Here is a 288358-nt window from a genome sequence, read left to right on the forward strand (position 1 = left end):
ACTGTAAATATATTTATTGGAAAACCCACTTAAAGAGGTTTTCCCATATCACCAACTTGTCCCCTATCCATAGGATAGGGATAAGTTGAAGAAGAGTGTTGGTCTGACCACTGAGGCTCTGACCGATTCCGAGAATGTGGGTGTTTTGCTCTCCATTATGAGCGCCCCTCCCTACTCCATTCATTAGAGTGGGATAGCGGATAACTTGGTAAGATAAGAAAACCCCTTTCCACAGGAGTCAGATCCAAATGTATGGTTTAGGAGAATCCTTTCTGTGCAGCGTACAGGGTCAGAACTGCCAGATCTATCTGATAATCCTGAGATACTCTGGCTCGGACTGAAAATGCTGCTGATATTTAGTGTCAGGGCTGCAAGATGAAGGCTCTGACACTGTACACTGCCAGGAATACTTATCTGCTCTGTTTTCAGTTGGAGACAACCCTGACCCTCTCTGCTGTCAGCAGTTATGGGAACAGGCCCGGGGCAAAAAGGGATTCTCCCAACCTGGAATTTCTGACCCGTCTCTGGATCCTTTGCATAACGTGCAGGAACCAAAAGCATTTTCCTTTTCTGAATTCTTTTTTGCTACTTTGTTTAAAAAAAAAAAAATAGCTATGGGTTCTCTTTAACCTAAAGTCTGTAGCTCACAGAAATGCACCTCCTAAACAAAGCTGTCTGAGAACACGGAACAATAGTCCTAGTCACTCAGGGAGCTTCAGTTCAATCGACAGTAAATTATTTATTTATTTTCTTTATTTGTTGTATCAGCAGAAAATATTGGACAAGTAACATTTACTGACATTGGTAAAGATTTGAAATATGAAATTTTGATATATTGAAAATGTGAAATATTTTGGGAATGCTCAATCCTTTTTGATCATAGAGTAATAGTTTTATCTAGCGGACTCAATCTGTCCATATACTCCCTGAATAGCCATTCATTTCAATGGCTGCATCTAATATGAATGTGGCCATACACATTAGATGAACATTGGCTCATCCCACCAATGTCAGCATGATCGGTTGATATTTAATGTGTATGGTGGTGTCACAACTCTCCACTAATGTTTAGGAAGAGATGAATTGGATATGTTGGATTTTAACATACATGATCCTTTGTTCATAAAAAAAAAAAAAAAAAAAATAAGCCACTGCCAGGTGAGTCTAGCAGGGAATTTGTTGCCTCGGCCTAAATAAAAAAAAAAATACATGTATACATGGCCGATTGTACTTGTATGAGACAGGTATTGATAGGAATGACCAAACAAGGTGTAGGGAAACCTTAAAGGGGTATTCCCACGTCGCATACTCGCTAGTCTTCGCTGCTGTAAATTCTTCTGTCTTCCAGCTTTGTTGCGTCATTGGTGGGCGGGGTTACATATGCAAAGCCAGCGGCGAGAAGTCGTCGCTTCTATGCCGCTGGCCCTGCGTGTGCGCTGCCGATGCAGTTAGGCATCGGACGTACAGCCTTCACAATGTAATACAGACCCGGCATCTGCTGTAATAGAGAGGCGGATGCCGGGGAGTGTAGACGCCGGCACAGATGCCAGCAACATCGCTACGCTCCTGCCCTGCATGAAGCCAGCAGCGGCAGGAGCGATGCTGCTATTCCGCTCCTCCGCCCCCCCCCCCCTCCCCTCCGGAATATCAGCATCGCTCCTGCCGCTGCTGGCTTCATGCAGGGCAGGAGCGTAGCGATGTTGCAGGTACCTGTGCCGGTGTCTACACTCCCCGGCATCCGCCTCTCTATTACAGCGGATGCCGGGTCTGTATTGGTGGCCCCTCCCCCCCCCCCAAAGTGTAAACTACACCCCCTCCAGGCTCGCTCCTGTGCACTTAGCCCCTCCCCCCTCAGAGCAGCAGATACATCACTTGACTTATGACCAGATAAGTCAAGGGATGTGCCAACTGACAAATGAATAAAGTGATATAGTGGACAAACAAAGCAGTTTTGCTGAAGCAGTGTATTTAGGAAAAGTCTTACATTCACATTAACAAGCAGTATAGATAGGATCCTTGTGATGGGACAACCCCCTTTAAGGCTACAGTTACACTGCGACTTATGCTGCGACACCTATCATGCATCCAAAGATTGCCATATTGCCTTGCAACAGTGAAGCTAATGTAAGTGAATGGATCACATTGCAACACTGGAGTTGTGACCACTGCAAATCTCAGTCACAAATAAACTGAGCAATGATCGAACTTTTACAACCGAGTATCGCGGCAACTTTGAAGTCACACTTCTATTAGTTGTAGGGCATCGTGGCCATCTTTAAATATCTATTGTGGCCAAAGTCACTATGTAGCCCTGGCCTAAACGTCATTGCATATTGTGGTTGTGTAGTCTTATAGAAGCCTTAATATAAATTTGTCTGCTGGTAGATTTCTTCTTCTGAAATAACTTCTTCCTAGTTCAGGAAATGCATATTTCAGGCATAAATGGGAGCAGAGTGTTTCTTCTCTTTCCTGTTTTCTGTTCTCTCTCCAGCATTTGGCTGTAGCCGTGCCAGGATGACATTAGACCTTGCCTTTACTGCCACTATTTATTTTGCTTTTTGAGTGTAGAAAATAAGAATAAATAAGTTGTATCTTCGTGCCTTTGGCCACATATCATATCTTTTTAAGGAAGACTGAAAGTGTACCTCCTGTTTACCAACGGCAGAATTTATATCCTCTGTGTAATGAATTGCCATGTTCTATCCTGTTCCTGTTATAGTCACTGCCATATCACCAACAGATGGGTGAAAATTTGATACATGCTTTTTCTGTAACCTACAAAATATAGCAAAACCACCTAGGAACATGTATACGACAACTAGAGGCTACTGTTGATCCGTCAGTAAAAGAATAGACTGATTAATAAATGATATGAAATACGTTTGTATATTGGAATATATTAGAATTTTAGTTTATTTTAATAAATACTTGTATTCACCAGATTATAACACTGCATTGTTCTCCAGGAAATTTATGAATAACTTGACAACTGGATGTTACCACCTGGAAGACACGCCCCTACATGGTCTGATTTGCTAGTGTCAGATGTGTAAGGACACACCCACTTGACAAAGTAATGTTACCTGTATATACTCGAGTATAAGCCGACCCGAATATAAGCCGAGGCCCCTAATTTTACCACAAAAAACTGGGAAAACTTATTGACTCGAGTATAAGCCTAGGGGGGAAATGCAGCAGCTACTGGAAAATTTCAAAAATTAAAATGGTCAGAGTTTTTGGGTGCAGTAGTTGCTGGGAAAGGGGAGGGGGTGTTTTGGGGTGTCTGCCCCTTTGCTGAGCTTGAGAACTGTTCTCCCCCCCCTTCCCCCACTTGGAATTCAGTCTGGCTGAATATAGGGTATCTGCAGTGCTCCTATTAACCCCTTCCCGATGGAACAGGAGCACTGCAGATACCCTATATTCAGTAGACCGGGCACTGTCAGACACAGGGATACCTAATGTGTTTGTGTTTCACAGTCATTTTGTACTTTTATATGTATTCTAGGGAAAGGAGTGATTTAGAACTTTTATTTAATTTTTTTTTTTTTATTATATTTCTTTAAAGCTTCTTTTTTTTCACTATTTTATGGGAGATTCTATACAATACTTTTGCGGCTCCCGCACAAAAACTGTGCTGAAAAATTCAGCTTATACTCGAGTATATACGGTAAAATCCAGTTGACTGTTCATGATAGTAACTGAAGTATAAATGTTCCAGATTTGTTATTTCATGGAGAATCCAAGTATTTACTATTTGGACATGTCAAGAATGGTGACTGGTCTTCTTTAATGTAGAAAGTACATTTTTATTCACAAAAAAATTAAATTTTTTAATGTTTGCTGGTACTGGCCTTACAGATGGTGAATTATTCCACATTTTAATATATATTTTTCTAAGTATTTTTCTTACACTGGTGGTTTATATATGGTTCTGTATTAATAAATATGTTGTTATTCGTACACAGAAATCTGTGTTTGTCTATTTTATGCATTTGTCAACTTTGGTATCAGTTGGGGTTCCAAGCAGTTCGACCAATGTCGGTACAGGTCTACTGAAATTTCCTTTAAAGGGAAGCTGTGAAGGAGATTTAGGACACTAAAACCATCCACAATTTCTTATGGATTGGGATTTCAGTGTTCCAAATCGCCCTTTCTTAAAACCGTACGTGCCCGCACTAAAGATATAGCAATAACTTCTTCACTCACAAAATTAGCAGGCAAAATTTTCAAATTGACCTGACCAGTTCCTTTTAAGGATAAGTCCATGTAGGAGGAAAAATGTAAAAGTTGTAAATTATCATGTTACATACAAATTTTGTTGTGGATTTCACTTGCATCGTAGAAAAAAAAAAAATCACATGCTGTATATGTAATATTTCTGCTGCATGTCTATTTACACACAGGACTTTTCACTAGTGGGTGCACAAGATTTGTAGAGGGAATCTGCCACCAGGAAACTCGATATCAAACCAGCCATTGTGTACATTTTTCCCCATTTTCTTGGAAAAGTTGTTTTTATAAATGTGCATATGAGGCTCATGTGCAGCAGTGTTTGTAAGAGCCTCAGGTTCTCAAATCGGAGTACAGAGCCCTTGGAGACATGCCCCTATTGCACTTGAGTCTCATTAACCTATTTCCAAAAATGTTTTTTTTTAAAGGAAATGGTGCATCTATTTGACTATTGTGGGGAAGGTAATTCGATAGAAGTGATAGGGCGGACCCAACCAGTCAGAGACAGGAACACAAAATCTGCAGTAAATAGGCTTATTTAGAAAAAAAAAAAGGAGCAAAATAAATACAACTTTAGTTCAGGCACAATATGAGCAAAATAAAATACAGCGTTAAAGGGGTTTTCCCAATTCGCCTGCTCATCAACTTGCAGGCTGTATGCTCTGTTCATTTCCTGGTTTTCTTGGTAAATTGGTGGGCAGGGTTTCACTATTATACTACATGGGGTGGGAGAGAAAAGCAAACTTAGCCTTCACACGATGTAACGCTGCGCTTATTCTGATCGTAAAAACACGTTCAGAATGAGCGCGCAAAAAGCAGCTCCCATTGACTTGAATGGGAGCCGGCATAAGTGCGCTCCCCATTGAAATCAATGGGAGGCTTTTTTCCCTATGCTTTCAATGTCAAACAAAAACCCTGCTCGTCTGAGCACTAACTAAACAATAAAGTACTAACTGTATGTGTGGCTTACTACCAACCACACAAGTAAACAAAAATAGTGCAATACAGTCTCACCAGACTCCGTGTGTCAGGACAGACCCTTTCGCTCCCAGGATCTGCCCTGAAGTGCAGGCTCTGCAGCCTTTATGGCCCACTAATGAGCCTCAAGACCCACACCTTGCCTGAGGCCTACTCAAGAACCGCCCTGGACCACACACATGTCAGAAACCTGGGACTGATATATCTGGACTCCAGCATTCTGTCTCTCACCTTCTCACACTATCTAAAAGCATGACTGTATTTGGTATTGTGTTCCTATACAATGCACTGTGGTTTGTTTGATATCAAGTTGATAGACTTTGGTGACAGACTTTCTTTAACATGCTGCAGTATGGGCACCCAGCCACAATACAGAGACCAGAGCAAACTGCTTATAGCTATGTGCTGTGTATGGTACGAGCTTCAGAAGTGGCCCTGAATTGCTGATCCGTGTGAGGCTCACCTACCTGCCCCGCCACAATCAGATAATCATGGCCTATCCAACAGGTCCTAAATAAACAAATTCCTGGCCAACCACCAAACATATTTTGTAAAATATTTTTGTGTTTCTACACTGACTACTAAGCTTAATGATATTCTGGCACTCCCAGTTTTCTATTGTTACATTCACTTTTCAGCAGTCATTTCATTATCATCACAGACACATAATGAAATGGCAGTAGGTGATGGTCAAAGCTTACCCACTCTCCCTTACTTGCACATTAACCACTACACAACTCACAGTTGTGAGTTGCGAGTTTGAACAAAGAAAGGTCAGCTAGACTAGCTGGGGCCAGTATTTCAAAAACTGCCAAATTTGTGGATTTTATTGTGCAAAGGTGTCAAAGTGTATACTAATTGTGGTGTGACAAAACGGGAGGATGTCAAGAGTCACTCTCATGAACAGGCGGAGCACAGCAAATTACAACCAAATACAATACTGCTGCCCCAACTAATGTTTCCCAAAGTAGTACTCCTCATTCCTTAGTATGGATAGGTTATAACAGCAGACGGCTAGTTCATGTGCTATTGTGCCTAAGGGAATTAGAAAAGCAAAAACACACCTGAATTGGAACACTGGACAATAGAAAAACATTGCCTGTTAGGTTCATACAGAATTCTGTTGTGCCATGATGATGGGAGGGTCAGAATTTGGAGCAAGCACTCTGAATCGGCTGTACGATAACTTCTTATTTCACAACAGATTGCTGCTGTTCTGAAGGCCAAATGAGGTCCAATGTATTACTAGATTGGTGTCTAACAAAGTGGTAATTCAGTGTGAATGTACTAGGTAAAATTTGTAGTGACAAACTTGTATTCGTAAGTTGGAATTACAAACCTGTTAGGAGGTCAGGTTGTCTCTGGTGTATTTTAAGTTTTATCCTTATTCCTTTCTGATTGTTGTTGAGACCTAGGACAGCATCTATAAAGCATGCTGACAATTGTAAGCCTACTTATCATGACAGTTTGACCTTAAAGGGTGTTGTCCATTTTTTTTAAAAACATTTTTTAACGGTCTGTTTATTGCTATTAATAGGTTAATAAGCGCACCCAGATACCTTTAGCAGTGTTTTGAATGATTTCTGGGGTTCTCTGTGAGCTCCTGGCATCTTCTGCATTTGTTTACTTGGCCATCTTCCTGTTCTGTTTTCCTACAAATACCATAATGCATTGTGGTTTACTCAGAGCTGACTCATATCACCTCCCTTTCTCACTCTCTTCCTCTCCCTCTCTCACACACTCCCCCTCCCTGTTTCCCTAGCTAGTCCGTCCACCCTCAGCAACCATCTTTACACTCCTAGTTCAATAAGTTTCGACTCCTCACTCAATAACCTTCTCCTTTGACTGTAATATTGTACTCACCTCTGTTTATCATCATTACAGTTACACAGAGAAAGCTTTAGGACAACAATCAATTCTTCATGCTTTTTTGGCATTTGGTATATAAATATATATGCACATATACGTACATACATACATATTTACATCCATAAACATTATAATATGCTCCATAGTTGCCCCCGCAAAGTATAATATGCTCCACCATGGCCCCTTCATGGTACAATATGCTCCACAGTGGCCATCGCAAGGTATAATGCTCCATAGTGGCCTCTGTACGGTATAATATGCTCCATGGTGGCCCCCGCACTGTATAATGCTTCACAGTGACCCCCCGCACGGTATAATATTCTACATGGTGGTCCCCGTATGTTATAATGCTTCATGGTGGACCCTGTTATGAATGTAGATGCAGCACCGAACAAATAGTGAGAAACAGTACCAGAAACACTGATCAAAATGGCAAACGCAGCGCTAAGTGTCCAGCACACCCCAGGCCACACCTAACCCTACCCACCAGAGATGTTCACCAGGGCTCCTGATAGTGTGGATGGACTTGGAAGCTACTGCCAGGCAGGATGGTACAGGTCAGGGAAAGTTGGACGCACAGCACACCAAAAGTGACTGCAAGACCAGAAACTGTAATCACTTACCAGCGGGATTTCCGAGAAGAGGTGCAGGTCAGGGTGGGTTCACACCTGCGCCCATTCTCCGATTTGCAGGTTTCCGTCTTCTGCACGAGAAACTGGACAGGAGACGGAAACCGGCAGTCAGTTTTCAAACCCATTCACTTAAATGGGTTTGCAAAGTGACCGCCAATGAGCGTCTTCTGCCTCTCCGTGGCAAAACGTTTTTTTTTTTAACCAGACACAAAGTCGGATATGCAGGACTTTGTGTCCGGTTATAAAACGGATTAGCTGCGGAGACCAGAAGACGCTCACGGGCGGTCACTGACTGTTGGGTTACCGTCTCCTGTCCTGTTTCTCAGGCAGAAGATGGAAACCCGCAATGCGGAAAGCGGGCGCAGGTGTGAACCCGCCCTCAGAAGAACCAGAAGACTGTGGTAAGCGGTGGTCAGTAGATGGCAGTAGAGCACCAATGAGTTGTCATCCAAGCTGGGTTGTCAATGTGAGTTTAGTGCAGTACAGAGGATAATCCAAAAGCGAGGTCAAGCAGGCCGAGTCAGTAACCGGAGCGCAGTGCGGTACGAATTCAGGTCAAGGAGCAGAGGTCTAAAGGCAAGCTGGGGTCATCAACAGGAGAAAGCACGATACACAAACAGGAGTCAGAAGGAAAATCAGGAGGTCAAAACAGGGGCAAACTGTTGACAAACTGCTGCAGAGGCTCCAGCCCTACTCCTAACACCCCCACAGGGTATAATATTCTGCACGGTGGCCCCCGCACGTTATAATATTCTCGAAGGTGGCCCCTGCACTGTATAATGCTCCATATTGACCCCGCACTGTATAATGCTTCACGGTGGCCCCCATACAGTATAATGCTCCATAGTGGCTCTGCAGGGTATAATATGATCCATCACAGATTCTGTCATTTTCAATGAGAAGCACTGCTGTATTTCATCAAAATAACACACACCGTGGTGGAAACCAATGGATCCTAAGTCCATATAGTCTTATTCAATAAAGTCTGTCAGGTGCTGATGGTGTCTGTTGTGCAAGGAACCTAGGATTGTGTTATGGTCTCCTATTATTACAGAAACCATGGCTTTCATTTGAAAAGTGGCTGCTTCTATAGGAAGAGATAAGCAGTGTCTATGTAGCGCCGCTCATCTATGAATAATCATCACATTCTGATAATTTGCTGTATATGTGAATTTTATTTACAGACATGTCAATGTAAATTTTTACGTGCTTTATAAAGTTAAAAGTATCACGTTTAACAGATTATCAAGATTCAGCTCTTGGATTCCATAGACCAGAAGATTTTAATTTCATGTACCATAGAAAGCCTTTGAACCAGAAGCACACAGTGTAAGTCTCCTGTCATATTTGCAGATAAGACTGTTCATCGCAACAGTACTAGAGGGAATAGAAATGGTGCAGTAGTTCAGACTCTATTTGGTGAAGATTATAGCAAACAACTGATTAAAAGCAAATGTATATACTACTGATAATAGAACGTATGTGTTATTCCAGTATAAAAACATCCTAACTACTAAATTCATGGCATATTTGTTATTGCTGCGGAAGGTATACCTGATCATCTATGCCACAATCTGGAAGCAGAAAATAGTTTCCTGAATGGGTGCAGATATTTTTTTTGTTTTCATAGTGGATTAGAAAATGTGATTAAGATTGGGTTCATGACAGAGAGCCAGATCACTACTCCGCAGACACCTGTGGACCCCATAGACTATAATGGGGTCCATCGGATTTCAGCCATTTTTTATGCTAGAAGCATCAAAGAGAGAAGACCTCTGTGCAGGAATTTTCTCTCCGAGGATTTTCGTTGCAGTCTGCGGCTGAGCCTCCCTAAACTATGATGTCATAATGGCCATTATCTCTGTATACTAAAAGTCTTGCTGTTGGGCTCCATGGTTACTTGTTATGCTGCTAATGAGATTTGTTAGAGTTGCCTCCATTTTTTTGCTTCTGTAAATTGTGGGTGGAAACTCAGCAGCTTGTACATAGTGTGAACATAAATCCCATACACCTCTCAAGTGTTACAGATTTAGGGTGCTGCCACGGTCAGCAGGCAGTATGTTCCAGCACCAAGTCTATCTGCATCTTAAAGTTAATCACCATCTGCTCCCTGCTCCCTTTTGTAGCTGTTAGTGTACTGGGCACAGACAGGAGATGCAGTGATGTCACTACATCGTGTTGCTGCTCCAAGCCACAGAAACTGGAGTGGACTCTGGGGAAAAGTTGCTTGGCGAGCATATTATTCTTCTTTTTAGCTTTTTTTTTTTGCATCTTACACTGTGGGACCACAAGAGGGCATGATCAGGACCATTTTAATACATTAGGGGGCCCTGTTCAAACTTTTTGTAAGTGGCCCTCCACATAATGAATATGTTGGCGCTATATAAATAAAATGTATTATTATTATTATTATTATTAATAATAATAATTTCCCAATAAATAGCCCCCTCACAAGGCACCCTGCCCCCTCAACCATCACACAAAAATTTAAAATACTGTCCTAACTGTTCACACGGACCTGAAGGCTCCGGCTGTAATGATGGCTGTGGCTTGGCGTTCATTGCACTTCCCTGTTGCAGCCAAAGGCAGAATAATTGAGCACAGAGCTGATAGCCCCTTCCTCCACTGTTTTGTTCAAACTCTATCTGTGTGCTAAGGACACAGAGTTAAAATGATTGCCCAGCACAGCACCCAAAATGAAGGACTGTCCCACTCGATCCAGATGGCTTAGACAGCCCCCTTACAGTCCAGAGCGGATGCACTGTTGGCCATATGGATAAAGTGGCCCTGGGCAGGATAGCATGTGGGGTCACATGGGGACTTGTGGAAGTTTTTGGAATCAAAGGGGCATGGTCAGAGTTAGCGGTATGGCTTATACATAAATTTGCCACAGTATCATGCACACTCTGCAGATTTTGTCTTTCTATTTGTCATGTGAATGTTGGGAGGTGCAACCCAGCTATATTGGAAGTCTTCATAACATGACCTTTATTTGTGAGCTACTGGAATACCTCCCAACCGTCCCAGATTCTGCAGGACTTTCCCGGATTGTGGATCCTGTCTCACTGCCCCAGTCGGTGGGAGGAATGTCCCGGATTCAACTCATCTGTGTTCGAAGACGATGCAGATGAGTTGAATACAATGGTGAAGTAGGAGCTGTCCACAATCAGCTTCTGCTTCACCAATGTTCCCCTCTGCATGCTCTGGCCTCAGGACCTGAAGGTGTGATGTGATGACGTCACTTACATCGTGCCTGCAGCTTCCTGAACAATCCTGGAGAAGAGACAGCAGGGGAGCAAAGAGAGGTGAGTATTTTATTATGTAACAGATGAAGGGGTACATTAAACTGGTTGCATTTGAAGGGGGGGGGGGACATTAAAATGGGGACAGATGGAGGGGACAATTAACCTGGGGCAGATGAAGGAGAGCATTAAGTGGGTAGATGGAGGGGGGGGCATTCAATTGGTGGCAAATGAAGGTGGACATTAAACCGGTGCCAGTTGAAGGGGGGCAGTTAAGCCAGTGGAAGATGAAGGGGGGGGATATTAAACTGGGACAGATGGAGGAGGACATTAAACCATGGGGGTAGCTGGAGGGGGACATGTCTGCCTCCAGTTTAATGTCTCCCTCCAGCTATTCACAAGGTTTATTGTCCCCCTCCAGCTTCCCCAGTTTAATGTCCACCTCCAGTTGACCCCAATTTAAACTGGTGCGCAAGTAGAGAGACTGCATACTGTGGGGCAATTGGAGGGGAACATTATAATGTGGGGGCATATAATGTTAGGATGACTGTATGAGCATTATATTGTTATGTGCTGCCTCTGCATCCCTTACAGCAGTGGATCTCAACCTGTGGGTCAAACGACCCTTTCACAGGGTCGCCTAAGAACATCAGAAAACACACATATTTCCGATGGTCTTAGGAACTGAGGCATTTCTCCTCTATCCGTCTCCAGGCAGGTCCGCCCACAAAGGCCAGCATGGGGGGGAGAGGGGCTGGAGAAAACTGGGCAATTCCCCTGAGCCCCCTTCCAGAAAGAGGTCCCCAGGATCTGGAGCATGGATGCTCCAGACCCCAGGACAGGGAGCTGAAAGGTCCCTGCTCTGCCGTAAAAGGACCGCCGGTAGCGCACTGGACGTTGTGGTGTAGGTGGTGTGACGACGTCACTGCATCGCGTCACCTGTGTCACTGCTACAGGGAGAGTCTTTAGCTGCTCCGCTCATCGTGGGAACACGGTAAGATGAGTACAAGATATATTGTTTTTCTGGTAAGGGAAAGGGATTACTTGCTAAGGGGGCAAACTATTATTTATAGAGGAGGCTAATATTTATAGTGGGGGAACTATTAAATATAAGGGGGCTAGAATTTATAATGGAGGAACTATTATACATAAGGGTCACTATTATAGGAGAGAAATTATTATATATAAGGGGGCTATTAAATATAAGTGGGCTATTATAAGGGGGACAATTATATACCAATTATATATAAGGGGCTGTTATAAGGGGGAGACATATATAAGTGGGCTATTATTTATAATGGAGGAACTTTTTTATATAAAGAGCCAGTGCTTAAATTAAGCCAGAACACTCCGGAACTCTTTGAGTTCCAATAAAAATGTGTCTGAAGCGGAACATAAAAAACGCTTACCTTACTTACCTCTCCTGGCTCCGGAGGGCCTACTTGGTGATGTCCCAGACATCACATGAGACAGGGCTTGCATCCTTCTGCGTCGCGACGCAAGCCCCTGCTAACATGACGTCCTGTATGTCATTGAAGAATTGAAGATAGCCGACATCTGCAGGGAGTGCACCAGAGCCCAAGAGAGGTATGTTTGTGTCCTCTCCTGAGTCTTCGATGATTATACTCTGGGGTCTGAAATTGTTCATGGGTGTCCACAATCCTATTATCTCTCTATTACAGCAGGTGCCGGGTGTGTATTCGCATTGTGAAGGCTAGACTGGTCTATGAGTGTGCACGCAGGGCCAGCGGCATCTCGCCGGTAGCTGTGCATATGTGAATACAGAGGCGTATACCGGGGAGTGTAGACGCCGGCACAGATGTACAGACGCCGGCACAGATGCCAGCAACATCGCTATGCTTCTGCCCTGCATGAAGCCAGCAGCGGCAGAAATGATGCTGTTATTCTGGTCCTGCCGCTGCTGGTTTCATGCAGGGCAGAAGCATAGCGATGTTGCAGGTATCTGTGCTGGCGTCTAACCGTCCCCGGCATCCACCTCTCTATTACAGCGGATGCCGGGTCTGTATTGGCGGCCCCTTCCCCCCAAAGGGTAAACTACCCCCCCCCCCTCCAGGCTCGCTCCCGTGCACTTAGCCCCTCCTCCCTCCCCCCTGAGAGCAGCTGATACATCACTTGGCTTATGACCAGATAAGTCAAGGGATGTGTCCCAAAAAAATGAATAAAGTAAGATAGTGGATAAACAAAGCAGTTTTGCTGAAGCAATGTATTTAGGAAAAGTCTTACATTCACATTAACAAGCAGTATATATAGGATCCTTGTGATGGGACAACCCCTTTAATCTCGATGCACTCCAATTGTGTAATGGCACGAGGCTACGTGTCACACAACTAGGAACAAATATCATTGAAGCCACTATGCTTACAGGAGCAGCTACAGGTGACAGTGTGTTAACCCCACGCATTCCAATTATACCAAATCATTTCCCATTTCAATTCACACGACTACAGTTTCCCCTTAAGTTGGCTTTTACAATGACCATTAATAAATCCCAAGGACAAACGCTGAAAGTAGCAGGAATACATTTGACCACACCAGGCTTCTCACATGGACAACTTTAGGGTGCATTCACACTGAGTAAACGCTAGCTTATTTTGTAGAGTAAAATTACACTTGTAAATTTTGCTATCCCATTGACTTCAATGATATTTTTTTACAAGTGTAAAAATACGCCTGTAAAAAATACGCCTGTAAAAAATACGCCTGTAAAAATACGCCTGTAAAATGTCATTGAAGTCAATGGGATAGCAAAATTTACAAGTGTAATTTTACTCTACAAAATAAGCTAGCGTTTACTCAGTGTGAATGCACCCTAATGTGGCTTGCTCAAGAGTATCCTGTGCCCAAAACTTACATGTACTGGCGGAAAATAACAAATCATACAATGTCGTATATTGAAGTATATTAGCTTGAAATTCCTCTGTCCCAAAGACACTATGTACAGTTTCTCAGAACACCGTATAGCAGCTGAAATACAAATTACATTCAACACAAAAGTCTCACGTATTCTCAGAATTATAGCAAATACAAGATACACAGTTACATTTCATATCCCATACCTTATACACAGTACAAAAACCTTAGCCGCGCCTGTATATACCCACTTCTACAATCACCGCAGACGAAGTCGCAGGTACCAGCTAGTAAGGCATAATACTGTGTGCAAGTGCCACTATGGAGCATAATACTTCGTGCAAGGGCTACTATGGACACCCATAGTGGCCCCTACACAGAGTATTATGCCCCATAGTGACCCCTGCGCACAGTATTATGACCCATAGTGGCCCCTGCACAAAGTATTATTCCCCATAGTCACTATGGGGCATAATATTGTGGGCAGTGGCCACTATGGGGCATAATACTTTGTTCAGGGGGCACTATGGGGCATAATATTGTGTGCAGGGGCCACTGTAGGTCATAATACTGTGTGCAAAGGCCACTGTGGCACATAATACTTTGTGCAGGGGCCATTATGGGACATAATTGTAAGCCCTCTCGGGCAGGGCCCTCTACCCCACCGTGCCAGTCTGTCACTGTTAGTATTATATCTACCTGTATATTCTGTGTATTGCATGTAACCCCCAAATGTACAGCACCATGGAATTAATGGTGCTATATAAATAAATAAATAATAATAATAATACTGTGTGCAGGGGCCACTATGGGACATAATACTGTGTGCAGGGGCCACTATGGGACATAATACTGTGTGCAGGGGCCACTATGGGGATAATACTGTGTGCAGGGGCCACTATGGGACATAATACTGTGTGCAGGGGCCACTATGGGACATAATACTGTGTGCAGGGGCCACTATGGGACATAATACTGTGTGCAGGGGCCACTATGGGGATAATACTGTGTGCAGGGGCCACTATGGGACATAATACTGTGTGCAGGGGCCACTATGGGGCATAATACTGTGTGCAGGGGCCACTATGGGACATAATACTGTGTGCAGGGGCCACTATGGGGCATAATACTGTGTGCAGGGGCCACTATGGGGCATAATACTGTGTGCAGGGGCCACTATGGGACATAATACTGTGTGCAGGGGCCACTATGGGCTATAATACTGTGTGCAGGGGCCACTATGGGACATAATACTGTGTGCAGGGGCCACTATGGGGCATAATACTGTGTGCAGGGGCCACTATGGGACATAATACTGTGTGCAGGGGCCACTATGGGACATAATACTGTGTGCAGGGGCCACTATGGGGATAATACTGTGTGCAGGGGCCACTATGGGACATAATACTGTGTGCAGGGGCCACTATGGGGCATAATACTGTGTGCAGGGGCCACTATGGGGCATAATACTGTGTGCAGGGGCCACTATGGGACATAATACTGTGTGCAGGGGCCACTATGGGCTATAATACTGTGTGCAGGGGCCACTATGGGACATAATACTGTGTGCAGGGGCCACTATGGGGCATAATACTGTGTGCAGGGGCCACTATGGGACATAATACTGTGTGCAGGGGCCACTATGGGACATAATACTGTGTGCAGGGGCCACTATGGGACATAATACTGTGTGCAGGGGCCACTATGGGGCATAATACTGTGTGCAGGGGCCACTATGGGCAGTTAATTATTCCAGAATTCCCCCTAATTTTTTTCCCCAATTTAAGCACTGTAAAGAGTGTTATTAATAAGAGAGGAATTATTATATATAAGGGGGGCTATAATAAGGGGAAAGAATTATATATAAGGAGGAGACATCTATAAGGGCTCGTTCACATCTGCGCCCGTACTCCGTTCTGCAGGTTTCCGTTTCCTGCATAAGATGGGCAGGAGATGGAAACCTGCCGTCATGTTTCAATCCCATTCATTTGAGTCGGACATGCAGTACTCTCTTTACATCTTGGGAGACAGATTTGCATATTCTTCCCATGTTTTAAAAAAAAAAAAAAACAGTTTCGCCGCGGAGAGCATAAAACGCTCACATGCAGGAGACAGAAACCTGAAAACGGAGATCAGGCGCTGGTGTGAACCTAGCGTAAGTGGGTTATTATTTATAATGGAGGATCTATTTATATAAGGAGCACTATCATAAGAAAGGAATTATTAGATATAAGGAGCCCTATTATAAGGTAGGGCCATTATATAGAAGGGGCTACTATAGGATATCAGATATTTACATCACGATTCATAACAGTATCAAAATTACAATTATGAAGAAGCAACGAATATTGAATTATATTATTATATGAATTCTGCTTGGGGTCACACAACATGAGGAACTGAATCAGAGGGTCGCAGCATTAGTGAGGTGGTTGAGAACCATTGCACTACAGCATTGTGGCGCAGACGCAGGTTGGACTTGTTGCACTAGTAACCACATTCTAGTTGTCATAGTTGTAGATGTGAAAATGAAAGCGTTGCTATGTTTTTCACACATGACCCGAAGTTGTAGTTCTGTCAGGGGCACCATAATGACTACATGTGAGGAGCCGGCTGATACAGTGTATGTGAGCAGGACGACCATGATAGAAGGACGCTTCTTCCTGCAGTACGGTCTGTGTACGCTGCAGCAGCTCTCTAAAACCCAGGGATATTAGGCTTTCGTCCCACTTCGCCTCCCGTCTGCGGGTAGGAGGGGCAGGAGGAGGCCGCGCTTCCTGCGCATGGCAAGCGGTGATTCCAGGCTAAGGAGACAAGAGGAGGAAGGAAAGGAGAAGAGCCGGGGTCTCTGATAGCCAGGTAATAACACACTCGTAGTGAGAGAGGCCTGGGCCGGTCCTCCGCTGCCCTCCGGTCTGTGCTGTTATTAGACCTGAGACCTGCCACTGGCCCTACATTGCTATGTCTAGTGCTGTGTAGTCCTCACTGTTGTCCACTGTGTACACTACTATTAAAGTTATTAAAGAAAAAAAAACACACACACAACACATACACACTGGTGAGCCCTGTAGCTATAGCTGCTGCTGCTGTGCCCAGAGTATAGGAATAGAAGGGGGTAAAAATACAGCATTACACAGTGGGCCCGGATTATACCTCATCTGTCCTGTTATAACTCATAGCAGGCTCCTGACCGCAGCTAGGTCCCATTGTATATCTATTTGTAGCACATTGTGGGACTACAACTCTCAGCATTCCTGGCAACCCTTATGGACCACATATATGTACATTAGTTATTCCTATGTGTGTTGTTGTGCCATATGTCAGTGTGTGGCCTAGATCTGTATACATAGCAGCCATCAGCGGCCACCATGTTTTCACTTTTGCTTACCATTTACTTGCTCACCATTACCAGGGCTAGCACAGACAAACTTCTCAAGTTTTAGGAAGGGACCACATGTGACGTTCTCGCCATAGATTAAACCCCCATTGGCTAATCTGCTGTGATGTACGGTAACAGCAAAGTGAAGGAGATTTACCCCACGCTGGGTAAAACTGTCCAATAATAGCCTGTGAATCAATACTGGAGAGGAGCCATCTTTGCCTCTGCAGAATTTAGGTGAAAACACTGCTGATTTCCCGTAACAGATAATCAGCAGTTGACATGTCCTGTGCCTAAGGGTATGTACACATGGGACATAAAAGAGACGAAAATCTGCACCAAAAATAGCGCAGATTGAGAACGTAGGCTTTGTTCGCTGTGCGTTTGTTGCAGATCTCATACAACATATTACAAAGGATGAAGTCTTCATTGAAAACTCGCTACATAAATTGACATTTTGCAGATTTAGGCTACTTCTCCATGACAACTTTGGCGATGACTCCCATTGTGGCCCTAAACTCTAGTGTAAGTCAGTGATGTCATTTTACATTTTTGAGGGTACAGCGACTTCTTTTAACAAAAAATTGAGCAATGCTGAACTTTTTGCAGCTAGAAGTTGCAGTTGCCGCACCCTTGGGGTCGCAGTGAGGCTCCATTACATTAGTTAGACGTACAATAGTGAAAGTGTTCCAGTGTGACATGGCTAGCTTTGGTCACACAACAGAAGTTGTAGAAAAGTCGCCATGTAGCCCTGGCCTAATCATCTGCACCACAGTCTGTTGATGTACCGATCTGCTGCAGATTTTTCCGGTCAATGAAATGCTGTAAGTTTTCTCAAATCCACAGTATAAATTCTGCAGTACATACGTATGTGTGTGAAGACCGCTCCTTGTAGTCACTCTGCATGAAATGTCTTTCAACATTGATTCCCTGCAGTTCCAAAGAAGTGGTTGGCGCCAACCTATAAACGCACGGTCTACAGTAAAGCACCATTGATTCTTTCATTAGCAGTTGGGCACCTCCTATGATCCCTTTCAGTTTAATCTGTTTTTATGGCTACTCCAATAAGATAGCCAAACCATACAATGTCAGTGACGGTGCACAAGGGGGTAGCAAGTGGGCAAACCGGTTTTCTGTAGCGTCCATTGCATGATTTATGTGTCCATTGAATTTGATGATGGTGTCAGAAAACACCTCTGTATAGACACCTCACTTTATCTTTGTTTTGCATTATAAGAGCTTGTGGTACAACTTGAGTGGACTCTGAACTCCTTACAGTGATTTCACATACAATCACACATTGTTTTTCTCCCGTATAGCACAGGACTAAAAATTATGGTATTCTCCATTACATGATATGTTACACAGGGGTATTCTAATTAAGGCTAGGTCCACACTACTGTTGTTAATGTCCTTAGCTGTCTTCCGTCATAAGGTGAAAGCAAAGGACATTAACTGTGGCAGAGAACAGACTGAGTCGATGTTCGTTCCCATTGACACTAATGTAAACAAAATGACAAACGCTATATTCCACCATGTTTGATTAATTCTGTAATGGAAGAGAAATCCTCCATGCACAACATCCGTCCTGTTGTTTACATTAGTGTCAACGGGAACAGATGCAGCTAAAGTGGCATGACTGGATTTTTTGTCCATGTGCTATTCATCTCTGAGCAGTGACATCATGTGGACCCACAGTCACAAATACTACAAGATGCACAGTCCATGTGGAAAGCATGACAGCATGCACTATAATAGTCCATGTTGTGAAGATTGTTTCAAGTCCTCACATATATGGCCTTCTAGGCTGTAGGGCCATATGAACGCAGACACGTTGTGTACCACTATACAGTGCATCGTTGCAACACTAAACTTTGGAGATATTGTACCCTAGGAGCAATCTTCCATGATGTGTGATACAATGAAGCATGACATAATTTTATTCTGTCTGATTCAATATAAATTAGACGGAGCCAGTCTTTGTATAAAATTGTTCAGTATGTCCTCATAGACGTCTGTGCGTGCCTTTATTAGGGCTGTGTAGATCTTTGAGTTGTGTTACGTGTCTTAGAAGTACTTGTCCTACAAGAGGCTGGTGCCTCATAGAGGAACCACCATACGTTGTGCCTAAGGGTAGATATATGCATTGATCTATGAATATGTACATATACTGCTTAAGGCCCCGTTCACACGGGGATCGGAATGGCGGATTTTGGCACCGAGAGTGACGCGGGGAGCCACGTCACTCTCAGGCCAAAATCCGCCTGCCTCGACTGTTGCGTATTCTGACAGTCATGGCTTCTCCCTCCAGAGTCGGCTCAAATGAATGGGCCGACTCCGGAGGTTGCTGCTGCGAGGCGGATGAATCCGCCAGAAGAAAAGGCAGAAAACACTAGCGGTCTCTATAGACCACCATTGTGAGGGGCGGATCATAACGTGGATTCCGCACCATAATCTGGTTGTATTCACATTATGTTTATACCCTGTGTACGCCTACAATTGAAGGCATAATTGTGGTGTAAAGAGAGGCAAATTTTTTCTTGGGAAATCGTGTGCGAAAAGTGTCCATACTGTTAAGCGTTTTTTGATTAACACATCCAAAAAAAACCCAAAAAACCCCCCACCAAACACCGCAGTCCTTTATTTACAAAAGTGTGGTGTGAACATAGCCTAAGCTCCCTATTACTCCAGTATTTTTCCCCTATTGCAGTCTGTATTTTCTCTTGTTTTGCAGATTGTGGATCTGACACACAGCATATATTGATGTGGTATATGTAACTCTATTAGAATGGGTCGGCGTTTAGCCTGATTCTTAAATAAGGTTTATGTGCCACGATTCAGTCTCTGGTTGCTTTAGTGGGGATTTCTATGTTGGACTAGATCATTTTTTCCTGGTCTATAAATATAGAGATTGGAGGAGTCTTTACATATCATGGTGATTTCTAGTTGTGTGATCCTAGTGTCATGTCAGGTCACACTGACTGACAAATGTGATAATGGGATATGGATTAAGGAGAGGGCCTCCGAGTAAAGGGCTCTGAAATATGTCACTCAGGTAACACTCCCAAATCCCCTGTGCAGAAGGAACATAGGATTGTATGTTATGTCTTGTGTGGTCCATATGTATGAGAAGATGTAGTGGAGAATTTATGGAGACAAAACTAAAAGGGTTCTCAAAGCTCAAGTAAGAAAACACCCCGATGTGTCATGCTCGAAAACCTGATTTAGTATAGGAGTAAGTTCACTCACAACAGATTTCTGACTGATTTCTGCTACTTGTGTAGTTACTTTTACCCTAAAATCCAGGGATTCTAATTTTACACGTCTCATCCAGGGACAAGATATACTAGCGATCCTTCAGACCAGCGTTTCCCAAACTGCGCTCCATTGAGCACCAAGTGCTCCGTGATATGGCAATAATAAACACATACATACAAGGAAAACAACCATATCCACTAATGAATATAAAAATATATTTTTATTACTATCCAAATTAAAAAAAGTGTTCACATGGACATACAGTAACATATTACACAAATAACACAAAGTAAACGGGATAAACCGTAAGGTTTATAAGTGCTAGCAAGCCAGAGTGATGTTGGTGAGACAAAAGCATAAATCTTAAAGTCAGTTTTTAGCCATGGGCAGGGCAACAGAGGGTTTAGTTGAATAGTATAAGTACACACACATATTACACATTTATATGATGTAAAGGTGAGCTAAGGCATATTTTTGTTCATATGTGGGCACTTAGGGATAAGGTTGAGTCATTTGACTGTTGACTATTATGCCATGTGTAACTTTACATATTAATGGACTAGTTGTCTTGTTATGGCATATGTGTGTGTACTTATACTATTCAACTAAACCCTCTGTTGCCCTGCCCATGGCTAAAAACTGACTTTAAGATTTATGCTTTTGTCTCACCAACATCACTCTGGCTTGCTGGCACTTATAAACCTCACGGTTTATCCCGTTTACTTTGTGTTATTTGTGTAATATGTTACTGTATGTCCATGTGAACACTTTTTTTAATTTGGATAGTAATAAAAATATATTTTTATATTCATTAGTGGATATGGTTGTTTTCCTTGTATGTATGAGTTGAGTCCCATAACCACAGCATGTATTATTGGCCTCTTTATGTGTTGGCAATAATAAACAGTTAACAATAAAAAAATTGATAAATGTGAAGGGTTTCAAAATTAAAGTACTGGTTCCCATGCAGTCCTAATATTCTACAGGCGCAGAACTACGGTCTGTTCGGTGAATATACGAGACTGGCAGATTAACGCTTCACAGTTGGAGGGCACTTCCAAACTGGTCTCAGACCGCCCTTTCCGGCTTAATACGCCAGTCTCGTATATTCGCTGAAGAAACTGTACCTATGGACAGGAGTGCTTTAGCCATCTTTCACGCTCGTATTGTAGGGTTCTTGCTGTGTCAGTTTAGTTTGCACAGTATTTGCAGCTATTCGCCATGTCTTATTCGAAAAACATTCCTAATTTGGTTGCTCAGCAATGGAAATACCATGATTCCTACTTGTAAATTGGGTTCGCTGAGACCAGTGACAACAAACCACAGTTAAATTAAGTTCCTTATTCTTTAACTGTGACTGAAAAAGAAAAAAAATTGAATAAAGTTAATAGAAAATGTAATATCAATCCATTAGGAAATCCTCCCCTCCCCCCATCGTTAATATTGCTTGTTATCTTTGGCACCTATGTAGGTTTTAGGTAAAATATGATACGTGCTCCCTACAGAATTTCTGTCTTGAGTAGTGCTCCTCCACTCCGCTGCTTCAGACTAACCATTCTTCTGGCCCTGTTTTGTCTATAGGACTGGCACATTGTATAATGTTGTGTCCAAGCTTCAGTATACAGGTGTAGACTGTTCCAATCCTGCTTGTTTTCAGCGCTGTAAGTGAAGAGGCTTTCTCAAGCAGTACCAGGGATTAATGTGGTATTATATACCCAGATAGGGTGTGTATATCATAATTCATGAAAGATGTGATCACATGACACTGTAAGGGTAATGTCACGTCAACAGTGAATTAACAAATGCTCTCCTGTATAACATTATCTTCTTGAGAGGGAGATTTATACCAGGAAACCTGGTCCACACTGAGCGTCCCATTTCATTAAGTGTCCGTTGCTCATTGCAAGAGTATGTTCACAAGTAGCTTTAATGGGTTAGGAAAATTTGCAATTTTAAATCCACAGAATGTCCATTTATGTTGGTGTTTTTCGCTGCAGTATAGAGGATGAAATCTGCGGCGAGCCCATTGCAATAACATTTTGAATGTTTCAGTCCCATGTGGACATACCGCTATACTGGTGGAGAGAGCACCGCACGATTAATAGACAGGTCCTGTAGTGACCATTGGCAATCATGTGGCTGTTTCCAGATCCACTTAGATGGGGCATTCTTACATTTGGGCAGGCTCGTCTGTGCCAAGATCTTAACCCTTTAGAGTTTACCCCTCTTTTCAGATCAGACTTTCCTAATATCAATCCACATCATGGGAAAATCCCATCTAATGGGAATCATTTTGTTAATACAGTGTCCTCTATTGTTTTCTACCTATTGTTGTTTTTATATATTCAATTTCTTATTGACAGAGTATTGTGTAATCTTGGCAATGGCAAATAGATTACAGCGTCCCTAAGGGCTTATACACTGAAGCTGTCTGAGCAATACCGCCTTCACCCTGTAGTAAACACATGACGTGGCACTTGCAATGACCATTGTTGCTATAACTTCTACAGACATAAGTTTAGATTTGTACATTGTGTATGTGTTTTTTTTTGTTTTTTACGAAAAGCACGCTGCAGCTGCTGGCGCCTTGCAGTTTGACTCCATTAGTCTACACCAGGCCTAAATATAGAGAATGGGTGACACAGAACCCTTATGGGAGGCGGGGGTCTCTGCATTCCTCATCTATCCCTTTAAATACTATATTAGTGGAATCAAAATAGCTAATAGTAGAAGGCAGCTGCTGGGAATATTATAAAGAGGAACTTTTCCCCTATCCTAGTTGGAGAATGGTAGGGGTCTGACTGCTGGGACCTCCTTCGATCATGAGAATGGGATTTTTTGCTCTCCAGTCTGAATAGAGCATTGATCAGAATGGTGCACCCTGTACCATTCATTTCTTTGGGACCGGTGGAGAGGGGGATACGTTACTTTGGGGCCTTTGAAGTCCATGTATTATATACTTTAGCTGTATATTGCAGTCCTTACCATGTGTATAGAGAACAGATGGGCTGATACAGTATACTAGCTGGTGAACCAGTGTGGACAATAAAAAGCAATCAGAAAAGACTCAAAAAGGTGTAAAAGAAAATAAATACAAAATACCACCTACCCCCTCTGCTTATGTTCCATAAGTGAAGTGTTTCCAGCAGGACAGCCCCTTGAAGCATTTTAAAGGGTTTTGGCAGGGATATTCCTGGCCTGTTTTTGCTTGTTGAGTGTATATATATTGAGTTTGGTTTATGTTATTCCCAACTATTTATTTGTTTTGCCGTTTTGTATTGGACAGATGCTGCTCTTTTCTTTCAACTATCCCTTGTAGTAAGCAGTTGCTTGGCCAAGCAAAATAGTATTCACGTTCTCAAATGAATTTCAGACAGATAAGATGGATTATGTTCTCTTTTTAATTCACTTTTGGTAGCGCCACTGTCCAGCTGTCTTCTATACATAGGAGTAAGTAATACACCTTCACTCCCACCACTCCCTTTTAACTTCTCATATATCTTCTATTTAGCTCATGGGGGACACTTATTTGATTTATTATGCGTCTGTTAGAGACTACAGTGTACTCATTGCCATACCCTTGACTTGTTGAGGTGGCCATACCCCTCAAACAGCTGTCGTTGAATGTTTGGGTCGGGAGGTAAAGCTGTCAGCCAAACAAACTTACATGTGTTCTCACTAGGGGAAATAAGTCAGAGAACAAAGGGGTTGGTCATGTTAAAATCCACCTGCCGGATCCTTCTTTTTTCCCCTATATTTAGCATTGGGTAAGAGTTATGCATACATAGTTGGTTGGGTTTGGCCGTCAATCATACAATGAGCAATATGTACAATGGCATCCAAATATATACCCCACAACTGTGCTGCCTTTGGATTTGGTAAAGAATACCTGACACCACTCCTGACACGTCATGTTACTTACTGTATGTACTGTTTGGCTGTATATTACCATTCCCCTTGTGAAAGTGTTGTGTCCCTGCATAAGGTGGCTGAACGGAGCGAGAATGTTCCCCTGACTGGTATCGACAAATTGTTAATTTATTAATAACTTTGTAAAAGGAAAAACAGAGGAACGACACAGAACATAGTACTAAGAAAAGATGATCCAGAATCTATCTTAAGAAGTGTGACGTCTTTTTTCATAGAAGAGGAAAATGAGACACATGAAATATCGCACATCCAGCATATATCCATTGACATCCAATTCACATCAGCAGACTCCTTTACTTATGACCTCCTACATTCACTCACTTGGCACAAAAAGTGACAAACTGCATTGTAGATTTTGTATTTCATGGCAAGAAGCTTTGTAATATATCTTATCAGAAAGCAATGGCCCCTTCTCCTCTTATGAGGCTTTTTTTCTGTTTCCACCATACCTGCTATCAGAATAAGATTGGGTACGACCTGTGTGAAGAGCTATATATCATCCATAACTGGCCACAGCAGCTCTTATAAGATGAAATTGCATGGACTGTACCATACATGTTTTTCATAGGGAGGAATAGACACTTCACAGTTACTGCTGATGATTAGATACACAGTTATGATAGTAAACTCCCAGCAGAAAGAGATGGTAGTGTCTCTGGATGTCACTGTGATTTTGTGCTGAGAAAGCAGGAAAAATGTAAGCATTAAAGGGATCCTATCAATAAAAGTCATTTTTTTTGTCCCTAACATGTAGGAATAGCCTTAAGAAAGGCTATTCGTCTCTTACCTTTAGATGTCTTCTCCGGGCCGCTGTTCGGCATATAATCTGGTTTTCGTCGATATGCAAATGAGTTCTCTCGCAGCACTGGGGGCCTCCCCAATGCTGCAAGGGAAATTTCCAGCGCCGCCTCCATCTTCTTCAGGAACGGGTCTTCTTTCGGGGGTTGGCTTCAAACTTGTAGGGAACTTGGAACTTTTTGACTGCGCATGCCTGCCGGCCACAAGACAATGGCCACTTGCATTTCTACCATTTTGAAACTGTTTCCGGACCTGACATTTAGGACTTTTTGCTATAATAATAAATATTATTATTATTATTTAGGCCTGTCAGATATCTTGCTATGCATTATTTTAAATGCATATTTATATTGGATAGTATTGAACAAATATGGGATGGTATCACCATCTGTGTATGCTAGGGCAAAGAGTGACCCTCAGGTTGTATTAAAATCGCAACATAACTGCAAAATTGATTGTTTTACTATTGGACATACAGTTGCAATCTGGTGTACTGTACTGACCCCACTGCATGCTCTATCCCAAACTAAAGAGATATTGCTTTGTTTCAAGTCCTATAAAATAACTGCAGGAATGTGTAGGTATACATCACAATACAATATAGACACGTCAATTGTCTGTCAAATGCAATCCAAGAAGAGGTCAATGAAAATTATTTTTGGTACACTGGCACAAATGGGAATCTGACAGGTGTCGACTAATTTTATCCCGAGTTGTGAGAAGCTGGCACTTAACTTCTGCTGTCCTAGACCGGGGTTGGGAAGACAGAAGAAATTTACCCGGATTGTGAATAATGCTTAACAAAGTTTATGGCAAAAATCCTTTTGTAAAAAAGTTTTTTGTTTTTTTGAACACTGTTTTGATGTTGATGTTCTCAATGAAATAGAGAATTCTAGGACATGTATAAAAACCTATTTTAGGATCCTTTTTGTGCTGTTATTACTTGTTATCCATTTATTCTACTTTGGCACTCACAGTATTTTGTTGGAAATCCATGATGGGAACTTTCTGATGATATTGTTATTGAAAAGTTTTCAAGTGTTTTAGTGACTCACTGAGATAAACAGTCTGATACCATGGGACTACGGCCTCGCTCCGTGCCCTGCTCTAGTCTAACGGGTTTATTTTTTGTATATATACAGCTAGAACGTTGAATATGTGTAGATTAAAGCAAAGAAATGTCTAACGATTTTACATAATGGAACATTCTGAATTGATGTGTTTTATAATGGGACTTTTAGGCTGATTACTTGTATTTAAGACTTAGTTCACATCTCAAATATTCAACTAGGTAGTGATTTGTGTCAGAACAAGAGTAATAGTACTTGAAAAAGAACACTAAAAGCGTGATTTACTAGTGTACGTTAGTCCTTCATTTTTATCTTTTTGATTTTAAATAAAAGTTGAAATTACTGTATTTCTCGGACAATAAGACACATCTGACGGTAAGAGGAACTTGGAACTTTTTGAATCTGTGTTTCTTAAATCCTGAAAACTGCTTGAAAATAATATTTGGAGGTTACTAGAGGAATCCAAGGTGCTTTCTCTAGTATTCTACAAGCTGGCACTCCTTAATGAACTTTACTCCTATGATAACTTCTCTTTATAGCTGAGTAATATGAGTGCATGGAGGGCGGAGGAGGCCTCCAGTGACTCTAAACTTATGTCTTCTTTATATGATCGGTGTGCAATGTGCATGTTGTGTTTGTCTTTGTATGAGCACAGATAACTGGTTAATGAGTGGTCGAAAAACCAATGTGTTATTTAATGCATAATGGATAGGGATAACTGTGTAGTCGGTGGGGTTCAGACCACTCGGAACCTCATCGTCATGATGTCAGGGTACTCTTTTACCCCCATATGCGTGTGTAACCAGACGCTTCACTCATGCCTTCTCCATTCACTTTTATGGGGACTGCTCAATGTAACCGAATACAGTGTTTGCCTATCTCTGACTCTGCCATTGAGTTTGCACCCTGGCACTACTTTCATTCTCTATCTGCCACTAATTTCAGATAGGGAACAGGACCCCTATTCCCCTCATTGCCGATATGACAGAAACACCCTTCTGACACTGAAGAGCTACGGTACCGTCGCCGATAGTTATTCACTTGGGGCACAGAACGGGAAAGCCGACTGTAGTTTCTTCTACAAGATTAAACACCACCCCTTTAGCCAAAGATTACTTGTCTTCCCTGCAGAATTTTTTTTCAATGCTATCAATTTTCAGCATTTTTTCAATAATTCTGACTCAAACGGTGGAGGCAGCTATATTTCTTGCTTACTTTTATCATTTACTTTGTCCTCGCACTTTATCCTATTTTGTCTCCTATTGCAGAATGGAGAGATATATAAAGGTATAATCTTTGTGGTTTAGAAGCTCAGCCATGTCCTATTTCTTCTTCCTTCTTGGCCAATGTCTTTCTATTACACAATTGGCTGGAGTAGGAGCCGCCCTGTTGTGTCCTGGCTGCAGTGGGACAAAAGATAACCAGTAGTCAGATAAACATGGAACAAATCTCTAGAAGATTAACCCCTGTGGTTTCCTCAGGATTTCTACAAGGCTGTCAACCTGTAACTTCCTTACCATAAAAAAAACCCCCATAGGGCGGGTGTATTCCTTGTTTACATTCAGAATTCGTTTCTAGGTTTAGTTATTTTTTTTTAAGGAGTCATTCATGAAATATTTTTTTACAACTTTTTTTGGAATGGCCTATATCTGACCTGGAGTTTACTTTCTCCATGCTATGTCTTCGGGCATCTCCATGTATTTTATGGCTATAAGCATGTGGATAAGCTATGTTGGAACTTCTTACTTCATGTTCTATATATAGTACAGGGTCACCACTGCCAGCTTTTGTTTTTTCGACTTGTCTTTCACTGTGGTAGCACTGATAGTAACTATTGTGTTGTCGTATTGGTGGGGAAACACATTTGCTACTATGTATTTGCTGTGTTCTTCTTTCCTACCAAAACCACTTTTTGCCTATTGTCACCCACATCCATCCACTGATTCATTCTCCTGACTACATCCTCTAAAGTTGGCTAAATGTGCTGTATTTTAATGGCATTCTGGTGTATGATATACCAACTTTTACAGTCACTAAGGCTAGGCTCACATCTGCATTGCGGAGTCTGTGCACTAGTGTGAACCTAGCGTAACTGCATAAATCAATAGTACATTATACTCTATTATGGCCGTATGAGTGGCACAATGTATAACCAAATAAGGTGAAATTAAAAAATAAAATAAAAGCAATTTTCACACCCATATCACAAATTCTAGCTTTGTACCTGGAGACCCGACACTGTGTCACCTACACAAAAAAATTACCGTACCTTAAAGGGGCTGATAGAGCCCCACATATGCATGAATAGCCTTTAAAAAGGCTATTCAGGCACCGTAAATGTTATATTAAACTACCCCCCCCCCCCCCCCCCCCCCCCCGTTTTAAAATAATACTCTAAAACAGAATGTGATCTACTTACACATCATCCACGCCTCCTCTTCCTCCGATGTCCTCTGGTCCCATCCTCCTCCGGTGCTCGCAAACTGACATTGATAAAAAAAAATAAAAAATGGCCTGGGAGCATGCGCAGTAGCCGTAGTAGAAGCCGCATGCTACTGCGCATGCGCCCAGGCTATTAATCCTAAATATTTTAGTAGCACTTTGTGCTATTATGCAAAGAAAAAGTAAAAATGTGAAAGACGTTTCCCTCCTCTTTTTGTATATTTTAGCAGATATAAGAAAACACATGTAAAAATAAAAACAACAAAAGTAAAGACCTATGTATTATTGAAAAAAGGCACAAAAATGATTTGAATAACCCAAATGAAAAAAAAGTGTCATAGCCCTCAAAAGCGAATGTACCAAAAAAACCAAAGATGTGTCTGAAGCAGGGAAGATGGCTCAGTCCTGAAGTGGTTAATTAACTCTAAAGCATCCAAGAGTGAACTACATTTCCCCACATACCGTCAGTCACAGTCTATCTTTTAGCCCATTTTCGTAGATTTTCAGTCCCGACATACAAGTCTTATGCTGCCCCTCAACCTCTTTTACATCATTCTGGACTCGGCTGAGAAGCAGATGATAGAACTGTAAGAGTAACAACATAATGATAAGCGCTCTGGATTCTATTTATTCAGGCCTGTTTGTGTTTTTCTTTATGTGCAACAACCACTTTACTTTGATCCAACATTAAAGCTTGGAACTTGATGCTGCCATAAACTGTTGTGGGATTGAAGTGAATGTCATTACAGGACTGACGGCAATTTACACTGCTACTAATTGTTATAGTTATCTTCAGCTCTCACAGCCTGCAATGGTGTGTTTTTCTTTTGTTTTCGCCCTTCAATTCATTTTATATTCAGGAACTTACTTCTTTCTCGAGATTCTTTTATTAAACATTACTGTATTAGGCTAAGGCCCCACGGGTCGACCCGCAGCTATAAAGCACTGCACGAAAAACCAGGGCGGGAACGCATCGCGGTTCTTCCCGCAGCGCTTTAAACAGAAAATTTACAGAGTTTTTCTCTGCAGAATTTCCGTTACAATTATATCTACGGTGCAGCCGCTGGCGTTTCCGTAGATATAATGGACTTGCTGCGATTTCCAAAAACGCTCTGGTTTTGGAAATCGCTGCGTGTCTGTGCTGCAGTTTTTACCGCAAAGTGGACATGGGATTCGCAAGAATGCCATCCACTTTGCAGTTGCTGTAAAACACTGCGATTTTTCTCATGGCATTTCCAGCCCGTGGGGTCCCAGCCTTAAACAGGTTTCATGGGACCGGCCTGTTCATAGCCTGTCAGGGCATTCTGGGAATTGTAGTTTGTTGATGACCCTTGGGATAGGCCATCAGTATCAGGTCCGTAGTGCTCCATCTACCCATCTACCCGTAGTGCTCAGTACTACCCATTGTATAGTAGCTGGAGATGGTACTTCACATAACTCTGGCCGAATACCATGGACCGCGCCTTTTATCTGTGCTTCTAAGCAAAATTTTCAAAAGTGGTCATGAAGTTCTTAGTATACATTTTGGTCAAGGTGCATAAGCCAGCTAGTCACCAGCTACTTTTTTGGGAATGGCACCACATGGCATTGACCACCATTACAACACCACATCACCAACAGTGGGAGTGACACAGTGCCTCACATAAGTATCTCCCTGTTGGCAGATTACTAGCCCTGAACCTTGAACCAGTGGCAGCCACCACGCACCAGCACGCCAAGACAGAGAGGTATGAAAGATACTGTGTCTGGTAAATGTTGAAGAGTCAGTAGTTGTGGCACTCTAGGTTCCGTTGCCCCCTTACACAGTTGATCGGTTGGGGTATCCGTCCTAGGGCTATGTTATCGTTAACGTCTAACCCCAAAATAAAATGTAAAATTGCAAAAAAATTCAAATTTTGCATTTTTCAATGCAGCTTAAAAAAAATAAATTAAATAAATTTACGTATCAAATTGGGGTAAATTGGTGTTTCTGGTGGTTTCATGTAAAAGGATTTCCCTAAGACCTCCTTAGTGTTCCCTAGTGCAAGGTAACTATTACGGCCTACTTCTATAACCTAATCCTCTGTACAGCATCTAGTAGGAAGAACTTTGCGCTAAGACCATTTTTTAGGGATACGTGGTTGTCTAGTCACATGGACCTTTCCGTATGCTGCAGTATATTGAGAAAACCTCTTGGTTGTTGCTACATTTTATCAGGATCCAGACCTATATTGATAGACTTTGACATTTTATTGTTGAACGTTTATTAAAAATTGCCAGTCAGGGCTAGAGATGAGCGAGTAGTATTCGATCTAATACCTCGCTGCCATAGGAATGCGTGTAAGCGGCCGAACACCAAGGGGTTAAGCGCAGTGAATATTTGATGCGCTTAACCCCTTGGTGTTCGGCCACTTCCACGCATTCCTATGGGAGCGAGGTATTCGATTGAATACTACTCGCTCATCTCTAGTCAGGACTACTTCTACCTGTATACATTATTATGGCTGATATACAGGTAGTGGAAGTAGTGCTCCAGGAAGTAAGATAATACAATGTCACTTGACTATTCCAGGGCTCCCGGCAATGTGGTTTTTTCCCCCCCTTTAGCTAAATTTGTGAGGTGTATAAAGCATTCAGCTTGGTGAGGCAGGCTCTAAGCCTTCTCATAAATCATGATAAGTGCACCGAAACGTCTGGAACATAAACATGAACTATTTAGTCAAAAGTAGTAATATTTTTATAATGTTCTTACTCAGATCTATGAAATGTATTAAAACAGACAGGGTGCGTGAATCGAAGAGGAACTTTCTCCCTGTTATAAATGAAAGCTTGAGCACTGGCGTTGGTTCTTGGGCATAATTCCCAGTGGTTACAATAAATATTCACAGCTAATACAGATGTCTGTTACACAACTCTCGTGCTATTAATAGCACAAACCACAAAAGTTTATAATTTTTTTTATTGCAAAAAGTATAAAAAGAGAGGGTTTTTTTTTTTTTAAAGAAATATTGATGTTTGTAAGTAATACTCCTCATTCACAAGTATAGAAGACAGCAGACTACACACAAAATTGTGAAATCTGAAAAATTGATCAGCTATTATTACAGCTCAAACCTGTCACCTCCTTTCTCCCCCCCCCCCCCCCCGTCCTGCCCCATAAGAAGCATTTTTACCCCTAAAACTGTGCAACCTTTAACCATCAAGGCTATAACAACTGTTTCTCCTGCATTATCCAGGGGCCATTAATAATCTATATGAAAGCAGTGGTGCGCACTTGTTGTAGTGCTCTTGAAACAGCAGCCAGCAGGGACCTTACCCTAAGGTTAGTGCCACAATGTGTACTGGCCACAGTCAGTGCTGTGACCGCTGGTGCTTTCACCGAAATACGTTAACTTACTTGAGTGAAAGCACCAGCGGTCACGGCACTGACTGGATGTGATTAGTTAAAAATGACTTTTCCCAATGATAGAGCCCATTTAAAGAGAACCTTTCATGTCCTTGGGCACATTAATTTTATATACCGCAAGAAAGCCAACCGTGCTAGGCTGCAGACGAGCTGTTGTTAAAGTCTTGGTATCAGATACCACAGAATACCTTCAGAGTTCTTGTGGCAACCATGCCTTGAAAAGTCAGAGCTGTTTTGGCAGTATGAAGGGGACCTACAATACTCAGTATTAGGTAGGTGGTTTCAATGTCGGTGTATATTGCATATAAGGCTTGGTTCACATCTGTGCACGGGTTTCCATTCTGGGATCCGCTAGGGGACCCCTCGAATGGAAACCTAATCTGCGGTTACTGTAGGAAACCTGTGGACCCCATAGACAATATTGGGGTCCATGTGGTTTTTGTTCAGTTTCCACTCAAAAAGGGTGAAATATGCAGAGAGAAAAGCGCTGCTTGCAGCACTTTTCTCTCCACGTTTTTCATGCAGAGATGGGAACAGAATCCCCATACAGAGTGCTACGTGCAGATCAAGACTGAGAGTAAGGTGGGTGCAAGAAAGTGTGGATCATAAGCACCTCCTTGTAATTACCATCTAAACCGCAGTATACCAAACCAAGCAACAAAATATACATTCTGATACTTTAATAACTATTTTCCCGTGGTTTCTGTATAGTAACATAACTGTTGCAATGTTTCTTTAGTTGCAAATTACTACAAAATCGTTACTAAGATCTGCAATGGTCATTGAACGGTGCAATAGTATATTACTGCCAGCTGTGTCATACTGACCCCCCGGATCTCTGTATACGGACATATAATCTTTCTGTTTTGGCAGTTCCCTTCATAGAAGGTGAGAAATGATATCATAACTTATCAGGGCTGTATAAACTATCATGAAATAGAATGAGGACACGTATTACACAATGTACTGTAACCTATCAAAAATCCAAATATTTCCTTGGCTCTGGTTTCTTCCTTTTGGTTGACTTGGGGAAAGCCTTTCTGTATAAAAGATAGGCATATTTAACTTTAAAGGAGAGACTCGATATACCATAATCTACAGCTGTAACTGAAAACCTTGAATGTTTTAGTTAAGTCTGAGTGTTTATAAAGGTGTCAGTCATCCTGTTCTAATTTATTTAACGTATGACTCTAATTAATTCAGTGTGATTCAGCGCCGCAAACTTTCTTTTCTGTTAGAGATTGAAAAATAACTTCGCTTCCTATAATAAGCTGTCTTCACCAGTACAATGAGCGAAGAGAACTATGCGGGCTGGGTAATTGTATGCTTTTTATCACCCCAATAGATCTGAAATATTACCCAAACCTTATAAATTGTCTTGTTTAAAGAGGATCTTTCAAGGTTTGGGGCACAGGTAGTTCTATATACTGCTGGAAAGCCGACCTGAATTCAGCGCAATGTCGGCTTTCCCGATCTGTGCCCCGGGTAAAGAGCTTTCATTCCCGGTACCATAGCTCTTTACAGTCAGCAGGGCGTTCCTGACAGTCAGTCAGGAACGTCCTTCTCCACAGCAGCGCCTATCGCGCTATACTGTGTGAGTGGGGAGGAACCTCTCCCCCCTCTGCTCACAGTGATCGTCCATAGAAGAGTATTATCAGGAGGAGGAGGAATGACTAAAACATAAAACTTTTAATCGGCCTCAAAGATAAATCTAAAATCACTAGCATCTGAGACATAATAATAGTATTGAAAAGCCCCATCTCTTCTTCAGTTGGTTTGCTACCTAAGTGAATCTGAACATCAGGATAGTCTTCGGTACCATCTAGAATAGTTATATCAAGTGTCTCACAAACTAAATTAAAATAACAAATTCAACCCTCCTTCCCCTGTCCCAACATTTTTCTCTACTATTGGGGTGTCTTCAGGGGTATGGAGCTTGATGGTGATCTGACGTGTATGTCAAGCTCTGATAAATTCCTATATACCTCCCCACAGAGGGCCACCTATCAACTAACTATTAATGCAATGGAGAAGGCCACCGATGTCCTATAATGCAAAGACTTGCATCCTTTTCTGTCTTCATGACACAAGTAAGAGAAATACCTACTGCGCATGCGTCACCTGCGCAGTTCTCAATATGAGGCTAGGGTCTAAATGTCAAAAATAATCAATGTTGTATGCTTGGGGTCTTTTCTAGACGGCCTTGAAACATAGGATGCACTCAATAGATGAACAGGTGTGATGGCCACTTGGTCCCCTCTGCTTTACACAGCGGTAATGCCAGCAATAAGAGACTGACTCTGGGTATAAACTCTTCAGATACTTCTGTCACATACAAGCAATGCATCTGAACAGTGGCAGAGCTTGTTCCCTAAACTAGGATTAGGGCTACGATCCATCACCATGAGAGTGGAGAGCACATGGAAGATTCCCAGACTAACCAGCCACCAAAGAACTTGTAACAATCTTGTTAAACATCTCCCTAGATCTCAGTTTCCTGGACTGATACTTGTGTTGAAGTCACACCTGAATTTTTAGGTTCTCAGCTGCGTAAGGCTATAATAAATTATCCATAGTCTTAAAAGATATTGAGCAATGTACTATACTTTACAGTTGCTGGCAGTCTTTATAGGATAGCACTGTAATGAAAGAACGGCTGAGCTACATCCAAAACATTCCCGTTTAATAGCCATAAGTTCATTGCTCTGCTTAGAATAGTTTATCCTTATTCCACCCTACAGACTTATGTTTAGTGGCATGCCTGTCTGTGTGTTGGATGGATTTTTGATAACTTGGGTTGTTAAAGTTTCTTTTCAAAATTTTTGGTTATTTTGTTATGTACAAGTGTCTTTTAGGATGTATGGAACTATAGGCTCTATTCTCAAAAACCAGAAAAGACATGAATGTCACAAGGGTAAGGTGCCACACCAATTGTTCGAGGGAGTCTCTCAGCATCAATTTGTTTAGTAACCTGGTAGAGGTGATTTTACAGTTTCTAGATATACCTCTGTTATTCAGCTTTGGGACTCCATTTTCATGTACATTGATGTTTTATTCATATGCAAATGGTGGAAAGTGCTTTGCCAGTGGATCTAAAGCAGAAACCAGGCTAAGACTTTAGCATAATTCATTGACCTATGAATAAAGGTGCAATTTACATGAAAATGGGGCCCCAAAGCCATACAGAGGCATATTTGGAAATTGTAGAATGAGCTCTACAAGGTACTGGGATTAGGTTTATAACCAATTTACCTTTGACAGTCTCCCTTTTAAAGGGAAGCCATCATTGTACATGCAGTCCTATCAGTGAGTCACATGGTATAGAACAGGTGAAGCTAAGCCGAGTGATATATAGTTATGAGGAAAGATTCATCGTGACTTGTATGCCAGTACTCTCTCATCACTAATGCCATTCATTGAGACTCCTGTTCCTTTTGGGCTTAGGAGTCCAATGTCCAATGGTCATGTGCAGTTATTGACAAGCTTCCTACACTAGGTGCATAGAGAGATGGCTGTCAACAAGCAAACTGGACTGTTTGCTGGGCTCCTAAGCATTGGATTGTGAACTACTTTTCTGTCTGCATGTTCCTTGTGGAGACCGTGTGGAAAGCACATGGACCCCATTATAGTCTATGGGGTCCATGTGCTTTCACTGCACACTGCCTGCCAGTGCGTTCGGTAGTCTGCTCGGGAAAGCCCCCATATGGTCTCCCCTGAGCGGATTACCGAAGCAGATGTGAAGCAGGCTCCCAACAGACTTCTAGCAAGGCCAAACCCGAGACAGCTGAGTTGCTGCACGAGTGTCCACAAGATGTGGACTGGAGAGGATGAGAATGACAAGTCCCACTACCTACCTACCTGCCATTCCCTAAGCCTGAGTTCACACAGAGTTTTTTGATGAGGAATTTGGTTAGGAAACTGAATCAAATTCCTCCTCCTAAAAAATGCCTCACCATAGGACTGTATGGTGAGGTGTTTTTTGGAGAGAAGGATTGAGTCAGTTTCCTGACCAAAAAACTCAGTGTGAACTCAGCCTTAGAATCCAGTCCAGTGCACAGCACTTAAACAATGCTCAGCAGACAAAGTTATCTGCTGAGAACAAACTTTTCTGGATTTTTCTAATCTCACCCACCTGAGCAGTCTGGGTGAGACGTACATCCCCTCCATTACCTGACCAGCCATCGGCTTACTATATATATATAATCTCATATTATCCTCCATGGACATTTAAAGTTTACTTGAGGACACCAAATAACAGATTTTGAACCTGCGTTTACACCATGTTTTGGATATTGATATAGTATGTACATATGATTTATGTGGTCCTGGCCTAAAGCAGCTTAATAAGTGAACATAAAAGATCTGCGTCTGGGGTCAGTGTACTGTACTGTGTTATTTGTCTTTGTGGATATTGAGTTTTGTTAACGAAAAAATATCCAGTTAATTTAATTACAATACAGCGCAGCCAAAGTCAGCAGGACCATGAAATGTGAGGTACAAGAAGTCCACACTGCCGAAAATTAATATGTGAATGTTGCACAACATACTTAGGAACTTGGTGTGCAGTGTAACAGCATAATGCATGTATAATTTGTTTCATAAGTTGGTCACTCATGCGGATCCCTCCGCTGCGTGAAAACTGGATTCTGACTATTTTGGCCCTGTCCATGCATGCATGTGCTGCCAAGTTGATCTGTCTGTCTGAGCTCTTACCAGTAAAGTAACGTAAACGCTGTGTTAGCAATGGGAGGAATAATCTAAACAGGACCTTTCATGTCCTCGGGCACATGCGTTTTTATATACTGCTAAAAAGCCGACATTAGCTTTCCATTGAAGAACCAGAACAATGGAGATGTGGACCACTAACGTAGCTGTACCACACAGAGACACTATTGACTATAATGGAGTCTGTTTGGTGTCCATTGGAGATGAGCGAACACTGTTCGGATCAGGCTCCCGTAGAAATGAATGGAAGCACCTGTGACGCTGACTTGGCCGGCGTCACAGGTGCTTCCATTCATTTCTATAGGAGCATGCTGTTCGGATCGGCTTGTCCGAACAGTGTTCTCTCATCTCTAGTGTCCATTATTTTAAAACTGACAGAGGAAAAATTCATCTGTGCAGGACTTTTTCTTCCGCCAATTTTTAGGTGCCTCACTGTGATAGAGTCTCCGGCGCAGATGTGAACATAGCCTTAAAATGGAGCAAAACCAACCGAACCCCATTTATTACTTTTGCAGAGCATCGCAGAAGAGGCCAGAAATCTTGTCCCTTTGAGACCCCTATTGCTGCTCAGACTGTAGACCACATGCTCTACTCTATTGACCTGCAGCTGGGGTAGACCTTACTCGCTGATATTACATACAGCCAACAAGGCAGTGGCTTCCAACACCCTGCTGCGCTTTGCAAAGGTAATAATCGGGACTTCAGGGGGCCTAGCTATGTGTTTGAAATAAATCTTATCCAGTGCAAGGAATGATGACGTACTGATAAGCTTTATTTAAGATAAGATAATCCTTTAATAGTCCCACAGTGGGGAAATTTGGGGTGGGATTTATTCTCCCGCATGGAGGTCACCACGGGCAGTATCCTTCTGTCACCCACCACCTGTACTGGGTCCAGGGGGCTCCCCAGGACAGAGCTGGCCCTTCTGATCAGCCTGTCAAGTCTATTTCTGTCTCTTGTTGATATACTGCTCCCCCAGCAGGCCACACCGAAAAAGATAGCTGAAGCAACCACAGAGTTGAAAAAGGCCCTAAGAAGTGGCTCCTGGACTCCGAAGGCCCTCAGCCTCCTGAGCAGATAGAGGCTGCTGTGGCCCTTTCTGTGCAGCGCCTCCAGGTGATCAGCCCAGTCTAGTTTATTATTGAGGAGCACACCCAGGTACTTATAGGTCCTGACTATCTCAATACATGTTCCTTGGATCTCCACCGGGGTTGGAGCACTTCTCCGTTTACTAAAGTCCACCACCATCTCCTTGGTCTTCCCAGCATTAATCCTGAGGTGGTTCATCTGGCACCATTCAAAAAAAATAAATAAATATATATATATATATATATATATATATATATATATATATACACACACACACACTCACCGGCCACTTTATTAGGTACACCATGCTAGTAACGGGTTGGACCCCCTTTTGCCTTCAGAACTGCCTCAATTCTTCGTGGCATAGATTCAACAAGGTGCTGGAAGCATTCCTCAGAGATTTTGGTCCATATTGACATGATGGCATCACACAGTTGCCGCAGATTTGTCGGCTGCACATCCATGATGCGAATCTCCCGTTCCACCACATCCCAAAGATGCTCTATTGGATTGAGATCTGGTGACTGTGGAGGCCATTGGAGTACAGTGAACTCATTGTCATGTTCAAGAAACCAGTCTGAGATGATTCCAGCTTTATGACATGGCGCATTATCCTGCTGAAAGTAGCCATCAGATGTTGGGTACATTGTGGTCATAAAGGGATGGACATGGTCAGCAACAATACTCAGGTAGGCTTTGGCGTTGCAACGATGCTCAATTGGTACCAAGGGGCCCAAAGAGTGCCAAGAAAATATTCCCCACACCATGACACCACCACCACCAGCCTGAACCGTTGATACAAGGCAGGATGGATCCATGCTTTCATGTTGTTGATGCCAAATTCTGACCCTACCATCCGAATGTCGCAGCAGAAATCGAGACTCATCAGACCAGGCAACGTTTTTCCAATCTTCAATTGTCCAATTTCGATGAGCTTGTGCAAATTGTAGCCTCAGTTTCCTGTTCTTAGCTGAAAGGAGTGGCACCCGGTGTGGTCTTCTGCTGCTATAGCCCATCTGCCTCAAAGTTAGACGTACTGTGCGTTCAGAGATGCTCTTCTGGCTACCTTGGTTGTAACGGGTGGCTATTTGAGTCACTGTTGCCTTTCTATCAGCTCGAACCAGTCTGGCCATTCTCCTCTGACCTCTGGCATCAACAACGCATTTCCGCCCACAGAACTGCCGCTCACTGGATGTTTTTTCTTTTTCGGACCATTCTCTGTAAACCCTAGAGATGGTTGTGCGTGAAAATCCCAGTAGATCAGCAGTTTCTGAAATACTCAGACCAGCCCTTCTGGCACCAACAACCATGCCACGTTCAAAGGCACTCAAATCACCTTTCTTCCCCATACTGATGCTCGGTTTGAACTGCAGGAGATTGTCTTGACCATGTCTACATGCCTAAATGCACTGAGTTGCCGCCATGTGATTGGCTGATTAGAAATTAAGTGTTAACGAGCAGTTGGACAGGTGTACCTAATAAAGTGGCCGGTGAGTGTATATGTATATATATCCATATATAACCCTTTTAAGGAGGCATAGTACTATTCTGAGTGTAATACCATGTTCTTATGATGAATATATAAAACATGTTGTTCTTATGAACTTGCTGTACTCGGTTATATGCTGGAAGTGTCGCATCCTTTGCAAACACAGAAATGTGTTTCTCTTTTTCTATTGGCCTGACCTTAGACATTTTAAGTGACTTGGTATATATCATTGTGTTAGGACTCTCAAGCCACACCATATTCATTCAGTCCCATGAGCTACATTGGCTTGGAATTGAAAAGTTGCCTGCGCCAGCAAACATTAAATTTGATGTACATGGATGTTTGTGGATCTTTTCTTATAGCTGAACTTCTCAATTCTTACATTTGGATGATCAATTTGTTCTTTTAGCAAGATAGTAAATTAGAATGTGTTGCATCGGAAATCGTGAAACGTGTTTTGTCTCAAGAATCACGAAATCCTTTCAGAACAGTCTGAACATCATTTTGCTGTTGACCTCCACATATAATGGATGTGCAGTTTCACACTGTAGTTTACACTGGTATAAAGTATAGTCTGCTCCATTTATGTTACACCTTCAAATTCCTTGTGACTGCCACTTAATAGGGCTCTACTATTATGACAACCCATTTGTAGATTGAAGCTGACAGTGGGATTTCTTTAGGATTGGCTTTAGAAACCCGTCAGTTGTAATTGCTGGGGCCAGCTGCACATGGCCTTGGAATAAATGGCTGACTTCGGCTGCATTCATACTAACGTTATTTATGTCTGTTTCTGTCATCCATCATAGGACGTTAAAGGAATCCTATCATTCAAATTCATTTTTTTCTCACTAACACGTCGGAATAGCCTTAAGAAAGATTATTCTTCTTCTACCTTTTGATGTCTTCTCCACGCCACTGTTCATTTGAGATCCTGGTTTTTGTCGGTATGCAAATGAGTTGTCTCGCAGCACTTGGGGTGAGCCCCAGCACTCAAACAGCACTGGGGGCATACCCAATGCTGCAAGAGAAGTCTCTCCAGCGCCGCCTCCATCTTCCTCAGCAACAGCCTCTTCACGCGTCTTCTTCTGGTGCGCAGGGGGTCAATATTCAACCAATGCGCAAGTCTGCTCTGCCAGCGGGCTGCAGGCAGAGCCGACTTCACATGCGGGTGGTCAGTTTTTGTGGCCGCTTACACGAGCATACGCAATACACTCCTGTAGTTCTATGGAGTACAGAGCGTACTACACCTGCTCACTTAAGCGGACACAAAAAAAATGGCCGCCCGCATGTGAAGTCGGCTCTGCCAGCGTTGAATTTTGACCCCCCGCGCGCTGGAAGAAGACGCATGATGAAGCTGTTCATTTTTAATTGTAATATGACAAAAAATGGGGTCAAAACAAAGAAACAGATGAAAGGATAAAGCACAAGTCTATTTTATTTTTCTGTGCATTTTTTGGTATTCTATTTTTTTTAAAGGTCTATTGATAATAGGTTGTTTTCATGAGACAATCCCATTGTATTTGTCACAACTAGGCACACCCATAGCTAACTAAGGCTGAGTTCGCATCCATGCTGGACTCTCCGCACAAACCACCAAAAAGACCTGCACGAAGGACTTGTGTATAACCGCTGATATAGCGGTCCAGCTCACTGTTGTTTGGGTCCCCAATGGATTCGAACGATGGAGAAGCTGGCACTAGAGATGAGCGAACACTGTTTGGATCGGCCGATCCTAACAGCACGCACCCATAGAAATGAATGGAAACACCTGTGACGCCGACCGGCCGCTGGCAAAGTCAGCGTCACAGGTTCTTCCATTCATTTCTATGGGAGCGTGCTGTTCGGATCGGCTGATCCGAACAGTGTTCGCTCATCTCTAGCTGGCACTAGTGGGAACCTAGTGTAAGGCTGTATTCAGATCACATAAAGGCTGAGACCCCATGTTGAGGAAGCACAGCTTTTTTTGTTGTTGTTGCAGATTTGCTGCGTTTTTTTGAGCCAAAGCCAGGAGTGGATTGAGCAGAAAGGAGACATATAAGAACTCCCTATATGTTTCCCATTTCTTTTGAAGCCCATGTCTATGTAAATGGATGGCCATCAGTTTGCATCCGTTAAACGGATGTTTAAAACATGGTGTGAATAGAGGCTATTCTAACAGATATCTCTCTCTACCGCATTGCCTTCAGTAGGGTGACATTTTTATGACATCAGGCTTACTCGGTGCTGCTTGGTGTCAATAGTATCTGTTAGATACCAGCCTCAATGTGTGCGTGATCTCCTTTATTGTGAGCACCAGCTGTGACATTTTGAAGGTTACACATTTTATTCTGCACTCTTGTACTGTTACTTTACTAGCTGGATAGTTCTGATGTTTTCTTATAGTACTTGGCAGCGCGGCTTGTAATGTGCTCAAGGATATCTGCGTATAACAAGGAACGCGCGGACTGTTTAGCTGGATAGTGTCACGATTTTACACAAGTCTCTACAAAGTAAATAACTTTGACAGGGCCAGATTATGACTACCTCACTCCAGCAACAGGTGGCGGGGTCACACTTACAACAAGAGGGGATTAACTCATTTATATGCAAGGAGGATCATCTCCTAAATCTGTTCTTGTAGTCATTGATGGCTGTAATTCATGAGTGATGGTGTAATATGTCACTGTAGTTACTCCATGTACCGACTTCACCATGGATTACACATTGCTACAGAATGTATATTCTTTTTTTGGGTTCTCTATTGTAAATAAAAATATATGATACATAGGGTGGTGTTCACACTTGGGAGTTTGCTGAATTTGTCAAGAAAATTTCTGATTCAGGAATTTGAAGCAGGTTTTTTTCTGTCTGATAAGAATTTTGGCACTGAATTGGAAGCGGAATTTGGAGAAGAACGCCACAGTATTTTGTCTTTATTGGGCAGGGCCAACTTCCGCAAGCGGATCTCGACAAATTCCAAGGTGCATTTTCTGACACCCTATAGAGGTGGAATCCTCCTGGAGGACAAGCAGAGGCTTATTTTTTCCACTAGTTGAAACAAATGGGGGGCAGATTTTAATGCGGATTCCGTCTCAACTTCAGTGTGAAATTCTTACACCTGAACACCCCCTTAAGGCTGAGGCCCCACGTTGCGGAAACGCAGCTTTTTTTGCTGCAGGTTTTGTTGTGTTTTTTGTCTTTTCCTGCTAGGCGGCATGATTTTGGTACAGGCATCTGGGTAACTCCAGTTTGCCCAGGGCAGGCAGTTGTGGGGCCAGCACATTCCTCATGAATACACCCAGACTCCTAAACTACATGCCCTCTGGATTTTTTCAGTGCTCCTAGTAGCCAAACTGGACAGTGTGTCTAAGGCCTATGCACATAGGGCAATACATTAGCCGAATTTCCTAGTCTGAATCTAGTCAAGGGACGAGACTCCTTGCATCCTTGTGGCTCTACTGTCCCATCCTGTATACATAGATCACTATGATGCAAGGCGTTCCATCTTCTGACTAGCATCAGACAGGGAACTCCATCCAATTGCCCTGTGTGAATGGGGCCTGAGTTCTCATTTGTGTTCCTTTTAGCAGTTGAATATTAGATTTTTCCTTGTAGACAGTGTTACATTTTCTGCAGTGTTGTCTTTATTTTGGCATCTATAAAGATATACAATAGTATCATGATGTCCTGTATAAATCCAATAAAGGGTTAAGAGCCTTGAATCTTGTAATCTGTAGGTTGTGCTTAATTGCTATTTTTGCGATTTCTGTGGTATATTTTGTCTACGTTTGGAGACTTTCACAAATCATCTCAATATCAAAGAGCTCAGGAAAACCACAAACATGCACACTTTCATGTCCAAATCAGATTGGGATGTCAGCCGAGGTAGGGGGTCAGTTTTTACGCTCAAGGCTTCAGCTAAACTTTTGCTCTTTTTTTTTTTTTTTTTTTTTTTTTTTTACCAAAACCATCATAAAAATGTTGAAAGCATGACCATGTATCATTTGCATTAGGTGGTCAAAGATTGAGATCATTTTGGTGCCACAACCACATTTAGCATCTACAAGGTTGAGACTTTTTTTTTTTTTTTAAAAATCATAACTAGTGCTCCTCAATAATAAACTAGACTGGGCTGATCACCTGGAGGCGCTGCACAGAAAGGGCCACAGCAGACTCTACCTGCTCAGGAGGCTGAGGGCCTTCGGAGTCCAGGGGACACTTCTTAGGGCCTTCTTCAACTCTGTGGTTGCCTCAGCCATCTTTTTCGGTGTGGCCTGCTGGGGAAGCAGTATATCAACCAGGGACAGAAATAGACTTGACAGGCTGATCAGGAGGGCCAGCTCTGTCCTGGGGAGCCCCTTGGACCCAGTACAGGTGGTGGGTGACAGAAGGATACTGTCTGTGGTGACCTCCATGCGGGGGAACAAATCCCACCCCATGTATGGGACCCTGATGGGACTTGGCAGCACTGTAAGCGACCGTCTGCTTCACCCCAAGTGTGAGAAGGAGCGCTATCGCAGGTCCTTCCTTCCAACCGCGACCAGGCTGTATAATCTACATCAGACCAAGCGAAGATCACTCCGCACAGAAAACTAATGATTATGAGGATGACCATGAGGTCTTCCTCTTTCTCTTCTGTTTTTCCTTAGCTGCCATGGACTCCTAGTATATCTTCTCTTCTCAGCTTATCTGTGTCTACGTCTGTAACATTACTCTGTATTATCCTGTATCTGTATTACTATGCTGCTGTAACACGCTGAAATTTCCCCAAGGTGGGACTATTAAAGGATTATCTTATCTTATCTTATTATCATGTTACGAAGGCGGTGAAGTCTGTGTCGGAGAGTTTGGAGTCTGAGTTACGGACTCTGGGCTCAAAATTAATGACTAAGGCGTAGCGGGCACAGAAAAGAAGCGCTGCGCGAATTCCTGCTTTAATTATATCTATAGGGAAACTGCTGGCGTTTCTGTGGGTACCATTGGCATCCTGTGATTTCCGAAAGCTTTGCTTCCAAAGCTGTTACTTGTTTCAGTGGAAGTCCTCGCCACACGAGACAGCTGAGGATAATCTATGGTCCCAGTAAAGGACATGGAACATCACCAGTGACATCCTGCGTCATTTCCTATTACTGCTGAGGCCACTGATTGATCTCAATGGTTACGTGTGGCGAGGACTTATTTAAGGGGTTGTCTGATCTTGCCGCAGATCCCGCAACATAAAACACTCTACTTGTTAGTACCATTCGTCTGGGGCTAAATAAGAGGTTCTAGCCATGTCGGAAAGTGGAGACGATTTTGAAGTCCCCCTTAAATTCCTATTCTACTTTTCGTCATGTGAACAGCCCCTTATTCTTTGGCTGCATTGTACCTCTAAAAATATATCTATATGGAACTTCGATAGATCCTTTCTCATATCTCCAATCATTTCTTCCCTGTCTTACGTCTTCAGAGGGCCACCATGTTGGCAACCAGTGGCATGACCTTGTTGCAGTGATTCCATGTCTTTTTAACACACCGGATGCCATAGGTTAGTATAATGTGTCATAGAGGCATTGTCACGCACATTCTGAAAAAGTTTTTGTATAGTGTTCTTTCTACCATTGTTTCTTCCATGGCGATTTCCCTGTGCCGGTGACAGAAGGCGTCTCACAATACCATGCACAGCATTTCTCAGTTGTGGAGATGTAGGCGCTTTTGTTCTTGCAGTGTAATGGCGCTTGTAAACATGAAACCACATACTTAGCTTTATCTGTGTTTACTGCTCCGCTCATGTAATTATTACACTGGCCCCAGATCAAAGAAAACAGTCTGGATTTATTTCTCAGGAAAGAAGAAAGCGCCTCGTCTGCTCCTTACTGTTCACTGTAAGTGCTCTATATCCTCCGCACTGCGATGTATCGTGAGACTGGGGGGGCGACACACACTTGACTGTGCTTCTGTGCAATGGAGATTCTTTTCTCATTTTAAACTTCTATCTATGAAAATTCACTTCCATCATGCTTGACATTTACATACTGTGTCAGAATATCGGAAAAAAAATTATTTTCAGAATTGGTGTTTAACCCCCCCCCCCCCCACACACACACACACGCACGCACGCACACCATCCTGGGTTATTTTCTAGAACATGCTTACGTTAGGATCATCCTAGTGTCAGCCTTTTACATTAATCTAGTCCATTGGTGGACCAGAACAATGGATAGGCGGATCGCTAAAACAACAGTCACATACGGAGACCGACAGACCCCATTATGTATAATGAGATGTCTGGTGTTCGTTCTTTTAAACTAAAAGCGCCGGATAAAAAAGTTGGACTTGCAGGACTTTTTTTTTTGCCCTTGTGATTTTGGATGCACGCACTGTGATGGAGACTCCAGCAAACCTTGTTCAGGTCCCGTCTGGTCTCTACTTCATGGTCCTATCTTGGCACACAGGTTAAGCTGCTTAGTCAGTCACTGGTTGAGGATGGTCAATGTTGCAGCTAGTGATTTGGCTAAGTGGGCAATGGTGAGGTGAGTTTTGCTTCTGCCCCTGCAATGACACACATTTGTAGAGACTAAACGTTTGTTAATTTTTATTTTTTTTTTCTTTGTGTGAACTCCCAATAATCCACAGTCAGGGTTACATAACTTTCTGGCTGCCTGTAAATGCCACTAGAGTTCACTGTATAATGATGATACATTGTAATGTAGTATATGGTAAGCGCTTCTTTGCATTTGCAAGGAGACAGAATTTTATCATGTAACGCTATGTCTAAATAGAAGCTGGCTGGTGAGGACATGTAAAATATACAATATTTGGTGAAATCCGTAATCACGTGTTGAGAGACCTTAGGAGAGAGGACTCAGCCATATATATACACACATATATATATATATAGTATCAGAGTACCAGAGTATCAGTCAATATCTCATTAGCTTACATCATCAGAGGAGGTCATAGTTAGGTTTCTTCATCTGGATATCGTGTAGTTCCAGCTTGGTTCATGCGTGATCATCTGGTTGATGGACTCTTTTGGGGTGGTCTTCTCCAGGAGGCAGAGGAGAGATAGCAGCAGACCCGCTATAGATTCCACTATAGGTGGATATAGGTGGATAATTGTGCCAACAACACACAGACGATGTCGCGAGCAGAGGCCAGTGTACAATAAGATAGAAGAGTGAAGTCAGCAGACTAGAAGTTAACACTATATGCCATGAATATTGTAACATCATAATTTTTAACACGACAATATAAGCAGTTCTTTTGGTATATTTCTTGTAAGAGGTTGTTCCTGACTTGAATATTTATGACTTTCCCTTGGAATAGGTCATTATAAGGGTCAGTTCACACGTGAACCGTCCGCGCGGGTTTTGACACAGAGAGAGACGCAGCGAGCCGCGTCTCTCTCTGGTCAAAACCCGCCTGCCGCGACCATCGTGGTCGCGGCTTTCCCCTCCTATGTCGGCTCAAATGAATGAGCCGACACAGGAGGGTGCTGCCGCTAGGTGGATGACGCAGCCCAGTGCGCCGCGGCTTCCGCCTGAAGATAGGACATGTCGCTTCTTTTCTCTGCTAGCAGCAGCCTGCCACTAGCGGAAAAAAGAAGCCCGGCGGTCTGCATAGACCACCATTGTAAAGGGGCGGATTTTGAAGCAAAATCCGCTGTCAAAATCCGCCCCTTTGTCCACGTGTGAACGAGCCCTAACACTGGTGTGGGTCCAAACCTGGCACACCCATTGCTCAATGACTTGAAGCAGTAGAGCCCTCTTCACAGGTTAGTTGCATCACATTCGACAGTCACATAGCCTGTTTGCACGTCAATTCAAGTCAATGGGGCTGAGCTGCAATACCTAGCACTATCTATGCATAGTATGTAGCTAACAGATCCTTGGAGGTGTTTGGTGAGGGACTCCCATCGATCTGATATTGATGACCCATTCTAAGAATAGGTCATCAATAACATAGACTCCTTTTATCACATCGAACATACTAGCAATGGCCATGGCAGCTATATATTTGTAGTCTGATTGGCTGTGACAGGAGGAGGAGTCTAAGCACGCTCCTTTAACAGCCGGAAGAGGATTGCTATGTGCTTGGAGTTCATGTAAAATATAGGGTTAAGTTCAACAAGTTCAGTAGTGACAGTGTTGCTGCAGAGAACAGAATTTTTTCAAAAAATTTTTTTGTTTCACTAAACATAGTTAACTTACTATGGCAGTTTTAGTAAATGCAGCTCTAGGCGTTCCTAACCAATACAGCCACCCATATTGTTTGTTTATTGTCTCCATTATTCCTTGGTGGTCTGCTTAGAAAGTTGCCGCCTGTGTTCTCAAGGAAAAGCAGTGATGTTGAGACGGCTCACTGAAAAAAAAAGTTGCTGTTAACAAATGTAATGCACTTTAAAACACATGGCTTATATTTTAAGGCATACCTCTAAAACAACATATACATGTTATACAGTGAAACATTTGAGACGACCACCCAAAATTGCATGAAAAACTGGTCTTCAAGACAGGTGATCTTCTCAAAGAAGATGGCTAGCATGGAAAGCTGAAAATGTGTCACAGAAGATGTTTGTGGTCTTCTCATAGAGGTGGTCTTTTGGAGAAGTTTCACTGTATAGCATTAGGAATATACCCCAAGGCCTGTGTGCCCACCTGGTCTATATGCCCACTCTCCTTGGTGAATGGCAGACCGGTCCATGGGCTTTATATTATTCTGTTCTAGTGAAACTTAAAGGGATATTCTAAGATCAGCTGAATTTTGAAAGACACATTTATTATGCCCGATATAGGATAATATCTATGTTTATTTCCTTTTACCTTAACAGTACCAGCACATAAAGTGTCAACTTACATAATACCAACACATAATTACATATTGCATCTACTGCTACTGATCTTCTGTTTTAGGGATGGCCATCGTAACATCATGTCACTTGAACATGGCAGCCATTAGTCGTAAAAGTCCTGTGCCATGGTACTCTTTCTTTATGTTGTGAGATTCAGACACCTTTCAACTCTGTAGGAGATTTCATTTTGCATGTTTGTTTTGTGAAAGACCCCTTGTCAAAAGCTAAGTAAAGGCAAGTCAACCTAGAGAAGTTGGGTGCAAATGAGTAGTCTGGAGCACTGCGGGCGGGTCTGTAGCTCCGAACTGCTATACCACACACAGCTCTATTATGCTCTCATTCCCCATTCCCTTCTTTGAGTGACAAAGCCAGGGAACTAAGCTGATATCTCACATGGCTCCGCATTCTCTTGTCTGCCACCGACGCATTAGAGTAATGTGAAGCATTGCCGTTTGGAGCAATGGAGCTGCCCTCGAAGCTTCAGATTCCTCATTTGCATATTGTGAAATAAATTAATATCTCAGTAACTGAGGCTTGGATTATGGGGGGAAAAAAGCATTACATTCAGGTGGACCTATCTGTGATGCTGGTTTAATATGCTTCACTGCGGTGACTTTCCAGGCCCACCCACTAAGGCTAAGTTCACCTTTGCACCCGGGCCTGTCCATTGTTCAGGTCCACCAGAGGACCTGAACGATGTAGGGTTAGTCAACTAAAACAGCGGTTACTCGGGGTCTGCCGGGTGTCCGTTGTGTTTCAGCCGTTTTTATACTGAAACCGGCAGAGAGAATAGTCTTTCATGCAGGACTTTTCTATCTGCCAATTTTTGGCAGAGCCTCCTGCGGATGCAGATGTGAACCTAGCCTATTGCTCCTTGCCCATCAGCATGTAGATGGTTATTCATCTGATGCACTGGGGGGTTTAGTAATATGCATTATGTCTTAGTATTGCCTGCACTAACTTCCCGGTGAGCACATGATAAACTAGTGTTTTAGTACAGGTGCCAATTTGTGTAAATCTGCAGAGAGGAGGGAAAGAGATGTGATGTGTCTCAGACTACCTGCGACTCCGCATCGACAATTCAGGGGAAGTGTAGTCACAGTGCACACCATTGCATAATGAAGATGAAATGAAAAACAGCAAGGACTGACACCCCCCCCCCCCAAAAAAAAAATAAAAAAATAAAAAACAGTAGTAAGTAATTATCCCCTGTAGGTGGTGAATTGCATGTCATTTTTTTCGGTCATATCTGTAAGTGCCATCTACCATAATGGTGGTTTCCATTACCTTTTCATCTGTGTACATTGGTAGCCCTGGCCATAAATGATAATTCCTATGTAAGAGCAGAAGATGAGTTTGCCTTGTTCATGAGCTGCTTCCAGCTTGAATCTATTCTTGTTTTTTTGCAGAGGTGTTTTGTTGGTTGTGGTACATAGAAGTGGGTACTAATTATGGTTGGCAAGACAACCACTTTGAGCGGAAGCGAGTATAAAACCAGGGCAGCTATGGAATACCAGGGTTACGTGAACTTTGATGTATTACGCTGACTGTGAGCACATCACAGGTTGTCGTGAAAGCACACAGAGATGAACAAGTACATGAAGCATGTTACTCACTCTTGTCAAGGAAGCGTTGGGTCCCCCGGCTGTGCTCCTCCGTAGACGAAGACAAAACAGAGTCTGACGTTAATAATGAGATGAGTGTCAGGGATGACGTCTGATGGCTAGGCAGCACTCACCGTTCTATCCTGAAGCTTTTAATGAAGTGACATTGGCGTCGGCCAGCCGCCCACCTACTATTCAGAACTGTTTGTGGACATGTTTCTTATTGTGCTGTGTGCTAGCTACTGAGAGGAGACCTACATCGGTAGAAATGGAAAGCTGATGTAAACCACATAGCACAAATACTCTGACTTCACTGCATTGGAAAGCTAAATGTGTTTTATTAAGATGAATTGAAATGGTTAACAAAGTAAAACCCGTCCCTTCTTCATTTAATCCTCGTCCTTAAGATTATTTATCTCATATTACAACTGAGAAATTCATAAATAAATGTTCTTTTTGTGTCCTAGGCGCTCAGCCATGCCCCTTCCTCATAATGACTGTCCTGTATCTGGCTGTAAGAAAAATGGCTGGAGCAGGAGTCTTCTTCAGTAGGACAAAAGATCATGAAGTCCTGAATAACCCTTTGATGGGATAACTTTTTTTTTTTTTTTTTAGAAAAGTGGCCTTGTCCACCTGAACGTCCTGTGTCTGGTTGTAAAACAGGAGTATACTCTCCTTCTCCTTTGGTGATTAGTAGGACAAAAAGATCATTAAGGCTAGGTTCACACCAGTGTTCAAACTCCATTTGGGGTTACCATCCCCAAATCCTCTTTAAAAAATTCTGCATTTTTTGGGCAGAAACCTGGCACACCTCATTATAATCTATGGGTTTCCGCGGATAACCGCTTTTTTCAGGATTATGTTTCCACCTGTTTTATACTGAAACCAACGTAGAGAAACATTCTTCTTTAAATAGAATCTGCGACAGAGTCTTGTACAGAGACTTCAACACACATGTGAACCTTGTCTTAGCCAGTCACGGGGCTGCAGCAATGATTCTCGTCAGGCCTGGTTCACATCTGCGTTCGATACTCTGTTCGGGGAGTCCACATGCGGGACCCCCTGAATAGAATACCGAATGCATTGGCAAGTGGTGAGCAATGAAAGCACAAGGACTCCATAGACTATAATAGGGTCCGTGTGTCTCCTACATGATCTCCGTATGAGTCATGCAGAGAGGAAAGTAGTTCATGAAGTACTTTTCTCTCCACATTACTCGTACGGACACCCCGTGGAAATCACACTGACCCCATTATAGTCTATGGGGTCCGTGTGCTTTCATAAGCTCACCCGTTGTCTATGCATTCAGTATTCCATTCGAGGGTTCTGAAAGTGGATTGTCCGAACGGAATACCGAACGCAGATGTGAACCAGGTCTTAGTCTGTGGTTGGTTGAGCAGAATTTTCTCAGTCGAGAGTGACCAGGAAGTAAAGAGCAGTGGTGGATCCAGGAAGAATGAATGGCAATGATAAGGGATCTGTGAGGTTAATTGCATTTATTTATTTAGTTATTTTATCCCATTCGGCCCTTCTTTGAAAGAAAAAAAAAAGAAAAATCCCATTGTACAATCCCTTTAAGATATCAACTTTTTATGACTTTCTTTTACACTGAATATTTTTAATTCCATGAAGACCTGAAATTCACCCCATGGTTGATGGGACAATTCCTGTAACCATTTCCATAGATCAATATTATGCTTTTAACCTTGCATAAATTCACAGAGCCCATCTTAATGTCCTAGTCCTAGAAATCTCTGCGCTGTGTAAACACGGCAGACTCGATGGAAACATGCGTTGCCAAGATCTATATTTCTTTTTTCTATCCTGGCTCCAGAGCTGTCTTTTGATAGTAACAGCTGAGTGATGGAGTGTTTAAGTGGTCTTTATGGAAAGCTGAGGAGCCTTCATTTGAAGAATGACAGAATCAAAGAACTTTTTTCACTTAACATTTTATTTTATTTTCCATACACCTTTACACCTGTAGCCCATTGACAACCACATTCCCCTCAAGTAAAACCCATCAAACTTGCAGCAATTCATTCCCCAATTCCACATCGACAGCACGAAAAACAGAGAGAGTAAAAGAAGAAATTCCTACCTCTGGAATCATTCTATGATGCCTCTTCCTCAAGGGTTAATGGTAGAATGGAGTGGGTTAAACAAAGTGTAGCCTGACATGTCATGGATCCACCACCAACTGCGTCAATGTCAAACCAAGCGGGATAAGTGTAAAGGAGAGGCATATTAAGGGTAAGTTCACACAGGGTTTTTTGGTCAGGATTTTGAGGCCGTATCTGTCTCAAAATCCTGACCAAAAAGACGGTCAGTTCTTTTTTCCAGGGGCCGTTTGTTCCGGCTCCCAGAAAAAGAAGCGAGATGCTCATTCTTTCAGGCGGATTCGCTTCGCCACATCCGCCTGAAGACACTCCCTCCCGACTAGGCCCATTCATTTGGGCCTAATCCAGAGTGGAGTGCGCGACTGGATGCCGGTGCACTGCACCGGCATCCAGTCGCAGCTACCCGTATTTTGGTCTGGAACCTGAGGCAGCCGCCACCTCAGGTTCCAGACCAAAAAAACCTGTGTGAATTTTAGTCTCTACGTAGACGATTCAGCACCTAAAAATGGCAAGGCTCAGGGTGTATAATCTGTGACTTACACACTGCACATCTACCTTTCCTGTAGTTAAGGAAGTGCCACCGTCTGGATCCACTCCATAACTCAACCCTGCCTCCAGATTAGACCATTTAGTCTGCTGACTCCAGCTGTCCATCTCCCTGGTGAAGAACCTGTACTCTTGGTGGTGATGTCATCACAGGTTCTTGTTCCAGTTGTCTATTGCACTGAGCAGTACCAAACACTGCAACTAAACCAGCTTGCAGGCACTCTCGGATGTTTAACCCCGTGGAAGCAAAGTATCATAAATGAGTGCACACCAAGTCCATCTGTCTGAAGCATACAGTTCTGTTCATTCTACCGTCATGTTTTCTATTCATTGCTTTCCAAAGGTTCCCAACAAATTGTTAGTTTTCCCATTAATATTAAAAATGTAATGGGTGTTGGACAGCCCCTAACTTGGATCCATCAGGTTTCCATCATTGCTTGAGCACATTTGACCATTAACAGCAAAACCTGGACAGAAAGCAAAGCATGCCAATGTGAAAAGAGCCTTTGTAGTAACCAAACCAATTCCTGCTTGACAAGTTCTCCGCAGTTGTTCTGAGAGACTGTCATAGACTGCTGTGGAGGTTAGTAATTTTCCTTGGAGAAACAGCCTACAGACATTGTCACCTCTTGTAGGGCTGCAGGGAACCCATGGGGAAATTTATTTCTTGCTGCTTCCTTGCTCTCGCTGAAGCCGCAAAATGTTTTCATCACATCAATCTCCAATCAACCTATCTCCAGCGAGGATCACAGTCACATTTCCCTGTCACAGGAAACCAAAGAACATACTTGATCTAAAGTGCATCTGTCAAGTGGGCAGCAAAGCACATAGTACGGATGTATGTCCCCTCCCCGCTATCCTGGGTGCCCCTGGAGCCTCACATTAAAAGCAACTTTTAACCTTCTTGGCTATTCTTCTGGAATAAATATTAGGCTCTAGTATCTTGGATAATGTGTTTATCGCCGTATCACATCTCTGAATTTCCCTTCCAAGTTTTATTCTTCTGTAATGTGTAATAGAAAATTGACCATTACGGGAAGGGAAGTACCTGGTGCCAATGTTAAGCACAGGAAAGGAGTTTTCCATCATATCAGCACTATCTACAGGGCTCGACTTCACCCTGTAATTTTATTTGTCATACTGCTTACATTACTCATTATTTCATGCCATTGTTAAGTGTATTTTACTTTTTATATTGTGACGTCTTGTGAATTTTGCCGTCCAAAAGCGCAAACACTACAAGACGAGAAAAAAAGGATCAGCAAAAGTGGAGAGTGAAAATTGGAAATGTTGCATATGGTGTTGTGAATAAATATTTATTTCGTCTACATTTCAGCCTTCAGACCTTCTAAATTTCAGACTGTTTAAAATAGCCAGTAGATCTTTGAAGCTATTTTTGCTGACTTGCTCTTCCAGACTAAAGGCAAATTACAGGATATTATTACAGTGGTAGGGCCATGACCGCCTCTTCTTCATTTTTGTATTAAAGTATGTGACCATTAATGAATGTATTAGTTCTTACTGTAAGAGGTATGCAGTGTTTGCGCTCGGTAAGCCGTATTGTACTGCAATTTTGTCCTCTTAAAAATCCAAGATCGCTCTTGGTGGAATAGCCACGTGTTACAGAAGGAGTACCTGTGCACTGTCAGCATCCTATTGTATATTCTTTTCTATATAAGATTTTGGAAATATAAAACATGGGAGCCAGCAGGGACCAAGAGAACTCCCAGTGGCACAGAAATGGGCCAAAGCCCAGAGAAGCAGAGCAAGTTGGGGAGAAAGGTTCAGTAGAGAAGAGGCAAGCAGAGGAAGGGAAAGATAGGGTAAGGGAACCATGGAGGAGAGGAAAGGGAAGAAAAGTAGAGAGAGGAGATGGGAAAACAAAGAGGGAGAAAAAAGGAAGAACATAATAAGAACAGAGGGTGTGGTCGGGATCAAAGGGGGGAAGGGACAAACCCTTGAACCATCTCCTGTCCCAACATCCAAACACTACACAATGACCACAACTGTGGCCAAAGGAGCCCTCACAACACACTAGTATTCCGTTGCGACCTAGTAGGTCAGGATTCTATGTTTTTGATCATTAGGGGTATTTATATTGTACTGTATTCAGCACCATACATTTAATAGGACACTCCAGGCACAACCCACTTAAAAGCCTCATATACGCTACTTAAAACTCAGTGGGACTGGCCTACTATCTTATATTTTGGGGGCCTCCTAAGTCTCCATCACCAGAGGATGTATCTTACTACACATGATGCTTTGTTCCCCCAAGAGATAAGCAACCGAAAGAGGCATCTGGCAGAGGCTTACCATCCAGTCCACATGGAAATACACATATACTATGCTGAACCAAACGCTGCACAAACGCTCATCCAGCATCTGTTGAAGGTCTATGGCCAACTTTTTCCCTTTTGCAGGTCCTGAGCTGGTGTTACACTGTGCCCGATTATACCCTGCGCTGAACTCTGCAAAGGGCTTCCGCTTCTGTCTAGTGTACCTTGTAAAGGTAATGGTGGCAAACATGGTGCCGTTTGTCTAAGGCTTAGCACGCGTGATTAGAGATGAGCCAACAGTGTTCTATCGAACACATGTTCGATCGGATATCAGGGTGTTCGCCATGTTCGAATCGAATCGAACACCGCGTGGTAAAGTGCGCCAAAATTCGATTCCCCTCCCACCTTCCCTGGCGCCTTTTTTGCACCAATAACAGCGCAGGGGAGGTGGGACAGGAACTACGACACTGGGGGCATTGAAAAAAATTGGAAAAAGTCATTGGCTGCCGAAATCAGGTGACCTCCATTTTAGACGAATAGTGGATTTCAAATCCGGGTCGTATGAGAATGTGAACTTTGTGACTATGAGACAGGGATAGCTGTACAGGCAGGGATAGCTAGGGATAACCTTTATTTAGGGGGGAATGTTATTAAAAATAACTTTTTGGGGCTCTATCGGGTGTGTAATTGTGATTTTTGTGAGATAAACTTTTTCCCATAGGGATGCATTGGCCAGCGCTGATTGGCCGAATTCCGTACTCTGGCCAATCAGTGCTGGCCAATGCATTCTATTAGCTTGATGAAGCAGAGTGTGCACAAGGGTTCAAGCGCACCCTCGGCTCTGATGTAGCAGAGCCGAGGCTGCACAAGGGTTCAAGCGCACCCTCGGCTCTGATGTAGGAGAGCCGAGGGTGCACTTGAACCCTTGTGCACCCTCAGCTCTGCTACATCAGAGCCGAGGGTGCGCTTGAACCCTTGTGCACACTCTGCTTCATCAAGCTAATAGAATGCATTGGCCAGCGCTGATTGGCCAATGTATTCTATTAGCCTGATGAAGTAGAGCTGAATGTGTGTGCTAAGCACACACATTCAGCTCTACTTCATCGGGCTAATAGAATGCATTGGCCAGCGCTGATTGGCCAGAGTACGGAACTCGACCAATCAGCGCTGGCTCTGCTGGAAGAGGCGGAGTCTAAGATCGCTCCACACCAGTCTCCATTCAGGTCCGACCTTAGACTCCGCCTCCTCCGGCAGAGCCAGCGCTGATTGGCCGAAGGCTGGCCAATGCATTCCTATGCGAATGCAGAGACTTAGCAGTGCTGAGTCAGTTTTGCTCAACTACACATCTGATACACACTCGGCACTGCTACATCAGATGTAGCAATCTGATGTAGCAGAGCCGAGGGTGCACTAGAACCCCTGTGCAAACTCAGTTCACGCTAATAGAATGCATTGGCCAGCGCTGATTGGCCAATGCATTCTATTAGCCCGATGAAGTAGAGCTGAATGTGTGTGCTAAGCACACACATTCAGCACTGCTTCATCACGCCAATACAATGCATTAGCCAGTGCTGATTGGCCAGAGTACGGAATTCGGCCAATCAGCGCTGGCCAATGCATTCTATTAGCCCGATGAAGTAGAGCTGAATGTGTGTGCTAAGCACACACATTCAGCACTGCTTCATCACGCCAATACAATGCATTAGCCAGTGCTGATTGGCCGAATTCCGTACTCTGGCCAATCAGCGCTGGCTCTGCTGGAGGAGGCGGAGTCTAAGGTCGGACCTGAATGGAGACTGGTGTGGAGCGATCTTAGACTCCGCCTCCTCCAGCAGAGCCAGCGCTGATTGGCCGAATTCCGTACTCTGGCCAATCAGCACTGGCTAATGCATTGTATTGGCGTGATGAAGCAGTGCTGAATGTGTGTGCTTAGCACACACATTCAGCTCTACTTCATCGGGCTAATAGAATGCATTGGCCAATCAGCGCTGGCCAATGCATTCTATTAGCGTGAACTGAGTTTGCACAGGGGTTCTAGTGCACCCTCGGCTCTGCTACATCAGATTGCTACATCTGATGTAGCAGTGCCGAGTGTGCATCAGATGTGTAGTTGAGCAAAACTGACTCAGCACTGCTAAGTCTCTGCATTCGCATAGGAATGCATTGGCCAGCCTTCGGCCAATCAGCGCTGGCTCTGCCGGAGGAGGCGGAGTCTAAGGTCGGACCTGAATGGAGACTGGTGTGGAGCGATCTTAGACTCCGCCTCCTCCAGCAGAGCCAGCGCTGATTGGTCGAGTTCCGTACTCTGGCCAATCAGCACTGGCCAATGCATTTCTATGGGGAAAAGTTAGCTTGCGAAAATCGCAAACTGACAGGGATTTCCATGAAATAAAGTGACTTTTATGCCCCCAGACATGCTTCCCCTGCTGTCCCAGTGTCATTCCAGGGTGTTGGTATCATTTCCTGGGGTGTCATAGTGGACTTGGTGACCCTCCAGACACGAATTTGGGTTTCCCCCTTAACGAGTTTATGTTCCCCATAGACTATAATGGGGTTCGAAACCCATTCGAACACTCGAACAGTGAGCGGCTGTTCGAATCGAATTTCGAACCTCGAACATTTTAGTGTTCGCTCATCTCTACGCGTGATCATTTATTATTTTTTGGATCCTGTAAGATTCCTATTGTTGATCTTCTGAGAAGTCTTCAGTATTTGGCAGGCTTGCACATAGTTCCAGGATTTCAATGGTAATACACTTGTTTGTCAAGTCTCCTGGCTTGTCTGCCTGTTATTTGCAATCTTGTGATTAACCCCAAGACATTGTACAATCTTTTCACAGCATCTCTGAGGCAATCGTTCTGATTCATTCTCCAGTGATGCTGGACTGGCCAGGACACCAGCCATAATTCATTAGAAAATATGTTTATTTTCATTTCTGTCAGATGTAATGAGCCTCACGTTACATATTAGGATTTCTCCCTTATTACAGAATGTAATACTGACTTAATAATATACGGTACTTTAACATTGGGGGCAAAGGGTTGCGTTGAAACTTGGGTTGGGAACATTTCTATCCTTTGACAGCTCAGGCCTATTTCGGAGGTGTAAGGAGACCTCAGGCAGGTGGTTTAGGGTATGGCTGATTGGTGTGTATAGGGTAATATCCTTATAATTGCCACAATGAACCCTTTTTATAAGAAATGGAGCGCTGAGTTGACTTTCAATTCTTAAAATGCATATACTGTACATGACTGTAGTTGTATTTGGGATTTTGTCTGCAGTATGGATCTATAATTACGGATAGTTTCGAACCTATTAATTTATGCTGTCCCGTACAGACATCCCTAGTTTTCACAGTCTGGCTGTAGAAATCATTCCGAAAATTTGGAGTATGTCCTATTCCTATATAAATTGGTGGCACAGACTCGCAGGTTTATGGGATCTTACAAGTCTTTTTGTGGATCTGTGATTACAGATGTGTACTGATGCAATGTGAACATGTGTTTTTATAGAATATGGATCCATTTTTGCCTACAGTAAAACAAAACCAAGCACCATGGTTGTGTGCAATTCGCCTTATATGTTTCCACCAAATCCGAACCTGTTTGGATAGTAAGGCTGGCTTCACCTATGTGTCATTTTCCCTCTGCAGTGGTAGCGAAATGCCAAAGGGAGACTAATGCCAGCCATTGTTTTCTACGTGATTGTTTTTGGCATCAGTGGCCTTAGTTACATTCTGGATGTGTCTCTGCGCCAGACAGAAAGACGGCGTGTGCACAATTTGTCTAGCCTTAGATGGTGGACCGGTGTGTCATTGGTTGCGTCAGGGCACAGGCACTGATGTATGTGAACTTTAATGTGGCATCCTGCCTTTGGCCTGTTCATAAAGAGAGCCTGCATATCCTTAGGTATATAGAATGATGTTCTGCAGCAGCTAAGGTACAGAACTGTATAATATCCACTGCCGCTAGAAAATAACCTGCTGAGGAGTGGAGCGCTCATTGTCTGTCAGTGGCTTGTACAATCTATGATGGAGCTGGAAGAACTGAGGCGCCACTTATCTCTGAATGTTATATGCTCTGTCACCAGAATGAGATGATTATTCAGGAAGAATAGGATTACGTTGTAGTGACCCATGAAAGGTCATTTATAAGACCAAGTTATCCAATCTACTCCAGGAATGTAATCTGCCTTGTTAAATCGTTTCTCATCAAATCCACTTGAATAAAATTGTTTGTTTTTTTTTATTACCGGTAATTAACCATGTATTGTTTTTTTCTTTTTTCAGGTTTTATTGTAAACCGGTTACAGCAGATAAGCATGTGAAAGACACTAAAGGTCCAGATCCAGGTTACAGCTGAAGGTGGGTAATGGAAAACTCGCATACAATGTATCACAAGAACTAAAGATTTCTCTTCAAGGAAATGTTCTATCATATTAAACATTCTCAGATCATATCATGTTGTCTGTAAAGGGAATCCGTCATCCCAGCCCTGGAGATAGGTTTGGGTCACCAGCCCTTATTAACCCAGCCCTGGAGATAGGTTCGGGTCACCAGCCCTTATCAACCCAGCCCTGGAGATAGGTTCGGGTCACCTGAATCATTGTGAGTTGCTGCCTCCGTTGCTGAGATATTGCTTTTTTTTGTCAATATGTAAATGAGCTCTTTGGAGCAACGAGGGTGTTGCCATTGCTCTAAAGAGGTAAAATTCAATCCCGAAATTGCGCCAAAGAGCTGATTCGCATATTGATAATTTGGCAGTGGAGGCATCAATTTACAAGGGGAAAAGCTGTTCATATGAAGCTGTATGGTTGGCTTTATATGATGGGATCTGAAGAGATCCCCTTTAAAGAGGACCTTTCATCAGATTGGGCACAGGCAGTTCTATATACTGCTGGAAAACTGACAGTGCGCTGAATTCAGCGCACTGTCGGCTTTCCTGATCTGTGCCCTGGGTAAAGCGCTATCGGTCCCGATACCGTAGTGCTTTACAGTCAGAAGGGCGTGTCTGACAGTTAGCCAGGGACGCCCTTCTGCCCAGCAGCGCCTATCATGCTGTACTGTGGAGCGGGGAGGAACGCCCCCTCCCTTTGCTCACAGTGCTCGTCCATAGACCAGTATTATCAGGAGGGGAGGGGGCATTCCTCCCCGCTCACACAGTACAATGCGATAGGCGCCGCGAGGCAGAAGGACGTCCCTGGCTAACTGTCAGAAACGCCCTTCTGACTGTAAAGCGCTACGGTACCGGGACCAATCTGATGAAAGGTCCTCTTTAAGGGATATTTTAACATTACCTATAGGAGCCTTTGGGATTTCATCACTTTTATTGGTGAGAATATCAGAGATGCTCCATGATACTTGCTGTCAAAGCAATGGCGGGCCTTAGTGGTCTGCCATGATAAGTTAAGGCCATCATTTGTCAGATACTGCATTCAGAAGTCAATGTGAACAGATCTTTAGTGATTTTTGCTCCATGCAGTATGGCAACCCTTTATTATTGTGTAAATGTTTGTCCAAAATGAAGATGATGTATTTGTATTTAGCGAATGACTATTTTCTTCTTCGTCCTTTCACATTATGTTCCATGTCTTGCCAGAAATACACGTGAGTTTTACTTCAGAACAAACCAAGTTATTTTTTCCTTAAAATCCTAGGATCTGCATTACATTACACAAGATAAACAACACCTCTCCATTATTGCCGGCTTTATAATGTAAGGCCAAGTTGCTATGACAACTGATGAAAACGGCAGAAGATGGAAAATTGGGGCTAGTGTCCTCGCCTGTAATAAAAGGATGCTATGAGTGACAATGCTGCTCACAGAGATGTTCTTGTCATTGGAAATTGGATTACAATTAACAGTTCGTTATATCTCAAGAACATATTACTGCATGTTACTGATAGACTGAGATATATAGTATCTGTATAGAACATGTTTATAGCTGTACTATAACATAACTTTACTAATAGGTGAAAATCAAGAATGGCCACCACCACTATTGGGCATTATCATTGTTGTGTGGGCTTCTGGTGACTCCAACACGTAGTTGTCGACGTTTTCCAAAATGTTTTTGTAATAAAATAGTTTTGGGGTTTTTCTTGGATGGAAAAGGGGACCAGTGAAAAAGATTACTTTGTTGTGTAAATCTGCAGTATAGAGAATAGAATAGAGATGGACAGAACAGACCAGCCATTCTTCTAGATGGCCCTGGTGGTCTAAAACCTAGGTAACGTGTAAAAACTGAGAACACATATTGAGCTGTATCTGACAAACTAAATAAAATTCTGTTCGGATTGTTAAGTACCGTATATACCCGAGTATAAGCGACCCGAATATAAGCCGAGGCCCCTAATTTTACCACAAAAAACTGGGAAAACTTATTGACTCGAGTATAAGCCGAAGGGGGAAATGCAGCAGCTACTGGAAAATTTCGAAAATTAAAATGGTCGGAGTTTTTGGGTGCAGCAGTTGCTGGGTGATGGAGAAGGGGAGGGGGTGTTTTGGTGTCTGTCTGCCCCTTCGCTGAGTTTGAGTACTGGTTTTTTTCCCCCCACTTGGAATTCAGCCTGGCTGAATATAGGGTATCTGCAGTGCTCCTATTAACCCCTTCCCGACGGAACAGGAGCACTGCAGATACCCTATATTCAGTAGACCGGTCACTTTCAGACACAGGGATACCTGATGTGTATGTGTATCACAGTAATTTTCTACTTATATGTATTCTAGGGAAAGGAGGGATTTACAACTTTTTTTTCACTATTTTATGGGAGATTCTATACATTACTATTGCGGCTGGTCATAGACCCCCCCCCTCCCTGCTTGACTCGAGTATAAGCCGAGGGGGACTTTTTCAGCACAAAAACTGTGCTGAAAAATTTGGCTTATACTCGTTATGCCTCCTCAGTATTTACATCTAGTTGCCTAGGTTTCAGACCATCTCTCTGGTCTGGCTGACTCGGTCCTTGATCCCTGCCCCATATTTTCTCTACTCTTTTTCTGCAAAGTGCTCTGAGCTGCTGAGCTCTGATAAGGGCTAGGTAATGGTTGATCTGTATACAAATCCGAGATAGTAAGCTGAAAACCAGAAACTTGGAGTGGATAGGCTAAGGCCGCACGTTGCAGAAACACAGCTTTTTTTGTTGTGGTTTTTAGATCTAAAGCCAAGAATGGCTACAAAAGGAATGGGAAATAAATAGGAGTCTTTTATACTTTTCCCTTTTGCTCAATCCACTCCTGGCTTTGGCTCAAAAAAATGCAACAAAATTTGCAACAAATCGTGGCGTTCCGGTGGGGCCCCGGCCTAAATAGCAGAGGACCATAATTCCTCAAGATTTTCAACATAACCTTTCAAATACCTTTATTGCACATGAGAAACTTGAGCAAAAACGCAATGAAAAACTCAACAGAAAACTCATATGAATTTCCGCAGCACAAAACTGAAAAACGTATGTACATGTGCGTTTTTTTCCGTGACAGAAAATGCAGCGGTTTCTCTGTGGATTTTTACTTTGTATATTGGTATTGCCATATCTGAAAATGTCCAGGCTAATAAAATGTCGTTATTTATCTTGCATAGTGATCAATGTAGCAAAAAATAAATAAATAAAAATATATATATATATATATATATATATATATATATATATATATATATATAGTCCTATGAAAAAGTTTGGGCACCCCTATTAATCTTAATCATTTTTAGTTCTAAATATTTTGGTGTTTATAACAGCCATTTCAGTTTGATATATCTAATAACTGATGGACACAGTAATATTTCAGGATTGAAATGAGGTTTATTGTACTAACAGAAAATGTGCAATATGCATTAAACCAAAATTTGACCGGTGCAAAAGTATGGGCACCTCAACAGAAAAGTGACATTCATATTTAGTAGATCCTCCTTTTGCAAAGATAACAGCCTCTAGTTGCTTCCTGTAGCTTTTAATCAGTTCCTGGATCCTGGATAAAGGTATTTTGGACAAACAATTCAAGTTCAGTTAAGTTAGATGGTCGCCGAGCATGGACAGCCTGCTTCAAATCATCCCACAGATGTTCAATGATATTCAGGTCTGGGGACTGAGATGGCCATTCCAGAACATTGTAATTGTTCCTCTGCATGAATGCCTGAGGATTTGGAGCGGTGTTTTGGATCATTGTCTTGCTGAAATATCCATCCCCGGCGTAACTTCAACTTCGTCACTGATTCTTGAACATTATTCTCAAGAATCTGCTGATACTAAGTGGAATCCATGCGACTCTCAACTTTAACAAGATTCCCGATGCCGGCATTGGCCACACAGCCCCAAAGCATGATGGAACCTCCACCAAATTTTACAGTGGGTAGCATGTGTTTTTCTTGGAATGCTGTTTCTTTTTGGACGCCATGCATAACGCCTTTTTTTATAACCAAACAACTCAATTTTTGTTTCCAAAACCTATGGATAGGTCACTAATATGAAATTTGTTGGGGCCTGATCATCAATTTTTTAAGTAACAAGTGGTCCTGCCTTAGCATCCAATGGTCTACAGAATTGTTAACAGGATTCTATCATTAAAGACCAAAAGCATGTAGGAATAACCTTTGTTCAGGCTATTTATCTCCTACCTTTATCGTGTCCATGCCACTGTTTTTCAATTTTTCTTCATTGTGCTCAGAAAGCACAGGAGGCGTTCCCCCTATACTCTGAGCACAGTGTTGTCATCCATTCTATCACCATTCTTTCTTCTGCTCCATTGGCTGTTCTCCTCTTCTTCTTACAGGAGACCACCACACAATGGCTGACAGACCTATGCAGTTGGCTGTTTCGTTGGCCATTTTGCAGTGGTCTCCGGTAAGAAAAGGAGTGAAGAGGAGGAGAATGGCCACGGAGTAGGAGAAAGGCAGAGCTGGAATGGATGACAACACTGTGCTTAGAGCACAGGGGGAAGGCCTGATGTGCTTTCTGAGCACAATGAATAAAAATTCAAAAACGGCGGCATGGATCTTGAAGATAAAGGTAAGAGATGAATAGCATTTAGAAAGGTTATTCTTACGTCTTTATAGTTTAAAATGTGTTTCATGAAGTACCTCCAGTACATCTGAATTTTATATTTCTTACTCTAATGTATTGGTCTTTGAAGTCTTAGGAATCCCTTCCATCATAGTCCAACACTCTACCCAATCAATGAAACCAAGTGCACTGCTCTATATAACTATATCTCCTGAGGGTCCTGTGTTATTGTGGAAATAGCAGCAGCCTATAAACTGAGTATATTCTTATTTGTCATCAAAAAAGTATGAAAAGTAGTGACTATTTTGCATTTTTAAAGGTAGTCTATCACCAGGACCCAATACATCAACCCAGCCCTACAGACAGATAGGTTAGGGTCGCCAGAATCAAACCATGTTTTCCTCGTGTGACTCGGTACCTCCATTGCCAAGATATCGCTGTTTTTTTCAATACGCAAATAGACTCTTCGCAGCACTAAGGGTGTTGCCGCTTAAAGGGGCTCTATCATTGGGAAAAGTCATTTTTAACCAAGCACATCCTTGCATAGGCTTTAGAAAGGCTATTCCACACCTACTTTTAGTATGTAAATTGCCTCAGTGGTTTCTGAATAAGTCCATTTTTATTCATATGCTAATTAGCTTCTAGCCAGCACAGGAAGTTCCCAGCAGCATTGCTCTCTGCTATCATCTCCTATCTGTGTGTGCAAACAGGAAGCTGAGTCATCAGCGGCAGCAGCAGAAGCCTGTGCTATATACTCCCATAGGAATTAATAGCAAAGGGTGCACGATGCATCGTGCACCAGTCTAATTAGCATATGAATAAAAATGGACTTATTCAGAAACCACTGAGGCAATTTACATACTAAAGGTAGGTGTGGAACAGCCTTTTTAAAGCCTAAGCAAGGATGTGATTAGTTAAAAATGACTTTTCCCAGTGATAGAGCCCCTTTAACTCTCTGGAGTAACTGTAACACCCTCATTGCTTCAAAAAGCAATGGCAAAGTAATATCTAGGCAGCAGGGGCACCAATCCACAAGCAGAAAACACAGGTTAGGGTCACCTAAATCAAACTATTTGCTGGACGGGGTTGATATGTGGGTTCTGGTAACAGACTCCCTTTAAGCTTGTCCCTAAATAAGATTTTAAAGATTTCGATTTTCACTTCGGCTGACCCTTTGTTCTCATGGGAGGTAAGCTAACTCCAGCAGTGTTTTGGCAATAGTTTTCTCCCCTCTTCCTATTGAGAACTTTTTCTCAGCCAGGCTAGCATGTGGAGTAATACCTACCTTACCTTAGGCTAAGGCTGCACTTTGCAGATACTTCGATTTTTTTTTTTTTTTTTTTTCCTTTGCCGATTTTGCTGCATTTTTTTTGAGCCAAAGCCAAGAATGGCTACTAAAGGAGTAGGAAATATATAGGAAGCTCTTATATTACTCCCTTCTGCTCAATCCAAACCAAACCAATCCAATCCTGCCTTTGTCTCAAAAAAAAAAAAAAAAAACGCAGCAAAATCTGTTGGAAGCCAATTAACCCTTGAGTTTATTTTTGATGTATGTAAATAAACCCAAGAAATCTGGGTACTGCCTCAAAATGGCATTTGCTTCCCTAGGATAAATAAGGGAGCTCTGTACTGTCTAATGTTGCGTACAGAGAATTACTGAGACGGATTCTTAGGGGGAAAGCATTGTTGCTGACATTTTGGACGTATTGCAGAAAGTGGTTGAACCACAGTTTTCCGAAAATAGGTGACTCCTTTCTTTGCAGTCTGCAAATAAACATATTAAATTACCGGGTCATTAATAAAAGTACAATACCTGTATATACAACCTTTTATCACACACGTTTTACCATTTAGCCAGTGTTACTGTTAGCATATTTTTTCATTTTGAACAAACTGTTCACCTAAAAAAAATAATATATAAATCCATCTAAACTGTACATTTTGTTCTGCAAGAAATCCGTTTTGCACGCATATTTCAGCTTGCCTCTGAGAAGTTCTTTTACACGGTGCCAGCTCTAATTGCCCTTATTTCACCAGTTTAGTGGATTCTTCAGTTTAATGAGAAATAAAATGAAATAAAATATTCCGTCTCTAGTAATCAATTTGAGATGCCCATATTAAATATAGCAAAGTTTTTTGTTTTTTTTTTACCTTCTTGATAAATGTGTCTCCCGGTTCTTCAAATCATTAGTGATGTCGGTGTTAAGATTCCATAAATTAATCCTGTTTAACCCCTAATGACATGCACTGTACTAATAAGGCAGATGCCTGGGTTTTAAATGTGCTATTATACATGGCAGGGACGGAGAAGCAGTGCCCAGAATTAGAGATGTCTGCTCATTGGCATTTAACCACTTAGATGCCATTGTTCGTGGTGAGTGGTTACTTTCCAGTTTAGTTCCAGTAAAGGAGTCGCTCTTCTACAGTCTCTGCCTGTGACAGGACTCAAAATTGGTATAACAATCTTTCCTTAGACTTCAATACAGTATAATCGCAGGCTGTGGTGTAAGCAATCGAACAATTTAAAGAGGACCTTTCATGTCTTCAAGAAAGTGTGGTTTTATATACAGCTTTCCTGGTTTGTGCCCCAGTGCTGGAGATATCGATGTCTTTAGCTTCAGCACTGATATCTCCCCACTGTCAGAAGAGCCTTCCTCATAAATCAGAGTCATCGCTGGGCTGTGAGTAACACCCTGACAGTACTCTAACATAGTCTTGTACTGTAAGAGGGGATCTTTCTTACCGCCCAACAATGACTCTGAGTTATGAGGAACACCTTTCTGACAGTGGGGAGATATCAGTGCTGAATATAATGGCACCGATACCGGGAAAACCCAACAGTGCGCTGAATTCAGTGCACTGTCTGATTTCTAGAGGTATATAAAACCGCACTTTTATGAAGACATGAAGGTTTTGAGGTTCAAGAGGAATTAAAATCAAATAAAACAGAAAAATACATAAACACGTTGGTTATCCCCCACATCTGAAAATGCTCAAAGTATTAAAATACAAAAATATTTATTGCATATGGTGAACACCGTTGTAGGGAAAATTTCAAATGATTAAAAAATTACACTCACCGGCCACTTTATTAGGTACACCATGCTAGTAACGGGTTGGACCCCCTTTTGCCTTCAGAACTGCCTCAATTCTTCATGGCATAGATTCAACAAGGTGCTGGAAGCATTCCTCAGAGATTTTGGTCCATATTGACATGATGGCATCACACAGTTGCCGCAGATTTGTCGGCTGCACATCCATGATGCGAATCTCCCGTTCCACCACATCCCAAAGATGCTCTATTGGATTGAGATCTGGTGACTGTGGAGGCCATTGGAGTACAGTGAACTCATTGTCATGTTCAAGAAACCAGTCTGAGATGATTCCAGCTTTATGACATGGCGCATTATCCTGCTGAAAGTAGCCATCAGATGTTGGGTACATTGTGGTCATAAAGGGATGGACATGGTCAGCAACAATACTCAGGTAGGCTTTGGCGTTGCAACGATGCTCAATTGGTACCAAGGGGCCCAAAGAGTGCCAAGAAAATATTCCCCACACCATGACACCACCACCACCAGCCTGAACCGTTGATACAAGGCAGGATGGATCCATGCTTTCATGTTGTTGACGCCAAATTCTGACCCTACCATCCGAATGTCGCAGCAGAAATCGAGACTCATCAGACCAGGCAACGTTTTTCCAATCTTCAATTGTCCAATTTCGATGAGCTTGTGCAAATTGTAGCCTCAGTTTCCTGTTCTTAGCTGAAAGGAGTGGCACCCGGTGTGGTCTTCTGCTGCTGTAGCCCATCTGCCTCAAAGTTCGACGTACTGTGAGTTCAGAGATGCTCTTCTGGCTACCTTGGTTGTAACGGGTGGCTATTTGAGTCACTGTTGCCTTTCTATCAGCTCGAACCAGTCTGGCCATTCTCCTCTGACCTCTGGCATCAACAACGCATTTCCGCCCACAGAACTGCCGCTCACTGGATGTTTTTTTCTTTTTCGGACCATTCTCTGTAAACCCTAGAGATGGTTGTGCGTGAAAATCCCAGTAGATCAGCAGTTTCTGAAATACTCAGAAAAGCCCTTCTGGCACCAACAACCATGCCAAGTTCAAAGGCACTCAAATCACCTTTCTTCCCCATACTGATGCTCGGTTTGAACTGCAGGAGATTGTCTTGACCATGTCTACATGCCTAAATGCACTGAGTTGCCGCCATGTGATTGGCTGATTAGAAATTAAGTGTTAACGAGCAGTTGGACAGGTGTACCTAATAAAGTGGCCGGTGAGTGTATATAGGTAATGTTTAATTTTTGATGAAGAATGAACACCACAGACTTGAAATCTACTTTATTCTGATTTTTTTTTCTGACATTTTATGAAATATCAAATCGTGCCATGATGAAGTAAAATTTGTCCCACAAAAAAGTTCTCTACATCTTGGTGAATGGAAAGATTAAAATAAATAAATAAATTGTGGAAGGTGAGTGTCCTCTAGGGGTTACAGTATCCTTTTGTGTCCCGCTGATCAGTCACAGTGCCTCATCTTCGTTGACCCACTTCACGGTTTGGTTGATGACTAAAACACGTATTAGATGAGATTCATTTTAGATGAATGTTGAGATGAACCCGCAGATTTCAACAAAACCAGTTGACTAATGTGAGTGGGGGTCTCTCAACTCTTCCCCAGCAGAAAAAAAAGACCTTGTGTTCTCAAGGAAGATAAGCCACTGCCAGAGCTGTCTCTCACTGGATTATTCCCATCCTTCTTTTGACCTTTGCAGAATTTGCATCTTTGTAATAGGTCACAAAGTGTATGGCCATTTTTAAAGGGGTATTCCCATCTAGGATATTATCAAATATCCATAAGATATGCAATGAATGTCTTGTATAAAGATCCAGCGTACTTGTTCAGCAACCTTACGTTGGTGTCAGTCATATAAGTTGATACTTCTTGGTCATGTCTCAACATCATTGTTTGTCAATTAAGAACTCTTCCCATGCAAACTCCAAATATGTTGAACAAAGTATCTAAATCATGCCAATGGACCACATTGACTTGAGGGTTCTGTTGAATACTGGTATCCTCAGTGGAAAGGTGGAACACAGATGTTAAAATAAAACATAGACACAGGATCAAAGTTACTGAACACAGCAGGAATGGGGAGGGGGAAATCTGTTGGAATTTGGTGTATTTAATACTTTCTTCCTTGACCTATACACTTAGATGAAACAATTGCGTAAAGGAAATCTGTCAGCTAGTTTAGGGACAGTAAACTGCTTGCAAGCCATAATGGAGGAGGGGTTTATGGTCCCATTCTATAAGGTATCAAATCAGGGGGTCCTCTTTAAGGCATTGCTGGATGGGCCTCGCTCCCAATAAAGCCGCGGACACTCTACATCTGCCTGTTATGCAGGGCATGTACAGTACATGGAAGTGTACTGCCTCGTCTTCATCTGCACAATGCTCACTTCTGAACTATTATTCCTATTAGATATAATATTATTATTATTGCTTATTTATATAGCACCATTAATTCCATGGTGCTTTACATTTGGGGGTTACATACAGTACATAAAATATACAGGCAGATATAAAACTAACAGTGACCGACTGGCACAATGGGGTAGAGGGCCCTGCCCTCAAGGGCTTACAATCTATGAGGGAAGGGGGGTAGAGACAGAAGGAGAGGGGGAGACAGTTCAGTTGGTGTAGTGGTGATAGTGTTATTGGAGGTTGTAGGCCTTCCTGAATAGGTGAATCTTCAGGGCCTTCTTGAAGCCTGTGATTGTGGGGGTCAGTCTTATGTGTCTTGGTAGGGAGTTCCAGAGTATGGGGGATGCACAGGAGAAATCTTGGAGACGGTTGTGTGAGGAGCGGCTGAGAGCAGAGCGGAGTAGGAGGTCATTGGAGGATCTGAGGTTACGTGTAGGCAGGTAGCGGGAGATTAGTTCAGAGATATATGGAGGGGAAAGGTTGTGGATGGCTTTATATGTTAACGTTTGTAGCTTGAACTCAATTCACTGGGCTATGGGTAGCCAGAGGAAGGACTGGCAGAGGGGAGCAGCTGATGAAGATCGGGGGGAGAGGTGAATTAAGCGAGTAGCGCAGTTTAAGGTGGACTGGAGGGGGGTGAGGGTGTTAGCTGGGAGTCCATGGAGAAGGGTGTTGCAGTAATCTAGGCGGGAGATTATGAGGGCCTGGATGAGCGTCTTAGTAATTTCAGGGGGTGAGGAAGGAGCGGATTCGGTGGATGTTCTTGAGTTGGAGGCGCCAGGAAGTGTTGAGGGTTTGAATGTGTGACTTGAAGGATAGGTCAGGGTCCAGTGTTACTCCAAGGCATCGGGCCTGTGGAACAGGGGTAAGTGTGGTTCTGTTGACTTTGATAGATGGGTTGCGTGGAGGGGCCATACGGGGTGGGGCAAAGATGATGAACTCCGTTTTCTCCATATTGAGTTTGAGAAAGCGAGAGGAGAGGAAGGAGGCTACAGCCGTTAAACAATCTGGAACTCTGGCCAGCAGAGAGGTAATGTCTGGTCCAGAGATGTATATTTGGGTGTCATCGGCATAGCAATGGTACTGGAAACCATGAGATTCTATGAGTTGTCCCAGGCTAAGGGTGTAGATGTAGAACAGGAGGGGTCCTAGGACGGAGTCTTGGGGGACACCTACAGAGAGAGGGTGTGGTGTGTGAGTGGGAGACGCTGAATGTGTGGTCGGTGAGGTATGAGGAGATCCAGGAAAGGGCCAGGTCTGAGATACCAAGGGATGAGAGAATTTCTAACAGGAGGGAGTGGTCGACTGTGTCAAAGGCAGAGGAGAGGTCAAGGAGGAGGAGGACAGAGTAATGGCGCTTGGCTTTGGTGGTTAGCAGGTCATTAGTGACTTTTGTTAGGGCAGTTTCAGTGGAGTGCCGGGGTCTGAAGCCTGACTGTAGTCTGTCAAAGAGCAGGTTGGACGAGAGATAGGAGGAGAGTTCTGAGTGGACGTGCTGCTCAAGCAGTTTTGAGGCGTACGGGAGCAGTGAGATGGGATGATAGTTGGCTGGAGAGGACGGGTCGAGGGACGGTTTCTTAAGTATAGGCGTGACTGTGGCGTGTTTGAAGGCAGAGGGGAAGGATCCATTGGCTAGAGATAGGTTGAAGAGATGGGTTAGGGCCGGAGTAATGACTTCAGTGAGTTTGGGGATGAGATGTGACTGGATCGGGTCAAGCGCGCAGGAGGTGAGGTGGGATTTAGAGATTAAGGAGGAGTGTTTCGTCAGTGATGGTGGAGAAACAGGTCAGGGATGTGGAGCAGCAAGTAGTTGGGTAGAGGGGTTTTCAGGGGAGTAGGGTGAGACTGTCTCTGATGGTGTCGATTTTAGTTTTGAAATAAGAGGCAAAGTCGCCAGCTGAGATAAGTGATGTTGGAGGGGGGGCAGAAGGAGGGAATTGAAGGTGGTGAATAGCTGTTTGGGATTCCGAGAGAGTGCAGATATGAGTGTGGTGAAGTAGTTCTGCTTTGCGGAGGGGAGTGCGTTCTTAAATGCGAGAACTGCCTCTTTGTAACTGAGGAAGTCCTCCTGGGAGTGGCTTTTCTTCCAGAGGCGCTCTGCAACCCGCGATATATATTCATTTTCTACAGATTTTGGGAATGTGCAGCTTTCATATACAGTAGATATAAAGGCATGCTGGTAGTTTAGTGATCCCAAACTAGCTGAAAAGTTAATTTTTAAGCATATTTTTTTTTAAATGAACAATGTATATTTGTTCCGCCATCTTTTTCACTGTTGTCAGGTCAGTGCGTAGAAGTTGATAATCTGTTTTTTTTTTTTTTTGTTTGTTTTTTTTTATCTTCCATATACATGGCCTATTTCACACAAAGAATGAGTGTGTATGTTTGTATATGTGTATATAAGTGTGCGCGTCTTCATATTTCAGTTGTTATGGTATTGACATTATGTAAGTGAGCCCTGGATTTACCAAGGGTATTGCCAGTCTGTTCCTGCTCATGGGAATTTCAGAAAACGCACATGGCAGAATGAATTCTCTGGAATAGAAGGAGTTGTGTTTGGTATCCGTGTTACTTCATGTTAAAGTGGTGAAACATACAAGCTTACCCTCCTTACACATCTGTCTCCTGGCTGTGGAGGCCGTATAATTATAGTTGTTGTCACGTTTTTCTCTTTGGTGGTATATTTTGACATTTTCCTGAAGGAATAATTGAAATTTGTTAGACATACAAAGCAGCAGGTGCTTGGTCATTGTATGTAATTCAGCTTGGAAACTTTCCTTCAAATTGTTAAAAAAAGAGTTATGCATTTTGGAAATCTTGAGTTTAACCCATTACTGTCTTATTTCTTTTTTTTTTTTTGGTGCACTGTCCTCTTTGTGCAGTTTAAAGAGGACCTATCTTAAGGTCTGAAAAGCCCAATGATCTCTATCATCTGATAGGCCCTGTTACCTTGAGCATTGAGGTGTTTTGTTTATCCAAGTCTGTTCAGCCACTCCAAAGATATAAACTTTTTTAAAGGGATTCAATCATTAAAATTCTATATTTTTGTCCCTAACACGTAAGGATAGCCTTAAGAAAGGATATTCTTCTCCTACCTTTAGATGTCTTCTCCGCGCCGTTGTTCCGTAGATATCCAAGTTTTCTTCTGTATGCAAATGAGTTCTCTTGCAGCACTGGGGGCGGTCCCCAGCGCTCAAACAGCACAGGGGGCGTCCCCAATGCTGCGAGAGAAATCTCTAGTGCCGCCTCTATCTTTGCCTGGAACGGCCTCTCCCTGCGTCGTCTTCTGGCTTCAAACTTCTTGGAATGCACAGTCGGCTCTGCCGTCGGGCCTCGGGCAGAACCTACTGCACATGCCCACGGCAATTTTCCTGTGGCCGCTTACACAGTAAACGGCCATTTTCTTGTGGCTGCTTACACAGTAAGCAGGGGTAAGTGGCCACAAGAAAATGGCCACGGGAAAGCGCAGTCGGCTCTACCCGAAGCCCAAACGGCAGAGCCAACTGCGAATGCTTAGAAGTTTGAAGCCAGCGCAGAAGAAGAGGAAAGGAGAGGCCGTAGAGGTGGCGCTGGAGAGTTCTTTCGCAGCATTTGGGACGCCCCTAGTACTGTGAGAGAACTCATTTGCCTACAGAAGAAAACTGGGATTTCTACTGAAAGGCAGCGTGGAGAAGACATCTAAAGGTAGAAGAAAAATAGCCTTTCTAAAGGCTATTCCTACATGTTAGGGACAAAAAAATAGCATTTTAATGATTGAATACCTTTAAAGAGGACCTTTCATGGGTTTGGGGCACAGGCAGTTCTATATACTGCTGGAAAGCCGACAGTGCGCTGAATTCAGCGCACTGTCAGCTTTTCTGATCTGTGCCCCAGGTAAAGAGCTATCGATGCCAATACCATAGCTCTTTACAGTCAGAAGGGCGTTCCTGACAGTCTGTCAGGAACGTCCTTTTCCACAGCAGCGCCTATCGCGCTGTACAGTGTGAGCGGGGAGGAACGCTCCCTCCCCTCCTGATAATACTCGTCTATGGGCGAGCACTGTGAGCAGAGGGAGGGGGGCGTTCCTCCCCGATCACACAGTACAGGTGCTGCTGTGGAGAAGGACGTTCCTGACTGACTGTCAGGAACGTCCTTCTGACTGTTAAGAGCTACGGTATTGGCACCGAAAGCTCTTTACCCGGGACACAGATCGGGAAAGCTGACAGTGCGCTGAATTCAGCGCACTGTCGGCTTTCCAGCAGTATATAAAACTGCTGTGCCCAAACCCATGAAAGGCCCTCTTTAATGTTGATGTAAATTTGGATTTAGTAGCTAAGTATATGGTAACCCTGCATAACATACAGCACACAGAGACCACTCACTTGGCTGGTATACCCTAATTTGCATCAACAGTAATAGGTCTTATATCTTTTGAATGGCTGAACAGATTTGGATAAACAAAACTCCAAAATGCTCAGGGTGACAGCACCTATCAATTGATGGATTTCATTGGGCTTTTCAGGCCTGGTTACAGGTGCACTATAAAGATCTGTTCTACAGTGCTATTGTAATTGGCTTGTGTAGTACGTAACTGCACAATTACTAGCCATGAGCATATCCATGCTTAGAAATAGGGGGTGTAAATATGTCCACCGCTCAATTGCTGTAGATTAAGTCTTATGTGGATATAATAATTGTTACCCTCACCACCCATAGTAGTAGTAAATAGATGATGAAATATGGGGCCAACTGTGTTACAGTCGATTGTTTGTGTGTACATACTCATGATGATGGCTCATGTAAATGAAGACAAACAAGTACCGACTGACTTGTTATGTCTTCAGTTGACCCTTGTTACAGGTATATCATCTTCCAACATAAATGGACTCTAAAGGTGGCAATACATGTAAAGATGGGTGACCCACTGGACCAGACAAGGCAATCTTATGTGTATTGAGGGTTCCAATTTTCATCCCCCTTGATATATAATTAATGGTGTCCGAGAATATCTTATTTTCCCTTCCCCATCATAAATACAAGCACACTTACTCAAACGGAGTGTGCATGTAGAAGTTTGGGTGAATAGCCAACGACTATTAAAGGTGTTTTGTCATCTTAAACATTAAGAACAATGTTTTTTTGGACTCTCTTTCAGTCTTTGGACTTTCTAGAAGTCAGACTACCATCCCTTGGCTTCATAGAAGACTACTGGCAGTACTAGTAGGCCTTGCTTACACCAGACTATTGGATAGTTATGGAGTGTGATGTCCTCATAAGACTTGACCCACTTCTGTTACCTCACGTCATTTATTACCTTAAAGCCATGCTAAACAACACATGGTGACATCTGTGTATGCGTCACCGTCTGTATTCTCATAGCACAATCCAATGGTATTATATTGTGTCGCCATTCTGTCTTACTAATTCTTATTAATTCGCCATGTACGTGTTTTCTTCCTCTAATCATTGTGTTTGCGCCCTAAACTGAATAGGTGACATTAGCCTTATTATTGGAAATCCAGGTCTCTCTCCATTGTAATACGCTGGTTCTGAAAGCCATTTAACGTTTATCATTAACAATACGAGAGCCGTATTTTAAGTGGTTCCCATAGAAACTAGCTGAAATTATTGCTGAAATCTATATTAACATCTGAAAGTAATTGTGCAGCTATTAGTCAGATGGAATATAATGTTCGGGTGGTATTTCGTGCTTTGACGCACTCTTGTAACTAGGCAATTTTTTTTATCCAGTTTTCCCTTTGCTTTTATATACTTTGGCAATGTAGTTTCCTAACTTGTTCTCTTTATCCCATATCAATCATCCATAACCAATGCTTTCTGCTCTAGAGCTGGGCTTCTCAAACTTTTTCAGCTCAGGCCTCAACAGGTACCGTATTTTTCAGACTATAAGACACACTCCCCCCCCCCCCCCCCCCCAAATTTGGGGGGAAAATGAGGGTGTGTCTTATAGTCCAAATGTGGAGCATCGCCATGTTCCTGCCGCTGCTGGCTTCCTGCAGTGGTAGGAGCGTGGCAATGCTGCAGGCCCCGGCACCTGTGCCGGCGTCTAAAACCCTTTCTGGCATCCGCCATTCTATTACCGGGGAGGCTTTGATGCCAGGTCTGTAAGAATAATGGCGGCCGCTCTGCTGCAGAGCGGTCACCATAGCAACAGGGGTCTTCGCTATACGCGGAGGCCCAAAGCTAATGCCCGCAATTAGAATGCATTCTAATTGCAGGCATTAAAACTTAACCCCCCTTCCCCCCAAAGTGTAGCATACACCCTGGGGTCGGTCCCTACCAGCCCCATACCTTTAAAGTTGCAGGCCGGCTCCTGCGGCGCAGGAGCCAACCTGTTCTGGTAACAGCCGAGAGCCTAATGAAGGCTCCCAGGCCTGTCATTGCTATATTACTATTGCGATTGGTCTAGTTATACCAAAATGGTATAACTAAAAAGTACATCTGGCCCCGCAAAATAAAAACGCTCTATCGATCTCCGTACAGCTGCAGGGTCACCTCTCAATGTGGCCTTGCAGCTGTTGCAAAACTACAACTCCCATATATTAAATATTTTACCATTTCAGATTTTTTTTTCCCCCTATTTTCCTCCTCTAAAACCTAGGTGCGTCTTATAGTCCAGTGCGGCTTATAGTCTGAATAATACAGTAATCCATGTTGATGCTGGGGCCAGACCCAGAGAGATAACTTCAAGCACCTGGTCCCCCCTGCAAATTCTGTAATGGGGCCGCTACCTACCTTGTGCTATTTAGAGTATGTCCCTCTCCAATTAAATACATGAGGGACATATTTTCTACTTTATGCTTTCCCTACTGATTTTGCGGAACGTGGTGTCTTAGCCTTAAACCACTTATACGCTGTTGCAGGGGTGGTTCATGAATATAAGACTTTTTTGGGGACAAAGTGCAGGGTTGTTGCTGAGAAAATCAAATTTGGTGGTGGTGGGGGGTTATAAAACTTTACTTCTTGCGCCCTTTTTTCTTTTCAGAGGCTCCATTTTTTTAACACTTTATGCACAGAATTTAACTTTCTTTTCCACCCATTTTCATGACCCTTACACAAGGCTTGTCACTTATATATATTTAACATTTTATAATTTGGGACATTTTCTTAAAAAAAAAAAAATGTCACAACTGCACCGACTACATGGATAGTGTAGAAAAAAAACCTGAAATAGATATCAGCAGTTGACTCACATCTTTATGTTACGGTGAATTTACAAAAGATTTATTACACATTGTACATCTTTTTAATAAATCAGGGGCATAGAAATAAACCTCAGAAAAAGGTGCACACATCTAGAAAGACACAAAAAACACCAAATAATAAATTCCACCCTCTATCTGTATGCAGACAAACTGTTCCATGCGTATGTGGCGCAGCAAAAACTGTATCTGTGAGACACAGCCACGTGTCACTTTTGTATAGGACGCAAATGTTTTCGCTCCCATATTGGTCCATTACAGTAACCCTTCTTTTTTCATTCAATTGTTCCTTGCCCTGCCTTCCTTAAGGTGGCACTAGAGAAAATTCTCCTTTTCCACCAAGGAGAACTTATTTGCATAGTCTTTTTCTGTGGCGCATATTAATTAACTTTGTTCCTTGTGAATTGATTATCTTACAAAAAGAGCCGGTGGTTGGTGAAGACAACTGAATGATCTGTTTCTTCTAAACACCGGTTATTCCGGGTTTTAAGTCATGTTGATGAAGTTTTGTATTTATTCTTTTTTTTTATTTTATGAACTTCGTTTTCTTAACCTGAAAAACATACAATATCTCCTTTCTTTGATTTCGGAAGTTGGGAACAAAACGTGTTCATTGCAGGAAGCAGATCTGTAGTTCCTTCCTTAGATGTAATTCTAAGCTTTTCCTTGCTTTGTTCTAGTCAAGGTCTGAACATTCAGCCTGTAGCACAATCCGTACTTCACCTGGTATAGGATGGGAGCAAATTGTACTTTCGGCAAATGTTTAAGATTAGATTTAGAACAAAATAATTTTCTCATTAAAATATAATAATAATTTCTCTTTGAAATTGACCTTGCCTATTTTGCAGGAGTATTTCCACCATGTTCTTAGCATGTTTCTAGGATGTGCAATAACATAGATCGTGGACTCTTACTAATGCTGGGAGCGAAGTGACTTTAGTCACTTTGGCATTTCCTCCGTGCTACCCCAGCCCCTTGTACAGCTGCTGGCTGACGGTCACTGGGCAAGCTAAAAAGGAGAAATGGCTGGAGCAGTTTAAAAGTTATTCCCATCTTGACAAACCAATGCCAAGAGGGGAGTAACCGCTCCCAAGTCCTGATCCCCAGGCCAATACTTGCACAAATTGCTTAGCAGTTGCGATACTGTCGCACTACACTGTTTCTGTGACTCTATAGAGGGCAACAGCAGCTACAAAAGCACATTTCACCATACTGTTTCCCTAACCGTGAAGCTATGGAAACAGTGTAACTCATCTCGACTGTTATCGGAAGTCCAGCCCTAGGAGTTGAGACTGGAAAGGAGTTATTCCTGTCTTGGCAGCGATCATTTTCCTAGAAAGGCCTAGCATATGACTTGGGTGCTGTTGTCAGGAGGCAACTCACTCCACTTAGTCAATCTTGCATTCACTCAAACTACAATTTGAACAGAAATTGCACCCCAACACAGTCCACAGACCCCAAATACACGTTGCCTCTACCACAGACTTTGGGCTGAGCAGAAACCTCAATCGCATATCCACACATTTCTCCAACAGTCAAACACACTTCAAAAAGGTATAGGTTCATAGAGCGAACATAAAGCATCCTTAAATTTAACAATTTAATACCCAAAAGGTTCAGTGCTATATATATAAAAAGAAAAGACAAGTAAAACAAAATACACAAACAAGCAAACAGTTCTAAAAAATAACATGAAAAACACAAAGAGTGTTTGTTCTTTGTTTATTTTAAGAGGCTTGGAGGATAAGTATGACCGACACGCCAGCTTGTATGCTGACTTCCACAAATGTGACATCATTTATAAGATATCACAGTTTCTAGTGCAATACATTTGAAAATGATGGGAAATGTCAATTAAAGCTGTGGGGGATGAATCTGGTTCATTTATAGACCTGTGTAGTCTAACTCTAAACCACCGATTTGTTGGTTTAATCTGATCCATGGTGTTGCATTTTAAGCCACTTTCTTGCTAAACTGCACACCTTTCCGCTAAGCCATACCTCCTTGTCTAACAAGCTGCAAATGGTGTCTACAACAATGTGGAGTAAGGCCCCGTTCATACGGGGCAAGAGGGGGCGGATTTTGGCACGGAATCCACGCCCCCTCACAATGGTGGTCTATGTAGACCGCTAGTGTTCTTTTTTTTTTTCCACTAGCGACATGTTGCCAATAGTAGAAAAAAGAAACAAGCTGCCCTTTCTTCAGGAGTAATGTGCGGTGTCCACCTCGCGGCAGCACGCTCCGGACTAGGCCCATTCATTTGGGCCTAATCCGGAGTGGAAAGCCACGACGGGATGCCGTGCACTGCACCAGCATCCCGCCGTGACAGAATATGCACATGTGGAATAGCGTGTGAACTAAGCTTTAGACATCTACACTAGTTTTATGCACAGATTTTTCTAGAATTCTGCCACTATGTGTCTTTAGGGCAGCCTGGATGGTTATCGTAGCGCTGGAGTGAATTTTGTGGCCTCACTTACGTCTTGAGATGCTGTGGGCTTCTATGAGTTTCATGAGAGAATAACATAGGGATTATCAGATAATGACATCAGATTTATACAGACTGTTTGACTTAATACATTTTTATAGCTCGTGAAGGAATAATCTACCGAATTTCCCAGTTTAGTAGAGGGGAAGCTGGATTCTTTATTGAATAACATGTCATCATGATTCTATAGAGTATATAGTCAATGCCGTCTTGGTGGGAATTGTTGAGCCTTTGTACACTGTTTGGTGCCGTCACCAATTCTTCTATTTTTGTAACTTGGCACTCGGTTGAGCATAGTCCCTTCAAGATAATTTTATTATCTGCTCTTGACACACAGGCAACCCATCCTATATAAACATGGGCCCGGTGCAATCAAAACCAGCTGCCGCACAGCATTGCCAAGGGCTGTCTTACAGATTAATTTATTGACTCATCCCAGACGCTTTGGCTCATAGTTGCAGGATGTTGTTTACTTAAGATTGCCTATAACCTTGTCACCCCGAAAACTCACAATTGCGGAGTATGTTGCACAAGTTCAATGAGGATGACTCAGACAGATGAGATGTGACTACATTAAAATGAAAGGCTGTTTCCACAGTGAATGTGACAGCCATGTGTCTTGTATAAAAGTCCAATGTTTGCCTTCATCACTGAAAAAAAATAAACATGGTAAAATAGTCGACATAAAAAATGTGCGTTTTGTGCTTCAATAATAATATAACGTAAGTGAAAATATGCCCATCTTTACAGATGGATCTTTTACCACCACCAATAAGTCCAGCTCTTTACTTCAATTAATAGCTGCTGATTCCACTGATTCTGACACAGTTTTTCTCTTACCCCACAATTCCTGAGCAATCAGCGCTGTCAGTTTTGGTGCCTGATATGCCATTTACTCTCTGTACTGTCAGGCAGGGCTAGACCAAGGGTGTGATTCTGAGCTCTGACACTGGCTGCCTCTGGTTGGAGCTCCGAATCTAACAATTATGTAATGGCCCCTCAGTGCATCCACACATACTATAATGGCCTCTGCATGTAAAATAATTGTGATGTTTAAGGAACGAGTTGCAAACTGCATTCATTACTTAACACCAAGGTGGGTTAAGGATACCATGGACCTCAGGATATTAAGAAATTGTTGCCCCCATTCATGACAAAGATTGCTCTGATAGCTGGCCCCACACTGTATAATATCCTATACCAGTCCTCCATGCAGTATAATGTCCCATATAGGGCACCATGCAGTATAATGTCCTATAGTGGCCCCGACGCAGTATAATAACTCAGATTGGACCTCCACATAGTAGAATGTCCCAGAGTGGTCTTCACATTAATAAAATTTTTAAAAATAATCCCACTAACCATTTCAGGTTCAGCCAAACCCACATTGGGGAGTTTGTCACCCATGTACTACTATTATACTCTGGGGTCTCATGAGACCCTCAGAGTATATTTAGTGGAGGCCTAAGGGATGCATGTTCAATGTGACAGGTTCCCTTTCTTTATTGACATTTTACAGATAAATCTGAAGCTCTCCAAGATGTAACGCTAAGGTTGGTTGAGGATTGTAACTCCATTGTAAGTAATAAAAGCTGTGGTAGCTGCTGTTAAACTGTAATCTGATCAAATGCAATTGGATTTCTCATATACTCGGGAGTGCCTTGGCTTAGCGCCACATCAGGATATGGTTTTGCTGTGTTCACATTTCAGTTGCTCACTTGCCACTAAATTTTCTTTTTATACAAAGCACCAACAAAGTAAAGAAACCACCCAAAAACTCTAACAGATTCCATTGCTCGTACTTCAGACCTAGGTCACAGGACAATAGCTTAGAAATGTAAAGATTGTTATAATTATTAATGTTTAATAAATGCCTTGGTAACAAGAATTTGAATGGAAGGAAATGGGAATGAATAGTTATTGCCAAGGACACGTTTTTAACTATTTAATTAATAGTTCAATTATGTGATACTATTATATCCCAACACAATGAACGACAGATCTGCAATTCACAATCCTAATCCTATTGTTGGCGATGAGTAAGTAGCTCATTTGCATGGCTTGCATATTAATTGTGTTGCTTATTTCTGAAAGTAAACCCATCAAGAGCAATGCACATAACTGTACAAAAAATAGTGGCTGATATACGGTAGATACTGACACATCATAGAGTTAATTTGTGGGTGTTTTAGTGGCTTGTGGATCCCTTACTAGCTGGGATAATACATCATTGTTTAGGTTCCCACATCCTCCGGTTTGATAGTTTTTCCTGTTTATCTGCCATTAATTGGCCACAGCACATTAGTTTATGCGATTACTGACTTTAGAGATTTTGTCTTACTTTAAGGCTTTTATCTCGTGTTGGATTTTTTTTTTTTTTGCCTCGTATTCAGCCGAAACGTTGGCCATAACAATTGGCTAATGAACATTTAATTGGACATTATAAAGAGGATGAATTTTCTCTGCTCCCTATCAAATCTGATTATGTTTCCCGAATTGTTGTGGTTGTTTCATCCAAAGAGATAGTTGGGCTACTAGTTGATCTTTCTCTTGACTCTGCTCAAAATTTAACATCAATGGCTGGTTTGTCAACCCTGACATTGTCTAGCTTACCTAGAATTCCTACTTGACGTTAATATTACGGTAGTTTCCTAGTCACTGCTGCTTAGGTGCCACATAATAGAATGTTTTTAGTTCTAGCCTTCTGCCTAGACTGACCCTATAGATGCTTGCCCATGTCTGCTAATCGTTTGGGTTGTTGGTTTTTATGTATTATACGTTCCTTCCTGACTAATACATTCTATAACTCATGAAGATTACAACCCGGTTGGCCAGTGACTTTGTATTGAGGTTCCTGCTTCTTGGTCATCTTTAGTCCATGCAGTTTTGTTCATCACCGATATTCACCTTAGGCAGTCATAAGCCAAACACTAATTTGGTTCACAGATGTTCTTACTGGCCCAAATATACAAAGGTACGTTCCAAGTTCATATGTGTTCTCAGTAGAAATAGGACAGTAAACCTCTGATGGCAACTTATTTCTCTTAAGATGAAATACAACATGCTTTATCCTTCTTTACCCCAAAATTTACTGTCTGGGAAGAGTTGGACCCCCTTCAGACATACTAAAAGCTCTGCCAGTACTGCCAATTGTTGGGTTTTGCTGATGTTCACCGAAGGCTAGATTTACATCATGTTTTTACAATACATGCCTCCTAGAAAGGACATCTATTTTACATATACTTCAGTGATAAGAAATATGTAGGCCTCTGTCCATTTTTTGCAATACATCTATAGCCTATGGGAAATAGCTGTCCTTTCCTTGGCATCCGTTTTTTGGTCATACTATTTTTTTTTTCCCTCAAAGTTGAGTCATGAACCGTATTGCTAAAAACCTGATGTAAACCAAGCCTTAGGCCCCATGATTCTAATGCTCCATTCTGACCTGCTAGTTATACAGCATGTCCTGTCCTATGCCATGTAAATGAATAAATCATAGAAGGCACTCGGACGAAAGTGTCTTTCATGAAAAAAAATCAGCACCCACACAAAGAAGTGTGCATGCGGCCTAATGTGTATGGCCTCCTTCGGTCTCATTCATTTAGTTTTTCCCGTGGCATGATATTTTCCAACCAAGGTTTCCATCACTGAGGGTCGAACCAGTGATCGGGAGAACATGGGACTGAATGTGAAATTCCAAAATGTGAAGGAATTTCCAGTATGCTTGTCTTACTAGCGCACCATTCACTGCTATGGGGCTGCTGAGACTGGTAGCACCGCCACAGAAGGGAGTGGAGCGCCAGACACGCAAGAGTGCTGGTGTTTCATTGACAGGGAGAGTGCAAGGGCACTATTGTCTACCCGTCCTCCTATCTTGTGAATAGGTGATATGTGTGTGTAATGGACAACCCCTTTAAGCCCCAATCAGGGATTCCCGAGGACACTTCAACACCTGTTCTCATTTCATCTTGCTCACCAATGGAATAAAGGGGGCAGATTTATTATGTTTTCTTTTGCACAAGGTATACAAAGTGCTATGTTTTGTTTGTTTTTTTGTGTTGGTTCAAATCGAATTTTGTGCAAAATGATGCAACTTTTTGTTTTCTGCATCACTATTGTCACTTTCCTGAAAAGGAAGCGTGTTGAGGGTGTGCAGGGGTAGGGGACATTGGCCTCGTCCTTTATTTTTGCCTATGCCAGAAATCTGGTGATGTGTTTAATAATGCCAGTCTTCATAAATCTGCCCCATGGAGTTCCCCTGTAGTAATAAGGTTGAAATTCACAAATCTTCTGTCCGTCTGCTTCACCCCAAGTGTGAGAAGGAGCGCTATCACAAGTCTTTCCTTCCAACCGCGACCAGGCTGTATAATCTACATCAGACCAAGCGAAGATCACTCCGCACAGAAAACTAATGATTATGACTATGAAGTCTTCCTTCTTTCTTCTTCTGTTCCTTAGCTGCTATGGACTCCTAGTATATCTTCTCTTCTCAGCATATGTGTGTCTACTTCTGTAATATATTACTGTGTATTATCCTGTATCTGTATTACTATTCTGCTGTAACATACTGAAATTTCCCCACTGTGGGACTAGGGTTGTCTCTGAGAAGGTCGGCATGATGTTAAAGAGGACCTTTCACCATATCTGGGCACATGCAGTGTTATATACTGCCGGAAGGCTGACAGTGCGCTGAGTTCAGCACACTGTCGGCTTTCCCGATCTGTGCCCGGTGTGAAGAGCTTACGGCCCGGTACCGTAGCTCTTCTATGGTCAGAAGGGCGTTTCTGACCATTAGCCAGAGACGTCCTTCTGCCTCGCGGCGCCTATCACGCTGTGCTGTGGAGCGGGGAGGAACGCCCCCTCCCTCTCCTGATAATACTCGTCTATGGACAAGCTGTGTGAGCAGGGGGAGGGGGCGTTCCTCCCCGCTCCACAGCACAGCGTGATAGGCGCCGGGAGGCAGAAGGACGTCTCTGGCTAATGGTCAGAAACGCCCTTCTGACCATAGAAGAGCTACGGTACCGGGCCGTAAGCTCTTCACACCGGGCACAGATCGGGAAAGCCGACAGTGTGCTGAACTCAGCGCACTGTCAGCTTTCCGGCAATATATAGAACTGCATGTGCCCGGATATGGTGAAAGGTCCTCTTTAAAGGGAGCGCCCTCTATTGGATCGCTTGACTGAGGCTCTGTCTTCCTAATTACATCATGGAAGATAGACTTCCACATTCTCAGTGAGCGCCCTCTATTGGTGTGCATGCCTGAGGCACTGACTTCCTAATTACATCATAGAAGTCAGATTTGCATATTCTTGGATTATTTTATTTTATCTATAAAAGCTAAAAGTCTGGTCCAAAACTAAAGAAAAATAAAAATACGTTTTGCAAGCCATTGATATGATAGGAGACGAAATTTGGTGGAATTGGCGTTTATGATTCTCGATGCAGAGCTGCGTGTTCACTGAACTGTTGCAATGTGATTTGAGCTCAATCTATGAACCAGTCATATGAGGGGGTTTTGTATGTAATAGAAAAGTGTAGTTATGGTAACCTTCAGATTCTGTTTGAAGGACTGTGTGGGTGCTTATGGAAGACGCATTGGCAGGAATCTATTTAATGGCACGGAGTACAGTGTATTCTTCTGAATAATAAGTTTTGCTTAAAGGAATATATTTCATTAAGTCTGTATATGGCTTTATGCAATATCTTATAAAAAGGAAATTCAGAAGTATTTCTGAAAAGATGCATGCTTCACATTTTATTGCTTAGATATATAGTCAATAATTGTGCAGGCCCAAAATAAAAGGTGTATTAATAAAATAAAACGTCACATCCCGTCCTAACCTTTTTACCACTTGAATAGAATCTTGCCGCTGTTTGTTTCATGATAACACAACCTTGTATTGTCTTTGTGTGTTATCCTAATGTCAGTGCAGGAGACGTGCCACTGAATCTCCGCTACTGGCAGAGCAGTTGGCTGACCTCTGCGATAAGAGCTGGCATCAGGTTCAGCAGAGGGCCAGTGCTCACATCCAAGTGCCTGGATAGGTTGGCACAGTGCATCTGGATAAAAGCATGACGGCAAACACAAAGCCCTAGCACATCCCCAGGACGGCTGAACTTTCTTTACAGATTTCACCCCGAGTTACCAGAGGCCAAAATTTGCTTTGCAGGAAATATAATGCAGTACATAGGCATACTGAGCATTGGTGTACAATGGAAAGGTCAGTCTATACATTGAGTTTGAAGACATCTGTATGGGAAATACAATACATAAATATAACATTATTCTTGAATTTGGAATTTTAAAGGGAACCTGTCACCACTTTGGAGTAACACCTGGTAATCTTAATCCTACCTTTCCCTTTGTTACGAAAATAAATAACTTTGAAGTCACATACACTCATCTCCTGCAGCTTTGGGCACATGCACATTGTGCTGTAAAGCTGACAGCAGTACTCTGCGCATGCACATTGACGCAAGTTGTACTGTGCCCGACATCAATGGCATAGAACATTCATTTCGTCCATGTCTTATCTCTGGCATGTGGGGCCTAGTTTGCTGCAATATACATTCAGATGACACTTAGAGTGATATCCAAGTGTTCCATGATGCATTTATGTCTATGGGAGCTTAAGATCCATTCTGGATGGGAAGACCCCATATACCTTAATGCGTCACAGAATGCGCTCAGATGTCACTGCAAATTGGCCCCACATCGAAAACACACTTAGTTGTGTGCATGGGGCCTAAAGCAAAAGTCCACAGACCCTTCAGCAGTTCATTTGGACTCTTCATGCCGACTCCTCTAATCTAGAGACGTTGCAGATTGGTCCTGGAGATAGGAGGCTCTTCTCTTATTTCCTCTCTTTGTTGCGGGGAGAGGGGGACATGTAATTGGGGAATGACTTAGAAGATTTATTTGGGATACTTCTGCTGTAAAGCACCTAGGGGTGGAAAGGGGGAAACCTTACCTGCTATTAGGAAAGGGGAGGGTTGGGGGGAGGGGGGGCAAGGCTTCTACCAGTGATACCAGTAGTGTGGTGGTATTTTGTCCTGCAGTTTATTTGGTGTTCTTAGGGGCATTATAGGCAATGCACTGTGGCATTTGTTATGCACTGTGTAATAGTATGAGAAGCCCTGATCTAGGATGTGCCAAACCTGCCGACAGGTTACCTAAGACAGGTTTGGCGACAGGTTAAGTAAGAACGTTACTGTTATCTGTCCCATCCTACAGCGCTGTACTTGTCGGGGTTTACACTTTGCTGTGTGGAGTTGTCAGAGCCACCCTAAAATTTCCAGAAGAAAGTGTTGGACAGCGCTGGATCCAGCAGAGGGAGTATCTCTTATGCAGATGTCTATGTAGCCTATGACAAATGAGCTTCTTATGATGCTGTAGAAATCAGGGAAAGTGTAAGTTTGCACCTTGATTTAACCATTCATTGGCCTATTTACGTGCCATTCCTTAGCCGTGCACATGACTTATTACAGTGTGCTATTTACGGTTTAGAGCAGAAATCGCTACTCTCCAAAAAATAGTTTGAAAGTTTGTTGTCTGGAAAGAAACACTCCAAAGTGAAGATCTCGCCAAATGTTCTGTTATTTTTTTTTTTCTTCTTGCTGCTGAGGAACATATGCCAGTCTTGAGTGGCGGCCAGCTGCCCAGAAGCGCAGATGACCAGGCATTAGATTATAAAATATTTAAAGTATGAGAATGCCATAGGGTGGGCTTCGGGGAAGCAAGTGTCTTCTGCACACACGTCTTTTGTTGATGGAAAGAAATTTGATCTCATTAGATTGTGAGATATTTGATGTTACCACAAAATTATTTAGTTATTTCAAGCTGATATAACCCTGCAGAGAAGATACGATCACGGCTGTAACTAGAGCTGCTGATATGATTTTGGAGGGATGTAGTCCCGAGCCTAGGGGGCTAGGCTGACCATGTATATTATATAAACTGCATACCCATGGACACTTGTTTCGGCCAAACATGCATGTCTCCCAAACGCGGTTAGGGAATAAAGCCGCTGCATGACACCTGGCAGGGGTATATCTCCATGAGAACGAAACATGGTGGTACACGATCAATAGATGACAAAATCAGGGTTGTACGTAGGGTTGTTACTGTAGCGATATGGCTGTGGAAGGGTGTACACCAGCATCAAGGGGGCTTAGACTGACCTCTCACATTGTAAAGCTTCTTGGTTGACAGTACGCTCACGCTCTCTCTCAATGTCCCCATATACTTGCACAATTCTTGTCACCAACAATGCATATGTTCTGAATTATATAAGTGAACTTATTACAATGCAACATAGTCAACCCTTGTTTCCCCTGACATGTACCATCAGAGTACAGCTGAGAGGCTCCCATACACATCAGATGGTTGGTTGGTCTCAAACATATAGACTTGACCTAAATACATGTAATGTGTACGGCCATATTCAGCTTGGCAGCAAGTATACTGCTGAGCTGCTCCCCCTGTGAGAATGGTCATTGAAGTGGCATATAAAAGTGATAAATTCGGGATAACACGGTGGCTCAGTGGCTAGCACTGCAGCCATGCAGCGCTGGAGTCCTGGGTTCAAATCCCACCAGGAACAACATCTGCAAGGAGTTTGTATATTCTCCCTGTGTTTGCATGGATTTCCTCCAATTTTACAAAGACATACTGATAGGAAAAAAAATGCATTGTGATCCTTATATAGGCTCACAATCTACATAAAAAAATAAATAAATAAATGTGATTGGTTAACTCAGAGAGCACCAGCCTCTGTTTTCGCTTGTGATTGCTGCATATGGAGACTTCTCTATCTCTTTTAGGGGCAGTGTTGGGTTACAGATGGAAATGGCACATGCTGGGTACACCGTACGGCTAATTTAGCTGACCCAAACAGGGTGTCTTTGTCACTAAGTGACACATTAGTGGCTTTGGTGATTCTAGACTCCCTTTAAAGCTTACCTAACCTTTTGGGAACCATTTCAGGATAAGCCATTATACATGTGGATACACAAGGAGGAGCACGATTTGTGATCACTATGGCTTTCGAGGGATGTAGAACACAACCAAGAGGGTATTCTGTTGTGTTTTGCACCGTACAGGCTTTATTTCTCTCAATTGTCTTTGAGCTGTTTGGTGGAGGCTAGCTGAAGTCTGCCATAGACAACACATGGAAGGAACAAGAGGTTCTGCTCCCTCTGTTAGTCACTTAGAGACAGTATGGCCGGTAAGTGCAGTTCAGTCCCCAGAGAAATTGCGGTGGAAAACATTGGACTTCTCTTTCGCTGGAAAAGAAACACAGTGTGCAAGCGAGGGAATTATTTCAATTTAGACGTTGGACCTTCTAATTTTGCGCTTTTGACCTAATGGAGATCCTCCATCCCTATTTTTTTCTTTTTAAATGAATTCAAGCTTTATTTTAGGAAATACAGTATTTGTACGCCAACGAACAAGGTGTATTAAAAGAAGCAGAAGCAATAGTTGAGACTAGATAAAAAAATACCAATAGTATTACATAAGCCACTTAAAGGTGTTTTCCAGGCAAAAAACGTTGTTGTTTTGTTGTTTTGTTTTTTTTTGTTTTGTTTTAAAGTCTGTTAGAGCTATTAATAAATGCACACATATACCTTTAGCAGTGTTTTGAGTGATTTCTGGGTGTCTCTGGGAGCTCCTGGTATCTTCTGCTTTTGTTTCCATGGTTCAGTTTCCTGCTATGTATCTTAGACATTAGCTCTCTCTCTGTCTCTTTAGCTATCCCGCCCACTACTGGCCCTTCCCAAACTACTGAGCCTGACCACATGACCATACTGACCTCTTTCCCTTCCAGTTAATTGTACAACTTTTGATTATACAAATAATATTTGCCTCGCAATATTGGTCAGAAAGTGGCCAACCCTTTTAATCCCCTTAAGGCCAGGGATGAACATCACAGCGGCACTTGTATATCCCATCATAGGCCAAATTTTACCAGTCACATGGCCTTTTCTGTGTCCCTTTTAGGTGCGAGACCAAATGGGAAATATCTGTATTTCTTATGATCGTATGTAGCATGGTTGAAACTTGACTGCTGCAAAAAAGTTATCCCTTCACCAGACAGAATTTTGTCCTTTTATTGCTTCATTAAAACTTTAGTCCATCTTAATATACCGGCATAAAGACGTAATTTTTTATGATGTCTGGGTAGGCTCTTGAGATTACATGTAATAGAATGCAATTAGTTTTAGCTCATTGACATTGTCGTACATTACATCGTATTTTTCGGACTATAAGACGCACTTTTTCCCCCCCAAATTTCGGAGGAAAATGAGGGTGCGTCTTATAGTCTGAATGTGGGTTTGCAGCATGGCCGCGCTACTGCCACCGCTGGTTTTCTTCAGCGGCAGTAGTGCGGCAATCTGCAGGCCCCGGCAGCTAAGACAGTCCCCGGCATCTGCTGTAATAGACCGGCGGATGCCGGGGAGTGTCTTAGCTGCCGGGGCCTGCGGATTGCCGCGCTACTGCCACCGCTGGTTTTCTTCAGCGGCAGGAGTGTGACAATACTGCAGGCCCCGGCAGCTAAGACACTCCCCGGCATCCGCCGGTCTATTACAGCAGATGCCGGGGACTGTCTTAGCTGCCGGGGCCTGCGGATTGCCACGCTACTGCCGCTGAAGAAAACCAGCGGTGGCAGTAGCACGGCCATGCTGCAAACCCACTGCTCCTCCGCAGGTCCCGACAGTTAGTTAGCCCCCCCCCCCCCGGCCTCATACCTTTAGTGATGCAGGCCGGCTCCTGCACGGCGAGGCCGCAGGAGCCGGCCTGTTCCGATGACAGCCGGGAGCCTAATGAAGGCTCCCAGGCCTGTCATAGATATATATTACTATCGCGGCTGGTCTATGACCCTCCGCGATAGTAATGTATAGAATCTCCCATACACGGCAATACACTTGTATTGCCGTCTATGGGACTTGCAATCAAATGATTGCAGGTTCAAGCCCCCTAGGCGGGGGATAATAAAATATAAAAAAAAAAAAAAAAAACCTTAAAAAAAATATAATAAAAAATAAAATAAATAAAAGTTCACCTCCTTTCCCTAGAATACATATAAAAGTATAACATTACTGTGAAACATATACATTAGGTATCCCTGTGTCTGAAAATGCCCGGTCTACACCTGGCCCCACAAAAAAAACGCCCTATACATCCCCGTACAGCTGCAGGGTCACCTGTCAATGTGGCCTTGCAGCTGTTCCAAAACTACAACTCCCATATATTAAATATTTTACCATTTTTTGCCTGAAAATTTTTTTTCCCTATTTTTCTCCTCTAAAACCTGGGTGCGTCTTATAGTCCGAAAAATACGGTAAATGAAACCCATTAAACACTATAAATCAAATGGTTGAAACCCATTTATAGGTCAGTAATTATACTAATAAGCACAAGTCATGGCTGATCATTCCTGTAATTTATGTGACAGGAAAGATAAGATCTCCAAAATTATGGGCAGACAGAAAATATGTCAAAACCTCTTCACTGGATACGGGGCAATTTTTTAAGGTTTTGACAGTCCTCAGTACCTCCTGTAACTTTTATAGACTTCAGTGTAGAAAGACGTGCAGGTGCCTGGCCACCTTGGCTGGTTGTAGCTGTCCTGACTTGTGGACGAGTGGTTTGGTCTATGGACGAGTGCTGTCAGGAGGGGAGGGGGCGTTCCTCCCCGCTATAGACGCTGCTGTGAGCAAGGACTGTCAGAAACGCCCTTCTGAAGGTGAAGAGCGACGGTCCCGGCACCGATAGCTCTTCACCTGGGGCACAGAACATGCAAGCTGAATTCATACAACATGTGCAGGTTTGGGCCCTCAGTTTTGCACTTTAAATATGCTCAGTCGTTTCACTAGACATTGCATAAATGTAGTACCGACAATTGTAAGAATCTTGGGAATATATTTTGCCCACGCTTTTCATATATGATGATTGACCCATTGCATTGCTTTTGCCAACCTGCCCCTTTTAGAAGCTTTTACTCCACAAGAACCTGAGTCATTTAATAGAACCAGGATACATTTTGTCTGGATAGTCCAGGCAATATTGGACACTCTCTCTAACTTTTAAATTAGCCAGGGGCAGTGTGAAAAATAAATCCGGGGCCAGTCAGCGACTTTAGCAGAACTCCAGAATAGACCCGTTCAGCAGCAGGACCAGAATGCGTTCGGAGGGACACTGGAGCATCGGGGACAGGCGAGTATGTAAAGCACCATATAATCCCAACGTTGCAGGCTATGGTACACTCTCCATGTTCTATTAGAATTGCCTCTTGTATGACCTTGTATTTTGAATAAAGAAAATGTCTCCAGCACAAACAGATCTTACAAGTCTCAGCATCTAGGGTAGTGCTATGGATTTACCATTGTCTCTATGGATCCTATTGGTATTGCAAAGGAGATACTATACTAAACCGAACTGTCCTAATCCTAAAGCTTGCTTTCATATAGAAAAAAATTTGCGGTGTACTGAAGTGCTCAATGATAGCGCTCCAGTTTCACATGCTTAACTACTTGAAGAGCTGTTTTCCTTTGAGAGTACTTCCATATTCCAGAACAAAGTGTATTGCATCACGGCACTGCTTGGAGGGCACTATTCTGTAGTATATTAATCCGAGGCTGTTTCTAAGCAGTTCTGCAAACAGAGTCTAGCAGATTACATGGACGGAGCAATGTGCTCATAATAATGGAGGTGGATACTATGACACCATCTTTTCTTTCTTGTGTGCTATATCAGAAAAGAACATTTTGTACGTTTCCTCGGGTTTCCGCACCAAACACGAGCCATACATGCCTGAGAGCTATAGAATCTACATCTGCATGTATTTATGCTGGCATTTTTACAGTGCACACATGGCAACCTCTTTAGTTATACCAGAGGGAAAGGGACATTATATTGTTTTTTTATGTTTTATATCTTCCATCAGCGGCTTGTGGAGTAGCCAGTACGTTCAGAGTGTTACATATGCTGCCTACACATTCTCCTCTATTGTCTGCTGACATGGCAGCTTTCTGTGGCTATAACTATTATATATTGTATCCCCAGGTGAAAAAATATTTTGGGGGGGGTATTTTTAAATTTTTTCATTTTTTTTTTTTTTTAACAATACTTTCCTGCTTTAAAGGAGTCCTATCATTCTAGCATATTTTTTTCTCATTAACGTGTCGGAATAGCCTTAACAAAGGCTATTCTTCTCCTACCTTTCGTTGTCTTCTCCGTGTCGATGTTCACTTGAAATCCCATTTTCCATCGGTATGCAAATGAGTTCTATCGCAGCACTGGGGGCGTCCCCAATACTGTGAGAGAACTCTCCAGCACCGCCTCCATCTTCTTCAGGAACGTCCTCTTCTTGCGTCTTCTTTCGGCGGTGGCTTCAAACTTCTAGGCCTCGGGCCTAGGGCAAAGTCGACTGCGCATGCCCGCCAACCACAAGAAAATGGCCGCTTACAATACTGTGTAAGTGGCCATTTTTCTTGTGGACACGGGCATGCGCAGTCGGCTTTGCCCTAGGCCCGAGGCCTAGAAGTTTGAAGCCACCGCTGGAAGAAGACGTAGGTAGGCTATTCCAACGTGTTAGGTTGAAAAAAAAAAAAGGTTTTAATGGTAGAATCCCTTTAAGAAACTTTTGTCTATGGGCTGCGACTAGTAGTAAATATTACACATTTTATCCCAGGTGACAAAATATCTTTGACGGGGGAGATTTTTAATTTTTCAATCTTTTCTCAATTTTTCAGATTTTCATTTCTTTTCTTTTTTTTTTTTTTTTTTTTTTTTGTATTCTATTTTATTTTTTAACAATACTTTCCTAAAGGGAGTCCATCATTAGAAAATCACCTTTTGAACTAATGGCTATTCTACTCCTACCTTTCATGCTCCTCTTCTCCCCGCTATTTCTGTTTATTGCAATATGCAAATTACACTCATGGAGCACAGTGGGTGTTCCCCCTGGGCTCCGAGTACCCCCATATCATAACCTTTCACTGCCCCTTAGTTAATTTTGTTCACGCTCCTCTTCATGTTTTCCTGACATCAGGGGTGAACCTAGCTTCTATGCCGCTTGAGGCGGACGACAGAAAGCCGGAGCGAAGGGGGCGGGGTGGACAGGGCGGTGTTAGCAGGCAGAGAGCAGGCAGGGAGAGGACCTGCTCTCTGCCTGAGCGTGAGGGGAGGCCGCTGGAGCAGCGCTGCGTCCACAGGGTCTCCCCAATCCACCACTCGCTTCCCGTGCTGGGCTGCCGAGACGGTGACGCTAAGTCAGTCCAGGACAGCTTGTCCTGGACTGGCTTAGGTCAGCAAAAAGCGGTCGCTTCAGGTCGCCTCATGGGAGGTGCGGCGCTGCCTGACATTCTGGCATCAGACGCTGTGCTATACGCTGTCTGTTCATGCTCCACTGCCATTTTGCGGTGGTCTGTTACATGAGGTTCTCAGTCTAAGTTGCAATACAAAGCTACAACTGCTCCCAGTCCCGACTGTGTTTTCAGATGGGGATATCTCTCCATAAATAATACAGATAGAAGTTTGTTTCGTATGAAAGCCAAGAATCTATTCTTTCACAAGACACCACTGTTATAAGTCTTATAATGTCCCATCCAGCCTCAGCTTCTCTGCATTGTGCATTAGTCTAAAAACCCTTCATATTCCAGTGAGAAGGGGCGCACAGTTTTTTGCTGGCACTGTCAAAAAGTGGATTTCAGAACAAGATTTCATTTGATTTGAAAGTTTAGGTACACAAATTAGTCTAGCACCTCCTCCAAGTATTCAACAGCCACCACCATGATACAGAAGACATTACAGTCATAAATAACATGCCTTCCTAAGTCTTATGCAAATGGCGACGGGCTATCCACTCCCTCTCTGACCCCCTACCATCTCCAACCTGCACCCTCCCCATGCAGTAAGAGCTGATCCCCCTCCCCACTGCTATGACATCACCCATCCTATGTGAAGGCCCGCCCACAGTGCTCCTGCATAAGACGCCAAAGCTGTTTTTCCTGTAAATCTACAAAAGTGATGTATGTAACAAAAGTATGATGTCTATCACTGCTATGCGCCCTGTACTATGGTGGCGATGGTTGAATAGGCTTGGGACAGGTCATAGAATCCCTTTTAAGATATCAGTATTTTGAGCCTGGAAAACCCCTTTTAATATAATGTTATTTCAATAATGTTATTACTCATTATTAAGCTTGCAACAATGTCATGATCATGATTGTTTTTCCGAAACTCTATCTCCATGATAGCTTGTTGTAGATGTCCCTATAGAAAGGTATCTGTGCCAATAACAGATGTCCTTTGTATATAATAATGATCAGTTATGCATGGCTGTCAGCTATGTCTATGGTGAAAACCAGATTTTCCTGTTTAATTTCCATTTAACATTGTGTCAGTACATGATATGCGGATTGCTGCCTCGCTGACAGTCACATATCATGTGCCAATTTCCTGGTTACGGCAATTAAACCAGATGTGTATAGACTTGCTTTAGATTCACAGATTGGCCCAACGTTCCAAAATCTAATTACAGCTGATGCAGAATGGGACTTCTTCTAGCCCTGGTGCCCTGCATAGGTTTCGTCACAATACAGTCCCTAAAAGCCTATAATCAAAGTGGGTGTGCCGGGGTGCAAAATAATCCGCCAAAGAAGAGTGTTAATTGTCAGCTGCATGGTGGCCTCCTACGCCACCAGAATGCCTAAGTAGCTTCGTGTGTGTGAACACTCACTGTAGAGGAAATGCTTTTGTGTCTATTCCCTACTATACAGACGGGTGTTGAGAAATACACATGCACATATGCACATATATATACACATGCACACACATTATTATTTTTTGTTTGAACAGCTTATGGAAGGGTTTTACGAAACACAGTAAGTAATGTATAGCACAGGGCTGTGGAGTTGTTAGGCCTCAGTCCAACTCTGACTCCTCATGAGTGGCTAACAGCTTTTGTCAGAAGCAATAACGATCCACCAATTCATTAAAGGGATCGTGCCACGTAAAGTATTGTACTTATCCCCTGTGGATAGAGGATAAATACCTGATTGGTGAGAGTCTGACTGTTGAGACCCCACAATCCTGAGAACGTCGGTCCTTTTCCGACTTCGTTGAGCGATGTCCACCACCAGAGACTCGTACGTTCAGCCAGACTACAGTCTTTTTACAAGTATAACGTTTTAGTAAAGTGAGTAGCCATGTATTTGTCAGCTTCTGTCCCCTCCACATTGCATACACAGTTGTTAGAGTTTCCATTCCTGTCCCCTCAGTGTTCAGTCTACAGCGTCACCCATCTCTCCACTCTTGGAATTTGGCCTCTCTTACTTCTGGGCCTTGCAGAAATTTTTAAAGAATGCTAAAGTGTCTTCTTTTCTAGCCTCTGTGAAGTGCAGCGTCAGCTAAACATAACCTATAATGTGGATTATAATTACATTTACTGCAAATTTATCGACCCTGCAATCTCTAAATCTTTATCAAGCACTGTAACCCTTTGACTCAGTCAGCTATGTTCTGCTTTCCTCAGAAGATACCCAATTAGTCCCTATGGCCTATTTTTTAATTACTTTTTTCAAATAATTTTTTATTTTTCATTTTCTATATCGCTATGTGTATTTAAAAAGAAGTACAGTATCTTGCAATTTCCATTCTGTCCGCTAAGCCTAATAACAGCCTCACTCTTGGTAATTCTGAAGAGGTTTTCATTGCAGCAGTGACCGAATTTACATCACAAACAAAACTGACAGTATCACAATAGAAGTTCACATCTCTACAGATAACCCTCATAGTAACCCATCATTACATACACTGCTGGCAATAGGTGATGTCACAGCTTATCTACTCGCCCTCATTACTCAGAGCATGTCTTGAAAACTGTTCCATAGACCTCAATGAATCTGCTCCAGTCTATTGTTGCCTATGGCCATGGCGATGCTGTATATCACCAAATGCTGTTAACAGAGCAGCGGAGAAGCTCAAGCAAGATGGCCGCTTTTATAATACTACAGAAAATAGAATAAAAAATCTACAATCAGAAAATAAGACATAAATTACTTTTTTCTAATCTGTTTTTTAATAAATGGTGGTATGTCATAAATAAGTAATGGGGAGTCTTCTTCTTAAACATAATTTGCTTGTATTTATGTTGTATTTTGAGCCACTTTTTTTTTTTTTTGTTCATTTTAGTTTTTCAGTTTTGTCCTTTTTGTTGGATCGCACACAACTGCAGTGTGCCAATAGCCCACATGTCAGTCCTTCTTAAGTAATTCCCTTAATATTGTGTAATTAAACTACTAAAAGTATAATCACATGAAAGCCATCTGCACATGTGTGCCACACAGCACCGAAGATGATCCCGAGCTCTGCAAGGCATTTGCTCATTTACATTACTGTACTGTATTGTCATCTGTTAACTATAAAATTGGAGGCCTTGATAAAGAGGCAGGTTTATTTAGTCAAATGGTCAAAAACCAAAATTGGAGGCCTTGCCTATAGCAGTGCAGATTTCATTTTGCTGTGTTTTCATTGGTTGCAACTAAGCCAGTTTTTCTTTTAGGACATTGTACTAAATCTGACCTATGGTGCCCACAAATATCTTCATGCTATATGCTTATTGTGTATATGCTCTTTTTTTTTGAAGGATCGGACTGAAAGGTATTATTAAATAAGGTAATACTGGTTGAAATACTGGGAACAGGAACATAAGGAGTGGAAAAAAAAATCACTGGAGTGCTCCTTTAAAAAAAAACTACTTTGTAACATTATATGGGAGATTTGGTTTTAAAGGGGTTATCCTGGACAACCAGGTCATCATGATCTGACTCCCTGGACTCTCAACAAGTAGCAAATTGAAGGGACAAACACATTGTTTATTTACAGCGCCATATGTATGGGTGTGGATGCACCTGGTACTGCAGCTCAGACCATTCAGGTGAACAGACTGAAGTGCAGTAGCCCTACAAGCCTGTGTATGGCGTTATACCTACATAAATAATGAAGGGATTGGTGTGCTCCAGCATTGACTTCAGAGTTCTGCATCAAAATTGTGTCTGCAGTTGCTTGTGACTTTTTATCTATTTACCGACTTCCCTTCTTTTACAGTCTTGTCCTGCAAAAGGTGAACTCTGCTTTCCTCCTCCTCCTTCCTCTTTTATCATCATGGAGCATCGACAGGCCCAGGAGGATGAGACTGGCTCTCTACTCCATCTGGCTCCAAGCCCCCAAAGTGAAGCAGTTGCCCATGACTTTGAGGAATTGTCCTTGCAGTCAGTCCAACATTTGCCTCCCCTTAAAGAAAGAAAAAATGGTGAGTACATTTACAGTCTTGTGACACTGTTGTAGACATTGTGGCTAGATTGGTTATTTTCTGAGAATTCTCCTCCTTTTAATAGCTGATAGCAATACAGATTTGTGTCTGGTGAATTTGTCATTGAAGTGTCTCTTGTGAGCACACTGCTAACTGACTGTCTTAGAGAATACAGATGCATCAGGTTATCACGGCACATCACTGACGCCAATAGGTTTTTAAGCATTCAGTATGAAAATTTTCAAGGCTACGTCGCTCAGCAACCTGCAGGATAGACGTCTGCATTCATGTCTCACCGCTTCTGTACATAACAGGTGGCTAGTATATCATAAAATATATTATACCTATAAAATCCATAGCTCCCAGGTCACTTTTATTGTATCATTTAAAACCAATGTTAGATTGAAGATTTCATACTGTATATTTCTCTGCATCAGCATAAAGGTATTGCCATAGATGACTGGATATGTGTCATACATGACTGGATATGTATGGACACTGCATGCTGTGGGTATTGTCACCACCTCCACCCACTACACTACTTAGGATCCGTTAGCTGCCACTCCACTGATTCCAACACATTTGTAATTTTTTCTCTAGCCCCCACCATTTCCGAGAAGTTGTTGCAGTTAGTTTTGGTGCCTGATATGCTACTGTCAGGTAGGAGGTCTCAGGCAGGTGATGTGATTCAGACCTCCTATCACAAGTGGACAGTGTCAGAGTTGCACCCTTTGGCTGATTCTGGTGACACTGCCCATCTGATAGTTTTGGTGCATGATATGGCTGTTTAGCCTCTGTAATAACAGCACTTACTACTTGGGAACGGAGGAAGCTGGAGAACAAAATTCCATTGATCCCAGAATCAGTGGGGCTGCACCTTATAAATGATGCAAAGATCTGGACTTGGCAGAGGTGGTGAAAGATTAGTAATGATTGACTGGTAGTGGTCTGACCTCAGCCCAATGATTCCTTGCAGATACACAATGGCCCATCAGTACAATCGGCTGCGCCTCATATTGCAGCGCGCTCTGACTGATCGGTGGTGTCCCGGAGGTTGGATCCCTGTCCCTATTATAACAGTTATAGTGTCTGTGCCCCATTGGTGGCACACTACTACTAGACATCATGTAGCGAGGCGTGTCTATAAAGGATCATCCAAGCAGACAACAGACAGTGATAAATTAAAAAAAAAAAAAAAAGTTTTTGATAAACCATAGCAAAGCAATAGGTTGTTAACGCTCAGGCACGCCATCCCACATACCTCCACTAAGCTGTATGGCCTTAAAGGGATCCTGTCACATCAAGCCAGCAGTCCATTCTGCGGGCAGCATGTTATAAAGCAGGAGAAACAGATTGATATAGTTTTGTGGAAAAAGATTCATCTACCTTTCTATTTTGTTTTTATTTCATTGTACTCTCCCCAAGTTTGGTGGGAGGTGCTGCTCAGTGATTGACTCTCTTTCCTGTATGTACATGCATACAAATATACAGTAGTTGTCCATCATGAGAAGGACCCGCCCACTGGACTCCTATATATCAGTCTGTTCACTTCCCCCACTTCATAACCTGCAGAGTGCACTGTGTTTTGTCAGTGACAGGTTCCCTTTAATACAAAAAAGTGTGTGGCACTGAAATGGGTTTGGACAAATTACTAGTTCACGATAAAATACGAATACGGTGCAGAGAGGTGACCTTCAGGTGTATACAGCATGTGTCAGACATTTCATGGTAAATGAGATACATTTGATACATTACTAATACGCCATAGGTGTCTTTGATCATCCTTCATGCTGATCATCGAGGTAAATGAAAATCGTGAAAATCCGTTCTGTTCTCCTAAATTGCCATGAGACAACCTCTTCCCTTAGCATAAGCTTACACAATGGAATTTTTGCAGTAGAATCCAATGCAAATACAGTATACCTCAAATTCATTCCAGTGGAGACAGACACTTTATTATCCGCTAGCTTCAAATAATAAAGCATCCTTTCTGATCTTCAGGCGGATTCTGCCCAAACCTCATAGGGAAGTGAATTGAGAGTAGAAGCTAGGAAAGTTCTCTGCGCACAGCAAGAACATTTCTACAGTGGATGTGCATGGCAGACCCTGCCACAAAATTCTCTGTTAAAACCGGCCCTTATGCATAGTGTTGGCTCAGAGGATTATAGATGTTCTTTTAATCATGCAATGCTTTCTCCTATACACTGTGGCGTTATAGAGGACCTTTCACCACCTACAACAAGTCCAGCTCGATTAATAAGTGCTTCTCCACTGATTCTGGCACGGTAGGCAATTTTTCTCTAGCCCCAACTGTTCCTGAGCAATTAATGCAGTTAATTTTGGTGCCTGCTATGCTATTTAGTCTCTGTACTGACAGGTGGGCGGTGTCAGGTAGGAGCAGACAAGGGGGTGTGATTCTGATCGCTGACACTGGCTGCCTCTGATTGGAGTTAGGATTCACGCCCCCTGCCTAACACCGCCCTTCTGACATCGCAGAGCTCAAATTGCACATCAGGCACCAAAACTAACTTGTTGCTCTGGAATGGTGGAGGGTAAAGCAAAATATTTCATCTGTGCTGGTCAGTGGAGCAGAGACTATTATCAAATGATAAGAACTTAGATGGGTGGAGGCGGTGAAAGGTCCTCTGTAAATACTGCAGCAGCCTGCAGGGTTGGCTGTATCTTACTACAGTTGTGAAAGAGGCGAAAAACACACAACTTTTATGCAATAATACTTTGTAAGTGTTTTACAGCACTTTTTTTTCCTCATGTGTCATAGGTTACGTTTGTTGAGTAGGCAGAAACATTATTTTGGTAATGAATTCTACAAGGCGCGTTCATTTCTGGTATTTTTGTGATACATCTGGTAATGTTTGCAGTACCTGACGTCACATTGAATATTTCTATAATTGGGGATTATGTTTTTGTGTAGTTGCATTACATAGGAAATGTTCGGCGCATAAATATTTATGGATGGAGAAAGTACCGTACTTAGGAAACTCTGTCTATCTCTTAGGGAAAATAAAATCTGTTTAGTTGTTAGTTGCTGGTTGTTTAATTTGTCTTTTGTTTGTTTCCTGTTGTATACTTGTAAAGTAGTAATGGTTAAAGGGTTTCCGGGGTTTAATTTGATGACGTATCCTAAGGATACGTCATCATCGGGTCTGTAAAGGTTGACATCTCGCACCCATATCGATCAGCTGTTCTCAAGAGATTTTATGTAGTGAATGGACAGGAAGCAGACAGCTCTATTCTCTGTATAGTGACTAAACTGCAGCTCAGGTCCCATTCAAATGAATTATTTAGTATTCTTTTATTTTACTTATATAGAACCAGTAGTGTTTTACTGTCCTCAGTGGGGCTCGCAATCTAAATTCCCTATGAGAATGTCTTTGGCGTTTGGGAGGAAACTGAAGTACTCAGAGATAACCAATACAAACATGGGGAGAACATACAAACTCCATGCAGATGATGATCTTGGTTGGATTCAAAACCCGGATTCCAGCGCTGCAAGGCAATAGTACTCAGTGGTGTGGTGATCTGCAGTAACCTGGTCTGGCCACTACACAGAGAACAGCGCTGTCTGCTTCCTGCTCCTTTCTCTGTGGATCATGAGGATGTTGGGTGTTGGACCCCCACTAATCTGATGCTGATAAGACATGCTTAGGATAGGTCATCAATATTTTTTGCCCAGCAAACCCCTTTAAATTAACTAAGGTTCCCTTGCTAATAGTTCAATAGTTACATAGTAGATGAGGTTGGATACAGACATTAGTCCATCAAGTCCAACCTATAACCCTACAATCCCCTACAGTGTTGATCTAGGGGAAGGCAAAAATCCCTATGAGGCTCATGCCAATTGCCCTATTTCAGGGGAAAAAATTCCTTCCCGACTCCAAATCTGGCAGTCAGTATAAAAACCCTGGATCGACGTGTCTTTAAAATCTAGAGACCATAACCTGTTATGATTCATTTATTTTCAATCCACAATGAGGCAGTACCATTAACTAAGCCTACTGTGTTCAGGTACTTTATATGCCTTTTGAAGGGTTTTCCAGGACTGTAATATCGATGACCTATCCTTGAGGTAAGTCATCAGTATACAAAGGGAGCAGGACCGTTTATGGCCTTTACAAAGTGCATGGAATTGTACCTGGTCATGTAGCACTTTGGCCCCTGGAATCTTTTCATCATGAGGATGTCGGCCCCCCACCAATATGATATGGATATTAAAGTCTATGAAACCCCTTTTAACTTTTTCTAACCTTCACCTTAGTTGCTCAGTTATTCTCTGGCAGTAAGGAGAATAGTTTTTCTAGTTCAGCCTGCTGTATGGTCAGATGTTTTCTATTAACATCAGTATTTCCCAGGTGCTCCTAGCATACAGACAATGTTTGCCTCTGATATTGTGAAGTCAGTGCCAGTTCAAGAGATCTAGAGAGGAATTTTGTCTTTGGTAGTTGACGTGCCAAAGGAACACTGCATACCTGGAAAGTGATGTGCAGAGACAAGTAGGGCTGCTAAAAAAATAAAAGCAAGTAGGTAAGGAGCGCGTCTGGCCCTTCATTCTGATCACTTAACTGCAGAGGTGAAGGGTTGAGGTGCGGTGTGCGGCCATGTACGAATACTGGTAAGATGAGTGGCACTGGGTGTGGGGAGCCTTGTACAGATGAACACTATACATGTGGTAAGTACTTACAGTGGCAGACATGATTTCACTGAGCTTTATAAGATAAAACTGATTTGTCATATGAATATTCTTTTGAGGGTGTGTGGTGTGCATGTTTTTAGATGAGGTACTGCTAGGCACCTCCAAAGAGAAGTAAAAGACTGGACAGGTTGAAGTCTAAACCGTTGGTTTTTAGACTTCAGGCACATAAAGGAGTGTGCGATCGTAATATCTTCTGTTACGTTTCGATATTTTTAGATCAGGTTCTACTTGGATCAGTCTTCACAGACCTAATCCACCCATTCAGCACAATGTAAGACCTCATTCACATTAGCGTTCGGGTTTCCATTTGGAACGGATACCCATACACATTAAAAAGCGGTTACCATAGACTATAATGAGGTCCCCCCACGAAACATGCCAATAGAAAAGTGCTGCTTACACCTATACTTATTTAGGTTTTTGTCACATCTTTGAGATCTTTTAGCATCCACTGGAGCATTTACTTAAATTACATGGTGCGGTATGGTTCCTGGATTACTTAGGTTACGTGGTGAGGTATGGTTCCTGGATTACTTAGGTTACGTGGTGAGGTATGGTTCCTGGATTACTTAGGTTACGTGGTGAGATATGGTTCCTGGATTACTTAGGTTACGTGGTGAGGTATGGTTCCTGGATTACTTAGGTTACATGGTGAGGTATGGTTCCTGGATTACTTAGGTTACATGGTGAGGTATGGTTCCTGGATTACTTAGGTTACATGGTGAGGTATGGTTCCTGGATTACTTAGGTTACGTGGTGAGATATGGTTCCTGGATTACTTAGGTTACATGGTGAGGTATGGTTCCTGGATTACTTAGGTTACGTGGTGAGATATGGTTCCTGGATTACTTAGGTTACATGGTGAGGTATGGTTCCTGGATTACTTAGGTTACATGGTGAGGTATGGTTCCTGGATTACTTAGGTTACGTGGTGAGATATGGTTCCTGGATTACTTAGGTTATGTGGTGAGGTATGGTTCCTGGATTACTTAGGTTACATGGTGAGGTATGGTTCCTGGATTACTTAGGTTACGTGGTGAGGTATGGTTCCTGGATTACTTAGGTTACATGGTGAGGTATGGTTCCTGGATTACTTAGGTTACATGGTGAGGTATGGTTCCTGGATTACTTAGGTTACATGGTGAGGTATGGTTCCTGGATTACTTAGGTTACATGGTGAGGTATGGTTCCTGGATTACTTAGGTTACATGGTGAGGTCTGGTTCCTGGAGCCACAACATTGAATTCAGGCCTGAAGTGCAGAGCTTTCACTGAAAGCCTCACTCTGCCATTGGTTACTAAATATAAAGTTTCTGTCTTGGGAATTTGCTCTTACTCTCTGGGTATTCTGCATCTCTTTTCTTCTACTGTCTCTGTGTTTGTCTTGGGCATGAGAGAAGTGATGGAATATTACTAGGACATGCCAGCACTATATAGTCTGAGCCTCACTGATCATGTACATGAAGGGGGCGCCAATACATTTTTTCTCTGCACAGAAATGCTACCACCCGCTTACCTATGTGGAAATTGCAGTGTGGCTCTAGTTGTGTGGATGGGGTTATCCACCATTATCTGCAATGCAAGGTAGCCAATTTTTGCTAGCATTGTGCTGCCTTATCTAGCTATAGAAGAGCTTACTTGAAAACCTATTAGTATTAATGGGAGAATCATTTGTACATCTAATGTAAGATCAGTCTCTGAATTAACTATACGTTCATTCCAGAGTGGCCTCCCATTCCACTGAGAGTAGAGACAAGATCACTTAGTCTTGATCTATGCTGGGAAATGCTGCCCATGTTACAAATAGAGATATAAAAAGTATAAGGTTAAGTACTGTACTTTGTACCGATCCATTCTAAAACACATTATTCAGAATATAACCTACGCAATACTACCAACATAAGGTATGTTTTTTTCTCTGACCAGAGTATACTGCATTAGTCACCATTGTCCAAAAGGTGTTACAAAGGTAAACCGCCTCCTCACTTGCCACCCCCTCCTGAAAGTGACGTCTGCCTTTCCCAGAATGATTCAGTCGTACCCTGTGAACTTCTCACGTAGAAGCTTCATTTACCGTATATACTCGAGTATAAGCCGACCCCCCTAATTTTACCACAAAAAAACTGGGAAAACTTATTGACTCAAGTATAAGCCTAGGGGGGGAAATGCAGCAGCTACTGGAAAATTTCAAAAATTAAAATGGTTTTTGGGTGCAGTAAGTGCTGGGGAAGGGGAGCTGAGTTTTGGTTGACTGTCTGCTCCTTCCCTGAGCTTGAGGACTGTTCTCCCCCCCTTCCCCCACTTGGAATTCAGTTTGGCTGAATATAGGGTATCTGCAGTGCTCCTATTAACCCCTTCCCGATGGAACAGGAGCACTGCAGATCCCCTATATTCAGTAGACCGGGCACTCTCAGACACAGGGATACCTAATGTGTATGTGTTTCACAGTCATTTTCTACTTTTATATGTATTCTAGGGAAAGGAGGGATTTAGAACTTTTATTGTTTTTATTTTTTTTATTATATTTTTTAAAGCTTCTTTAGAGCATTGCAGCTTTGTCCCATTCACGTGAATTCCAGACTCGGCCCATGGACAAGAGTGATGTTGATTCTGGGTAATAGAGAAATCTTTTTCTGATTCTGGACAGCCCCTTTAAATACTAGCTTGTATAGTCTCCTTTTATGATTTTTTACTTTTTGTACTGTCCCAGGTCAAGAAAAAAATGAATTAAGACCCAATAAACTTTTAGGCCTTGAACATTATACAAAATATGTTTGGATGGACCAATGTTTCCCATAACGGCCAGAGTTAGAACATCCCTGTCATTACTGGACACATTGTTCATTAGAGACATTACCCAGAATATTCATTTCCTGTTCACACTATAATCCATGGCCAAAACGAAAAACCACTAATAAAAATGGTATGTATAGTTAGGATAGTGTATGAGCATCCTGGCTTGTACCTCAATTCAAGGGCGCCAGGCTAAGAAATAAACATTTTTAAGAAATATTTTAGAAATAAAACAATGTTTTTTAATTTTCATGTTCAATTAACATCAACTAAGAAGCTTCCCGAAGGAAATAAGTGGTGACGAAGATGCTGGAGAAACATAGTTCACTTTATCCTGCCTGTTAATGTAATTTATGACCCTGCACTTGCGGTTCGAAATTTCTTATGTTTTAAGACTGGCGGAAAAACTGGTCCCACACCTGTTTGGGAATGCAAAGCAACATCAAGTTCCTCTCAAGTCAGAGTTTGACCGTGCCTCAATAAGGCCTGGTTCACATCTGTGCTCTGTATTCCTTTTGGGGAGTCCACTTGGGGACACCCTGAACAGAATACTAAACGCATTGACAAGCGGTGAGCAATGAAAGCACACGGACCCCATAGACTATATATTATACATTATAGCCTATGGGGTCTGTGTGCTTTCATTGCTCACTGCTTGGCAGTGCGTTCGGTATTCCGTTCAGGGGGTCCCCAAGCGGAATACCGAATGCAGATGTGAACCAGACCTAAGACAAGTCAGATCCTTCTTCAAATTAGGGTGAGAAAAACACTGGCATATTAAATGGTTAATGGGTATATCAATAGAGATATTTATGGTCCATTCAGAAGATGTGCGATAAAAGTTTGCAAAGTTTGGGTTTCACTTCCTAGTTCACATTTATTAGAAGAAATGGGATCCCGTCACCTCCACGCTATAGAAGCAAGACAGTGGCACTTTATTTTATGGGAGTATTGGCAACCACTAAGTACAGAAGTGGCTCCACACGGCCAGGAGAGCCAGCACTTGGGGTATTTGATAAAGCCTGGAGATGACCTCTGAACTATGTACTTGGAGAGAGGGTATCGGCTAGGCTGAAGCCACAATAATTTGGTCCAACCAGCTTTGGGGGTCTTGGCAGAAGAAATAAAAGGTACAAGATTTTTAATAAAAGCAATAGGTCTAGGTGACATTTATGGGATTTTCTCACCACTAACACTTATGTGCAGTCTACGGGATAGTGGATAAGTGTCTAGTTTCTGGAAGACCCCAAACAGTTACTAGACTGGTAGTCTTCAAGGTCTCTGTGACTGAGATAGGAGTCCTGTGCTCCATCAGGTCTGTAGAAATGGTCACTACTGCACTGCTTACACGGGGGACTAGGGCTGTTCTCGTGATTCGGAGGGGTGCCAGCATTCCTATGGATAGGGGATCAGTTTTTGTGAAAATTTTTTGAAGGTCAGTTGAGTCCTTATTACTGTTCATGCTTGGGTTATTCATTGTTTCATCAAGTGACATGTGTTGAGTAACTCACTCAGAGTTGCAAAAATTTCTTATATTATGTAAATATCTTATACATTTCTCACTTAAACATTGGGACCTCTCAGATTCTGATTTGTAATATTTTTGTGGAATTATGTAACTCTTTACGATGTGGTGTTCACTAAAGCTTATCATTCTTCTATTGCCCAATTTGACCAGAAATGTTGACTGATTTATGTTGCATCATATACGTGACTATCCAAGATATTCTATTAGATTAGAGTATTTGCTCTCTTTATTGCGTGACTACAAGTTACTGTTACTGTTTTTATTACATATCTTTATGTCTCAAGGGGTTGGAAAAGTTTTGTGTGTGTAAAAAAAATAAATAAAATTGTTTGAAACAATAAAAACACAAAAATAATCCTGGTATGAAGGTACAAGGTGGTAAATGATAAAATGTAGTCTAGTTTATGATTTGCCTGTCTACTAAATGAGAGTGAAGATATTTCGGGTGTACATGACAAGCGTCACACACTGGCACTTCTGACACAAGCCTGGCAGCACACTTGCTGGATTCTAAACAGGAAAGGCTGGTTTACATAGACATTCCTCTTGCAATCCATGGGAAATAGACTAAATAAATTAAATAAATGGCCGTAAGTAAAAGCTAGACCCCCAAACTGGACGGGTACAATGTTACCGAAGAGGATTGCAATGTGTTAGCCATCTTTTTCTGGTTAGCTAAGCTTTGTTCTATCAAAGAAAAATAAACCAGTAAAGATAAAGTGTTCTTTTATAGGGTTTTGTATGAATAGGCTACAAGGTGTGTCCAGAAATATACAGTATATACAAAGTGATTTTTGTACCAGTAGCTTTAAAGTCACTGACCACCATTTATCGTTATTTTGTTTCGGGTTTTTTTCTTAAATGTCCTAATATTTTTTTTTCCCTATTGTATAGCTGTATAGTGTTACAATAGCAAACCATTATTACAATAAAATAAAGTTAGATCTAGAATTAGAACAGGTTAGACTTGCAATTTTATGTTTCTTGCACCGACGAATAAGAGTTATACACCACATTTATAGACTACAGACTATTGGAAAAATGTGTTACACAGAGTATTGACCATTGCAGGAGCTGTGACGCCTGGTGATGGTCACTTTTGTGAATTTTAAGTTTAATGCTTTAGAAATTTTAGAACCAGAATTTTCTTTTCCCACTGCCAGCTATGGATAACAGTTTCTTCACTGCACTAAATAGTTGGGTGGTAGGACACGGAAGCGTGCATCATATGTAACTGTACCCATGGCTAGTTCCTGATTCTGCAAACCACTGCTGAGGCCATACTAACATGGACATTCCATGCGTGTAGACCAGGGGTAGGGAACCTTTGGCTCTCCAGCTGCTGTGAAACTACAACTCCCAGCATGCTCCATTCACTTCCATGGGAGTTCCCAGAACAGCAGAGCCAGTATGCATGCTGGGAGTTGTAGTTTTGCAACAGCTGGAGAGCCATACGTTCCCTACCCCTGGTGTAGACTGTGGGGATGATGTCCCCAAAGACACACTGTCAGTATATGATCAAGAAGGTCTGACATTGGGACACACCACCAATCGGCCGTTCCAGCTTTCATCATTCCCTGTATAGCTTCCGACTCTCTGAGGCCACAACAGCAGCTGATCAGTACAGGAACCAGATGTCGGACTCCCTCCAATCGATCGTCAGGATAGGTCATCAGTATGAAAAATCTAAGAAAAACTCCTAAAAACATACAGAAGCAGAAATGTTGAAAAGAAAGACTGTTGAATCGGAGTCAGCACCGATTTTGGGTGTAGTCATGAAAAAGTTGAAATACAAAATGATTATTTTTATTATACAATTATTGATATTGACTGTTAATTAGATGTATACCGTATATACTCAAGTATAATATCTATATATATATATATATATATATATATATATATATATATATATCTCTATATTATAAAAATGAATTCTTGTCTGTCTGTCTGTCTGTCTGTCTGTTCTCTAATGCGAACCAAACGACTGGACCGATCTTCACCAAATTTGGCACAGAGATACTTCAGACTCGGACGGACGTACCGTTGCTGAGATACTGCATTCCAAACACAGTGCCCCCCCCTTAGCCAATACAAACCTGCAAGACTTTCACTCATATTCCAACTGCAATACACACGGTCACTCCACATGCACAATACAACACTGATATCCAAACTGAGATACACGCATCAGAGGATTAGATACACAGATCAGCACACGGTATCACACGCCAGAGAATTAGATACACGGGTCTGCACACAGTCCCACACACCAGAGGATTAAATACGCACTTCTGCACACAGTTCCACACACTGAAGGATTTGATACGTGCATCTGCACACGGTTCCACATGCCGAAGGATTAGATACAGGCGTCTACACACAGTTCCACACTACAGATGATTAGATACGCGCGTCTGCACACATTTGTACACGCCATAGGATTAGATACACGCGTCTGCACAGAGTACCATATGCCGTAGGATTAAATACACGCGTCTACACACAGTTCCACACTCCAGAGGATTAGATACGCGCATCTGCACACATTTGTACACGCCATAGGATTAGATACACGCGTCTGCACAGAGTACCATATGCCGTAGGATTAGATACACGCGTCTACACACAGTTCCACACTCCAGATGATTAGATACGCGCGTCTGCACACAGTTGTACACGCCATAGGATTAGATACACGCGTCTGCACACAGTACCACATGCAGTAGGATTAGATACGCGCGTCTACACATAGTTCCACACGCCGAAGGATTAGATACGCGCCTCTTCACACAATACCACACAGGGGAGGATTAGATACGTGTGTGTGCACACAGTACCACACTTTGGAGGATTAGATACATGCCTCTGCACACAGTACCACAAGCCAGAGAATTAGATGCGCATCTCCGCACACAGTATCACACGGGGGAGGATTAGATATGCGCGTCTGCACACAGTACCACACGGGGAGGATTAGATACGCGCGTCTACACACAGTACCACATGCCGTAGGATTAGATACGTGTGTCTGTACACAGTACCACATGCCGTAGGATTCGATACGCGCGTCTACACACAGTTCCACACTCCAGAGGATTAGATACGCGCGTCTGCACAAATTTGTACACGCCATAGGATTAGATACACGTGTCTGCACACAGTACCACATGCAATAGGATTAGATATGCGCATCTGCACACAGTACCACATGCCGGGGGATTGGATACGCGCGTCTGCACACAGTACCACATGCCGGGGGATTGGATACGCGCGTCTACACACAGTTCCACACGCCGTAGGATTAGGTACGCGCCTCTTCACACAATACCTCACACATGGGAGAATTAGATACACGTGTCTTCACACAGTTGTACACGCCATAGGATTAGATACACGCGTCTGCACACAGTACCTCATGCCGTAGGATTAGATATGCGCGTCTACACACAGTACCACATGCCGTAGGATTAGATACGCATGTCTGTACACAGTACCACATGCCGTAGGATTAGATACGCGCGTCTACACACAGTTCCACACGCCGTAGGATTAGATACGGGCGTCTACACACAGTTCCACACTCCAGAGGATTAGATACGCGCCTCTGCACACAGTTGTACACGCCATAGGATTAGATACACGCGTCTGCACACAGTACCACATGCAATAGGATTAGATACGCGCGTCTACACATAGTTCCACATGCCGAAGGATTAGATACACGCCTCTTCACACAATACCACACAGGGGAGGATTAGATACGTGTGTGTGCACACAGTACCACACTTTGGAGAATTAGATACATGCCTCTGCACACAGTACCACAAGCCAGAGAATTAGATACGCGTCTCCGCACACAGTATCACACGGGGGAGGATTAGATACACGTGTCTTCACACAGTTGTACACGCCATAGGATTAGATACACGCGTCTGCACACAGTACCACATGCCATAGGATTAGATACGCACGTCTACACACAGTACCACATGCCGTAGGATTAGATATGCGCGTCTGCACACAGTACCACATGCCGGGGGATTGGATACGCGCATCTACACACAGTTCCACACGCCGTAGGATTATATATGCGCCTCTTCACACAATACCACACAGGGGAGGATTAGATACACGTGTCTTCACACAGTTTTACACGCCATAGGATTAGATACATGCGTCTGCACACAGTACTACATGCCGTAGGATTAGATACGCGTGTCTGCACACAGTACCACATGCCGTAGGATTAGATACGTGCGTCTACACACAGTTCCACACGCCGTAGGATTAGATACGTGCCTCTTCACACAATACCACACAGGGGAGGATTAAATACATGCGTCTGCACACAGTACCACACGCCAAAGTATTAGATAAGCGCGTCTGCACACAGTACCAAATTCCGTAGGATTAGATACGCACATCTGCACACAGTACCACATGCCATAGGATTAGATACCCATGTCTACACACAGTTCCACATGCTGTAGGATTAGATACGTGCCACTTCACACAATACCACACAGGGGAGGATTAGATATGTGCATCTGCACACAGTACCACACGACCGAGGGTTAGATGTGCGTGTCTGCACACAGTTACACATGCTGAAGGATTAGATACGTGTGTCTGCTCTAAGTACCACACGGGGGAGGATTAGATACGCACATCTGCACACAGTTCAACACGCCAGAGGATTAGATACGCGTTTCTACACACAGTATCACACGGGGAAGGATTAGATATGCGCATCTGCACATAGTACCACACACCAGAGGATTAGAACTGCACCCAGTTCCATACGCCGGAGGATTAGAAGTGCACGTCTGCACACTGTACCACATACCGTAGTATTAGATATGTGCGTCGGCACACAGTTTTACACGCAGGAGGATTAGATACGCGCGTCTGCACATAGTACCATACGCCGGGGGATTGGATACATGCGTCTGCACACAATACCACATGCCAGAGGATTGGATACGTGCATCTGCACACAGTTCCACACACCAGAGGATTAGATAAGCAGGTCTGCACACAGTACCACATGCCGTAGGATTAGATACGTGCGTCTGCTTACAGATCCACACGCCAGAGGAATAAATACACGCATCTTCACACAGTTGTACACGCCATAGGATTAGATACACATGTCTGCATACAGTACCACATGCTGTAGGATTAGATACGCGTGTCTACACACAGTTCCACATGCCATAGGATTAGATACGCGCCTCTTCACACAATACCACACAGGGGAGGATTAGATATGTGCATCTGAACACAGTACCACACTTTGGAGGATTAGATACGTGCATCTGCACACAGTACCACACATCAGAGTCATTACATACGCACGTCTGCACACAGTTTCACTTACTGGAGGATTAGATACGCGCCTCTTCACACAATACCACACGGGGAGGATTAGATATGTGCATCTGCACACAGTACCACACCAACAAGGATTGGATATTTGCATCTAAACACAGTACTACACGGGGAAGGATTAGATACAGCTTTACTCCAGGTATCCATAACAACTAATCACAGGTTTTTCACTGACATCCAAAATGAGATACACATAATCACATGACGCTTATGGACATACACACAAACCACATACAAAATACACCAGTGCAAAATTGGACAATTCTTATCGGGCCACTACACAAAAATAAAATGTAATATACCCGTGCGAAGCCGGGTCCTCCCTCTAGTACATATATATATATATGTATATATATCATGAATTAGAGGAGCTTTGGTGCTTCTGACTGACCACAAACGTCAACCATATATGATGGAGTCGGAGCAGGAGTCAGAGTCGGGCGGGGGGAATGGGGGATTGTGGATTAATAGTGATCCCTATGCCAGTCTTTATTGAAATCCTGACAGGTACAAGACTTGCTGGATTTATTAAGATTCTCTGGCCTCTTAGTAATTCTTCTTACAAGGCGCATCTGGCCTTTAGTGAAAGGGGGTTAATGGTTTTTGTTTTTTTTCATTATAATCCTAGTACAAATTATTCTCTTGTACCCTGTAACATTTACTTTATACATTCTCATTTTATTGCATAGTTTTTTGGTTCCGCATTGACTTGCTGTATGCAAACAACCATCACACTGCATCATCTGGAATGGCTTAAAACAGAACAAACGTGATGGGAAGGAAAAGTTATATAAAACTGCAGTGGAATGACTCACAAGTCTATGGGCTGCACTAGATTGCCTTGTATTATCACCTTTGCTGTTATGTTTCCATCATGCTGATTTATATAGTCTTTTCTAAGGCAAAGGGAGTTTTTCTTTTGATGCGCCTGCTGTAACTCTGGCCTATATTAATAGAATAATGTGACCCATATTAATTGAAAATTGTCCCCGTTTCATTTTCTGTGGCAGGTTTTAGACTGTGTTGTATAATATACATCTGCAGACTCAGATGTGTATTATACTTATTTACAAACCATATGGTTCTTGTGCAGACTAAAGTTGACCTTATAAAGTAGTAAATCAGTTCACACAATAGGAATGAGGACCCTGCTCACAAGAGCTTACAATCTTTGATATTTGCAACAATATGCATAGGTCTGCCATTAAAGGGAGTCTATCACCACTAAATCACTTTAGAACCTCTTATATGTTGGTGTATGGGAATATAATGGCATAGTGAACGCACCATTTTTGTGTCAACGTGCATTCTTGCTGCCAAGAAAACCAGTGTTTAACCACAGGCAAAAACAGGGGCTCAGGTAGATGTGACCATGCCCAGATCGCATCTTAAAAATCATTTGCATAAGGATTAGGACTCCATCCACTCAACAGAGCTTGCATCCGGGTTTGCAATGGAATGCACAAACTGCTGCAAACTTGGCCCCACATCGGACGCGCAGAGTCGTGTGCATGGGGTCTATGACTGGATTTCTACATTCAGATTTTTTTTTTCGGTTTTTTTTTTTAAGCCTAAAAACTGGAGTATATTGAATAAAAGAGAAGTAGCAGCATCTGTTCTTTATACTTCCTCCACCTTATATTGAAGAGTCACATAAAACTATAAGTACACTTCTAAGTAATTTCTGAATTAGCTGTGTTTTTTTTTTTTTTTTGCCAAAATGTTTGCCCCAACAAATTAGAAAAAAATGTGAGAGATCTAAAATTCTTCCCAAATCAATGACGGTGCTGTGTATTGGCCTTTAATAGGGGTAGAAATGTGCCTTTATGGTCACAAACCAATGCAGTGATCCAGGATATGCAAATGAGACTGCAAGTGCATTGTGGGCGGGGTCTGATTTGTGACATCTACCTACAAACAGTCACAAATGTTCTAACTTTGGGTTGTCGCCCCTTTAGCCATGATTGACATTTTCAAGCCTGGATTATGGAGATCACGACGCAAACCTAGTCGATCAGTTCCCGCCCCCAATGCACTTGCAGGCTGATTTTCATATCCATGAAAAGATGATTCTCTCTCTATTGCTCCAACGCTATATTTCTGCTTCTATTGAAGGCCCTTGCATGGCTCTACTATTGGTTTGAGAGGTAATTTGGACGGGACAGACTCCCACTAAGTTAAACAGAGCCTGTTATCAAACTTCGGCTGCTGCTATAGGATCTCATTGACTAATATGTATTCTTTATGTGCTTGAGATAAAAATCCTAGAAAGTTATTTAGTCATAAAAAGAAAGATCCAAGAAATTGCTTCATTCCATGTATATGTTACACGCTAAATTGCAAAGTAATAGGAAAGATGTTCAAACATTTGGTTTTCTTCTCCCCTGGGCAGGTGCTCGCTGGTGTCAGATTCCTTGCAGTCACCTGAATAGTTTTCATTATTTGTACAGAACAAAAGTCCTGTATTCTTCAGCAATATTAGCGCTCGTGCATTACTGAAGGCCATGTTTACTAAGCAGTAGTGAAGACTCGGTGAAGATAAGAGTGCAATGAGCTGGCCATCTTTAGCGTATCTGGCAGTAGTATTACCGCTGACGACCAAGCTGTTTTACATGTTTATAAACACGTCTGTTATTTGCATGCATCAGTACGTGGCGGGGTTTCCAGAACATCTGGTAACATAACATTGACATCAGGCTCGGTCTGTTACTCAGCCCTGACTATGATGAAGAGAGTACAGACCCTCTGGAGCTCCCTGCACCAATCTGCATGTTATCTACAGAGGGATCTTGTGGTACTGTTTTTTCCCATGATGTATGGCCTGTGGTTGGTACTGCCAGTTCCCACAGCCTTCACATTCCCTGTACATCAGTCAGTGTCGAAAAGGAACAATTTTCAGGCAGGAAAGCATGTGAAAATCTATTAAAGCCAAAATTCTGTTCTCCCTTGGGACTGTGACCTCTACTGGACTGTGCGCTGACATTTTCATGAGCTATATGAGGGAAGTCTATGAGGAAAGGATTTTTTATAATAATAAAATTAATTATTTGCATTTTTTGTCATATAAGTGTTTTGAATGTTTATTGACCTTATTACTGATTTTGCTGAATTTAGAATCTGTACTAAGGCCTCAAGACCCCACCATCGTATCCCCACCATAGATCTTACCAAGTGGACCAGGGTCACTATAGAAAGCTATAATGATGTAAGATTGGGGGGGGGGGGGACGGGTCAGTGACCATAGCAAATCTTAAAATCCCTTCATATTATGACCACGTGAATATTGTTTTTCAGAATGATCATTGAACGTCTCGTAGGAACAGTGCAAATAACTTCCACTCCACACATACAAGGCTGTGGGAATCAGATTATTTTTTCTTATAACCTGGTTGATGGGTTTTTCTTTGGCATAGTAAGCTGTGGAGCACTTTATAGTCATTTTGCATCATTGACTTCATTTTGAGCCTGCGTTTGGTGCATTAAATAGTCAGTATAAGGAGGGAGAAAGCAGCGGCCTAAATCGGTGATGAGACAAGGGTGTGTTTTAGACTACCTCCAACTCACTGTAGGCACTGTAGCTAAGAGGTAGTCACAGTATTGCCCCAACGGAGCTGACCTGATCTGAGGAAAATAGACTCAACCCCTGTAAGTAGTAATGTATGTATTATTCTTGATCTCCTGACTGTACAATCTCTTCAAGGGGTTAAAGGGGTCCTCCATGGAGTTTGGTGATTGGTCGCTCCACCTCCTCCAACCTCTCCCATTTTCCCAGGTACTGTAGTAAAGACAGCCTCAATAGCAAAGGTAAAAAGTGGTGAAATCTAAAGAGGAGGCAGAGCAGCCGGGGCACGCTGGATCTGATCACGTGACGAGGTAAGGACCAGCCCAATACCCCTAGGTGCAACATCTATAACCCTCCAGAGGGAAAAGGTAAAAGAGCAAAATAGCAACCCTATTAAACTCTGTTAAACTGGTACAAATACCTGGGCCTTTTTTTCTTTTCTTCACATGTAATATTATTTCATATATGCCTTACTGTGACCAACAATAACATTCTGGCTGCTTCTGACTGCATTACCTTCAGGCCGTGTGATTCTTTTGAAATACACTGTATATATTTTCTCCTTTATTAGTTGTATAGCTCTAACCCTTCCTGTGTACTGTTTAGAAGAGAAAGTCGCTTTGTTCTTTGTCGCGAGGAGGCCTCCGATACCTATTTCACGCTCTCTATATTGCACATTCAGGTCATTCGGTGTTCGGAAGTCAGTGTAACTATTGTTATACTAGTGGTGTGTGGGAGGAACCAAGCAAGACAATAGTCTACAGATATTAGAGTTTGTTGTATAAACTTCCCTCCGCCATTGTGTAATAGTCATCAGGCATAAAGAAAGCTGTGTTTATGTGGAACCCATTACCACGTCTAGTAATTATTATGTGCTTTATGGGAAGTGTCTAAATCCAAGGAAAGTCCCTTCATCACCGAATTACTTTGTCCCACAGCCTTGGGACTGACCAGATGGGAATCAAAGCATGCCAGAGAAATTGTTCCCAGGTAGGATGTGAGCTGTTTATGTTATGCTCCAATCCATTCTCTTTCATCCTGCTTTATAGTACATAGCCCATAGTGCGATGATTGGAAACACAGATAAGAGGGAATCTTTGTATTGCCCAACCTGGGTTTCGGAATGGACTGTCACATCCAGATGAGTAGAACTCATGACCAAGATATTACTACAATATAGTTATGGAAATACACAGTTATCATACATTGGCAACGGAGGGCCTACTACATGTGACCCTCACAGATTGTAAGCTCCTGCGAACAGGGCCATCAATCCCATTATGCGATTTGACTTATTATCCTGTAATGCCTCATTTGGTCTGTACTTTGGTCTCTCATTGTGTCCTAGGATTTGTAAAGTTCTGCAGAATATGTTGGCGTTATATATATAAAATCTTGACAGTGACACTCTCCTGATGTTTTATTATATACTGCTGATTGTATTCCCCATAATATAACAATTCAGGAGTGTATGTCTGTGTGAATTGACAGCTGGGTGGTACCATTTTGAGGTATTTTGGCACATATGGCAAATAAGTGGACAGAGATTCATGAGACAGAAATGACTGCTGACAGGTGATCTCTGCTGACAGGTGATCTCTACAGAACAGGCAGAATCAGAATAATAATCTGTTCAGTGGCTCTAGTCACATTGAAATATTTTAGCCTTCACATTTTATATTGCCAGGAAAAATCTTTTTTTTTTTTTTTTTTTTTTTTTTTTTTTTTTTTACATTTGGCGTAAAGAAAGAAAAGAAGAGATGATGGGTTCACTTTAATAGGAATATACATTTCATCCGGTTTCATATTGTATTAATATTTGAACAAATTGATTTATTGTATTAATTGTCGATACATAAAACGATCTTGGGGCATACATTCAGTTGGCCTTTATAGCCATGTACAATTTTTCCCTAATTTAAGGAAAATTATTACATTTTTTTTCTGTCTAATTATTATGTTGTAGCTATGTAGTTACATGCATAAAGGTATTGTATCAAATCTAAGGTTAGAGAAGACACGACCTCGAGTTCTTCCTACTATTTCTTACATCATTGATACAGATAAGACAGACTCAAAAATCCATGCGAGGTAGACAACATTCTGCTGTGAGTACGATCTGTCCCATGTTTCTCCACACAGTCCAATCTCTAACATTGTCCAACCACCGCTGACCATCCGGATTTGTAGAGACACCTCCTTGTGATCGGGGAACTATATCATTTAGTTGTCAGTAATTCCTGAGCTACGTAAGTGCCTGCTGCTGTAATGCTTTGTACTGCAGCTGTAGTCACATAGTGAATAGCAAATAGTGAGTCACAAAGCCCCCGTGTCCTTATTTATACATTCCCAGGAAAATAACAGGAACTATCTTAACACAGAGTCCTAAGTAAAGATGCTGTGCATATAACGGGAGAGTGGACAGCACCTCTACAAATGTAGTGATGGCATCTGTAGTGATGGCATTGATGGCATCTGTGATTGTAGGTGTTCTCTTTCGCTAGGATATGTGAATGTACAACTCAATGATGTGACACCTTCATTTTCAGGATGAATGGGGGGGGGGGTTAATGATTTGCTATGGCTTTCTCATAACACCTCTTTAAATTATTGAAGTCCAGAGAGCAGACCCCTAAATAAATGTAGACACGATATAAGACCATTAAATATATTTACACACCGGAACTGACCCCTAAATCAATTCAGATACTAAACCATCCCCCTAAATATATTCAGTTGCCAGAGCAAACCTCAGACCAGACCACTCCAAGCACTCGCCTTCCTCACTACCTGATTAAACTTTAGCTGGCAGAGCTGCACACAAGGTTGCTTTTGCACTTGTTTGCATGGGCTTTTTACATTGGCCGGTGCAAAGTACACGAGGGTCCAACTTCTTTCACTTGTATTGATCAGTAGCACATCCCTGTTTACACTATGCAATATGCTGCAGGTGATCTTACACTAAGAAGGTGCAGACACTTGCAGGTATAATTGCCAAAGTGCTTTACTAGTAACAAATTAACAAGCAATAATCAGTATATGTAATTGTAATGACCAAAGGAACGGACTGGCACGTCAGGCCCTCCTCGTGTCTAAAGAGGAATTTGGTACTGATTTTGAGGCTAATTTTTGCCTTAAAATCAGCACCAAATTCTGCCTGAAACCAGCCTCTTCATTTAATGGGAGTCAGAGGCTTATTTCCCCTCTTTATAGATTTTTGGTTTTTTAGCGGATTTTTCTACTAGTATTTTTTTTTTTTTTTCCAGTTAACAGAAAAATAATCATCATGCCCGATCTTTAGACAGATTCCGCCTGATAACACCAAAGTATAAAATTTGGACATGCAGGAAATTCAGCTTCAAATTCCTAAAGCTGAATTTTGAGGTAGGACAGTAAGCTCTGTCCAGTTATTAGGAATGAGTATACCTGTGAATGTTTTTCCCAATAATTTGCCTGGTACTCATGACGTGTAATAGGCCCATAACTTTGACCAAACAAAATTGGAGCCTGAGAAAGATGGTTAAAGGCTCATTCACACGGTGCCAGAGGGGGTGGATTTTGGCGCTGAATCCATGTCAGAATCTGTCCCCTCACAATAGAGGTCTATGTAGACCGCTAGCTTACTTTTTTTTCGTGAGCGGTATGTTCCTGCTCATGGAAAAAAGAATCAAGCTGCCCTTTCTTCAGACGGATTCCACGGCTGATTCAGCCCCGGCGTCCACCTCGCAGCAGCACCCTCCGGACTAGGCCCATTCATTTGGGCCTACTCCAGAGCGGAAAGTCGCGGCAGGCGCATTTTGGTCCTATTCTGACATGGCTTCCCGCGTCAAAATCAGGACCAAAATACACCATCCCTAAGAATCCCTAGCCAGTATTTATTGACTAAATCCAGGAGATAATCAGGGTTTAGGAAGAAAACACAACAACAGTTCAGTCCTTTGGGGGAGGAAGCAGGCGGTTGTAGGCTTACAGTTCCCATCATAGCTTGCTTCATTGCCCCCAGTCCTCCCAGTTGGGTGACATTTTTGTCTTTATAGATATGTAAAATACATTCATTTGTACCAAGGCTATTAACCTCTGATTGTCAGATGTGCAGTAAATTCCATTGACATCCTCCTGTATTGAGTGCAACTCAGTACAAAAAGAAAAACAGGACATATGGGTATTTTTTGTCCCATCTGTTTCTAGTTAGTATACAATGTTAAGGTTCAGTTGCTTTGAAAACTAGTGAAGGCGGAATTGTTCTCAAAATTGTTTCCAGTATTTACTGTGATTTTGTGCGGACATACCTAGGATGACCATTGCTAACTGGATACAGACTGGTATCTTGGCAAGTTGGGCCTATAGATTTGTCACAAATGGACGACTTACATTTTTGTGTAATTGTTTTTCTTGATTTCAGTCTGAGACTGAAGCTTTAGTTTATATAGCTCATTGCGAATTCATATAGTCATACAACACAAATTCACTAATGTAGTCAGCATGTTGTACGTTAATGTCTTCAATCCGGGCCATGTGTCACCCCTTATGCTGAAGTGAACAGTACTCTGAATTATGTATGATTTAATATAGCTGGATCTCTGTTGTCAGAGTTTTTTTTAACTATGTCTTTAATTGGAAAAGCACCAAACTTAGACCAATTTGCTCTTAATTTTGAAAAGGGTCTCTCCAGAATTATTAATAGTTAATAGAAACGAGTTCCGGATGTTCTCACAATATGGAAACTTATTGTGAAGAAATTCAGTCCCTGGGAGCATGTATTGGTTTGAAGAGGTTTTCTTATCTCAGGATTTCAGCTGCCCTCCTGTCTCCTCTCCCTTCCACTTCCTGGTTTTCCACTCATTCCAGAATTTAGCTCCTGCTTGTTGTAAATGGCACAATTACCTCTAGATTCACATACACATCTAACGGAAGCACTCTTAAGAAACTTATCTAGCTCTTATCTAAGGTCAAAACCTGAAACTGCATGCAGAGAGAGGGAGAGAAAAGAATTTGTGTGCGGGGAGCAGGGACTGAGTCATCAGGGCTCGTTCACATCTGCGCCCGGGAGTCTGTTTTGCAGGTTTCCGTTTCCTGCACAAGACAGAGCAGGAGACAGAAACCTGCAGGACTCTTTCAAACCCATTCATTTGAATGGGTTTGAAAGGTGTCCGGCCGTGAGCACCGGTGAGTGTTTTATGCTCTCCGCCGCGAAACCGTTTTTTTTTTTTTTTTAAACGGACACAGTCGGACATGCAGTACTCTGTGTCCAGTTTAAAAAAAACCTGAGAACGGACTGCCAAACGCTGGTGTGAACCCAGTGTCATCATTCTGCCGTCTGAACATGTCTGTAAACACGGAGGAGGGACATTTAGCTGTATCTGGCAAACAGAGCAAGTTAGATAAAGCAATTCATTTCACTTAGCTTAAAGCATACCTTTAGTTGTAAACACCTTTTCATATATGAATAGTAAAAGTGGAATTAAGAAACTTTGTATATATCTTATTAAAGAAATATGTTTTCTTCTCCATTTTCCATATTAGTCTATGAAGAGAGGAGGAGGTAGAAAACACATTCAAATAATTGCTGCTGCTACACAATGCTACTTCCTTGCTTTACAATACTACTAGGTTGAAGATAAGAGGCTACTAGTACACAGAATGAGTCATTAAATCGATTAACCAGCCATATTCATTGTGAGACAGATATAATGTAAACAAACAGTCAGATTGAAGATCAGGAGAAGAATAATGCTTAATAAGTAGAGAAGGAAACAGATCTCCGTAATAAGTTAGATTAGAAAGTTTTTGTGTTGTTTTTTTTTTTTTTTTTTTTAAATATTAACCTGTGCTATTCATTTAGAAACAATCTAACAAGCCTGAATATGATCCTAGTGATGAGAATGCCCCTTTAAGGCATTGCTTTTGGGTGTTCGGACATTATGGAGGGGATTATAAAATATGTTCCCATGGATTTTTTTTCATTTGGGAAAATTAGAGGCTCATCCTCGGATTTAGCAATGTGGACAGCTATTGGTCTACATGCAGATCTAGTCCTATCTGTGTGTGGCAACCTACTACTATTTTAACCTAGTTTGGGGGCTGAAACCACAGTGATTATTGACATGCTGTTTGTTTAGCCACAACATGGAATTCAATTCCACAAGCAGAATAATCCATATTGTATGAACAGGCTTAAATGATTTATATTCTGCACGGTTTTCAGGTGAACATACCGTTATCCTCTGGAATTTGACATATATCATCTTCATTGGTTTTACAATTTTCCATATACATTTTTTTCTCTGTGATGTTTGACTAAACTGTCCAAGAAAAAACAAAAAAAGCATGAACTGTCTTCTACTCAAAACAGAACATGTAAGAAAGCAAAGTCCTGAGGGTATCGTATATGAGCTTTTATACTAGACACCAGGCTGCTAAAATTTCTACATTGTGAGATCGTCACAGATGAAGAATTTCAAGATGACTTTGTTGAACCCGACAGAAGCCAAACATATTATTTGGGTCTAACAAAGTAATGTAATTATTTCTGTATATTGTTATGTATAAATATTATTTGATAAAAGTAGTTTCTTTTGCCTGCACAGGCTGTTCCTTCCACTATGTGCAAATTCATTTTACGATGTTTTTAGGATTGTCGAGGCTGCCTAGAAAAATTTAGTTGAACTGCTTTTAGAAAGGTATTCACACACGTACACACCTGGATCGGTTTCAGAAAGTTCAGAATCAGGAACTTTTTTAATCTTCCTCAATAAATCCACAACAAGCAGCGACAGGTATTTTAACGTCACATATTTCTTTAATAGATTTCCAGGGAAGAATTTCCAAATTCTTCCAGCTCCAGCGAGTATGTTGCAATGCCTGTTATTTTTTAGTCTTGCGTTTCGGGGACAACAAAATCCAGATGTTCCAGACTCAATCCTAATGGGACACTTAGGTGAGAATTTAGGATTCTGCTAATGGCCAAGCTATTAAACTCTTACATGTGGTTACTAACATTAAGGTAGAATGTTAGCCTGTGAGCGTCTTTATGGCATAAACCATCCCCGGAGACATTGGTGCTGATACATTGTGTAATGAAGTGATCTAACGCTTAAGGCAACAAGGTGGAGACGTATGTGCATGAAATTACAAATGTGGAAGAAAATGGAAATGCATGTACAGTTACTGACTTGTAGAACATGAAAAATACACAAGAAAAAATTATTCAGAAGCATTTTGTACACAGAGGGGTCAGGTTTGTCGGCGTTTGCATTTGGTGTAATTTGTGACCAATTTATCAAATGTCACGCAATGTTTAATACATTTGGTGCATCTTTATTTCTAACACTTGTCCCGAGATGTTATTCCATTTTCTACACCACTTGAGTTTTTTTGACAATTTTTGTGACTTCTTAAAAAGTGACATTTGATAGATCTCGAGTGCAGACTGCTAGACATTCTCTTCTACGAGTGGCTTGTAAATGCAAAAAGTCAAAAATATGGAAATGCCCATTATCTGACTTTTTTTCAGAATTTTGGAGCACAGGGCTTGATAATTCCCCCACAATGCCTAGGTCTTTGTCTAAGCTATGTCCACATTCACTATATCCATTTCATTTACCCAACGGTGGTCAAAAGAGTGTCACTGTATACAACTGAGAATTAAAATGTATACTTAAATAGGACCTTTCACGTCCTCATGTACATGCGGTTTTATATACTTCAAAAAAGCTGTCTGCTTTCACCTTATGTGCCCTGGGGTTGAAGTTATCAGTGGTGTTAGTTTTAGCACCAATCTCTCCCCACTGTCAGAAGGGCGTTCCTGACAGTCTAGCTGGACTGTGAGGAACATGTCTCCTCCCCCCCCTTCCTGCCCCGACAGTACTCTGACATAGACCTGTACTGTCAGAGGGGGGTGTTCCTTAGTGCCCTGCGATGACACTGAGCTGAGAGGAAACCCTCACATAACATGAAAGCGGGCATTGCGCTGAATTCAGCACACTGTCGGCATTTTAGCGGTATATAAAACCACATGTACAGGAGGACATGAAAAGTCCTCTTCAAGGACCTGTGTCAGAGCCTTTCATTGCCTGTATATGTTGATAAATCTTTCTGACTTATACTGTCAATGAAAGGCACACAGTGTGCAGTGAGCCCGACTCCCACAGTTAGTGCCAGTCAGGGACTTCATTAAGACTGGTGTAAATTCCCTCCTGTATGTTCTATTGAGAAGGTGCATCAAAGCTTTCTGGGGCTTAGAGTATAGGGATATATGGAGCCAAGGGAGGCCCAAGGAGAAATAAAGGCTGCAATAGAGCACATTGGGTCTAATATTTAACAGTGCAAACTTAGGCCACACAGTCTACAAATGTACCAAATTTAAGTAACTCATGATCTGGTACATATTTAGTTACGTCGATCTTTACACCACCTGCTTTGTGCCAAGATTTTGCATCAAATTTTGGTGCATGTTTGGTGCATCTTAAGCCAAGCCTCTTGCCAGGCAAGTGTCTGAAACACATATTATATGTGGTATATCGTTCATGCATCATATAAAAACAGAACTATGGCACATTTAGCTCATGTAGCTGACATAATAAAGAAGAGAGTAGTTTTAGGTCATCTGATGTCATCTGAATAATTGTTCTTAAAAGAGTAGGACCTGATGCTGATGCTTCAGTGATTCTGGCATAGTTGGAACTTTTTCTCTAGCCCCTACCATTCCCAAGCAATCACTTCTGTTAGCTTTAGCACAGTTGGTCAGATGGGTGGTCCCAGACTGTGTGCTCCAGCCCAGGACTGCCCACCTGCCAGTAGGGAAGTGCTGAAACTAAGAGAATTGATAGCTCAGGAATAGTAGGGCTAGAGAAAAATTCTACTGGTGTCAGAAACAGTGGAGCAAGAGGCAACATGGTGGCTCAGTGGTTAGTACTGCAACCTTAAGCGCTGGAGTCCTGGGTTCGAATCCCACCAGGAACAACATCTGCAAGGAGTTTGTATGTTCTCCCCGTGCTTGTGTGGATTTCCTCCTATTCTACAAAAGACATAATGATAGTCCCTAAATATCAAAGTAAAAATGAAAAAGTAGCAGTCGTGAAGTCATTGATGTGTGCAGGCACTTACCGAACATCACTGCTCAATGTATTTGGCTAGAATAGAACATGTGAAATAAGCATATGCATCCATATGTTGCTTTTCAGACACGGAGTGGATTTTTTAAGAAGTTTACATATATCATTTAACATTGTCATTACCCAATAGTTACATCAAGCAGCCAGAGATAACAGTTGTGAAAAACTCTGGGGTCAGTTTTAGTGAGATCATTACAAGTAGGCTCTTGAGTCTACTCTTTGTTGTTGTTCCTAACCATAATATCCTATTGGCTGGGAAAATTGTCCAGTCGTGACGTCATCTGGGAACATAGGACAAGGTCAGGCGAGCTATAAGGATTCCCATCGTTTGGTGGCTTACATGTGCTAAGTCCTTAAAACTGATTGTTCCCAGACACATTTCTTGTGAGGGATTGTGGAGGAGGAAACATCTGCTGTGTTGGGAGGGTCCAGTAGAAGTGACAAAATGTGTATAATACTCTGCTAAAAATGTTGGCTCTTGGGTCTGGTCTTCGTAGCTGTGTGCTTGTTCCCGAGGTGAGGTTGTTCTCTTTTCTTGGATAGACCCATGTGCCATTAACAGAACGTAGTGTGATGGATCACTTCACAATGCTGTTGAGCGCAGTTTGGAGTTATTTATTTAATCTTCGGGGAATCTTCTCTGTCAAAAATCCATAAATATTTTCTCTGCAGGCCTCGATCTGGACTCTTTGAACTACTGGCAATTAATGTAATACTGATTTATTTGCAAGCAGAACCTTTTACTTAGCCAGTACTTCAGCGAACCACGTTATGAAAACCATTATGATGAACAGATTTGGAAATGGCCACATGTGAACAATACTAAGAAATGTAACAGTGTACATAGCGCACTTAACCCATGGCAACCACTCAATGTTCTACAAGCCAAAGGATCCCATGTTTATTGGGCTTGTTCTTTTTCATTTTAAGGTTTGAACGTTCTTGAAGATGGAAAAACTTTTGACAGACATGGTTCCACTGTTTGTTGAATGTATTGTTTTGGAGACTTGCAGTTTTAAATGAATTCATGTCCCCGAACTAGATGTGCGGCCTTATTTCTTTTTATTTAAAGTATGAGTCCCACTTCATTGACTCTTTGTTTTCCGTTATTATGTTGGGGTGAGTGGGGGTTGAACATTTTTGTAATATACTTTATTAATCTATTGAAATTCCTTTTATTAGAAAACAGGCTGAAAATTTCCTATAAGCAATGATCTAACCAAGCCATACCATTGTAAATATTCAGAGCTGAAGCATTTACTAAATAGAGGATGGCCACTTCTATCTGCTGTCTTATATCACATAGAAAAATAGTTATCATAATAAAGCTGAGATTCTCATCTTTCATAGGCTGCCAAGATTTAAGAATGTGATTTTTACATGCAACATGAACACACTGCTGTATATTAAGTTGAAATTCCCGACTGTGTTTTAAACTAATGATATCTTAGATTATATTATAGCTAGTTTTTAAATACTGGGGTGAGAATCTTAGCTTTCTTATGATACCAGAACCGTTTTTCTAGATAGTATATAACAGAAGATACAGCCATGTGAAACCCTTTTTGGTAAATGCTTCAGTCCTGCATATTTACAATATAACTGAGGACGGACTTTCCTTAGGAACAGCTCAGTTAGAGGGTAGAGAAAAAAATGGGAGTTACACTTTAAGATTGTATGTGATGCAGTAGTAGTGAGCGCATATATACAGTAAGTAAGGGTTTATATCAGCAGTCCACTGCATATCTTAGGGTCCCTGTGTATTGGCAACTCCAGTCCAGAAAATGTTGTCCATATATCCGCCGCAATTCCCAGGCTACACTCTGTCCTGAGATTCAGACTCACTTTTTCATAGTTATCTATGATAGTGTGAGTGTCTGACTCTCTGTAGGACTATCCTGTTCTGTACTTATGACTATAACATAGTCCACTGGCGAGGCAGTGTCTCACATCGTCTTCAATAACTATGACTCTTTGATTCCTGGACTCTAGACACAGTACCATTGATGTATGGATAGTATTTTTCAGACCAGAACTGCCTGTGTGCAGTCATGTAGACCCTTAAGGATAGTTTTCTGGCTTTTGTGATGTTTTTTTCAATGAAACATATGCAGTGCTAAGATATAGGAAGTTGGTGGTTGAGCAGCCATCAAACAAATGATAGCCTGGTGAACATTTGTGTTACAGATGCAGCCGTATATATGTTTTAGTCCATAGTAGCCACTACAGTTGTTCAGGCTGGCCATTTATTTTCTAGACAATGGGCAAAGGTCAAACAATCTATCTTGAAACATTCTTTGAATGAAAGATTGTTTGTAGATGAAAGATCTTTTGTAAGAACGCAAGATCCTTCATCCAACTGTCAGACAGAAGTTTCAACATGGCCACCACCTTTAAAGGAAATAATTCATGGTTAAACTCCACATGACAAATATTATGGTGGATATTGTCCATTTCCTTTAACTTTATTATAGGGATCTCTTTAGATATGAGCGAAGATCATTCCAAGTATTTTTCAAAGCATCCAAGTGTGTCACAATAAAAACATATCCATAAAACACCTGTATTTCTGGAGTCCACTAAACCTTAGATTACCATATATACTTGAGTATAAGCCGACCCGAATATAAGCCGAGACCCCTAGTTTTACTACAAAAAAACTGGGAAAACTTATTGACTCGAATATAAGCCGAGGGGGGGGGGGGAATGCACCATTGCAGATAAAAAGTCTGGTCATATGCATTACAGCTTAGTAACTCCATGTGCCTCATAGTAATAGCAGTTAACCCCATCATGTCCCTCACATTAACCCCCTGTGTTCCTCACATAAGAGTTACTGATATGTGGGACATATGGAGGTAATAATTAGGTATCTTCATAATTAAGGTCCTTTATTAGTACCCTCATGTGTCTCACATATTAGTAACCCTTATATGGGGCACACAGGGGTTAATATGAGGGACATGATGGGGTTAAATGTGAGGCACATGGAGTTACTGAAACTAAATGAATAACCCCAAATGCCTGACATTAATAGGCAGAATAACTAAAGGAAGGTCCCTGTGTGTGTCACTTTACTGCAGCTTCCTCCCCTCCATACAACAGACATCATGACCATGTGATCGGACTCTGGTGTGGGCGGAGCTACTAGGATTTAGACTCAACCTTATCTGCAGATGTTACTTACCAGTGGCTACAGGACCTTTGATGACATCGCAGTCACGTGACCTTATGACTAGCCAATCACAGAGCAGCAGCACTAAAGGACCTCCCCCTTCCAGGTCCTTCCAGTTTTCTGTGCTCTGTGGACCCTGACTCGTGTATAAGCCAAGGAGAGCTTTTTCAGCATGAAAAATGTGCTGAAAAAGTCGGCTTATACTCGAGTATATACGGTACTATAGGCTATGTCCATATTATGTGAGTGTAGTGTTCTGATATGTCATTAATATATAGCCAAAGATGGCACTGATGGGTTTTCCTCATGCCAAGACCCTCACTAGTCATCAGAGATGCCATTTTGTGTTTGGTGACATCATCATCCCAGTCTAAAGGTCCTGGAAGGTCCATTATAGTAGAATAAAGACATGGATACAGGTACTAGACATGGATGACAGTTTCAGCAATAGCATATTTTGAATCGGTTCTGACTATCTTGTATAGCTAAAGAGATAAGAATGCTGAAGTCTCGATTTAAGCGAAGACCCTCACAAATCATTAGAGCCGCCAGTCCGATTTACTCCATCAACTGAAATTCCATTACGTTCCTGGCACTGCTGCAGGTTTTCCCTTGATGATTAGGTTTACTGTTATCTCGGTCTGTGGATTATCAATTTCCTTTCTCCAAGTGTGACATCACTTCCACACTGACAGGACACTCTGCGGCGTCATCTTCTGTTTGCTTGGGCTTGTCCATTGTGCAATTATTAATGATTTGTCCTTTTCACATCCCTTTTACATGCTATTACAACATGACTTGTACGTCTGTGTCTCAAGGATACATGGCCTAGGGATGAATTTGATAAGCTTATCATGCCTGCTGTAAACCACAATGTATATGTATTTTTGTTATACATAAACATTTGTATTGACTAGAGATGAGCGAACAGTGTTCTATCGAACACATGTTCGATCGGATATCAGGGTGTTCGCCATGTTCGAATCGAATCGAACACCACGTGGTAAAGTGCGCCAAAATTCGATTCCCCTCCCACCTTCCCTGGCGCCTTTTTTGCACCAATAACAGCGCAGGGGAGGTGGGACAGGAACTACGACACTGGGGGCATTGAAAAAAATTGGAAAAAGTCATTGGCTGCCGAAATCAGGTGACCTCCATTTTAGACGAATAGTGGATTTCAAATCCGGGTCATATGAGAATGTGAACTTTGTGACTATGAGACAGGGATAGCTGTACAGGCAGGGATAGCTAGGGATAACCTTTATTTAGGGGGGAATGTTATTAAAAATAACTTTTTGGGGCTCTATCGGGTGTGTAATTGTGATTTTTGTGAGATAAACTTTTTCCCATAGGGATGCATTGGCCAGCGCTGATTGGCCGAATTCCGTACTCTGGCCAATCAGTGCTGGCCAATGCATTCTATTAGCTTGATGAAGCAGAGTGTGCACAAGGGTTCAAGCGCACCCTCGGCTCTGATGTAGCAGAGCCGAGGCTGCACAAGGGTTCAAGCGCACCCTCGGCTCTGATGTAGGAGAGCCGAGGGTGCACTTGAACCCTTGTGCACCCTCAGCTCTGCTACATCAGAGCCGAGGGTGCGCTTGAACCCTTGTGCACACTCTGCTTCATCAAGCTAATAGAATGCATTGGCCAGCGCTGATTGGCCAATGTATTCTATTAGCCTGATGAAGTAGAGCTGAATGTGTGTGCTAAGCACACACATTCAGCTCTACTTCATCGGGCTAATAGAATGCATTGGCCAGCGCTGATTGGCCAGAGTACGGAACTCGACCAATCAGCGCTGGCTCTGCTGGAGGAGGCGGAGTCTAAGATCGCTCCACACCAGTCTCCATTCAGGTCCGACCTTAGACTCCGCCTCCTCCGGCAGAGCCAGCGCTGATTGGCCGAAGGCTGGCCAATGCATTCCTATGCGAATGCAGAGACTTAGCAGTGCTGAGTCAGTTTTGCTCAACTACACATCTGATGCACACTCGGCACTGCTACATCAGATGTAGCAATCTGATGTAGCAGAGCCGAGGGTGCACTAGAACCCCTGTGCAAACTCAGTTCACGCTAATAGAATGCATTGGCCAGCGCTGATTGGCCAATGCATTCTATTAGCCCGATGAAGTAGAGCTGAATGTGTGTGCTAAGCACACACATTCAGCACTGCTTCATCAAGCCAATACAATGCATTAGCCAGTGCTGATTGGCCAGAGTACGGAATTCGGCCAATCAGCGCTGGCTCTGCTGGAGGAGGCGGAGTCTAAGGTCGGACCTGAATGGAGACTGGTGTGGAGCGATCTTAGACTCCGCCTCCTCCAGCAGAGCCAGCGCTGATTGGTCGAGTTCCGTACTCTGGCCAATCAGCGCTGGCCAATGCATTCTATTAGCCCGATGAAGTAGAGCTGAATGTGTGTGCTTAGCACACACATTCAGCTCTACTTCATCAGGCTAATAGAATACATTGGCCAATCAGCGCTGGCCAATGCATTCTATTAGCTTGATGAAGCAGAGTGTGCACAAGGGTTCAAGCGCACCCTCGGCTCTGATGTAGCAGAGCTGAGGGTGCACAAGGGTTCAAGTGCACCCTCGGCTCTCCTACATCAGAGCCGAGGGTGCGCTTGAACCCTTGTGCACACTCTGCTTCATCAAGCTAATAGAATGCATTGGCCAGCACTGATTGGCCAGAGTACGGAATTCGGCCAATCAGCGCTGGCCAATGCATTCTATTAGCCCGATGAAGTAGAGCTGAATGTGTGTGCTAAGCACACACATTCAGCACTGCTTCATCACGCCAATACAATGCATTAGCCAGTGCTGATTGGCCAGAGTACGGAATTCGGCCAATCAGCGCTGGCTCTGCTGGAGGAGGCGGAGTCTAAGATCGCTCCACACCAGTCTCCATTCAGGTCCGACCTTAGACTCCGCCTCCTCCAGCAGAGCCAGCGCTGATTGGTCGAGTTCCGTACTCTGGCCAATCAGCGCTGGCCAATGCATTCTATTAGCCCGATGAAGTAGAGCTGAATGTGTGTGCTTAGCACACACATTCAGCTCTACTTCATCGGGCTAATAGAATGCATTGGCCAGCGCTGATTGGCCGAATTCCGTACTCTGGCCAATCAGCACTGGCTAATGCATTGTATTGGCTTGATGAAGCAGTGCTGAATGTGTGTGCTTAGCACACACATTCAGCTCTACTTCATCGGGCTAATAGAATGCATTGGCCAATCAGCGCTGGCCAATGCATTCTATTAGCGTGAACTGAGTTTGCACAGGGGTTCTAGTGCACCCTCGGCTCTGCTACATCAGATTGCTACATCTGATGTAGCAGTGCCGAGTGTGCATCAGATGTGTAGTTGAGCAAAACTGACTCAGCACTGCTAAGTCTGCATTCGCATAGGAATGCATTGGCCAGCCTTCGGCCAATCAGCGCTGGCTCTGCCGGAGGAGGCGGAGTCTAAGGTCGGACCTGAATGGAGACTGGTGTGGAGCGACCTTAGACTCCGCCTCCTCCAGCAGAGCCAACGCTGATTGGCCGAATTCCGTACTCTGGCCAATCAGCACTGGCTAATGCATTGTATTGGCTTGATGAAGCAGTGCTGAATGTGTGTGCTTAGCACACACATTCAGCTCTACTTCATCGGGCTAATAGAATGCATTGGCCAGCGCTGATTGGCCGAATTCCGTACTCTGGCCAATCAGCACTGGCTAATGCATTGTATTGGCTTGATGAAGCAGTGCTGAATGTGTGTGCTTAGCACACACATTCAGCTCTACTTCATCGGGCTAATAGAATGCATTGGCCAATCAGCGCTGGCCAATGCATTCTATTAGCGTGAACTGAGTTTGCACAGGGGTTCTAGTGCACCCTCGGCTCTGCTACATCAGATTGCTACATCTGATGTAGCAGTGCCGAGTGTGCATCAGATGTGTAGTTGAGCAAAACTGACTCAGCACTGCTAAGTCTGCATTCGCATAGGAATGCATTGGCCAGCCTTCGGCCAATCAGCGCTGGCTCTGCCGGAGGAGGCGGAGTCTAAGGTCGGACCTGAATGGAGACTGGTGTGGAGCGACCTTAGACTCCGCCTCCTCCAGCAGAGCCAGCGCTGATTGGCCGAATTCCGTACTCTGGCCAATCAGCACTGGCTAATGCATTGTATTGGCTTGATGAAGCAGTGCTGAATGTGTGTGCTTAGCACACACATTCAGCTCTACTTCATCGGGCTAATAGAATGCATTGGCCAGCGCTGATTGGCCGAATTCCGTACTCTGGCCAATCAGCACTGGCTAATGCATTGTATTGGCTTGATGAAGCAGTGCTGAATGTGTGTGCTTAGCACACACATTCAGCTCTACTTCATCGGGCTAATAGAATGCATTGGCCAATCAGCGCTGGCCAATGCATTCTATTAGCGTGAACTGAGTTTGCACAGGGGTTCTAGTGCACCCTCGGCTCTGCTACATCAGATTGCTACATCTGATGTAGCAGTGCCGAGTGTGCATCAGATGTGTAGTTGAGCAAAACTGACTCAGCACTGCTAAGTCTGCATTCGCATAGGAATGCATTGGCCAGCCTTCGGCCAATCAGCGCTGGCTCTGCCGGAGGAGGCGGAGTCTAAGGTCGGACCTGAATGGAGACTGGTGTGGAGCTATCTTAGACTCCGCCTCCTCCAGCAGAGCCAGCGCTGATTGGTCGAGTTCCGTACTCTGGCCAATCAGCACTGGCCAATGCATTTCTATGGGGAAAAGTTAGCTTGCGAAAATCGCAAACTGACAGGGATTTCCATGAAATAAAGTGACTTTTATGCCCCCAGACATGCTTCCCCTGCTGTCCCAGTGTCATTCCAGGGTGTTGGTATCATTTCCTGGGGTGTCATAGTGGACTTGGTGACCCTCCAGACACGAATTTGGGTTTCCCCCTTAACGAGTTTATGTTCCCCATAGACTATAATGGGGTTCGAAACCCATTCGAACACTCGAACAGTGAGCGGCTGTTCGAATCGAATTTCGAACCTCGAACATTTTAGTGTTCGCTCATCTCTAGTATTGACACGTTTTGTGATAGTGCAGCCGTGTAAGGCCGCTCAGTGCAATAGATTTGGAGTGTGCAGAAGTCTATTTTCCCTTGTTGTTTTTTGGACAATTTGCAGTTCGCTTAGAAGGGGACGAGTCTGAACAGGCCGACAAGTCACTGCACAGGAGGAGATGTATTTTTGTTCTATTTATTGTCCCCATTTGAAGTGACTTTATTGTTTTCCATAGCAAATGGAAAAACAGTGCCTGACAAATGATAAGTTCTGTCCTAAATGCAACGCATGGCAATGCCTGTGTTTCATTGGGAAGAGGCTGTTGTATTTTTGTTTTTTTAAAGAATTTTTAAAAAAGCAAAGGTTTTTAACTAAGGTGGTGGAAGCTGCCAAGAGGAACTGTGCACTCTGGATTGGGACTGATCCCTGCATGGGTGAACTGTATGTTATTTTGTTTTTCATGTGTCCTCCGCATAGGTCATCAATAAGAGGTCAGTGGGGGTCTGACACCTGCCACACAGCTGATCAGATGCTTGAAGGGGCCTCCAACACTATGCTGCTATCGTACATTGTAGCAGGTTAGGCATTGGCAAGTACAACATCTAACATGATATGAGTGTGTCCCCAGCCTTACTGTGACATCACTGGCCCCCTGTTCAGATATGTCACTGTTTGTCATAGAGTAGGGCTAATCCATACAGATTATGAGCACATAGCACAGTCCTTATTCTGTGCAGATTTTTTCTATAGTATGTACCACACATATGAAATACCCCATTCAATTGGATTGAGTAAGGATTTAAGTGTAGAATACATTCTCACTCATTGGACGATTGGCGGCAGTATTAATGCTGATAATAGCCCTAAATTTCTATCTAATAGGGCCTTTAGAGAGTATATTAAGAGTTAGCATATACAACATTTCTTTTCTGATTCCAAGCAAAGCTCCCGACCACATTTTAAACTCTGTATAGAATTGGCAAATCTTCATGTTTTCATGTTAGTGATGTCAGTTCAGCGAACTTACAAGCACTGACACCGCAGTACATTCTCCTCCCAGTGTGACTCGGGGGATGATGTTTTGATGTAGTCAGTCTATGAGATCATTGAAACCGCAGTCTCATAATTTCTAAGATGTCAGAACTTTTACACTTGTCCGCTGCAATGTAACTATATTATATACACATACAGAACAAAAGTTTGGACACACCTTCTCATTCAAAGAGTTTTCTGTATTTCCATGACTATGACAATGGTAGATTCACACTGAAGGCATCAAATCTATGAATTAACACATGTGGAATTATATACTTAACAAAAAAGTGTGAAACAACTGAAAATCTGTCTTATATTCTAGGTTCTTCAAAGTAGCCACCTTTTGCTTTGATTCCTGCTTTGCACACTCTTGGCATTCTCTAGATGAGCTTCAAGAAGTAGTCACCGGAAATGGCTTTCTCTTCCCAGGTGTACCGTGTCAGGTTTAATAAGTGAGATTTCTTGCCTTATAAATGGGGTTGAGGACCATCAGTTGTGTTGTGCAGAAGTCAGGTGGATACACAGCTGATAGTCCTACTGAAAAGACTGGTAGAATTTGTATTATGGTAAGAAAAAAACAGCTAAGTAAAGAAAAATGAGTGGCCATCATTACTTTAAGACATGAAGGTCAGTCAGTCCGAAAAATTGGGAAAACTTTGGAAGTGTCCCCAAGTGCAGTCGCAAAAACCATCAAGCGCTACAAAGAAACTGGCTCACTTGTGGACCGCCCCAGGAAAGGAAGACCAAGAGTCACCTCTGCTGCGGAGGATAAGTTCATCTGAGTCACCAGCCTCAGAAATTGCAGGTTAACAGCAGCTCAGATTAGAGACCAGGTCAATGCCACACAGAGTTCTAGCAGAAGACACATCTCTACAACAACTGTTAAAGAGGACCTTTCACCATTTTGCCCACAGGCAGTTTTATATACTGCCTTAAAGCTGACAGTGCGCTGAGTTCAGCGCACTGACTGCTTTCCTGATCTGTACCTGGTGTGAAGAGCTTATGGTCCGGTATCGTAGCTCTTCTATGGTCAGAAGGGCGTTTCTGACAGTTAGCCAGAGACGTCCTTCTTCACAGCACAGCCAATTGCGCTGTGCTGTGAGAGCCGGGAGGAACGCCCCCTCCCTCTGCTCACACAGCTCGTCCATAGACGAGCATTATCAGGAGAGGGAGGGGGGAGTTCCTCCCCGCTCACACTGTACAGCGTGATAGGCTGTGCTGTGAAGAAGGACGTCTCTGGCTAACTGTCAGAAACGCCCTTCTGACCATAGAAGAGCTACGATCCTGGACCGTAAGCTCTTCACACCGGGCACAGATCGGGAAAGCCGACAGTACGCTGAACTCAGCACACTGTCAGCTTTCCGGCAGTATATAGAACTGCCTGTGGGCAAAATGGTGAAAGGTCCTCTTTAAGAGGAGACTTTGTGCAGCAGCAGGCCTTCATGGTAAAATAGCTGCTAGAAAACCACTGCTAAGGACAGGCAACAAACAGAAGAGACTTGTTTGGGATAAAGAACACAAGGAGTGGACATTAGACCAGTGGAAATCTGTGCTTTGGTCTGATGAGTCCAAATTTGAGATTTTTGGTTCCAACCACCGTGTCTTTGTGCGAAGTAGAAAAGGTGACCGGATGGACTCTACATGCATGCTTCCCACCGTGAAGCATGGAGGAGGAGGTGTGATGGTGTGGGTGTGCATTGCTGGTGACACTGTTGGAGATTTATTCAAAATTGAAGGCATACTGAACCATCATGGCTACCACAGCATCTTGCAGTGGCATGCTATTCCATCCGGTTTGCGTTTAGTTGGACCATTATTGACCCCAAACACACCTCCAGGCTGTGTAAGGGCTATTTGACCAAGAAGGAGAGTGATGGGGTGCTACGCCAGATGACCTGGCCTCCACAGTCACCAGACCTGAACTCAATTGAGATGGTTTGGGGTGAGCTAGACCGCAGAGTGAAGGCAAAAGGGCCAACAAGTGCTAAGCATTGCTGGGAACTCCTTCAAGACTGTTGGAAGACCATTTCAGGTGACTACCTCTTGAAGCTCATCAAGACAATGCCAAGAGTGTGCAAAGCAGGAATCACAGCAGAAGGTGGCTACTTAGTTATTGGTGTTCTCAGTCGAATACCACGTGGAGAGGCTGGAAATATTCGTTTCCCCTCCAACCTCCCCATGCGCCTTTTTTTTTTTTATATATATATAACGCCAATGTCTATGGAGGGGAGGTATTCGATTGAATATACTTGCTCATTTCTACTGAATATCCAAACTGCAAAAAAATCAAAATGCAAAAATAAATATATTTTTGGCACTTCCCCTACCCCCAAAAAATGAATAAAATGTGATCGGAGTCTTTTTACCCTATATAGGTACCAATAAAAAATGTTGGTTTTCTCATTTTATTAAAATTTTTATAAAAATTTTATTTAAATTGTTAAATTGATTAAAATTGTATTAACATTTTTAAAGATGATCATACAGACCTACAGAACAAAGGTAATCTGAGTGAACGCCAGGAAAACAAACCCAATAAGAAAATGGCGCGACTGAGGGTTGGTTTTTTTTTTTGGATTCCTAGTACATTGACTGGAATATAAAATGGTGGTCTTGCTTTTGGAGGGGGGCAAATTGAATATTTGCGTGTTGGAAGGTGTTAGAGTCCTCCATCCTTCCCATAGTTGATGACATTGATGAATATTACATGGCTGCTTTTTATAGTAATTAACTTGGAATATTTCTATACAGAATTAATATCTAAAACTTATCTCGCCGTCTGAGACTATTGCTTCTCAGTGGGTGAAATTTTATTTATTTGGGACACCATGGGGACTAATAGTTTGCGTGAGACATTCATGGCAGAATCACAGCAAGGTTTCCGAGCCATGCCTAGCTGCCTCTCGTGTGCAGGAGCTGTCACATCGAAGACCGTCTATGAGAAGGATTGTGTCTCAGCACATCTCGGCGTCATGCTCTGAATACCTATTTGGCGAAGCATAAACGTGAAGATTTACCATGTAAATGGCATCCTCAGCAGCTGCCGCCTCCACAACTCAGGGGCTGATTACTATGTAATCAATTGTGGGGCTTGTAACACACTAATAATAGCAAAATTATCAGACACCGGCACCGCTCATCCCCCCAAATATAGTAGATAAAATAATAGCGCAGACATATTTGTATTAAGACCTCTCATTTTCTATTTTTCTAGCTTTGAGATTTTTATCCATTTTCATTCAGGTTGGCAGGGTCGTGTATTATAGCGATACGACAGGACTGCAAATCGTCCACGGACATTGCTGGACGCGTATTTTCCAATAGTGATGGACGATGCTTTGCAATGTCTTCAGTAATCGCAAAGGTACATCCATAGGTACTAAAAAGTTGCAGATTTTGCCTCAAATATTGTGGTAAATATTCAGAAAGGTCCACATTTTGCATGTGGACTTGCTAGGGTTTGCATGGCCAAGAGTAAAACCTGTACAAAGGATTGAAAAGCATGTTAGTGATACAATCTACAATCTCCTTATGTACCTCTTATGTTGTTAATGGAGTGTTACAATATACATTTGGTCATAACAAAAACATTGTCAGGTACAGAAAGCAGATAAACCTCTGTGTATAGATTTCTATAGACCAGTGTGATCAGAATTATCCATCATTACATGTGAATTTTCAGGATCAGCAACCATGTGTGTACATGAGGAAAAACACTGTTTCTGGACATTATATGACTTGTGTTCACTCTGCAGTCTCTAATCCTCAGTAATCCCTGAGCTAGTCGGTAGAGACTAGATACTATGATGGCTCCCGTAGATAGCACACAGCGAAGCATCATGGAGGACATAATAAAGTAGTGCTGAACAGTACTTATGTGACTAAATCACTTGGGGTAAGAAAGAAACTTGTCAGTCTCTGCTTCACTCTCACTGTTCTCCTCCCCCTTCCCCTCTCCATAGACCTTTATGGACAGTTGAAATCTGATACATCTGTGATCGGATAGTCTGTCTTGTCTCTTAAGACAGATTTAGCAGAGAATTGAGTGTGTGAGAGAAGTATAGAAGGCCGAGGAGCCTCAGAAGTAGAGAAACCTACCTTTATTCTCTGATAAGATATAATATTATTTGGTATATTCACTTGTACTATTGATTTATGGAAAGTACCGTGACTGGTTAATTTATTGTCATATTGACTGCTCAGGCCCCCAGCGAGTGGGGGATTTTTGTCCACCCATTCTGAATGAAGTGGTGGTCATGTAGTGCTCTATTAAGAATTTGGGACAAATATCCCCCATAGCGGATGTGGATAGCTGAGATGGCACAGCCCCTGTTAACCGTAAAAGGGCAGCCCATGAATATAACTACAGCACCATTGTTGTTCTTGGGACTGGTTTTGGAGTTTAGTGTAGTTCTACAAACAGCCACTGTATAAGGGTGGCACTGTTTCTAGAAAGCCTTTAAAGAGGACCTTTCACCATATCTGGGCACAGGCAGTGTTATATACTGCTGGAAAGCTGACAGTGTGCTGAATTCAGCACACTGTCGGCTTTCCCGATCCGTGCCCGGTGTAAAGCGCTATCGGTCCCTGTACCGTAGCGCTTTACAGTCAGAAGGGCGTTTCTGACCATTAGCCAGAGACGTCCTTCTGCCTCGCGGCGCCAATCGCGCTGTGCTGTGGAGCGGGGAGGAACGCCCCCCTCCCGCTCCTGATAATGCTCATCTATGGACAAGCTGTGTGAGCAGAGGGAGGGGGCGTTCCTCCCGGCTCCACAGCACAGCGCGATTGGCGCCGCGAGGCAGAAGGACGTCTCTGGCTAATGGTCAGAAACGCCCTTCTGACCATAGAAGAGCTACGGTACCGGGCCGTAAGCTCTTCACACCGGGCACAGATCGGGAAAGCCGACAGTGCGCTGAACTCAGCGCACTGTCAGCTTTCTGGTAGTATATAGAACTGCCTGTGCCCGGATATGGTGAAAGGTCCTCTTTAAAGAGTTATTGAATCTGTTCTGTTCATCGCCAGCGTTGGACTTATACATATAAAGTCACTGCAAGTATTGTATATTGACACGTGGATCTTTTTGTTGGGCTAGGTGGTTGAGATTTAGTTGTTTTGACCCAGAAAACCCCCTTCAGAAGCTTCTGGGACAGGCTAGGAATTCAGTCAGTGTCAGCATGTAAGGGGTTTTATCTCCGCCTGTCTTGTGAATGGGACTGTAAAAAGTTAAAAAAAAAACATGCCCCAGAGCCAAACCTATGCCAGACAGTCCACCAGTGATAACAAGGAGAAGGTGGCTGATCCGAACAGTACTCGCTCATCTCTTATCAGGAAAACTCCATTCTGATTTATTAGATGGTTAAACCAAAGCCGTTCACAGTCCGAATTCATCCATCAATCTAAAAATAAAATAAAAGCAAGAAAAAGAAGCCAAAACCCATAAAACTTGCATTTATATTCTGCTTTAGGAGCTGCGCTCTACTCCCTGGACATCAGAGTCTCCCTCAGGATAAATCCGCTGATCCACATTTACTTTTGTAATCCTAATTTTTTTTCCTTTTTTTTTTGTTTTATTTTTTTTATTACAGATGATATTGATTTTTGGCGCCTAGCCGGTGCTAAATGAGTTTAAAATTCCTTGACAATCTTGTTTTATTGACCAGGTCACATTTTTTCATCGTCCCGGGGGCAATTTTTGTTTGTGTTGAATGTTTTTTGACACCCGGCCATGGCTTTCTGCTCTGTGTATATTTATTCTCACACTAGATAGATGAGCGTCCTCGGCTGGGAAGGAGGATTCTGAAATGATGCATTGTGGTCGCACTCCATTCACTTTTACCCTTTGAATAACAACTATCCTGAGGCAGAGTTTTGCCCTAAAGTGGGCTGGCTCCGCTCCTTCCACTTCCCGGTGACTCTGCCTTGAGTGAGTAGGATTTTTACTTGGTTGGGACCCAGACACATCACAGGGTGTTTTTCAGAGAATGAAAGGAGAGTTCGTTGCTTCTAGATCTGCTGCTGTATGTACAGTAAGAACGAAAAGACATCTTTGTGGTACCTAGACTATTACCGTATATGTATTAAATGTATAGCGGTGACTTATATGTGTTTTATGCAGTATTCAATCTGTGGGGTCTGGACAATATTCAGGAGACTGGGAAAGCTGAGTTAGAGATAAGTAACAAAACCATCTCTCCTGGTAATGCTTAGCACAAGCCAGACAGGCACAATATTATACGTACAAATGCGATACACAAAAATTTTCACGCATAATTTAGTATATGACTTTATAATAGTTTATATGTGTGCGAAGTTTACCATTATCCTGTCGTAGCAAAAATCAGCGGTTCCACCCTATACCTTGTGGGCACGTATACTATATGTAGAAGGAGGGACATGTCATTTAACTCTTTGTGTGTTGTATGATGAGTGCATGGTGATAATAAAGTACTTTTGCCTGCAATCGTATGTAAAGTAATTATCAATAAATATAATGCTTAGCCCTTATATACCGCCATATATATATATATATATATATATATATATATATATATATATATATATGTGTGTGTTTTTACGTTTCCCAGCAGCTGTGACTGTTAGTCCCGGCACATCCTGTAGCCATAGGCTGTGGTTTGCAGGGAACTACAGTTGCACAACATTTACAGGGCTGTATGGTATTTGTGTAGTTTATGTGTCCGTGCAGGCACATATGATATTACAGGATCTATAGGACTGTATATCTCCTGCAGTGCTCCCTTGTTGATGTTGTTGTGGGGCAGCTCCTGCTGACAGCCCTGATAAGACTGCATAGCTGACATACCAGAGGGCTGCACAGACATGCAGGAGGGAAGCCATTGCTTTGGAGAATTCGCTTAGATCCCCTGCACTGATAGAGAACAGATACTTGTAACAACACAGGGGACTTCTGGGGTGTATACTGACATGTATACAAACACCAAGTGTTCTCTGAAAATCACAACAGCCTTTTTATTATTATTATTATTATTATTATTATTATCATCATCATCTTCATTATCATTCATTCATTCTACTACTACTTATCCAACAACTGTTTAATTTAATTTTCTCTCACTTCCTAACTGTTGGATAAGTTCCAGTTGGGTTTGGGGAATAAAACTTGTATCATTATAATATGAATTGCCTTCTTGACTCCATCCAGGAACCCCCTCCCCACCGTTGGTCACATTAAAGACTACTGGCAAAAAGCTCTTTGACTTCAATAGGTGACATCTAACTCTGATCCCCCTGCAGATAAAATCTGGGCAGTAGGGAACTATAAACAGCTGTCCTATATACTAGGGACCTTCATACAAATGTGGACACCCCTCTTCAAGGACATAAATGAATCAAGAGAGCCAAAACACAGATCTTCTCTAGAAGAATGGGAAGTTCAGTAAGTCATTTCTTAAAAACAAGAATGTTCATATCCCCCAAAAAGCTTAGGAGGCCGGCAAGCTTATTATCAATGGCTTTTCAGAAAGCTCTTCTGTACTTCAATAAGGGAAGATGAGTGAAAGGTTTCTAAGAGTCGAGGGGGCTCGGACTTAGAGCCATAGATAGAACATGTCTATAGGCGCACCTCCATGTGTATGGCTGGATGATGCGACTTCTGCTATTCACATGTAAAGCTAGGACCTATGCCTTTAAATCTTATGCTATTACCATTGACATCAGCATGAACACAGACTATAGGGTTCTCTTTACAGCTTGTTCTATCTATATTGTCATCAATAAAGTCCAACCCATTCTTCATTTCACCCTAACCATGAATGTCTTTAGCAGGGTCCCACCATCTTCAGCCCAGTTAGGTGTCCGTTCCTTAAGACGAGGTCCAGATTACTTTGATAGTCCTGGACTGTGTCATTCCGTTACATGCTGCCATATAGTACATACAGGTGAATTTGCTATGTACTGAATAATGTCTTAATGTCTATCTGGTACCTCCAGGTATTGACCATAGTTTAGGTCCTTGCCTGTATCATTGTTGACCCAAACTAAGAGCAAGGCTTTTGGCCAAGTGATGGTTACATGGGGGAGACTCTTGGGATGAATTAAGCATGTTTCATCTTCTAATGTGGAGATTCATCATTGTCATGTATGAATGGTCATATGCATAAAGATTTCATTATACAAAACTTTCTTCTATTGTTACAGCAACTGTTCTCAATTTTTGTAGAATTGTTCCTCATTGTTTTCTTAGGTTGTGTTCATGTCTCCACTTGGATACCACTAGAACAACACAAATTCTGACAGGGACAGATCGGTCATTTGATGGCACAAACGGATCCTGATGGACTCTGACTATAATGGATTCCACCGGGTACCCGTTCTGATGCCTCCAATACAGGTGTGAACTTAGCCTTAGGTAAATCTGTGCTCAAAAGTGACAAAAGAATAAGATTTCAATTAGAGCTCCATGAGCAGTTGTTATAGATCTTTCCCATATTCCTGAATGGCAAATCTACTTATGCAGCAGCTGTTTCCCTGCCGAGTTGTATCCTAGATTTGCTATTTGACAAAACTCATTGTCACATCATCTTTGTATTCTGTCCTACATAGGACTAAAGGTAGATCTGCTGCATGTATGTAACACAGTGAGGAAATGTGAAATGTCATATTCAACTCTTCCTCATCTGGTTGTGACTATCACCCAGCTTTGCCAAAAACAGACTAAGGAAAAGTCGAATACTCTTTTTAGCCAACATGCAGACGCATTGTGTCTGCTCTGCAAAATGTACCCTGCCTTGGCCGATGCTGGGCCTGGACCAGTACTAGATGACTCTTATGAGTTAATAGTAGCATGTTTTGGATGGATGGAGACCCCAGCAGTGTCACCCACAGTGCATTAGATCTTTGTGTTCCAGCGATGTCCCCTCCAGAGCATCTGCACAGTTGGTCAGTCTTTTTCCATCTCAGAAGCAATTTTCCCACAGAAGATAGTGTGTGGGCGTCAGCAAACATTAGCAAGAAATAGAAAACACATCATCTACTTCTTCCCTCTTCACCCTCCTCTCACCAGAACGGACGAGCCCACGAACTACAGTTTCGGGATAGTAAAAATAGAGACTGTTCCTCCTACACTCTTATTACATTGGTCATCAGCTGTATGACTGGACTTCTCACTGCTTCTTGCCAACTTCTCATCAGATTTCAGCTGCAGCTTTTTTTATGTACTTGGTTTATATTTAATAGATATTATAGATTTGCTCAGCATACAATTTGTTCTGCAGAATACTGCCATGTGAACGTGGGCTGAAGCTGACTGCAGGCGTATTGAGATGGCCATAATGCAGCCATAGTATACAGCTGCAGATAAGATTTGCCATCTTAATACACCCATATGGCAGCATTACAGCCATCTGAATAAGACCCAAGGCTGGATTCGCACACACTGCTTTGCAGCATCTTTTTAACTAGTAGTAATGGGGACAATGTAGAGCAGTACTGCTTCAAAGTTCCTCTAAGTGCCCCTGTAGGGTCTAGGATGGGAAGCGGTTATCGTCATCTCTTCAGCGATTTGCCAAGAAGGGAATAACCCTGCAAATACAGTGTGTGATATAGGCATTACTAGGGTTCTGGACAAAAAATAGCGATCAGTCCCCAGCATTGCCACCTATGATCAGGAGCTGAACTGAAGTTCTCTGGCATTACCACAGTGTACAGAGCCACCTGTTTCCAGCTCCATACACTGTATAATTCCTGTGCTCGGGGCTGCCGAGAATAGCTGATCGGTAGAAATTGGATATCGTTGACCTATAAAAAGGACAAGTCGTCGAGATCAAACCTACTGGACAAATTGTTAAAGGGAGTCTGACACCAGAATAAAGCACATTACACCAGCAATGCTGAATGTAGTAACACTTATTTCATGAAAATTTGTGCCGCCGTTGCCGAGATATTAATTTCATTTCAGAGTATGCAAATAAAGGCAGCGCCATTGTTACACCCCACCCTGCTCTAATATGTCCTCCTTCACCCCTTCCTTCTTAGAGTAACAGGACCCGGTGAAGTTTAGCTTGGCTCCCTGGCCCTGTCACTTACAAGAGGGTGGTCCCGAGCAGTGCGGGGCAGAACAGATTGAATCCCCCCTCGGGGCCACAGACTGGTGTATTTACATATTCTGATATAAATTAATATCTCTACAATAGAGGCATAACATTTCATGGGGGGAAAAACATTACACCATGGTGATAGACTCCCTTTATATGACTTTTTAAACCACCAATGAATGATCAATGGTCTGAAAAGTTGTAGCCTAGGAAATTCTACTAGTATGGCCCACATGGCCAGGGGGGAGGACAGGTGGCCTAGTGATGGCTCTTACAAGAGCCTTGTACTCGACAGTGGTGCTTTGTATAACTGTGACTACAAGACACATATACATTTACTTATAGATTTTATGCCCATTAGTGTTATAATCTCTTGGAAATAAGTAAGTTGTAACGACATGCGGCCAATGTATATTGTGAATGGGATCTTTGGCATGGTCTGAGTTAATGCTTTATGTAATGTATTAATCTGGAGCCTCCATTACAGTATATGGATGATGTATATTTTCTCCTTGCGTCAGGAGATTCTTAACAAACAAACCTGGATTCTGAGCAGAAATCAATTTTGAATATTGATAATGGATATTGTGTCATTAGCCGAGTAATAAGAGTTTGGAACATCATTGTGTACATCAGACGTGCTACATGACAATAGCGGATTGCATAGTATACTTGCAGGGGTCCAGCTGAAAAACATCCTTCCTGGGATCTGTCTTTAAGCAATTTGGAGGGGCGTGTGGCGGGGTGTACTTCCTTTCCAGTGTTTCATGTAGACTCTGCTGCCAGATCAGCCACTTTCATGATTTCTTCAGCATCTGCTTCACTTCTGGTCTTCCTGTCGCGTGGGGTGAGTCTTAAGGCGAACATTTTAAAGCTGCTACTTCTACACTGCAGAGCCAAGTAATGGTCGTAATGCGACTGCAATGAGTACGTCAGGCCGTAGTGGTGGCTGCACAATCTCCTATGTAGGATGAGTATATATGGAGCTGTTATTGGATTGATTTGGAAGGTTTTGGGGGCTTCTTAAGCAGATTACATTATGAAAACGTATCCTCTTGGGGCTGCTGGCATAGTAAAGACATCAGTAAACTTTTACTACCGGTATTGAATGTTGCTTAGCAAAGCAGTGTGTGCTGTGTGCAGGATGTACGGAGGATGTTAGCTGCGGTTTTGATCTTATGTCATGTTATGTTGATGTAACCTGTAAAGGTACATTCACACAATGCATTTCCTTAATTTTACTAGTTAGACACTTTTATTTAACATGTTTTCCATTTAAAATGAAAAATACTGGACCAAAAAACCGCATGTATATTTTTCTGGTATAGTTTTGATGCTGTTTTAACTGCTCTGTGTGAATACACCCTTACTGTAACACTATAGGAAAGCCGCCATAATACATCATCCTAACCATTCTCAAGCAAAACCATAACTTCCAGATATTTTCCATCCTGCTTTGCGCTTTTAATGTAGAGCCTTGTTCTTTTCACCTAGTCTATACCGTCTTGTATTTTTCTTATAATAGTTGTCCTATAGGACTGGAGTGTCTACTATATAATATATAGCTTTCTCATACTGCTGATCTGTTCAGTTGTATGGCAACCCCCATGGGGGCCACGATCCGAGCCATACACTGATTTTTCCATGAACAGATGTAAATAGCAGTGTAGCAGAAATGTTTACAACCAGACAGAAGGGGACAACGCGAGTTCATGAGTAAATTTAGATTTCAGGGGGCACTAAGCTTATACCACAATACATAATGAAGTTTATAAGAAATGTTGACAACGTTCCCAAGTATGATGGCTAGGGTATGTACACATAGGACATGCAGGGAGGCAGAGAATATATATATATATATATATATATATATATATACACAGTCCTATGAAAAAGTTTGGGCACCCCTATTAATCTTAATCATTTTTAGTTCTAAATATTTTGGTATTTGCAACAGCCATTTCAGTTTGATATATCTAATAACTGATGGACACAGTAATATTTCAGGATTGAAATGAGGTTTATTGTACTAACAGAAAATGTGCAATATGCATTAAACCAAAATTTGACCAGTGCAAAAGTATGGGCACCTCAACAGAAAAGTGACATTAATATTTAGTACATCCTCCTTTTGCAAAGATAACAGCCTCTAGTCGCTTCCTGTAGCTTTTAATCAGTTCCTGGATCCTGGATAAAGGTATTTTGGACAAACAATTCAAGTTCAGTTAAGTTAGATGGTCGCCGAGCATGGACAGCCCGCTTCAAATCATCCCACAGATGTTCAATGATATTCAGGTCTGGGGACTGGGATGGCCATTCCAGAACATTGTAATTGTTCCTCTGCATGAATGCCTGAGGATTTGGAGCGGTGTTTTGGATCATTGTCTTGCTGAAATATCCATCCCCGGCGTAACTTCAACTTCGTCACTGATTCTTGAACATTATTCTCAAGAATCTGCTGATACTGAGTGGAATCCATGCGACCCTCAACTTTAACAAGATTCCCGATGCCGGCATTGGCCACACAGCCCCAAAGCATGATGGAACCTCCACCAAATTTTACAGTGGGTAGCATGTGTTTTTCTTGGAATGCTGTTTCTTTTTGGACGCCATGCATAACGCCTTTTTTTTATAACCAAACAACTCAATTTTTGTTTCCAAAATGAAGCTGCCTTGTCCAAATGTGCTTTTTCATACCTCAGGCAACTCTATTTGTGGCGTACGTGCAGAAACGGCTTCTTTCTCATCACTCTCCCATACAGCTTCTATTTGTGCAAAGTGCGCTGTATAGTTGACCGATGCACAGTGACACCATCTGCAGCAAGATGATGCTGCAGCTCTTTGGAGGTGGTCTGTGGATTGTCCTTGACTCTTCTCACCATTCTTCTTCTCTGCCTTTCTGATATTTTTCTTGGCCTGCCACTTCTGGGCTTAACAAGAACTGTCCCTGTGGTCTTCCATTTCCTTACTATGTTCCTCACAGTGGAAACTGACAGGTTAAATCTCTGAGACAACGTTTTGTATCCTTCCCCTGAACAACTATGTTGAACAATCTTTGTTTTCAGATCATTTGAGAGCGGGCTGTCCATGTTCGGCGACCATCTAACTTAACTGAACTTGAATTGTTTTGTAGAAAGAAATGGTCCAAAATACCTTCATCCAGGATCCAGGAACTGATTAAAAGCTACAGGAAGCGACTAGAGGATGTTATCTTTGCAAAAGGAGGATGTACTAAATATTAATGTCACTTTTCTGTTGAGGTGCCCATATTTTTGCACCGGTCAAATTTTGGTTGAATGCATATTGCGCATTTTCTGTTAGTACAATAAACCTCATTTCAATCCTGAAATATTACTGTGTCCATCAGTTATTAGATATATCAAACTGAAATGGCTGTTGCAAACACCAAAATATTTAGAACTAAAAATGATTAAGATTAATAGGGGTGCCCAAACTTTTTCATAGGACTGTATGTATATATATATATATATATATATATATATATATATAAATAAATAAACTCGGACGTTGAACATTCTAGTGTATTGATGCCATCTTCTTTATTTTTCAGTATAACAATGAGTCTGTGAAAAACGGATGAAACATAGACAGCACATGGATGACACCCGTGTGGTGTCTGTTTTATTCTATAATTTTGCGCACCCGTAGACTTTCACGACTGAGGCAAATAGAGAAAAGATTTCAAGAAAAAAAATAGCGCATGCCATGATTTCTTTGTTCTAAAGTGTCTCTTAAGACTGGAAAAAAAAACAGGCGTGCAAGTGGCTTCATTCACTATAATGGGCTGTTGTGATGTCCGTGTGCTGTCTGTTTTTTTTTTTTTTTTTTTATCTACGATTGTGTTTGACCAGAACAATCGTCAGTGTTTATGTGGCGTCTCAGAACTGGGTATATGTGAGATATAGCAGCGACCACCCCATTGAAGGACACTACATTAGGCCGCTGTCTGATGGCTGAACAATAACTCGCACATCAAATAGGAAACGTGAGAAAGTAAATATTTGGCTGGAATGTAGTGTGAATGGTGTTTTCTGTGTCATCAAACATGAAGGCCGGAGCTTGCGACTTGTTAGGCAGGATCCGTCAATTGTATAGGGAACAGAGATTTATCAGATATTACAGAGATTTATTACATCTTATAGAGAGTTATTAGATATTACAGAGTTTTGTTAGATCTTCTAGGGTCGTCACAAGGAAATGACAAGAACCTGGATGTCGCCAGTGGAATGTAATATCACTGCTTGTCCATTCACTCTTTGTGACCACTTTTGGGGACAGGTCTTCTCCTGGGGGGCAGTACCTGTCATCTGCAGCTTGTGTGGTGAATGATCTCCGCATGGGATAACATCACACTTTAACACTGTGTTGACCTTGCCCTTTGTCTAAACTTCTGAGGAAACTTCCTCAAAGAAGTCTTGTATGAGGGCAGGGGTTGGACAGCGGCGCAGTGGTGTCCATCTGTCCGTCCTGCCCCAGCAGCGTGCATGCAGAGAGCAGTGACAATGTGCCTTGTCCTATTTCTTCTTAACTTGAGAGTCAGCCCTGGTTATTCTAGTGGGAGCACTACAGCGGCGGCGGTGGTAACACTGCTGGTGGGTGGAGAGCTGCTATACAAAGGGGGTGGAGATCTGCACTCTGCTGTTTCCACAGCTCCGCTTCCCTGTCTGGGAGAATTCACTGTGTGTGCAAGTCACAATTGAAAGGAAGCACCATGGCTTTTCCCCTGGCTTAGACATGTAATTTGTCCGCTTCTGACGCCTGTCCCAGGAAGGATTTTGTGCTGGTCCCGCAGTCCATTTCCCCTCACCTCCCCTGGTCTTTGCTGGATATATAATATTTGGAAGCAAGCTCACCATGATTGATAGCAGTAAGAAGCAGCCTGCTTTCACTGAGATTATACCTGCTGGGGATTTTGATCCATTGAAAGACAAGGAATGTCTTGACGCGAACAACCAGAAAAGTCTGAAGGAAGGTCAGTAAGCTTGTGGTTCGTGGCTGGTGGAGGGGGATGCATTGCAATGCAGACATGATATCAGCCGGCTTGAGCGCTTTCCAGATGAGAGTGCGGTTCCAATGTGTGTCTGCAGTGTCCGCATCCTTGCATTGTACATCTGTTTTCTGCATTAGGCTGGCTCAAAGGGCCAGTAGATGACCCAGTGCCCAGCATTGTCCAGGATATCGGTCAGGCCGTACCTATACCTAGGGACATAGCATAAGTACTTAAGATGATTATGGACTTTCTTCTGCTTTCTAATGGCTAGCAAAGTGGTTTTCATTGATTTCCATCCGTCATTGTTATATTAACTATTCCCTCCCTGCCGGGGTTCACATATTTTTAGCCAGTGTCTAATGTCTTCATAGCTTATCCTCTCTTTTCTACTTTATTTAAGTGAATTTCCCCATTCCTTATGTCCACAAATCTGGGTTTTAGCTACTATGCAGAGACGGGCACGGCAAGCTCAGCAATGTCATTGTCTCCGCAATCCTCTTTATGATGACCAGAATCTGTATTAAGATTCATAAAGTATCTGCTTATGACGGAAATGCCCAGTAGGATTGTGACACTATGCACAGCATGGATCCTGCCTACCTGGGATGGTTACTGTTCAGATGATGCATATAGATTGCTTGCATGATAATAAAGGTGCATTGCAGCTTACACTACAGTATATCAATAGATAAATGCACGTATGGAGATGTAAAACCTGTGCATAGTGATGTACGAATGCAGTCCTGTGTGGAACCACGTACAGCACATGGCAATATCTTTACTAGGTGTTCCAAGTGACAATCTCACCTCTGCTGCAGCAGAGAAACTTGGTCCTACTACATCAATAAATGCAGCAAGTTTTGGGGTTACGTGCTGCGTTTCCTATACACACTATGTACAGCACTTTCTAGAAAGTACAGTCGGGCATAATATCCCAACCTTGTCTATAAACAATACTTGCAGATTACATCATCTTCCATCTGTCTTCTGCTGACTGGAATGGATGATCTCACACATACTGAGGCCCAAGGTCTAGGTGTAAATCATTACCTCTGCTTTATGAGGGAAGAAACTTCCCTGTCTCTATTATATCCTCTTTATATCACTTTGTTTCTTTTATGGCTGTTGCTCATTTCATTTATTAAGCCTTTCACGTTACAGATGCAGCAGAGCTGACATTGTCAGATGGCACAGAGATTAGTTTGTCATTTGGAACCATAATGTACTGACAGCCCTTATTTATATAGCACCAACGTATTCTGAAGCGCTGTAACATAGGGGATGTCACACACAAATAGTGGCAGAGCTGGCCCTGCCTGGAACAGAGGTGTCATACCAGAAGTACAAGGTATATATATGTTACTTGTGGATTTACAGGGTTGTCTTGTTTGGAGTATCTCACTGCTCCCAAAATTTGTTGTAACCGGATGTTACAGGACATCCAATGTGGCGTCCCCCAGAACTGGAACCTATGGAGTATTTTTACAAATACTTTGCTTGACTGTTTTCTTGCTGTTTTTAGTTATATTATGTGTTGTTTTATTCATATTGATATCTATTTTCAAAATGTTACTGGTTGCCCATAGAAACAGACAACGGTTTTCTCTGTGTTGCTGTCTGACATGTGACCTAAGAGATTTGCTCTGACTCTGTTGTCTGAGCTCCCATAATGCACTGCGCCTTGCTAACAGGAAACCAACACAATTCTGATCTTTATGCATGAATGGAGAAGACGCCGTTATGAAAATCAAAGCTGATACAAGAGAAGTAAAGCAAAGTATTTGCAAAGTCCGTATTTTACCAGTGGCATGTTTAACATGGCGCACACAGGTGAACTTTACATTACAAGTTTAGCTCTGCTACATCCGTATGTATGTACGTAAATAGTAACAGTGCTTGTGAATTTACAGACGGGGTCAAAAAAAGTTACAGACTCCGGCTTCAAAATAAATTGATTAATTATTTGTAATTATATTCTCTAATTATTAATATTGTTGAATGAATTGGATACATATTTTTACCTTCATGAGAATTCAATCATTGTTACCGCTTCTGGCTGACCCTAACTGTCCGCCATTTATGATGGAGTCGGAGGTTCGGCCTACACACGCGCCAGCCCTGCTAATAGCAATGTATTAGATCGCTGCGATCTGTAGTTTCACTACTGACTGTTTATGGAGGGCAGACGCCTGGCGGTGGCTGTTTCTCTGTTCAGCTCTATAGGTTACATGAAATGAATGCTCTGCCTATATTGTTACATGCCTGTTTTTGGTTGCTGTATTCATTGTGAAAATCAGATACCGCTGCCTGCCGGAGGTACTTGAGTGACAGATGTCTGGGTGTACCTGGCATGCACTCACTATATTCTTCCTGACGCTGTAGAAGTAACCACAGAGCGTTCCATTGCGGACGCTGGGTGTCATTGTCACTGTAGCAGACGGAGGGGATTAGCAGTATAAGGTCATAACATGTCTGCCCTACAGTATGTTGTATGCTGTCTTTATCTCATTAGTTTCTTAGGCTTACATTACGGTAGAGTGATGAGGATGGATTACTATATATACATTATATATATATATATATATATATATATATATATATATATATATATATATATATATATAATGGCAAGAAATGGGGAGCATTTAGTAACACTAGAGTTGTCGTCCATAGCAATCAGATTGGTAATTGGTTGCTACAGGCAACTACGTGTGCAGCTCCCTTGGCATATTACATGCATGAATACAATGCATTACGGTATATACCATAATCGTATCTGGACATGCCCTTTTAAAAACCGCACATGTATTGTCGATAGTCGCCATTCATTTATAACTATGGTGCTTATTTCAGTGTGTCTGTGTTTGTTTGAGATTAAAGGGGTATTTCCGTTTTGTAAGGTAATGACATACTGTGACCTCTGGGACCCCCACCAGTCTTGAGACTGAAAGGGGCTGCTAATTTCTGCCACAGTGACATTTCCGGGCACCTGTCTCTGTAGGCAACTGCATCCAGCCCCTTGAGGCCAGTGTTGTACTCTGATGGGCCAGACTGCCGCGTAGGCAAAGACTGTGTAAGAGCCGCAGTGCTAAATCAGTCCATTGCTCAGACTGGTTGTATAGCCTAGCAATATGCCATTAGTATATGAGATGGGAATCCTAAAAGGGAGTCTGTCAGCAGAACCCAGCATATCAAGAAGCCAGCCTCGTAGATAACTAGTTCAGGGTTACCTGAATATAATGGTGTATCACCTTTTTTTTGTGAATATGCAAATGAGCTCTTTGGAGCAACAAGGGTATTGGGGTATTGTCACTTACCTCTTTGGAGCAATGATAATGCCCTTGTTGCTCCAAAAAGCTCATTTACATATTGACATAAAAAAGCAGTATCTCAGCAACAGAGGCAGCAATACACCGGGGGGAATGCAGTGTGATTCAGGCGACCCTAACCTATCTATCTGCAGGGTTGATATGACCGTTCTGATGACAGACTCCCTTTATAAGTTCCATGCCGTTTTCTGGGACGTCATCCTCTTCTCCCAGACTTCTAAATGACAAGTCTGCCTAGTTATGCAGTGACACATCCCTGATCTCCTATATCACAAGATAAATAGACAGATCTGCCACTCAGGGGCCTGGGAAAGCAAGGTGGACGATTCAGTCACTTGGTTAAAATGAATGTAATGTGCATGAGGTTTAGGACACGGTAAGCTTTGCAGTTCCTGTCAGCAGCCCACCATGTGCTAGCTGACTGTAATATGTGGAGGCTGCAGGAGCTGATCTATTTTTAGGCTCTCCAAAATGTATGGAGTGAGGCAATGCAAGAAAAGAGGAAGGTGATCTGAGTATAGGCGATGAATCACAATGAATACACTGCAAAGGCCTAAGCAGGGGAAAGGAGTAACCAATATATTCATTCAGTACTTGGTGTCCAGAAGTCTACAGTATACAGCTATGTAGTGTGTAACATATTGTACAGGATATGACAATGGCATTGATATTTTCTATACACTTTCTATACATATAGCTACTTGGAGTTTGTATATATTCACATACTTGGGATAAGAGAATAAATAACTAGGTGGCATCTGCCAGCGCTTATCTGGGAACTGGGCAAGTTATATGCAAACCAGTAGAGGTTTAATCCAACAGCAAAAGTTTATTTCAACTTCCCTATACATGTGACATCCACAGAATAGCTAGTAAATAGGTGACAGCACACACGGGACTGCCCAATGTCTATATGTCTACAACATCCTAGGGCCATTGACCAGCGATGGGCGAGTGGGTTTTCCACCACATGCAGTTTCTGTACACTACCTCCTGTCCTTTGGATTGCAGCGGCCCCACCACTTGAGCCCCCATTGATCACTAGATTATTGGTTCAGGGCACTCATTCTTCCTCTTCCTCATTTTCTATTTCTGAAATTGTCACCAACCTACTTGCTATACATTTCACAGACACAAGAGCAGTTGTTCCTTCACTACATAAAGTATATGGCGGGGTGTATACTGCAGAGGCCATGGCTGCCTACTGTATGTCATACAGATTTCAGCAGGACTGATGTAATATTTTATTACATATTGTATATTATACAAGGTGGAATACTTCAGATCTGTCTGTATACAGACTCTTGTGTCTATCTGTATATGACGTGATCCACAGCGTATATTTCATGTTGTACCTATGGTATTATATACTGCTTTATATGCTATTAAGCGGTCCCTGGGGCAGATGGTCATTCAGCCTAAACAATTGCTGCTTGCACATGAGGGTCTGTCCAGACATGCACTTTATGTGACTACATATTTCCCACATGGCAGCCCGCCGACATATTCAGGCATGTTTAGGGAACAGAAGATGTGTGACTTTCTTTGTCCATTCATTTTATTGGAATTCTAGAGGTTAAACATTTCAGAGTTGCACATTTTTTAGGGTTAACTACTGAAATAGATTTTTTTTTCTGTATTGTTTTCATTTTCTACTTCCTTAGTTTACTCTTCGTAACCAGTCTTATTCTTTGTCAGTCTGTTCTGTAAAATGATGGTGTACGGTGGTGGTGGTGGTCAGCTTCTCTCAGGTAGGGGGGTATATTTTATCCTAATGGCATTATATTGGTGATGGAAGGCATGGCATATAGTCAGGGTCCAAACCTTGAGGATGCCACAGCAGGTCTTTAGAAAGGTAGGACAGAGCATTTGTTTCCCTTGGATTGGATTTGTGTAGCCTTGTTTTTATCGGTTACATCTATGGGATAGGAAAAACATGGCTGCTTTCTTCCAGAAACCATGCTACTTTTATCTATGATTCATTTGTGGAATTGCATTGTAGATACATATACCCGAAGATATGGAAAATGCATCGCAGTGATGCACACTGTGTGGTAAATTTGTCTAGAACGTATTGTAACTCTAGTTGTCTTACTTTACACCATAGCTTTGCACCAGAAAACTCTTTCACACTAATAATGACTTTGGTGAGAATTTTGACACCTTTTTGTACAGCCATTCTTTTGGGCTCAAAGTTTTAGTAAATGTGTCTAAAAATCTGTTCTAGTACAATTCACACTAGAAAACACGTACAATAACTTTGGTAAACCTGGGTCATTGTGTCTGACCACCACGGTTCTGGTTTGTCATAGGACTAGAACAGATTAAACCTTCATGACGATCCACCCAATGACCAACAACAAGGGATCCCGGGGAACCCCATTGAGTACAGTGGAGTTTGTCAGGATTCCTTTGTTCTCTCCTCCTGTCATCGCCAGACTTTTTTCGTCCACAATTTCAGACAGACTTTGCGCTGAACGGACACGCATGCAGATGTGAACGTATCCTGACGTGTGCATGTGGTCCAAAATTACCTCAGTACCATGTGGGAAAGAGGAAAACTGAATAATAGACCATCCTGGAGACGTCGCTGACAATCAACTAAACATGAGCAGTGGTTAGATAGGGTCGATGTAATGGGTGTGTGGTGTAAAGTACTACAGTGGTGAAGTCACACTCAGTAGTATCCCATAACTTGTACTGTTGTGCAAACACATAATCTGCCCTGCCCAGTAATATTATAGATCAGAAAGTAGATTTCTAGTGATAACAGATGCAGTTACCTTCCCTATTATATCCTTGTAACCTCGTAAACTACATGTATTGTTGTATTGTCTAATTGTAAAGACCTTTACGTATTCGCTCTCATCTCCGATACTTTGCAGAGAGTTACACAGTGCTTTAGGTCACTGACAAGACTATGGAAATACAGCACTAGATCAGTAGACTTGGAGAAACATAAGATGTGTACAAGAATATAGGGAGTGCTCCTTACTGTAAGCATTATGGAAGCTTTAGGGTATGTAGATTGTAGATTGTGCGGAACAATTGTCCATGTTGGGGTGTTTAGCTGAAGTGCATACTTTTATCACAGCCATGTCCTATCAAGGTGTGTTAGTAGTAACATAAAACAAAGGTGTGTTCAGTACACTGTGCCTCTGCCATCTAGGCACTAGTATAAGACACAGACTGCAAAGTCCATCTCATAAAGCTAGACTTGCAACCGAAGTCTGCAACTGTACACTGTACAATGCAAGTGAATGGGGTTTTATGAAACGGAGTTGTGTATCAAGAGAAAGCGTGTGACTATAGGCGGTCCGCCTCAGCAGCTGATTCTCTGTTTTCCTGTATAAACATTGGGTTTCTGTGGAGCTTTGTGGGTTAGCATCTGGTAACTTGCTGTCAGAGCTATACATCAGGAGGATTTCCCTCCTGACACGCTGTTGTACAGGCCTATGATGGCTAGTGAGTCCTGTTATTTAATAAATAATAATAATATATATATATATATATATATATATATATATATACACAATTGTAGCGAATGTTAACATGACTCATAACACATTACAAACACTGTGGCACAGAGCGTTATTTTGACTCTTTCATTTGGTTTTCAGTGGCTTTTTGGTGTTAGAAAGTTATCACGCTACAGAAAGTCAAGTCAGATATGTAATTTTTTTTTTTTTTTCCGTAAGTGACTGGCTTTGTCTGGAATAGCATAATGGGGAATAAAAAAGTCATGGCAATGCACATCAGACCCTCTGCAGCAAAAATCCAGGGATCAGCATCCTGTTTTCTATTACAGATTCTGCTGCAGATTTTTCTGATGGAGAAAACTGCAGACTGAACATGCCCTAAGACACACTTGTACTATAGTTTTTATAAATGATTTGCTTTTACTGTTTTCTCTTTGTAACTTTGGCTGTAATTGCTTAAAGACATTGGGGAACACTTGTGGACACTGACACAGCGTAGACAGCAGCTCTTCTGCCCGACAGCGTCACAATGCACTTCAGAAGATGAAAGCTAATAGATGATGAATATGACGGCCAAAAGGCTGCTGTGCGGCTTCTTCCTTTCTACTAGCTTTTTATAAGATCAATTTCACCAATTATACACATGGCACAAGATGACTCCGAGCGGACGAGTCTTCGCTTTGTGTACACAGCATGTCTGGAATAGATGGGTCACACACTCTTCAGGGTGAGGGGGTCAGACTTGGTGTCAGAAATGAATCCCACTCCTTTGGGCGAGGCCTGTAGAAATTCATGTGCAAGCTACCAAAACAACCCCGGTCTAATGTATGGAACTAATTCTCAGTCATAGAAAAGTATGCAACAAACACTGCAACATGTGAGGTATCCTTAGGTGAAGACCCCGGGTGGGGAAACGCTGGTAAAAAAAAAAAAAAAAATACGGCAAAAACACCACTCTTTTTCATAGCAGAGTTTCTGCTATGTTATACATATTAAATGTCTAGAGAAACTGCTAAAGTGAACATGCCGAGAAAACACATGCGCTGTCTTTCATCTTGGGTGGATAAGATAAGATAATCCTTTAATAGTTCCACAGTGGGGAAATTTCAGCATGTTACAGTATGACCAGGTTTAGGGCCCATCTTGGTGACCGGAGACATTTTACTATTTCTGATACATCAGGCACAATAGTAAATGTATCCCTTCATAAATTGTATGATTCCTTTAATTGATTCTAAGCATTTTTTTAAACTTTTATTTGTTTTTAACCATAAACAAATGTGTTTTTTAGTGTGCATTTTTGTGTAATTTCATATACCAACATGTTATAGGTGGCTGCCTGTATCTTCTATTGAATGATGTAAACCACTGCTGTGAGTTGTGGAAAGTATTAGTCGCAACCTAAAGTTCATGATCACCCCTCCCCCTCTAGTTGTATCTTCACATGATAAAAAGGAACTAACAATCCTTGGGGTTGTTTAAAAAAAAAAAAAAAAAAAGGCCGCCGTTTCCCAGCTGTAATAGAGGTGAGGGTATCTCTGCAAAACTGCTCACTCACAGGAGCATGGCACCTAAGTAGACGTCCTGCACTGCACTCTTGGACATGGACCCCAGTTTTTTGGGTCTTGCAGGTAAATTTGTAAACTGCTTGAACATACGTAGTTCCTGTTAATCTCTTGTATATGATGATACAGTAATGTAGATGTTCCCGGTGTGTTACTACTAGTTGTATCTGGCTGTGCAGTGTATAGTATATACCTTGTGCCTCAGCCGTGTATGCATTCCGAGCAGGCATTCATGTTGAAAGTGTGATCTCCAATCTATTCAGATAGCATTGTTCCTGAGTGTGACACCAAGCAGAACAGTCAGTCCCGCTTGGCACATGTGCCGTCTCTGATACACATACCATTGTCCTCCTGGGCACCCCTATCTGGGGAATGTGAGGTTTCATGTCCCCAAAGTGGGATACTAAGAAATTAGCTATGGTATATAGCTTCAGTACTATGTAGTGACTTGGTAGAGAACGCTCATATATGTGTGTATGTATATGTGTATATAATAATTATACTGGTATGTCTGTAATTCAGTTTCCATAGGGTGCATAGCCTATGTGTAAGGACAGCTGAAATGTCCCTGACCCACCTGACACCTTGTTGTTTCTTGAGACAAGGGAACCCTATGTATTTCTGATGCCACTTATGTCACCCTCCATTGTAGAAGGTGTCCTAACAGTCATGGAGCTGACAACTGTGTCTTTAAAGAGGACTTGCCACCTCTTCTGATTTGGTAAATCCCTACAATAATAGCAATTTTGGAGCATTTTTCCTATATATCGGCTTTGTGCCATTCCTCTGGTATTCAACATTTATGAAAACACCAAAAACTGGGTCTTGACAATACTTTTGTCAAATAGGTGTATCCCTACATAGTCTACCTGAATGGACAGTGTCAGGTAGGCATCCTCCATCTGAGACCACCCACTTGTCAAATTATTCACACATTTCTGCAAGAAGCCACACACAGAAGAATTTTAAGAAAAGATGTTGAACAATAGTTTTATTTAAGGGAGATTCAAGTATTCACTACAATAGACATGTAAGAGGAGAGGACAGCGGGTCCTTAAAGAGTACAAGAGCCACAAGTTTAGGGTGACGATTCATTGTCATTGTTCAGACAAAGCCGTTACTGTCCTGTATCCGGGTCTATGGCTCAGCATATCTATTTGGCTCATTTTTAAATGGATTGAATTAAGCTTTATACATTTATATAGAATATTCATCAGGTCTTTTTTTTTTTTTTTTTTTGTGCACCAGATTACAAGGGCTATACATAATGCAGCCAGTGTGAACAGAATCTAAAGTTGGAGATATATATATATATATATATATATACAGTCCTATGAAAAAGTTTGGGCACCCCTATTAATCTTAATCATTTTTAGTTCTAAATATTTTGGTGTTTGCAGCAGTCATTTCAGTTTAATATATCTAATAACTGATGGACACAGTAATATTTCAGGATTGAAATGAGGTTTATTGTACTAACAGAAAATGTGCAATATGCATTAAACCAAAATTTGACTGGTGCAAAAATATAGGCACCTCAACAGAAAAGTGACATTAATATTTAGTAGATCCTGCTTTTGCAAAGATAACAGCCTCTAGTCGCTTCCTGTAGCTTTTAATCAGTTCCTGGATCCTGGATTAAGGTATTTTGGACCATTCCTCTTTACAAAATAATTAAGTCTGATGGTCGCCGAGCATGGACAGTCCGCTCTCAAATGATCTAAAAACAAAGATTGTTCAACATAGTTGTTCAGGGGAAGGATACAAAAAGTTGTCTCAGAGATTTAACCTGTCAGTTTCCACTGTGAGGAACATAGTAAGGAAATGGAAGACCACAGGGACAGTTCTTGTTAAGCCCAGAAGTGGCAGGCCAAGAAAAATATCAGAAAGGCAGAGAAGAAGAATGGTGAGAACAGTCAAGGACAATCCACAGACCACCTCCAAAGAGCTGCAGCATCATCTTTCTGCAGATGGTGTCACTGTTTATCGGTCAACAATACAGTGCACTTTGCACAAGGAGAAGCTGTATGGGAGAGTGATGAGAAAGAAGTCGTTTCTGAAAGCACACCACAAACAGAGTCGCCTGAGGTATGCAAAAGCACATTTGGACAAGCCAGCTTCATTTTGGAAGAAGGTCCTGTGGACTGATGAAACAAAGATTGAGTTGTTTGGTCATACAAAAAGGCGTTATGCATGGTGTCCAAAAAAAACAGCATTCCAAGAAAAACACTTGTTATCCACTGTAAAATTTGGTGGAGGTTCCATCATGCTTTGGGGCTTTATGGCCAATGCCGGCACTGGGAATCTTGTTAAAGTTGAGGGTCGCATGGATTCCACTCAGTATCAGCAGATTCTTGAGAATAATGTTCTAGAATCAGTGACGAAGTTGAAGTTACGCCGGGGATGGATATTTCAGCAATACAATGTCCAAACACTGCTCCAAATCGACTCAGGCATTCATGCAGAGGAACAATTACAATGTTCTGGAATGGCCATCCTAGTCCCCAGACCTGAATATCATTGAATATCTGTGGGATGATTTGAAGCGGGCTGTCCATGCTCGGCGACCATCAAACTTAACTGAACTTGAATTGTTTTGTAAAGAGGAATGGTCCAAAATACCTTCATCCAGGATCCAGGAACTGATTAAAAGCTACAGGAAGCGACTAGAGGCTGTTATCTGTGCAAAAGGAGGATCTACTAAATATTAATGTCACTTTTCTGTTGAGGTGCCCATACTTTTGCACCAGTCAAATTTTGGTTTAATGCATATTGCACATTTTCTGTTAGTACAATAAACCTCATTTCAATCCAGAAATATTACTGTGTCCATCAGTTATTAGATATATCAAACTGAAATGGCTGCTGCAAACACCAAAATATTTAGAACTAAAAATGATTAAGATTAATAGGGGTGCCCAAACTTTTTCATAGGACTGTATATATGTGACATACTCCAGTCTAAGAACTTGCAGGAATGTATATGTATAGATGTCATACACTGCTTCTAGCCCTCCATCTTTACATTGTGCACTCCTGTACAGTATACCCCATGCACGGCTCCCTTGCATTCTCTCATTGCTATGTACATGGGTAACGCAGCTCTTACATTTCCCAGAAGTCACTGTATTTGTGTACAAAATGAAAGTCGTGGACTTTTACGTATTTTTGGCCTTTTGTTTACCACTTCCTGTTTAGCCGAAATGACCTGATGTTTAGCAGGAACTGAAAAGCTGAAGTACAATGAGAATCCAAGCAGTGGAGGAATCCTCCGGCGTACTATTGGAGCCCTCTTCCTTCCTCCCAGCGTGGGCACTCCTGCCTTCACCTCTGCTGCACCAACCAGGATGTCACTTCAGATGAGTCACTTTAAGGAAGTGACCTCAGTCCATTGTCCAGACAACAGGACCGAGCAAATCCAGACAAATGGGATTCATTGCAATTGGCATATGGCCCTAAATCCAGCATCAGATTATTTCTCTTTTAATTTTGTGGAAATAAATCTACTTCAGCCTCTGGAGAACACGGGGTCAAGTAGACAAGTAGATATGGTCTAAACTAATGTTTTAGGGAAATGAATAAATCACAAATTCCTAATAGATTCATCTTTTATATTTACATATTAAAGGAATTGCACCAAGAAGTGACTTCATAGTAATAAGCTGAGCTGTAAGAAATGTGGCTGCCATCACCCTGTAAATCCACTGGCAAGATATTAACAGATTCATCTATCGCCGTCTTCACATCTGCTGCAAAGCCTTTGTTGCAGATTTCGTATATTTGACCAGAAAAATAGAGCAACATACAATGGTATTTCACGTTGGTGGAAACGGGTAGACACCCTTATAAATAAGTGGATGGGTGCCCACAAGGCAGGGAATCTGGCAGATTATTGTGGATCCCTTAGGGTCCCATCGTTTGGACCCCCAGCTATTAGACAACAGACATTCTATCATTATAATAGGAGATTTTATTTATATAGCGCCATCATATTCCACAGCACATGACCCAACAATATTAGATATTACAATGTGACCATAAAAATAACATGTATAGTGTTGTTCCTCTGTTATTCCTCCTGGAAATGCTTGAATAACTTGATAACTAGATTATGCCATTCCCTGAGAGCTGCCGGTCACTTACTATATAGCTGTTTATGGCCCAGATAGAAAAAAAAATTAAGCATCGGTCAAACAATCCAGCTCTGTGTATTAACTATTTATTAGCCATATATTTATAAATGTCTCCGCCACCACGTGAACACGGGATGGTCCTAATAGCGACACATTAGTGTAATTGAATGCATAATTAAAATAATATGATGTAATTGAAGCGATATAGCGTATTATAAATGATATGAGCTGTGTGTTGGAGGGAATGATTTGCGTGTGAATGATGCTTCCTATTTCCCTTCTTCATTATCACACCACATCATCTCCGATCTCATTATCTCCTCTAATCCACGCTTTCACCTCTCATTCCCTAGTTCACTAATCTCGCCGGGTAATGTATTGCCTGCTACAGCTTCATTTCTATTCATACAGCATTTTACACAGAACAGAAAATGATTATTTTTTTTGTGAGAATAGATATGAGGATAGGGATGGGGTTGGATTTGGACTTCTATAACGTGTGGCTACAACTTTTACAGATGCCTCCGCGTGTTCTGCCTGCGTCATGTAGTCGAAACCCCACTTAGCCGCAATGTAAGTGGCTGGGCCAAAATAAAGGAATTGGTGGTTTGGCCTAGTTATTTCTCAGCGCCATTTTCAGTTACATATGGCAGCCAGAGTGTGTGGATGTCACCTGAATGAGCCAATGACATTATGGTATTTTGATGCAATACCGCCATTATTTGCACAAGCGCTGAATAGTGTCATGGCATACCACGGTCCTTTCTTTCACCAAACATTCACTTTTTATAAAAGGGGCATACACCAGGACGGTGACGTCATGGCCTGGCAAATTCTATCATTCATGCCAGCAAAATGGTGGGAGTTATATCTGAAATGTCGTGTTCTGTGGGGGTCCGTCAGTCACTTATACCCTATCCAGTGGTCAGACCCCATCATCTGTCACCTATAACTATGGATATGTGATGAGTTGTTATCCGGGGACACCCCCTTTAAGGAGTGTACTTAATATGGATTTACTATCCGTCTGTTTTCAATAAGAGCTTTGCTTGCTGTACAGTTTCTCTCTGTTCTTGTACATATCTATTTTACTTATTGCTTCTTATAGCTGTAAAGTTCCTTATTCTTTGCGTTTTGTACTGTCCTTGCCAGTATGCTTTATATTACACTATAACATAGAGGAACCAGTCTTATGCTCCTGAGTACTGAATGTCTTATTCTTGGTTTTCCCCTAGTCACTTTTCAGTAAATATATGGACCATTTCTCACGTCCTTGCGTTACTCGATCCGTCTATAAGGTCGTGTTTTGCTAGTATAACAGTGAGGCCACTCTTCAATTCTGACATGTGGTAACCAGATTTGCAATGTCAACATTGTTTAGATATCCCAGGCATTATCTCTGTTGTCGAGGTGGAGGATTCCAGTCTGTTTTTAAACCTCCTCCTCCCCCCACAAATACACTTGGTATGACCCCTCATCTAAGAGCTCAGATGACTCATCCCACATAGTCATTTACCAGAAAGGGTCAAGTCCTCCCAAGTATTGTTATTCTCAAGATGACATTCCTTGCATTATAGCGACAAATTATTCCAAAAAAAAAGTTAGTGAAGGGAAAACACATTAAATGTAATACATCATTTCGGAGCTTGGTCCCAGTGGTTTCACGCATTTTGTCTTAAGCGAAAAATGGATTGAAAAATCCTCGTTGCGGTAAGAACATCCAAAGAGAATAAAATGACCCCCAGGAGAAGACCTCAAGGCACATTGGCTACTTGGGTCCTACTTTAGTCCTATAAAGGTAATCTGCCGGTTTACTGCTTCTATCTGACTGTGGCCGTCATGAGAGTCGGAGCCAAGCAGTGGAGAAATAGAGGAGTCTGAGTTGGTGGTTCGGTCTCCTGACTCCACAGCCCTGTATACTGTTGCCGCTCGGTTAGTAAGTTACTTTATTTCCAGTTTCCCTATACATTTGTTTCTGGTTGTGCAAAGCAAATAGAAAAGATGAGCCAGGCTGCAAGAACTGGACGAGAGTAGCCCCCCATTGTTCTTGTGAATACCATCAGTCCTGATGATATTACCCCAGACTATATTATAGCGGGGCACCATCCTCCCTCTTTGTTTCTGGTGTGCTGTAAGTGATGGCTCTATTCTCCTTAGAGATATAGTACGGTAAATCTAAAACCTAGAAACATGTAACTCACAAAAAACAGCAACTTCTGCAAATGTTAATAGGTGTATGATAATCCAATTTTAGATTTCCTGTGGTTAATTCAATTGCTTCCTTTGTAATAAAATAGTAGAATGTTCTTTTTATTGTTTAGTCTTTAACTTCAGACACTGGAGAAACCGAGATGATGGATTTTTTTTATCTTTTGGAACAAGGACTCAATGACTATTCAGTATATAATATACATTATACGCTGTGACTCCCGATAAAGATGAAAATGGATGTGCCCCATTTGTCTTTTATCCCCAAGTGCCCCAGACGTTTCTTGCCTTTGGTATCTTAACCAGAAAGTAGCTGTTAACAGCCATATTGGCATTCATGAGTAGAGTTGTCCCCTTCCCCATATGTAGACCCTTGCCTGTATAAACGTTTACCCTCCCATTATAGACATGCTTAAACCTCTGTCTATAGATGAATGTTTCCCAATCTGTTACAAATGTACTACCCCACAGTTACACTATACTGAGGTCATGCCTGTGCTATTGGTGGGGATCTGACCCTTGGGATTCTCCACCTTTCAACACAAGGAAGTGAATGCACTTGCCTTGGCCAGCTGCTGAATAGCCAGCACAGTGACGTCTTGTGCCTGGTGACTACTGAGTGGAGGCATACAGTAAAATATTACACATACACAATGCTGTGCTATGAGACCGTACAGTGCCAGACCTGTGTTATAGCTACAGCAGTGCTGTGCAGCTTGGCCTGAAAGGTCCTCTTAAAGGCAGGATTGTCAAACATAGTTTTGGTCAGTAAAGAAAAACTTCATAGGAAAACAGTGGTGGACCCTGTGGCAGCCAATCGCTCGCTGCCATTTTGTGTATGAACAGTACCTGGCGCCTAGTCTTTAATAACAGCAGACGTGTTTACCAGTCTCTAAAAGGGAGCTGCCTGCACAACAATTCCTTGGAATAAATACCCCATGATAGCATGCGGCCTGCAGGTCTTGGCGTCTGTGCTGTAATATTGGATTGCTGATATTTGCAAAGGGAGGAGATTCTGATAATTCTATTAGTGTGAAGCAACCAATACCTGAAAAAAGTATATACTATATAGAGCATGATGTGTCCGGTGACTATCCCTTGCTCAGTCAGCGTTCACATCACAGAAACCACAACTGATGGCTGTCAGGATGTGGTCATTGATAAGAGTGGAGACTTGGATTAATAATAATATCCCACACAGGACAGGAAGTGTTGTCATAACCCCAGTGTAGACAATGGATTGGAAACTTCAACCTTTCACAACAAAGCACTGTTCGCATGTGTCTGGGGATCTAGAGCCGTCCCAGATGGGGTTGCTGGATGCCAGAAGTTGGATGTTTTGCGCCTGTTATACCTTATGGCACTCCGTAGACTCATTTAGGGTACAGTGATGGACCTGTTAAATCGCCAGATCACTAAACTCTCTAGTCACCACTTTTTGATCTAGTAGCATGAGTAGACAGTGGTACAAGGCCGATGTATGGCAGCACCACGGAGCATTTGTTGTAGGGTTCCCCCATAGGTTATAACTTATCACTGTGCCTAATGGCAGCGACAATCTGAGTCGGTCAATTTTTAGATGACTCTTCAAACAAAAAGAGATTGTCCGGAGTGGACAGCCCCTGTAATTGGTAAGTATGGCCCCTGTAATTGGTACGTACGGCCCATTTCACTTTGTTGACTGGTGACAACTCCACACTTGCAGGGAGGGAAGCGCTTCACAATTTGGTGACTATGGAGACGCGCCTCTCTGTTTGTGTATTTTCACACCAGATATCCCCTATCTGCTTGTTCTCAACACAGAATAGTTCTCTTCTATTCTTTCCTGGCCAAGTTTTCTCCTAGGTTTCATATCTCTAGGAGTTGTCCCTCTGCTGAGTGCACAAACTTTACACTTCTCTGCAGTAAGATAGCACCAGGCGGCACCATGTAGAGTTGTTGTAGAGTCCTCCCTTCTCCTGCCATGTCTGAGGCTCATACAGGAAATTCAGTGAAGAACTAGTAGAACCAGAGTAAAGCTGTCACTGGGATAAAGGGACCGTATACGTAAAGGTAAGGACTATAAAAGAAATGCTATTATCACTCAGAAACAGGAATATAGCCATGTGGAGGGCAGAGGGTGCAGTCAGACCAGTACTTGGCGCAATGTCTTTAGGGAGTTGTCCGGGACTATGTTATTGGGTTTCACTTCCCCTTTTCAGGCAGAGACATCATATAAAATAGACCGTGCTATAGCTATGTCCCATTAAAATGAATGGGGCTGAGCTGCAATACCAAGCACAGCCACCGTACAATGTATGGCACTGTGCATGGTAAGTAGTGAAGAGGACACAGTAATCAATATCATACCAGTAGCAAGGTCTACCACCATTGTGTCTTGTGATCTGTCTTAATACATATGTAGAAACATTGTCGGATGTAGTATATCTTCTCTGTGGACCTCAGTATGGCTCCTTGGAAGGCATACGCCTTTCTAAAGAAACATTGATTCATATTTTGAAGTATCTAAGGTTAATTTTATTCTGAGAGTAAAATCAGAGTTAGCTTGTACATTTCTGTAGCCATATGCTCCTTCATTATGTGTCATTTCTTGCTCCATTAAGCATAGCCACTTGTCATTGTAGTGGAGGTGCTTGAGAGCTGCTTCTTAGTGCATGATGAGTACTTCATAAATGCAAGGAATTGGGGAACATACTTCTAGGGGCCTCATCCATTTTCAGTCTATTGGAACCCTATGAGGATTTTATAGAAGTCCTGATGGCTTCTTGATTGTAATTTCTGCACTGCTTTTCATGCATCGTGCTGATGTATGGGGGTGGTGGACCGTCAGAATTATGGTGAGTTCTCTGGTGGACTCAAGGGACTCCTCTCTAAGAATATATAGACACAGAAAATGCCATAGAATATTTCCTCTAACTGATAGAAGATGAGTGATTGCTGGGGGTCTGACCACTGGGACCCCCAAAGATCACAAAAACAGGGGACCCTGAGTCCAAAATTTGAATGGAGACAGCGGAGAACAGCCCTACGTCAGTTCCATGGAGGTGAATGGTGGTCACCTATGTTCACTCCCTCTCCATTCACACAGGGGACTTTGTATGTGATGAGTGGAGGACTCTGTGATGGACCCCTTGTAGTCAGGCACTTTGCTATCCTCTAGAAAACAGCTTGAGCTATATATAGGGTCATGTTACATTGCTCCTTATACAGCACTATTTTGATGCTTACTTTACGTCTTATGTGACCTCCATGACATACCACCCACAGATGATGTCACGTGGAGTTATTGCCATCCGATGACCCTGGATTAAGGAAACTTACTTACCAATAGCATAGTCCACTGGTTCTTGTTTGTTATATTGAATTTCTTTCGATATTCGCTGCACTTCCATTTACTAACATCTCTGGAACATAATGGCACAATACATAAAAGCTCGCAGCCATGCTGACAATTTTAGCATTCGCTCCCACTCACATATGTCCATGCTTTGTGCATCACCTTCTCTTTTTACAAGATTCAATAGCTTCTTTGTTGTGGACAGCTTCCTCCTCGGGCATCTCTGAGAATATACAAATGGAAAGGAGATGAGCAGCCAAGGAAATTTTAGGATGTAGCAATAGAGACCGAACCAGTTATATACCCTGGGAATAGCACACTTGTATCTAGATCTTTTCTTTCTCCACTCACTTTCATATCACAATTTATTATAATACATATAGTAACAGCTTATTTTTGTATACATAGCTATACAAATATTTCTGGAGAGATCTAACCTTGACGTGATTGTTCATATAGGGTCTATACACAAACCCCAGGGTCGGGTAACACAAGGATCTGACAAGGCGATAACTAGTGGCTAAAGATTTGTTCAGCAAACAAGACTATGGCACTGAATTATTCACTTGCCCAATAAACGCAGGCTATTGACTTTGTGCGACTGGGGACCAAATTTTTTTTTCTACCGGATCCCTTAAATTGTACATTAAAAAGAATGACCAAAAATATAACATTTAGTAAAACTGGTTATAATAGATCTAATCTAAGTGTGGAAATTACTTATAGATTGGCCATAATGTATGTGCTAAGCCAATAATAGTGTTATGTATGGTACATTTCATATAACATTAGGGTATGGTGACAGGTACGATTGTGTCTCTATTAAAGGCCCCTGTGTGGTTCAATTATAGATTTGGGAGGCACTTTGGATCTGAATTCCTTTATTCCCCAAATTTTTATTTAAGGATTTACTGAAATAGAGATGTCGTGAGCGGTGACAGGTCCTCTCTAAGCTGACGTGACCGAGCCGTCGGCTGCATTACTAGGATAGCAGAGCTGACAGGTCCTCTCTAAAGCCATAGAATAACTTTTTGTACTTGCCCAGGATGTTTTTGTGTCTGGCTTTTATGTGCAGCCTCTATGCATTGATATGATAAGTAAGGGCTCTCCAGGGAACGGAAGTTGTTTCAAATACAATTTTTTAGCTAGACAGAAGCAAACAGGATTATTATTCATAGCAAATTAGAGTCACCCAGCAGGAGCGAAGCAAACTCCATGATGTCAGGAGTGACTTCAGAACAGCCCGGCATTGTTTGGGCAGCAGTCAATGTGTCTATAAACCCAGCAAGTGCTGTACATTCTGTGAATGTCACATTTGTGCCCACTGCGTTATCTTCAGCTGCTTGCTCCAGATTGCTTTAATGTATTGGTCACAGGCTGCTCTGCCTGCATGCAAGTCATTTCCAGTGTTAGAAACTATGTCAGCCGCCACCGGTACAGTCAGCTGATCGGCATTGTAGCTGCGACTCTTGGCAGGTGGTCCCTGAGGGGCAGGAGCAGATGACGCTGACATTTCTGGCATTTCTTCTATTGAGGTAGACTAAAAATAATTTGAAAATGTCACAATTTGTCACTAGTATGGGATTCTAGAGCAGGCACAGTCCAAGTTATACTATATAGAGAGAGTCACCATATGGCAGTATTCATTGCTATAGTTTATAAAGCTATTTGTGAAAATGTAGCAATCCGGGACTGAGGAGATAGGGCTAGTTGTTGGGCTTGTTCACACACATCCACATATATAGCAGAACGCATACCTACCATTCCTGTAAGTATGACACTGGCTAACCCCGGGACCTTTGCCAGTCAGCAAAATGATGGGATTTATGGTGTTTCTTCATGGGTTACACAGTGGCAGTGTCTCCTTGGCGCAGGTAGTTGTGCTAGGGGTGTCGCTGTAGGGGTTCAGTTGTTAACAGGCCTGGATACTAAGGGGCCCCAAAGCTCCCTCTTCTAGATAAAGTATACTGCTACTCTAAATGGTGTTTAGTAAGTTGGGATTTTGGGGTCTAGGAGCTTAAAGTTACCTCTCTCCTTGGTACTTCAGTTCCATTCAAGCAAAAAGGAGTTAGCATGCAGTACCTGACACAGCCACACGTGTGTGTGTGTGTGTGTGTGTGTGTGTGTGTGTCTATATGGGGGTGTGTACGTATATTTACCACACTGGGCCTATGTACATAATGAAATGGATACAGTGAGTTATACAGGACCTGACAGCTCTCCTGATATATGTCTTAGTAAATATCTGCTTTCCCTTTGAAATAATTCTGAAAGTTTTCTTTGGACGTGTGTGTGCACCATTCCTCTGTGTTATGACTGGTAAGACCCAGTTATTTATTTATTCATCTTTTTGTAAGAGTAATAACAGAGAAATGGCAGATTGGGCAATTCAGTGTGTGAGCTGATGGGTCCTCCTTCATTCTGTGTGTCTTTCTCACAGGATGCAGCACAGAGCGCCATAGTTTCTAGGCCAGCGGTCTCTAACCTGTGGCTTCAGCTATTGTGTAACTACAACTCCCACCATGCCCTGACTGTCTGGAGTTCTATTTCTACCACAGCTTTAGGCTGAGGCTCCACATTGCAGAAACGCAGCTTTTCTTCTTGAAGATTTTGCAACATTTTTATGAGCCAAAGCCATGAATGGCTATAAAAGTAATGAGAAACATATAGAAAGCTTATATATGTCTACCTTCCGTGGCTTTGGTAAAAAAAAAACCCTGCAAAATCTACAAAAAAAACACTCTGCATTTCCGAGGGGCCTCAACCTAAAGGGTTTTTTTCAGGCTAAAAATCTAGGCGATCTACACTAAAGAGCAGTGACTGATATCAGATCCCACCTCCCCAGCACAGCTGAACGGAGCAGGGAGCAGACAGCTCTGTTCTCTGTGTAGTGAGTCACTGCCACTTATGTCCCACTCAAGTGAATGGCTGCTGATCGGCCAGGTTTGGCAGAGTACAGTGCTGTCTGCTTCCTGCTGCGTCTTCCGTTTTATCAGTTGCTTAGAACAGCTGACCAATGGCAGTTCTCAGACCCCCACATATCTGATATTAGTGACCTGTCTTTAGGATCGATCACCAATATTTGTAGCCTTGAAAACCCTTTTAGAGGCACAGATTGGATACTACTGTTCTAGTACATGACGCGGTTTGTCAGGCTCTCCTTGGCATGATGGTGGCACACAGTAAATAAAGGTACTGTGCCAACACTTCAATGGATCCTTTTGTGTTTCAGATGCTTTAGAAACGTATCCTAAAACAAGCAGGAACAAGCAGGGGCATTCACCATATATGCATTGTGGGAAGTACACAGCCCATGCTTGGTGTATAGTTTTAGAGTATATTTAATAAGTGTAGTATGGTCCAACATGACGTTACCCATTACATAATGACTGGCAAGTGTGAGTCAGACTGTCTGTAACCACGTCTCCTCCTCTGTCTTACAGTGCTTCAACTGCGTCTGCAACAAAGGCGAACAAGAGAACAACTTGTAGACCAGGGCATCATGCCACGTAAGTCAACCACATATCCACCCAAAATCCATTTTCACTCCATTAAAGGTGCAGTAATGAGAAACTACATTGTGTTGACCTAGTTACACATGCAAAGCATGTACTTCAGTAAAATGAAAAAAATGCAGCAGTATTGAGATGTAATAATCTAGTGTAAAATACATTATTGCCGGCTAGGTCAGCTGATTCGTACATGACATGTTCTATCTGTAACTATAGAAAACCACGGACAGTCCTGATAAACAATTATTTACAGAAAAGATAGAAAAAGATCCTGTGACCCTTTAAATACAGTGTTACAGGTTTAGCTGGCTGGTACACGTTTCTTAAATAGGGTCAGATATGACTTCTTAGCCACTGACTGAGATGGGCCACTGCTGTGGCTAGTCATTGACCAAGTGTTCATTTTCTGTGTGTCAAGGAGACCCTGAAAGAGAATGTTGATTATTATGAAAAATTTGGCGCATCTGCTAATCCGGTCAAACATCATAGTCGGCTTATTTGACCAAGTGTGCAGGTGGAGTTAGTTCAGATTGTTTTAGCGGAATGGACTTGGGCGAGTGTCATCCAAGTGCCATCTGTATACCATTTATTTTGTGATGAATTCCGAAGTCACGAAGCGGGATAAGACCTGCTCATTATTTATCAGAACCCGTCTTAGAAGAGTCTCGGCCTGCACAATTTTTGTAACTTTACACCACCTATTGGTTGGCTGCAGTATTTTGGTACACAATGTTGAGTAACTAACAAAAAGTATGGTGCAAGGAAGTTTTGGCGCATTTAGTTTAGTAATCCCCTCCCCTCCTTCTTGTATCTTTCCTTGCAGAAACAGCATCACTGTTGTCAATGCGCTATGTCTGGTGTTTCCGTTTTTAGCCCCCATTCGAGTAACATAAAATAGTTAATGAGTATTTTTATGAGAGTCGCTATATTTTGATCGCTTTAATTAAAGTAAATGAGAGTAATAAGTGCGATTTATTTTATTAGCTGTTTTGGCGTCACATTCAGTATATGTTTCCTGACTTATGCGCTGAAAATTAATTGGATTTCCAATAAAGTGATTAAATCCAGGCTAAGAATAGTGAAATCTGAAACATATTCTCGCGCTGATCTGTTGAGTCTTGTGTTTTTGGGATGTGGGTAAATGAATGGCATTGTTACAGGGTAAAATAACAGGACGTTCCTGTAGGATTTGTAGTTGGAGGAGACGGAGAGGAATTAGCCTTGCTCATCTGTATAGATTCCAGCCCTGTGTCTAGACGTCCAGCTCTACCTATGACTAGGCCGCGTCTCTCCACACCGCACATGGGGCCTGAAGGAAGACGTGAAGCTCTCGTGTAGAAAATATGTTCTAGCAGAAAGTGTTAATGTTGCCCGTACCAACCAATCAAATTGCAGCTTTCACTTTTCTGTCGCCAATGCTGCTCGTGGTCTGAATCTGTAGAATGAGATCTCTCTGACTTCTGTTCTGTAGTAATATACTCATGATAGGGACGATTTATTAAATGGATCCAAAAGCAAAACTCTCTTAGATGCCCGTAGCAACCAATCACAGCGCAGCTTTCATTTTTTGTTCTGCTCCTGAAAAATGAAAACTGCGCTGTGGTTGGTTGTTATGGGCAGCTACGAAGACATTTTTGCTTTTAGATCATGTTAATAAATTTGCCCCTTTATATCTAGAACTATACTGTAGTTTATACCACCGGTTTCTGTGGAGATGGTGCACACACACGTAGCCAAGTTTAACATGACTTGTAATGCACTTTAAAGGGGTTCTCCGGACGATGATATTAGCCATCAGTATCAGGTCAGTGGGGGTTTGACATCCAGAATCCCAACAAATCAGCTGATGAAGGTGTTTCAGCATATGGACAAGGTCTGTGGCCACTTCGCTGCTTACAAAGCACAGCGCCATACATTGTATAGTGGCTGTGCTTGGTATTGCAGTTCAGCCCCGTTTATTTGAATTGCACTGAGCTGAAGAATGGTCATGTGACTAATGAAGTGGAGCTCACGCAAGCAAGCTGATCAGTGGAGGTCCTGGGTGTCACTCTTTACTGATCCAATACTGGTGGTCTATCCTAAGGATTGTTCAGCAATATCATACTGCAGCACAACTTTTCCTGGACTTTTTCCCGTTGCTTTGGATGGCAGACTTATATTTACATCAGATGCCAGTGTATGTAATGAGCATGGTCTAGTAAGGCTTCTGTTACATAGCAACTTCTGCCATACAATAAAAAGGATCACACAGTTTTGTTGGTCTCTGATACGGATGACTTAGGATAAGTTATTAGTATCAGATTTGGGGAGGTCCAACACCCAGCAATGAGCAACGGTGCTAGGGTGAAGGCTGCTTCTGCATCACAGATCACTGACATCACATTCATTAGTCACATGACCTGTTTGCAGCTCAGTCCCATTCAGGTGAAAGGGGCTGAACTGCAATATCCAGCATTGCTGTTATGCTATGTTGTGCTTGGTAAACTGATTGGTCAGGTGTAGAGTGTTGGACCCCCAGTAATCCGGTATTGATGACCTCAGGATAGGTCATCAATATTTAAATGGTTTGTCCAGGATGGACTGTATGTCTCGTGATAGCTGCATGGTGATAGCTGCATGGTGGGAGCGGTCATTTTGTCTAGTTATGTGACTACATGATTTCTTTCCAAATATATCTTTTTAGTTTTCTCCTTTGTGTGTACAAGCAAATTGTATATTCTCTTTCTTCTGCTTCTTACCAAAGCTAACATTGTCTTCTTTCATTTTCAGCTTTAAAGAGCCCTGCCGCATTTCACGAGCAGATCAAAAGCTTGGAGCGTGCCAGAGTAAGAGTTAATGCTTAATATATGAGAAAAAGAAATCTCACTTAAAAAATGATGTTGAAGACTTGCTAAAAATATCTTGTGAAGTACATTAGTGGTTAGCCAAAATCTGAAGTCTGAGCAAAGTTGCTTCTTTGCTTGAGTGATAGGAGAGTAGAGCAGCACATGGACACAAAGTATACCTTATACCCTATCTTACCTTATTCACAGACCGAGAACTTCCTGAAGCACAAGATTCGCAGCCGGCCCGAGCGGTCAGAACTTGTAAGGATGCACATTTTAGAGGGTAAGAAGAATTAGAAGTTGTATCTGTCTCCTTAATGTTTTCTCCTTCAGCCAGTTCCTGAGGAGGACCGTTTGCCTATAGCTTGGCTTGAGTAAGGTCCTACTTGACCAACATGATGTCTATATTGGCAAATACAAACTACCCGCTATGCTTTATTGATGCTGCAGATTCTTTACATTGGGTTTGTATAGTCCTGTTTCAGCGGGTTTTATTCTATGGTACAATTGTCTGGTGTCACAAAATTACTATATGACCTTAAGTTTTCTTAGCTGAATCCGACTGCCCTATTGGTGAGGTTAGACCATTTAAGGGGACAAGCGGCTGTTTGACAACTCGGCACTTTTCACCTGATAAGTTAGGATAAAATGGATTAAAATCCAGTTGTCCCCATGCCATGGGCGACTATGCTGTAATAATATAAGGTACGTTATTTATCTAGCGCTCCACCTTTGTTGTGTTTGTTTAGCTCTAGTTTTACTAATGCTGAGCACTATGGAGATGTACATTAGAGTCCGTTAGTTGTCTGTTGTTCACATGCCTCTCCCATTATTTTGATGAAACCTGGTACAAAGTCACTGACACCGATGTGAATATATGAATATATATATATATATATATATATATATATATATATATATATATATATATATATATATATATATATACAACCCCTAAAAACTTAAAGGGCAGTACAGTTAGCTCCCAGACCGATCAGCAATATGGAACCTCTTTCAGCAGGGCGCTGTCACTGCAGCTCAGTTCCCATTGACAGTGGCACCTAACCACAGACTACCCCCACCTTATGAAGTGATATATTAGAGAGAGAGGTTATGCCATCACTTTGATTTTTGGGGACCACCATCTACCCTGAAACAGAGTTCCCTGTACATTGGCACTCCATGCCCCTAGGTGTGCAGAGACTGCATCCGCCCTCTTCTGGTAAAGCTGCTTGCATGGTGGGTGGCTGGGGTGATTCTGTACAGGTGAAAACAGTGCTGCATCCCTTTCATTTTCAGGAATGGTGCTGGGGGGAAGGGGTTGGTGATTTTGGATTAAAAAAAAAAAAAAAAGTTACAGGCGTCAGACCCCTGTTACCCTAATATGAAGTGTTCTGTGAACGTTTTGAAGGTGCGGGGTAAAGCAGAACTGTGTTACAAATTGGAAAAAGCTGAAAGAACTGCAATGAGCATCTACATAAATTATACACTTGAAATGATACGCCCAGACTTCAGTGTTCACTTGGCTTTTACTATTTTATGTAGAAGATTAGAACCCTGTGTTCTCCGCTATTGTACACAGTCTTCCATTGTGCATTGTGCAGATGGTGTTTTTTCATTATGGTTTATGTATAGAAATAATGAGATTAAGACAACAAGTTCCATGCAGATGGAGAAGCATTGGTGTCGATGAGTCACGGCTGACTGCATTTACCGTTAATCCTATAAATTGTTCTTACTATATTCAGTCAGCATGTGGCATGGTTAGAGTAAGCAGGCGCCCAGCAGGTAGGAAGAAGTGTTAGGTAATAACATGAAACGTTCACGCCATATTACATAATTTCACTGTCTGAGAAGGGGGCCTATTATATTCTTTCTTTCAGAGATCTGTACTCGAGCAGAATGAGTGAATGACACATTTGGCCATCAGACCGGCTTGCTGTTCTGTGCCGCTGGAACAAGCAACTTCTCATAATTGTGATATTTCTATTATACAGGCAGGACATCACCTGCTGAAATAATTGTATTGTCAGGAGACATGAAATCACTTAGTAGCCGCAGACTGGATTATCAGGTCTGAGCAGTCCTGCCATATTTATTAGATGACAAGTGTGAATATGAGGCCCAGGTATTGTAGGGAAAGATCTGAATCCCCATACAGCTATTGTTGTAGGCGAAGGGAATTGTGATTACATTGCCTAGATATGGGCTTACTGATAATGAGAATAAAATGGCACAAGGTAGGAGTCCTATTTTAGATTTTGTAAAGGGGCCCAGGAGTTTCACGTTACGTCTCTCTATGGCGTAACCCATGTTTATACCACGAGACTGGTTCACACTAGCGTGTGGCAGTTTCTTCAGATCTCAGAAGAAGAAGAAACATGGAGCATGCAGTGCTATTCTTCCTTATCAAGAGGATGGACGGCACACTCAGATAGTGACACCTACCTCTACCTACCTCTTCAGTCTCTGGTGAAGCCCAGTACAGCTTGGATAGTGGATTAAGCAATAGGGTTGGACAAACACTGCAGAAATAGAAGGCGGTTACATCGTTCTAGGAAGGGATTGAAATCACACGTGGCAGATCCTTTTTGTTCCTTTCTGGTAACAACCTATTCCATTCTTCTCGTGAAGAACACATGCATGCTTGCCTGAACAAAGCATGCATTGGTATGGGTGGGGGTCAGGAGGAATAACTCATTTGGTTAACAACTATTTCAAGGGTTTTTCCTACAATCGCAACTTATTCAGTGTCAACAGATGGGGAATAAGCTGAGGTACAGCGCTCTGCAATAAGATGTATGGCCAACTACATGCATATGACCTTGTGCCCTGTCTAGGTCCATGGAAATGGAATGGACAGCATCTGTATTCACCAGAGACCCGTACACTAAAATGAATAAGCCCAAACCACAAAACGGATAGGAAGAGATCTCGTCTTGAGGTTTTTTGTGAAAAACACAGTCATGTGTATGGGGCCATAGAACAGGATGGGTCAGTGTGCTGTCTGTTAAGGAAAAAAAAAACATTGTGGTTGTGTGCATGGAGTTATAGAAATTCATCCACACAATGGTATTTGTCCATTTTGAACAACATATGACATTTCGATATAATAATATAGAGGAAACCAAGGATCATTGATGTGGATGCCAAACGATCTTTTAATGCTGAGCATAGAAACAATTACCATATTTGCTATGTTCACCCTCAGGACATTCACATCTCTCCCATTAGAAATAAAGGTGTGACATGAGACTCTGCATCTGCTGCATAAAGCAAGAAAATGTCACCTCTCCACCGCAGCTTGTCGCACTTGTGTGGCCAGTTTAGGCTCCAGGCCTGCTTGTCGCCGAGTTAATCAGTAAACATGAAACAATTGACAATTGTCTGTATGTTACACAATGGTTTATTGAATAGGAAATTCACAGAATGTTTTGAATAAATGTGTGCCCTGTGATGGAGATAACCTTGTGTACTTTCCTGTCTGTGCAGAGACACATGCCGAGCCATCCCTGCAGGCCACGCAAATGAAATTAAAGAGGGCACGACTGGCAGATGACCTCAATGAAAAGATTGCGCAAAGACCTGGACCACTGGAGTTGGTTGAAAAGAACATTCTTCCCGTAGACTCCAGCGTTAAGGAAGCTATTAAAGGCACGTAGCAAAATATAATATCAGACTGACTAAATTCTGTTATACAAGGAGAAAGTACATTTTTGTCATGTGAATAGATGTCCAATACTTACATAAAAACGTCACCATTATACAGACATTAAGCCATTGTCCTACTAAAGGGAATTCAAGTAGGGTGTGCCAACTCTATGGTAGACTTCAGAAGAAAGAAGGATCAGGCATATTGACTTTTAGCATGTCCAGACACTCAACCAAGGTGAACGTGCATTAGTATGGAAGGGTCAGGAGAAATAACTGAAGGAGCGCTTGGACAGCAGCTATGTAACCTGGTCTAAGGTAGCCTAGGGTTATCATTAGCCTAGCCATAAAGGTATTGATTTTTAAGATAATATCCAGCATATGTGATGGCCAGCACTGCATGCATTGACAGAGCACTAGTTCCATGGGCTTGTGCACCGAAATTCATACACATGTGTAAAGTAGTGTCAGAAGACCTAAGCTCCAGGAAGCTGCAGAACGTGTCTCAGAGCAGCCAATGTGAGCTGTTGTCAGATTCATGGTTTGCAGACTGGACATATGGATTTCACTGAGCTTTAAATAAAGCCATGACGTATAACTGGGAGGAGGACAGGCTGGTCTAAAAGATAAGTGAAAGGTATAACGCATGTAGTGAGACATGAGTAAAGACAGAATTGCTGCTAAAATGGAGGACAGAGCAAGAATGTAGGATGGTACACGTTGGGTTTGACCTCGAAACTAATCATCAGTTTCAGGCTTCATATAAATGTAGCATAATCCAGGTAAAGCCTCTGCATATAGTTGGATATTAGATCAGCATTTTTGTAGGACATTTTTCACTTTTTCTGAGATAGACACGTAGCCAGATGGCTGCACGTAACTTTGGATGGGCTTCAGATACTTTAGCAGGAGTCATTTTCTTTGACTTCTTTTCCATCTGCAGGTGTCATTTATTATAATTATAAGTAATTGTCGGCAATTATTAGATCAGATATAATATGCAGATTATAACTAGCAATATGCAGGGTAGGTAAGTAACCTATAGGTAAGTGATTCTATTGTATGCTATTGCAGTTGGCCAGACAAACTATCCAGAAAACACAGACGCTTTCTCATTTGATGAAGACAGTGATGCCTTTTCACCAGAACAGCCAGCAAGCCAAGAATCTCAGGGATCAGCAGCTTCTCCTGGAGAGATCAAGCTCAGCGAGTCCGCCTCTCCTACATCCAACATTAGTATTCAGGTATGAAGAATGTAAAATAACCAGTACTATGCTTCTATGTTTATGGAGGATTCTCTGAGGTAGATGAGATGCAAACGTCATGCTTGATATGACCTCAGAGAGGAGCATAGCACTCAGGTGTGGGGGACAAGGCAAAAAGTTGCAAACAGCCTGTGTGCCCCCAACAAATATAATACAGGCCCTAAAACTGACACGTTCTTACCATCAAACTAGAAACAAACTGGAAGACCCGGGGGTCAGGTAAAATGAACACTCATAGTAGAAGAAATTCAAAGCACATTATTATTTTAAAAAATACAAAATAATTTTATTGAAAAAAATACATTTGATAAAAAAAACACACCTGTAGAACAATGAGACAACCATATAAAAAGATAGCCTGCTATATCACAACACCTACATTGTAATTATTCCAAAATATAATATATCAGAAAAAAACCCATTAAACATAAAGGGATGCAATGATCTCAGTTCATAGACAGTCACAAGAAACGTATGATATATCTGCAATTGTGTAGATGGGGATGTAGTCAAAGATACCATTTCCATTCAATGTAAATACATATCTCACAAACGGCGAAAGCACAGCCAACATGTCACAACAAAAAGTGTTCTCTATAGGCCGTGCAGTGGGAGAGTCCAATGAAGGTTATGGAGAACAGGTAGAGATAAATAGCAAAAGGCAACCCATCTTACCCATAATGGCGGTGAGGAGAGATCAGGTGGTGGCCTAGTGCCCAACGCGCGTTTCGGCACGCAAGAGGAGCCTTCCCCGGATGAAGGAAGATATAACATTGGGAGAATGCTATATGCTAGTCTTACTCAGAGATGCACTGCTGTGAGATGCAGCCATGTCTATACAAGTCTGTGCCAACTATGAACTTCTATAGTTTTATTGTATGATTTACAATAGTTTCTGGTGTAAATGATAGAAAATCTGTAGACAAGTAGAAGGCCCAAAATCGCAGAAGCATCAGAAAACTTGCGTGGATTGAGTAATACATTTCCCCTTTGGTGTTTCTTCGAGGAGCCCCGATACACATTTTGTATCATGAGCGATGCATCAAGATTTAAGTCTTTGTAAATTCCCCTCTATATGTCTTGTATATATTCCCCGCTGTTTATATTTGTACTGTATGGATTACATCTGTTTTTATACAACTTCTTGGCCTGGAAGAAATCGACGTGGTTAAGCAACAGATTTATTTGTCAGAAACTGAAGCATCTCCACATTTGAAGAACTATTGAGCAATTTCAGCAAGTTTAGCAGAGCTGCAAGGAACACCGCTGACGTGAGCATTACTGAATAGTCCAGCATCAGCTGTAATATATTTATCCCAAATATGCTGCAGCTCACATAAAGTGCCATTACAAGAAGCAGACTCTCCTGTCTCAGAGGCCTACTCCAAGCGTGCAGATGCTTCTAGGTTTCCAGCTCCAGTGATAGAGCTGTTAATGTTCCAATATTACAGCCACAGAGAGCCCAAGAAGAACTCCAGGCACATTAATAAGTATACACAAGCGAATACCGATACTTATAAGGATGCACAAAGGCATCCAGAACACAGCATTGATTGAAAGAGGAAGCTTTACCATTCATAACGTAATAAACAATTGACCTTGATTTTTCCCTGGAAAGATTGAGCCTTTTTATTGCGTTCAGAAATGAAGGCGTCATAAGTTCAACCCCTTTATATCATCTGCAAATTGTCAGACCAAATATGTGTCACATGGCATGTATATCTAGCACATGGAATTCCCTGTCTGGAGGCAATATAGCCAGCTTCTTCTCAACATGGATGTCTCACTTACATATATGTTATGGGAACATGTGTGAAAATACCTTAGGAGGCGTATCGGAGTTATTTTTGTAGAAGACGTCTGCAAACTCCTTTACCTATTAATAGGAGCAGGAAAATTGTTTTAGAGTCTCCGGAGTCCTGTGAAACTAATCAGAACAGTCTAAAAGGTAAAGGGGCTGTCTTTCTGATTTTTATCTAAAAGAAATAGAATATCAAGTCACACATAAATGGAAAGATCTACACACACCCTACAAGTCTTCTCTTGTAAATTTGACAGCTCCGCTTATCTGGATACTTCTGTTTCTTGCACAGTATATCATTTGCTTATAAAACACCAACATATTCTGCAGCGCTGTACGCAAGTTGTCATCATTCACATCAGTTCTTGTCCTAAGTGCTAAATTCCCTATGTCAGAAACATAATAGGAGCACAATCAGAAAACTGTTCCCTCTTCTGCGAATAAGGGACCAATGTCCATAGTGGGACAACCCCCTTAACTTACTAGTACACTTTATTAAAACGTGGAATTGAGAGAATGGCAAAATACAAGGAGAACACAGTAACTCCACACAGCTGTTTCCCTTGGTCAGACCCCAGCGCTGTAAGCTTAACTACCATGCCCCTTGATAAATGTTTGGTCTAATGGCCATACTGTACTGTGTGTGTCATTTTAAAATCTTTTTGTTCCTTGATTCAGCATATTATCATAATCACTTATTCATTTTTACTATTTTCTTTTATATCCCATTGGCTCTTCATTAAATTTTTCTAGCAGTTATCAAAGTTGTAAAGTCCCCAAAGGTGGCGAAATAAATGTAGATAATGGCGAACAGAGATGAGCGAATAGTATTCGAAACTCTAGTTTGAATGAAAATGAATAAAATGGAAGCGGCCGGCACTTAACCCCTTGGTGTTCGGCCGCTTCCATTCATTCCTATGGGAGCAAGGTATTCTAAACTAGAGTTTCGAATACTAATCACTCATCTCTAATGGCGAACAGATATTCCATCTGACCTCTTTATATCCATGCAGCCACTGCCAATTGTGCATGTTTTCTTAATAGGGAGAGGGGTGTAAGTCATCATCAGACATCCCTGACACTAGCTTTATCATCTTTGTGAGCCAAGCACCAGGCGTATTGAAATATAACCTGCCAGATTCATCTTTGACCGACATCAACTTTTGGTGGAAAGTCAGGATATATCCCCATACATACTAGATTGTCTGACAACCCTTCCAAAACCACTAGGTTTGGATGTCTTTCATGCAAAGTGAGTGACCACCTAATGGATACACATTAGAAACCAAGTGCTTGTTCATCTGTGAGCTAGCCCCCCACACCCCCATCTTTGGGTCGGCTGAGTGTACAACACTATTTCTTTGAGGAAGGTACAGTACTAAATGCTGCTTAACACATCAGACAGTCAGATAATCCGAACCTGAAACCTAAGCCTTTAATGTGCATTATTTTACGATCATTTAGTTATTAAACCTTAGCATAATGCACCTAGACTAATCGTATATGACATAACGCATATGTGTTTCTTTGGTTCCATGGCCTAAAGAGAGGAATGACTTCATGACTGCATGGTGTTAGTATGTATGTTCTTATTTATCTGGGCACTCCAGTGTCCTACCACAAGTCATTGGTTTCCTAATTAGCTTGTGAGATCCATTGGAGACAGAGACTGATGCGAGCGCTGCCACTGCCTCGACATTGCCGCAGAATTAGTTGGCGCTATACAAGTTAATAAATAGAAATAATAACCTGACCTCATGGCTTCTGGGAATGATAGGTTCTGCATTACCAGATGTGTCTCTGCTTTGTGATCTACTGTGAGCTGGTAATGATGAAAGTGAAAATCTACAATCATTAGTATGAAGAAACCGAGAAGAATTCATTATACCAGCACCAGTACTGACCTAGCTTTTCGGTCTCGGTTTGTCGGCTGTTGTGATGGATTGAACGCTTAGCATGCCCTATGAACATTCACCATCTGCCAGTAATATTGAGTCATGGTAATTGCTGCGATCACATTTTAATTAGAACAATAAACACACACCGCATCATTTGTGGATAAGACATCCAGCGAGGGAGCCTTCTGCAGGCCTCGCTGATTTTTTTTTTGTCTTTAGAATTAATAAATTGTAATGTTCTCCAAGGGATTCATTAGAGGCATTATGTGTTATGTTTAGATGTGTCAGTCATAAGGAATGCCTGTCTTATAATTTTCGAGAAAATAAACTCTTCTCATTTAAGTCAAGTAAGATTCACTGCGGTCTCCTACCTCGCTGATAAGTGCCCTGACCTCACAGTCGCATACAGCCAGTTTCTGGATTATAAATTAATAGACCTGAAATATCTGAGGAGGTCGAAGTGTCAAGTGTTGTCTGTACAGTGTGAAGACGCCTTGTGTAAGAAATGTATTATAATTAGTGATGAGTGAGTAGTATTCGAATATTCGATGCGTTTAACCCCTTGGTGTTTGGCCGATTACATGCATTCCTATGCCGGCGAGGTATTCGATCGAATACTACTCGCTCAACACTAATTATAATGTATTACTAGCTGGTACCCGCGACTTCGTCTGCGGTGATTGTAGAAGTGTGTATATACAGCCGGGGGTAAGGTTTTCATACTGTGTATAAGGTATGGGATATGAAATGTAAGTTTGTATCTTGTTTTTGCTATAATTCTGAGAATACGTGAGACTTTTGTGTTGAAGCTAATTTGTATTTGAGCTGCTATACGGTGTTGTGAGAAACTTTACATAGTGACTTTGGGACAGAAGTATTTGAAGTTAACCCTTTCCCGCCGATGGCATTTTTTGATTTTCGTTTTTGACTCTCCTCCTTCTAAACCCCATAACTTTTTTATTTCTCCGCTCCCAGAGCCATATGAGGTCTTAATTTTTCCTGGGACAAATTTTTCTTCATGATGCCACCATTATTTATTCTATATAATGTACTGGGAAGCAGGGAAAAAATTCAGAATGGGGTGGATTTGAAGAAAAAATGCATTTCTGCGACTTTCTTACGGGCTTTGGTTTTACGGCGTTCACTGTGCAACCAAAATGACATGTCCCTTGTATTCTGTGCTTCGTTACGATTCCGGGGATACCAAATTTATATGGTTTTATTTACATTTTGACCCCTTAAAAAAAATCCAAAACTGTGTTAAAAAATTATTTTTTGAAAAGTCGCCATATTCCGACAGCCGTAACTTTTTTATACTTGCGTGTACGGGGATGTATAGGGCGTCTTTTTTTGCGGGAATGGGTGTACTTTGTAGTTCTACCATTTTCGGGAAATGTTATTGCTTTGATCACTTTTTATTCAAATTTTTAGCAGAATCAAAACAGTGAAAAAATGGCAGTTTGGCACTTTTGACCATTTTTCCCGCTACGGCGTTTACCGAACAGGAAAAATATTTGTATAATTTTGTAGAGCGGGCGATTTAGGACGCGCGGATACCTAACATGTATGTATTTCACAGTTTTTAACTACTTTTATATGTGTTCTAGGGAAAGGGGGGTGATTTGAATTTTTAATCCTTTTTATTTATTTTTTTATATTTTTTTTACTTTTTTTAACTTTTTTTTTGCATTTATTAGACCGCCTAGGGGTATTGACATGGGTGGGCAGTGTCGCGGATTGTCAGAGTGGTGGTGGCAAACATGGCTGCTCCGGAGCGTTAAAGAGCGCCTCCTAGAGAATCGTTAAGGTGAGGGGCAAAGTGGTAAAGTATATGTATATGAGATTGTGTGGGGTTAGGGGCGAGGCTGTAGAGGGCAATATGAATTTTGTGGCTTGCTATGGTCCAAAGTGTGTGAGATTGCAGAGATGGTGGTGTGAGTTTGGGTTTTGTGGGGGTCCTGGCACAAACGTATGTGCGCTATTGTGACGAAAAGTAGCCTATTGTTTAATCGAGTGTATTAACTATGTATGTGGAAAATTTCAGCCAAATCGGTGGAGCGGTTTTTGCGTGATTGACCGCCAAACATCCGAACATCCAAAGGGTCCTGGGAAAAACGTATGTGCGCTATTGTGACGAAAAGTAGCCTATTGCGCAATCGAGTGTAGGGACTATGTTTGTGGAAAATTTCAGCTAAATCGGTGGAGCGGTTTTTGCGTGATTGACCGCCAAGCATCCGAACATCCAAAGGGTCCTGGGAAAAACGTATGTGAGCTATTGTGACGAAAAGTAGCCTATTGCGCCATCGAGTGTAGGGACTATGTTTGTGGAAAATTTCAGCCAAATCGGGGTCCAAAGTGTGTGAGATTGCAGATATAGTGGTGTGAGTTTGGGTTTTGTGGGGGTCCTGGGAAAAACGTATGTGCGCTATTGTGACAAAAAGTAGCCTATTGTTTAATCGGGTGTATTAACTATGTTTGTGGAAAATTTCAGCCAAATCGGTGGAGCGGTTTTTCCGTGATTGAGGAACAAACATCCGAACATGCAAACATCCAAACACACAAACCCACAAACTCACAAACTTTCACATTTATAATATTAATAGGATTACAGTACCAATGTATTGTGGAGATGTAAGAAGACGCCAGACTGAACATCACAATGGTTACAATACTCTGTGAGAAGAAACAAGAGATGGCCCAAGTATATGGACCTTCAGGTCTAGACATCGATGAGGGCGACCAACTTGCCCAGAAATAGCTCCATACAGGTCAACGTTGGGCAGCAACGAAGTCTAAAATCTATATGGCATTATGGAAGGACCTGTGAGATTAGTGGCTGTTTTGGTAGAGTAGTTTAGGGTGCTAATATATGGTATATTTAGAGTAATGTGCAAATGTTTTAGGCAGGTGTAGGAAAAATGCTACAGAGTAAAAAACAGAAGAGTTAATGAACAAAAGAGATATCTAAATGAGATTATTATATGGTGTCACCAACCTTTGGAGGAGGAGTCCTGGAAGTGATGATATGGCCTTCACAGTGTCCTGAACTCAACATCACCCAGTCTGTCTGGGATTACATGAAGACACAGAAGGATTGGAACAAGCCTACATCATAGAAGATCTATGCTTAGTTCTCCAAGATGTTTGGAAAAACCTCCTGAAACTTTGTTTCTCTACGGAATCTCTTACTGTTTCATTACTCAGATTTAGGTACATTTTCTTTAGTTAATATAACCGAAGGTGCTGTATTATAACGGGTTTTAGTAATAAAAACCAACAGTAGAGCTTTTAAGAAGACCTGTCATCTGTCTGCTCTATTTAGCAGATCATTTTATTCCTTTTAAAATCAGAATTCTTGAACATCTTTTCTGTGTTGTGTTATCACATCCATTTCCATACAGAATAATAGAGGGACGGGGCACAGAGTTATAAGAAAAGTAATTTAGTAGCTGACATGTCCTCTTTATAGGCGGGGCCCCACATGGCGTAAGCCGCGGCTTTTTACGGTCCCTACAAAGTGGATGGGATTCTAGCAAATCCCTTTCACGCATTGCGGGAAATTACGCAGGGTGGAAACGCTTTAACCGTTACGGTTTTGGCAATCTTAGCTTGTCGTTTATACCCACAGAAACACCGACTGTTCCCCTATAGTAAAAACCCAAGTTTTTCCCCCACAGGGTTATATATATATATATATATATATATATATATATATATATATATATATATATATATATATATATATATATTTATTTTTTTATTTTTTATTTATTTTTTTTTTTGCTGCAACCCACTACATGGTGCCTTAGCCTATGCAAGTGAATGTCTGGGCGAATCCTAGGACCCTCGTAGCTCTGTACTCAGTTTGGATGTTTTCTATTGTCTGTTATTGACAGGCTACTAAAAATCCAAATTGGCTCTTAAGTTGTTTCTTATTCCTAAAGTTATCATGGGGTGTGCTTTATATATTTGGGAAGGAGTCCTCTCCGAGTACAATGCTGGCCAGACTTCCCTGCTTTCTTTAGGCCTGATTTCCTAGCACTGGAAACCTTTATTGTGCAACGTTCAGTTTACAAGAATTCCAACTCCTGATTCATCTGGATTAACAGGATTAGTGGAAATGGGCAGCTATAATGTTTTTTTTTACTGTATGCGGTATGTAAAAGTCTGGAATAGAAATTAGTGAGGAAGTTACCGCATAGGAAACCATAGGAATAAAATAGAGCTGCAGTAACAATAAATAAGATTATTGGATTTCTGCAAAAAAAGGCATTACAAGCAATAAAGTAGAGGTGGCAATTAGTATCAGCCTTGTGTATATAGCACATAGGTATAGACTGGTGGATTATTATGGGGTGTGATAAGTCACGCACTACACATTGTACCATCAAAAGGACATAACGCAGGAAAAAATAGTCATCATGGTATACGATAATAGTTAGCATAGTTTTAATGTGTTTATGTCTAGTTTTGGTCACACAGCTGATGGGTTTGTTACAGTGTAAACTGTATAATATAACTTAGATGCTATAAAAGCAGTAACTTGACGGCTTCCCATTTTATGACTTTTCCACCCAAATGCATGCTGGTGATCACTCCCTTGAAATATAGAAATTCGTTTCTCTTTTTTTATGTAGCGAGCGGTAGAAGAAAAGGTATGTTTAGATTATTGGACGTCACACGGGCACAGGAAATTACGAGCGCTTGACTCTAAGCAGCTTTTCTACTCTGGAATTAGACAGAATATATTTTGGGCTGCTCCCATGATTATCCCTGTGTCAGTTGAAAAGTGAATACCTAGGAATGTAGCTCACCACAGCACACGTGCCGGGCGGGACCTCCTTATAGTTCTGCAACGTCTGGCAGAGATTAAAACTTTCCTTCGACAAAGAAAGTGGCCGAGAGCCAGTCCGGCAGGAGAGCTTGTCCCTGCAGAATTCAGACCCCCTAGTGCTTCCAAGAGAGATCTTTCATGCTTTAAAGTCTGCGCTGACAACCCCAAGCTGGAGCGCTTTGTAGTAGAACAGGGATTACTGCAGGAACATACACAGATTTGGTGTTAATTACCGGCTCCGAGCAAGTCGCTGTGCCCTTGTTTATTCTTGGACGTGTGTTCATGGGTATATATCCTGCTCTGTCTTATTGCTTGTACTCTTTTTCAATACTATTTATGTGTCCCTTTTATATATCTGCATGGCTGTAATTCATTTCAGACTTACTTAGGGGAAAAGTAAGTATTATTCATCTTGTAGTTATATCTGTATCCACATGGATGCCATTACAGTATCTATCCAGTGAATCACTGTGTTATGCCTAGTTCAGGGCAGGAAAGGTCGCTGCCTGACGTCTATGGTGATTCTAGAGTTCTCCATAATGGTATTATTTATTATCCAGCTTTCCCTTGCATTGTTATAGTTAAGAATTGCTAAACAGCATATTAAAGGAGTATTTCCCTTAGGTTTGGGGAACATTCATGGCGTAATTGCCTATTATTTCCTGGTGAAAAATCTGCTGTTTGGGAAAGTGAAGAATGGCTGTTCCCATTATTTTCACAGATGTATAGATATATATACTAGCCTCTGCCCGCGACTTCGTCTGCGTGTTGTTGGCGTCAATGATCTGCCTATATTCAGTAAATTGCTGCTGTAGTGGTTTGTCTGCTCCGGCGTATCAGCTGCTCTTAAGCTGTCCTGTTACTGAACTTGTTCCCCCTCGCCATGCCTGTGATTGTTTTGGTGTCTCAGCAGCGCACTGAGAAGCCATATAATGAGCATGTTGTTGGCGTTGATGATCCACATGCTCTGGCGTTTCGGCAGATGTCAAGCTGGCCTGCCACTAAACTCGTTCCTGGCGCTGTGCCCGTGTTTGTTCTGGCACCGATGATCCCCCTCAGCTCCCTTTGAGGAGAACTCTAACTTCTGGCTATGTTCATAGCTGCTGTTGTTTTAGAATTTTAGGACAAATTAGATTTTCTTTTTCCTGGTGTGTTTAAAGGGATCCTATCACTCACACACAATTTTTCCTAGGTAACACATTGGAATAGCCTTAAAAAAAAGGCTATTCTCCTCTGCGCCGCCGTTCACCTACAATCCCAGTTCTTGTCGGTATGCAAATTAGCTCTCTCGCAGCACTGGGGCGGGCCCCAGCACTCAAACAGCACTGGGGCGTCCCCAGTGCTGCAAGAGAACTCTCTCCAGTGCCACCTTCATCTTCGTCAGCAGCGTCCTCTTCATCCTCTTCTTCTGGCGGTGGCTTGTAACTTCTAGGCGTTGGGCAGAGCAGACTGCGCATGCCCACGGGCCATGAGAAGATGCTACATATCTATATTGCCAATGGGATTGTTCACTGTGTCATCATGAAGACGTCTTGTGGGTGATAGTCAGGAAAACATGACAGACTTGTGTATACTAACAGAATGCACATCAGTCATGTGATTATTGTATAGCACATTACATTTTACTAAATATTGTGATTTTTTTTTTTTTGTATTTCTTTTTTGACAAATGTAGTATTTTGCACCCAAAAGAGAAATTTACAAAAACTGTTGTATAGGAGATGGCGGACTTGATATTTACCATATTTTCCTTGCAGTGCCAAGCAGTAAATTCACCTCTGCCAGACTTTTTCAAGCCTGTTCCTGCCGTTGAACCCCCTACACGATCCCCTGCACCAAGTACAATCTTGAAACCTGGGCCAACACTGGTTAAGGTACAGTAACTATTTATTATAATATGGTGCCAAGTTACATCTGGGGCACAATCGTAAACCACCAAGATGTACTTAAAAGGCAGTGAGGGAACCTCACATAACAGATGAAAAGATTAACCACCAAGTAGGGTCCCAAGTCCTTGTTTCAAACTGCTAGGGCTCCTGTAGACAGCAGGGAAGAGGACCACCCCAAATTTCTCTTCAGTTTCCACCATGTGAATCTGGCCTAAGAGCCCCAGTTACAAGTAAAAGATTTCAAGTGGCAACAATCCTAAAAGCTCTTCCATGCTGGGAGGAACACATGATAGCTATAGATGCAATACATTCATTTGTTGCGTTCAGTAAGGATTATGTAGTGTGAAAAAGAGAAGACTGAAACGGCTACAGATTGCCTTCTCTGGGTCAGAGACCACCAGATACCTGACTAGCTCTTACACAGTTACGGGAGTAGTGTTATAGCAGAACAGTATAGTTACAATGGTGCCAGTTTACAGCCCAGCACCAAGCACAGTACATGGTCATCACTGGGTCAGGTCATGTCTGTATTCCTGTTTTTCAGCTGTAGGTGTTACTGTTCTTTTTCTTCTGATATGACATATTTATGTAAGAAGAGCAGAACATGTTACCAAGGCATTACAGTGCCAGCAGAGTAGTAACATTAGTGCTTTAGTAAAATATGACCAATAATGGAAGTCTGCGTCACTGCCATCCTTCATGGGGTTCTGCCATGCATACAGTATGAAAAGACTCATGCTCATTGTTTGTGGCTTAGTGGTTGAAGGATGGTATTCAGTCCGGGCTGCAGCTTTCTACAGCTCTAATATATTTTAGCCTTGAATGGAGAGAATAGAAATGCCAGTCACTTTGTATTTCACAGCAAATAGCAATACTTATATAGCAATAAAGCAGCGACCAAGATGAAAATGTCAAAGATTTCTTGTTCCATATAAATGTACAGTGCGGAGCTTCCTAGAGGTTTGGCATGGCTGAATCATAGTGACAGGGGGCTTCTTATCTGCACTACCCATAGATGTTGATGGAATAGTAAGAAGAAGAAAAAATATCCCAAGGCAAATATATGGTAGTATTTGGAATTCCCAATAAATTTTGTATAGAGTTTTGCCATGCATTCATACTTGAGGGCATCAGATTGTATACAGAGATGTGCTGAGGTTTAACCTTATATATTCCACGCGAAAAATAAATAGTATTATATGATCTAAGTGGGTTGTTCTCCTATAGCACTGAATGGGGCACCAGATGGAGTAGTACAGCAGGTACCCTGTATGGTCTGTAAACTTGGCATACAGCTAGGTTGCCCGAATGCTCACATGCGAATATTAAAAGAACGGTCACCAGTCATTGATCCCTTACAGAGATCACACAAGAATCTGCTATAACTGCATTAGATAAATGGTGGCACCGATGTCAGACATAAAATAGGTTTTCTGTATTACATGTCATGGTAACATGTCACATGGCTTTCCAAACAGCAAAGTCAACCGAAGAACACAAATGACAAGCCGCGCAGTAAGAAATCAAAGGAGCCCAAACCACGCGTGAAAAAGCTGAAATATCACCAGTATATTCCTCCAGACCAGAAGGGGGAGAAGATGGAGCCTGAGATGGATTCTAACTACGCCCGTCTCCTCCAGCAACAGCAGCTCTTCCTTCAGCTGCAGATCCTGAGCCAGCAGCAGCAACACTACAACTACCAGACAATCTTACCAGCACCACTCAAGTAGGTTGTGTCTCTGCAAGGCGCCTCACGCACATCACATTGCCCTGTCTCCTGTGTTTTCATTTTACTATAAATAATAGCCCTTTTGGCATTTCCCATCATTTATATGACTCACATCTATACGCACTGCACCGGCCTTCTGCAGGAAGTTAACATTAAGACGATAAAACTTTGATAATCCAACATGCTGAGGTGCCAAGAGTCGCAGGATTATAAGATTTTCTGCATCATTGAATCTTTTTACATCAGACTCTAGTCTCTGGACCCTGCAAATACAATTATTATGCTAGTTTCTGCATTGGGGATCTTATTGTTAGATGCTGTAGCGGATAATATATTACTCTATAAGGGTTTAATGGAAATTTCCTATGTACAGAAATGACTGGGGATGATACCAAAGTCTCCATACATAGATTGTGCCCCTATATACGGATATGTCACTGCTGTATTTAAGGCTGCTTGGTAAACACTTTTAGAATATTTTTTATTAAACTATTATACTTCTTTTTAATAGAAAAGTTCTCCCTAGCAACCCTCTAAATTGGAAGGAGATCCATCCTGTATTGACTTTGTATTGCCGGTATCTACAGATTTGGCAGGGGGCTTATTTCTGATAGCTGGATCTCCACCTAGAAAATTGCTTCTGGTGTCATATGAAGGTTGGGAGTTTCCGCTTTCATAGGCTACCAGTTCTAGCTATAATAAAATCTGAGAAAATCACTAGATAAAAACACAGTTGGCAATGTGAGCTTTAAAAGGAGGTAAAATAGGAAATAAATAGAGATGAGCGAGTACTATCCGATCGAATACCTCCCGGCCATAGGTATGCGTGTAAGCGGCCGAACACCAAGGGGTTAAGCGCATCGAATATTCAATGCATTTAACCCCTTGGTGTTCGGCCGCTTACATTTCGAGTCCCTGCTACATACTGTCCCATACTATAATCACTACACGATTACATTATAATGGTCTATTACAGCCTGAAAGTGAAGGTGGTGAATAAGATCTTATAGTAATGTATGTTTTTTTTTTTATTTTCTTTTTAGGACTTTGAATGACAAAACTAACAATGGAAACTCCATAACCAGCAATGTGAACACCAGCGCCTCCTCTGTCCAGACCATGACTAACAGACAGAACAGCATCCTCCCATTTAAGAAGGCTGGACCACTACCTTCCAACCTGGATGATATGAAGGTAAAGCCAAAGCAATGTGAAATATGAAATCTGCAAGCAGATTATATGGTACATGTGATAGATCAGCTTTCACATCACATTTTATAAGTGCTATTCATTTGTGAGACTGGCTATGGGGTGGGGCTCAGCTAAAAAGGCAGGGTATAGTTTCTTAAGTCTACAATTTTACGCCTCATAGTCAAGGTGTTTTATATTTATAAGGATAGCCTTCAGAGGACACTAAAATCATATAATAGAAAATATATACATATTCAGTGGTGTAACTAGGAATGGCGGGGTCCTGTGGCAAACTTTTGACATGGGCCCCCCCTCTTCCCCTGACCTACACCAAAGACCCCGATCGACCAACATCCCACCCACGCACGATTATGCCCCATAGTGGCCCCTGCACATAGTATTATGCCCCATAATAATTGCCCCTGCACACACTGTATGATGCCCCCATAGTGGTCCCTGCACACGCACAGTATTATGACCCCATAGTGGCCCCTGCACATAGCATTATGCCCCATAATAATTGCCCCTGCACACACTGTATGATGCCCCCATAGTGGCCCCTGCACACACACAGTATTATGCCCCATAGTGGCCCCTGCACACACTCATTATGTCCCATTGTGGACACCCATGAACGATTATTATACAATTTTAGCAGATCCCGGACTATAATAGTCAGAGTGCAAAACACAAAGCAAAATAGGAACACAGTATATATGTAACAATAATAAATTATTGAGTTCCATTGTATATTCTACGCCCTATAGATACATGTCCTTACCACCAAAATACGAACGACAACCACAAAGAGGAGGTAAGTATGACATTAAATATACAAGATGCTAATAAAAATCTCAAAAATCTTTATTATAATAATTTACCACATACACAAGATAGGACAATGTAAAGGAAACAAATGTACACATACAAAAATGGGTGTAGTGGGATGCCACAGCCAATAGTAGTCCCTGTAGATACTGCTAATTTACCTCACAAAACATCAGAAGTACAAAATATACACTCATACCATGTATTGAAACTCACATAGGTGAGTGTTACCATCAAAAAACAACCATATAGGACCTGAATATGAATCCTAATGTTTATGTTCACCCCTTAAAAAGAGCAATAGATGTTATAATGTCAAAATCTGTAGGTCCTATTGAAGTATGTCTTACTCCCTATGTACAAAGAGCGGCACACACATTGCCCTCAGAGGTCCAATAACCACCATATATTAGGAAGTAGACATGTTGTAAGTACAAAACAGACTAGTATGAACACTCACCCATGGGGAAAATTGTAGGCAGATCACCAGGGACGGGCACCCACCACCCAAACCCCGAAACGCGCGTCGGGGTTTGGGTGGTGGGTGCCCGTCCCTGGTGATCTGCCTACAATTTTCCCCATGGGTGAGTGTTCATACTAGTCTGTTTTGTACTTACAACATGTCTACTTCCTAATATATGGTGGTTATTGGACCTCTGAGGGCAATGTGTGTGCCGCTCTTTGTACATAGGGAGTAAGACATACTTCAATAGGACCTACAGATTTTGACATTATAACATCTATTGCTCTTTTTAAGGGGTGAACATAAACATTAGGATTCATATTCAGGTCCTATATGGTTGTTTTTTGATGGTAACATTCACCTATGTGAGTTTCAATACATGGTATGAGTGTATATTTTGTACTTCTGATGTTTTGTGAGGTAAATTAGCAGTATCTACAGGGACTACTATTGGCTGTGGCATCCCACTACACCCATTTTTGTATGTGTACATTTGTTTCCTTTACATTGTCCTATCTTGTGTATGTGGTAAATTATTATAATAAAGATTTTTGAGATTTTTATTAGCATCTTGTATATTTAATGTCATACTTACCTCTTCTTTGTGGTTGTCGTATAATAGTCAGAGGCCCAAGGGGGATAATGCAAACATTAAAAACACTGTTACTTACCTATCCCTGGCTCTACTGCACTCCTTGGTGATGTCGGCCATCTTGAAAGACGTATGGGATGTCTCATGACCCGGGTCTACGTCACAACACATGTGGATGCAGGCCCCGGTCATGTGACATCAGGGACATCGTACTAGTAGGCCTGAAGCCTGCCTGGAGAGGTAAGTAAATGGGGCCCATTACCGGCTGGAGCAACGGCCTATTTAAAAAAAACAAAAAAACGCAGTAGTAGCAACTGTCGCTGGGCCCCTTATGGTCCCGGACCCCGAGGCAGCCGCTACCGCTGCTCCCCCGGTAGTTACGCCACTGTACATATATATATATATTGAGATGGGGTTTGATGAAATATATTGAGATGGGGTTTGATGAAATTAGAGAAGCATATTTCTTCCTTTTATTGTTTTTGTTTGCAGTGTGTGAACAGGGCCACATTTTCCACAACACTCATTTATTTTAGGTGAATTTCGATTAATAACTAAAGACTTTTTGCAAATCCCCAGTTGTCATTTGAGGAGTGAATAATACATGTGGCTTCGCAAATCCGATTAAATCATGTACTTTATAAGCAGACTGCTCAGACACTGTATTTTGGGAACTGTATAAAGGGGAAAATTATTACCAGACTTGTCATATCTTCCTGCATAATCGTAAGGAGGCAGTCAAGTGCGCACACTGGTTTTGTATATTTTTCTGGTTACCATAGTTAATTTAAGCCGGCTTTCTACGTAATACAATCACCTATCACTCAAGATTAAATGTAGCTTGAGTGATATAGAAAATAAGTACATACTGAGCAAGTGGACGTGTTCACAATAGGCTGGTTAGGATATACAGACAGTAGTGACGTAATGCTTACTTATCACGTCTTTTATTATATTGTAGGTTGCAGAACTCAAAATGGAGTTGAAGTTGAGAGGTTTGCCAGTATCCGGGACAAAGACGGATCTCATTGAACGTCTGAAACCGTACCAGGATTTAAACAACAATGGTGTTAGTGCTAATAGTGCCACAGTTGTGACCACCGCCGCCATCGCTACACCTCCAAGTAGTGCTGCAGATGATGTTACAATGGCAAATACCACTGCTGCCATGTGTAACTCTATACCCAGCGTCAGCTCGGAAGTAACCTCCACCTCAAATGGAAGCAGCCAGTCAGCTTTGGATGGCATCAACTCCCCTTTACCCATGTCCCCCACCCCTTCTGAGCAATCCAACTTCAGTACCGAAGACACTACTATGACAGACACATTTGCAGAGATTATGACCATGGTGTCTCCCTCCCAATTTATGAACACCTCACCTATGAAGATAAATATAAATGAGGATAGCATGGGGTCAACCAGTGTAACCACTACAAACATGGATTTGGATGCTGCAGAGAAAGACCGCAAGCTCCAAGAAAAAGAAAAGCAGATTGAGGAGCTGAAGAGGAAACTGGAACAGGAGCAGAAGCTTGTGGAAGTGCTGAAAATGCAGCTGGAGGTGGAAAAGCGCGGCCAGCAGCAGCCATGCTCTAATGTCCTAGTAAATGTGGATCAGAAGCATTTTAATGCAAAAGTTAAGGAGGAAAACCCCATGTCTGACTGCCCGAGCGCTACACAGACTGTTCTGAGTGGTCACTTGATAGGACAGCCCTCAGTGACCACTGGCGGCCAGAGTATTATTGCCAACAACACTGTAGTCATCAAACATGAAGTTCCCCTAGCCAATCCTGAACATCAGAATATAATCCAGCAGTTTTATGTCACATCTCAAAGGACACCTCAAGCCGCAGTGGTGGCTCAGCCTCAGGCGCTGCTAACTACACCCACCGCTCAGATTCTGCTGCCTGTCTCCATCAAAACCACCAATGCAATGCAGCTGTCAATGGTTCAGGTGTGTAATTTGTAGATTATTTCACATACCGTAATATAGATATTGTTTTAATGGTATCTTCAGTCTGCACTTCTGGGCACAACTGACCATATCCTCATTTGGTTCTCACATTATATCCTTGATTTTGTATGCCCAGTGAAACCTTAAAGTGATTCTCTGGAAATTGGAAAACAAAGACTGTTCAGGTAGCAGCCTGGGCACTGACTGTGAAGCTGCGAGGGGGGTAGTTGCGCTCCACAGTCTTCTGCAAGTGGGTACCTATAAAGGCCAAAAAGATAAGAATGATATTAAGCCCCGACACCATGGCCTCCACCAGCAGGAAACCCATCCTAGTCACCTTTTTGGGTGGGTTTTATGAGGCAGAAAGCACTGGTGGACATTTGTTTTTTTACAATCCTACTCCTGTATGTAAAACAAGCTCTAACTAAAGGCAAGTTCCCTGACAGTTTTTTTTCTTTTTTACCTGATTTCCAGAGAACTGTTTGAGCTGTGATTGCTACTACAAGAGGTTATGGTTATTATGGTTGTCTGACTTGGTTTAGGGAGATCTCTGCACTCGACCACTCACATATTCTCTGCTCAGATCCTTTGTGAAGTCATAAAGTTTAAGGAAAACTTTAGTGCCGTGACCGATGTGATCCTGTATACCTAACGTATTACTGTGAACACACAAATACAATGAGGAGTTCTTAGGCTTCCCCTAGTGGTGGTTGCAGGTAGCTGAATTTTTTCCACTTAAAGTGGTTTTCCCATGAACATTACTAGATTTAACTTTGTAGACAATTAACAATTAAACATTTTTGCAAATATAAATAGATAAAATAAATAAATATTTTCTCTAACCATCTTCCTGATAACAGTCTTTTGTCTTGATCGGATGCCCATGGATATGACCATGAATGCAGGAACTGTCAGAAACTCAGCCATGATTTCCTTCTTGTGGACAGGTTATCAGGCAGGGACACCACATGTATGAGAAGATAACCAGACCATAGAAAGTTCCTGCATTCATACTCGAACCCAGGGCAATCTGATAAAGACAACAGAACACTAAGATGGTTAGAAAAAAATCTATACAATTCTACAAATGTACATATGGTTATGATAATGGGGATTTTTCCACACATACATTAATGCCTTAACTTCAGGATAGGTAGTGAATGTGTTACTGTCGGTACCCACACCAATCACTAGAACAGTCCTTAGTCTTTGTTTCCTGCTCACCTGCAAGACCAGGGTGACAGGCCCTATCCAACCTGCATGGGACTGATAGCTAACCACAGCATAATGGAGAAGAAATTTACCCTCACAATCCTTATCTTTCACAATATCTTATGTTGGGGGAGAGTCGGAGTCCTCCATCTTCCACTTAGACAGCTTTAGTCACTCATTGTTAGAAGTTGTCAGTAAGATGAAATCCCCGTAAATGGGTGTTTTGGACTTTTATTTGCCATTGGCTTTAGCAAACAGGATCTGTTGATGTGAAGTCAACAACCCATGGCCACTGAGGCCGGTGACTGGCTGCAGCAGTCGGGTGCCATTGACATAATGTCGCCGCTGCAGTCAGGTAAACAAATCCTGGCAGCGGAATAAAGTGACTGCTGTGGTACGTAATGCTACTTTTTTAGTGTAGAACCTGGACAACCCCTTTAAGGGCCATTTCACAAGGCCGTGTCGATTTGGGGAACAGGGACAGTGTGATGGCCACATTTACAAGCCCAACTGCAGTTCATGAACTTCCAGGATCCTGCTGAATTCCAGAATAACTGCGACTCTGTCAGCCTCATGTATACCAAGGTGTTATGTGAACAAAGCCTAAATAGGGATCGGCAACCTTCAGCACTCCAGATGTTGTGAGACTGCAACTTGCCATAAAAGTGTAGTTTCACAGCAGCCGGCATGGCAAAGGTTACTGATCACTGGCCTATGGCATTCTTATAGGGAATAGCCACTCTCAGCAGTGGCCTTTATTCTAAACTTCTGATCTAAAGATCCATTGGGACCTCCAAGGAGATTAACTCGTGTACACAACACCCTTCAAGTAAAATGGAGTACAAAACTGACAACCATTTTATTATACCATTAGTTATTCCTGACTGCTCAGGAACTTCTGGCTGAATGTCTATGAATCTAGTTAGAGAACTGCAGCCTTGTTTTCTGTATATTTGTGACTGCAAATGAACTGGGATGACATGTGGAAATGATAAGTTTCCCACTACACACCCTATAACTTCTGAATCTCCAATGTACATGAAATACTTATGTTTTCTTATAATCTTTAGGCTCCATCGCAGGTACCAAGTACATCTCAGCCTCCAGTTCTGAATTCTACCCCTGCTACCCTGGTCCAAGCACCTTCTGCTCAGAAACCTCCTGTATCGGTGGCACAAGAGAAGTTTACACCACATATACTCAACCAGAACCCGCAAGCCAGAAAGGTTTGTGACTCATAGACATTATATACTCACTAGTAACATTATATACTGATATAGATACCGGTAGTTTCTTATCAATTACTCTGTGGTTCACATTGATATTACCTTTGGTTAAAACATACTTTTTTTCCCATAAAAAGTGTATTAGCGGTTACATCCAGCAGGGGGGGATAGTGCATTCAGTTATGTAACACAGATGAAATATTACAACAGTACCACAATGGGTGACAATAGTCTGATTTCCAGATTTTTACCTTCTTAATACAGATGCATTTTACCATATATTGACACGTCAAAGCTAAAATAGTATAATGCTGGTTATTAAACACATACAGTAAAACAAAGCCGGAAATGCCCCTTTTTTGCTCCACACATATAGATTGCATCTGCCAATTCCTGGGCTACTAAACAGTTTTGCATTACGCTAAATATACACGGAGTGCCTCTTTAATGTATCATTTTACAAACTTGTCTATGACTTGGAGCGTAATTTGTTGTAACACTTAACCGTAGGTCTGTCCACCTTCAACGGCAAACAGCGTGTTTTCGTATCAGCAAAACCCAGTCACTTCAGTTCCGCCATCATTCAACAATAATGTATTGACTACTTCCCAGTCTGTAAGAACACCGCAAGCTGCACCCGTACAGAATGGGCCCACATCACTTCATGAGGTCAGACACTAAATGTACTTGTCTGTAAGTTGTAATGCGCTTTGTCTTATGCTATGAGTCCCAGGGATGGAGGTTCTTGCTTATTCTGAGCGTACATACCGAGTGGTACATCTGTTTTTAACATTTTAAGCAATTTCTTTCACAAATATATATTAAAAATATATTATTGAACTTGTAGAGTTTTTCTTACAAAAACCCCCAATTTCTATCATCAGCAACCCAAAGCACTATAAACATGGTGATATTACATTCAGCAGTGTTATTATGCCATTGCTCGCTATGCCCCCTTTCAGCATGACATGACTGGCTGCCAATCCCCGAGTACAGCTGTAACGTGCTGTCCATAGCGCCTTCACTTCTAGGGGTAGCCAAAGGCTGCCAATGTCACAATCACATATACAGGGACATTGGCCTTGCAAGAATATTAGAATGTTTTACATTTTCTGTCATAATTTGGGTATGTTCACACAGCAGAATCCGGTGCTGTTTTTAAGGAGGATTTTGCCTCACACTCATCATCATATTCCCTCCTGATTCCCCCTCTTATCAGCCTCCTGGTCAGTCTTGCCATGGATTCTGCAGCTCTTGACTTGGAAGAGGAAATTGGGGTGAATGTTAGCCTCAAATTTCTCTTCTTTTTTAGCCATGTGACTCTAGTTCTGGCGTTTCACTTTCTCACTGGTTTCAAGATCTGTGCTTGATGTCAGTGAATAAAAATATTATTTTGAGTCGGGATGAAATCTGTCGTGAGCATGTGCTGCTCTAGGTGCGCACCTCACTGTACCAGTGCTCTTACATCTACTGTGTGGAGACATAGATGGTGAAGCAGTGACCAAGGCACCCGTATATTGCCCAAGAAGTCATGCATAGCCTATTATTCAGTATGAAACCTTTTGGGTTCCCAGGAGATCAGTACTATACTAAGAGGAGGATATACATTCATTTGTGGTAGAGGGTCAGACAGAGAAATTCTGCACTGTAAGGGTTATATTCCTCTGTGCAGGGCAATCATACCTGGAATAAAATAGATATAGTATCTTATTACCATGTTATTAGTTGTATAGTTTTCATTCCCTATGCTTCCATGATAATTCCTTACAGTTGTGTTTCTGTTCTCTCCACAGCCCAATGCCACATCCCCGTCCCAGCAGTACATTGTTCAGCATTCTGTGTTTAACAGCTCAGCTGCTAAAAATAAAGACCCTCCTCGCTATGAAGAGGCCATCAAGCAGGCTCGTAATATTCAGTCTCACCCCGAGGTGGGTCCTTCACACTGCACATAATAATGGTTTGCTGTGACCACTAACAGATAAATCTCTGTGTTTTGTAAGACTTTTGTAAAATTTTGGTGAGAGGTTTTCAATGGTGGGTTTTGGGCGCTGAGACCAACTTTGCTAAAACGAAGGGGCAGAAAAACTAGTTCAGCTGTTTCTGATCAACGGAAATTGGAGCAAGTAATGCATGGAGTCAGGGAGAATTTGTTAGGACTGGCATTTGCTATGCCTATGTCTTAATCAATTGCCCTGCTGGTGCAAGATGCATTACAATTATTCTGGGACGTCTCGGGTAGTCTTGTGTGCCAGAACTGAAATCTACACCAACCAAAGGGTGACATTGATTTCAGCTATAGCTCATTCCAGTTTTCTGGTGGTGAGTTATAGTAAGTCTGACACGCCAAGGCGACCGGCCTTCTGTCTTACATATTATAATATACCGTATTCTCCCATAGGCTTTGTATGACACCTTTCACTTTGCTCTACCAAGAAGCATGGTGCCCTGCCGAACCTGTCTTACCTCTTTGCTGTTGTAATCGGTGGTGGTCTCAGCACACAGACCTCCACAGATCACGGACATGACAAATCTTTTTTTGTAACTATAGATACCCCTTAACTACTTCACAAGGAACAATCAGATCTGGAGCATGTGTTATTCCTCTGGGGTAACTGAAAGTTTTACATGTGCGTCACAGTTTGGCCATGTGGTGGCACTGTTCTGTTGCTTCTTGCCTGGAGTTAAAATTAAACTCAGGTTTGGGCCATAAATATTAGGGAACCCAATCTATGATCAGTTCTATCATATAATATTATTATTAGAACCACTCCATGTACAGGCAGCAAATAAGCCATTTCCTATCATAATATTATTATTGGAATTGCTGTCTTTACAAGCAGGAGCATTTCCAATATTAAGCCTGCAGAGCTGGTGAGAAATCTGATCTGTCAGCAAAATACCAGTCTTATTCTTATTCTTAGAATAAGACTGGTATTTTGCTGAAAAATACCAGTCTGTACTCTGCAAACTGAGTTTTCATAGGAGCGGTCACATATTGATAGTTACTGTGTATAGTATTGGATATTGAGTCACCCCATCCACAGAATACAAGCTGTCATACATGTCAGCCATGCTTGCAGCTCTGTGGCAGGGAGTTTTATTCCACTTTTATATCATATATTACAATCCTTATTGCACCAGCTCTTACTGAAATGTGGGCACTTTGTAAAACTGCATTGCAGGGAAAGTGAGTAGTCAGGGCACAGACCCTTCCCATAGGATGTCCACAGCTAAAATCCATTTTAAGATATCTGTGAAATCACAAGAATGGCAACATGTTTTCAGTCCATTTTTATAGGACTGTCCCTTGAAATCTAGCCTGTTGCGAGTTGTCTCATCGTACATTGTCTACCATGATAAACTTCAAATTGACTATTATAATGTTGAGAATCCACATAAATGTCTTTACCTTCTCGTAAACCTTATAATTTCAGGATTTATAATGTTTTATTGTAACATCTATGTGTTCAGACGTGCTTTGATGTTCACGTATTGAAGTCTGTACTGGTGTGAGTGAATCACGGCTCAGGTATTAGAAACATCTGTCAGACAGAAGTGGAAACCATCAATGCCGAATAAAAAAAGGAAATTAATAAAACTTTCCTGAAAGACGCTTGTTTTCACAGATTGCAGAAAGACAACACCCAGCCCATATTAGCATTTAAACATATGCTGGCCTGTCTGGCCCCGGCATCCATGTACAATAGAGGAGACTTTCTATCAGCACTCCATGCTATGATTAGAAACCCAACTACATCTTTCCAAGATGCCGTAAAAACCACATAATAGCAGAACTGGGACTTGTGTCCTGTTTCCCTCTGACTCACATCTTCCATGGTCGTATTAAGAGAAAGTTATCGTAAAATTCAGGATCCACCTTCATGTGTCGGTATAATACAGAAATCTCAGTGTGTAAATGGAAACAAAATCTTTATTCATCCAAGAATTATCGCGTTATATTCAGATGTATTTTAGGCGACTGCTGATACAAGGTAACTGTTCTTAGGTTGGAAAGAAACCCGGTAATAGTTGTAAGTGTAAATGATGGTTTTTATTACTATAGACAAACAGAATATCCTTTCTTTAGCTTTTGAGCTTTTTGTTTCTTCTGCAATGTCTTCTCCTCGGCCAATGTGGAAATGAATAAAAAAAATAGTGTGTGCCCAGCAGTCTGACCGTATAGTCCAGCACACCATACTATAGCAGCCGTCCCAGTTTTCCACACTTATAAGTTACTTATTATACGCTGCTACATTCCTTGATGCAGATTTGCCAGTCAAGACTTTAAAGGACCACCATTAAAGCAACTTTTTTTCTAATTACCACGTCGGAATAGCCTTAAGAAAGGCTATTCGTCTCCTACCTTTAGATGTGGTCTCTGTCGCGCCATTCCTTAGAAATACCAGTACTTACCGGTATGCTAATGAGGTCTCGGCAGCAATGAGGACGTCCTTCCTCTTCATCTGCCTCCTCCCCTTGTCTGTCGTCTTCTTTCTTCGTCATGTCTAACGCCTGCGCAGTCAGCTGCAATTGCGCGCATGCACAGTATGCTCCTCACATCTTTGCCGAACAGTGTGTACTGCACATGCTCAGTAAGGTCCGTACAGCCCTCTGTTCGGCGTACTGCGCATGTGCACAATTGCAGCCCACTGCGCAGGCGTCAGACATAACAAAGAAAGAAGACGACAGACAAGGGGAGGAGGCAGATGAAGAGGAAGGACGTCCTCATTGCTGCCGAGACCTCATTAGCATACCGGTAAGTACCAGTATTTCTAAGGAACGGCGCGGCGGAGACCACATCTAAAGGCAGGAGACGAATAACCTTTCTTAAGGCTATTCCGACGTGGTAATTAGAAAAAAAAAAGTTGCTTTAATGGTAGAATCCCTTTAATAAGGGTCTCTATGAGATCGGTAATGGCAGCCATGTCATCACCCAGCTTTCCAGAAGCTTGTTAGAGTTTTGGCCGATTTGTCAGAAGACAGTGACTATTACTATTACTAATAGAATATGTTTACTGTAAGTACATGACAACGTTGTTACAAATCCAGTAGATTTATGTAAGAGGTGAAAATCTACTATATATTTCATGGATTGTATTTGTATTGCTATATAGGTAACAAATGCACACAGTCAGCAGATGGATGACTTGTTTGATATCCTCATCAAAAGTGGAGGTAAGAAAACTCAAAACGTCTAGCCAATACATAACAGAAAGTTTATGAACATCCCATTTGCACACAGCAAAAAAAAAAAAAAATAATAATTCACACATGCATTTTGTAATGAGTTTATTGTGGATTTACACCATGGAATTCATCTTTTGCATCAACGTTTGTGGCTATATAGTTGATAAAATGTGCTTGTAAATTATCCGTAAGATCTTTACAGACACTTAAGGGGGTAAGTCTGATGACGACAAGATTATTGACGATATATAGCAACGAAAAGGGGAAACTTTGAGTGTAATACAGACAGTATATATACCGTATTTTTCGGTCTTATAGTCTGAATGTGGGATGGCCGCGCTACTGCCACCGCTGGTTTTCTTCAGCGGCAGGAGTGTGACAATACTGCAGGCCCCGGCAGCTAAGACACTCCCCGGCATCCGCCGGTCTATTACAGCAGATGCCGGGGACTGTCTTAGCTGCCGGGGCCTGCAGATTGCCGCACTACTGCCGCTGAAGAAAACCAGCGGTGGAAGCGCGGCCATGCTGCAAATCCGCTCCTCCTCCACAGGTCCCGGCAGTCAGTTAGCCCCGGGGCCGGTCCCCACCGGCCCCATACCTTTAGTGATGCAGGCCGGCTCCTGCACGGCGAGGCCGCAGGAGCCGACCTGTTCCAATGACAGCTTGTCATAGATATATATTACTATCGCGGCTGGTCTATGACCCTCCGCGATGGTAATGTATAGAATCTCCCATAGACGGCAATACACTTGTATTGCCGTCTATGGGACTTGCAATCAAATGATTGCAGGTTCAAGCCCCCTAGGCGGGGGATAATAAAATAGTAAAAAAAAAAAAAAAAAAAAACCACTTAAAAAAAATATAATATAAAATAAATAAAAGTTCACCTCCTTTCCCTAGAATACATATAAAAGTATAACATTACTGTGAAACATACACATTAGGTATCCCTGTGTCTGAAAATGCCCGATCTACTAATATTTTTATGTACAGTGAACGTCAAAATCAAAAGTGCTAAACTGCCGGGTTTTTCTCTCTGTTTTGCCTCTGAATTAAATAAAAGGTGATCTAAGCAATAAACATTTCCCAAAATGGTATATCTAAAAAGTACACCTGGCCCCACAAAAAAAACGCCCTATACATCCCCGTACAGCTGCAGGGTCACCTGTCAATGCGGCCTTGCAGCTGTTCCAAAACTACAACTCCCATATATTAAATATTTTACCATTTTTTGCCTGAAAATTTTTTTTCCCTATTTTTCTCCTCTAAAACCTGGGTGCGTCTTATAGTCCGAAAAATACGGTACCACGATATATCGGCACAATATAAGTTATGTATTTACCGTACAAAGCTACCTAAACCTGTTCTGTATAAAATAACAATTCTAGGATATCTTTTCTTGTGTTGTACTGTCCCTCTGTTATCTCCTAGAAAAATGGCAATATATTGAGAAGTGGGTGCATCCATAAGCATTGTCTTAACGTCAGCGCTGATAGCAACTGGTATCATCCAGTTGTCATCAATTTATTCATAAAACTATGGGGGGGAACAATAGAGGAATAGCGCAGAGACTTAAGACTACATTCAGACGACAAAGGTGCAAAACAGCTGCTGAAAACAAGTGTTTGTGGAGGGATCCGTGAAAACAGACACAAATAGAATGTGTCCTATATTTTGATGGCCCATGACAAGGGACTATAAAAATAATGGTCACGTGAATTCACTGATATTGAATTTAATACTTCCGTGTAATGTCCATTTTTTTTTAGTGGACGTCACAAGGCATCATAAATTCATTGTCAATAATCACTGTTGTGTGAATGTAGCTAAAGCGAATATGCCTCAGAATTGGTATCTTGAGAATATTAGTATTTTATAAATCTATGCCTAATAAATCATGTCTATATTTATGTCCATGTATAAAATGCAAAATGGCATTCACAGGTGAGTTGTTATTGCACAATAATTTCTTCATCAGAGTCTCCTTATTATGGTAATAAAATATTCATCATAACACCCTCAGTCTCTGTATCTGAAATATATTGTCTTACCTGTAGCTTCCCTAGAATATCTCACATACTCCATGTCTGCCGCTTTACAGTATGGAATCATTATGGACATTTTCTTGCTTCCTCCATGGTACCATATGTAATGAACCACTGCCTTCCAGGGTGGTTATGATCCAAAAGTGACATGACCAAAGCCATCAGTCTGGCTCTCCCCTCCTCTCCTGTAGTCTCTGCTAGATAGCCTCTTGCACATGGCCAGGTGTACTGTCAGTTTGCTAGCCGTGTTTTTCACAGATGGCACATATAATCTATGGCCTCATATACACAAGCGTGTGTAATATTATGATAGTGTATGGGGCCATGAGCCCGGGGCAAAACTCAAGACAAGTCCTATTCCTGTCCATTTTGTGGCCCGGGGAGACTAAAGTATATTAATGGTCTGTGGAGGTACAGGCAGCACTCCGACGTCATACGTGTGCAGTCCAACCACAGACCCAGCTCACGCACATGGTTGTGCGTATGAGGCCATAACTGTATTACGGGGGGCTGGCTTTACTATGTTTATGTATTCAGCAAGTCCCCATAAAGCCGGTAACTAGCAGTGAATACGGGAAAGAGTAGAGCAACATGGAGGCTGGGCGTTGGTTCTGATCCATGTGATTTGGGGTCTGGAAACCCTTGCTTCATTACAGAGAACACCGCAGAGCAAGTAAATCTAGAAATTCCCTGGAGAACCCTTTTAATAAGTTGTAGAGTCATATAGTAAGCGGGCCTAAGGGGTCCATAAGACCAATGATAATCTTAATTCCATTTCATTTTGGGATACCACAGTGCAGTCTCCATGCAGGACATGACAGTGACCCCTAATAAACCACTGGGCTGCCGGCTTATATTGTATAAATCTAGCTTTGGTTTTGCTGTTACACTGGCTACAAGTATTATTTTCCTTGTATCACATTTTACGGATTGAAAACCTCTTATGATATTGAAAAGCTGGATCTTCCCAGCATTAGGATTTGTCAGATCTTCTCAGAGATATCACGGCAATGCCCTTACCACTATGCTGTGAACTCTGAAAGTCTTGTGAAATGGTCTCTAAGACACTTTTCTGTGGTATAGAAGTTATTTTATATATAATATGTGTTTTCTATATGTCAGAAGCCTGCAGCCCAGCTTCAGCGCCTTGACAGTCATTCTCAATGAGCAGCTCTACTGATAGGAGAATGACAGACTTGTGTTACAGGCATGTTGGCCGCTGACTTGAAGACTGGAGCCAAACTTAAATAAGTAACAGCTGAAGGAAAATTAAACCATGAATTGAGGAGGCAAAGCAGCCGTCCTTTGTATGCAGAGCTCATTGCAGCAGTCTGTTAACCCTTGTGCTGGGGCCTTACCAGGCTTTGCTGGGCTTCATACACCATTTCTTTCAATTTTACTGGAGATTTTTCATAAAGTTATCAGACTGTGCTAGGTCTAAACTTAACTGGTGCAAAAGAATAAAATGAAACAATCTGAACTTATTCAGACAACTATACATTGTTCACCATTTACCACCATGCTCCTGACTTAGTCTATGACTGTAGCTTTACAGCACTGATAGAGAGTCTGTCACTAAAGATCAAGAGTTGTAAACACTAGTGAAAGCTAAAAGTGGAGCAATGGTCCTCAAAGAATGGCTGCAGCAACCTGGTAGGTATGGGCAGCTCCCCCACCAGTTTTTAGAAATGGGTAGTCTCATGTAAAACTACTAGCAATGCTTTTAAAGAACCCTTCACCTGGACAGGCCCCTTTATATTAGGGCACCACACTGAGTGCAGAGCAGAAATGGTTCATAAGTAATCCTAAGGCCACATTCACACTATCATTATTACATTCCATTGCTTTCAGGATGACAAAACCGGAAATGAATGGTAGTAGAGTATCGGACACAGATGACGTCCCCTCCATCTGTGCCCATTTCCACTGCGTATAACGTCACAATGACGGACACTTTCTTCACTCAGGTTTGTTTACTTTTGTGAAGGAAGAAAAAGCCCTGTATGCTGGACTTGTTTTTTTGTCCTAAAAGTAAAAAACATGGCGGAAAAAAAGCAGCCAAACACCTGACAGAGAGGGCCTTAAGGCCCTTGCAGATGACCATGTCCTAGGTCAGTGTGCTATAGCCAGGGTTTTCTCGGATAGCACACGGATCCGTTCATTTCTATGGGCCCATGGATCACACAGTCCTGTGTGCGGACCGACAGTCATGGCTGCAAAATATGGAACAGCTCCTATTCCTGTACGATTTTGCGGCCGTGCTTCCGCGATTCCTATTCATTGAAGCATGGGTGTGGCACATGGATGAGATCCGTGTGTCGCCTGTGTGCAACCCAGCTAACTCCAACTCTGACTCCTGCTCCACCACAATGGAGGCAGATACAATAAAGCTCCTCTTTTTCTATCTAGTAATTGACGTCTTATTAAAGCAAACATCTAATTGATTATACAATATTAATAAATGCATATTATAGTATAAAATAATTAAGAATTTTATTTTGAAGCCAAAGTTGGTAACTTATTTTATTTTACCCAAAACTAACTCCGATTCCACAGCCCTGGTATACACAGAGATATCACGGGATAAACTGTAGGTTCTCATCATATTACATCACTTCTTTTAGCTTGAAGACAGCGTGGAGCAGTAACCTCTAACCTTTAGCTGGACAGCAAACTTAGTGTCCCCTAAAAGTCTGCTGGGCGCTCAGACTTTTTGGGGGCAACTTATTTTAGCTATTCAGTGACTGCCGCAGTCCACAAGATTCCATTCACTTTAATGGATTACTGACAGGTTGGAGATCATTGCAGTGGTCAAAAGGTCGTATAAGCTGAAGCTGCATCTCAAAATGTCACGTGAAATCCGGGCTTAACCTGTGTTCTTATTTAGCAGTGAAACGTGTGACTGTGGTGTTACATGGACGTTACAGTAGTGTGTCCTTCCCAGTAATACTATCTGGTCTTACCTTTCCCGGATTCTTTTTGGTAGACTACCGCTCTTTATGGACTCCACTATAAATTTGTCATCTATGACACTATTTGAGATGTGCGTAACACCATTTTTCTCCCAAGTTTTGTCTCTGAAGGTAGATGAGATTTATAGCAGGCTCTTTCAGCACTTAATGGGTGCGTGTGGCGCATGACATCATTTCCCTTTTATATTTAGCACCTAAGGGAGACAGAGCAAAACCTGCAGCTTGAGAATCCATTACAATACTCCGCGGAGAGAGCGTAGGCTGATTATTTTCATGGCAAGCGGTCAATTCTGAGCTCTGTTTCATCTTGCTGTCAGAGAATCCTGATGTTAATGAGAGTGCTGAGATTTAAACATCTGATAGCTCGCAGTCCGCTTGGATTTCAACCACATCCTCAGCGCAGCACAAGTCTCCCTTTTCACAGTAAATGTATGGAAAAAAGAGATAAAAAAAAAGCGATAAATCGCCTTCAGCTCAGGTATTCACACACAACGCACCTTTTTTCCCTCTAATAAGTTGCCACATCTTGAGTAAAAACAAGTTACCATATCCCCTTATCGTAAAATCTCCCCTAGGCCGGGGTCCCATGTGGCCTAAACAAATCCCCTCCACGCATTGCCGAAAAATACACGCTGCGATTTCCAAAATTGTTGCAGTTTTGGAACTCGCAGTATGTCTATTATACCTATGGAAATGCTGGTGGTTTCCCCCATAGGTATAATGGAAGCGGAAAGTCCACAGAGGAGACCTTTGCAAACTTTCTGTGAAAAGCTTTACAGGGAAAACTGCGATGCATTGCCGACGTGTTTTTTTTTTCTTCCATCAGCCCTTTTTTGCTGCAGTTCACTATGTGGGGCCTTAGCCTTAAAGGGATTTTCCATGGTCCACATGAAATGGTTGGTGTTTTATGCCACTGACATTTTGTATGGCTGTTCTGTACACAACACTTTATTTACATTGAACACAGCACTTCCTCCAAGAGCTTGGGATTCCACGTCCCATGAGTCCTTGCAGCCACTCATAATGCATCGCACAGCCCGGCCGCTGCGTGTGATAGTTTGTTCTCTCTCAGCCTGTTACCCAGATGGAGCAAAGTGAGAACAAAGTAAAGCCACCCACTCTTTCCCCCCTCACCCACTCTTTCCCCCCTCACCCACTCTTTCCCCCCCTCACCCACTCTTTCTCCCCTCACCCACTCTTTCTCCCCTCACCCACTCTTTCTCCCCTCACCCACTCTCCCCCCCCCCCCCCCATTCTTTCCCTTCTCGCTGTGGACAGACCCTCCTCCCTTGGGATTTGGCGACACAGCTCTCTGGACTGAAGTCAGATCACCCAGACAAACTGCCCTTCCCTCTCCAGTAGCTCCAGTGTTGCTCTCATAGTACATCCTAGTAGCAGATCGCACCAGTTTCTACTACAATGTTAAATTATTTTATTATTATAACCGCCGCTCCTGCAAAACCCCTTTAATTCTTCCTTTCATCACAACCATTACAGTCTGAGAATTTGTATTGACACAACTTCTGTGTTTCTAAAAAAAAAATAATAAATAAAAGTAAAAAAAATTTTGCTAAAACTTTGGTGTATCGTTATTCTTCCTGGAAATGTATGTAATATTGGCACCTGGGTGTTGACCATTAACCTTCTCAATGAGATATGTCTGAGCAGAGTGTACAGTGCAGATTGTGTAGGCCATAGGCCAGCAGCTACATGGCAAGCTACAACTTCCAGTACGCTCCATTTACTATAGGAGTTCTGAGAACAGCTGAGTACATGCTGGGAGTTGATGTTTCACACAACTGCAGTACAATAGGTTGTTGTCTCCTCAGATAGGCGCCTCCAGTCAACAAGGCCCAATACCCAATTGTCAGGTTGTTCATTTCCAGGAAGGACTACAGAGGGACAGCACAATAGAGTTTGAATAAACAATGCCCCAGCATTGTTACAATGTACTGAATAACATACATGTCAGGAGAGTGGATAGTACCCTTGTTTTAACTCAATAACACTGCTAAATTTCAGTAAAACCTGTTTCTATTCCAATATAATCAATAAATTGGTCACTGAAAATAAATGCTTATGTAAGTATATATACATATATCCTCAGAATGAACTTTGTCCACATGGTGCACACGTGTATGTCTTCCAGTAAATTTGCAGGCGATGTATTCTTTCCATACATTTTTATCTCCTCCCATAGACGCAGCCCTTAAGACATTGAAATTGCAGCTATGGCCGTATCTATAGCCAAGCATATATTTAGTGTTGATTTACTACGTTCCATATTTCCAGAGGATTAGGCTCCACTTTAAAGCTTTGTTCAGCCATATACATGATAACAATACAAGAGCTGTATGTTTCCCATGGCATACAAAGAAATGACTCCTCCAGTTTGGAAAATCTATTAGCGTTGAAGGCTGGTTGTCGGTAATTTATCACTGCTGGGAATACAAGTGCCGGTTAGTATCAGACTCTGAGAAAAGGTTTTATTGTCTAGGAGGATATTCTGTTTAAAATTGGATCCGGATAAATGTATACATCTGGAAAACAACAGAGAGCTTTTACATGATCTTTCCTTGAAGGCATTGTGTGTCTGACAAGTGCTATTGCTAACTGCTTATCTGATGAGCACAGGAACGTATTCACATTCAGGTAGCACTTAATAAAGACAGTAATGGCACACCGCACTAGACAGTGTATGTAACATTTACTAACTCCGTCAGGACCCTATAGAAGCTCCAGATAGTTTTTCTATGACTGCTCCTCCGCTTTCTTAAGGAGAACTGAAGCTAATTGTACTATAAAAAGTGCAACTGCTGTCCTTCACAAATACACATATACGGCTCTTCACATGTCACATTCGGCTATGTCAGAGGTATATGATGGGAGTATTCCCTGGTATATGTCAGTATATAGGCATAAAAAAAGAAGATGTATAACTTGTGGTATACATTGTTTTCACTAGACTTTTTTATGCAGTAAAACAAAAACATGATGTGGCCTACCACATACGGGAAGGACGGTTTGGGGTGAAAAGAGGAGAAGGGCACTGCTTAGGCCGAAATACAGGATATTTGGCTGTTGCAGAAACAACAGTAAAAAAAAAAAAAAAAAAGTTTTACAGACCCAGTAAGGTGAAGGAGATTTCACTTACTCTCATCCCCACATATGCAATATGTTAATTTTACTTGCAGAGATGCAGAATTTTCCCCATGATCTTATACGAAGGGGGGAGCAAAAATTAAAAATGCGAAAGAAAATCTGTGAATTTTTTTTTTTCCCCTAGTTGTGACCTTAGCCTTAATCTCATGAACTTGCACTAGGAGGCAGCAATAGGCATGGGTATTCTCCACACCACATCTAGGTCACAACTTTGCTACCTCCCTCCTTAGGAGATATACACACTACTGTTATGAGTATCCATTGCCCTTATCCATCATAGGGTGAGAGTGATGGACATTAATGGTGGTAAGATGATGGATGCAGGATTGGGTGGGGTAGGGTGATGGATGCAGGTGTAGCCCCCTCCTTCTTCCATCAGAAAAGTAAAAAAAGAAAGCAAGTCTTTTAGTGATGGCTTTATCCAAATCTGTTCAGCCATTCCAAAGATATAAGCCTTTTTAGTGTCGATGCAGAGTAGCGTTTACTAGGCAAGTGGCCGGTAACACTGCATAATATACAGCACACAGGGGCTCTGTAGTGTTACCGCCCACTTGGTTAGTATAATTTGCATTAACACTAAAAGGGCTTATATCTTTGGAAGGGCTGAACAGATTGACTGCGTCTATCAGATAATGTATGTCATTGGGCTTATCAGAGCTGGTGGCAGGTCCTCATTGAGATGATGAACTATACAGATCTACAGTATATGGTCTTCTTCGGACTACAGATTAAAAAGCATGTTATTACTTGTATTTCATAAGTAAAGTTTTTAGAAAAGTTAATATTTGTCTATTTCATTTTCCAGAAATTTCTCCTCTTATAAAAGAACAACCTTCTCCAATATCCAAGATGCGACCGGTTACTGCCAACGTAACCACCATGCCAGTGAACACCGTAGTGTCGAGGCCACCACCACAGATACATGTAGCCCCTCCATTGTCTTTGGAACCAACAAACAGCCTGTCTCTTAGCTTAGAAAGCCAGCTGGAGGCGTTCTTAGATGGCACCCTACTACCATCAGGAACTAACATTCCTCATCTAGAAAGCCATAGTGATGTTAGAGATACGTTTTCTCTAATCGATGACCTGAACAATGATCTTCACAGCTTACTGGACCATGATCCGACACCAATGGAGACCACGGAAACCCCATTCACTGCAAACAGTTGCTTATCTCTAGACCTCCAAGATGCAAACCTGGACAACATGGAGTGGCTGGACATTACGATGCCCAATTCCGCCTCTTCTCTTACTCCTTTAAGCTCCACCATCCCAAGCATGTTCTCCACTGAATTTTTGGACACTAATGACTTACAGTTGCAATGGGAGTAAAAATTTTACTGTAGATCTGGGATTTTACTTTGAAAAAAAATCTAGGCTGGAAACCGGTTGTAATTGCGGCAATTACACCAAACAGCGGGCTACAAAGTGATCTGCAGCATTGAACTGCACTGGATTCCCAAATATGTTACTGGCAGGCCACTAGGGAGAGACACTACACTGTACGGGTGCAAACCAAATGTAAATGGTGACCAGTACTGGTAGGTCAAGAATGCTGATCAGATCTGAAAACATTAGGGGATTATACAATGGAATGATCATTGGGGTATCTGTATACAATTCATCATTAGTGAGGACGTCTGTATATTTTATTTTTTCAGATTTTTTTTTCCCACTAAACGTAACTGCACTTGACTGTTCCTGTGAACAGGCTGAGCCAACATGAATACATGGCAAAGCACTGACTGGTTCAGAGTTCGCGCTCGGATCTTCACAAGATCTGCAAAGTGAAGACTTGCGTAATGCGTTATTTGCTTTCTTTGTCATGAAAGGATGATGTAAAGCATACATTCATATAATCTACATTTACTGCCATTTTCATCAACCGACAGAATTTCTATTTCCAAAAAAAAAAAAAAAAAAAACGCAAAATCTTCCATTTGTAAAGCTGTTCTTGTATCATTACACAAGCGTCATTGTATTGCTGGAAAATGCTGGTTTAATGTGTTTGTTTTTACAGATTTTTTTTTTTTTAATGAAACTTTACAGATCGTGTTGGTTTGCTTTATTTTATATTGCCTTTTTTTAAACATTAAGAACAAAGGGATTTTTATGGCCGCCTCTCCTAGACCTACTGTAATATACTGTAAATTGTATGAAATAATTTTTTTTTTACGGAGAGGTCACCTGCTAAAGATTAAGCGCACAGGGTTTTTTTCCCGATTTCTTTCCCAAAAAGGCATGCACCAAAATTATTAAAAAAAAAAAAAAGACTAGAAAATATAGATTCTGGTCTCAATATATGGGAGATGAAAGGGATATGAGCATAGAGCTGTCCACTACAAAGACACATGTACATAGAATATTTTTGGAAAAAGTTGTAAACCTTGTAAATAATAGTTATGAAGGGAAATCTACAAATGGAGAAATGGGATTGTAAATACGTAAAACATAGACTGGCGTTTCCTTGACTAAGAGTAGCGGTATGCTACGTCTGCATGTAGTAAAGGGTATAAATCTACAAGAAGGGGAACCTGCCATGGTCATACTGGGTTTTTCGGATAACGTTCACTTATTTCGGGTTCACAAGAATATTATTGAATTTGCGATTCCATGTTCTTATCTCGAAGGGTAAAGCAGTATTATAAGGAATATCCACTGGTTATAGGAAGGAAGCCAATGGTGCAACACAAGGAAAATACCACGTTTCGGTTTTAGCCACCATACCGTCATTTTGTTAAGATTTCTCACTTTTCAGGTTGTTTTTGTTCATTTTCAACATGGAGAATTAACAGGAATAATCCTCACACTAATGTTCAATCGTTGTAGGTGGTACTGGATTAGAGAAGAGTGATTTTTATTTTTTTTCCCCCAAAAGTAGTGTCACTCTTGTCCATGGTGTCTGGTATTGCAGCTCTGCCCCATTGACCCATGGATAAGAGCAATGCTGTTCCTGGGAATGAGGCAGATCTGACAACCCCCTGTAATACCACAGTTTATGACAAAGTTTTGATCAATAGATCTCGATCTTGTTCGTGATCAAGTTGGAAACCCCTTCTATTTCCCCACGTCTGGCCTTGTTATCTGTTTATGGCTAGCAGTGCTGTTATAAAGTATGGGGCAGCGGCTGTAGAAACATTAGTGCCAACTTCTATTTCCATCCGTGTACTACAGACGGCCTTTAGGATATCTAAGAGCGTGGTAATGCAGAGCCCTAAGGCCAGGCTTATCTTGACGTTGTCTTCTCTTGCATATTTCCATGGTAATGTGATATAGATTGTCACAACAATATCTATATTATTGGGAATAAATCCAACCGGCTGTCAAAACTGCTTAGAAAATAGGCCTTGTTGTAAGGCGCGTGTATTTGTAATTGGCGAGTACGTCCAACTGTAACTATGGAAAGCGTAATACAACTTCATGTTATAACATCATGTGCACTAAACTATAATCTAGTCCGATGGTATTGAGACAAGACGTGTAAATAAGTTCACCTTTACTAAGATTTCTTTAGGGCTTTGGTCAGTCTGCAGCTAAAACGCTGAAGATGATGGTGCGAGGATCTGTTGGCGAAGAGAAAGCAGATCCCGAATTACGGACTAGTGTATGTCCGCGGTTATATATGCAGGTGAAGCTTAACATAAAGTAAATCTATTTTCTTGCTGCTTTTTCTATGACATTTTTGTGCATGAGCCACTTTGCAGTTCATATTTTGACATGTGTGGTTTCCCAGTAAATTCTTTACATGTAACCGCCGCCATTCTGGGTAATGCATTCTGATTCTCATATTTAACTACATAGGGCCAGAAAATGAATTGGGTTCATTAGAAAATACCACAAATTGCCTTTCTTGATGCTTAAGGGTTGTAAAATGTTTAACGTTAACCCATCAGCAGGAAATACCCCTTTACATGAGGCATCAAAAAGTGATCGCCGTGACCCCATAGCCGTTTCCTGAAATGCCAAAATTAGGGCGCCAGATATATCCCTGACTGTTAGTCATATTATCCTACAGTCTTTCTGTAGATACAGGAATATTACATGAATGGTGGGCGATTTGAGATTTTTTTGGTATTTCAGGGACGCATTGTGGATGAAGTTGTGTTTGGTAGGAGCTCTTAGTCTGGCTGCCATATCTCAGGACGGTGATCCTTGGGATAATATTGCAGTCCCCTGAAGAATCACTCCCAGTAGGCCCAATAACATTTCTCTGTACATAAGGCTAGTTTGACACAAGCGTATTATGAGCGCATTATTCCTTCGATATTATGGCCCCGACAGTGGGATTGCTGAAACTAGCCATAGTATACATTATACAGCATTACCTTCATTCATGTGCTTCTTACTGGGTTTGTGGTTCTTACTGTTTTTCCCTTTTTACAAGTATATTATTTCATGGTCGATCTACGCTTGCATTGGTCAGCTCAGTCCACCATTTTTGTTGACTTGGCAATACGCATTAGTTGTGATATTTTACATCGGTCACGTTCAGCTTGTCAGCTTATTTATCAGGTAGTATATTATGTGCACAGATGTGTATTTATATCAAGAGAAACCGTGAAGAGTTGAATAATTAAATTCCCTAAATTCTCTTTATCCATCGCAGTTCATCCGTCTATAAAAGAGCTCCTATGTTTTATAATTTGTGCATCCATAAATGTCCAATGCGGGTCCCAGCCAAGACTGCGGGTTGTATGGATATGCTTTACTTATTTAGACACAAGTCTGTGGCCCCAGTCTAGACACTGAGGTCTGGTATTGTATGGATGTGCATCTAATACAGCCTTGGACACTGAGATCTTGGCTCTGGGGGCCACATGGCACAGTGTAAGTCACAGGGTACAGACAATCTTATTTCTTTAAACCTTGAGGTGTTCTGTGCAAGGTCGCAGGCATTTAGGATGACCTGGCTGTCCACCGCAATGGTCACTAAGGGTATGTTGATACCACTATAACTGTCCATTGCTCTCATCCGTCAGATCAAATTAACATTCATAGAGTGAATGGTGCAGATGGAGTACCATCTGTCTGCATTCACTCTAATGTAAAATAAACCCAAAAAAACTTAACTGTAGTGTGTCCCCTAACCTGTGGCTCCCAGCTGTCAGGACGTGTCAGGAGTTGTAGTTTCACGAAAGCTAGTTGGTCTTACATAACCCTGGTAACAATGGATCCTTTTACATTGGCCATCTTCAGCCTGGAACAAACACTGAACTATCATTCAAACTGATCGGCAATTAAAGGACTTTTTATATGGCCTGATACAAACCTATATGGAGTCGCACAGTTGTTAGTGGATAGGGTTTTCATGATGGTCGGCAGCACATCCCATATACTTGGTGTGATGGGCTGCCGACAAGGATTACTTTTAGGCCTGCAACAAGATCAGCCGACTAGCCTGCGATCTTCAGGAGAAAAGAAATGAGAAACGTTTGAAAGATAGGAAAACATTAAAAAATAACCTAATAAATGAGTTGTCATTTTCAACTTGTGTTTAATTCACGTACTGAGCTGCCCCCGGAGAAATTAGGCATCAAGGTGGCTCAAGAGTTACCTGTGTAATGCAGAGAAGTGCCAGCAGGAGAGGCTTTATTTATAGCCACTCTACGTTTTGGATGACAGATGGGGGTCCTGACCAGGAGACCCCCCCTCTAATATGACTGAAAAGGGCTTTTCAACCACGTTACCATTTAGCACCAACTAATGGATGTTTCAGACAAATACTATATATTCCAAGTTGCCTAACACACCCTAAGCTAAACACAAGGAAGATGACTAAAGCTCTGCAAGATGGATAGCCAAAGGGGGTCATTGTGATGATCGTATTATTGAGACTTTAACTTTTTTTGAGGAAACCACAAGAATTAGTTCCTGATACCTTCATAAAACAGTGAAAGGGTTCGAAGCATCTTTACTATTGTGCTGTTCTATGTTATTGGTGGCTCGCTGCTTTAAGACGACATTGCAGTGCGCAGTGACCTGGGCTGCCTCTGTACACCCCTGCAGATCTGAATGTGACTTTGTTCAGGGGCCCATTCATGTATTGCCTTTCTATGAAATTTTTTGATGCCTTTGTATTTGCAGTTTGCACCCCATGCAATCAATTCCATATCATGATGTTCGAATGCCAGATGTTTTGCACATTGTACATATTGTAATGCATACTGTATTTTTATATGTGTAGCACATTTATCATTGGATATTTTGTACATAGTGGCAATGTTGTAGCTACTGATAAATTGTTGAATAGGAGCATCATTTTTTCTGCATTTCTTGTGTTCCAAAATAAAAATAAATTCCTTTTACGCTGTAGTCCTTGAGTTATCTTTTATGTCCTCTCTAGACCCCTACGTTATATTACCCAAATAAACTAAACCCAGTGAAAGGTATGTAAAGCTCTAGCACGATGTACTAGCTCAGAGACTAATTCACCACTTTTATTTCTCCACATCCGTCTATCCGCCATTTTAAATTAAATGCAATAAACAATGGTAGAGTCAGCACTTGGCTATCCTCACACCAAGGGATAAATAATAGGGACATACTGAGGGCGCTCATATATTTCGGTAAGTCCACTTAAAGGCAATGTGTTGCCAGAAAATGAATTAATTTTTCCCGCTAGCGATTTTTTTCAGCTAGTGGGAAAAAGAAGCAACATGCCCTTTCTTCCTGCTGATTCCGCATCTGACCCAGCTGCGGTGTCCACAGTGCGAGATTCACTCCCGATTAGGCCCATCCATTTGGCCACAGTGTAAGACTCGCTCCCGATTAGGCCCATCCATTTGGCCACAGTGTAAGACTCGCTCCCGATTAGGCCCATCCATTTGGCCACAGTGTAAGACTCGCTCCCGATTAGGCCCATCCATTTGGGCCTAATCAGGAGCAGGATCCCACGACAGAATGCCAATGCACTGCATTGACATCCCGTTGCGGCTAGCCATGCGGAGAAATAACACGACGGTTAAGGTTTCCACTGTGTGCACTAGCCCTAGCCTTTCCTTACGGTGACCTCTGATTAAGTCATAAATCAGGGGTAGGTCACCTTTTTGTACAACATGTTGATTTAAATTGGAAAAAAAAACAAACATATGAGGTTCTCGGAAAACCGGGCAATGATTATAATCCTGACAACCCCTATATTAAAGTCATATACCAAGCCATAACACAGATGTGCTGCCACATGATGCTTCTGGACGCATGCGTTTACTAATATTTGCCGGTACGCACCTGTACTTTCTCATTAGAAACAATAAAAGTACATGTGCAGCCCTCAGTGGTAAATGCATGCTTCCGGGCAGGGGCACATCTTCCATTGGGTGATGGCCTCAGGCGGCACCTCGTAGAATAAACTAGGGGGCAGAATTTTTTTCAGCAGTCATTACTTTATTGTGCTATTGCAATAGATAGCGGCCAATCATTTTTACTCACCCGCTCACACTTCTCTAGGCGGTGCTGTAAGTACAAAAAAAAAGATGAACGCTGGGACGCTTCATAGGGGCATCTTGGCTTTCTTCAGTATCAGCTACAGCATGCTCAAGAGGTAGCAGCAGAGAGCAGACAAGATTGTGGACAGGTGAGGAAAAATGATCATCCGCTACCTATTGCAATAACTCAATAAGTAGTGGCCTAACATATACTGGGTGGTGAGACATTATGTACATGAATACAGCTATAGCTGCTTCCTTTCCTGGACCACTGGTACTTTCACTTCGATGTAAAGCTGCATTCACATAATGTGTTTTTGCACAAAAATGCATGTATTTTTTGTTTTTTATATCTTCCTGTGTTTTTGTTTCACTGCCTCCCAGTGACATACTGTCCCATAGTGATTATACAATGCCAATAGTCTCTGCCCCATAGTGATTATAGTACAGTACAGTATGTCACTTGGAGACAACGACTCCTAGAAGCCAAGATAATTGTATAGCTTGGAGTCCCGCTCTTGGCACACTGTCCAGGGTGAAACTTGGTCATATGAATGTGGGGAATTTTACTGGTGCATGTCGATGTAGGTTAATTTAAGCCACCATCTCTAGTTATGAGAAGCTATGCCCACATGTCTAACAAATCTGAAAAATTGTAGGTCAAACCTGATAATCAGGGTGCACCACATTTATGCCACTGTCTAGTCCTAATCTCTACAGATTGGCCCAGATTTACTATTGGTAAGAGCTAGCACCGTTTCATTGCACTTTTAGCTTAGACAAACTGATATGACGGACATTACACACACTATGTGAGAGCCGGTCTAAAGGGCTTGTCCAGGAGTCTGCACAATACTCAAGCAAGGCCTCAGAACTAAATAGTAAATTTGAAGGGGTTTTCCTATAAAAGTGCTGACTTATTGTTGATGACACCTGTTCCTGTCCGTGGTTATCCGCCAAATCACAAAATAAAAAAACAGTGACACTTCACCAGTCCTTATCTTTGCCTGGGTACCTGCCTCTCTTGCCTCTTGGTCCCGCTCAACATACAGGACATGCCACTGAGCCCAACCACTTAGAGTTCCAAAACTAGACATCTCATTGTGTCATTTTAGTCACATGATCAGTCATACGGTGCAGATCTTATACAGAGTACATTTTCTTTGTTTAATATATTCTTTTTAGACGCCGTCTCCTGCAGTATAGTTATCGGGAGCAGAACAATATTACATCCTTCTTCTGCCAGTTTTTAAAAATATCCTCAATAATTCTGGTTTTTCTGTTAGCTGTGGTCAGAAACAGATTTCATCCATTCTGGTTTTATGCCTCACGTACAGAGCTGTGTAAGCAATTTGTGAGAAATAAGACATCCTTGTGTGAAGCTAAAATGACAGTTAGAGGAATCCTGGCCAGAAATGATATTTGGGCTATGTAAATAGGCAGCTCCTCCAGACTCTGTCTGCATCAAATAATTCTCATCTGTCCACCATATTGAGAAGGTGCTTGGAGAGTTAAAGGAGTACTCCACTTTTACCATAACTGCTTGCTGTATCAAACCAAGTCCAACTGACAGTGATGGTAAATTCTTTATGTATTCACTGAAGATTTCACACAATGACGATTCTCTTGCCATGTTTTTCACGACCAATTTGCATCTGAAATCAGGCCCCTTTTTTTTTTATTTTCCCAATCACATCAATAGGTAAATTTGGTCCATGAAAACAAACCCTGACTAGTGGACTGATCTGTGAAAATCAGAGCATGCCCTGTATGAGAAGGTGACAGGTAGAGTTCTGGAGTTCCGGTATATCTCCCCCAGGTTTCTGACATATGTGTGGTCCAGTGAGTAGGCCTCAGCCCCAGGGGTGGGTCCTGGGCTTGTTACTGGGCCATAAAAGAGCCTGCACTTCAGGGCAGATCCTGGGAGTGAGAGGAGGCGCCTGGGTCTGTCCTGAAATACTGAGAGTCTGGTAAGGCAATAGTGTGCCATTTTGGTGGTTCATGTGGTTGGTAGTAAGCCACACATATAGTTAGCTTTTTACTGTTTAGTACTCGGACGAGCAGGGTTTTGTTTGACGTTTTTTCCTGAAGTTAAGGCTGTATTTTATTTTACTTATTCTGTGTCTGACATGAAAAGTTATTTATTTTTGATGTTTTTCCAAATAAACTTGTTTGCACCAGACATTGTGTCCCTTTCTCTGACTGGTTGAGTCCGCACCATTGCTGCTACCGAGCTACCTTCCCACAGCTGTTTTTTAATGGACACTATGTTAAAGAAATTCTGTTGTGTGAATATAGCCTTACTGTGGAGATTTACAAAGAGCCATGCACTAGAATTCATTTACAAATTGCACCAGAAACTGGACTGCATGACACATATGTTACACATTATTGGTGCATATTTACACCTGATATGAGGTGGCATAAGGAAGAAGAATGTGGCCAACATGCGTAAGTTCCACCAAATGTATTATGTCGTGTGATTTTGATAAATGTTTCCAATTGCGCTAAATTACGCACAATGTTCGATCCATGGTCTATTTATTAACTATATAGTTCATGTAGGCCAAAATATTTAATATCTCTGCCTAGGTTTGGTTATTGGGAGACCAGAAAATCGAGTCAGTAAAGAGTACAGTAGCCATGGTGTATGGCTTATAGCAAAAATAACATACGGTATGTTAGATAAAGGGTGAATTAAAGTATCACAAATGAGTGCTTGATGTTTCATCTCAGCATGGTAGATAAAAAGCAGTGACTAGAGGAAGACCATACATGGGCTATCTGCAGAACTACAAGAAGCTTTGTCTTCCTTTAAAGGTTTTCTTTAGTGCCAACCAAACTTGAAACTGTAACATGGTTATTTTGGACATACTAGTAGTGACAGAGACTCTGCCTAACCAGCAGTAGGGGATCCATATAAACAGGGTTTTCCAATATTACAGTATATTCCAATAAATAATAATATAAAGAACAGATAAGATAATCATTTAATAGTCCCACAATGGGGAAATATTTCAATCAATATTTGATTGAAAGGGAATCAGAAGCCCCCCTCCCAGCACAGAACAGCTGCTAGGCCTTTGTAATATACAGTGTACAGAGCTGGAAGCATAGGGCTCTATATATTGTGTAATGACTTAGTGGAGTTACTGCAGCTCTACTCCTATCAAAATGACTGGGAGATGAACTGTAATAGCACCTCATGGCCACTATACAATGTACGGAGCCGTCTACTTTTGGCTTTGTACACTATCTAGTATTGGTCTGGCAGCAGTACCAAACTGCTGATTGGAGTAGGGGACGAGGGTCAGCCCCCATGATAAAGTAGTGATGGCCTCTCCTAATCCGAGAAAACCCTTTTTCACAACACTACTTCAAGTTTAAGGATTCCTCACATGCCAATTATTTACCCAAACCAGGTCTCAACTTATGAGTCAGCTGTATTCATTTGAGCATTGGCCCGCCACCCAAATAAGCCTGTAAACATGAGCTACAATGAATCAACACAGAGATCTAATGAATACAATGGACTCAGGTCATAAAGCGTAACTAGACTATAGGACAACTTTTGATTTTCTATCAGTATTTGTGTCATTAATAAATTTTGTAATATACTTTATTAACACATTTTGGCTCCTTTCTGTTGAATCCTGCATTTTTTCGCTTTTTGCCTTGCTTCCATTCTCTGTTCCCTGCTTCTTATGTACCATGTACAGGCTGTGTGAAGAGAAGATCAAGGTAGGTAAGGTCACTTCGAACAGCTATATCTTGGATGCTTGGACCTAGGAATCCTGCACAGTCCAAAATTCTGTATAGGGGACAAGATATTACATGGTTGCCATAGTTCATGTCTTATAACCATCTGTACACAGAAACATGAGTGGGAACCTAGACAAATCTCTGGTGTCAAAAATGGGGAGTAGTAATGGTCAAAATCACCAAAAATGATGAATTTGTGGAAGGGAGTATGATGTCATCATTATGTTTGGTTTGCCTTGACTTGTAAAAACATTTGGCATCACTTGCCAGGCATATCATAACTATTTGAGGTAACCACCCAGAGGTGTACCCTATTCACAAACTACGTCATATCTCTCTCGATTTGGCAGCTCCAGTCACAGGTGGAAGGTCGTCGAGAAGGGGGCTGGAATAGGGGTCCTTCAAATAGAGGTGATGGACATGACCCAATTGTCAGATACTTGGCGATACAGTCCAGCCTGTAGATCTGTCCAATCCTTCCACCAAACACCGCGGCATATTAAAAATTTTATATGATTTAACTTGGCACTGAATGTTTCCACAATCCAGAAGAGAGAAAATACTGCTTACGCTAGGTTCACACCTGCGTTCGGGTCTCCGTTCTGTGGTTTCCATCTTCTGCATGCAAGGATCGGCCGGACAGCTTTCTCACCCATTCAAATGAATGGGTGAGAAAGAGTCCTGCAGGTTTCCGTATCCTGCCCCTGTTTTGTGCAGGAAACTGAAACCTGCAGAACGGAGACCGGGCGCAGATGTGAACGAGCCCTAAGCCATGTTACTTTTTCTTTTCTTTTTTTTTGCCAGTGCGTGCCAGAGGGCAGCAGAGGTGTGAGTGGTCTGGTTATACCATAAGTGGCGGGTGGTGGCAGCTATTTGAGTGTATGTGGAGGTTGGGGTAACTTCACTCCTTTGTAGCCTAGTGTGATAGGTGAGTATGGAATCAGAGTCTCCCTTCAAAGGTCACATTCATGCATACTAGTTTGGTGATCGGGGCCGTGGATACCTGACAATCAATGTTTGTAAGTAAAAACCAGGAGAGGAGACTGCACAGGCTTATAAGACATAAGGGAACGATTTGCACCAGTTTTTTTTTAGCCCTCTCTCAGTTTTGCTATACAATTATTGATGCAAAACACTACCAAACACTGAAGTATGAATAGGACCTAATATGCCTATGGGTAATAAGCCTTGTATTACTGTAACAGGCAGCCTACCAGCAAACAAGACATGTTAAAAGTTGTAGTGTCACAGCACGTCTCAGGGGAACAACTTTGAATCAATACCCTGTGAGATATTTTCCTTGTTCCTAGCTCTGTGTTATGTCCTAATATACAATGGAAGGAGAAACTAATGCAATTGATGCCTTATCCATATACACGTACAGTACATATTGTACTTTCACTTATTAAAGACCAATACATTATTAATCTTGTAAACTTTTATTACAAACTTAAGGCCACTGTTTGACTTGCATTTATGTATTTTGTGAAAAAAATCATTGTGTTCCTTTTTAAAGATGTATTTTGTGTCTTAATTATATATTAAGACACATTTATGGATTGCTATTAATCCCTTATAACTGTATACGTCACATTTCATCACTGTTTGATTTGCATTTATGTATTATGTGAAAAAATCATTGTGCTCCTTTTTTAAAGATGTATTTTGTGTCTTAATTATTAGAGATGAGCGAACACTAAAATGTTCGAGGTTCGAAATTCGATTCGAACAGCCGCTCACTGTTCGAGTGTTCGAATGGGTTTCGAACCCCATTATAGTCTATGGGGAACATAAACTCGTTAAGGGGGAAACCCAAATTCGTGTCTGGAGGGTCACCAAGTCCACTATGACACCCCAGGAAATGATACCAACACCCTGGAATGACACTGGGACAGCAGGGGAAGCATGTCTGGGGGCATAAAAGTCACTTTATTTCATGGAAATCCCTGTCAGTTTGCGATTTTCGCAAGCTAACTTTTCCCCATAGAAATGCATTGGCCAGTGCTGATTGGCCAGAGTACGGAACTCGACCAATCAGCGCTGGCTCTGCTGGAGGAGGCGGAGTCTAAGATCGCTCCACACCAGTCTCCATTCAGGTCCGACCTTAGACTCCGCCTCCTCCGGCAGAGCCAGCGCTGATTGGCCGAAGGCTGGCCAATGCATTCCTATGCGAATGCAGACTTAGCAGTGCTGAGTCAGTTTTGCTCAACTACACATCTGATGCACACTCGGCACTGCTACATCAGATGTAGCAATCTGATGTAGCAGAGCCGAGGGTGCACTAGAACCCCTGTGCAAACTCAGTTCACGCTAATAGAATGCATTGGCCAGCGCTGATTGGCCAATGCATTCTATTAGCCCGATGAAGTAGAGCTGAATGTGTGTGCTAAGCACACACATTCAGCACTGCTTCATCAAGCCAATACAATGCATTAGCCAGTGCTGATTGGCCAGAGTACGGAATTCGGCCAATCAGCGCTGGCCAATGCATTCTATTAGCCCGATGAAGTAGAGCTGAATGTGTGTGCTAAGCACACACATTCAGCACTGCTTCATCACGCCAATACAATGCATTAGCCAGTGCTGATTGGCCAGAGTACGGAATTCGGCCAATCAGCGCTGGCCAATGCATTCTATTAGCCCGATGAAGTAGAGCTGAATGTGTGTGCTAAGCACACACATTCAGCACTGCTTCATCACGCCAATACAATGCATTAGCCAGTGCTGATTGGCCAGAGTACGGAATTCGGCCAATCAGCGCTGGCTCTGCTGGAGGAGGCGGAGTCTAAGGTCGGACCTGAATGGAGACTGGTGTGGAGCGATCTTAGACTCCGCCTCCTCCAGCAGAGCCAGCGCTGATTGGCCGAATTCCGTACTCTGGCCAATCAGCGCTGGCCAATGCATTCTATTAGCCCGATGAAGTAGAGCTGAATGTGTGTGCTAAGCACACACATTCAGCACTGCTTCATCACGCCAATACAATGTATTAGCCAGTGCTGATTGGCCAGAGTACGGAATTCGGCCAATCAGCGCTGGCTCTGCTGGAGGAGGCGGAGTCTAAGGTCGGACCTGAATGGAGACTGGTGTGGAGCGATCTTAGACTCCGCCTCCTCCAGCAGAGCCAGCGCTGATTGGCCGAATTCCGTACTCTGGCCAATCAGCACTGGCTAATGCATTGTATTGGCGTGATGAAGCAGTGCTGAATGTGTGTGCTTAGCACACACATTCAGCTCTACTTCATCGGGCTAATAGAATGCATTGGCCAATCAGCGCTGGCCAATGCATTCTATTAGCGTGAACTGAGTTTGCACAGGGGTTCTAGTGCACCCTCGGCTCTGCTACATCAGATTGCTACATCTGATGTAGCAGTGCCGAGTGTGCATCAGATGTGTAGTTGAGCAAAACTGACTCAGCACTGCTAAGTCTCTGCATTCGCATAGGAATGCATTGGCCAGCCTTCGGCCAATCAGCGCTGGCTCTGCCGGAGGAGGCGGAGTCTAAGGTCGGACCTGAATGGAGACTGGTGTGGAGCGATCTTAGACTCCGCCTCCTCCAGCAGAGCCAGCGCTGATTGGTCGAGTTCCGTACTCTGGCCAATCAGCGCTGGCCAATGCATTCTATTAGCCCGATGAAGTAGAGCTGAATGTGTGTGCTTAGCACACACATTCAGCTCTACTTCATCAGGCTAATAGAATACATTGGCCAATCAGCGCTGGCCAATGCATTCTATTAGCTTGATGAAGCAGAGTGTGCACAAGGGTTCAAGCGCACCCTCGGCTCTGATGTAGCAGAGCTGAGGGTGCACAAGGGTTCAAGTGCACCCTCGGCTCTCCTACATCAGAGCCGAGGGTGCGCTTGAACCCTTGTGCAGCCTCGGCTCTGCTACATCAGAGCCGAGGGTGCGCTTGAACCCTTGTGCACACTCTGCTTCATCAAGCTAATAGAATGCATTGGCCAGCACTGATTGGCCAGAGTACGGAATTCGGCCAATCAGCGCTGGCCAATGCATCCCTATGGGAAAAAGTTTATCTCACAAAAATCACAATTACACACCCGATAGAGCCCCAAAAAGTTATTTTTAATAACATTCCCCCCTAAATAAAGGTTATCCCTAGCTATCCCTGCCTGTACAGCTATCCCTGTCTCATAGTCACAAAGTTCACATTCTCATATGACCCGGATTTGAAATCCACTATTCGTCTAAAATGGAGGTCACCTGTTTTCGGCAGCCAATGACTTTTTCCAATTTTTTTCAATGCCCCCGGTGTCGTAGTTCCTGTCCCACCTCCCCTGCGCTGTTATTGGTGCAAAAAAGGCGCCAGGGAAGGTGGGAGGGGAATCGAATTTTGGCGCACTTTACCACGTGGTGTTCGATTCGATTCGAACATGGCGAACACCCTGATATCCGATCGAACATGTGTTCGATAGAACACTGTTCGCTCATCTCTATTAATTATATATTACTAGTTTAGCCATCCTTGATTCAGTTCTCCTTATTCCTCTGTATGCGGTGGATGCGCATCTCTCTGCTGCACTGAGGTCATGTGACACGCTCCTCGGCATGTTATCATGTGACCGGCACGTTATTACGATGCCGGCGCTAGTGCGCATGCGTGGACTGTTCGAATGGCGTCATCAGCGGTGAGACGCGCTCCGGGTGCCACTCATTAAGATTAGGGTATATTAGGCTACATGTTAGTGCTGTGTGTACACTTACCTCCTGAGGAAGCCTACTTACGTAGGTGAAACGCGTAGAGGGAGTCCGTTGTGTGTCCTATGTGTGGTGCTTGACCAGAGATGATATCATGGCTACAGGTATTACAGGCATTTAATTCTATGAGTGGTTATTTTGTTCAGATGCCATACTCCAGGGGTCCTCAAACTTTTTAAATAGGGGGCCGGAGGCAGAGCAAACGCACAGACATCGGGAGCGGTGCCCTCCAATAGGTAAAGTGAAGTGCGCTCCATGGTCTGGCCCGAGCTCCCCAGGAGCTTCATTATAAATGCACGCCTGCTGGCATTGTCGGCTGGGCCAGACAGAAGTGCTTGGCGGGCCGCATGTGGCCCTCGGGCCGCAGTTTGAGGACCCCTGCCATACTCCTTATTGGAGGTCCTGTATACTGTGCTTGCATTTCCCCTGCTGGATTTGGGTTGTGTTCATACTGCTTGATGACATGTTGTGGTGTATTATACACATATATTTTCACTTGTCAGCTTGCAGTATTTATATTATGTGACATTGTATTTATTATCTTATAGTGTCTGCCCTATTATGAGGCATTCATTTTCTCTTTATTATAGTCCTTTTTCCAGCATTTGGGTTTGAATATATTATAGTATAGGTATCTGTACATTCCACCTTGAGATTCAGTATTTATACACTGTGCCTACCTGGTCTAGCATTCACACTAGGGTTGTCCTAGTATCATGTTTAGCACCATCCAATTCTGCTGCTATTTATTTATTATTTTATGATATGTTGAAGTAAAGATTTTTCAGTATTTTACTATATTGATTTTGTGATTATTTATGCTTTCTGGGTGGCTCAGTTTTTGTGTGATTTGGATTGTTTTTTGCTCAGAGTTATGTTTACTTTGAGGAGTTGGTTTATATATTACTGTAACAGGCAGCCTACCAGCAAACAAGACATGTTAAAAGTTGTAGTGTCACAGCACGTCTCAGGGGAACAACTTTGAATCAATACCCTGTGAGATATTTTCCTTGTTCCCAGCTCTGTGTTATGTCCTAATAAACAATGGAAGGAGAAACTAATGCAATTGATGCCTTATCCATATACACGTACAGTACATATTGTACTTTCACTTATTAAAGACCAATACATTATTAATCTTGTAAACTTTTATTACAAACTTAAGGCCACGAAACATACATTGAAGGTAGAATTGTATTTTCAGACACAGCTATAGAATTTGCTGGTTTTTCTCTCTTGGCAATCCTTCTAATAACGTCTGAAAGGGTCTGCACTACTGGGAGATAATACTGGCCTTCGCAGCACAAAGTATGTGGTTATTTGGAGAGGAAGAAGTGAAACCAACATGAAGTTTTGCCATGCCAACAAGCTGGAATCTAGCCCCTGTTCTAAAGGTTTTTCTGCTCCAAGTAGCCATCGCTTCTTATGAACTGAGTACAAATTGACTGCACCTTTCACAAGTAATGAAATTGCTCTTTATTTGGCTCGAGGAGCGAGAAAACAGATTCAGCTGGAAGCAGAACAGTGTGTTTTTGTTTAACCGGGTTTAGAAGTAATTTCCTTGCATGTGTCCTGTGCGATAGTTTGTTGGCATACGGGACTATATGATTTAATTCTGCATTTCTTCTGTTACTAATACTATCGTTTCCTCAAAGCCCTGCGTACTGGTTATAGACCCAGAAACTCTCGTGTCCTTATAATGAATATTATGTATCTCCACACACTTCCCATGATGAGACTGTTTACTGGGGGGTTATTACTTCCAAGAACAGTTGTAACGCTATTCATCTGTGGTGGAAGACGCTTGATATTGCAGTAACTAAGTGTACAAGTACCTTATAAAACACAATATTTTATGTCATCCTAACAATATGAGAATTATGACCTAATATATTAGACTTTTTATATGTCAGTTCCCTGTAGACAGCAGATGTGAAGTCTCACAAAGCTTAAGCATGTTATCAGTTCCTTAATGTATGTGTATACTGTACCTCTTCTGTCTTCTGTCCTATAATATACATACAGACCAGTTATTCCAAACTTGTATGAATTATAAAATATGGATGTTGTTACTATTTCAATGAAATGTTGACAATTATACAGTACTAGCCTCTACCCGCGACTTCGTCTGCGTGTTGTTGGTGATCCGCCTATATTCTGCAAATTGCTGTTGTTGATGGTTTGCCTGCTCCGGCGTTTCAGCAGCTCTTAAGCTGTACTGTTGCTGAACTTGTTCCTCATGCCATGCCTGTGATTGTTCCGGCATCACAGCAACTCACTTGGACACCATATAATGAGCGTGTTGTTGGCGTTGATGATCCCCCTCAGTTCCACTTGAGGAGAACTCTGTTGACTTCTGGCTACCTTCATAGCTGTAGTTGTTTTAGAATTTTGTGACAAATTAGATTTTCTTTTTCACGGCATATTTAAAAGAAGCATTTTCCTATCCCGTGTGTCAGCATGTTGCCTGGATCAGATAATATGCAAATGCAGGTACACAATAGACTTAGGGTTAGCGTGTGTTTACACAGAGAGATAACAGACCTGACTTTATCAGAAGCTGAGATAAACTGCTGGTAAGAGCAGTATAATGTAGTATGTGAACATAAATTCACAACAGTTGTGAAGCCATGTCATATACTGGGATAATACTGGGATAGCCTATGTTTTAATCGAGGTTACAAACTATCTGTGTGCCAATTTCATTCTAATCCGTTCAGCCATGATTGACTAACAAACATCCAAACACACAAACTTCCACATTTATAATATTAGTAGGATAAACGATAGTGTGTTCACATTTCAAATACTTTTTAATGTTGCTTGGGAGGTTTTATATTGTTACAAAGTCACCAATGTAGAAAAGTGCATGTAAAAACTATGGGCAGGGTGGAGTTATTAAGACTGGTGTTTCCTTTACCATACTTAATAAAGGTCTAGACTAGGGTGAAGCACACCTGAATTGTTCAGAGGCTCCGGCCTAGTAATAAATCAGGCGCACGCCTGTGCTCCCATACTGCAATGTCTGATATTGTTTGCCCATGTACCCTTTGATTTATTAAGTGCTACAGAATATGGTAATATTATTATTGCGGGGTATTAGGAATTACATTATGGGAATATTACTACAGCATGTAAGGCAGCACTTCATCATGTCTTCTGCTTTTACTTGGCTTGCAGTTAGCCAGGGGTTGCCCATAGGTGTTTAAAGAACTGGAAGCAACTTCAAATGGTCTTCTTAGTTTAAGCTGTGCCCAGTTTTCTTGGCGATGAGGAATATGAGACTGGTAAGAGTCCTCATGTGTATTTGGTATTCAATACAAGATGACCTCCACCACATTTTTGATAGTTAATATTTCACTGTCTTTTGTCTTGAGGGCTTGACAAGCCTTTACTCTCTTGAAGAATATTTTTGGAGACAATCTACTCCCTACTCCACTTGAAAAAAAAATATATATAAATTGACTCAGGATCTGAACAATAGGCTCGGCAGCCACAATGGAAAATTCTTTAATCTTATTGCGTTTTTCTGTAGAGCTGACTGCTTCGCTTATGATGTTACAAATTCATAAATCTCTTTTAAACCAAATTTAGAAGAAGAAAAAATAGTAATAATAATAATCTGAATGGCTGAAACAACTACAGTAACAAATGTGGAACATATTAATATACATGTGATGAAATGATACCACAGCATTCAGAAGGTCTCTACACAGTATATAAAAGCACGTACAGTGGAATATATTCATTGGCTAATATGGAAACCAAGAAATCAGTAATTTAAACAAGATGGTCCTCTGACATCTTAAATTATGAACAGTAGGATCTCATGCTTAAATTATAGTTTAATATTCAATTGGGAACCACATTTTGTGCTATGCAGGATACGGTTAGAATCTCTGGTACAGAAAAATCCAGAATTCCTTCCTCTAAACTCAGGGAGGTTTGTAAAAGAAGTAAATGCCCTAGAAACAGCAGGTATTACTGAACTGTAAGAACTCAAGGAAGTAACATTGATTTGTGTAAATTTCTTTGAGACAAGTAATTTTTCTTTTTACTTTTTCATGTAACAAATCTTGCCTGGATTGTACTTTGTATCTATTAAATAAGTAATGTGCATATGGTATGTATACTCACATGTGTGCATTGAATAAGGGTCAAATATTGCATACAGGTCAGTTTTCAGTATGTTACTTTCCTTCAGAGAGGAATTTTCATTTCTCTGGACCTATTTATAGAGAGTCTGTCGGCAGAAAAACCTCATTAACCGGCCACATTACCTTATAGAGCTCAGAGCACAGTGCTATACATTGTTGGAAGAATAGTCATTTCATTGTGATCTAAATCTGTTATTATTATTATTATTACATTCTAGTCAATGAGAATGGATGCAGACGAAGGGAGCTCCATGTTTGTCAATGACTCTGCTATCATTAATGTCTGTTGTGCAAATCCTATGACAAATGACAGCAATAGATTCCAACAGAGGTTGTGTGAACATACCCTAACATGGCTGTACTCTTCATGTGGGCCATGTTTCCCGGATAGAACTGTCCAATGTGTGAAAGTTGCCCTAATGTTTTATGTACACCATACAAAATACATAGGTTAATGCAACAATACACAAATTCAATTTGTAACTTAGAGAATTCACTTAATCTGAACCTGTTGGGGCTAGTTCACATGGGCACAGAGGGGGCACATTATGGTGCGGAATCCACGTCATAATCGCCCCCTCACAATGGTGGTCTAGGGAGACCGCTAGCGTTCTTTTTCCCGCTAGCAAGCTGCCCTTTCTTTAGGCGGATTCCGCGGCTTGTTGAGCTGCGGCGTCTGCCTCGCGGCAGCAACCCCCGGAGTCAGCCCATTCATTTGAGCCTACTCCGGAGGGAGAAGCCGCAACTGTCGGAAGCTGCGACAGTCGTGGCAGGTGGATTTTGGCCCGAGAGTGACGCAGCTCCCCGCGTCACTCTCAGTGCCAAAATCTGCACTTCCGCTCCCCGTTTGAACTAACCCTTAGTGACCAAACGATTGTCCGTTCCAATCCATTTGCAGCTGATGTTCTCACTAGATATGCAATACTTCAGAACACAGATAAAATGTTTCATTACAGCCTCCTTAAATTCTTGATGATGCATGAAAAGAAATATTACACCAATGTTAACACTGATTTGCAGAAAAACAAGGTTGGAGGGTTATAAATAGAAGTGATAATAGAAGTGATAACACTGAGATAGGTCTGTAAATAATAGGCTCTTCAGAAGAAGGCAATGTTATTCCTACTGCATAGAATAGCAACTATCACTCAAGAGAGGACGTCCTATCAGAATTGAGATGGTGGGTCAATCTGCAATCTGTAAATGCCCCAGTATATGAAATGCCCTCTAGGCAAGGAGTAGCCATACTGTTTCAGTCTTAGATCTATATTTCGGAGTCGGAGGTGATCTACCAGAATACTAGGTGGTGGATGGAGGATGGTGCCACAGATTTAGTTTAGGCCTAATTTTCAGTGCCTTCCTGATAGCGATAGCTGGGGATCATTGTACTTGCTCAAAAGATTTTTGGATAGTCATGCTGATCTTCCCATCTGCCCTGACTTATACTAGCATGCATACAGTATTAGTTGTCAGGGAATATGTGAGACCCATAGCAGCTAATGGCACATAAGTCCCCACATGTAGGAATTCTCAGGGGACAGTTATATGGGGAAGTATTGGAGGGAGGTCAGAATAAGAGACATAAGAGAAAGAGAATACACAGGAAAGAAGAAAGAAAGAGAAATGTAGGGGAAAAAAAGTTTGTGTGGGTCTCTTTCAAGTGGCCATCCATTGCCTTTCAGTTTCTCATGAGAACCCAATTCTTCTACATCCAAAGAAACATGAGCCACGGGGTCCAGGCGGAGATGAAGGAGTGTTATGTTCTTGAGGGTGACCGTGAGGTCTTCCATCCTCTGAATGTCGTCCATTCTGTGGACCCAGTATGTTAACATAGGTGGGGTAGGGCACTTCCAAAGGCCCGGGATACAGGTTCTAGCTGCATTTACGAAGTGTGTAAGAGAAGACTTACTTTGGGGTCTAAGACAAAGGTCAAAGACATGTAAGAGAAAAAAGGCCAGGGATTCTGGAATAGAGACTTGGAAGACTCATATAAATATGTGATGTACTCCATTCCAGTAGAACTGTATTAAGGAGAAAGACTGTAAGAAGCGAAGGAGGGTACCAATCTCAGATCCACATCTCCACCAGAGAGAGGAGGCTTTTGGGAACATCCTGCACAGCTTAGAGGGGACGTGATACTAACATGTTTATATCCTGCTTCTTGGTATTTACTGGGAAAAGAGGATTTATGTGTGAATTCCTGGATTCTTCTACTTTAGGAAGTAGAGAAAGACATCTTCAGATCAAATCCCCACTTATGCAGGAATGGTGGAATGTAAACTTGGGTGCCAAGGACATTTTTATGTCAAGATGGCTTTCAGTTGTCAGGGCTGCACAGACTGTATTAACCTGCACCAGATTTGTGTTGTTAGGTAGTTGCAAATTATGGTGCATGTCATATAGTTGGGCAGGGTTAATTGAGAGAAGTTTTGGTCACCTTTGGACACATGCTCACGCTGTAGAGTTCTTAGCCCATTTTACTACAAAACAGTGTGGCATATAAACCAGCAGTCTAAAATCTCCCCAGACATGTTTTTCACAATTCCTTTAAACTGTTGCCTCATGCACATGGGACATGATGGTACACAGCATCTGACAGACAGAATCTCCATATTCCTACATATGAAATACAGTAGGAAGTATATACAGTCGGCTCCCTTAAAAGCAGGGCTGTGGTGTTGGTAGGTCAAACCTTCACCTCCAACTCCTCTACTTCTCCACAGCCCAACTCTGACTACTTCAAAATGACAGCCATGGTCAGACAGAAGCCGTAAAACACTAATTCGTCAAAAAGCCAGTGAATTTCTGTGAAAGTAAATATGCAACAAACTATGGATCAAATAAATTATTACCAAAATTGATAATTGTATAATATAATTTAATATCATATCATTTTGAACTATTTGTTTTCTGAGTCCACTCATAAATGTCCCTGACACCACAAGTCTGACTCAGAGTCCACAGCCCTGTTTAGACGTCTCCTCGGCCGTTGTACCATAAGGCGTTTACATGTGTGAACACAAAGGATAACGGTGACATAAAACGTTGTGTCCAGACAGGGAACTTACTGTCTTACAGTGCATACATTCTTAGAAAGTCTCCAACAAATACTATTACTTACTGTAAATTATTCTATAGTAGGAAAGGTCCAATAGACAGAAAAACTGAACTTCTGTTGTATACTGAATAATCCTCTATTTTGTATGTTACTCAAGCAGACAAAAGCTGAGAGAGTCCTCACCACATCCGAACATTGAAATGTATCAGCTCATCTTAGAGATTAGAATGAAACACCAGTGTTTCCTTTTGATCGTACTGTGTCTCTACTATGCTTCTGTTTTACATTATCTGAGTCAGCTTACCCAATGCACAGAAATCCTTCTCCTTCCTTTCCATCTCAAGTGCATTAATTTTAATCTGGATAAAAAAAAATTCTCATCCAAAAGGAATTATTGTACAGGCTGAAGTCAGTGTTTAACATATATTAGCCAGATATTGTGTATATTGTACTATAAAGTCAGAAAAAAACTAACCAGAACCACAGTATAAGAATGATGATAACAATAATAAAGAACAAAACTCACTCAAGAATATAAAAGAAATGCTTTATGTTAATTTGTTAGACGTTCTCAATACTCCCGTCCTACAACGCTAAAGGTTTATTGTAAAACAGTTTATGGCATCAGTGACCTATTATAGTGAGAAATTGTAACTATATGACAAACAATCCTTCATTCTGATTATAACTTTGTACTGTATGATGTATGTTCCTTTAGATTACGTGTATGTGGGCACCTGCCAAACAATCTATCTTGCGTATCTTTTCTCAATAGGAACTGAAGATGTTACTGTTAATGCACAGAAGGTGAGCAGATGCAGATAGGATCCTTGCAGGTTATTTTTTTTTATTTTTTTTCAATTTCCTAGCCCCTGCTATACAGAAAAATTCCCTTTGAAGCTTTATAATTACATTAAAAAAGAACTATAAGCCAGGGGATGTTATTTATAACAATTGTACAGCTTACCCTATAACTTTTAAGGGGTTGTCCCAGGGCTGCTTTAACCATAGGGCCAAAAGTCCTGTATTTGCTATCCCTCTGTCCTGGGAAGTGAGTCTGATGCTGCTCCAACTACAACTCTGTGCTCTGGACGCTGATGAGTTGAAGACAATGGTGAAGCAGGGAGTCATCCAGTCTTTACTCCTAGGAGCAGGAGGTGCAATGTGGCTCTTTTTTGTTTTTATTTGTTTGATATACATTAAAGGGCAACTAGAGGGTTACATGAAACTGTGGGGCAACCTGGAGGCCACAGGAAACTATGCCAGTCTTCAGCCAAAAGTGCCGACAGAGCGTGTCCATCGGCCATTTTCCTGTGGCTGAATGTGCGCTTGTGTGCTGCTTGAAAACTCTCCAGCGCTGCCTCCATCTTCTTCTCTGCCTCTGCCTCTTTTCTCGCGTCACCGTCACATCTTCATCCAAAAGCGCCAACTGTACATGTACAGTTAGGGCCAGAAATATTTGGACAGTGACACAATTTTCGCGAGTTGGGCTCTGCATGCCACCACATTGGATTTGAAATGAATCCTCTACAACAGAATTCAAGTGCAGATTGTAATGTTTAATTTGAAGGGTTGAACAAAAATATCTGATAGAAAATGTAGGAATTGTACACATTTCTTTACAAACACTCCACATTTTAGGAGCTCAAAAGTAATTGGACAAATAAACATAACCCAAACAAAATATTTATATTTTCAATATTTTGTTGCGAATCCTTTGGAGGCAATCACTGCCTTAAGTCTGGAACCCATGGACATCACCAAACGCTGGGTTTCCTCCTTCTTAATGCTTTGCCAGGCCTTTACAGCCGCAGCCTTCAGGTCTTGCTTGTTTGTGGGTCTTTCCGTCTTAAGTCTGGATTTGAGCAAGTGAAATGCATGCTCAATTGGGTTAAGATCTGGTGATTGACTTGGCCATTGCAGAATGTTCCACTTTTTTGCACTCATGAACTCCTGGGTAGCTTTGGCTGTATGCTTGGGGTCATTGTCCATCTGTACTATGAAGCGCCGTCCGATCAACTTGGCAGCATTTGGCTGAATCTGGGCTGAAAGTATATCCCGGTACACTTCAGAATTCATCCGGCTACTCTTGTCTGCTGTTATGTCATCAATAAACACAAGTGACCCAGTGCCATTGAAAGCCATGCATGCCCATGCCATCACGTTGCCTCCACCATGTTTTACAGAGGATGTGGTGTGCCTTGGATCATGTGCCGTTCCCTTTCTTCTCCAAACTTTTTTCTTCCCATCATTCTGGTACAGGTTGATCTTTGTCTCATCTGTCCATAGAATACTTTTCCAGAACTGAGCTGGCTTCTTGAGGTGTTTTTCAGCAAATTTAACTCTGGCCTGTCTATTTTTGGAATTGATGAATGGTTTGCATCTAGATGTGAACCCTTTGTATTTACTTTCATGGAGTCTTCTCTTTACTGTTGACTTAGAGACAGATACACCTACTTCACTGAGAGTGTTCTGGACTTCAGTTGATGTTGTGAACGGGTTCTTTTTGACCAAAGAAAGTATGCGGCGATCATCCACCACTGTTGTCATCCGTGGACGCCCAGGCCTTTTTGAGTTCCCAAGCTCACCAGTCAATTCCTTTTTTCTTAGAATGTACCCGACTGTTGATTTTGCTACTCCAAGCATGTCTGCTATCTCTCTGATGGATTTTTTCTTTTTTTTCAGCCTCAGGATGTTCTGCTTCACCTCAATTGAGAGTTCCTTTGACCGCATGTTGTCTGGTCACAGCAACAGCTTCCAAATGCAAAACCACACACCTGGAATCAACCCCAGACCTTTTAACTACTTCATTGATTACAGGTTTACGAGGGAGACGCCTTCAGAGTTAATTGCAGCCCTTAGAGTCCATTGTCCAATTACTTTTGGTCCCTTGAAAAAGAGGAGGCTATGCATTACAGAGCTATGATTCCTAAACCCTTTCTCCGATTTGGATGTGGAAACTCTCATATTGCAGCTGGGAGTGTGCACTTTCAGCCCATATTATATATATAATTGTATTTCTGAACATGTTTTAGTAAACAGCTAAAATAACAAAACTTGTGTCACTGTCCAAATATTTCTGGCCCTAACTGTACATCGGCCATTTTTCTGTGGCCTCTCCTATTCGGTCATAGGAAAATGGCCGACGGACATGCGCAGTTGGCGTTTTTGGATGAAGAAGTGACAGTGACGTGAGAGAAAAGGCAGAGGTGGGGAAGAAGATAGAGGCGGCACTGGACAATTTTCAAAGCACAGGGGACACTCCCAGTGCTGTTTGAGCACGGGAGAATGTCCCCTGTGCTGCCTGGAGACTCATTGGTATAACGGCGAAAACCGGTATAGCTATTGAACGGCGGTATGGAGAAGAATTCTAAAGGTAGGGGAAGAATTAATTAAAAGGGCTTAATTAAAAGTGGGATTCTATTGAGAGAATCCCTTTAAAATATTAAAACCCGCTAAGCCTGTGAAAACGACTGTGTGCAAGAGTCCTGCATTCCTCCAAATTTATGTTCATACTGTTCCTTCTAGTCCATTTTCTGCAGTGTAAATTTTTGCATCGCTACTGCTCTGCCTCTTTGGCTACAACATTCAGTACAGTGATTCTAGCTATTATACACCTGCTCACTAGAGGTTGTCTGCTGCTGGGATCTGTTTGCTGAATATAGATACCTAGAAGGCAAAGAAGGTGCTTTGTGAATATATATACACATTGCTCTAAGAGCCATAGCTGCCTCACTTTTGCTGAAACTCTCAGGATCCTGCCAGAAGAGGTAGATTTACAACAGCTGGAGAATGACAGATAGAAAACAACTGTGATATATGTAGCTCATAGCAAAACCTTTGACATATAGTAATATAGCTTTGCTTTTTCTCACAACACAGCATCTGCATTCAAATTCTGTATTCCTTATAGCTCTTTAAAATATTATATGAGACAAAAACAGCATTACAACTGTCCATGAATTTACAAAGAGTCCATAAAATGGTTACTTTTGCCCAATGTCTGTAATATAAATAGGTGTCTCTGTGATTTACCGTAAGTGGTTATCTATCTTTTCAAAATTGATGGCCTGTCATTAAAGGGGTTTTCTGGGATTTTTAATAGATGACCTATCGTCAGCAGTCACAACCGGTGAGGACTTCCACTGGAACAAGCCCTGGGAAGCTGCGGGACCAGTCAGTTACAGAGCGCTTTTGTTTTCCACCTTTCCCGGCCTCGAGAAAAAAATTGTATTTCGTGGAAAACCCCTTTAAGTAATTATTTGGTAGTGTTTATATATATATATATATATATATATATATATATATTCTGATGTGACTGTCCATATAGTGTGGTTAAATAAAGATGTGTCCATTCTTAACTTAGTTCAAGTTTGCTTAAATGGGTTGTCCGGTTTCTAACATTGATGGCCTTTCCTTAGTAGGCCATCAATATTAGCTCTTCGGGGATCTGACAAACGGGACTCCTGCAGGTCACCGGTACCGAGACAGCGCGGTTCGCGGCATTGTTTACATACCACGAGCCACTGAACAAACTATAGCGGCGAGTGTAGGGACTGCAATGCTGCCACCTAGATTTCAAAGGGATAGTGCTGCACTACCTGCATTAATTGCTACAGTTTATATGGCAAAAGAGCAGCGGGGCTCGTGGTGCCTTGGTACTGGTTACTTGCGTGGGTCCTGAGTGTCAGACCCCCACAGAGCGAATGTTGATGGCCTATCCTATGGATAGACCATCCCTTCTCCCCCCCTTTCCCCTTCCTCTTGTTTTCCTCTTTTTCCCCTTCCTTTTGTCTTTCCCTTCCCCCTCGCCTCTTTCTCTGACTTCTGTTCTACTCTCCCCTACCTGTTTTGGACAAATACGTCCATTTGCCCAAGTGTTACCATGATGTTTGCACCATTGCTTTTATTCTGTATTGTGCACTTACTCTGCTCTTTTATGAAAAATGTAATAAAAATTGATTACAACTAAGGATAGACCTTCAATGTTAGAAACAGCCTAACTCCTTTAAGGACTCCAAATTGTCATGAAATCTACTATAATTCAATGTAATATTGTGATATGCTAGCAAAACCTTTGAAAAGGTGTAATTCACAAAAAAACTATGGATGTTGACACTTACAGGATATCACTTGAAAAGTTAAAGTGGTATTCAGAGCCATTTTATTATATAAATACATAAAACTTCTCCTCAGGCCTCCATTTCCAGCGGCGGCAGATCTGGTCTTCTATTCAGAGGTCCCCCGATTGTTTGTGCCCGGTGACCACTAAAGTCTATCACAGGTCACCTCTTTACAAAGATCAGAGAAGAAGATTGGAGCTTTCACAACTGGAAAAAAGGCCCAAAGAGAGGTGAGTAATGTTTTTATGTTTATGGGCTTTTCAGCAGAATTTTTTTTCTTTTATTAAATAATAACAAAAAATGAGTCAGAACAACTTTTTAACTCCTCTCTTGACAAATCTGGACATTTCCAACCAATAGGGAAGCTAACGGATGACACATCTGTATAAGGTGTATGTAGCTCTACAAGTATTTCAGTTAATAGGAGATTAATGAGTTTCTTGGCGACCCCATTAACTGAATTCCTCATACTAGTGGAGGAACATGGATAATACAAGTTTGACAGGGAACTGTTGAAAATGCCTTAGGGGACAGATAGCAACATAAAAATTACAGAATTTCTTTAAAATTTCTTTCTTTGGCAACTTTGAAATATATTCTCTGAAAGTCAATTGGTAGAGAAAGTTATCGCTTCACTGGGAAATTTAAAAGTTCATGTAAATTTTACAAAGTAGTCCCTGGACTGCTGATATAATGCACATACATTTCTTCGAAATGTATTTTTTTTATGAATACATTTTATTGTTTTAACCTCATCTATGAATTGAATGCAGGACTTTTTTTCTTACTGAATAAATATGAACTGATAAGTTGATAAAGTTGAGTGATTGCCAAGTATTAGTCATAAACATAGAGACAAATCTTCTAGGGGGATTTGAACGCATCAAAAACAACAGTTCACATAAGAAAAGTCAGTTCATTTGCCAAGGTAACACAGATTTTACAGTGTACTGCATGTTAGTTTGACCTGAAGAACTATTCGCTTTTCTACTAATGGCTTGCACATTGGATGCATCAGTCTCCTTCCTATAATGACATTTGTAAGGTAATAAGGTTCATACTGTGGACCAAGCAAATCTAAATGCTTGGTGGATTCTTCAAAGGGTCACGTCCTATGCAAAATGTGACTATTTCCTCCCTTAACAAATGTGCATTGTATTGTTTACTTGTAACATTATCCAAACCTGCCTAACCTGTCTGAGGGCTTTTCATGAAAAGTTGTCAGGTATTGAACATGGGGAGTAACACAAGTTTTTGCCATCTCTAATTCTCAGTTGTCCCTGAGCTAGTGGGTGAATACTAACTGGTATGATTTTTCTCATAGGCAACACAGAGTTAAGTCCCTAACTCTCACTCATTCAAAGGCAGTAGCAGCCTCATACATGTCGAAGAAGTACTAAACAGTAATAATGTAGAAAACTTACTCTTAGCTGCTGTAGTATCTCTATCTGCTTCTCTTTCATGTTGTTCCTCCATCCAATCCTTTCCATAAACTTTAATGGGCAGCTGTATATTGATATTAACAATCCATTTTGAGAAACAAAGAAAAATTCAGCAGAGATTATAGAGTGAGTGAATAGTTTAGGAGGGAGGGGAAAAGAGCATGATCCTGAGAAGTGGAGAAAGAGGCATTTTTCCCTGATTCAATATAGAGATGTGCCATCCCTCACCTTTCTTCTTCTTTGAAAAGGTCCGTATGTGTGTCATGATTTTCATGTCAAGAAAATACTATTATGACATTGTATCACAAAGTAATGCCCTATGAGTGTCTAGGTATGCCTTTCAAGGGGTTTGTAAGCAGGTGGTATTGTATTGAATTAGTTTCAAACTATAAAAGGGTACATAGCAAGGATTTTGTTTTCTATTTAGTGATTAATACAAAGCCTGTTCAAAGATTAGTAACCATGGTCCATGGTTTTATTCATGTTGCCATCAGATTTTTTTTTTTTACAACAATCACAGACACTGGAATTCTTACAGTCCCTCCCACTCTGTGCATTCGGGTGATTGTCACTTCCTGGCTATGTGTGCACCCATAGGCTGTGTGTGTGCTCTATGGCTGACTCTTAATAGTGCAAGGAGATTGTGGGAGCCGTTCCATTACCATGACACTTGGAAGCTGAGAGTAATACTGTATTGCTGATTTAGGCTGTTGATAGTTTATCTGGATATTGTTAGAGTGACATAAAAATATTGTGTATGATAAGGTACATGTGCATTTAGTTACTACAGTATTAGCCATCCGTCACTGCAGATGATCTGGTGATGTCATTTAAAAAAATAAAAATAAATTTTTAGACCAATTGCCAATAATAACCTCTATAAGGTCTTTGAAGTATAAAATATTTACATAACCCAAAACACAAACGATTAGCAACTTGATTCATCTGATTTAAACACTTCCCAAACATCCACCATACATATAGGGCAGATGTTGGGTCTTTACATTATGGCACCCACTCAGGAGCTGAGTAGATACCATATCTGCCAGGTCTCTTCTCTTTTACACAGCAGAAACCTGGCAGTAGTGTCCATGACTGGAGACAACTCCAAATCATGGACAATTAACCCCATTCACTTCCTGAAATAGAACAGCTCTTCAGCAGCCATTCCATTACCATGGCCACTGGAACCCTTCTAAAGGCTCCCATGCCATTGCTTCAGAAGGCTCCCTTGTCTGCCATTGCTAGATTTGTATTGAACCCTGCCTCAGGCAAAATTTTATACAAACCTACTGTTTTTCCCATAGACTATAATACGGTAGGAAATTGACCCCTTTCCCTAGATTTCATATAAAATTTGCCTGGATTATTAAAATATACAAATATTTATCCCGCAGGACAAGAAATCAAAATGCCCAAAATATAATTTTTCGCTCCACTCAATTTCCCAAAAATAATAAATTCAATCAATATGTCATACAATCCACAAAATGGTAATGTAACAATAAGAATCACAACGTACTCTGCAAAGAAAGATTACAAAGATCCACAGCACAGGTATTAAAATATAACAAAAACTATATAAATTTGTCACCACTGAAAAAATTATATGAAAAAAAAAATATAACTTTGTCAACACGGTACTGTGAATGGAAAAAAAATTACAGCATTTCAAAGGCAGGGCCGGAGAACAATAAAAAAAAACAATCAAGGATTCATTAGGCAAATTTGATTTAAAGTTTACCTATAGTTTCAGTTGACTTTTCAGGCTAAGTTCATGTGTGTATTCATATGGAATAACAGTATATTTGGCCATTATATTCTGCATTGTTTAGCAGTCCCCTCCTCTGCATGCTCTATTTTTGCTCTAGTTTTGGTACCTGATATACTACTCAGACTCTGTAATGTCAGGTGGGTGGTGTCAGGCAAGGGGTGTGATTGTGAGCTTCAGTCAGATGTAGCCAGTGTCAGAGCTCAGAATCACACCCCCTGCCTGTTCCTGCCTAACACCACCCTCCTGACAGTACGGAGCCTAAATAGCATATCAGTCACCAAAACTAACAGAACTTACTCCTCAGGAATGGTGAGGGCTAGAGAAAAACTGTCAACTGTGTCGGAGTCAGTGGAGCAGCACTTATTAGATGATAGTTCTTCTTTAAAATACCGGTGGCTTTGCTTTCATAGGGCTCATATTAATAATGTATATTCTATTTACAGCTATATTGAAGAACTACATAAATTCCTAATTTGCTTATCTATTATCTTCAAGCAAATTGTAGGTTCAGTTCTGTTACTTTACAGTAGATTGAGACTACGTTACTAAAACTGTATGTTTAGTCACCAATAAATATTTACAGGGTAAACTTTATGGGTTCAATATGTACATTCCTTCTCCATATAAATATCCAGACTTATACTTACAGGTATCCTTACAGCCTCAGCTGCTGTTTAGACAGTCAGTGTCTGTGTTGAATAATCACCTTTGCTCCCTTGCAGCAGTGCTTACTTGGAAGTAGTAGAATTATACATGGTAAGAATCAAATTGCACGCTCACAGTAGTCTATAACATTTTTAAAACTATATTCCATATAAAACCAAGAAAGGTTTGGAGGGATTACGAGGCACAGAGATGAATGGCTAACAGCTGTCCTGAAAGCTTTCATACAGCTATATGGAAAGTTAGCATGTTTACATGGAAAGTACTATATATATATATATATATATATATATATATATATATATATATATATATATATATATATATTATATATATACATATATATATATATATATATATATATTATATATATATATATATATATATATATATATATATATATATATATATTGTGTGTGTGTATTTGTGTGTGTATATTTATTTATTTAATGTCAATATGAGCAACTTTAGGTGATAGCAACATGCTGAGGGTAACTTGTCTTGCTTGAAATAGATTAGTTACAGTTATGTGTGGTGTATTATCAATTAACCCAACCACCTTGATATTTGGAAAATGTAATTCTTCTGGTCCCCGAGCATCCAAGAGTCTAACATACTCACCTAGTGCAATGCTATAAATCTGGCCAGCAGTAATTTCCATTTCAGGATCATCTCCAGGTACTATAAATTTGCTTTCATACCACACATTATGGCAGACAACCAATGCACATAGAGAATATAAATACTGTACATCCATTCCATTGTTGGAATACACTACTATGCATACATACACTACTATGCATATACTATGCATACATACACTACTATGCATACATACACTACAATGACATAGGCCAGTGAATGGAGACTCTCACTAAATAACAGGATATGCAATGTATGGAAAGTCCTGCTGTTTCTGTGCAGATTTATGCGTCTATATAGTTGTATTAGGCACAGGCCTGGCTTTAGGTTGGTTTATTCCTTGAGCTGTATCTTCCACATACACCCCACCTTATGGTCTAACATAAGTGCTTACAATTCATAATTATTAACTGCACATATAGTACACATATGAAATGCTCAACCAACACTAACAGATAACTGCCTTCACAAGACTGTCAATATCGATAAACTAATGCATGTTGCTGAATAATGTGCACCCACATGTGTGTGGACACCAAGACTGAGACCGAAGGTGAAAGTTCTGGGTGCCCAGGCCATCAGAGCAGTGGTAACTTCTTGTATAGTGACAGCTGATGTGCCCTGTGTGACTACATCGGTCCTACATCCCTAAGGCTGGGCCTGATGTGACACTCTATCATCAGAACTGATGCCTATCTTTTCTGAACATTTTTTGACATGCAATAGTGACATGTGATAAGTTATAGTTTGTGAAGTTGTATAACCAGAGGCACTCTTTATTTGCTAAAACCCCCTAAGGCTTTAGGTTGAAGATCTCTACATTCCCAAATATCTCCAGGATTATGTTACCCATACACACTAATGTGACTTTGATTCAAATGTGTTTGTAACTTTGGAGATAATTCTATAATTCTTGAAGAATTGACTTTGATCCATCCCAAATTGATATCATAGAAGGGCCAGTTTTAATTATTTGTTCACTTCTTCAAGACACAACTGTAGTACAGCAATATACAGTTTATATAAGTTTGGGCACCCCTATTAATCTTAATCATTTTTAGTTCTAAATATTTTGGTGTTTACAACAGCCATTTCAGTTTGATATCTCTAATAATAGCTTTTAATCAGTTCCTGGATGCTGGATGAAGGTATTTTGGACCATTCCTCTTTACAAAACAATTCAAGTTCAGTTAAGTTTGATGGTCGCCGAGCATGGACAGCCCGCTCTCAAATCATCCCACAGATGTTCAATGATATTCAGGTCTGGAAACGGGGATGGCCATTCCAGAACATTGTAATTGTTCCTCTGCATGAATGCCTGAGGATTTGGAGCGGTGTTTTGGATCATTGTCTTGCTGAAATATCCATCCCCGGCGTAACTTCAACTTCGTCACTGATTCTTGAACATTATTCTCAAGAATCTGCTGATACTGAGTGGAATCCATGCGACCCTCAACTTTAACAAGATTCCCGGTGCCGGCATTGGCCACACAGCCCCAAAGCATGATGGAACCTCCACCAAATTTTACAGTGGGTAGCAAGTGTTTTTCTTGGAATGCTGTTTTTTTTGGACGCCATGCATAACGCCTTTTTGTATGACCAAACAACTCGATCTTTGTTTCATCAGTCCACAGGACCTTCTTCCAAAATGAAGCTGGCTTGTCCAAATGTGCTTTTGCATACCTCAGGCGACTCTGTTTGTGGCGTGCTTGCAGAAACGGCTTCTTTCTCATCACTCTCCCATACAGCTTCTCCTTGTGCAAAGTGCACTGTATTGTTGACCAATGCACAGTGACACCATCTGCAGCAAGATGATGCTGCAGCTCTTTGGAGGTGGTCTGTGGATTGTCCTTGACTGTTCTCACCATTCTTCTTCTCTGCCTTTCTGATATTTTTCTTGGCCTGCCACTTCTGGGCTTAACAAGAACTGTCCCTGTGGTCTTCCATTTCCTTACTATGTTCCTCACAGTGAAAACTGACAGGTTAAGTCTCTGAGACAACTTTTTGTATCCTTCCCATGAACAACTATGTTGAACAATCTTTGTTTTCAGATCATTTGAGAGCGGGCTGTCCATGCTTGGCGACCATCAAACTTAACTGAACTTGAATTGTTTTGTAAAGAGGAATGGTCCAAAATCCCTTCATCCAGGATCCAGGAACTGATTAAAAGCTACAGGAAGCGACTAAAGGCTGTTATCTGTGCAAAAGGAGGATCTACTAAATATTAATGTAACTTTTCTGCTGAGGTGCCCATACTTTTGCACCCGTCAAATTTTGGTTTAATGCATATTGCACATTTTCTGTTAGTACAATAAACATCATTTCAATCCTGAAATATTACTGTGTCCATCAGTTATTAGATATATGAAACTGAAATGGCTGCTGCAAACACCAAAATATTTAGAACTAAAAATGATTAAGATTAATAGGGGTGCCCAAACTTTTTCATAGGACTGTATATAGAATCCAAACTAAATCTAAACACAGAACTACCTAGCTAGACCCGGCTGTATCCAGTCTAGTAACAGCCTGAACCCCAGGCAGATCCATTAAGCAAATGCTGTAGATTCGTTTATACACTGTAGGAAACTATCAGGACTGGAAAGTTGTCAGACAGCCTGTAATTATATCTGGTTTTCTAAAGGGTCAAAAACTCAATAAAGCTGAATGCTTATCAGTCAGTCCGGTTGTCGGACAGATTTCTTTCTAAATGGGACCCTGCAGCCTGCATTCTGCAGAGCGATAACGGTTAAGAATTTTTAATATAAACCTATGTGCATTTTTTGTACCTCATTACAGCTGCAATCCAATGTCCCGGAAAAAAAGAAGCTGAAAATATTAGAATTTTTTTTCTGTTGCATTCAGATCTATATTTAGACAAAGTAACTATAAGTTTGAATAATATTGCCTGCCACCGGTATTTTAGTGAATGTTTCTTCATGAAGCCGGATTTGACAAGGTTGTGGTAGCCTCGCATATATGTGCATCCACACGTACTAAACCTGCAGTTGTGGAATTTGCAAATTCAGCAAAACTGGGCTTTTCATCATTGATGTTTTGCTTAATAATTGCCGAGAGGAAATACGTGTAACTGCAAATTATATACTCTTAGTGTTTTAATGAAAAACCATAAAATTCACGCTGCACACAGGGATCCAGTATGGAAAATCAAGTCTGTAGCTTCTATTTTAGCTTCACATGAATAAAGTAGATTAGGGATGTTCAAGCACTGGGTTATACTGCAATTTTACTACATAAATGAGGCAAGAGCATCGAGCATGGCAATTGTCACCTGATCAGTCAGAGGAACAGTTGTCTTTTGATACTACAGGGTCAGACAGATCTATCTTGGTACTTTGGGATCCCTGGTGGGCCCCGGCTTTGACATAAGAAGGCCCCATGCACATGACTGAAAAACTGATAAATATCCATGACTGATTTTAGGAATTTTGGAGTTAAAAAAAAAAACCCAAAAAAACCCAATTTTAGATTTTCTGTTTTTGAGATAAACATATGTCTGAATAACCTTTAAAAGGAATTTTCAGGTGCTGCTAATCGTTTTTAAAAAGACCCCCCCCCCCGTTTTTGTGAATTACCGTTAAAATGGATATGCTAATCAGTACCTCAGTGCACGGTGGGCGTTCCATGCACCCCCCATCGTCATACTTTATTCACGACCACCGCTGCTGCTTGTGCTGCAGAAACCCTCCTCCTCCTTGTTGTTCACCGCCTCCAGCGTCTGTATTCCCGGTGGTTTCGATTAAAATCTTGTGCGTGCACAGTAGCGCTCCCTCCGGAGTGCTACTACGCACGCTCCAGCACCATTTTTGTGTAGAGAACATTGTGACCGTACTGCGCATGCGCAGCACGCTCGCATAGTTCTCAGGGGAACTGAGCATACTGAGAACTACGCGAGCGTGCTACGCAGCATACGCAAGATTTCAATCAAAACCGCTGGGAATGCAGACGCTGGAGGCGGTGAACAACAAGGAGGAGGAGGGTTTTTGCAGTACAAGCAGCAGTGGTGGGTGTGAATAAGGTATAACGATGGGGAGTGCACGGAATGCCCACCGTGCACGGAGGTACTGATTAGCAGATCCATTTTAACGGTAATTCACAAAAACAGGGGGTTGGAGTCTTTTTAAAAACGATGAGCAGCACTTGAATATCCTTTTTAAAGGCTACTCAGGCATATGATTATCTCAAAACCGCAAAATCTAATGATAGAGCCCCTTTAAAACAAACATTTTCATTTGTTATTAATATCTGTTTTTTGTATCGTATTCATGTAGCCTTGTGGACACCATTGATCCAGCAGAAGACAACCCCATTTGGAACTGACTTTGGAACCAACCGCTTGTCTATAGGGTCTATTTCTTATAGGATGATTAATAAATAATAATAAATATTAGACCTTACTGATGATATGTCCTTGTTTGTGCAATGATAGCAGCAAAGATTGTTCCTGTTCTATGTGGACGGTAACTGACAATGCCTGTAAAGAGCTGCAGAATATGTTGTTGCTATACAAGTAAGTGAAATAAATAAACAATAAACGTTCTGCATAGTTGAAGGGGGCGACTGGGACAGACAAGTTGCAGAATTTTTATAAGGGAAATCTAACAATATGTTCCCCAGAAAGTCTTTTTTTTTTTTAACTTTTATTTTAGACCCCCTAGGGGTCTTGAATCCCAGAGAGGCCAGATCACTAATTAAGTAAACTGCAGTATTAATTAATTGTAATGTATTAAGAAATGCCTTTGCTTCTATTACAGGCTGCCTTCAATAGGCTCCCAACTCTCATACTAATGGATCTTTGGCCCTGGATCTCACACCTGGGGCTGGTGATCCACCCCAAAATGGCAGTAATTATGCACCGCAGAGAAAATGGCACCTCAGTCATCTTTGACAGAGGCATTAGAGAGGTACCCACAATAAAAATGCTCAATACTCTAGCCCTGTACTCCCCATACAGTTATTCACTGAAGCCAAAGGAGTACACCTCGGATTCAGAGCGCATGCCCTATATCTCCGATACTTGCATAGTCAAGCCAGGGTGTACATGCTCGGTTTTGCTGGAGAATTGCGCAGGAGATGGGAGCACCAGAGATGAGTCCAATGAGACTCATCAGACTCTAGATAAGTATAAGGCTGAAGCCCAATGTTGCGAAAATGCACCCGACACGACAAAAAGCTCTGTGTTTTACAGTACCTGCAAAACTGATGGGATTCTGGCTAATCCCATCCACACATGTTGAATGCACTGCACCCACAAATCATCAAGCATGGCTGCTGCTGCCAGCTCCCTTTGCAGTTGCTGACCTATGAGGTCTCAGATGTGCTTCATGACAGACAAGTCTTGAGACACTGCTGACCATAGTAATACATTTAGGCCACACGGGCTGCTCACAATAGCACAAGTAACATGCAGCATGCTGTTGTCCTGTATAAAAATGGCTCTGAGGTCAACAGAACATCTTTAGCTGGACAGCTGCTTGTAGCCCAGTGTCGTGCAAAACGCCTTCTGATGGTTTTTCTTGACACTCTTTGCTCCCTATGCTTGGGATATGATGTCCAATTTCACTTGTGGTACAGAATAGATCACTATGCGCCATTCTTCCTATCAAACAATCCATCCATACAGAGGTCACCTCTGCACCACTTATGGTGTCTTACCAGTTTGTTATTGTTCTCCCAACCACCGAGATAGGCAAACATCTTTGTAGTTGTGATAGCTAACATATCGGCCTAGGCTCATAGTAATAAACCAAGGTCTCTCAGTTTAGGGATTCTGTTACTCTCAGCATGTAATAAGTTCCTAGAACTGGCATGAACAGAAGATATGGCACAATCATTGCACACCATGTGATCCAATTTTTAAAGGGATTCTATCATTGGTGTCAGTGGGTTTGAGATAAAGACATGCCTGGATAGCCTTTAAAAAGGCTTTCTACTACTACCTTCTTTTTTCCGATTCTCCCTGCCGTTCCGTTATAAACCTGGTTAATTACGTTATGTAAATGATCCCACTAAGCACCCTGGGCACCTTTATTCATGCCCCTTCATTGCTTCAATATTAAGGCTGAGCAGTATGCTGAGATCTATAGCAAGCTACAACCATATGGCGCTCAGGCATGCATAATACCACTCTGTACGGAGCTGCACATGCTCAAGAATTCAAATGTAGCAGCGCAATCTGGCCGGAACATCCAGGAGGGTCAGACGAAGCACAACCAATGGAGGGGCGTGAATAAAGGTATGATATGGATAGGTGCTCAGAGGCCCTGGGGAACACCCAGGGTGCTCGGTGGGCTCATTTACATAAAGTAATTAACCAGGATTACAACGGAACGGCGGGGAGAATCGAAAAAAAAGAAGGTAGTTGTAGAATAACCTTAACCAATGATAGAATCCCTTTAAGGACTCATGGCTAAAAAAAACCCTTTTCTTTCAATCTGGCTTTTATGCTCCTCCAACATGCCAGATTGGAGATAGGTGCTGGGAAATGTGACAATTTGCAGATTTTAAGAAACATGACACTTCCTCAATTGCATAAACGTACAGCGTGTCCTTTCTTGTGTTGAAATTTCAATATTAAGGCGTGTATAACCAGGATTGCCAGGGCCCAAAATGTACCTTTGCAGAGCGCAGTGGGGTGCCGGATTGATGTGAGTATTGCCTCCTTGCAGCTGCTTTGGCTCTGTCTAACGCTAGGTTCACATCTGCATTCAGGTTTCCGTTTGGCGGGGGGTCCACTTGGGGACCCCATGAACAGAAATCTAATCTGGTTAAAAAAGCAGGACCCCATAGACTATAATGGGTGAAAAATGCGGAGAGAAAAGTGCTGCTTGAAGTGCTTTTATCTCCCCATTTTTAAAAATAGATTCGGGGAAAGAAACCCCGCACTTTTCATCACGGACTTCACTTTACTCGAGACACGGGTAGAGTAAGGGTCTGTTCAAACGTAGGAATTAGCCATGGATTTAGGGTTGGATTTCGCCCCCGAATCTGAAGCAGATTTCTCCCGGAATCTGCCTTCCATTGTTTTCAACTGGAGGCAGAGATCGCAGCAGGATGCGGAAAAAAAAAGCGTCCTGCTCGATCTCGCAACGCATTCCGTAGCTGATTCAGCCGCAGGGTCCACGGCTCGAGATTCCCTCCTGAATAGGCCTATTCATCTGGGACTAATAAGGAGTAGGATGCCGCAACAGAATGTTAAGGTTGCATCGGCATCCTGGCTGCGGCGAAAATCCCGGCGGTGGAAAATGAAGAGACCTATAGTGAGTTGGAGTATTAGAAGTGGCTGACCTGATTCTTTTTTTTATTATTATTAATACGATAAGCGTCTCATGTAATTTCATTTGTGCAAATTACTTTTATGGCAAATTTTTATTATTGTCTGTAGGAAGAAAAAGTGCAGCTTGTGAACCTCGCAGACATGTGTATTGTTATTTGCTTTTATAGTCACACTGAATATTATACGGCTATAACCTTTCCAGTATATTGTACTGAGAACAAGACAAGGTCATTCTGTTCCTGGGAATGAGCACGAAGATTTCAGTGAAAAGTACGACCCCATCCCCATGCTGAGGGACACATATGAGGCAGTGTTATTGTGAGGCATGGACACGTCACACTGACTGGACGCCATCACCTCACACTCGTTCATGTGGGCGGGAAAATGAACCGTTTGAGACCCTGCGCGGGAAAGTTGCGTTATAAAGCAATGCAGCCTGTACACACAGTGCATATAATAGGAGGCGCGGCACCGCATCACTGATTCTATAACATAACATGAACCGCAGCGATTTAGGACGTGTATTCAGACGGAGCAGACCACCGCCCCATATCCTGCTAACGAGCCGTCTGCCTCACAGCAGTGACAGCGCCGCCGAAAGAGAGGCTGAGCGTGCAGCTTTACAAAGAGCTTGTACACCACATCTAGACGCAGGCGCGGTGGCCAAGTGGTAAGGCGTCGGTCTCGTAAACCGAAGATCACGGGTTCGAACCCCGTCCGTGCCTACAACGGGATGTGTATTTTTTTTAATTTTCCCTCCAATTAGTGCGCAACTTATTTGTTAATATTAGCAGCAATGTGTAGATGCCGATGTAAATTCCTTTACATCATGTTTTTACGTAAAGGTCCTAGTTTAAGCACAGTGTTATATTTCTCCAATCTTTCTAATAGTTATGCATTTTGCGATAAATCAAATAATATAAAAGTAGATTTTGCTGCAGATGTTCAGTCAGTAACACTATGGGCACAATGAGAGTCCTTGAAAAAATATCTGTAATAAAAGGTGTGGTTTCCCATAGCAATCGATTACACTGCGCTCAGTCTACACCTATGCCATCCTACATGTCACTGTGCGGCTATGCAGACATACATGTGCAGTTTTGTGGGGATATTTGCTTGATTTTCTTTTTTTTTCAGTTAAAGGGCCCCAAATACATATTTCATACTCAGGGCCGATTCTAGGATTTCTGTTGCATGCAGCAAAAATTAAAATGGCTCCCCCAGTCCCCGGGAGAAACACAAGCGTCCTGCTCGATCCTTCAGATTCTAACGCTGATCGACTGCAGTCTGAGGTGGAAATCTGCCTTTATTCCTCTTCATATTCCACCATGAGAACAGGCCCTAAGGGTAAGTTCACACGTAGTTTTTTGGTCAGGATTTTGAGGCCGTATCCACCTCAAAATCCTGACCAAAAAGACGGCTCCCATTGAAATCAATGGAAGCCGCTCAGGAGTTTTTTCCTGGAACTGTTTCTTCCGGCTCCCGGATAAAAAGAAGCGAGATGCTCATTCTTCAGGCCGAGTCGCCTCGTGATTTGGCCTGAAGACCCTCCCTCCTCCGGACTAGGCTCATTCATTGGGCCTAATCCCCAGCAGAGTGCGCAGCTGGATGCCGGTGCAGTGCAGCAGTTTTCAGTCGCGGCTACCCGGCTTTTGGACCGGAACCTGAGGCGGCCTCCGGTTCCGGTCCAAAAAACTATGGGTGAACTTACCCTTATAGTTTCCCCACGAGTAATAGGTTCCCTACACATTGGATAATAACCACACTGGATCTGTGAGGACACTGTTACTATAATAGTGCTCTAATAGCAATCCCCATAGGTAATAGCCGACCCATAAATAATGCTAATAGGCCCAGTTCACATCTGCATATAGTATTCCGTTCAGGTAGTCCGCTTGGGGACCCTCCGAAAGGAATACCGAACGCATTGACAAGCGATGAGCAAAGAAAGCACATGGACCCCATAGACTATCCTTACCAGTCATGTGGAGAGGAAAGCAGTTCATGAGGTACTTTCTTTCATGCGGAAAACACACGGACCCCATTACAGTCTATAGGGTCCATGTGCTTTCATAAGCTCACCGCTTCTCAGTGCGTTCAGTATTCCGTTCGGGGGGTCCCCAAGCAGACTCTCAAAATGGAATACCAAATGAAGATGTAAACCGGACCTTACCTGTTGGCGGGAGCACTATTGCTGTAATAATCCTGCCCCCTTCCTCCCACAGCCAATAGTCTTCCACCTACTTAATTCATGTTTTTAACTATGGGGGACACTATTACAGTAATAGTGGTCATCAGTGTAAAAATTGGATTTGGGACCAGATAACCCCCAAGTTTTTATGAATATGGCTGTATTATAAAATCATGGTGTACAGACTGATAATAAGACATAGCTTCATTTGTTTTCAGTTTTATACAAAATCAGGCTAGGTTCACATTTGCGTTCAGGTTTCCGCTTGGGAACCCCCCGAATGGAAACCTAATCTACAAAAATAGCAGGTACCTTAGGAAACCTTTGAACCCCATAGACTATAATGGGATCCGTGTGGTTTCCTCTGAGTTTCCGCCCAAAAAGGACGAAAAATGCGGACAGAAAGCGTGGCTTGCAGCACTTTTCTCTCCGCATTTTTCATGTGGAGAGGGGAACATAATCCCTGAACATAATACAAGAGCTGCATTTTGTGATATGCAACACTGCCAAGTGGCGGCAAACTGAGTGCCTAAGATTCAGTAATACACACCCGTGGGGTCTACGTATACTGCCATATAGTGTCCTTTGCCATGTTCCCCAAGTCTGTAAAGATCTTCTCCCAGTCACAAACAAACTGGAATTTGGAGCACTGGTGGCCTTCCATCTCCGAAAACAACGAAATGGAACATCACAAGGAAATCAGAAAATGTTCCAGGGGCGGTCAAATGATCTCCCCTGGCATATGGGTAAATATACATTTTTTTTAAAGGGAGTACATTAGAAGTTAGGCAGGGGAAGGGGGTTTAGCTTACGCTAGGTTCACACCTGCGTTCTTCTTTCCGTTCTGTGCTTTCCGTCTTCTGCATGCCAGAAGACGGAAAGCACAGACCGGGTCCGGCCGTGAGCGGCGGTGAGCGTTTTATGCTCTCCACCGCGAAACCGGATTTTTTCATCCGGACACAGAGTACTGCATGTCTGACTCTGTGTCCGGATTATAAAACCTGGTTTCGCGGTGGAGAGCGCAAAACGCTCACCGCCGCTCACGGCCGGACATCTCTCTCACCCATTCAAATGAATGGGTGAGAAAGACTCCTGCAGGTTTCTGTATCCTGCTCTGTTTTAGGCAGGAAACGGAAACCTGCAGTACGGACACCACAACGCAGATGTGAACGAGCCCTTAGTGGTAAAGTGTAAATTTATCCCGGACAACTCCATTAAGGGCTAGTTCACACGGAGTCTTTTGGCAGTGGATTTTGACGCAGAATCCGCCTCAAAATCCGCTGCCAAAAATGGCATCACGTGTACACGCGGAACTCCGTGTGAACTAGCCCTAACAGAAATGCTTTTCTGTGTTGATCAGGGATAAGTAACTTGATTGGTCAGCTGCTGTAGAACTACAAGTACCAGGATGACTTCTTGCTCTGCTCTTCTTAGAACCCTGAAAGAAATTGAGCATGCTGGGAATTGTAGTTTCCCAACAGATGGAACGCTGAAGGTTCCAGATCCATCATCCCTGGTGCAGATCTTGCTGTGACATACTTGTTGCGTCCATTCTCAGTGTATCTACCTAATGTATCCAGCACTGCAGAGAAGAAGCTGCGTCTAGTGCACTGGTTTTATGGCCAGCCAAGTTCAATCGGATCCAGGCAATGGGACTGAGTCACTGAGCATATGGGACTGACAGCTTTACCACTAGGTGAAGATTCTGAGAGAAAATCAAACGAACAGCAGGGGGCGCCATGACAACTTTTTAACAGCAACATTTGGACAAAGAAGCATTATTTTTCAATGATCCCAATCTAAAGCGAGTTACATTCTGCATGAGTTAGCAGAGTAAAATAATATTTATTCATAGCATATACCCTTTTTAGGCTCATGTGTTTCATAACAGATATTTTATATATACATTTATTTAGGTATGTTATGAAATAAGTCAACATTCACCCTGAGAATGTTTTTTTGCTAGAGATATTTTCAAAGAAAAATTTTAAGATACAATACAACTGTATAAAAAAGGATACCATACAGACGGCAAAAAGTATACCACGCAGAATGGTTGTTTCAATGACAGCCGGTGGTCATATGTTTAACAGGTCCCTTAGGCTAAGGCCGCACATTGCAGTAAAGCTGCAATTTTTGCTGCAGATTTTGCTATTTTTTTTAGAGTCAAAGTCTGGAGTGTATTTAGCAGAATGGAGAGGTTTAAGTGCCTTCTAAATATTTCATATTCCTTTTAGGCTTAAGGCCCCATGTAGCGAGACGCAGCAAAAAAATGCTGCAGAAAAAAAAATGCGGTGGGAATGCATCAGGTTTTTTTTCGCAGTGTGTTTATCAAAAAGTCTGCAGAGTTTTCCTCTGTGGAGTTTCTGTTCGGATGTGTTTTTTCTTCTCAAATGCATTGAATGGGATTAGGCAGAATCCACTTCGCATGTTGTGTAAATCGCGGGGTTTTTTTGCAACATTTCCACTGTGGCCAAAAGCTGCGTTGGGCCCCAGCCTTAAAGACATTCTTATCTTTGGTTCAAAAACAGCAGCAGAAGCTGTAACAAATATACAGTTTTCCACAAAATGAAGCCGCAGCCTTATAATAGAAACACTGTGAATGTTGTCTTAGGCCCTATTTACCCAACAGTGACGTTTTTTAGTGACCTAACTTCCATGGTCAATCGAAGCCCATAGAATGGATGATTATGTAGATAATCTGTTTTCCCTTAGTCCCAACAGCGGCACGAGACAACCCGCCTCGTGCCGCTGGTGGGACGACAGGGAAGGAGCTTGTTCACATGACAGTGAATAACAGCTGTGCGATGGCCGTTTTTCAAATTCCCATCACACAACCTCTTTAAATCCCATAAATATCTATGGGTTAAAACGTACAATGTAAGGCCTCAATCACACAACCATTTTAAATCTTATAAATGTCTATGGGTCAAAAAGTACAAATATCGAAAATATCAGGTTTTTTTGACAAATACAAAAAACTGTCAAAAAACAGACATGTGAATAGACCTATAGAAATTCATGGATTTAAAAATAGCTGTTTGGCGGCCATTTCCAAACACGGTGAATAAGCCCCTAATCGTGTAGTAATGAAATTCCCCAAAAAACTAAAATACAGTACAAATGAGTGAAGAATATCATCCTACATTTATAATTCATATTACTGTCATTTCCCTTTTACATTAGGCCGGATCTAGGGGGAGCGATCTACTGTGTTATTACTTTATGTATTTTCATGTTTTCTTGTATCTTTATTTTACGACATTTTCACAATTTTCGTAATTAAACCAAATAAACTCTGCTTAGATTATTTTTGCAGTTTTTGATTGTCTACGTACTTTTATTTAGTTACCTTATTTTACCAAATTCCACAAGTGAATCTGTATATCCCAGCAGGCAGCTCTTATCATAGCTCATACTGTGACAACAAAAATGAACAAGGGAGGGCAGCAAAAGCACATTTGGTGTGAATGGATTGTAATGTTTGTTCGCACACCACATGTAATAGAGCAAGGGCACTTCTATAATGTTCTGCTTAATAGAGATGAGCGAACACTAAAATGTTCGAGGTTCGAAATTCGATTCGAACAGCCGCTCACTGTTCGAGTGTTCGAATGGGTTTCGAACCCCATTATAGTCTATGGGGAACATAAACTCGTTAAGGGGGAAACCCAAATTCGTGTCTGGAGGGTCACCAAGTCCACTATGACACCCCAGGAAATGATACCAACACCCTGGAATGACACTGGGACAGCAGGGGAAGCATGTCTGGGGGCATAAAAGTCACTTTATTTCATGGAAATCCCTGTCAGTTTGCGATTTTCGCAAGCTAACTTTTCCCCATAGAAATGCATTGGCCAGTGCTGATTGGCCAGAGTACGGAACTCGACCAATCAGCGCTGGCTCTGCTGGAGGAGGCGGAGTCTAAGATCGCTCCACACCAGTCTCCATTCAGGTCCGACCTTAGACTCCGCCTCCTCCGGCAGAGCCAGCGCTGATTGGCCGAAGGCTGGCCAATGCATTCCTATGCGAATGCAGAGACTTAGCAGTGCTGAGTCAGTTTTGCTCAACTACACATCTGATGCACACTCGGCACTGCTACATCAGATGTAGCAATCTGATGTAGCAGAGCCGAGGGTGCACTAGAACCCCTGTGCAAACTCAGTTCACGCTAATAGAATGCATTGGCCAGCGCTGATTGGCCAATGCATTCTATTAGCCCGATGAAGTAGAGCTGAATGTGTGTGTTAAGCACACACATTCAGCACTGCTTCATCACGCCAATACAATGCATTAGCCAGTGCTGATTGGCCAGAGTACGGAATTCGGCCAATCAGCGCTGGCTCTGCTGGAGGAGGCGGAGTCTAAGGTCGGACCTGAATGGAGACTGGTGTGGAGCGATCTTAGACTCCGCCTCCTCCAGCAGAGCCAGCGCTGATTGGCCGAATTCCGTACTCTGGCCAATCAGCGCTGGCCAATGCATTCTATTAGCCCGATGAAGTAGAGCTGAATGTGTGTGCTAAGCACACACATTCCGCACTGCTTCATCACGCCAATACAATGCATTAGCCAGTGCTGATTGGCCAGAGTACGGAATTCGGCCAATCATCGCTGGCTCTGCTGGAGGAGGCGGAGTCTAAGGTCGGACCTGAATGGTGACTGGTGTGGAGCGATCTTAGACTCCGCCTCCTCCAGCAGAGCCAGCGCTGATTGGCCGAATTCCGTACTCTGGCCAATCAGCGCTGGCCAATGCATTCTATTAGCCCGATGAAGTAGAGCTGAATGTGTGTGCTTAGCACACACATTCAGCTCTACTTCATCGGGCTAATAGAATGCATTGGCCAATCAGCGCTGGCCAATGCATTCTATTAGCTTGATGAAGCAGAGTGTGCACAAGGGTTCAAGCGCACCCTCGGCTCTGATGTAGCAGAGCCGAGGGTGCACAAGGGTTCAAGCGCACCCTCGGCTCTCCTACATCAGAGCCGAGGGTGCGCTTGAACCCTTGTGCAGCCTCAGCTCTGCTACATCAGAGCCGAGGGTGCGCTTGAACCCTTGTGCACACTCTGCTTCATCAAGCTAATAGAATGCATTGGCCAGCACTGATTGGCCAGAGTACGGAATTCGGCCAATCAGCGCTGGCCAATGCATCCCTATGGGAAAAAGTTTATCTCACAAAAATCACAATTACACACCCGATAGAGCCCCAAAAAGTTATTTTTAATAACATTCCCCCCTAAATAAAGGTTATCCCTAGCTATCCCTGCCTGTACAGCTATCCCTGTCTCATAGTCACAAAGTTCACATTCTCATATGACCCGGATTTGAAATCCACTATTCGTCTAAAATGGAGGTCACCTGATTTCGGCAGCCAATGACTTTTTCCAATTTTTTTCAATGCCCCCAGTGTCGTAGTTCCTGTCCCACCTCCCCTGCGCTGTTATTGGTGCAAAAAAGGCGCCAGGGAAGGTGGGAGGGGAATCGAATTTTGGCGCACTTTACCACGCGGTGTTCGATTCGATTCGAACATGGCGAACACCCTGATATCCGATCGAACATGTGTTCGATAGAACACTGTTCGCTCATCTCTACTGCTTAATGCGGCGTACCTATAGCATATAGCCCAGCTCTAACCCTTAAACTGAATAAAAACTGAATTAAAAAAAGCATTTTCTGGCAAGTAAAATCACTTAATCAAATTATCTTCCTCTATCAAGCTGATAAAATATTCAACAGTTTGTTATTATCCGTATTATATCTAATATATTACAGTTACATGGACAGCAGAGATTGTTCCCAGCTTTCTTAGAGCACTGAAAGGCGTAACTTGCACTCCCTTGTTATAGGAAACCAGCAGGATTTTACCTAAAAAAACCCCTAAATTTAACTCATAAATAACATATATCATGTACACACGGGATAGATACTAAGGGCTGGTGCACACGATGTAACGCAGCGTTGATTCTGACACATAAACTCGTGTCAGAATCAGTGCTTCAAAACAGAATCCCATTGACTTCAATGGGTTCCATTTAGCGCACATAACGCGTTGAAATCAATGGGTTAAAAAGCCTCCCATTGACTTCAATGTGTAGCGTGCATAAGACGGAACCCATTGAAGTCAAAGGGACTCTGTTTTGAAGCGCTCATTCTGACACAAGTTAACGTGTCAGAATCAACACTGCGTTACATCTTGTGCATCAGCCCTTAGTGTGTCACTGCTGCAGGTGCAACTACTGGTGCAACTTCAATATAAAGTCTCCTGTGTTACTAGAACATTAATGCACTGTCCTGTCACTGTCTGCAGGACTGACAAGCGCTAGTGGTTTCTGTATTTTCTGTAAAATAATTGTTTCAAAGTTTTTATTAAAATGTATCTGCTAGGCCCCAGGTAGTTTCCCAACGCATCGCGGGTTTTCCCGCAGCACTCCTTTTTTTTTTTTTTTTTTGCTCTGGGTTGCTATGTGGGGTCGTTAGCCTAACACATACATATCATAAAAACTTTGAAACAATATTTTACAGAAAATACAGAAGCCGCTAGTGTTTGTCAGTCCTGTAGACAGTGACAGGACAGTGCACTAGCCCTTTCCACAGATAGTCCAACAGAGATTTTTCAGGACTTTCCAGGACCCCGCCGTTAAGCTATTTGCAGAGGTCACAGCGACGGTCCGTGTGTCCGCTGCGTGTATTTTTATGCAATGTATGTAGGAACTGTGAAAGGCTGTGTTTTTTTAGGCTAAGGCCCCACGTTGCGAAACGCAGCTTTTTAAGTTGCAGATTTTGCTGCGGTTTTTTGAGCCAAAGCCAAGAATGTATAAAAAAGGAATGGGGAATATATAGTAAGTTCTTATACTTCTCCCTCCTGCTATATCCACTCCTGGTTTGGGCTCCAAAAAACACAACACAATTTGCAAAAAGAAAATGGAAATACAGCAATCCACTTTTTGACGAAACACAATCAGGCCAAAAACTATTCCCGATACCCTGGACTACTAGCTGATATACCTCTATCTACACTCTCGCAACACCTCTCTCTTCATATATTTTAATTTTGTTCAAGAAGAAATTTTTTTATCATGAACATGAAATTTCACTATGAAAACAATAACTGAGATTTATTGTTTCGTTTTATCCTTCTCCCTGTCTAAAAGCCCAACTTTCTAAACATAAGTCTATTACTATAATGATATAATCTAGAATAAAACTTGTACACTCAGATATCTACATAGTTTGGCAGTGGTGTTGACACAATATAAAGACAAGCAAAGGTTTGCAGCTCTGGATCTAGTTTAGTTTGCTCCATACTTTACAGCTGGTAAGTAAACACACCTAAAGCACAGGCACTATTTGCAGAATATCGAACTGTTAACCCAGTCATAGCAATCCACTTACATGTCTTTACTGCAGTATTCACAGACTGCATGTACAGTTCCCCTCCCATTCTGGAAGAATCATAGATATTTTTACTATTACATGGCAAACTGAGGGTAATTCTTGGTTTTCTGCATTATGTATATTAGCATGATGTAAAACTTAGTGTATTTAGGGTTTGTTTAACCTATAGTATTGCAGGGAGTAGTGACCTATAGATTTGTTCCCCTAGCTAGCTATTTCCAAGACTGCATGCAACTCAATACATTCATTTGTAGAGTGATCAGTTGGTAGTTACATATAAGGCCCGGTTCACATCTGCATTCGGTATTCCATTCGGGAAGTCCACTTGGGAACCCCCTGAATGGAATACCAAACGCATTTAAAAAGAAGTGAGAAATGAAAGCACATGGACCCCATAGACTATAATGGGGTCCATGTGTTTTCCACACAAGTCATGCGGAGAGGAAAGTACTTCAAGAACTATTTTTTCTCTCTGCATGATCCGTGCGTATACCACGCAGAAAACACAAGGACCCCATTATAGTCTATGGGGTCCATGTGCTTTCATTGCTCACCGCTTTTTAAATGCGTTCGGTATTCCGTTCAGGGGGAACCCAAATGGACTTCCCGAATGGAACACCGAATGCAGATGTGAACCAGGCCTAAGACTTGCATACAAAGGAGTTGTCCCATCAAGATGGTCATAGAGGAGGATCCCTTCTTTACAGGGAATCTGTCACCGGGACCCATCATCCCAGCCCTGCTGATAGATAGGTTATAGTCACCTGAATCAAACAGTGTTTTTCAATACTTCTGGTTTCTGTTGGCAGACTCACTTTAAGAACAACTCTATAAGTTAAAGTTGACAGCCTTTAGCATTAACAAACAGTATTTCTTGCTTTGGCACACTGAAGCCGTCCGTGTAGAAGCGCGATCAGAGCGATTTGCTAATAACCACAGAAACTCTCAAAGGGGATTTAATTTTTAACATAATTTTCATTAAGATATACATATAAAATATACACATGCTTGACCTATTTATGCTGACTGAGTTACATGTGTTCTTCCTGGGTCAAGTCTACAGCTATATTCTAGTTTCTGTCGTGCATTCTGGGACTTCAGATAGTAAATGTAGACCATTCCAAACTATAAAGCAAAATGCCAGAGTGAGCCAGAGATGCAGATTTAAGGCCCGGGAAAAGCAGCAGACTGTGTCCTATGCAGCAAAATGCAGGTGACATGCAATGTGAAAATTCCAGCCTATTGCAGACAAATGCAAAGATGGCTGCTTCATGAAGGTCAAAGATTCAGTGACAACTGCAAAACAAACAGGGCTGAGTCCTGGTTCACATCTGTGTTCAGATATCTGTTCGAGGAGTCTGCTTGAGGACCCCCCAAATGGAAACTTATATGCATAAAAAATCAGTTACCTGATTTTATCAGGAAACCCGCGGACCCCATAGACTGTAACATGGCCCGTATGGTTTCCACATGAAACATGTGGAGACAAAAGTGCAGCATGTACTGAGCGGAAACCTCACAGACCCCATCATAGTCTATGGGGTCCCTGGGTTTCCTTAGGTAACTGATTTTTTATGCATATAGGTTTCCGTTCGAGGGTCCCCACGCGTACACTCTGAACGGAAACCTGAACACAGATGTGAACCGGGCCTAAGAATGTTTGTGGTTGTCACCCAGTGTATCACTGAATTGTTGCTATGCCATGGTCTATTGTGTTTTATATGTTACAAAATGACAAAGCAAATTGTATGATCCATTGGACTCTAGTGATTTAAAAAAAAAAAAAAAAAATTCCATTGGAGAACTCCAGAGCTGTTTTCCTTTTCCAAGGATCCCCTGTATCCCCTTAGAAATAGCTCAGGGCACAGTCCCATGATTTTTAGGCAGAACATTGACTGCTTTGCCTCCCCCCATGCCAAGCATCAATGAGCTGGTTGAGGTCACTTTTATATCCCTAGTGCATACACGATAAGTTTTTGTGCTGCTGCTTTCCTAGGAAGGAAAAATTGAATTATGAAGGAAAAAAACACCTGTGGTTTCCTGACTACAGCATTTACACAACTTCTATACGTTACTATTCAAACACTCAAATAAATATGTACTTATAGGAACGAAAAACATATTGCAAATGTTACTTCCATGAGCTCATCTCCTGTACATGCCTTTTGACTTCACGAGTGCTGACAGGATAATGTACAGGCCCAAAACAGAGTATAATCTAAGAAATCCAAAAAAGTATGTACGCCAAACAACGACCAAACAGTATAACTCAGCTAAACATAGATCGCATGGAAATGACCAAATATTACTTTAAGGGAATGTATGACCATTGTTTAAGCCAGAAAATTAAATATATAAATTATTCATATTTTTGTGATTGCAGATTTTTTTTTAATTTGTTTTTTTGGTGCATGATAGGGGTTGCCATCTTGACCAAGCTTCTCCACTGCTCTGTGAACAGCAATTTAGGCCTGGTTCACATCTGCATTCGGTAATCCATTTGGGGAGTCTGCATGGGGACCCCCCTGAATGGACTACCAAACGCATTGGCAAGTGGTGAGCAATGAAAGTACATGGACCCCATAGACTATAATGGGGTCCATGTGCTTTCTGAGTGGTGTCCGCATGAGTCATGCGAACAGGAAAGTAGATCATGAAGTACTTTTCTGTCCACATGGTCTATGAAGACACCACACGGAAAGCACAAGGACCCTATTATAGTCTATGGGGTCTGTGTGCTTTCATTGCACACGCCGCTTGCCAATGAATTCAGTATTCCGTTCGTGAGGTCCTCATACAGACTCCCCGAAGATGTGAACCAGACCTTAGTAATATTTTTTGCAGAAATCTCAAAGTCTCTGGGAGAATTTTTTAGACATGTCCTGTGCATGGAGTAGACAAGCTGTGACATCATCTATTGTAAGTAGTGAAAGTAAGGATAGGTCAGTGGTGTTATCACTAGAGGAGTTATTTTCTATTATAATTCTGTGCGTTTTGTCTGTGAAGAAAACCCTTGCAGAATCGGTAACTGGTAGTCTCCTATTAGGCTTAGTAGACAAAGTGAAAATTGCAGGGTTTAGTATTTAAAAAATATATAGTACATGTTAAATGGAAAAATCACCAAAAATCTGAAATAATATATTTAACATAAAAACTTGATTTTACAAAGTAGATTTCTTTCTGGTGACACCAACCCTTTGAAGATTTACTGTTTTACAGATTATTTATTGAGAAGTAAAAGTGTAGAGTGAAAGTAGCAGAAAAAAATGTATTTATGATAAATGATGACAGCTTCAGCAATGAATAATAATTATAATAATAAAAAACTTTATTTATATATCGCCAACATATTCCGTAGCACTTTACAAATCAATTAAGGATTTCTACCTTTGTCTTATTTCCAGTATTACTGGCACATTAAATGCAGCGCCTTGTTCTGTGTGATCATGGTATGACCCATCAGAATCCCACTAACTTAACATGAGATCCCTTTCTAAAGCCTCATTGGAATGAGCCAATAATTAGTGATGTCATTGTTTTAATTACAACCTTGTTGCTATTCTGGTAGCAAGTTAACTGCTGAGCCTTTAAATAGCTCTGACTTTCCATTCCAGAGCTAAACTGTTGCTAGGTAAATGAGTTCTATGTTTGCACGGGGATGTTTTCTTTTGTCACATGTCCTTCATACATACTCATTGCCTGCAAAGTCCCAGAGTAAATAAAACAAGCTCTGCTTTCTTCAAAAGACGTCCCCTCACTTCACAGTTTTTGATCAAAGTTTCTCCTTGTCCTAAATGATACACATGCCTCTGATGTTAAGCATTTTACCCTGATGAATGTGAGGATACCATGACTTGTCCGTAATCTCATGATGACACGAAGTTAGGCTGGCAACGTTGGGAACTTACTAACAATACAGAAATCCCTGGCCAGAAGTATTAGATTTCTTACTCAACAGCTGAACACCATGTTGCCAGTCCAAAGCTCCGCCATGAAATTGTAGTGCAACAATCAATTATCTTAATGCTGTGAATTTACAAAGGGAGTCCCTTCACAAATCGCTAATTCCAGTCGGAAGTGTAAAGTGTGGGCGTACATGGCTCAGATGGTATGATACCATTAACAAATATATATTATCCTAGTTACAAGTGAAACTTTTTGTCTGGTTGTCTGCCGATGCAGATTAGGTAGAAAATACTCAGAATATTGTTAAAAAAAAATATCTGAACCCCCGCCACTCTAGTTTCAATGTTCCTAGTGGTCTATATTTCCGTTCAGCCTATCACTGGCCCCAGTACTGCCCTGACTAAGCTAATGATTGGCTGATCAGGTATTTCTGGTGTGTCAGGAGGGACAGGAAAATATTACATTGGCTCAGCAACCCCTATACATACTCTCTGTGGCAAAGCAATCTTCCAAATTACTCCATTAACACATATTCCCGGGGAGAAATATCATCTGAGCCACTGCAGATTGACTGTTCACTTGTTACTTCCTCTTAAGCCTGGTTCACATCTGCATTCAGTATTCCGTTCAGGACGTCCGCTTGGGGACCCCCTAAACGGAATACCAAACGCATTGACAAGCGGTGAGCAATGAAAGCACATGGACTCCATAGACTATAATGGAGTAGAGTGTGTGTGTTCCACGCGTCATGATTCATGCAGACACTGGAAAGGTGAGGAAAGTAGTTCATGAAGTACTATTCTCTCCACATGACTGTGCGTGGAAAACACATGGACCCCATTGTAGTCTATGGGGTCCGTGTGCTTTCATAAGCTCACCACTTGTCAGTGCGCTTGGTATTCTGTTTGGGGGGACCCATACCTCCCAACTTTTGAAGAACCGAAAGAGGGACAAAATGTGCGGCGCGCTACGCGCGCTTCGGCAAATCTAGCCACGCCCACTTTTGTGTTGACTCCGCCCACTCGTTAATTTTTCATGTGCCCGCACACAGTATAATCCTCCTATAGTCACCCGTAAATTATATGTCCCCCCTCTATCTCTCCCCCAGTTTCATATACACCCTTCATCTGCCCCCAGTTTCACATCCCTCTTCCATCTCTGCCCCCAGATTCATGTCCCCTCCATCTCTGCCCCCAGATTCATGTCCCTCCATCTCTGCCCCCAGATTTATGTCCCACATCTCTGCCCCAGATTCATGTCCCTCCATCTCTGCCCCCAGATTCATGTCCCCCATCTCTGCCCCCAGATTCATGTCCTCTCCATCTCTGCCCCCAGATTCATGTCCCTCCATATCTGCCCCCAGATTCATGTCCTCTCCATCTCTGCCCCCAGTGTCATGCCGTCCTCTCCTTCATCTGCCCCCAGATTCACGTTCCACCTCCACATTAAACTTACCTTCTCCTCCGCTCCCCCGCCGCTCTCTGCCCGCCTCTCTCACTGACACATGCGGCTGAAGGAAGGAGCTGACACAGGTCAGCTCCTCACTTCGCCGCTGCCCGCCTCTCTCCCTGACATATGCGGCTGAAGCTGCTCGCGTGCTCGCTTCGCCGCTGCGTCTCTCTCTCTCGCTGACACATGCGGCTGAAGCGAGGAGCTGACCTGTGTCAGCTCCTCGCTTCACTGCTGCCGCCGGCTCCTGGCTTGTACATCGCGTCTACAAGCCAGGAGCCGGCGGCAGCAGCGAAGCGAGTAGCTGACACAGGTCAGCTCCTCGCTTCAGCCGCATGTGTCAGGGAGAGAGGCGGGCAGCGGCGAAGCGAGGAGCTGACCTGTGTCAGCTCCTTGCTTCAGCCGCATATGTGTTCAACTCAGATCTGCATCCTCTGGACGAAGATCTGAGTTGAAATCGGGACATACCTCCCTCCAACCGGGACCGCGGGACATGTCACCCAAATCGTGACTGTCCCGCGGAAATCGGGACGGTTGGGAGGTATGGGGACCCTAAGCGGACTCTCTGAATGGAACACCAAACACAGATGTGAACCAGGCCTTAGATCATGATAGTGTAGAAAAGTGAGAAGAAGGTAAGTGTCAGGCTGGGGCCACATGCAGATTTTTGTTGCATGACAGCTTGAATGTAAACTGTTGTGCAACTTTAGAGAAACTGCTTGAGACATTACAAAAATGAAGCATTTTACAGTACCTGCAAAGTAGATAGGATTCTGAATAATCCCATCCACACATCACAGAAAAATATCTGCAGTGGAAAAACTGCTTATTCAAAAACACTTGCATTTTTGAAAATCACAGCATGTCAATTATACCTACGGTAACGCCGGCATTTTCCTCATAGTTATAATAGGGACAGAAAGGAAACCTCTTTGGACTTTCTGTCAAAAACGCTCTGGAAAAAAAATTATGCGTTTTCAACGTGGTCTTTTCCGCAGCATTTTTTTTCCTGCTGGGAGCCTTAGCCTTAAAGAGGACCTTTCATCACCTGCGTTAATTCAAATTCTTAGTATCTGTTAATGGGTATCACTCCGCTGATTCCAGCACAGTTGGAATGTTCTCTCTAGCCTCCTGCATTCCCAAGTGCAGATAGTTTTGGTGCCTGCTCTGTAATGTCAGAAGGGTGGTGTCAGGCAGGGGGTGTGATTCAGAGCTTCGATCAGAGGCAGCCAGTGTCAGAGCTCAGAATCACACTCCTTACCCACTCCTGTCTGACGCCGCTCACCTGACAGTAAAGAGACTAAATAGCATATCAGGCACCAAAACAAACAGCATTGATTGCCTGGGTATGGTGGGTGCTAGAGAAAAATTCCAACTGTGCCAGAATCAATGAAGTAGCAGCTATTAATTCATATAAAAAGCTGGACTTATTGGAGATGGTGAAAGGTCCTCTTGCCTAAGACAAGGCTGCAACTTAAAGAGGTTTTCCCATGAATGCTACCATATTTAAATTTGTAGACAATAAAAAGTTAAATATTTCTATAGCTACAGTTATTCAAAACTTTACAGAGCTTTAAAGATTTTCTCTAACCATAATATCGTAGGCCCCATAGTTCTACTTCTATTTGCTGCAGGACTTTTGCATGAAAATCTAATGAAAGTTCCATCTACCTTTTAGTCATGCAGCAGATACAGTATATCAATTCAAAAGACAGTAAATACTAAAACGTTACATGCAAGGTACATACAAGTCACTCAACAAGAGCTGTAAGTGCCAAAACTGACTTTTGTAGAACAAAAGTTAAGATAATACCATGCACATATAACTTTAATTGGATTTACATGCAACCTTCAGATATAATATTAAGGCCATGGTCACAGGTAGACTTTAAAATATGACAGCTAAGACAGCAACTGCGTAACACGAGGACGCTAAGTTACATGAACATGCACTTTACATGACAAATATATCAATAAACACACACTTTGATTTGTCTGTACCCTTCTCACCTCTTTTTACAAGGGGGAGAGCAGGTTAGGCTGCAGATGCCTCTGTAAGAAAAACGTATATATATTAACACATGCCAGAAAACTGATGTGAATTATACCAAAGCCTCCTAATAATTCAGGCATATCCTGCACCAATGGGGAAATTCGTTAATACTGACTGAAATGCCAATCTTAATAAATACGTATTGTATTGGACTTATGTGCGTACTGAAAGATCAATGTATTGCATCCATGGACATGTATAAATACAAAGAAAAAAACACAACCTCTGCCTGCAGTCTATTTCTCTATATTAAAATGCAGGAACAGATTAAATATTTTAATGTTAATATTATTTAATGTTCATTTATTGAATGTAACCAGGGGCCACATCCAGACTCTAGAACCTGAGGCCCAAAAGGTCCATCTGCTCCCTATATGGTGACCCGTATTATAAAAGATGACTGATTGGGGGGGATGTGGGGGTCTTAAGTTACACTCCCATATGTAATAAGTATCCCCCTCAAGATGTATTTACACACAAGACATAAAAACAGCGTAAGTAAAATGATCCACTTTAGGTAGCTGAGAAAATGTGTCCTTTGTGCGGGTCCTTGCACACGTATGTCATTGTCACTATAGCAGGATATAAGTTAACATATTTCAAAGAAGCAGCTTAAAAAAAAACTTATGAGTTATCAGTAAGAAAGAGATAAAATCTCGACTGTTCTCAGCTGGACAAATACACAACCGATTATTTTTACTGTGCTGCTGCCCGAAACTGAGCCTCCTGACCCTGCAATATGTGCCTGACCTTTGCCATGGATAATTAACAGTAGTTAGAGGCCAACTGCAGGCTAAAGAAAGTCATGGAAGAAATACTCTTCTAAGGACAACTTCTGTTTGCCTGTGTGCGGCTCAGAATACACGCCTTATTGATACGAAATAAGAGACCACATTTTCCTTTCCTATAAATGACTTGCTTTGATCCTGTTTATTCCATATTTCATACATTGGATTATGACAGGCAAATGGGGTCACTGTGGGGTGGCTTATTCAAGCTGTCTGGGTTTCTGCACAGTGCACAGGCCCCTGCTGCCCCATTACTTTTCAATGTGTCCTGAATATGATTTATATCATTCCAAATAATAATTCTATTATTTTCAATACATTAGCGGAAATGTGATCTTTACCCTTCTATCTTTGTCATTTCGTCTTTACTAAAATGATTAATACTGAACATTATGTGCCGTTTTTAGATAAAAGTATTCCTCTGAAGCAAACTGGATTTATATCTAGGAGAAACAAGTAGTACTGTCTTATTAATATTATAGTACTCTGGAAGGGGCTTTGTGAATGTTAGTGACAAAGTTTTATTTTTAATTTATTGTAATATTAGTGACTCTGTATCATGGCAGCCCCTCATCGTCTAAAGGATAAAGAGGCATGCTCTCTCCATGGGTAGTCTGAACCTACACTGAGATCCCATCTTATAGACATCAAGTGAATGTAGTGTTACTCCTTCTTTCTTTCACGCAAGGAATGGGAAAAGTGGTAGAACACATAAACTGGGCTCTCTTGTCCCATGATAGTTTTGCATTGGTGGGACTTGGTTCACCGCAGGTGTCCGTATGCAGCCTGTCTGCGGGGAAACAGTTTTTTTTTTTTTTTTTGGCTGGACACAAAGTTCTGCATGTCCTAGTTTGTGTCTGGGCAAAAGATTGGTTTACAGGCGGAGAGGCTGCCTACGGACACTGGCAGTTACCTTTACCTGACCGCCGGCTAGCCGTTCCCTGTCCAGTTTCCCCAGGGTTTAGGTGAACGCCCGCTTAAGGAAACAGTGAAGCAACAGAACTGCACCACGCTGGAAGACTCCGGAGCATTGGAAACAGGTGAGTATATACAGTATATATATTATTTTTTCACCTTCCCTGGCCTAATATAAAAAATATATATCTTAGACAACCTCTTTAAGTCTCTCTGTTCCCAAAGGGATACTGCAGAAATACTAACAGTAACTCTTAAACCAGCCCAAGTAGAAGGAAGAAGGGTGATTTGTCATCTAAGTCACTGGCACCAAAGCACTTAGAAAGCTCCCTTTAAAACTCTTGTGTTTGCACCTATGTGTGTCTCATACATAATGATGAATAGAGAAATGTGTATGTCCATGTAGTGAAAACATAAGCAGATAATGATTTTCTGAACAATTGAAAATATCATCTAAATTCTATAGATAAACAGTGACTGCTAGGATATACAACTCCTTGTTATCAATCTAGGGCAATGGATGTCCTATTGACTTTGCCTTAATATTGCTGTTTCCCACTGCAAATAAATGACTGAATCAGATCCCTTGGCTATAGTTTGGTAAATGGAGATGTGCAAATCTGAAGTGTTTGGCCTAAGGCTTTTGGCTTTGCTTGGTAAAGGAGTTAATGTATGCTGTATATGTGGAACATGTATATTGTTGTTTATATTATGCTGCCATTATTTGCAAGCTTAGAATAAGAAGCTGTACATAGAACAGCCTCTGCTATTACACAATACTGTATCAATAATATAATCAGAGAGCTGTCCATGAAGATTGAATTTATTTTGAGTAAGAACACCCTGGAGGAGAAAGAAGTCAGATGACAAACACAAGCAGTTGAGTTATACAGTCTTCACCTGATACTCTAACATGTGCCTGTTTATACTGGTGTCACAAGTTACCAAGAGGATCCTGTATGTGTGTTTCTCCCTTAAGGTAATTTTATCCACTGACCGGATTTTTAAAAGATCATTTCAAAGTGCTTAGAAAATGCAGAAAATAACTTAAGCCACTGGTGGAAAAAAAGGCCTACATCAAAAGTGACATCTGAATGGTGTTTAAGCAAATGGGCTGAGCATATGCCCAAACAAGATTTTTTTTCAGTTTTATTAAATGACGTTTCATATAATCTGCAAATGTGTTATTTGTAATACACTGTCATTACTATTTATATTATTTCCTTTGATTTTAGTTGTTGATGCAGTTTTGTATCTCTAATAAACAAAAATTCTAAAAGATTGCTTTGGGTTTTTTTTCACACTGTTGACTGGGCCTCCAGTAGGCTAACACTTTCTGTATTGTAGAAATCATTTTTCATCAGTCATATCCAGAGCTGTGGGGTCGGTAGGCTAAAACACCAACTCCAACCCCTTTATTTCAGCATAACCCAACTCCGACTGCTCTATTTTTCCAGCCCAGTCCGGACTCCGGATTCTGTCCATAATCCTTCACAAAACTTGTCTAATTCTTAGAAAAACTGTTGATTGAATTTTTTAACAAATCGTGCGTCTAACTAATTACACAAGATCAATAATTGTATAACATAATTAAAAATCATTAATGATTTTATCTTGAAACTGCAGCTGGAGTTGGGAACGTTTTTTAGGACACAAACTCCACCTAAAACTCACACTTCACCGCCCTGGTTTATGAGAGATGGAAATGTAGTGGACAGCATAAAAAGACGCTATTAATATAACTAAGGCTTAGTTCACACCAGGGGCGTACAGGATTTTGGCTATATTCTGATGGGTAAAGCCGCGTCAGAATATGGCCAATATCCGCCTGCTGTGGCTTCCGACAGTCGTGGCACTCCGGTCCAGCATAGGCCCAAATGAATGGGCCTAGTCCGGAGTGTGCTGCCACAAGGCGGACGCCACCGCTGAATCAGCCGTGGATTCCGCCTGAAGAAAGGGCAGCTCGCTTATTTTTTCAGCTAACGGCAACATGCATAGACCACCATTGTTGAGGGGGCAGACTATGACATGGATTCCGCACCATAATCCGCCCCCTCTGTGCCTGTGTGATCGGGCCCTTAATATTAATATTATGTATGTTGGTTCAGGGACAGATTTTGCATTGGAGTACAGGAGCCTCAATTTTCACCTCTGGCTCAAATAAACACATTAGATGTATATTGTTCAGACCTCCAGGTTCACTTCAGAAGGCAGACGTCACCAAAGATTGGGATCAGATAGTTGGATATTAATTGCCAAATCCTTGTGTTCTTGAGATAAGATAAGCCACTGCCAGAGCTTGCACATATATGGGGAGGTGAGTTATGGAGAGATACATGTTGGCCGATCAAACCTTCTTCCAATAGCTATCTAATGTGTATGGCCAGTCTGAGACATCTCATTATTACAAGACAGTATAGTTATCTTAAAATGCAGTACATCTATTATAAAACCTTAAGTAGCTTGCATCCTCCATCCTCTAGCTTTGTACAAGAAAACGCTCTGCTATAAAAGGCAAACATATTCATGTTTATAAAATATAATAAAAAATATACAATCAAGAAAATCAAAACAGAATAGAAAAATTATATATGTGTATAATAATAAAAAATAAGGTGACTAATTTCCATGAAATGTTCACTAACTTTCCAGATGGCTTAGTCTCATTTCATAGAGCATGTGATTCTAGACCAAAATGTAATACTTTTATTTTAAAACTGTCGCTGCTTTCTGCCTGAAAAACCTGAAGTTCCTGCCACCAGGTGTCTCTCACTTTCTAGCTAATTTACTGTTCACTCTTTTGTTACTAAGTAAGTCTGTTCCTAGATACATTGTATTTCACAGTGAGTGGAAGAGGGGAAAGAGGTAATTCTGCCATAGCCTGCACAGACATGTCTGCAAACTGTTACTGTGTGCAAAAGACTGAGGGTCCTGCAAATCTCACAGCTTAGGGATGAGTTCACACGGAGTAAAGTGCCGCGTGATGTGGCACGTATACGCCGCGTGAGATTTTGCGGGCCATATACGCTCCCATTGATTTCAATGGGAGCCGGGATCGTATACGTATAATTATGCCCCACAGTGATTATGCCCCACAGTGACCCCTGCACACACTACTATGCCCCACAGTAGCCCCTGCACAAACTATTATGCCCCATTGTGGACCACCCATAAACAATTATTATACTCTGGGGTCTTTTTAGACCCCAGAGTATTGTGATCGGAGAACCAGGGGAGGGTATGGTCATAAATAATACTGTTACTTACCTCTCACTGGCTCCCCTTTACTTTCAGCCATCTTCAATATTGGACCAGACGCCATGTGAGCCAGGCCTGTGTCGCGACACATAAGGATGCGGGCCTGGCCTGCGTGACGTCTGTGAACAGGCCCAAAGCTTGCTGGAACGCAGGAGAGGTAAGTAGCAGTGTTTCTTATGTTCCCTCTATTCCCCTGGCCCTCAGATCATTATACTTCAAGGTCTGAAAATACCTCAAAATATAATGATAGCAGTATTTGTGGGGCTTGTGGGTCCCTGGCCTACCTTACTGATCTCTGCTTCCGATCACAGCTGCCTCTGCTTCCAAGAAGGGGAAAGTACCAACAGCCGTGAGCCAGAGCGAGGTTCAGTAAGTGAGCAACTAGACTGTACTTTGACACAAAAAAAGGTCTGTCCACTTTACCATTAACTGTCTTACAACAACATATAAGCTGTTTAAGAAGTATATTTCTTGGTGGTAATCTCCTTTTAAGTATCCCTTGCACTTGATAATATATTAAAGAGACACATTGTATCTAAAACATATAAAGTAATACAAAGAGTATTAAATAATAAAGTATTTCTGTTGATCTATGAATTGCTTTGCACTGTGTGATTCCTATTTATTCATGCTGTCTATGTAATGCATGGTTTTATTTTAAAAACTCACCTGACAAACAAGGTAAAAGGCTTACAATGTACCCCCTCATTCCTGAAAACTGTGCTAACACTATTTTAAGTTTAATATTAGAGGCCGAAGTACCCACAGGAATCTGTGCAAAGTACAGTGGAATACACAGAGCATCAGCTGAGACACAAGATACATTAACACAGCCTCTGCTTGCCCAAGCAAGCTCACCAAACAGACACTGAGCACACTCGAAGACCTCTGGGACCAGACGTGCACAAACCAATATGCTGCAGTTAATTTCTGGAGAAAGACTTTACTACAAAAATCAGTTCATAACCAACCTAGATTATGTGATATAACATCTGTTTATTGAGTTCACCTAGCTGCCAAGACCTGGTGAAAGTTCTAATATAAAGTAAACGTGTCAGTATATGTATCTGCTGTCATGTCCTGGATGTATCTTTTATAGAGATGAGCGAACAGTGTTCTATCGAACACATGTTCGATCGGATATCAGGGTGTTCGCCATGTTCGAATCGAATCGAACACCACGTGGTAAAGTGCGCCAAAATTCGATTCCCCTCCCACCTTCCCTGGCGCCTTTTTTGCACCAATAACAGCGCAGGGGAGGTGGGACAGGAACTACGACACTGGGGGCATTGAAAAAAATTGGAAAAAGTCATTGGCTGCCGAAATCAGGTGACCTCCATTTTAGACGAATAGTGGATTTCAAATCCGGGTCATATGAGAATGTGAACTTTGTGACTATGAGACAGGGATAGCTGTACAGGCAGGGATAGCTAGGGATAACCTTTATTTAGGGGGGAATGTTATTAAAAATAACTTTTTGGGGCTCTATCGGGTGTGTAATTGTGATTTTTGTGAGATAAACTTTTTCCCATAGGGATGCATTGGCCAGCGCTGATTGGCCGAATTCCGTACTCTGGCCAATCAGTGCTGGCCAATGCATTCTATTAGCTTGATGAAGCAGAGTGTGCACAAGGGTTCAAGCGCACCCTCGGCTCTGATGTAGCAGAGCCGAGGCTGCACAAGGGTTCAAGCGCACCCTCGGCTCTGATGTAGGAGAGCCGAGGGTGCACTTGAACCCTTGTGCAGCCTCGGCTCTGCTACATCAGAGCCGAGGGTGCGCTTGAACCCTTGTGCACACTCTGCTTCATCAAGCTAATAGAATGCATTGGCCAGCGCTGATTGGCCAATGTATTCTATTAGCCTGATGAAGTAGAGCTGAATGTGTGTGCTAAGCACACACATTCAGCTCTACTTCATCGGGCTAATAGAATGCATTGGCCAGCGCTGATTGGCCAGAGTACGGAACTCGACCAATCAGCGCTGGCTCTGCTGGAGGAGGCGGAGTCTAAGATCGCTCCACACCAGTCTCCATTCAGGTCCGACCTTAGACTCCGCCTCCTCCGGCAGAGCCAGCGCTGATTGGCCGAAGGCTGGCCAATGCATTCCTATGCGAATGCAGAGACTTAGCAGTGCTGAGTCAGTTTTGCTCAACTACACATCTGATGCACACTCGGCACTGCTACATCAGATGTAGCAATCTGATGTAGCAGAGCCGAGGGTGCACTAGAACCCCTGTGCAAACTCAGTTCACGCTAATAGAATGCATTGGCCAGCGCTGATTGGCCAATGCATTCTATTAGCCCGATGAAGTAGAGCTGAATGTGTGTGCTAAGCACACACATTCAGCACTGCTTCATCACGCCAATACAATGCATTAGCCAGTGCTGATTGGCCAGAGTACGGAATTCGGCCAATCAGCGCTGGCTCTGCTGGAGGAGGCGGAGTCTAAGGTCGGACCTGAATGGAGACTGGTGTGGAGCGATCTTAGACTCCGCCTCCTCCAGCAGAGCCAGCGCTGATTGGTCGAGTTCCGTACTCTGGCCAATCAGCGCTGGCCAATGCATTCTATTAGCCCGATGAAGTAGAGCTGAATGTGTGTGCTTAGCACACACATTCAGCTCTACTTCATCAGGCTAATAGAATACATTGGCCAATCAGCGCTGGCCAATGCATTCTATTAGCTTGAGGAAGCAGAGTGTGCACAAGGGTTCAAGCGCACCCTCGGCTCTGATGTAGCAGAGCCGAGGCTGCACAAGGGTTCAAGTGCACCCTCGGCTCTCCTACATCAGAGCCGAGGGTGCGCTTGAACCCTTGTGCAGCCTCGGCTCTGCTACATCAGAGCCGAGGGTGCGCTTGAACCCTTGTGCACACTCTGCTTCATCAAGCTAATAGAATGCATTGGCCAGCGCTGATTGGCCAGAGTACGGAACTCGACCAATCAGCGCTGGCTCTGCTGGAGGAGGCGGAGTCTAAGATCGCTCCACACCAGTCTCCATTCAGGTCCGACCTTAGACTCCGCCTCCTCCAGCAGAGCCAGCGCTGATTGGCCGAATTCCGTACTCTGGCCAATCAGCACTGGCTAATGCATTGTATTGGCTTGATGAAGCAGTGCTGAATGTGTGTGCTTAGCACACACATTCAGCTCTACTTCATCGGGCTAATAGAATGCATTGGCCAATCAGCGCTGGCCAATGCATTCTATTAGCGTGAACTGAGTTTGCACAGGGGTTCTAGTGCACCCTCGGCTCTGCTACATCAGATTGCTACATCTGATGTAGCAGTGCCGAGTGTGCATCAGATGTGTAGTTGAGCAAAACTGACTCAGCACTGCTAAGTCTGCATTCGCATAGGAATGCATTGGCCAGCCTTCGGCCAATCAGCGCTGGCTCTGCCGGAGGAGGCGGAGTCTAAGGTCGGACCTGAATGGAGACTGGTGTGGAGCGACCTTAGACTCCGCCTCCTCCAGCAGAGCCAGCGCTGATTGGCCGAATTCCGTACTCTGGCCAATCAGCACTGGCTAATGCATTGTATTGGCTTGATGAAGCAGTGCTGAATGTGTGTGCTTAGCACACACATTCAGCTCTACTTCATCGGGCTAATAGAATGCATTGGCCAATCAGCGCTGGCCAATGCATTCTATTAGCGTGAACTGAGTTTGCACAGGGGTTCTAGTGCACCCTCGGCTCTGCTACATCAGATTGCTACATCTGATGTAGCAGTGCCGAGTGTGCATCAGATGTGTAGTTGAGCAAAACTGACTCAGCACTGCTAAGTCTGCATTCGCATAGGAATGCATTGGCCAGCCTTCGGCCAATCAGCGCTGGCTCTGCCGGAGGAGGCGGAGTCTAAGGTCGGACCTGAATGGAGACTGGTGTGGAGCTATCTTAGACTCCGCCTCCTCCAGCAGAGCCAGCGCTGATTGGTCGAGTTCCGTACTCTGGCCAATCAGCACTGGCCAATGCATTTCTATGGGGAAAAGTTAGCTTGCGAAAATCGCAAACTGACAGGGATTTCCATGAAATAAAGTGACTTTTATGCCCCCAGACATGCTTCCCCTGCTGTCCCAGTGTCATTCCAGGGTGTTGGTATCATTTCCTGGGGTGTCATAGTGGACTTGGTGACCCTCCAGACACGAATTTGGGTTTCCCCCTTAACGAGTTTATGTTCCCCATAGACTATAATGGGGTTCGAAACCCATTCGAACACTCGAACAGTGAGCGGCTGTTCGAATCGAATTTCGAACCTCGAACATTTTAGTGTTCGCTCATCTCTAATCTTTTATACAAGTACGTGTATACAGCTGAATGTATGCTACCAGATGGTTATAGTACTGTGATTCTGTGTATACTGTATCATAAGTCAGATATCATTCTTGTAATATGAAAAAATCTATCTCATTATCTATCTACCTACTTTATATTTATTACAATAATTTCAGATAGATGGATAGATAGCAGACAGGTAGATAGAGAGAGAGAGAGAGAGAAATAGATAGATTGATAGATAGATAGATAGATAGATAGGTAGATAGATAGATAGATAGATAGATAGATAGGAAATAAATAGGAGATAGATAGATAGATAGATAGATAGATAGATAGATAGATAGATAGGAGATTGATAGAAGATAGATGATAGATAGATAGATAGATAGATAGATAGATAGATAGATAGATAGGAGATAGATAGATAGATAGATAGGTGATAGATAGATAGATAGATAGATAGATAGATAGGAGATAGGTAGGTAGATAGATAGATAGATAGGTAGATAGATAGGAGATAGATAGATAGATAGATAGATAGATAGATAGATAGGAGATAGATAGATAGATAGATAGATAGATAGATAGATAGATAGATAGATAGATAGATATGGATCTTTTCCAGCTTCATTATGTAAAAGCAAGTTTAGCCATGTGGATTCATTCAGATCATGAATTTTTTAAATGCTTTCCACTTAGATACCATGTTGTATTTTATAGCACTTAAAGTGTTCTGTCTCTGAACATACATACAGACACCCATAAATATAGCGGTAGGTATATTGTTAATTTGTCATAATCCATGGAAAAATGTCATGTAAATCCATTTCTCATCATCCACTATTACTTTTTTTTTGCCCCAGTCACTTTTACTAGACTGGCTTATATAGCAAAAACAATAACAACCTCTTGTGTATACATATATACAGTGTTGGCCAAAAGTATTGGCACCCCTGCAATTCTGTCAGATAATACTCATGTTCTTCCAGAAAATGATTGCAAGCACAAACTCTTTGGTATTAATATCTTCATTTATTTTGCTTGCAATGAAAAAACACAAAAGAGATTGAAAAAAAAAGTCAAATCATTGATCATTGTACACAAAACTCCAAAAATGGGCCGGACAAAAGTATTGGCCCCCTCAGCCTAATACTTGGTAGCACAACCTTTAGACACAATAACTGCGAACAACCGCTTCCGGTAACCATCAATGAGTTTCTTACAATGCTCTGCTGGAACTTTAGACCATTCTTCTTTGGCAAACTGCTCCAGGTCCCCCCTGAGATGTGAAGGGGGACTTCTCCAAACTGCCATTTTGAGATCTCTCCACAAGTGTTCTATGGGATTCAGGTCTGGACTCATTGCTGGCCACTTTAGAAGTCTCCAGTGCTTTCTCTCAAACCATTTTCTAGTGCTGACCTGAAGTGTGTTTTGGGTCATTGTCCTGCTGGAAGACCCATGACCTCTGAGGGAGACCCAGCTTTCTCACACTGGGCCCTACATTATACTGCAAAATTTGTTGGTCGTCTTCAGACTTCATAATGCCATGCACACGGTCAAGCAGTCCAGTGCCAGAAGCAGCAAAGCAACCCCAAAACATCAGGGAACCTCCGCCATGTTTGACTGTAGGGACCATGTTCTTTTCTTTGAAGGCCTCTTTTTTTTTTCCCTGTAAACTCTATGTTGAGGCCTTTTCCCAAAAAGCTCTACTTTTGTCTCATCTGACCAGAGAACATTATTCCAAAACGTTTTTGGCTTCCTCAGGTAAGTTTTGGCAAACTCCAGCCTGGCTTTTTTATGTCTCTGGGTAAGAAGTGGGGTCTTCCTGGGTATCCTACCATACAGTCCCTTTTCATTCAGACGCCGACGGATAGTACGGGCTGACACTGATGTACCCTCGGACTGCAGGGCAGCTTGAACTTGTTTGGATGTTAGTCGAGGTTCTTTATCCACCATCCACACAATCTTTCGTTGAAATCTCTTGTCAATTTTTATTTTCCGTCCACATCTAGGGAGGTTAGCCACAGTGCCATAGGCTTTAAACTTCTTGATGACATTGCGCACGGTAGACACAGGAACATTCAGGTCTTTGGAGATGGACTTGTAGCCTTGAGATTGCTCATGCTTCCTCACAATTTTGCTTCTCAAGTCCCCAGACAGTTCTTTGGTCTTCTTTCTTTTCTCCATGCTCAATGTGGTACACACAAGGACACAGGACAGAGGTTGAGTCAACTTTAATCCATTTCAACTGGCTGCAAGTGTGATTTCGTTATTGCCACCACCTGTTAGGTGCCTCAGGTAAGTAACAGGTGCTGTTAATTACACAAATTAGAGAAGCATCACATGAGTTTTCAAACAGTGCCACCCCCTTTTATATGTTTGGTGTGAAATTATATCCAATTTGGCTTTTTGACAATTCTATTTGTGGTTTTCCATTGAAGACAAATTAAATGAAGATAATAATAGCAAACAATTTGTGATTGCAATCATTTTCTGGAAGAAAATGAGTATTATCTGACAGAATTGCAGGGGTGCCAATACTTTTGGCCAACACTGTATATATACACACATATATATATATATATATATATATATATATATTCATTTTTATATTCCTTTTATTTATACATGGGTCCAATATATTCTACAATGTTGTGCAAACTTATAAATTACATTACTACCTGTTCCTACCGTTCCTATTGGTGCTCACAATTACTTTCTTATCTCATATACCAAGATCAATTGCGTAGGAAGTCAAGTCACCTTTGTGTGATGTGTGGCTCATCTGAGGTGTATACACATACCAGAATAATAGAAATCTCAGTTACAAATAGTAACAGCTATACAGCCTAATATTCATAACAAGAGAACACTTTAAAGTTTTCAGAAAGTTTTTTATACATGCCCTGAGTCATAGAAATAATAAAAATAATAACAAAAATGAATATAATTTTTTTAAAATTTTAAGGATATGTTCCACCCTCCATTTTGCATTTGAAAAACACAATTGTTTGCAAAACACAGTGGAATCCAGCACATGGTTCGACTCCATCCTGTGCCAGTAATTTTAGAATGGAGCTGCAACCTTCATTTTAGAAGAGCTGTGCAGGTAAGCCAATGTCGTATTGTTCGGTGTGACTGAAATGGATGCAGGTAGTTTGTCCTGAAGCAGGCAATGACAAATTGAATGCTGCTGATGCTGAAATAATGATGTTGCTGTCAGGGCTGCCAGTGACTAATGTCACCATTTAGTCCACATAGAATTGGTGACCATTTTTAATTCATTAAGTTACTGAGTAGATCAATTTAGACCTTTGCAGAGTCATCTGTTGTGTAATGCATATAACCTAAAGGGGGTTTCCATAGAGAAAAATAAAGAGTAAAAAAGCTCAGCATGTTATAAAATAATAAAAGAAGACTTACTTACCTTCCCAGGCCGCTTCCAATGCTGCTCACATCCCCACGTGGAAATGTGACTGCTGCATTCAATCACTTTTTGTCCTCCTTCTAGTCTGTTGTGAAGTGATGAAGTGCTGTACATGTACATGTGCACAGCAGATCAGTGGCCTCAATGGGTATGCCCAGGGGCGTAACTACCATAGAGGCAGTGGAGGCGGCTGCCACAGGGCCCGGGCCATGAGGGGGCCCGGTGACAGCCGCTACTGCTGCGTTTTTTTTTTTTAATTGGCCGTTACGGGCTCTATTTACTTGCCGATCCTGGACATAATACTGTATGCAGAAGCCACTATGGGGTATAATACTGTGTGCAGGGGCCACTAATGGACATAATACTGTGTGCAGGGCTTACTAAGGGACATAATAGAGTGTGGAGGAGGGGTCGGTTGAGGTCTTCGGCGTCGGTGTTGGTTGGGGGGGGCCCATGTCAAAAGTTCGCCACAGGGCCCCGCCATTCCTAGTTACGCCACTGGGTATGCCCACATATACAGCAGGAGACCACTAAGGACCACCAATGCCTGCAGATGTACAATACACCATCACTGTAAGGCAAATGAAAGACTGTAAGAGAATGCATGCAAGAGCAAGAAGAGGTCCAGGATCAGTGTTGTGTTCAATTCAGGCCAACGCCACATTCCTGCTGGTCATGATCTTCATATATATGTGCATGTATTGCATGCAATTACCTTCTGTTGATGATATTGATATACAGTATGTCACCATGCATCACCATTAGAGATTGACTGGGTTCGACCCAAACATTTAAAATTGTTTTTTTTTTTATTCAAAAACGAAATTTTTTGTTTTAACAAAACCGAACAAATGGAGATTCACCTTAGACCTACTAAAATGGCCATTACATTATACTCTGGGGTCTGAAGGAAGTGTAAAAAATAAATGCTCTCTTGGTGACAACCAGTGCTCCTCCGTGACCTCACTGGCCCGGGCTCAGTGCTGAGGCCTGTGATTGTTCCTTAGTGGAGCCCATGTGACCACTGGTAGCCCAATCACAGGCTCAGCAGTGATCCCCAGGACGACGACATCATAGAACAGCACCTGATGTCACAGGTGAGCATTGGACACTGTGAGGAGGCCTTAGGTATGATGGTGCGTATCATTTTTTTAAATTTTTTTACTCCTCCCTTGAGCCTCTACCTTTCATACTCTGGGGTCTGAATAGAAACTGGATAGGAGACGGAAACTAGTAGTTTGCAAACCCATTCATTTGAATAGATTTGCAAAGTGTCCGCCTGTGAGCACCCGTGAGCGTCTTCTGGTCTCCGCGGCGAAAGTTTTTTTTTAACCGGACACAAAGATAGACATGCAGGACTTTGTGTCTGATTAAAAAAAACCAAAAAACGGTTTCGCCGCGGAGACCAGAAGAAGCTCACGGGCGGACACTGACTGCTGGGTTTCCGTCTCCTGTCAGCAGAAGATGGATATCCACAAAGAGGAGACCGGGCGCAGATGTGAACCCACCCTAACTAATCACATTGCTGAAACAGTCCAGAAATATTTATGTTAATGTCTCAACACTTCGAATAGTTCTGTCCCTAATATACGTCTGTATTAGTATATATTCCATATAGCTGCTGGAAAAATGATGTTTCCAATACACAGTCCTGGCATCAGAATAAACTGAATTACATTATATAAGACAATAGCACTTAACAGGTACATTACATTCAAATGTATTAAGTCATACAATGTGCAAAACACATTGCGTCTTCGAGATAACAGGGTTTTTCTTAGCTCTTTCAGCAAATAAGTAGTCACAGTCTTGTAAAACAGATCAGAGAAAATCATCTAAATGACTCCTATGAGGGACGCCTACACGTTTGCTGTTAAGCGTATAGTAAAGGTAACACCCTACCTAGGCTTCTCACGGTGATCCATTGCTCGAAAGATAGCTAACAGTATACATGTGAAAATACATTTATATTAAGTCAAAATGAATGGAGTTCACCTAGAATCGTATGCCAAAAATGTTACTGTTTTAATAGGTTGTTTTAATCTTCTGGAGAAAGCTTGTTCATCTGTTTCCATGACTTCTATAGAATTCGTTGCTTACACATACAGTCGTTAACTGGATGCAGCAGAAGAATTAGCAGAAATCTAAAAAATGTGCTGCCACCTCAGACTGCACCATCTTGTCCAGTGGATGGGGACTCTGGTTTCCTTAGAAGTAGGTGTCCCAGAGGCAGCATGTCCATCCTAAAGATATTCCATAATTGCCTAAGGCCGGAACCCCATGTTGCGAAAACACCGTGGCAAAAAACACAGTGTTTTACCGTACCTGTAAAGTGGATAGGATTCAGGTTGATCCCCTTCACACGTCTCAGAAAATATCTGCAATGGAAATGCTGCAATTTAAAAAAATGTTGCATTTTTTAGTAAATTTCAGCATGCCACTCTACCTACGGGAACACTGACTTTTTCCGTATAGGTATAATAGGAACAGAAAGCCCACAGAGGAAAACTGAAAGGCGCTGTGGAAAAAAAACATGATGTGTTTCCGCCTTAGTCTTTTCCGAAGCGCTTTTTTGGCTGTGGCTCGCTACGTGTTGCCTTAGACTTGAACTGGCCATTACAGTTGGATATTGGCTACTTTTGCACAGTAGTGTATTCAAAAAGAAACAAGGTAAGCTGACAAGTGAATTTGCAGAGCCTGTCCAGTGTTAATGTGTTCAAAATGGTGCTATTCACCATATATATAGTCTCAATATATATATTAAAAATACCTGGTCTCATTCTAAAATGAGAAACGCCATGTATTCGCAATGTAGGGCCCCGTCCTCTGAGATATCTCCAAACTGCGCTGGTTTTGGAAATGGAGGCGGGTCTGCACGGCGGTTTTTACCACAAAGTGGGCATGGGATTTAATAGAATCCTATCCACTTTGCCCACGCTGTTAAATACTGCGATTTTTCCCACGATTTTTGCCCTCTGACACTCCTGCTACATCACTGTGCTCTGAAGTTTTACAATGCATTATATAGGTGACTAGAAAGTGTAAAAAAAAGTTTAAAAAAAGGTTTTAGAAAAAAAAAAATCGGGCAGAAAAAAACTAAAATAACCTTTCTCCTTTACAAAATAAAATTATTTCCAGTAAAAAAGCCCAAAACATTATTTGTACCACATGGTAAACACTGCAAAATTTTGATCATCACACTTCCAAAAAAAAAAGGCCATGTTGATGAAAGATGTGATGACTTTTAGAATTCAAAGATTAAAATAGTTTTAAAAAATAAATAAAAATTCACTGCATACTTTAGTACCAAATTAGGCCAACTCCTTGGGGGGGTTAAATGACACAATATGAAACATGCAAAGAAACGATCTCTGATATGCAATATAAGCGCAACTCTGTAGTTTCTGTCAGTTCAGCATTATTAAATTGTAGAATTGTAGAATTTTGATAACAAGAACAACCATTGAAGCCCTTGTCAAGAGGGTCAATGCAATAGAAAAATCACAGCCCAAGTTGGCCTAAAATTTGGTATAAACTTAAGCATCCAAGAGCATATTCATATCAAATTCAAATACAATGTCCAAAAACATATATATATATATATATGGGTCACTCACTCTTCACGGCGTATAAGAAAATCGCAGCGAGACTTCTTGGTTCCTCCGGCTTGGAACACAGATACAAACAACATGGAAAGAGACGTGAAGTCCAGCGAAATCCTTATTGATAAAAATTGTTCACTTTATTTAATCCATGATAAAAAATACATGCATCTCCATATATAGTGCGTGGCTCAAGGCGTATGGATGACTGAGACCACAGCAGATGTCAGTGACAGACTTAGACTGACCAGCTGACGCGTTTCGAAACAAATCGTTTCTTACTCATAGCTTGGTATGTCTAATCAGCCCACACCCTTATATGGCGGAAGGGGTTGTACATAAAAACAGCTGAAATCTAAACTGAGCAGATTACATATCTCAATTTATCAAAGAAACGTACAAAACCCAAAACGAACAGGACAAAACAAAAAAACACATTAAATGCATTCGATGCAAAAAACAATAAAAATAAAATGAAAATAAATTAAAACAAATGGTCCGTTATGACATGTGCTGCAAATAAAATATTATTTGAGCTAACAATATATTATATTAATATGACAAAATTGTGGCACTGTATTTTTGCTAGAGAAACAACGGTGTTAAAAAAAGGAGAGAACCTCAATGATGAAGCACTAACTATAATTGTGATGAAATATTCACATGCATGTATGAATACATGTATGTGCATCGCACATTGGGTCTCAGCCCTAACTAATGCACAGACTGTTTAAATATTCTACAAACAACACAATATGCATAAAGATTGAACCCAATTCAAACTGAAATGGTGTACTCTAAATATTGAAGGAAAATATAACTCACCATGAATAACCCCAAAACAGAGGCCTGACTCCGCGATGAGCTGTGTAAACATAACCATTCTAAATCTAAATAAGGGTCAAGGACTGTGCGCATGCGCTATACAAGACCATGTGTAAAACTACGGAGACGCGATCTCGCAATGAACGCACCTATACTGCTAATATTTTAATAGATATAAGCGAGATCATTGCGCCTATTTAACCCCTTAGGGTATCTGGTGTCAAGCTTTAGTATCCATCTCGCTTCAAGAATCTTTAGCTGGTGTTCACGATTACCTCCACGTATTGGTTTCTTAGTCTGATCGACAGCTTTAAATGTGAAGCTGTTGATGTCCCTGTTATGTAACTGGATGAAATGTTGAGAAACTCCAGTAGTTTTGGAACAAATGGTGCTGGTTATACTGTATAAGTGTTCTGCAATTCTAACCTTCAATGGACGGGTTGTACACCCTACATAATCTAAGTCACACTTCGTGCATGTGACGACATATATAACATGCGAACTTGAACAATTGAAAAAGTTGTTTATGGTGTATACTTGGTTTCTATCTGAATTGCAAAATTGAGAGGTTTTAGTAACATATTTACATACATTGCATCGACCCAGACCACATTTGAAAAAACCTCTGAGATGTAACCATGTGGATGTGGGCGTGGTGACTGTTGTTTTGCGGGGGATGTACAAGCTAGGTGAAAGATAGTTGCCCAATGTGCACCCTCTTTTAGACACGAAGTGGCATCCATTAGATAATATGTTGCCCAATATTCCATCCTGATTAAGGATGGGTAAATTCTGCTTAATGATGTTTACAATCTGGGAATAGTTAGTATTAAATGTCGTGGAAAAAACCACCCTGCCCTCAACGGCTCTGCTAGATGTGTCAGTTGCAGAATTCGAGAGCAGAATTGCTCTATCTCTCCTGGACACAATACTTTTAGCCCTTCTTATGGTCCAAGGTGGGTACTTGCGATCAAGAAACCTGTTGGTGACTTCTTTTACACTGATGTCATATTTTTTAGAATCTGTGCACGCCCTTTTAACCCTGACTAATTCCCCAACTGGGAGTGATTTGATCGTATGCCTAGGGTGTTGGCTGCGTGCATGTAAAAGTGTGTTGCCCGATAAGGGCTTTCTATACAAACTAGTATATACTAGATTGGTTTCCATGTTGACTGAAAGGGTTAAATCCAAAAAATTAATGCTTGTCTTATCCATATGATAAGTGAACTTGAGATTGAAGTCATTGTTATTTAAGTGTTCAATGAAATCTATGACCCTATCCGGTGCACCCTGCCAGACAAACAGCAAATCGTCGATGTACAATTATAGTTAGTGCTTCATCATTGAGGTTCTCTCCTTTTTTTAACACCGTTGTTTCTCTAGCAAAAATACAGTGCCACAATTTTGTCATATTAATATAATATATTGTTAGCTCAAATAATATTTTATTTGCAGCACATGTCATAACGGACCATTTGTTTTAATTTATTTTCATTTTATTTTTATTGTTTTTTGCATCGAATGCATTTAATGTGTTTTTTTGTTTTGTCCTGTTCGTTTTGGGTTTTGTACGTTTCTTTGATAAATTGAGATATGTAATCTGCTCAGTTTAGATTTCAGCTGTTTTTATGTACAACCCCTTCCGCCATATAAGGGTGTGGGCTGATTAGACATACCAAGCTATGAGTAAGAAACGATTTGTTTCGAAACGCGTCAGCTGGTCAGTCTAAGTCTGTCACTGACATCTGCTGTGGTCTCAGTCATCCATACGCCTTGAGCCACGCACTATATATGGAGATGCATGTATTTTTTATCATGGATTAAATAAAGTGAACAATTTTTATCAATAAGGATTTCGCTGGACTTCACGTCTCTTTCCATGTTGTTTGTATCTGTGTTCCAAGCCGGAGGAACCAAGAAGTCTCGCTGCGATTTTCTTATACGCCGTGAAGAGTGAGTGACCCATATATATATATATATATGTTTTTGGACATTGTATTTGAATTTGATATGAATATGCTCTTGGATGCTTAAGTTTATACCAAATTTTAGGCCAACTTGGGCTGTGATTTTTCTATTGCATTGACTTCGTTGACACCGGTTTCACGTGCCCATAATCTTTTTGGCCCTGTTTTTCCTAACTATTTTTGGTCACAGTTTATATTCACTCATCAGGCGTTTTTTAGTGTGCATAGCACGACTTGGTGTTATTATGGACTCTGAAGTTAACAATGTATTTCCCGATGAACAGAGAAACAAAAAACTGTTGGATGTATTCAGTGAATTGGTTTCTGCACCCACTGAAACATCATCCTTGGATTTCAAGTCGTTATTATCCAAATTTTCTAAGTTACAAACTCAAGAGGTCAAGACGTGGTGGGACTACAAGACCTTAAAAACATATGTCGAGAGAGACATGATCCCGCGCGGATTGCGCCTAAAAAAATTTCCTACGTTTATTTTTTGTGAAGAGTTCAAAATTGAATGGGAAAACACACTTACCATCTGTTCCATCAATCTAATGAAGCTCATTGTAAAATATGAGGAGGAGAGATTGAATACCCTCAGATCAGATGTCTGTTCTATTAAAGAGGAACTTTTTAAATTTCAAAAAGACAAAGATTTCGAAACTCACTTTCAGAAAACTCAACAACATATTAAGGACTTGGAGAACAAAATCACAGATATAAAAAAATCCAAATTTACACGCGACAAAGAAGACTATGAGAACAACTTGGTTTACATATGGCCAGAAAGTGATAAATTTCGGTCTTCCTTTGGATCCACTCCACGATCCATTCTCAAGAGAGGTAGAAAAAATTTTTTTAGGCGTAGAAAGTTCAATCGCAGGGTATCCTTCAGTTCGTCTGAACGGGACTCGGAATATTCGGATGTGGAATCCAAAATGGAATCTTCTAATACTTCAGCTGCTTCCACCTCGTCCTCTTTTTTAGGAACCCGAGACAGGATTCCAGTCAAAAAGCGGCAAATGAGACAATCAGACATAGAGGACACAGAGCAGGACGCAAACATAAGAAAAACAAGACACCGTACTTACAGAAAACGGGATTATTAACCAACATCAAATTTGATGTCTTAACTCGCTCCTCACAGATTGAATGTCATTCTTCTGATGTCTCAAACCAGGTTTCCAGTTTGAATATTGGGCGTGTCAATATTGAGTCTAATATTAATTGTTCTGATGGGTTGAATAATTTTTCTTCCGATCCGCCCAATTTTTTGTCCAAAGTTGAGGGGAATGTATTGAATCTCTCTTCC

The 288358-nt window shown here is 42.0% G+C and overlaps 1 protein-coding gene and 1 non-coding gene across 5 annotated transcripts; both read left to right on the forward strand.

Annotated features, from left to right (window-relative positions):
• The first annotated feature begins 16572 nt into the window (after positions 1-16572).
• On the forward strand, positions 16573-217251 carry MRTFB (myocardin related transcription factor B). 4 transcript variants are annotated; one of them, XM_075285771.1, is made up of 17 exons: positions 16573-16681; positions 59037-59111; positions 97046-97250; positions 170163-170228; positions 173001-173056; positions 173264-173339; positions 176549-176710; positions 177782-177951; positions 188263-188379; positions 189873-190120; positions 191167-191317; positions 194159-195151; positions 197434-197589; positions 198100-198258; positions 199383-199517; positions 202704-202764; positions 211761-217251. In XM_075285771.1, exons 3-17 carry the CDS (start codon positions 97103-97105, stop codon positions 212285-212287), a joined length of 3225 nt encoding a protein of 1074 aa, XP_075141872.1. In that variant the 5' UTR covers positions 16573-16681; positions 59037-59111; positions 97046-97102; the 3' UTR covers positions 212288-217251. The 4 variants fall into 4 exon arrangements, with proteins under 4 accessions (XP_075141872.1, XP_075141874.1, XP_075141875.1 ...); XM_075285773.1 differs by lacking the exons at positions 16573-16681; positions 59037-59111; positions 97046-97250 and adding an exon at positions 101877-101937; XM_075285774.1 differs by lacking the exons at positions 16573-16681; positions 59037-59111; positions 97046-97250 and adding an exon at positions 139342-139510.
• Positions 217252-251661: 34410 nt separating this feature from the next.
• On the forward strand, positions 251662-251733 carry TRNAT-CGU (transfer RNA threonine (anticodon CGU)). The gene has a single exon. It is a non-coding gene; the product is annotated as a tRNA-Thr (tRNA).
• Positions 251734-288358: the final 36625 nt, after the last annotated feature.

This window comes from Leptodactylus fuscus, chromosome 8 (assembly GCF_031893055.1).
Source record: "Leptodactylus fuscus isolate aLepFus1 chromosome 8, aLepFus1.hap2, whole genome shotgun sequence".
Taxonomy (NCBI): domain Eukaryota; kingdom Metazoa; phylum Chordata; class Amphibia; order Anura; family Leptodactylidae; genus Leptodactylus; species Leptodactylus fuscus.

What these genes read in the sequence shown, in the direction of transcription:
- MRTFB (XM_075285771.1), top strand. Translation starts at nt 97,103, where the DNA reads ATGGAGCATCGACAGGCCCAGGAGGATGAGACTGGCTCTCTACTCCAT. An exon ending in AAGGATGCACATTTTAGAGG is followed by an intron (nt 173,340 to 176,548) that starts GTAAGAAGAATT and finishes CTGTCTGTGCAG; the next exon opens with AGACACATGCCGAGCCATCC. An exon ending in AGAACCCGCAAGCCAGAAAG is followed by an intron (nt 197,590 to 198,099) that starts GTTTGTGACTCA and finishes ACTTAACCGTAG; the next exon opens with GTCTGTCCACCTTCAACGGC.